A 242,477-nucleotide genomic window follows, 5' to 3' on the forward strand; every position below is an offset into this window, starting at 1 on the left:
TTCTCTTCCTCCCTCTTTCCTCTTCCCCCTCCCCAAACAATTTATACATATGCATATACACACTTCTAAAACATACATCCATATTAATCATGTTTTGAAGAAGAAACAGAACAAAAGGAAAAAAAACAAAAAATTACTGGAAGTAAAAATATTATGCTTTGATCTGTATTTAAATTTCATCAGTTCTTTCTATGGAGTTGGGCAGCATTTTTTATCCTGAGTCTTTTAGATTTGTTTTTGATAAATTTTTGCTAAGTCAATCATAATTAATCATTTTATGACATTGCTGATATAGCACATATTGTCCTTTGTGTTCTGCTTGCTTCATATCTCTCCAGTGCATGTAAGTCCATCAGGTTTTTCCAAAATCATCTAGCACAATAACATTCCATCCAATTTGTTTAGCCATTTCCCCAATTGATGGTCAATTTCCAATTACTTACCATCATAAAAAGAGCTGCAATAAATATTTTTGCACAAAAAGATCCTTTTCCTTTTTTTAATGATCTCTTTGGGATGTAGACTTTTGTGATATGATACTGCTGGATCAATATCACAGTTTGATCGCTTTTTGGGCATAGTTCCAAATTGCCCTCAAGAAGCTAATATTCTATGGAGAGAAAAAGTAAGAAGGATAAAACATGGCTATAGACAAGGGTAAGCTGGAACCTTCTCCAAATGACTTGTTAAATTTTCAGTGTGAATGGATATACCATTGACCTTAGTAATGGCTACTGATTTATTAAATGTTTACAACAACACTGGGATTCAGGTATTATATTATCTCGATTTTATAGATAAAGAAACCTAAGAAGATAAAACAAAGATGGCAGAGTAGAGGAAGCACTCAAACTATCCTATCATTCAACTGCAAAGAACTTTGAAATAATGCCTCAATTTAAATTCTAGAGTGGCAGAGTCAACAAAAAGGCAGTGAGATATTCTTCCAACCCATGACAACCTAGGTGGCTGGAAAGAGAGTTCTGTGACACAGGAGTGGAGGCTGACATGGCATCTGAGGCTGCAAGACAAGTGTTAGCAACAGAAGCAGAAACAGTTTCAGATGCTCTCAAGCCAGAGATGGTAGGGATGTTGGAATGATATTTAAAAATGGATAATGGACAAAGAGAGATGTCTTGAAAGAAGGGCGAAGGGGGAAGGCAACAAGTCAGAAAGAGATTACAGGAGACCTCTGTGGTAGTGATGGATGCAGGACTGGAAGCTACCTGACAATTCCATTACAGATACCGAATTGTAGTCACAGTTCAAGGGATGAGAGGAGAACTTTTGGTTAAGAGGAGCAGGAACATAGAGGAACAGGATCCCTCCTGGAAGTACAGATCCTGAGGAACAGCATCAATTTCAATCTCAAGAGATCAGGAGACCCTTCTTGGGAAAGGAACAGGAAAGCAGTGATTACATCTCTCACCAGAGCACACCACCTTGGAAGGACTGAAAACTTCTAAACCCACAGAACTAGCTTTGGAAATAGCAGTCTGAAAAAGCCTGAAGTTTGAGGAACAAGTCCCATTCTACCCCCATACCAGGAACAGAACTCAACTTTAACATAAATTCAAATTCAAGAAATAGGCTTGAAAAAGAGCAACACACACACACACACACACACACACACACACAAACACACAAGACACATGAACTTGATCTCAAAAATGAGGGAAGATCAATATGAACCCAGAAGAAAGTAATGAAGTGAAAATAGTTACAAGCAAAGCCTCAATGAAAAATAAAAGCAAATTAGATAGTCATAATGAGAATTCCTGGAAGAATAAAAAAATAATTTTTAAAATCAAATAAGGGAGGTAAAGGGAAAAATAGGCAAAGAAAGGAGAGTGATAGAAAAAAATTATGAAAGGACAATTAAAAACTTACTAAAAGAGGCATACACTAAAAGAGACTGAAGAAAATAGCACCTTAAATAATAGAATTGACCAAATAGGAAAAGAAGTATAATACTTCATTGATTAAAATAGCTCATTAAAAAGCAGAATTTGTTAGATGGAAAGAGATACCAAAGCTCACTGAAGAAAATAGTTTCTTTAAAATTGGCATTGGGCAGATGAAAGTTAATAATTCCATGATACAATAAATTTTTTAACAAATCAAAAGAAGAAAAAAGAAGAAAATATATAATATCTTATTAAAGAAAACTAATTTGAAAAATAGATCCAGAGAGATATTTCTCTTCTTAAAATTCATGATAAAAGGAAGAGGTTTGATGTCATAGTTTAAGAAATTATCAAAGAAAATTTCCTTGACATCTTAGAAATAGGGCAAAATAGAAATTGAATGAGATTCCAAAATGAAAATTTCCAAGAATGTTGTAGTCAAATTCTAGAGCTCCCATGTCAAAGAGAAAATATTTCAAATAGCCAGAAAAAAAATTTAAATATTATATAGTCATAATATTTAGTAGCTACCACATTAAAGGAGCAGAGGGCTTGCAATATGATACTTCAGAAGGCAAAAGACATAGGATTACAAGAATAACCTATGCAGCAAAATCCTTCAAGAGAAAAATATTATTTAATGAAACAGAGTACTGTTAAGCATTTCTGATGAAAAGCTTAGAGCTGAATTGAAAGTTTTACTTTCAAATATAAAACTCAAGAGAAGCACAAAAAGATAAACATGAAAGAGAACTCATAAGGGACTCGATAAGGTTAACTTGCCTTATTGGATGAAATAAGGATGAAGGAGTGACATGATTATGTTGGAATGATATTTAAAAATGGATAATGGACAAAGAGAGATGCCTTGAAAGAAGGGGGAAGGGGGAAGGGAAAGCTGGAATGGAGAGAAACTACTTCACATAAAAGAGACACACAAGGAAGAGCTTTTAAAGTGGAGAAGGGACAATGCTTGAACCTTTCTTCTAAATTTATTCAAGGAGGAAAATCATATAACTACATATGTATGTATATTTAGATATGTATCTCTATGTATAGAAAAACATAAACACAATCACACAATCAATTGGGCATATACATTTATCTTACTCAACTAGGAAGTAAGAGAGAAAGGAGATAAGAAAAAGGAGGAGGTGATAAAAGGAAAGTGAATAAAGGAAGACAGTGGTGAAAAGCTTAAGACTTTAGAGGAAAGACAAGATTAAAAAAGGATAAACAGAAGAAAATAAGATGGAAGGAAATGCACAGTTAATAATCATAACTATGAATTTGAATGAGATGACTTCATCCTTAAAAAGTAGATAGCAGAACATATTAGAAACACATTTGAAACAGAGAGACATGCAGTTAAAATAAGGGATTGGAACAAAACCTATTCTGCTCAGTTGAAGTAAAAACGATAGGGACAAACAGTCATGATTTCAAGCAAAGCAAAAGCAAAAATCTACCCAATTGAAAGAGATAAGCAAGGAAGCTACATCTTATTAAAAGGTATCATAGACAATAAAATAATATTTATACTAACTACATATATATGCATATATATATAAATACATAAACACACACATATATATGTACCAAATAACAAAGCATCCAAATTCTTAAAAGAAATAGTATAATTACAGGAGAAAATAGATAATAAAACTACAATACTGAAAGACCTCAATTTTCTCTTCTCAGAGCTAAATAAATCTAACCATAAAATAAATTAAAAAGAAGTTAAGGAGATGAATAGAATCTTAGAAAGTTAAATATGGTAGATCTCTAGAAAAAATTGAATGGGAAGAGAAAGATGCATACCAATTTTCTGAACTGTTCATGACCTTCACAAAAAGAGATCATATATTATAACAAAAACCTCAAAAAATGCAGAATAGCAGAAACATTAAACTAAAACTTTACCAATCATAACTCAGTAAAAGTTACCTTGAATAAAGGGCAAAGGAAGCACTTGACAGCTAGGTGGCACAATAGATAGATAGAGCAGATGCCCTGAAGTCAGAAGAACCTGAGTTCAAATCCGGTCTTAGATATTTGACATTTACTAATTTTGTGACCTTGGGAAAGTCATTTAACCTCATTACTTCACATCCAAGGTCATCACCAGTCAACCTGATTCATATCTGGCCACTGGGTCCAGATGACTGGGGAGGAGAAAGTGAGGCTGGTGACTGCACAGCCCCCCTCACTCAAATCCAATTCACTTGCTTGTCATGGCATCACCTCCTTTGTGTCTGAACTTCTTTGAGAATGAAGGACAAACAACAACAGCAAGGAAAGCATTGATAAAAGTACATTAGGGAGCTTTTCTGTAGCAAAATACAACATTCATTTCTATTAACACTTGAAAGCATAGAAATCAATGGAGCATTTATTAAAATGGCAAGTAGCAAGTATTATCTGTAATGAGGATAAGCTGGAAGCCTTCCCAATAGGATCATCATGCAGTAAGGAAATTCATTATTGTACTAGAAATTCTAGTTGTAGCAACAAGAAAAGAAAAAGAAATTGAAGAAATAAAAATAAGCAGTGAGGAAACAAAACTATCATTCTTTCTAGATGATATAATGGAATGCTTAGAAAACCCCAAAGAATCAAATAACTTATTGAAACAATTTAACTTTAGCGAAGTAGCAGGATATAAAATAAATCCACAAAAATCACCAGCAGTTCTAGATAATACAAAAAAGCAGGAAGAGATATAAAAGCAAATTCCATTTATACTATAAAACACTATAAAATACTTGGCAGGTTCTACTAAGAGAAACCCAGGAACTACATGAACACAATTACAAAACACTTTTCACACAAACTAAAATTTCCAAACAATTGGAGAAAAATTAATTGCTCTGTGAAGTTGGGGCCAGTATAATAGAAATGACCATTCTATTAAAACTGTTTACTTGGGGCGGCTAGGTGGCGTAGTGGATAAAGCACTGGCCCTGGAGTCAGGAGTACCTGGGTTCAAGCCCGGTCTCAGTCACTTAATAATTACCTAGCTGTGTGGCCTTGGGCAAGCCACTTAACCCTAGCTGCCTTGCAAAAAAAAAAAACAACCCTAAAAAAAAACTATTTACTTATTCAGTGACATACAGACTACCAAAAATTATTTTACAGAGCTATAAAAAATAATAAAACTCACCCAGAAGAAAAAAAAGGGTCAATGATATTAAGGAAATCGATGGGAAAAAAAGTGAAGGAAGGTCACCTTGCAATACCAGATTTCAGACTATACTACAAATTAGTAATCTCATACTAGCCAAGACACAGAAGTTTATTGGAATTGATTAGATGTACAATTCACAGTAATAAATGACCATAGTAATCTAATGTTTGAAAAGCCAAAAGATCCCAACTTTGGGAGATAAGAACTTAATATTTGACAAAATGATTGTTTCATTTTTATATGTAATTGGAAATATTTCATGAAGTAAATTAAAAACTTTTTTTTAAAAGGACCTAACCCGGGAAAGATTAAATGATTTGTTCAGAGTCACACAGCTAGGAAATGAGGCAGGCTTTGAATCAAGGTTTTTCTCACTCCAGTTTCAACTTTCTACCTATTGTACCACTTAGTTGTTCAATTTATAATGAAAGAAAACTATAGCTAATTCAGTAAAGCTTTACTTGCACTTGCCTTTATTACATAAATAACAACAGCATCAATAGGCATTTGAAAACTAGTAATACATCTTTGGGAGATGTATATTAAATATACTGAAAGTGTTATTGCTTATTATACAGTGTCATAAGATAAACTTTGTTGGAGCTGAAGAAAGATTAAAATGACAATATTTGGCATGCACATGCAGTTACAGAGGAGAAAGGAACATTTCCTTGGGAGTCAGAATTCTGACTGAGATTCAAATCTTCTACTGCTGTGACTTCACCAAATCACAACCCAATTCTCTGAGTCTCATTTCCCCCCTTTATAGAATAAAGGGGTTGGACTAAATCTTCTGATATCACATCCATTTCTACATCTTTGATTTTTATAACCTAGATAAGGAACTACTGGATTGGCTAACCTCCCAAGTCCTTTCTTCTTTTATCAGTCTATGACTCTATATGAAGAGTAATATGTAGAAATAAGGTGGGGGGTGGAATCCACCCAACTTTCTTTGCATTTTGTAAAGACTTGAGTAGAAATTGAAAATTGTTTACCCATCTAAGACTAAAGCATAAACTTAGAGATAGCCTTCTAAGTGTAATATGAGAAAATTCTGGGGCTAGTAAAGGACATTTTATATTCATTCCCAAAGTAAGAGTAATCTTTGAATTGAAAGAATTTTTGGTTCCTTTTAAAGGTTGAAGTTAAAGAAAATAAGTTGCCAGTGACTATAAAAAATAATAGAATCATGGAAAACTAATATTGGTGGAATTGCAAAAAAGCAAGGAATCAAGCAACTGACTACTATTTATGAAGTTACTCACAACTTTGCTTCAGGAGCTGTACTGAGTAAAATCAGTATCTGATGATCCAGGATCCTATATCATTTATTGATGAGCCATGTGACTTGAATAACCTCTTTTTTCCCGCTCTTTTCTGCCTTATGGGATGTTTCATTGCCTATTAATGCCTCCACAGTGACTCTGCAGAGAAGAGGAGAGAGAGGGAGAGAAAATTAATCTTCAATAAATAAGTTCAACTGCATTTCTGCCTGCAAGTCTTCTGACATGTTTGGTGAGAAATAAAGGTTAGACTAGTTGGTAAAACAAGAAAGATTTAGGTATTATCTGCAGATTGAACTCATCCATGGCCCACATTTCCCCAGGAGTGCAGACAATCAAGAGTTGGCTGCTATATTTGCTGAAAATGTCACTCAGTCAATAGCCAGCAATCAACATCTCTGTGAAGTGATGCATTGACTTGGGGAAATGCTGAACAAGTGCAAAAAAGAAATGAAATGACCCTAATGAAGAGGCTAGCGCAACTCAATCAACAGTGAAAATCAATAAGACAAGAACTGTCTTCCCATGAAAATCAATGAGACAAAAATGGACTACTTCCTGGTCCTTTCTGGTTTTGTTCACATGGGTGGTTAGGTTTGAGGCTATAGATATTCATTTAAATATCTAAGAAAAGTTTGGGAGTTGAAACTAGTGGATGGCACATATATAAGCAGAATTCTGGGAAGGCAACAAAGTAAATAGATCACTAAGAGCAGTGCAATTTGGGTCTCTCTCTACCTCCTTTCCTCTTCTTTCTTCCCAAATAATACCCTCCCTCCCCTTTAAGGTGGGATAGTTTACTTTGCTTCTTATTAACTAGTGATTGTTGAACTGTGGAACTTACTCTCAATATTAGCTCTGTAATATTTTCTTTAAGATGGATTGATTTGGAATATTTTGGCTACCATTTTGTTTCAAAATAGAAAATAACTACAAATTATACTTAAAATACTATCATTGATAGTATGCCAATTTTAATTTAAAATCCCATAAGTACTTCTAAAAACACCATAAAAAAGATGGCCAATGTAAAATGTCCACCAGTTGAGTTTAAATTAAGGAAGTTTGAATGTTAAAACTGTAAGGGACAGATCTAGAACAATCCCTCCATTTTACAGATAAAGAAAATAAGTTCCACAGGGGGAAGTGACCTTTGCAAGGTCACATAGTAAATAAATAATGGATTGGAGATTTGAACACAGGTTTTCTAAGTCCAAGTTTATTGCCCTTTCCATTAAAACACACAACTTTATTTCATCTTTTCATTAATTTCTAGTCTCTGTGTTTTGCAGATTCTGAATGTTCTCCTACTTTCATACCAGAAAAGACTCTCCTATGTTAGATAATACCATCTGCATTGCTAGCCAAAGGAGAGGGCTGCCAAATGGAGGAGCAACACGTGGGCAGGCAGTTAAGTGTTTGAACATTTCCTAGCACTTGGTTCCAAAAACATGGAACTCATTTCTCCATTTCTCCCAAGTGAGACTTATTAGTCACTCAGTAGTTAGCACTTGGTTGTTCCCTTTGGGACAGAGATCCTGACCTAAGTTTGGATGAATCATTGAGTTGAGTTCTGCAACGAAGGTGGTAGTGAATGAAACTGAAGAAAGAGGTGTCATCAGCATTCTTTATACAACTTATGGTGAATGATATAATTTACAAGTTTAGAAAAATAGATATTTGAAGGGAAGGAAGACAAAGTTATGCTAAAGTCTGTATTCACTCATGAGGCTTCCCAACATGGTTTGCTATTGTATTTGCTCTCTTAAAATGGCACTTTCAGAGGCTGAGCAAAATCAAAAATTTTAACCAACGATTGGAAGGCACATTTGACTTTCTGATGGCATCCAGACTATCATGGTAGCTTCAGTTTAAGTAAATCCAGCTGTACCTACGGCTAGACAGCAAATCTATCTATGACTATTTTATGGCATCTTAGCTAGAGCATCTAAGCACTCAAAGAATTTGAAGAAAACCAAATATGAGTGCAGGGAACCCTCCAAGTCTCAGTGGAGAGGGGAGTTAAGATCCTGTCCTTTATAGGGCATGAAGAATCCTTGTTGGAAATATTTGCATAGTAATGATTTGCACAAAGCCAGAGAAAGACTGGTAAGGTCCTCTCATATTCGCTACTTCCTTTCATATTTCCCATTTGCCATGTTTTTTGGGGACAATGGGTAGAGCACCAGCCCTAAAGGCAGAGGACTTGAGTTCAAATTCAGCCCTCAGATACTTGATACTTACAGTTGTGTGACCTTGGGCAAGTCACTTCACCCTGATTGCCTGGCATCCAGGGTCATCTCCAGTTGTCCTGATTCATATCTGGACACTGGTCCCAGATGTTTCCGGAGGAGAAAGTGAGGCTGGTGACTTAGCACAGCCTCCCTCACTCAAATCCAGTTCATGTGCTTGTCATAGATTCACCGTCCTGATGTCATGATCTTTGAGAATGAAGGTCAAACATCAGTCAAGCTATGCTATTTATCCCTCTACAGATTTAGGATCTCACTGTCAGAATTTTAAAGTTAGAAGAAAGTGCAGAGATTTTTCTAGTCCAAATCTTTCATTTTGCAGATGAAGATAGTGGAGCCAACCTCCCCAGGTTATTGGCCTGATTAATAGAACTGAGACTTTTCCCCAAGTCTGGACAATTTGCACTGTATCCTGATCTCAGAGTAACCTTTTTCTAGCCTGACCTTAAGCTAATTTGATAATTAGGCCAAGCTTGTTTTCAGTGAAGCCACAGCTTCAATCTAGGTTTATTCTACTCCTATATGGAGAAGCTCAGGATTATTCAGGGCCTGATGCCTTCCTATTCCCTCTCCTTGCTCTATGATGCCTTACCTGGTTCCAATCTACATGGGAAACACCTATTTTTTTGTACTTTTTCTTTCACTCACTCTTACTGAAACTTTACTAAGTCCCTTTGTCTAAAAGTTACTGATTCTGTAACCTAAGATTATTCTTGCTACATTCCAATAATAACAAATAGATTACATTTGTACTTTAACATAGTCAATGAAGAAATGACTCTATCTCAAAGGAGTGATTCTAATACTGACAATTGGGGCATCATGTTCATGGGAAAAAGATTTGAAGGCAAATTGACTCTAGACCCTTATAGCCAAAGGTTTCACCTCATTTAGGAGGCAATTGGAAACTATTTAAAAATCTTTCAGGGGAGCGCTGACAAATAGAAGCCTGTCTATGTTAGGCATTTGATCTCTGGTTGTTTGGCATACTTTCCCTTAAGCTTTTATCTGATAGTTGTTCATGATGGTAGAAAAGGGACCCTAATTCTTAAGTTGTTAATTTTGGAGCTTCTTAGGAAGCATAACTCAAAGTGACTACAGAAAAGTTACAGATATTTCTGGCCTGTCCTAATGCTCAAGTCTCAGTTGATTTACTATTCTTTTATGTGTTGTTTAATTGCAAAACTTTTTCCAAGAGTAGATGAAGTGTTCTTTGTATATTAGCAGATGAGATCCTAAATAGACATGTCTCTCCAATAAAAAAAAAAAAAAACTTCCTCAACCTCCTATGGGACCTCATTGTTCTCATATTCAGTATTTGTGCAAAACAATTTTTATTTAAATATTTTAGTAAGCACTTTTAACTGTTTTTGAGTGAAATAAACATGAAAAAACTTAAAACTTTTAATATTTCATTTGGCTGTTCTTTTGCCTTCACAAACAGTTAAACTATAAAAGTCAGACTTGGCAAGCATAAACCCTAAACAAAGACTGCTACTCAAAGTTTGGAAAAGTTAAAAAAATTTAAATCTGTATTTTAAAGTTTATCAGTAGCTAAATTTACAAGTCTGGGCATGTGTAAACTCATCGCTTCAGTTTGCTAATTTGTGTTGGCATCATTTATTTACTATGGCCCAGAAATACACCTCACCAATGGCTAGATTCTGGGAGAGAAACACATGGTCTAATGCTTTTCAGAATGTGATGAGAAAAGTTCTTTGCTTTCAAGGGTCCATAATCAAGGAAGTGATAAGATGAATGAGTAGATAAACAGGCACATAGAAGTTAAATAGACTTGCTGGCTTTAACCATAAAAGTGAATTATACTTTACTAAAGAAAGCTTCATATAGGTGGTGGAATTGTAAATGATGACTCGAAAGGCAGGAGAGAAGCTGGCGAGATGAAGGCTGTTATATTCACTCATATTCTTTAAGGGAAAGAGGGAGGCAGGCAGGAAAGAAGGAAGGAAGGAAAGAAGGAAGGAAGGAAGGAAGGAAGGAAGGAAGGAAGGAAGGAAGGAAGGAAGGAAGGAAGGAAGGAAGGAAGGAAGGAAGGAAGGAAGGATGGGAGGGAGGGAGGGAGGGAGGGAGGGGAGAGCGAGGAAGGGAGGGAGGGAGGAGGGGAAGGTGGGATAAAGGGTAGGTAGGAAGGAAGGAGGGAAGAAGCAGGGAGGGAAGGAATCAAGGCAGGAATGAGGGAGAGAAGGAAGGAAGGAAGGAAAGAAGAAATGAAGGTTAGAATGAATGAGGGAGGGAAGGAGGGAAAGAAAAAGCACCAGGGCAAAAAAGATATTCCAAGACTTCTTTTGCTGTGTGTGTGTGTGTGTGCACATGCAAGTGTACATATCTGTGTGGCTACTTTGGGAATAAATTGTCTAGTAAAAATGTATACAGGTGATTATGTCTTAAAACCCATAGGTAAGAAATGTTAGGGCCCTAAATTTTGAGTAGGAAGACCTGGCTAGAAATGCCATTTATTAGTCTCTATGATCTCGGACAAGCTAATCTGAAGCACCCTCAGTTTCCTCATTGGTAAAATAAGAGAGGTGCTTACTAGATGACCTCTTAAGAGCAATTCTGGTTCTAATATTCTAGGTTCTAAGGTCCCCAGTTCTAATATTCTCTGTTATTTTTATCTTTCTTTGTTTTAACATTCTCTGTTCTGAGATCCTTTTCCATCCTTGATATTCTATATGTAACAAAGCATCAGGGTCACCCCTAAATCTTCATGATATTGCCATTGAGAACCTGGTGTTTCTGAGAGAAGGAAGTAGGAGAATTATATTTTACTATATCTCCTGAGTTTTACCCCTGAGAGGAAGAAGTTGAAAGCATGAAAAGTCACTTCTTTTTGTCCAAAGTAGGGGCAGTATTAATTACATTTCTCTATAGAATGCCCTCTTTACTCTGTATTTTGATCCTTTTTTGCTATCATTAATTCCCACTGTTCTATAAATTACATAGCAACCATTTCCTCTTGTGACCTCTTTAATGATAACCACACCAACAGAGATTTGGGAGAGATGGGCGCTCAGGGAACTTCAGGAGACATGCCCAGCATCTAGTGGGGAAGCATGGGAAAACAAAAGAGTGATGATTGCTCCTTCAGGGAAATCACAAACCTTTGGGTCACTCTTTAATCATATTTCTTAGCCATCTTCAAGTTGATTTATTGGAGTGACTGTAATTAACAACCTGAAGCAAAATTAAGCTCTAAGATGAAGAAGTCGTGGATTAAAAGTCCCTAGAGATGGTAGGAAATATTTTACCAAGCAACTTTGGGATGGGGGAAAGGATGGATGAAGTGAAGGGGAGGAGACTGGATTCCTTCTGCTGTTGTTTCTTATACTTAGCTCTCCCTCTGGTAAACTTAAAAGTGGAGGAGGATTTTACAAGGTAAAGGACTCCCCTTAGGCTTTGTAACCCACTATACAATTCTGCTATTTGCTTACATATGGAGGCTACTTTCCATGGAGATATATATATATATATATATATATATATATATATATATATATATATAGTTATTATATATGTGTGTGTGTGTATATATATTTCACATCATCTAACTTTCAATGCTCTAAAGTCCCTTTGAGTCCTGATTCTCAATATTTGGTGCTCTAATATTCTATATTCCAGCTCTCATATACTGAGAAGATCTGGTTTGATCAGGTCACTGTGAAATCATTAAAAATTTTGAACTGGGGGCGACTAGGTGGCGCAGTGGATAGAGCACCGACCTTGGAGTCAGGAGTACCTGGGTTCAAATCCAACCTCAGACACTTAATAATTACCTAGCTGTGTGGCCTTGGACAAGCCACTTAACCCCATTGCCTTGCAAAATCTAGAAAAAAAACCATTTGAACTGGGCGGTGACATTGTTAAAGTTTATCTTTGCATCTATAGAAACTTGGAATCATTAAGACCTGAGTTCCGCACCTGCCTAATAGATTTATAAACTGTATAATCATGGACAAATCCCTTCAGTTGCCTTGTCCATAAAATTTAGTTATAGTAACTACTTTAGGGTTGCCTTGAAAATCAAAGGAGACAAAACATGTAAAATACTCTGCCAGTCTTAAAGTGAATGTCAGTTATAATTATTATTATACAAAACAAAAAAGATTAGTATTTTACAAAGATGTTTTTGCAATGATGTAATATTTTCTAAACCCTAAAGCATTATATAAATATATGCTTTATGGTATATTGCATCATTTGTATACATATTGCATATAATATTATATACAATATGTATACAAATGATGCAATATACCATATGTATGTATATTGTATATATGAATATTTGTATAAATACATGTATATATTATATGTATATAGTAAATGTTTGTAATATGTAGTATAAAATATACTATTATAAATACTATATATATAAATATATAAAAACCATAAATACTATTTAAATAAATTATATATAAATACTATTATAAATAAAATACAAGTATAACTATAAAATATATGTATACATAAAATACATGCAAATACATGTATGTATATTTATTTTATATATACATATATAGTAGCATCATATAAATGCTAGCTATTATTATAAAGATAAATGAGAGTGGAGAAAACCTAGAAACAGAAAAGCTAATTAGGAAGAGTTTTTTTTTTTTTTGTTTAGCAAGTTGAGAACTCATTGGTTGATCAGAAGGAACTGATCCTTAATCCTCCTTGGATCTATTATTGCATCTTTCTCTTCACAATGTCATTTGGGGTTTTCTTGTTAAAGATACAGAAGTAATTGGACATTTCCTAGTCTGGTTCATTGTAGAGATGAAGAAACCGAGGCAAATAGGTTTAAGTGACTTGCCAGGGTCACACCGCTACTAAATATTTAAAGGCCAGATTTTAATTCAGGAAGGTGAGTTTTTCTCATGTTGGGGCCAGTGCTTTATCTCCTGAACCAACTGCTGCTGCTCCTATGGATCTGGATGCAAGCCATTTACTCTAATTCTTTCTAAGATCCTCTCTGAAAAACAATCCAAATACCTGAGGAATCTGACCTAAAACTAAGTCCTCCAATTTCTATTCCCTTCTCTTGACATTTGACCATCTTTATTTAAGCCTGTTTACTTTTGTATTGTTTGATTGGTATTTCCAGATTATACCTTATCTCTGAATTGTGTCTCTCTCACATAGAGACAGCCATGATAAAGTTCTATGACTGTTGAGATCTGGGTTTGAATCCTAGCTCTGATGCCCTTGACTAAAAAAAGGTATCTTGGATAAGTTACTCACTGCCTCAGTTCCCTTATCTCCATATAAAATGGGATCCCTATATTCCCTTCATAAGAGGACTATTTTGAGCAGTGCTATGAGCATTTACAGAGTGGTTTAAGGTTTGCAAAGTACTTAGCATTTGTTAATCCTCACAGGGACCCTGGGAGGGAGATGACATTAGAATCCCCATTATACAGATGGGGAAACTGATGCTGGGAGAGGAGAAAGGTTAAGTGACTAGCCTAGGATCACTCAGTAAAGAAGGATTTGAACTCAGATCTTCCTGTCTCCAAGTCATCCAGCAAACTTTAAACGACTTTTTGGGAGGCTGTATTACTCCCCCTCCAAGAAAAAGGACTGTGCCTTACAGATTTCTTCTTCTTTAGTCCTCAGTACCACCTAGAACCCCTCTCAGCACAAGGTAAGGTACCCTCAGTAAATGCTAGCCTAGACTAATGTTGATAGGTCATCATTGGTTGATTAGATCCAGTTGCAGCTGAAACATAGACAAAATAAATTGCATCCCACGTCATGTCCAAAACCTTGAGGAAGTCTGAAATGATAAAAAAATAAAATAAAAATTTCTGGATAAATAAAAATAGAATAAAGGAGAGAGGCCCTTTCTCGATGTACAGCCAGAAAAGTCCAGGTGCAAATGATTCAGGAGATGCTTTAACCACTGAGACAGTACTGAACCTGTCTGGGCTTTGGCCTTGGTGTGGTGTTGAGTAGTGGCTGTTCTGGTGGACTTGTTGTCCTTCAGATGTGGTTTTGTGGGGGAACTGGTGGAGTCCTGACTCAGGGAGAAATTCTACCACTCACTGACTCACTGGCCCCACTTCCTGGAATACTCTGGTTTTGTTTGGATTACTCCATTCCAGGGACCTTTAGTCCTGACCCTTCTAAAGGGCACAGATTAGCCCGATGAGGCAGAACATGGCAGCAGTTGACTCTACAGTGTGGGAGGTACTTCCTGAAGGGGTCAGAGAAGAGAGGTGGATTTTGGACAAGACTGTAAAATCAACATAATGATCTAGAAATTGGCTTGAACCTGTCTTGAGATGCTACTCATGGAATGTCCTTTCTGCTTCTATCTGATACTCTTCTCTGATGGTTTGTTGCTTAGGGTGGCACCCTGCCAGGCCATTGGGGTTAGGTGGAGCAAGCTGCTGTGGGTTTCTTTTTCTGAGCAAAATTGGGCCTAAAGATCTCTTCTTTGAACTTATGAACTTTCTCTTTACATTTGGCAGCTCTGCATTCAAAAACCTGTGAAGTCTTACTAGATTGTAAGTTCCCTGAGGACAAGGACTGTGTCATTTTCCTTTCACCTCAGTAGATAATCAATGATTGTTCTGTTGTTTTTCTGAGATGGAAAAAGATGGAATCAGTTTTTTTTTTCTACACTACACTGTTAGACCTAGTTTCCTTTTTTGTAAATCTCTGAATTAATTCAGAGATTCTTAAACTTTCTTTGTGTTTGGATGAATTGGTTGCAAGGTAGATGACCATTGATTCTATAATGGCTTAATGAATCAAGGCACATGGATGTTAAAAAATGTTACTGTGCTATAAGAAATGATGAATGCCATGAATATTTAGAAGCCTGGAAAGATCTACATGAACTGAAACAGTGTGAAGTAAGTAGGGAAAAAGAGAAAATATTCACAATAATGTGAATGGAAAGAACACCCCCCCACACACACACACACAGACACAGACATACAAACAAATAAAAAGTCAATGGATACCCTTGGTAATCTGGACAAAAAATTACTAGTGAAACAACTATACTGAATTAAAGACATTATACTTTCCTATCCAGTTTCATAGATCTCCCCCTATCCCTCCCCCTAGAGAAATCTATCCATAAGCACCTTGATGCTCTATGGACCCCAAGTTAAGAGCCTGTGAATTGAATGAACTTTCAGATAGTTTTAAGAACAAACATTCTAGGGTTCTAGAGACATTATACCCAATGTAGTCCAGTCAGATTTGGTCTCTTCCTCCAAGTTGACTGGAGGTGTGAGAGAGTAGACAGCATCAGTAAATAGCTGAACTGACTAGCAAATTCACAAGGTCACCTCCCGGGTGCCAGAAGAATTATTCCAAAATAACTATACATTTTGATACTGCTGACAAATCTATCTTTTATTCAGTATTTCAGTCATATTCTACTTTTTATGACTCCATTTGGGATATTCCTGGCAAAGATAATAGAGTAGTTTGCCATCTCCAACTCAATTTACAGATGAGGAAAATGAGGCACACAGAGGGAAGTGACTTCTCCAGGGTCACACAGATAGTACATATCTGAGGTCAAATTTAAACTCAGGAAGATGAGTCTCCTGATTCTAGACTCATCACTTTATCAACTTTGCCACCTAGTTGCCCGTGAAAGCTGTACTAGAGGGTAAATTTATTGAGCAGTATTTATATTCCTGAGTACCAAAGGATCTAAGTCCTAGCAATAGGTCATTCAGACCCTTTTATGATATCAGGGACTGGGTTGATAATAAAATAATAATTTGCATTTATGAAGCACTTTACAAGAGGTTAAATGGCTTGCCTAAGGGATCAAAAAGCTAATAAATATCTGAGGTAGAGCTTGAATTTGGGTTTTCCTGAAATCAAGTCTAGCACAATATGTAGTGGGCCATTTAGATATCTCATAGGTTCACTGGTTTCTAGTTTCCTATTTGAATCTGAGTCACATAAAAAATCATGTGAAAATTATCCCTTATGAGTAAGGATCCACACTAGGAAGGTAGGATATCATCTTCCATTATGAAAATGGGACCAAGGTAATGGTGGGGATCCAAGAGAAGCTCTTTTGGTCCATGCTGAAGTTCTTCATGTGTCCTTTTTAGGCTTGTTTTAGTATCAGGAAATTACAGTGGGATAGCACTATCAAATCTGAGCAATGTTCTTTCCTTTGCGTAACTTATTGAATCAACTCACTCCTAAATAATGTCATTCAGAAAGTGAGACTGTAGGAGGGGGTTATACAAATTAGTAAAAGCTCAAGGAAATCATTCAATAGCCTAAAAGGAATGCACTCCTACTCCACTTCTCCCAGGTCCTTATTCCTGGCAGAAGTAACATGTTTGCCAACAGCTCCCAGAATCTCAGAATCCCAGAAATTTTAGAGCTGAGAGGGAGTGTTCAGCTGTCATCTTGTCTAACATAGCCTTAAAGGAATCTACTGGATAAAATACTTCTGCTATATAGCAGAGGTATTTGATTGCCTTAAGCAAATGGAGAGCCAATGCTGTGATTAGTCATTTTGTCAACCAGCTAAGTTTCATAAACTATGTCCTCAAGTCAACCTTTAAAGAAATTATTGAGCTTTTTATTTACATTACCTATATTTCTCATTATAACCCTCCCCGATTCTTCTTTCCAAGAGTCATCCCCATAATAAAAAATAAGATAAAGGGGAGAAATGTTCATCTACAGTAACTACATCCCTTATAGACCAGGATCCCATATTCCTCTGCAGAGGAGTGGGGCACATTTGTTCATATCTCTACTGGAGGCAAGATGGGTCATTATCATTTCACAGCTTCAGCTTTGATTATTTTGTTGTTTTCCCTTCCATCTATTTTGTTGTACCTGGGCATACTGTTTTCCAAGTTCTACTTCCTTTAATTTGCATTAGTTAATATAAGTGGTCCATCCTTGCTTCTCTCTATCCCACCCCACCCTTCTCTGTTAATTATCTCCAATTTGCCCTATATGGATCTCATTTGTATATAGTTGTCTTCATGTTATCTCTCTCATTAACTTGTGAGAACAGAAATTGCTTTGAGTCTATCTTCATATACCCAGAGCTAGCATAGTATCTAACACATAATAAGCCACTTCATTGATACTTTTAGACTAACTTGATTCTAGATAGTAGTAGCAGGTAGTAGTAGTAGTAGTAGTAATGGTAGTAATGGTAGTGGTAGTAGTAGTAGTAGCAGTAGTGGTGGTGGTAATAGTAACAGTAACAGTAGAAGCAGCAGTAGTAGTGGTAATAACATGATGTTAGGAATATAGCAGCAGCACTAGTAACATTAGCAGCAACAGTAGTAGTGGTAGTAATAGATGGTTGGTTCTTGACCTTTGTTATCAAAAAAGACCAAAATGACATCACTATGTTTGAGACAAATTATGTTGTGTCTGACTGGCTGATCAGACCTATAAGAGCTCGGAATGCTTTATCACCAATAGTCCATGTGAACACCTGAGGTGGATACTCTAAACTTATGTCACTTTTCCTTTGAGCTACTTCAATATTGTCCTTCTCACAGAGCACAGCATCCCCTCCGATGTTGGCACATCATGCTGGGTGGGCTTGTGCCAATGTCTCCCATGCTATACAATCAATTCTAAAGTTCTTCAGTGAGATCTTCGGGGGTGTCTTGGTATCACTTCTTCTGACAATGGGGGGGACCCCATTGTGAGTGCTTGCCCTGTGTGAGTTCTCCATGCAACAGATTTTTTGGCAAGTATGAGCTTGTCCTTCTAACAATGTGTACTACCCATCATAGTTGCACTCTCTGTAATAATGTTGTAATATAGGCAGTTTAGCTCAAGAAAGGGCCTCAGTGTCTGGTATCTTCTCTTGCCGGTGATCTTTAGAATCTTCCTAAGTCAATTTAAATGGAAGTCATTCAGTTTTCTGACATGGGGCTGGTAGACTGTCCAGGTTTCACAGGCATATAACAATGAGATCAACAGGACTCTGTAGATATAGTTTGGTTGGCAGTCTAATACCTCTTCTCTTCCATATTTTCTTTCAGAGCCCCCCAAAAACTGAGCTAGCTAGCTCTGACAATGTGAGTGTCAACATTGTCAATGTGGACCTCCCTGGAAAGGGCACTGCCAAGGTAAATGAACTTGTCCACAGGACTCAAAACTTCTCCATTTACTGTAATCAATGGTTCCACATATGGATGATGTGTTGCTGGCTGATGGAGCACCTGTGTTTTCCTGTTTTTATGTTAATTGTTCAATCAAAATGAGCACAAGCAGCAGAGAATTGATCCATCCTTTATTGCATCTCAGCTTCAGAGGTTGCATTGAAACACAGTCATCTGCAAACAGAAGATCATGCACCAATACTCCCTCCAGTTTGGTCTTGGCTTGTAGTGTTTTCAAGTTGAAGCATTTGACATCAGTGAGGTAGCTGACCTTGAGACCATGTGCATCCTCAGTGAAGGTGTCTGACAACATGACTGAAAATAACATGCTAAAAGGTATGGGAGCAAGGACACATCCTTGTTTCACTCCATTGGTGACCAGGGAATCTTGAGAGAATCGTCCACCATCTGGAAACCAGGCAAGCATGCCAACATGAGACTGATGTACAATACTGCTGAATTTCTCTGGACAACCAAATATTGACTTAATTTTCCATATGTCCTCTCAACTGATAGTATCAAAGGTATAAATGTTGTATATAAAGTTCTGCTCTGTCCCTGACATTTTTACTGGTGTTGGCAGGTAGAAAACACCATATTGACTGTTCCTCCACCCTTTCTGAAATCAGGCAGCTCTCAGGTGAAGGATTAACCTGTTGAGAAGGTCTCTGGCAAGAATGTTATCAGTAATGATTAAAAAAGAAATAGTCCTGTGATTGTCACAGGACAATACATTACCTTCACCTTTATTAAGATGGACAATGGAGGCATCCTTGAATTCTTGGGGGATAGATAACCTCTTCATGCCATATAACCTTGAAAAATTCAGTCAGTTTTTGGATGAGCAATGGACCCCCTCCCCATCTTGTAGATCTCAGCTGTAATAGAATCAGCACCAGGTGTTTTGTCTCTTGAAAGGAGCCTGATGGCATTCAAAACCTCTGCTTCAGTTGGAATTTCAGTTAGGGACTGATCGACTTCACCTTAAGTTACATAGTCAATGGCTTCTACATTGATGGATGATAGTCTGTTAAGAACACTGTGGAAGTGTTCAGCCCCTCTCTCTAGGATCATGTCCCTCTTGTTAATGAATGTGGATCCATCAGCACTAAGTAGCTGAGATGCCTTGTAAGTCTTTGGCCCATAAATAGCCTTCAGGGCATTTTGGTTTGTTACATAAAATTGAGTTTCATCTGTCTTCTTACTGAGTCAAGAGTCATATCTTTCTAATCTTTGCTTTTACTTTACTTTTGATGCTGTCTTCTTAAAAATGGATGGACTATCCTACTGGTAAGCCCTGTAGAGTTCTAGTTTTCATTTAGCAGCTTCTGTATTCCCCCCATCACTTTCGTCAAACCAGTCTTGGTCTTTGCAAGTGTACTGGCCCAGATGAGCAAATGCAACTCCATACACCAGATCTCTGAAAGCTGTCCACTCTTTTTCTGCTCCATGGTTGTCAACTGAGTGTTGGCTCAATTTTCTCACCAAGTTAGCAACAAATTGTTCCTGCTCAGAGAGACACTCTAATCTCTTGACATTAATTCTTCTAGTATTCATTTTGCCTTTGGGCCACCATTTGGTTTAATGGGAATATTTAGCTTAGAGAGGATGAGTCTGTGATCAGTGGTAGAAATGGTAGTAGTAATACTAATAGTAAAGGTAGTAGTAGTAGTAGTAGTAGTAGTAGTAGTAGTAGTAGTGGCAGCAGTAGCAGCATCAGTAGTAGTGGCAGTAATAATAATAATAATAGTAGTAGCAGTAAGAGTAGTGTTAATAATAGAAGTGTTAATAGTGATAGTGGTGGTGGTAGTAGCAGTAGTAGTAGTAGTAGTAGTAGCAGCAGCAGCAGCTATAGTATAGTATAGTAGTAGCAGCAATAGTGCCAGCATTAGAAGCTGAAATCTTACTATATTATGATTCACAAAGATTTTGGAGAAGGAGTATAGAATTCACATTCATTAGCAGTGTTACAACTTTTCCTACTCTACATTCTCCAAATCCAGTGGAAACAGGAGGAAAATGAAATTATTAAGAAAACAGAAAGGGACTGAACTTAAAATTTAATGTTCAGAGGGGAAAGTTTTTCTGACTCAGTTTTGCTTTCCCTTACTCTCTCTTCTCCCTCCCCTCTGCCCTAGGATGTTCCTTTCATGTGCTTTCTTGAGAGTTTTAATTAAATGTCTTTCTTTGGTGAGATTTTGATAAACTATCTCTTTGAATATCAATTCCTACATCCAAAAAATAGACAAATTATATTTCCTAGCAAACCTTCAGCCAAATACAAATACATCCCAAACTAGCTAAGCAAGTCCACTGAGGGTATCCATTTAAAGGCTACAAAGGCTAACATCACTCCAGTATTGATTAGATACAGGAAAAATGGTTAAATTCCCTTAGCGAAGTAACCCCATATAAAAAGGGATTTTCATGCAGGGGAACCAGTCAAATGTTATTGAGTCAGATTTAATCACAAATCCACATGTTAGCTTAAGTTTCATGGCGCAACCTTTCCATTTTGCTCAGTAACCCAGACCACTCCTCCAGTATCGGGCTTCCCTCCCCATTAGAGTGGGAGCAAAGCAAAGCTTGACCATAGAAAGAATATATCACTGGTCCTCAGGGAATCATCAGCTAGCTTTTGTTCCTCCAGCTCTCTTTCCTCTGTCTTACTCATGACCTTTGGGTTATGAGTTGCCTCCACTCAAAGGAAAATGTTGTTGGCATTGTTAGGTAGGCAGACTAAAGAACTCAATTCCTGGGCAAAGAGAAGCTGTTTTGACTCACACTAACACTGTCTGTTGTTCTATTGTTGTGATAAATAAACATACAGCAGAATACTAACACATATCCTTTCTCCTCATCTGAAATTTGAGGATTCAATGATCACAGATCCTTATTAAGTGGCTCCCATTAAATTGTGTGCATTATGTCTGTTATACTTTTATGCTTTTCTATTTGCCTCATCTGTTTCCAGTGAAAAATTTTGAATAGCTATACAATGGGATCATGGTATTTGGGGCCAATCCTTAGGAACCAAGAATATCAGAAGTCCTCCTCATGCCCTAATATTTGAATCAGGTTAAAATGGGCATCAATGGGGGAAAAAAAGGAAGTGATGCAAGGAAAACCTGGATAAAGTTCTAATCTGGTCTCTTACTATCTGAGTGATCCTGGGCAAGTTACTTAGCACTTTTTGCTTCCATTTCTTCACCAATAAAATGAGCTGGAGAAGGAAATATTTGCCAAGAAAACTCCACTTGGGACCATGAAGAGTCAAAACATACTGAAAAATGAAGTTAATAAAATCTAATGGACATTTTGTCATCTTTACTAAAGAGAAACTAATCTCCTTTAGGCTTCCTTGAATACACTTTTGGTTTGGAGATGAAATTCTGCAAGGCTTGCATATTAAATGATATGAAGAATTAATCTTAGATTGATAACACTTTAAATACCTTTGGGGATTCTAAAACATTCTCTAGTCTCACCTCTTCCAGACCAGGGTAGAGAATATTCTGCTCTGCCTATTGAGGAATTTATAATTTGCTCAAATCACCACATTCCTGAAAACGTAGCATATGTATCCTTTTTGCCTTGAAAATTCATACACTTTGCTCTGTGAAGTCTGATGACTTTTATAAAGATGGTAATGAATAACAGAAACCTGGGAAAACTATGATTATATTGGGGGAATTTTTTATAAATTTTATGAATATTCTGAATATTATTGAATCCTAATAACATGTAGGTATGTATGGGTACATTCTTTTAAGTTTCTTGGTTTATGGACCTGTGAGTTCGTGATAAACAGATGAGCTTTTATATGCTTTGTTTTTGTCACTATTACCCAAGGGTAGAGAGATTTCTCATCATCCCTTTTCCTGATTCCCCCCTCCCCCTTTCACCACAGTTTGAATATGGAATAATGGTCAGCTAGATAATGTAGAAACAAATGCTACTCTTTAGAGAGGCACCAGCATCTAGCTACCAAACAGAAGGTAGTATAATACAGAACTTTCAAGGTGATTTCATAATGACATCTAGTGGAGCCATTTCATTGATTTCTTTCTTAAACTTACCTTTGTGTAAGAAGTTTCTTTTTTAAACAAGTGTTTTCCAATTGGTACTTGATGGCATAGAGCCCAAAAGAGGTAGACTTGGTATGCTGACCTTCTGTTTTTAATTATCCACTGAACCACAGATTTAGATACTAGAAAAGGCCATTCACATCTTTGCCTTTCAAGCAGAAGAACGTAAGATATAAAGTGCTCAACAGGATAGGGGAGTTTCTAAATGAGATTGCTCTCATCTTTTTTAGGAATAGGTGCTGTAGAATGGGTCTATTGGAAATAATAATAAATAAATTGTAAATAAATAAACAGGAAGTATTTTCTTCTTTGTAAATTATATATTCAAATAATGTAGCAGATTGCTAATTACACATTTAGTATCATAAAATTCTGTATTATATATCTTGAAGTACTTTCCAGTCTACAACTAAATATGAATTGGATCTTTTCAATGACTATTGGATCAGTCAGATTATAGGACTTAAATGCTTTCCATCTTGGTTTAAAGGTGTCATTGCTATAGTATGAAACAGAACTACCCTTTTGATTGATAGAGAGTATTACCAATCCAATGAAGAGAAAACTAATTAGTCTGCAGAACATGCCTTATACTTAAGAAACATAGCATATTGCTAGTTATATGGCCTAAAGATTCTCTGTTGTTTTACTTAAAGAAGACTCAGGATTCTTCTGTTGTTTATCTAAAGCAGATTCAAGATACCTCAAATAAGTACAAATCTGAAATGAACCTGAACATTCTATTGACTACTGAATTATATCCTGAAATGACCATATTGAATTTATGTACTTCTTAGTTGAATGATTGAATTTCCTTAGATACAAATGAACTATCCCCTTGGCTAAGAGTAGTATAAACCAAAGGGGAGCCAACTACTTGGTCTGCAGAACATACATTGTGCTCATATTATTAGTCACATATCTAGGTTCTTAAAGATTCTCTTTTTTTTCCTTCAAAGGTTTTATATTTTTACAGCTCACTCTTTGCTAACCCAAATCTCTTATTTTTTAGCATCTAGCTTTATCTATTCTAGACTCTTTTGCAAAAAAATATTTTCTATCATTTTAACTATAAATACATATATGCAGGTAGGCATATGTATATAAACATACAGAACAAATATTTCTGTCTTTGGTTGTTGATGATTTCAGTCATCTCTGACTCTTAGTAACCTCATTCAGGGTTTTCTTAGCAATGGTACTGGAGTAATTTGCCATCTTCTTCTCTAGCTTGCTTTGTAGATGAAGAAACTGAGGCAAACAGTTAAATGACTTGCCCAAAGTCATACAACAAGTAAGTGCTTCAGTTCATATTTGTTTCTCTGTCTTTGTTTCCCAAAATAAGAGAAATGTTGATATAATGGGGGAAAGTGTAGGTAAAGAACAAAGCCAGTTGAGCTCCATCTTCTTAACTATCTTCTGAGGAGAGATGAATCAGCATGTTATTTTGGAAAGAAGAGTAGGGAATGCATAGACATTTCCAAACAGAAGGAAATTATATGTAGAGAAAAGACTAGGGTTTCCTGATTTAATCAGAGTACAAAGACAAGTATCAAATGAAGTCTTCTTTTTTACTATCCCTAAAATCCTTTCTTTTATCTCACTTTTTTGGTCTTCTGGGAGTAGGGACCAATAACCTAAGTTCTCAATTTCAGAATCATCTTGATCTGCCACATCCAATAAGTTTCTTAGTTTCCATGTCCTAAGACAGAGGTCTGTTATTTTCTACCTCAAGGAACTTCAGTGGTTCCCCAGTTGAATGTATTTTTTAAGTCCTTTAGTGGGAGGGCTTGTTCAACCCTTTCCAGGGCTCCCTATCCACTTTTGGTGTCCACTGACCCTCTGCCTCTGAGAAGCTGTAGCATGCACAATGGTCATTCCCCAGTAAACCTACCTCAGCTAAGGGGCTAAAGCAAGTTGAGACTAACTAAAATGTCTCAAACCCATCTGTGAGTTGAGAGTGAAGACATCTGTCAGAAGAATGGACAGATAGGAATGATTTGTTCCAACAGCCAGAGAGATAAATGAAACAGGTGCTGGGGAATGCTAAGATCTTGGTCAGACATCAAAGAAATGAAGTTCATCCACTGTATTCTGGTTCATCACCAGTAATCTTGATTTTTATCTTGCCACTGGACTATGATGATTCTGGAAGAGAGACTTTGCACAACTCTCCCTCATTAAATCCAATTAACTCACCTTTCAAGGCATCACTTATAATGTCATTGGTCCTCTTCCTAATAAAGGACAAACCTCAATGACTACTAGAATAAAATACATACTCTTCAACCAGACTTTTAAAGCCCTCCACATTTCCATATAGTTTTAGAGAGTTAAAAAAAGCATTGATTGGTTGTGACTTGTCTACAGTATCTCTGAGCAGGGCTCAAAATGAAGATTTTCCTGGCTCTAAAATCAGATCTGTATTCATTCAACTTGAATTTTTTCCTCCTTTTCAGTTGATACAAGGAATTAGAGGAAAATAGAAAGTCAATATAATTCCTAGTTAAAAATTCTTAAATGAATATTTGGGATTTGATATGTTTTCTGCATAATTCAGGTTTTAGTATAGAGTCTTCTGGTAGCAATAAAAAAACATTTAGTTTACTTCACTAGTAGGCAGATCCTTTAAGTTTAGAATAACTTTTTCTTCTTTATCTGATTTTTGGTGTAGTAATCTGTGGATGTATTAATAATGTCTAGTGGAGAAAAATTCCCCATGCTGATTCCAAATAGCAATAGGTAAGTAATTCTAAAATAATAAGGATGTGGACTCATAAATCAAATGACTACCCAGTAGTTTTGAAGCCACTCTGTTAGTTCTAAATTCAACCAACCTTCAGGAACAAATGTTCACTCAAGATCCAGTATGAAACCAAACTGGGAGTTTAAGAAAAAACAAAGCCATATATCACTCTTTCTGGCAACAATGATGAATTTTCAACCATAGTCTCTTTAGCTTTAGGGAATCTAGAGCTTTCTGTTTGCTGTGCAATACCTTCATTGGGGCAGATTTCAGGAGGAAGGGAGAAAAATTAGAACAATTAGACCTGGGGCAGGGCCAATAGAAGTTTTTAACATCAAAAGAACATCACTACAAACAGCCTCCAGATCATTATCAAAGATTTAGAGTTGGAAGAGACCTTAGAAATCATCTAGCTACCTGACTTTACAGATGAAGAAACAGGTTCAGAGAAAGTAAGTGACTTTTCTCCTCCATTAGAATGTGAACTCCTTGAGGATGGGAATTAGCCTGTCCTTTGGCCCTTCTATGTATCATTCTCACTCGATGTGGTACCTGTAGGTGATTAATGAAGGTTTGTTGACTATTTGCAAGACTTCTTAATCTGGAGAACATAAACTAGGGCTTAAGGCTTTATAACCTGAGCAACTATATATATATGCATATATATATAAAATATAATAATATAATAATATAGATTATATATAAATATATATATAATTATTTACAGTATAATATGTATGATATTATAAATATAACCTATATAGATAACACAAATATATTATATATAATAAAAGTTATCTATCTATAACTTTTTTCCTTTTTATATGTTTTAATATAATTTATTTTCTTTGTAATCCCATGCATTTTATTTTATGTCTTTAGAAACACTATCCTGAGGAGAGATCCACAGATTTTGGCAGGAAAAGTTGAGAACTTCTAGCTTAAAGTTGCATAGATTGTAGGTAGTAAATTTGACTATATATTCTGGCGTGTCTTCACAGTTAATAAATCACATAGAAAGTAATTTGCTTTACTTTACTATTAAAATAAAATAACAACACTTTCTTCTATTTCTTCCTGCCCCTACAATCCGCCTAGGCAATTGGGGTTAAATGACTTACCCAGGGTCATTTGAACTCAAGTCCTTCTGACTAGCATTCTATCCACTGTGCACCTAGCTGCCCCAGATATTTCTTCTTAACAACAAGCCAACCCCAGTTCATATTTATTCCAAGCATCCAAAAAACTTCTTCCTAGATTTAAAGCTTTACCTAAAATGTTTCTTATGATACCTTTAGAAAGAGATGGCTTCATCTGAAAATCACCCAGCAGGAAAGAAAGAGGTGAAGGAGACCGGTGAGAATAAAATCCTAAGAAAGAGCATGTTCAGTCCCAGGATTTGGGAACCTGTACAAAAAACACACCCATATTGGAAATGAAGTTGTATCTACTGCTGTAATCAAAATTGGAACTTCAATGAGATCTTGGCAAGGACAGTGAATGCTGTTCCAAATCCTGACTTGGCTTTCCAATTTTAGATAAAGTTGTTTCCAAGGTTGACTTCGCAAATGATCCTCTTGGTGAGGATGTAGACATATGTGTTATGAACTTGGGATGGGAGAGTAGGGAAAAGGAAGAGGCAGAGCTCATCTTCAAACCTTGTCTGAGTTGTCATGCAGAATGGTTCTCTGGAAACTTTGTACTTTTCAAAGTTCTCTCTTTGAACAAGTCACTGAAGGCCAAAGACTCAAATCTAATTTGAACTGAAGAGAAGATCTAAAAAGGAAATGGGGTACAGTGGAAAATGTGGATTTAGAGTTAGACTTGGATCCAAATCCCAGCTCTGTTTCTTACTTTTTTACTTCTTAAATGAGATAGGTCAGTTGCTCAATCTCTGTGGGTCCCATTTTCTCAAATGGTATAGAGTATAGAGTAGAGTTTGTAGAGGAGTGAAGAAGAAGAAAAAGAGATTTGGAATTCCAAAAGAGATTTGGAATTAATTGATGGTCTGTGTATTTCTAGGCAATGTGACCATGGGCATGTCATTTCACCTTGTTCTGGTTTCTCATCTAAAAAGTGGAGATGATAATAAAAGTTATACTGCTTACTTCACAGGGTTAAGAGTGATAATCAAATTAGATAATGCAAAGGCAAATATGAACTCTTATTATTGGTTTTCTAAATGCTGTCCCATATGAAATGTCTTTCCTTATGTTTTCATCACTCCCTGTGTCTATTTTTGTGCCCATTGTGTTGATATTCCTATTTTTGTATTGATTCAAGTATGACAGTGACCCAACTATGAGGAATGAAGGGTTTAAGAAATGATCATGAGGGGGCAGCTAGGAGGCGCAGTGGATAAAGTACCGGCCCTGGAGTCAGGAGTACCTGGGTTCAAATCTGATCTCAGACACTTAATAATTACCTAGCTGTGTGGCCTTTGGCAAGACACTTAACCCCATTTGCCTTGCAGAAAACCTAAAAAAAAAGATAGAAATGATCATGAGAATATGTGAGCACACTGGACCTCAGAGAAGCAGACCCCAGAGTAAGGAAATCCCAAGTTTGCCATGAACATGATCCTTGAGTTTGATTCAATAAAAACTCATTGAAATCTGATTTATTGTGACTTGGAATTGAAGACTTGGGATGAGATTAATGAGCTGCTTTTGAATTACATCATCTTTGGGGGATTGTCAAATCCAGCCTATGTTAAAGTCACTAAGGACTGTTTAGCTGTATTCCCTTGTTAAAATAATGGGATGAGTGCTGTTTCCAAGGAACTCAAAGGAAAACATAATAGACAGAGACCATGAGGCCTGACTTTGGATTCACTAACCTCCTATGGAGCCACCTTGAATATGCACTCTGACTGAATGCTTCATATTGCTAAGATTGGCTATATGACCCTTTGTGGGGTAGACATGAATCATGTTCAGATTGCTTGGCTGATCTGGGGAGACATAAACCACATTGCCCAGCTTGTGTGTTTTTCAATATTTTCTTATTGTCGATTTACAGCACCAGTGTATGAGGAATCAAACTCTGACCTACATATCAAATTCATTTGGCTGTTGAACATGTTCCCAACCCCACCCCCTTGTCCTTAAAGAGAAGACAAAGTGGAATTAATCACCAACTTGAGTTTTTTTTTTTATTTTTGCTTTTTTAGCTGTCAAGAAGATAATTCTACTAGACTATACATATCCTTGACTTAATATTAAAATAGCTGCTTGTTGTTCTCCTTGCCTCAAACATCTCCCCATTCTAGTCCATCTTTCCCTTGGTACCAGATCCATCTTCCTAAAGCCTGGGTCTAAGTATATCCTTCCCAAACCCTGATTTCCCTGCTACCTAAAGAAATAAATATAAACTCTAAACTCTTCTTTTTGACTTTTAAGTTCTTCACAGCTTGGCCCCTTCCTAGCTTTCCATTCTTAAGTAGTTCTCCCTTCTATACACTCTATAATCTAGAATCACTGACGTTTCTTGATGCAACTCACACACACACACACACACACACACACACACACACACACACACACACCAGTCCACCATCCGACGGACACTATGCATTTTCACTGGCTGCCTCCCAAGCCTTTCTCATCTCCACCTCCTGGATTCCCTTATTTTCTTCCAGATTCAGCTGGAATTCCATCTTCTGTAAGAGGGCTTTCCACATCCCACCACTTCTACTGCTTTCCCTTGAGGATTACCTCCTATTAATGCTGCACATATCATGTATGGAGAAAGTCATTTTCATGCTGTCACCCCTTTGACAATGTGAGTTTTTTCAGGATGGGGACCTACCATGTTTTCCTCAGAGCTTAGCATAGTATCTGGTATATACCATTAAATGGATGCATGTTTATTTAATTGTTTAATGATTGAAAATCCTATTATAGTTGAGCTATTATTAGTTGTTGTTTTTGGTGTGTGTGTGTGTGTGTGTGTGTGTGTGTGTGTGTGTGTTTGTGTGTGTACCCCTTTAGACTATGGCTAATGTAAAGGAAGTGTAAAAAAAGTGTAAAAATTAGACTTCCTACTTACTTGAAGATCAGAGAAAAATTCTTAACCAACTTGAAGGCATTATAGGGACTTGCTCCTTGAGTCAAATCAAAGGATAGGTCTGACAGTGTTTCAAAGCTAGACTGCCAAGTATTTCTGCTGTGAGATGATGTTTGTCCTTCATTCTCAAAGACCATGACATCAAAGAAATGATACCATGACAAGTACATGCATTGGATTTGAGTGAGGGGGTGCTGTGCTAAGTCACCAGGCTCACTTTCTTCTCCAGAGCCCTCTGGGTCTAGTAGCCAGATATGAATCAGGAAGACTAGAGATGATTCTGAATGCCAGGCAAACAGGGTTATATGACTTGCCCAAGGTCACACAGCTAGTAAGTGGAAAGTGTTTTGAGCCTGGATTTGAACTCTTATCCTCCTGACTCCAAGGTCAGTGCTCTGTCCACTGTGCCACCTAGCCTGCTTGGGTTCAGGGTGAGGGGATGGAAGAGAAATGCTCCCATTCTCTTTGTTACATTCTATAAAACTTTCAAGAGGAAAGGTCATGGGCAATGTCAGGAGCAACAAACTTTCATTATGGTGCATTTATAAGAGAAGGTTCAATTCCTAGCTTGAAATACCCAGGAGAAGGAATATGTGTGTGTATATATATATATATATATATATATATATATATATATATATAATAATGATTAACAAGGAATTATAACCACAAAAGTTACTTAATCTCTGATTTGTGGTTGAGTTATTTTTCAGTTATGTCCAATTCTTTGTGATTCCATTTTAGAATTCTTAGAATGTCTTGGCAAAGATATTGGAATGGTTTGCTATTTCCTTCTCCAATTAGCTAGCTAGCAAGCTATCCCTTTGTTTATTCATTAATTTGTTTATTCACTTATCTATTCATTCATTTGTTTGTTTGTTTGTTTGTTATTTATATTGGGGGGCCAGGCTCTTACTTAATCAAGTGTGATTGTTTACCATCTCTTATCTCATAGGGAGGTAGTGTAGTGACTCAAGACCAGCTGGGTCATAGTAATAACATATGGAAATTTCCAGAAAGAGTGTTTTGGGAATGCCAGAGGATATAAGTATAATGCAGAGACTTTCTATCACAAGTTAAGAAAGGCTCCCAAAGTAGAAGCTCTTGGGAGTCATTAAGTTGCTTGTCTGGGACAAAACAGTCAATATTTGCGAATGGAATTGGATTCAAGTCTACCCTACCTCCATATCCAAAAGCATCTACTTTGCCACTAGCTACCCATATTTGGATCTTATTGACTTCCTTGATGGTTGTTTTGTTCCCATTAACCTCGAAATTGGAATTACTTGTTTATTCTTGTTTTTCCTCACCTTGCTCTGCACAATATAGTGAACAATTTCTAAAGTTCTGTAGAGTAGTAAATGACTCAAAAATATTCAATGCCTCATATAACTAGAAGATTGGCTAATTCTCTTAGTGGTCAATTATTCCGCCAACAAGTTAACCAGATACAATTAAAACCAAATGGATTTCTTGAAAAAAATATGTTAGTGTTCACAAAATCCCAGATTCCTTAAATGAACATGAAACTAAAAGTTTTTTTTTCCCCTCTTTTGTTTTGCTTTTGAAACAATGATGTAATGAATAGAGAGGAATGTCTCTGAAAAAGATATCAAGGTTTATTGACTCAGAAAAAAAAATCTTGATCAAGGCAAAACTAAGAGTCATCATATCCATCATGAAGCAATAAATCTGTTTGTTGAAACATGACCTCACCACATGTGTTGTAACAAGTCAAAATTCCAATTTAACTCCCCACCCCCATCCCCCCAAAAAGAAAAGCCTAGCCATGGGCATTCTTCATATGCTTGTGGATTTTTTAAATGCAACAGTTTGTTTTAAACAATCACTAATAAGGAGATTAGAGACCTGGGAAATTATCATTCCTTCTAAATTTTCTGAGTAGATGGGAGATATATTTTTATATGACCTTCACAGCATCTAGTATGCTAAAGGAATTCTAAAAAGCAAGGAACAGGAATGTAAGATACAAGTTATATGTATATATATATATATATATATATATGTACTCACACACCTACATATGTATATGAATATGTGTGGATACATAAATAGATTAAATATTAAATGGATGGATGGATGAATAGATAGATGGATAGATAGATAATGAATTAGATAGATAAATATTTATGATTATATATAATCTCATTAGTAAGGTAACTAAGAAAAGGAAATTCTACTGTACTGGTCATATAGAATTGTCAATGGCTCAGGAAAGCATGAAGAGACCTTAGATAGTTATCTAGTTCATCTCTCTTTAGGTTTAACAACTAAAAACTCTTAGGCTAAGAATTTCCATCCCAGTAGCCTCTGTCACTCAGGGAAAATCCCTGAGGCAAAGGTGAAAAAGCTTGCCATGATGAATTGTATTGATGCTATGATTAGAAGTAATGCTATGGGGGCGGCTAGGTGGTGTAGTGGATAAAGCACCTGCCTTGGAGTCAGGAGGACCTGGGTTCAAATTCGGTCTCAGACACTTAATAATTACCTAGCTGTGTGGCCTTGGGCAAGCCACTTAACCCCATTTGCATTGCAAAAAAAAAAAACTAAAATAAAAGAAGTAATGCTATGTTCTTTGGAAGACCAAAATGCTATGACAATATAGGTGCACATCACATGTCAGTTCTGCTCAAGACAAAGAATGAATGAAGTATTCAAACTAGAGGAGGAAATGTGGTCATCTTTTGCAAATTGTCCCTTATCTTTGGCCAATGTCCCCTCTCATGCTTTTCTATTTGATTTTTTAGTTCTTTCCACAACTTGGGTTATTAATCTCCCTTAAAGCTCAACATCATTCACTTCAGGAAATTCTTCCTTCTAGCTAAGAAAAATCCATCATTCCTCAACAATTCATTACCTACTTCAGAACAACCCCAGGGCTTACATTTCAGAGGTTTGAGAGCTTGAGTGAGTAACCAAAGTTCTCATCCACTCTGTTAGGTGTCTTATTGCTTTTCTAAATTCAAGACTCATTTCAGGGAGAACAGGGTTTGTTTATTCTTTAAGGAGTTTTGTTTGAAGAGGTGACTTTAGGTGAAGCAATGTAGTATAATGGAAAGAGCACTGACTGGACTAGGACTTTGGGAGTCTGAGTTTTAGTAGATGGATACCTGGAAGCATCCTGAATCCTAATCCCAGCTCAGAAATTTCCTATATGTAGAGCCTCAGTTCTAATAATTAAATCATTTAACCTCTCTTCCTCTCAGTTCTATTATGGGAATACTCCAGTTCTGTTGCTCTTTTAGCTCACCAGAAGCATCCTTCCCCTATTACTAGTAGCAGACAGGATCGGGGGCAGGGAGAGAGATGTTATATATTTTATACTATTCCCATATGATTTTTGCTTTCATCTCTTAGATTTTTATTTTTTTTAAAAAAGTATTTCATTCTGTAGACAATCTTCAACTTTTGTGGGAGAAATTTTAAAAAAAAGATGAATGTTGATACATTGAACCAAAAGGAAATTGGGGTTTAGGGTGTCATGTCCATGAAAACTATAATCTTTCATCAGAGATTGATGAAAATACTTTCTGCATACAATTCTTTATAACAAAATATTAATTCTGATAATATGTACTTTTCCTAAGGGTAACCATGAAATAATCCACAAAATGTAATACATAAAATAAAATTGGTAACATGTAAAACATTTTTGTTACTAATTCCCTAGAATTTTGACCTTTCATGCTAACAGCTCAATTAAAATGAAAAAAATAAAAGAAAATACTCACATTTCAATACACATGAAATATACTGTACCATAAATACTGAACAGCAAATACAATTCTGAAAACTAAAACATTTTTTTAATCTGAACTTTACCTTCCACTGCATCAGACAGCCATGTGAGGACATTTTACTGTAGATTGCAAATCATTGATTCCTTAATACCTAACTCAGTCTGGTAGCAGCTGAAGACCTTCTGACATCAAGTCTATCTAATATCTTTATATTCTCACTGAGCCACATCACTGACTTTGCACAATTGGACTTCGAGCCTAAAGGACTTACACTGGGCTTTGGGGCCACAATTGCTACACAATACTTGAGTATTAAAGACAAGTAAGAAAATATACAGTAGAATGTAAGGGGAATTCTTTATTTTAAAATGGTAAGCTGAACAGGACCAGTGAAGTACCCAGTAGGATACCAGCTGTCCCACAAACCTGCATGCCTCACACCTCTCATTGTTTTCTCTACTGCACATAGCTGTCAGTGGAAATGTGGAAATGAATTTGCTAATAAAATCTCATGAATGCTTGAATCCAAGAAAGTTAGAGTCAAATGTTGAGCTCTGGCTGTGTATAACTTAGAGAGAATAAGTATTTGTTATGGTAATATCTGTTTAAAAGCTTCTTGATTTTTAGTTGAGTTCTCAAGGACATTTTGAGGTTGATAGTTATAATATGGAAATTTGTTGGTTTATTGAAATTCTGATACAAAATTACTAGATTACATCTCACTAAGTAAGCTAAATTTTTGCCGAATATAATGATGCAGAGTTTCTAGAATTTCTTTTCCTAGACTTCATATTCAAAAGTCCAGGTTCCTTTGGGATTGGCCCATCCAGAATCAATAAGTTGGCTTTGAATTGACATCATAAACTCCTGTTTCCATAAACAAGTATGTATAACTCTATTATTTGATCAATTTTTGTCAATATATTCTTGGTTACATTAATATGGATGTCACCCATGGAGAATGTTTTGATTTTACTCTTGGATTCTTATTTGTTTCATAGTGTGCATTCAGAGCTAATGCTTTTTTGACTGTGATCAGCAAATCCAATGGTATATACCAGTTCATGAACTTGATTCTTGCCCTTTGAAGTGATATCTATTTATTTAAAAATTCCATAATTTAAAAATCTATTTATTCAAAAATATTTCCTTTGGTTTTTGACCTTTTTATCCTGTGCTCTGCGAATGGTTATCAATATTTTTCTTCTTTTTAATGAGGATGTGTTTATCTTTATAATTGTGTTAGGGGTAAAGGTGATATTGGTAATTGCTACTCCTGATCTTCTCACTAATTAGTTGCAACTAAGAGCAAGTTACTTAATGTTTTGGACTCTCAGATCTCCATTAGCTATGATATTCTATGGTTCTGTGGTAGGAACTTCATTTTGCTAATACAGAAAATTATATTTTGACTTTCTTCCAAAGATCAACATTTTTCATTTCAAACTCAGTAAATAATAACAATGGAATCTAGTATTAGTTTCCTCCCCAGCATTGGGGAATTGAGGGTGGTGCTTCTTATTTCCATTGAATCCACAGCTGGAGAGCTTCCAAATATGGGCTTGAATCCATAAGAATAAACACATGGGATTAATTTTTACTAAGTCAAAGTAATTGTCAGAAGTACCACTATACAATAAGAGGCAGAGTTATATTTTAGTAGTGCATCAAATGCTCCACATTTAGATGAATTGCAACCATGGCAAGTGTTAAGTAACAATAAACATACTATATCATGGGGTTGGAAGGAGGCAAGAATCTGGCCTACACCATGCAAATTAATCATCCTAACATGGAGTCTTTCACATGGAGCCTTGGGTAGGAGAATATTATGCAATGGCAGGAATCATTAATTCATCTAGTTATTCGTCTATTAAAATTCTTATTATATTGACTATTGTTCACTAAGCCCTGAATATATAATAACAAAATCAAAAGCAAAGCCTGCCTACCTCAGTTTCTTCATTTGTAAAATATGGATAATATTATTTTCATTATTATAAGCATCTATAGAAATATTTGATTATTTTTCTAAGAATATAATAACTGTAAATGAAAATAACACATATAGAGTTGAGATGCAAAATCATATGTGAGCTCTGAAGAAAGAAAGAATACAAAAATTAAAAACTGGCTTCTGGCTATTTTCTCTTCATATTTATTCTATATTTACTTAAAGATGTACTTGATGCCTTTCCTGGTTATACTATATACTCCTTGAGAATAAGGGTTATTTCATTCTTTATAATTGCATATTCAGTGTTTAGCACAGTAGACATATAGGAAGCATTTCATAAATGTGTATTGATTGAGTAATTGATTAGGATTTCAACACATGAAAAGGGAGGCAGAGCCTTCCAGATGTTAGAAAGAGTATGAGTTAAGGCAATGAGTTGGGAATTCTTTATTTTCTCTGTATAACAGATTCTTCATCAAAACTCTTTGTAAAAAAACTTAGCACTGATTCCTGACTGAGGAATTGAGAGTGTTTCTTTTCCTTCCATCTAATTCAGGGCTCAAGATCTCCCAAATACGGGCTTATAGCCATAGGACTGAACAATTGCACTTGAAGTTTGACTGACCTTGCTCAATGCTGCTTCCCACTGGAAAAGAAAAGTAGAATTAACACTACCCCAAACTAGGCCCAAACAAATCAAACAAATTTTTTGAGTGGTTTCCACACAGTTAAGCCTCTTGGGTGATTCAGTTTAGAAAATGAATTTCTTTACAGTGAAAATGTGTTTGGCAGTTCTATTTCAGACAAAGTTCATCTTTAGGGCAAAGAAAAGACTTTAAAAAACTCTAGCTATGGAACTAGGTCACATTATTGGTTACTGAGGGGAAGAGGCTCAGGTTCGTTACATTTATTGCATGAAATGGCTAATTGATCTTTCATATGGCATTTTGCCATTGCTATTGGTTGGTTGGTTGTAATAATATGTGCTGTGGGTTAAATCCCACGCCCCTCAAGGATACCCTCACCTTTTTTGGAATTTCCTTCTCATTAAGCATTTTCATTTAAAGTGAAAGAGATCAGAAAAATGGACCTGAGCCATCAACTTCTTATGCAGAGAGAGAAAACAAATGACAAATGAATGACACCTTTTTAAAAAACTTTTTATTATTCCAACTACATGCAAAGATAATCTTCAACATTCATTTTTTAAAGATTTTCCATCCCATATTTTTTCCTGCCTTACTTCTCTCCCTCTCCCCTGAATAATGTTTAAGCTATGAAAAAGTTGCCTTCAAAATCCTCAGATAAGATGGGGAAGAGTGGGAGATGATAGAACTCAAAATGAAGAGAATGCTACCATTTCAATTTCCAAAATTATTGAATTTCAAGATTGGAAAGAACCCCAATCTCCTCCACAATATTGTACCCAGCAAGGGACTCCCTATCTTTTACCAGACTCATTTTCTCTTTTTTTCTCCTTTTAGTAGGAAGGCAAGAATCATTCAAAGCAACCCATTCCACCTTTAGCTAATCACCATTATCAGGAAGATTTTCCTGACATACAGCCTACCAAAGGGCAGTGTCAATTGGAATACAGAACAAAGAATGGACCACAGAGTCAAGAAAATCTGCTTTCCAATCATCTTTTGACACATATTTGTGTTATTCTGTGCAAGTCATTTCATCTCTCAATGACCTAGGCATCCCTCTAAGATTATAAATATCAGAGAAGGTTCTGGGACATTACAGGTCTTACTTTTTTTAGGGGCTACATTTTCATTTGCAAATTACATCCAGTGATTGTTGTACCTTTCTTACTAAAACATCTTTTGATATCATATTTAGTCTTTAGAGAATTTTCAGATCAACCTAGATGTCATGTAAGAGATGTCAAAGACCTGCCTCTAGGAAAAACATTCTATGTTCCCCTACCATATGGATGGAACACTTTGATTTATGATTTTGTAAAGTGGAACAGAATTTTAATCTATATTTGACTTTTTGTCACTTCTTCCTCTCCCCATTTTCTATATGTTCTGAAGACTATCCCAAATCAACAAATCCTTGCTCAGAAGTGGTTGAAGCAATTCAGTTCACACTCTAAGTTATAAAGGCAGACATGCTAAAATAAACCAGCTGACCACTTCACTCAATCGTCAATCATTAGCAGCGCTAGCATTTGTTCTCATCCCAGAAATATCAATGTGTTATTTGCCTGCTTTCAATTTGATTTGGAAGGATTATGGTAGACCACAGAATAGGCTCACTCTATCTGTGCCAATGCCAAACAGCAGCCACATTGCCAGACAGCTTTTATCCTTATGTTGGACCTGAGGTTATTCTCAAAAAAAAAATGGTCTAGAGATGGAGTTTCTCACTTTTCTTACTAGACTTATTTGCTTCATTTCATTTTGTTGGCCACTAATGGTGGCATGCAATGGAACCATATGGAATAATTAAAGTCAAAGATGTGGGCACCAAAGGGTGATTTGTACAGAGATCTTTACTGCAGATTTGTTGTTCTGGGTGTTCAAAGGAAGTCTGTTCACAGATTTTCTCCTCTACCTATCTCCATTTGCATTATTATAGCTATTAAACATGATAATAATAGCTGACATTTATATAGCAAATGGCCGTAAGACTTTTTTCTTATGTTATTTCATTTGAGGACACCCTTCTTTGAATTCTGACCCTGTCCTTCCCAGCTTATTTAGTTTGTCCTTGTTCTGTTCTTTTTTTTTTTCTTTATAGGTCTCCTTCACTTAACCAACCTTGGCATTTATTAAGTGACTACTATAAGTCAGACACTCTGTTAGGTATAGCTATGCTAAAATGAGATAGTATCTACCTTTAAGGAGGTTATATTTTATTAGGATTATGCAACATATCAGTCAAACAAGAAATACTGACATTGAGCCCTTACTATGGGTTTTTCACCATATTAAACCTAGATTGTGAAAATTTTAGGGGGGGGAAGGGAAATATAAAGTCTTCTACTTTGGGGTTTTTAAAAATCAGTCTCCCAAGTACAAGATGGGGAGAAGTATCTCTAGACAATTTCATGTGGAACGATGGAGAGTTCTGAATGAACTCAAATCTTCTTATGTTAATGAGGTGATATGAAAGTCAAACAAAACTAATGCAGTCTCAGAATACCTTAAAAGAATCCTAGTGTTCAGGAATAGGAAAATGATAGTTTCTCTATTTACCCTGTCTACTCTATCCTGGTCAAATCATATATAAAGTGCTGGGTTCAGTTCTAGAGGCACATTTTAAGATAGCATTCTGAGAAAGTCAACCAAAATGATGAAGATCTGAAAATGAGGGTGAAGACTAGTTGAAGGAACTGGGATGGACATAATTTCAAGCATCAGAAAGGTTATCATGTCCAAGAGCAATGGGTTTTAGGATAATTTAATTAGAACTGGAATGAATATTAGAGGTCATTAAATTCAGTCCCCATATGGGGAAACAGAGGCAGAAAGAGATTAAGTACCTTGGTCAGATTCTCACTGCTGATATGAAGCAGAATTTGGACTCATTTCTTGTTCACTCTAAGTCTAGACCCTATTCACTGTATCAACTTACTCTGCCTGGCAATGAAAATGTCCTTAAAAAGAATCAGAATGTAAGTGTGTTTCTGGCGTGTGTGTGCGCACACACACACACACACAGATCCAGGATCAAAATGTGGTTAGCAAATAGAGAAGTTCTGAAAGCAATTATGCTTCCTGAGAATGACTTTCCTAAAGCAGAAAGATAAAAACCAAAGAGAGAGAGAAGAAAGGTGAAAAACAGACATATATAACTAGATTTTTCCATCAGTAAAATAGGGTTCTACTACTTTTTTGTTTCATATTTGGATTTTTGCCCAGAATCTGATATAACACCTCATGAAACCTTAATACTAAAATGAATCACAGAAGTAGGCAGTGCAGTTTGTGAAATAATAATCTTCAGGAATATAATAGAGAAGTGCAGATCATGAAATCAAGTCAGATTTCAATATCTTTTTGGTTGCTAATGCCAAATAGAGTAGGTGTTGCACATAGCTAGTGTAGAGAATTGAAAAAATTATAAATGCATGACTTCTGATATCCCCAAAAGATAATGTTCTCCTAAAGATAATATCCTCCAAACTTTAAATATTTTATTTTACTTTTTATAACTATCTGAAATTTCATGAATTGAATTGAAAAAAAATTGTGAATGTATAACTTCTGATACTTCCAAAAGATAATGTTCTCCTAAGTGTCCCTCTAAACTCTAAATATTTTATTTCACTTTTTTATAACTGCTTGAAATTCCACCAATTAGAAAAGAAGGAGGGGGGAGGAAAGGGAGGAAAGAAGGGAGGAAAGGAAGGAAGGGATGGAGGAAGGAAGGAAGGAAGGAAGGAAGGAAGGAAGGAAGGAAGGAAGGAAGGAAGGAAGGAAGGAAGGAAGGAAAGAAGGAAGGAAGACTTAGTATCATATGCTAAGCATTGTGCTAAGTATTTAAGTTAACAAGTAGTATATTCCCGATGATTTGCATGAAGATCTAGAAAAAGACTTGGTTATCAGATTTACAGCTATAAATCACAAGATTGGTGATAAAATCACTGTTCATAAAAGATTTTACTAGGTCTGAAATAATAGGTCAAAACTGAAATTTAAGAGGGAGGAGTTAAAAAAAAGTTATGTTAAAAAAATAAAGCAACTAGAAAAGTACAAGATGGGGAAGTCCAGATTAGAAAAGAGACCTAGGAATTTTAGAAGATTGTAATTAAATAAACTCAATATGCATCAATAGTCCAATGTGACAGTTATAAAGGCCAATGCGATCTTGTGATGCCTCAATAGAAAGTCAGTATCCAGAACCAAAAAATTCATTGTCCTATTGTGCTCTGACCTAAACAGATCACCCATGGGGTGTGGTATTCAGTTCCAGATGTCAAACTTTTAGAGGAACTTTTGCAACTGGAGAGTCTTCAGAGGAAGGTGATCTATGTGATGAACAATCTGGAAAGTACTTTGTATAAGGAGAAGTTGAAGAAACTAGGGGATAAATATCGCAGACAAGAGGAGGCGTATGGGAGTGATGTTTTTTAATCCTTGAAGGCTTATAATATGAATAAGAGAGTAGACTTGAGATATATATATATATATATATATATATATATATATAGAGAGAGAGAGAGAGAGAGAGAGAGAGAGTGAGAGAGAGATACCCCATAAGTATGTGGATATGCACATTTTTTTGCATGTTATCCCACTAAATGTGGGCTCCTTCAGAACAATAACTGTTTTTTCTCTCGTTTTGCTCCTTATCATGGTTCTAATAAGTAATAAGTGCTTAATAAATGAAAAATAAGGGAAATGAAGAAGAAAGAGAAGAGAATAAATCAAGATCATTTGCTTAACCTGGAGAACGAGAGACATGGGATGGGGGAGGGGGAAGAGAAAGAAGGGGAAGGTCAAAGAAATGGAGGCAGAAATATATCTTTATTTTAATTATTAAGAGACCTGTCAGATGGAGAGGTGATTAGGTTTCTTCTAATTATACCAAGATCATAAATGAGTAATCAATGGGTCTGTGTTTCAGAGAGGTGGTAGTAGTAGTAGTAGTAGTAATAGTAGTAGTAGTAGTAGTAGTAGTAGTAGTAGTAGTAGTAGTAGTAGTTATTGCTGTTAAGTGGTTTTTGAATCATATCTGATTCTTCAAGTTCCTATTTGGGGGACTTCTTGGCAAAGATATTAGAGTGGTTTGCCATTTCCTTCACCAGATTGCCTTTCAGATGAGAAAACTGAGGCAAACAGGTTTCAGTGATTTCTCCAGGGTTACATAGCTAATAAGTATCTGAGGCCAGATTTGAACTTAGGAAGAAAAGTCTTGACTTTTGGCCCAACACTCTATCCATTGTGCTACCAAGGAGGGGTGGGGAGAAATCCTAATAATAAAAGCTGCCCCCAAACTGAATTGGTTGCCTCAAGAAGTGATGGATTCCCCATCCCCGGAAATTCTTAAAAGGAAATCTGATGCCTGGGATATTGTGAAAGGATTACAGGTTGGATGGTAGATCAGTTTTCCACTTTGAGAATCTGCAATTCTGTCACCTAAACTTAGAACTAGAGAAATACTTTCTGCAAAAATATAAGCTGAAAGCTAGAGATGTACTTCCTGCAGTTATTAAACTGACTGGTTTGCTGTTTCTCCTAGACAGGACTCCATATCCTATCTCTTGTGCTTTTTTGTCGTGACTTTTGCCCATGCCTTAAACCTTCTCTCTCCTCACCTCCAACTCTCCAAATTCCTAATATTTTACAGACTCAGTTCAAGTCCTACTTTTTACATGAAGTCTTTCATGTGGAGCAGTTAGGATAGAGCACTGGTCCTGGAATCCAGAGGACTTGAGTTCAAATCCAGTCTCATACACTTAATAATTGCCTAGCTGTGTGACCTTGGGCAAGTCAGTTAACCCCACTGCCTTAAATTAAAAAAAATTATATATTATCTACAGGAATACATACATACATACATATTTATGTATATAACTGCATATGCTTTTGTTTCCTCTAGAGTGTAATCTTCCTTGAGAGCAAGACCATTACTTTGTATTGGTACTCCCAATACTCAACAATGAGTCCAACACATTAATAGATGCTCTTGTTGCAAGGGATAGCAAAAAAAATTGCTCTTACAACTCATTTGATTTCATCACACATTTATTAAACAATGTTATGTCCCAAGCATGGGACTAGGCATTCTTCATGGTGGCAGAGAGTAAGTGCATTCCAAATAACTCCTCAACCATGGTAAGTTGACCACTGGAAAAAAAAAGGAAGAAACAACCAATTCAAATCAGGTTAAAGAGCATGGAAGCAGAAAAAGCAAATCAATGGTTAAACAAGCTTAGTATGTATCCCTGGGCTGGATGAATGATGACTTCACCAGCCCTGGTGCTGACAGTGGACCTAGAGATTCTATGCCCGAGACAATCTGAGCATGTTCCTTCCACAGGTGTGTTTATTGTGGTATTCTAAGGGTGCCTAGTAATGCCTTCTGGGAAGCTTGGACTAGACCATGTTAGAGGAATCTAATCCCAACCATCTTAATTGATTTGAAGAAAGACAGAGGACCAAGAGAAAGTATTTTAATGATTCTAAATTCTACCTGAAGGTTAATTTGAGGATTCTTATTCATGATTTATCAAGCCCAGAGAGATATAACAATCCTTTTTTTCCCTCTGGGACAATAAAAGAAGTCCATTTTGGGAAAGGACTGTTAAAGTTAGAAGCAAATTGTTCAATCAAGTCTGTTTGCTCCTCCAGTAAGTGTTTTGTACTGCATACTCATTAATGTACTGTATACATTATTGTCTTCTTTTGTTTAAGATCCTGGAATAATGGTTGAAAGTGTCAGAGAGGCAGATTTCATTTCAATGTAAGGAAAAACTTCTTAACAATTATGGCTATCTCAAAGTGTAATGAGTTGCTTCCCAAGTTAATGAATTTCCCATGCCTGGGAGGCACCAAGCAGAAACTGGATGGCCATTTTTCAGGGGTACGCCTGTTTAGGCAAATCCTGGACTAGATGACCTTGAGATCCCTCCTAATTAGGAGGTGCTAAGCAGTAGCAATTTGTGTTGAATTCACTTTGAAACAGAAGAGGAAAAAGGTACTCTACCACTTGAACTCCTCAATTTTTCTGATTTGGTATTTTATGAACATTAAATCATAGAATTATAGATTTAGAGTTCTAAGAGACTTTATAGGCAATCCAGCAAACTCAAAATCACACAGAAAGTAAATGGTCAGGGTAAAATTTGAACACAATTTGCCTCCCAGTCCATCACTCTTTCCATTGTTCCTCCCTACTTTAGTCACTCCAGCAGAGTACAAAGGCACTATGAGAGAGACTGAGGTCTCTGCTCCTGCTGTTAGTATAGGAGGTCTTCCCCAGCCTTAGGAGACGGAATTCTGACTGTTCCAGGCTCTCGGCAATGGATCCTCAGAACCTAGGAGTGGACTCTTTTTGTTGTTATTGTTGAATCATTTTAGTTGTGTCTGATTTTCATGGGCTCATTTGGGTTTTTCTTAGCAAAAATACTGGTATGGTTTGCTATTTCCCTCTTCAGCTCATTTTTCAGATGATGGGTAGTTCAGATGCCCTGAAATTGCCAGTACAATTAAGGTCCCACTTCTCCCAGTTTCCAGATTGAACCTGGGGAAAGAAATCAGATGCATTCTCATACTGAAATGTCTCTCCGCCGTGTTGGCTCTTCTTCCATGAGTTAGTTCCTTTGGGAGTTCATTTTGGAGATGGACCCAGGTCAGATATGCTTTCTCCTCCTCCCAGTTGATTCTTTATTACTGTAACCACACGTAGCTTCCTTCTCTCCTCTCTCTTCCTTCACCCCTTTCAGTCTTTCACCTTCTCTTAAGTTCCTTGAGGACAGACTCTTTCCTCTTGTTTTCAAGATTTTTATATTTTTATATTCCCAATATTTGGCATAATGTCTGATATGCAATAAGCACTGAATAAATATTTGTTGTCTGCCTAATTAAGTCTTTGGATTAGTGTCCAAGGTGGGATGCAACGGAACATATAGAAAAGTCCGATGCTTTCAATCTCTATTAAATAGAATAGCAAACAAGTGGTAGAGAGAAATCCCTGTCAGATCCTGAGCTAAGTGCTTTACAAAAATCTCATTTGTTCCTCACAAGAACCCTGAGAGCTAAGGCGGTAGGATGTCCATTTTACAGTTGAGGAAACTGAGGCAAACAGAGGTTATACAACTAACTCTGAGATCACACATCTAGTATGTCTCTGAAGTAATTATTTGATCTCAGGTCTTCCTGATCTCAAGGCTAGTCCTCTATCCACTATACAATCTAGCTAGCTGCTTCGAAGGGTATTACCTTCATGATAATTTGATTTCAGTTCTCTTTTTATTTTCCCTATCCCATTTTCCTACTTTACTACAATATACTATCTGGTCTATTTTTAATTTTAAAAAAAGACAAATTTAAAAGAATTTTAAGAAATCTGTAAAACTCATATAGGCAACTCTAAGTCTGAATTTTTGAATCAAAGAAACAGAATCATAAAAATGTTAAAAAAATAAAGTGATAGCTTTATTTTCTTGGAATCAGTGAAGACTATAATTTACATTGTCTGAAGATTATTTGAATCTTATTTTAGGGGTACACTAGAATTTAAAGCTAGCAGGACCCTTAATCCAATCTCTTATTTTACTAAGTGCTGGTTTCCTTTAAATTCCAACTAAAATCCCATTATCTACAGGTAGCCTTTCCTATTAATTCTTAATTTTAGTGCCTTCCCTCTTCAAATTATTTCCTATTTATCCTGGATATAGCTTCTGTATACATTTTTGTTTGCACATAGTCTAGACCTTTAGAATGGGAGCTCCTTGAGGGCAGGGCTGTCTTCTGTCTTTTTGATTACCATCACAATGTCTGGCACATTATAGGTACTTAATGAATGTTTATTGATTGATTGACATGGCAGACAATTAAGAAATATTTGTTATCTGGTTGATTGAAAATAGAGGTCCAAAGGGATTGTGTCTAAAGTCTAAAATATGCCTAAAATCACAAAAATAAAAAAAAAGAGTAGCATCAACTTTCAAACCCAGGTCTTCCATCTTAAGAGATGGGGAGGAGGTAAGTAGACTCGAGTTTGGTGACCTAGTAGTTTCAAAATTTGTTTGATGTTCTTAACCTTTGACCTATGGCAATATTTGTAAATGTGGATGCTGCTACATGAAGAAAGTTCCATTCATAAATAAGCAACATAATCCCACATCAGTTGAAATAAATCTTATGCTTCCACAATTGTCTTAGCTCTTTGGGAAAGAAAACACCCCATAACTTTACAGTTCTGTTAGGGATATCTACTGCCAGGCAACCAACTGTAGGCTCAAGAGCACAAGCCTGAGTTCAATGCCAAGAAAATTAACCTTGAGGACAATATGTTTGACATATAATAAATACAGCTGCATCCTGTAAATACATATGACAGTGCCTACATGTAGCCAAAGAAATTCCCTCTTCATGTCTTACACAAATAAGTAATGTGGAGCTAAAGGCTTACCCATGAAGAGCTCAATTCAAAACACCTGCCTTATCCCAATGGTGTGCATATGTATAAATATATGTATGTATGTATATATATATATATATATATATATATATATATATATATATATATACTGATTTAGAGGTGATTTGCTCTATTTATATTTAAAACAACTGTACATAAATCCCTCTTGTTTCTCCTACTAGATTTTAAACCTCTGGTTGGGGATCGTGTCCAAGCTAATCTTTTCAAATCGTGAAATCCTCTGCATGAATTCATTCATTCAGCTTAACAGTACATTGCTAATAAGAGGGACATTTGAGTTGTGACTCAATGAGAAGGTTTCACCTCTTTAGAGATTTTCCTTCTGGGTTTAATGTCCCTCGGAGGCTATGAACTTTCATAACACAAGACTTATCACCAAATCAATACCCACATGCCAAGGGAAGGAAAATTGAAGAAGGGAAAAATGTGCACATTTGTAAGAAATCATATTAAACAGTTATCTTCATTGTGCCCTCCTGTACATCCTAGGTTGCTTTCTATATTACCTACTATCCCCCACTACCCTCACATCAAAGTTCTGTAAATAGCTTCCCATCTTATACTTGAAAACCTGAAAGTAAAGACTCAGAGACTCAAAAAATGAAACTCAAGGTGAAGAGGCAAGTGATATCCAAAACCAGATAAAACCTAAGTATAGAGAGTAATCCTCCTTCCTTCAAATATTTTACTGTTCAGTCAGTTCAGTCATTTCTTTATCTTTATACATAAAATTACATATAACTTCATATATACTTACTACATGGATGTTATATTCTCAAAAGAATGTAAGATCCTTAAAAGCAAGGGCTGTTTCATTTTTGTCTTTCTCAGTTGACTGAATTAGAAAAAAACTGATCCAGTCCTATTATAAGGGACTTGATTAATACTGGCTACAAAAATAAATCTATATAAACAAAGTCCATGTGGATAGAGCACCAGTTCTCGAGACAGGAGGACCTGAGTTCAGATCTGATCTCAGACACTTAATAATTACCTAGCTGTATGACCTTTGGCTAGTCACCTAACCCCATTGTCTTGGGGAAAAAAAGCCCATCTATCCATTTCTAATTGTCTAGTCCAATGTTCTCCACTGTGATCAATTGAGAAAAACAAAAATGAAACAACCCTGCCCTCAAGAAGCTTGCATTCTCTTGGGAATATTGCATGTGCAAAGAAAAGTATATATAAAATATTTGCAAGGTAGTTTTAAGAAAGGAAAAGATAAGAATTGAAAGAATCTGAAGACCTTGGGTAATAGATGGCACCTAAGTTTTACTTTGAAGGAAGGTAAGTATTCAGTTAAGTAGATATGAAGAGGAAGAGCATACCAGAAATGGGGCACCAGAGCAAGAAGGTAGACTATCTTTCATGGGAAATGTATTTCTCTTGATGCAGAGAAATATAATGGGGCCAGATGGAGAGAAGGAATAGAGGGAGAGCAGAGGATACAAGGGGGTTAAAAAGAATAAAATAAGATGAATGTCCAGGATAAATGGTATACATTTAGCATGGAAGAAAGTACATGGAGAACATATCTCTGTACCTTAAGAGAAAACAAAGATGACTTGCCTTTTTTTCTTTGACAGTAGAATAATATATTGTATTTCCTAGGAGCAGAATGAGGTTCAAAAACTAATTTTCACTTTGTATTCACAGGACCACAGTGGCAACCCCTCAAGAGAGAGCAGCTTCCATTGTGGGCATCTTCTAATATCAGAGATCAGCAGGGGAGTGAAGAGAAGCAATGGAGAGTGGAAAGGAGTGACTTGGATTATTTATTATCAGAATGCACAGTAGAATGACTTCCAAGATGAATATTAACTAACAGAATCCACAGAAAATTAGAATTATAGATTATATATCTAGAGTTGGAAGAGACCATAGAGATCATCTAGTACAACATTCTTATTTTACAGATGACAAAACTGAGACCTGGAGAGATTAAGTGATTTTGAGGTCATATAGTTACAAGCATCAAATGTAGTATCTCAATTTAGATTCTCTAACTACAGTCAATGCTTTTTTTCCCTATTATGCCTTCTAATTTTGTATGTTTGTGTGACAAAATGGGGGGGATAGTTTTCTATCTTAACCTGCAAGGACTCAGGTAAACTCAACTCAGTTGTATCAAAGATGCAGCAAAGAGGACATTAGAACTGGACTCAGACATTCAAACATCAGCTTATTTTAGGGGTCTAGGATGTTCTGGGTTATTTGGGAAAGGAAAGGCAGTTATTCACCTGAGGCTATTGGGCAACTCCTTCCATCTAAGACCATTTTGGAAGTTCTAGAAGTATTCTCAAGGTTGCCTTGGTCATTCAAGCGACAGGAACCTGCTTTGTGTGGTGAAGGAAGATAAATGAAGAGAAATCTAGTATTTTCATGAAGTGTCTGAGAATTCATGAGTTTCTTCCATGGTTTGCCTATCAATAGGGAAGCTTAGAAAGTGTGAATAGAGGGAATTTGGACAGAATTTAGTAAGTGTATATGAAGGAGTGGGTGGAAGCATGGTATCAGGTCAAAGAAGATGGACAGAAGTGAGACCTTGTTACTCAGGTCTGAAGAGAGGGTTACACTAAGTAGTACAGTCACTGAACTGGATCCCAGGACCCCAGGCTACATCAGGTAGAGCAGTGGATTTTTGTTGTCTCCCAATATGTTTCTGGTATTGGTGAGCAGAATGTGAAAGAGTATTGTAGTCATGAGCAGGTTACATGACCTTTCTGAATCTTAGTTTCCTCATCTGTAAAAACAAAATAACAGTATTTTACAACCTCCATTTCAGGGTTATTGTGAATGAAGGGTTTTTGCAAACCCTTTCTTGTTGTTTTCAATTGTGTTCAACTCCTGTTTACATCATTTGGGATTTTCTTGGCCAAAGCACTGTAGTGTTTAACATTTTCTTCTATAGTTCATTTTATAGATGAAAAAACTGAGGCCAAGAAGGTTAAGTGATTTGCCCACAGTCATAGTAAGTATCTGAGGGTGGATTTGAACTCAGGGAGATGAGTCTTCCTGACTCTAGGTGCAACATTCTATCCACTGTGGCACCATCTAGCTGCTTTAATTCTTACTATTATTAACTATAATTTTAACCTTTCCTACCATTATGCTAGAGTAAAAGGGGATGAAGCAAGGGTTTTATTTTGGGGGGGGAGCATGTATGTGTATTTATTTATCTATTTTTTCCAACATCATGCAATGGCAGTTTTCAATAATCATTTTTTGCAAGGTTTTGAGTTTTACATTTTTCTTCTCCCTCCCTTCCCCCTGACAGGAAGCAATCTAATACAATGTGTAATTTTTTTTTTGTTTTTGTCTTTCATTTCCAAGAAGATCATGACATCAGGGAAGTGATGCCATGGCAAGCACATGAACTGGATTCGAGTGAAGGGGTGTTGTGCTAAGTCATCAGCCTCACTTTCTCCTCCAGAACTATCTGAATCCAATAGCCAGACATGAATCAGATTGACTGGAGATAACCTGAGGATTAAGTGACTTGGCCAAGGTCACATAGCTAAGTAACTGTCTGAGGCTGGATGTGAATTCTCATTCTCCTATCACCGAGGAGGAGAGAGAGAGAGAGAGAGAGAGAGAGAGAGAGAGAGAGAGAGAGAGAGAGAGAGAGAGAGAGAGATCCTGTCTTTAAGAAAGTTAGCCTCCCTGTTGTCCTAAATTCCATCAAGATAAGACTTCTCCCATGCTTTGCGAAGATCTTTTAAGATAACTGATAACCCCCAAGATCAGAAGGAAGAAGAGGCCCTTTCTGAAGTTAATGAAATTACTGCTAATGATTCTTCCACCATCAATGGACAAAAAAAAAAATGTCCATTTTTGAAGAAGACCATGGCATCAGGGAGGTGACACCATCACAAGCACATGAATTGGATTTGAGTAAAGGGGTGCTGTGCTAAGTCACCAGCCTCCCTTTATGATCCAGAGCCATCTGGTCCAGCAGCCAGATAAGATTCAGGACTACTGGATGTAAGGCAATGAGGAATAAGTGACTTGACCAAGGTCACACAGCTAGTAATTGGCAAGTGTCTGAGGCTGGATTTGAATTTCCATGGTGCAATGGATAGAGCACTGGCCTTGGATTCAGAAGGATGAGAATTCAAATGCAGTCTCAGATGCTTGACACTTATTAGCTGTGTGACCTTGTTCAAGTCACTTAACTCTGGTTGCCTCACATCCAAGGCCATCTCCAGTCATCCTGATTCATATCTGGCCACTGGAGGAGGACGTGAGGCTGGTGACTTAGCATATGCTTTTCATAACATCACCTCCCTGATGCTGTGGTCTTCTTCAAAAATGAAGAATAAGCATTAATGAACAAAACACATCAGGGAACTCCTTTGTTGGACAAGTACCAAAAATTCCACCTATAAAAGACTCCGCCCTCTGACTAGCTCCTCCAAAAAAAGCCTGTATGAATTCAGTTTTCTGAGTTCCTTTTCAAATATGATTAGTTGCAGGCTCAGTAAACAATAAACACATGAATATTATTCTCTCAATTCTAGGTAACTTTTCTCAAAAGTGATCATCATTTTAATCTACCTCCTCATTTTTTTTTCAGAGAAGGAAACTGAAGCCATAAAAGTTTAGGTGATTTGCCCAAGGTCACAAAATAGTGGCCTTGCAAGATTTGAACATAAGTCCAGTATTCCTTTCACTGCTCTGAATTAATTCTCAGTATCAATGCTTTGTTCTAGTCATCCAACATCCTCTCTGTAACACCAGGCTGACCTGATTTCATCCTCATCTGTAAAATGGCAATCTTATTCATACCACCTCTAGCTCCACAGGATTGTGAGAGAAGTATTTTGTGAATTTTAGAGCACTGTTATTATTTATTACCTTGCTTTTTGTAATCTGGAGAAGCAAGATCATTTTCTATATAGACCCTGGCAATCCCCTTGATGGTTTCTCATTGAAAATGTTGTCCATGAAGCTATCAACTCCTCTGACCTTGCTCCAACTTAATTCAATTTAACAAGCATTTATTTAACACCTGCTGTAAGGAAGAAAGCATTGTGCATGCAAACATTAAAATCCCTGTTTTGAAAGTCATCTAGTTTAATCTCCTCATTTTACAGAGGGGGAAACTGAGATCCAGTTAATTATTTATGTAATTTTCCTAGGTCTGTAGTTTATAGTCACCAAGCTCTGTAATCTGCAAGACATTGTATAGTCCTTGGAAGCTTGATTTCTTCCTAACACCTCTCTCTGGGCTCATGTTTTTCATAACTGCTTTTGAATCACTGTCTTGGGGATTTCATCTGTGCAGCTGTCTTTATTCTTGGTCATCAGCTCCTTTAGCAGGAGGTCTCCATATCCCCTGAGCTCTGTTTCTTGTTTCCCTTTTTTCTTTGTCCTTTTCCAGTCTTCCCCCAGTTTTTCCTAATTCTCCTCTGGAGGCCATATCATCCCACCTGGTCCAGCTCAGAAATCCCTGGCCCTGAGAGTCTTGACAAATTCACATTAACTTGTGAAAGTCAATCCTGAATCTTCTTTCAGTAGTTCTCACTGTCCTTTCTAATTTTCAAACTATTAAAAAACTCATATTTACCTTTTAATATAGAAACCTTACCCAGTGACCTTCCTCAGTTCCAAAACCACTTTTAGGGGTATTGCTATAGTAAAATATAAAAACCAAAGATAAAGTGTATGGGATTTTCCCACTGAAAAACAAATGTCTTCTGTTAAGGAAAAAAAAAATGGAACTATAGAGATTATCGGACTAAAATTAATTGGTATTTGTCTGTGTCTTATAGCAAGAAACCCCTTAATTCTACATTACAGAAATCTATTGACATGTAGCCAGACCTGATATAATACAGCCCAGTGGGGAAATATCACATTTCTGTGGCTATAGTAATTGAGAAAACTCCAGGCTCACCATCCATAACATTTTCATTGCATAACAATTTTGGGAGATCACATCATGCCCTATATTTAGAAGGTATCCCATAGTAACCATGAGAAGTGGCTTTGCTCACAGAGCTGAGCATATAAAATTAATTTTGACTTATCAGAAGACTAGGAGAGGAAGGGTCAGCAAAAGGCAACATATCTCCTTTGCCTTATTAAGTTCAACACCCAGAAAGAGTCATAGGAACCCCTGCCGAGCAAGAAACTGTGTTTTTCCATTACGTAGCCATAGACCTAGTTGATTCTCTATGTTTTCTTTTTGTTTTTATATAGGCTTGTACGCTCTCAGGAGGAAACATGTCTCTCTCACACCCAGGAGATCAAAATTTAGTGGTGAATATGCTTATGAGGATGTGGAGAACCCACATGTCATTTTAAATTTGGTCTTCTAATGACCAAAAGTAGTCAAAAGGCAGTCTGACTCAGTTTCACTACATATGCATACATACATACATTAATATATGCACACACAAATATATATATATATATATATATATATACATATATATATATATTTAAATCACATATAGGGTATATGTGTGCATACCTGTGGGAAGAGAGAGAAAGAGAGAGAGAGACAGAGACAGAGAGATACAACCAGAGAAAGGGACAACAAAGAGACAGATATGAGAACAAATAAATAAAATAACTGGTGTAAACTCCCTGGCTGATGACTTTTAAAGACTTTAAACCCTTTAAAGGGAAAAAAATGTTACTGAGTACCCTTTAGACAGTCTTAGCTGTCAAAGGAAGATAAATATTTTGACCAATCAGGATAATTTCAATTAATCAATCAAAAAGTATTGAGCCCATATTGTTTGCCAGGAGCTATGCTAGGTGCTAGGGATATAAGAACAAAGAAGGAAAGCAATCCTACTTGCAATGAGCTAGTATTCTAATGTGTTCTGGTTCCTGAATATTGAATCATCAAGGACAGAAACATTCTAAATTTATCACCCGCTCTGGAAAGTTGGACTATCTGCAATAAGCAAGCAAGTGAACATGGTCCTTGGACTTGGAAGCCAACGTCAGGTGGGGAAAAAAAAAACAACATTAACCAGTCCTTCTCCTCCTTTGTCTCTATCTCCGTATCTCTGTTTCTAGCTATCTTTCTCTGTTTTTCTGTCTCATCTCTGTCATTCTCTGGTTCTCTGTCTCTGTCTCTGTTTCTTCACCTCTGTCTCTCTTTCTCTCTGTTCTTCTCTCTTCCTTCTTCCTTTCTTGGTATAGTCCCCCCCACAACTTTATCCTGGTTCCTGAATACTAGTTTTATTCTGTGACCCTAAAATGAATTGTGTCACCTCTACTCTACTCTGACCTGGATAATCTAGCTTTGACCAGTGTTCCTGACTGTGGTTCCTGCTTGCATCTTCTGCTTGCTGACTTCTGTATTTCAGATAAAAGACTAGGAAGTCAAGTTGATTCAGTAAGGTAGGGTTTAGATTCACATTAGATTCAGTAAGAAGTTACCTAAGCACTTCCTACAGCCAAACACCACTAGAACTGGGAATAAAAATACAGTCAGAAAGACAGAACTATATATATTCTTATATTCTAAAGGAAACAGGATTGATGGGGGGGGGGGGGGGAGATGACATGAAAGTACCCAACACAAGGAAAAGAAAAGCCAGAATCAGGAATATAGATAAGAGAAGTATGAAGGCTTGCCTGGATGGGACTCCTTTCTTAAAAGAAAATTTGGGGAGGAACCAACCAGTCAGAAAGCAAGGCCATAGGGAAGAAGCTAAATCTATTTCAATTTAATTCAGATAAAAAAAAAACATTTTTCAAGAATCTCTTAAGTGCCAGGCATTATTGTTGGCTCTAGGGATACAAAGATTTAACACAAAACAGATCCTGCCCTCAAGGAGATTGCATTCTACCGGACAGATGCTATATGTACACATATAAATAAATTACAAACAACGGAAGTAATTTTAGGGGTTACGAATCAGTGAAGGCCTTTTCTAGCAGGTGGCACCTGAGTTTTGTTCCAGTAGACAGCTAGAAATTCTAGGCAAGAGTTGGGGAGGAAGGAAATTCAGTCAGTGGAGGGACCATGTGTACATGTCTTGGAGGCTGGAGATGGGGTATCCAATATGGTAACAGTTAGCTCAGCAACATCGTGGTCAATAAAAAAAGCTTCATATTCCTATTAATTCCTGGAAGATTCTTCATCACTCATATAGTTGAAGACATTGATATCCATGTTTATATTATCTAAGGACTAACAGGCAAAGTACTTGGAGGGACTTCATTAATATTCATGGAGCCCTTAACAAACCCAGGTCTGGAAGCTAGCAGTGAATTGCCTTTTGTTAGCAGTGTGACCAGATGAAGAAACTAGGCTGCAAGCTTTGTGTTGCAGCTGGCCTCCCTGCCTCTCTTAGAATGTCTCCTCTCCGAGTCCTTCCATTATCAGATAGGGCATTTCCTATAGGACCTCATGGAGAAGTTTCCATCGTGAACCTAATTAACATCTTCCAGAGATACCATTTGACAGACTCATAAATCAGAGGCATGCTAACAAGATTAATTCCTTTTCCTCTCCTTCATTTTAACCATTGATTTCCTTTTGATGTCTGAAACCAAAGAAACAAACATAAAAAATGCTGAGGAAAGTAGCTGATGCCAAGCCTGTAGTTTATACATCCCAAGTTAGCGAGCCAACTTTTTTCAAGGACAAACCCAAAGCAAAGTAAATAAACATCCCAACACAAAACAAAACCCAGCTTGGATTTTTTTTAGGAGAGGTAGATTTGAAGTATTAAAAATCAGACATCAGTTTCTCAGACACATGAGTCACTGTAAGGATGGAGAGAGAGGTGGATTTAATTTACCTGAAAAATACCAAAAGGTCTAGCTATGTATGGTCCAGACTACAGAGTGACTAACATAAGGGGCCTCCAAAGAGCAGGAAGAAGAAATCACATTTCTCATCAGGTTCTGTCTCAGAGAGAATTTGAATTAAAGCAGAGGATCTTAACTAGGAATTCATGAACTTTAAAAAAATCTATTTTCATAACTCTTTTAAAATATAATTGGATTTCTTTTTGGTCCTAATATTTTATTTCATTCATTCAAAAATATGTTCCAAAGAAGGGGGTCCATGGGCTTTAACTGACTTTCAAAAGATTCCACAACACCTTCCCCCAAACAGTTAATAACCCCCTACCTCAAAGTTATTTGGATGAGGACCCTATGTCCTTATCTTCTTCTCCCTCCCTTTTTCTCAGCCAGAGAGGCCAAAGTAGTCACTTGAACCAGTCTTACCCAATGTGTGAGATGCAAACCAAATTCTACTAAGGTCAAATCTGGTCAGGGTGGAGTGATTAGGACACTGCTTCCAACTGATGGAAAAATAGGAGCTTCAAAGGAGCTTGGCCCTGCTGGCTTTTTCAAACAGATCCACACCCACTGGAAAATGATTCTTGAAATCACCCCCACCGATAAGGGAAAAATGAAAATGAAGGAGGCTTAGGGGCAGAGGGAGAAGTATTGAATAGTTAATAAGAATCCTCCTCATGGGCCAAAAATGCTCAAGCCAGCATCCTCAAGGCTTGGAAGAAAGATGGACTTTGAAGCTGATGAGTGTCTTTTTTTTAAACTATAGTCACAACAAGATTGCTCCCTACCAGCTTCTTTTTTCATAGCCATCTATCCAGGGCTTATTATTTCCAAGGACAAGGGCTTTCCATTGTTTAAAGAAGATGTGCCTTCAGGAAGATTTGGCCATATCAGCCAAATAAACCATCATGACAGGGCATTTAAATTATAAATTTTTGATTATGTTCACTAGATAACAAAAGGTACCTGATATTTGAAATTGAACTTTGGAAGAACCAGCATTACCCTGAAGTGGTTCCCACTTAATACAGCTCCCAGATGCAGTTTTACTGGAAACAAAAGTCAGTCTACTTGGTCAGGGAGACACTGGACAGTTGATGGAGAGGAAAAGGATGATGATAAGAAGAGTCCAAGAAAGAAAGTCCTCCTTTCAGGAGGAAATGCCAAGACGAGACTGAAGGGGACAAATGAAAAGAACAGTGAAGAATAGAAAAAAAGAGGAAAAGCCAGGGCTCAATAGACCATCAGCAGCTGCAAATGCAAGAGACAGAATATTTAATTTTTAATTGTTCCACTATGGACAGTCACTACAGGTACCCATTCTTTATGGAAGGCTACACTGAGAGAATATAAAGGAACTAAGTATTTTTCTAATAGTGATCACTTGAATATAAAATGTAAAATGTTTCTCTTTGTATACATATATGAGGCATGTGTGCATTTATTCATTCAATACATGTTTCTTTTTTAAATGAATTTTTATTAAAGATATTATTTGAGTTTTACAATTCCCCCCCAATTTTACTTCCCCCCACCACCACGGAAAGCAATCTGTCAGTCTTTACTTTGTTTCCATGTTGTACCTTGATCCAAATTGGGTGTGATGAGAGAGAAATCATATCCTTAGAGAAGAGACAAGAAGTCTAAGAGGTAACAAGATCAGACAATAAGACATTTATTTTTTTCTAAATTAAAGGGAATAGTCCTTGAACTTTATTCAAACTCCACATCTCCTTATCTGGATACAGATGGCACTCTCCTTTGCAGACAGCTCAAAATTGCTCCCAATTGTTGCACTGATGGAATGAGCAAGTCCTTCAAGGTTGAACATCACCCCCATGTTGCTGTTAGGGTGTACAGTGTTTTTTCTGATTCTGCTCATCTCACTCAGCATCAGTTCACGCAAATCCCTCCAGGCTTCCCCAATACAAGTTTCTTAACAATAATAACAGCCTCTACAGAGTGCTGCAAAGTCTGCAAAGTGCTTTACATATGTTATTTCATTTAATCTTCTTTATTTGATCCTATTTTACTTGATCTTTATTCTCTGGGGGGGTTAAATTCTATAGATGAGTAAACTGAGGCTCAGGCTGAGTTGTCCAGTATCACACAGCTAATAAGAATCTGAGATAAGCTTAGAATTTCAAGTATAGTTAATGCTTAATGTAGGCACTAGATGCCTCCAATGTGCCTACTGTATGCCACTGGGCTAGGTGGTAGAGATAAAAAACACACAAAAGAAAGTTGTCCTCAAGGAGCTTATTCTATTAGGGGAGAAACAATAGGGATACAGATATATAAATATAAAATATATACAAGGACCAGCCACAGTCATTTTGGTTGGGTGGTTGGGAGTTGAAGGCAGTGTCCACTAGAGAATCAGGGCTGTCCTTATATAAGAGATGGCTAAAGCTCTAATAGAACACTAAAGGAAAGTAGGCATTATAGAGTTGAAGATGAGGAGAGAGAGAGAGAGAGAGAGAGAGAGAGAGAGAGAGAGAGAGAGAGAGAGAGAGAGATGGAGAATCTGTACAAAGTCACAGAAATGGAAGATAAGCAAGTAGACTAGGCTGGCTGGCTGTAAAGTAAAATGTATGAAGGCAAATGATGGGCAGTGATCTTGGAAGATGGATTGGAGCCAGATTGAAAAATTCTAAAAAGAAAAAGAGAGGAAGTTGTATTTTACCTTAAAAACTCTCCTTGGGGCAGCTAGCTAATGCAGTAAATAGTAAATGTAACACCAGCCCTGGAGTCGGGAAGACCTGAGTTCAAATCCAGTCTTACCTAGCTGTGTGACCTTGGTCAAGTAACTTAACCCCATTGCCTTACAAAAAAAATCCCAAAAATCTCCTTCTCTTCTCCTCCCCAACCCAACCCTTCCCTGACCTCCTTTGTCTTCCCTTATTCTGTCTTCTCTCTCTCTCTCTCTCTCTCTCTCTCTCTCTCTCTCTCTCTCTCTCTCTCTCTCTCTCTCTCACACACACACACACACACACACACACAAAACACACACAAAGACAACATAGCCACACACATACCTCTCTCTAATTCTCCTGATCTGTCTCTTCTTCCTTCTCTTTCCCTCCCCCCTTATCTCCCTATTTCTCCTTCCTTTTTACTCTCTTCATTTTTCTCCATATCTCTGTAACATTGCCTGATGTTGTTACTGTTTGTTTTTCATTTTCCAAGAGAACCAATGAAATCAATGGGGTGATGCCTTTACTTAAGTGTAAATTGAATTTATGTGAAGTAGAGTTATATATTGGCATCAGACTCACTGTCTCTTCCAGAATCATGAAAGTCCAGTGGAGAGACAAATGTCTGGACAACTGTCAAAAATATGAAATGAAGTGAATGACCTTGGCATCTTTGATGAGTGACCAAGCTCTAAATATCTTACAGTACCTGCTTCAGTAGCCCTCATAACCATTGGAAGAAATTGTTCTCATATGCTCATCTCACCTAGGGATGTCTTCACAGGCTTGGGGTAGACACTCCTCCTAACTCAACTGGTGGGTTGAAGGACCTTCAGCTACTCTTAACCTGATTAACCTACCCACCGAAAGGATTAACTGGTGTGTGGTCACTGTACATGCTACAGTTTGTTTGAGACACAGATGAAAAAAAGAATGCAAGGTAGACACCAAAAGTAGATAAGGCTCAGAAAAGTGATTGGCAAACCTTTATAAAGGGGGTACTAGTCTTCCCTGAAAACCCCGTATACCTGATGTGTATATGTAGATACTATAGATAGGTAGATACCATAGATAAAGGTCTAGATCTGTTTTTCTTCCTATCTATCTATGTATTTATGTATGTATGTATGTATCTTTCTCTCTCCCTATTCACCCTCTGTCTGTCTGTCCAGACCTATTTTCATCAAAGTTGAAAACTCTAGTGAAGAAACATCCTCCATATATGCAGATAGAACTTGTTTGAACTTTACAGAGTTTCATGGGTTAAACATTAAATGATTTGCCCACAGCCATCTCACCACACACCCACACCCACATAATATACACAGGGACAATGTCATAGACTGTTGTGATTGGAGTCAGGAAGACCTAAGCTCAAATTCTCCCTTGAATATTTACTAGACAAATGGCCCTAGGCACTCAATATTGAACCACCCCTGGTAATTCTCTAGTATTTAATGTATTTTTCCTTTTCCAAAAAAAATTGGAGAAATTTGGGGTCTAAAAACTCATATACAGTGGTTATAGCTTTTTTTCTACTTGCATTTCCCACTTTTACGCACTTGTCTTTGCACTCATTGTTTAACATTTGTTACTGGTATATTAGGTTCTGTTTTGCCACTTTTTGCCCAGAAATGGTTCAGAAAAGACTTTTGTACAGAGATGAATTCAAGTTCAAAGTGATCCAGTTTGCAAAAGTGAATTGGAAATCGTATTGCTGAATGTCATTTTGGTCTTCCTCCAACTGAGAAAACAAATCAAGCCTGGCTCCCGGAAGAAGAAACCCTACTGAAGACACCCTGGCAGAAGAAGGCTATGAGAGGCAAGTCAGCCAAATTGGCCTGAATTCAACAAAGGGCCAGTGGAATTCCTATGTCCCTCAAGATGGTTCAGCAGGAGGTAAGAAGAACTGTGGTAAAAAAGAAGTGACTGATTTCCAAGGAGGACATAGTTGGTGTTTTGGGTTCATGAAACGGAATGGACTAAGCATGCGTCCATGCCCCAGACTTGCCCAGGGAGCACTTGTGGTCAATTCCCGATCAGAGCACAGGCAGGAGAGCAGTCAGAGCCTCTCCTAAGACAGTAATTTGTCATCAAATACAGATGAGAACTACCTCATCGATGGGAGTTTTGACAGTTATGAAGAATTGTATGAATTTTATGAGGAATATAACTTGAGTTCAATGACTTTATGTAAACTTCTTTTCAAATTTTGGGCCCTGTCATACTTAGGAATGTCTTATACATAGGGAAATAGAGTATGTACTAAGTAAGTGATGGACTGGTGGCAATTTATACTGATGGAAGGTTTTCTCAAGGGAATTTCCTATATCATATTTTTCCCACAGACAACAAACATATATATATATATATATATATATATATATGTATATACATATATAATATATATATGTATATAAGCACATCCACTTTTTCTACAATGATATTATTTGTTGAAATACTTTTGTAGGTACACTGCAGGTGGTTACTAGTATGAGGGAAAAATATATCTTTAAATCTACCTTGGTAGAGTCTCAGTCATATTATTATCCATAGTTAACTCTTTTCATGCATAAAGCAATGCAGCTCAACCCATTGCTGTTTTCAACAAATTCCAAGACAAGATAACCAGAGACAACTGCCAATTTCAGATTTCTACCCACAAAAGTTTTTCCTTGTCTTTCATCTGGGATATATATCTATATATCTACCTCTGTGTGTGTGTGTGTGTGTGTGTGTCAGTAAAAATTTTAATGAATTTTATATTTCTTTTTTTCATTTATCAGTATTGTTTTCATATTGAAGAGTAAAAGAAGAGAATAAAAGGCATGTAAAAGTATATTGAATATGAATTTCTTGGCCTTTCTTATTGCTTTGTTTTAATCAGTCCTTTCTGCCAAATCTCTCAGGCCAAAGCTATATTTTAAATTCTTCAGTGATTTCTCCAAAGACATGTTGGATATTTGACCTCCCATGTATAAATAACAATGCCCCTATTTCGGTAGTAATTTTGAGTCAATAGTTAAGATCAATTACTGAGATCAATAACACTGTAGTAGGTCCAAAATCTGTCAGTGAAGTGGGAGAGAGGGAGGGTTGGAGAAAGTGAGAAGTGTGTTATGCTTTAATTTCATAATAATATCACAGTTGGGCTTTTCAAATAAAAGAGAAAATGATTAGACTGATGCATTTTTGAAAAACTGGGATTAATAATTAAGACAATGTCATCCCCCCACACACACAGAATAGTTTTCTTAGAGAATATTTAGTTTTTAAAGAAAACTCAAGGAATATTAGATTAACCTATGAGCTAAACACTCAACTAAGGAAATCATAGAACTTGAAGGATTCTCAAAGGTCATATAATCCAATCCCCTCCTATGAGAGCTCAGGAAAATGAGACTGCAAGAGGTGAAGCAACTTTTAACAGAGGTTGTCCTCCAACTGCTGAGATTTCCAATTCTGTTTTCATTCCCTTATACACATTACATCTCTATCATGAGCAAGTCAGCTAATACTTCTGAGGCTCTTCTCCCTTCCCTGTAATACTGCAACTGAAAAAAAGAGAGAAACATTGATAAGCTCAAAGATAAGTTATTTAAAAGTATAGGATTAAAGGATAAGTAAAAACTGTAAAGGATCAGAAATGTAGAATTGGAAATGACTCCAGAGGTGATCCTCTCACATGGTAGCTATGTGATCATGAACAGGTTAGATAATCTCTCTGAGTCTCAGTTTCTCTAACTGTAAAATAAGGTGGTGGGATTCAATGACTTCTAAGGCCATTTCCAGTTCTAAATCTATGATTCTAAATAGATGTACAGATTTGTTTTCTGTCACCTTTTCTGTGATAAAAAGATAAGAGATACTTGTATGATTTTGGTATTTTTCCTGATTTAGCTTCCTTGAAAACTGATTTCCTCAGTTTCTTTATAACTGTGTTACTTCCCTTGTGAAACTCATCTCTATACAGCTTGGTCTAGAGCTGCTACTTTCTCCATTTTGTTCTCTTTGGTATCATTTCTAACTTTTCTTCAAGCATATCCAAGACGGTGATGTCAAGTCTATTATGAAAAACCTTTGCAGATGTTTTCCATTTTTAATCTTCTTCTTGTCTTTTTTCCAGTTTCAACCTAATATGCTCTTCGGATGACATTTTGTAATTAGGTCTTTTGCCAAACCTTCTTTAAAGTGATTCTGTCTTCCACTGAAGCTTTCTTTAAAAAAGAAACATTTAAGTTTACAATCTCTGTCACGCATCTTCCTAAGATTTTATAAATACCTCTCATGTAATAAACACAATCTATGAATACAAGTTGTTATTACCCTGTACCAGTACTGCCCTTGAATGCAATCTTTCTCCACCTGAAAAATAATCAGATAACTGACAATTGAGGCAGTTTTTTAGTCAGTTAGTCTGTCATCATTTATTGAGCACCTACTATGTTGCCAGCGTGGTCCCAGGAACTGGGAATATAAAGAAAGACAAAAAAGTCTGATCATGTTCTCAAGGAACACACAATCTAAGAGAGGAAGACATCATAAAAAGAATGGAAAAGTAAGGGAAAGGAAAGAGGATACCCCATAGAGGGGCATGATGAAGTGTAGCAGCTAGGTAAGAGATGATGAGGTGACAGACATCCTAGGCATCCTCCCTAAATGGGATTCTTACATTTTCTCATTATGGTGAGGTTTATATTGGTAAAACTTCTGTTTGATATAACCAGTATTAATATTATTTTATAAACCCAAGTGTCACTTTGGGGGTAATTACTATTTTATTTACTGTTATTTCAAAAGCCCTTTTAATGGCTTCAAACTTTTTGCTGGAACAAAGGTCCAAAACATTCTTCTGGTGATTTTGTATGGGTGTGAGATGTAGGACATTTCAATTTTCAAAGAACTGAAAAATGAGTATTGCCCAGAGGTTGACTGAAGTTTGAATGATGGATGTGAGTGGATGTGAGTGGGGTGACTATGGTGAATATTAAAATCAGGAAAAGTAGAGATAAGCATGTCATTAAAGGAATGTATTAATAAAAAAGAGCATGGTCACGTCATATAAAGAGATGACCAATGGATGGTCTGTGTGTTCTATTAGTATATTCTCTATGTCAACAGAAATGGAGAATGGCCCCAAAGGCTCCAAAGACTATCATGAACATGTAAGCAAATATGGACAAGACTTGCACGAGGTAGGCCTGCATGAATGAGATGTGGTTTATCCTGTTGAAGGAAAGTAATTAGACCCCAAATCCACTAGGGTAGTGATACACAAATACACTAGTTGCATTTTCTACTTTTCTGCATTTAAATAATTGTTTTGCAAGTAATTTTGAGAGAGAACATAAAAGTAACACTGTTTAGGTTTGACTGTATGACTATGTTGTATTGATAATTTGCTGTGTCACACTGAATTAATAAACTGTATCTACTTCAAAGCTCTGGTAACTTCCAGGGAAAGTGAGGCATTATGAAGCTGTTTTAATACTCTCTTTGTGTAGTGAATAAGACTTACTTTAACAGTCTTAAGAGAGGCAATATGTACAGTAGAACAACACTTGGAAGAGACCCAGGTTTGAATTCTATCTCTAATAAATTTTAAGTATATGACCATGGGAAAGTCATTTAACCTCTCTGAGCCTCATTTATTTATTATAATTTTTTAAAATTATTATAAATATATTTATTATATTTATATATTATATAATATTATATATAATAATATTATATTCATATAAATATTAATAAATAATATATACAAATAGATTAATGTAATATATAAATATATTATATAATATATAAATATATTATAAATACATTTATTATGAATCCTCATTTATAAAATGTATAAAAGCATCTATTCCATAGGATTTCTACAAAGCTCAAATGAGATGATATATGTAAAGTTCTTTGCAAATCTTAATGTATTATATAAATGTCAGTTGCTATTTCTTTGTTGTCTGGAAATAACCCATGATTAAGCCATTTAAGTTTCAGATTGGTAAACTAGAAATATTGTTCAATTTAATTCAATTTCAGTAGGATAGACATTTCTTAAGCAGTTATTTTGCATTAGTCATTGAGCTAAATGCTAGAAATGCAAAGGTAATAGGTTTCTGGGATCATACATTTAGTCAAAATGGACCCAGAAAGTTTTATAATAAAGCTTCCTTGTTTTATAAATAAGAAAACTGAGTCCAGGAGGACTAAAGTATCTTGCTGAAGGTCACATAAGTATTATCAAAGTAGGAATTGAACCCATGTCTTCTGACTTCAAAGTTAACACAGATGGAGCTACTGCCATAATTGCTGCACTACAATTTAACATTCTAAATAAATTTACTGTCTAGTAAGAGGGATAGGACATATTAGCAGTTAATTATAATAAACGTTGGTATTAAATACATGAAAGAAGCCAAAAAGAATGACCTGAGAGGTCCAAGGAAAAGGAAATATCAGAGAAAGTATCAAGATGTGAGTAGACAGACATGACTGAGCTAGTGAAGTGTCACAGGAGTGAGGAATAGTATGGAGGAAGGCACAAAAATAGGAGAGAAAAGAATGAAATTGGGAGCAGTGAGCAGTCAAGTTTGGGTAGAGAATAGTGCTTAAAAGGGAATGTCGTTACCAAGATCAGGAAATGATGAAGAGTCTTAAATAACAAAAGATTTTTGTATTTTATCTTTTAAGAAGTAAAACACATTGATAGTTCTTAAGAGAAATGGTGTAATTAAGTGACTAGTTCGTTCAGGAAAGGATTTTTTTAAGTTTTCTTTTGAGGTAGTGTGAAGGATGGATTGGAGAAGGGAAAAACTAGAGGTAGGAAGACCATTTAATGTTGCCTACACAAGAAGTGATGAGTCTATGAATTGGAGTGGTGACAAAGGGAAGGGGAAGAAGAAGGTGAATGGAAGAGATAATGAAACCGAATGTGGAATGAGGGATAGAGAATATTTAAGAAGACTATAAGCTTTGGGGTCTAGATAATGGGGGAAATGGTACTAAAAACAGAAATAAGAGAAGTCAAAAAGGACAGGTTTTATAGAGAAGCTCATGAGTCCACTTGACATACATTGAGTTCTCTAAGTCTTTTGGTAGTACCTTCAAATGGACATGTAAATTAAGGAACCACTCTCCCAGACTCTTGTTATCCAGAGCTCTACTTTGTAGAGTTGGGAAACACAAGTATTAGTCTATAAATATAAGTGAGGTCATTCTTTGCTGCTTTTTAGAATATCCCAGTGGTGTACTCCCACCAGATGAAGAATGTGTACAACTCACAGCATGCTTGCATCTTGTTATAATAATGTGCCACCTACCTGGAACTCAGTTATTTGGAAACTACCTATTTTTAATAGTTTACTACCAGGAAATAAGCAAAATCAGCCTCTGGGTAGCAACCAAAATAGGTGTTACAACCTCCATTCACATTATTCTCAAGAGAGCTTTATTCAGATTTTATGGATGCTTATTTTATGTACTTTAAGCATTTCTAACATACTAGGGTATCTATTTCCTATGTCCTCACTCAAAAATGATTAACTCTTGCTGTTTTACATAGTTTTAACAAGCTCAGTATTTAGTTTCCAAATAATAAGTATGCAAATAGTCTAGAAAAAGTAAATTAGACAGTAAGAGATTGATATTTTGAGAAAAATTAAGCAATAGAGTTGATTTAATATTTATGCTTTAATATTTACCAAGTCTTACAAAATAATGCTTTATTATTTACAAAGTATTTCGCAGCTAATTTATTCCCTAGAACATTCCCATGAAGCCAATATTACAGCCATTATTGTCCTTGTTTTACAGCTGAGGTCCAGAAAGTTAAGTGACTGACCTATGTTCACACAATTAATTACTATCAGAGGCAAGTTTCAAACACAAGACTCTCTTTTCTCTGATTTCAAGATTCTTTTGATCTTGTGTTTTCTCAAAAAACAAAAGCAATTAACAGCTGGATATCAAGAGAGGAGCCAGGTACAAACTAGGAGTGGTGATTGGGATACAAGATTAGGCTAAATGTAAGAAAAAAATTTTCTAACAAATTGAGCTAATCAAAAAGTGCACAGTGGATAGAGCACCGGACCTGGAGTCAGGAGCACCTGAGTTCAAATCCAGCCTCAGACACTTAATAATTACCTAGCTGTGGGGCCTTGGGCAAGCCACTTAACCCCGTTTGCCTTGCAAAAACAAAAAACAAAACCAAAAAAAAAATAAAACCTAAAAAAAAAAAGTGAGATTGGCTGCTTGGGGAGATCCTGAGTCATTCTTCCGAGTTCCACAAAGAATCTTCAAGCAAAAATTGGTTGATTGTTTGGTTACTGATGTTATAGAGAGGTCTTTTTTTTCCATTTGTAGGTTAGTCTAGATAACTGCTAAGGTCCCTTCCAGTTTTGAATACTGTGAGAAAGACATAAAAGCTTCAAAAGTACAATAACCTGGGACTTTTTGGTGTAGACTATTTTTGCATTATAATATGATAGGAAAGTCATAAATCATTAAGTCAGATACTTTCTAATGAAGAGGTGAAGACAATGTTTAAAGACATTTGAGAAAGATGATTTAATACAAAAAATTGAAACAAGACAAAAAAATTGGAAACTCAACTTGATACATTCCCTGATAGATTTAGATAGCCAAGATTCTTTGTCTTTCATTCACCACAATAGTAAACATCCCATTTAATAATACTTTTATGGGATTAAAGGAAAGAATTCACAGATAGAACCAGAAAATAAATTACATCCCAGGAGAACATGGTTCCATAAATATCCACAAGTGTGACAAGTTGACCCTGTACAGTACAGTGTGTCTGAAAAATCCACCCTATCAACTTTCAGGGTTTATATTAGGGGAGCTGAAAAAAAGTGATTTTATTAAGTTTGCTTAAAATTTGATTTCCATAATTTCTGAAATGTTTTTATTTTTAAAATAAATTTATTATTTTTTATTACTAACATTCTATTTTTTCTAAATTTTGAGTTCCATGATTTCTTTTCCTCCCAAACTGGGAAGGCAAGCAAAATGATAGCAATTGTGGAAGCATGCAAAACAGTTCCATATTATCATATCACACACAGAAACAGCAAAAATTTTAAAAGGAAAAAAGTTGTATTTTAATTTGTACTTGGAGTTCATCAAGTCTCTCTTTGGAGATGGACAGCATTTTAACATCTTGAGTCCTTTGGAATTTTCTTGGATTATTGTATTGATCACAGTAGCCAAATCTTTCAAAGTAGATCATAATTACAACATTGATTTTACTATACCCAATGATCTCTTCTTACTTCACTTTCCATTAGTTCATATAGGTCTTACCATATTTTGCTTTGTTTTGTTTTTCCTAAAACCATCACCTTGTCATTTCCCACAATACAACAGTACTCCATTACAATCATATGCCACAAATTGTTCAGTCATTCCTCAAATGATGAAATCCCCTCAATTTCCAATTATTTTCTACTACAAAAAGGGCCACTATAAATATTTTGTACATATAGGTCTTTTTTTCTTCGATCTTTTTGGGATTTAGTAGTGACATTGCTGGATCAAAAGGAATACATAAGTGTTATGGCCCTTTGATTTTAATTCCAAATTGTTGTCAGAACGATTAATAATTTATAATTCGTAGTTCACAATTTCCACTAACAATTTATTAGCGTACCTATTTACTCTCAACCCCTCTAGTTATTTCTGATAATTAGGAGGTGGTATTCCAGAGGTATTTTAATTTATGTTTCTCAAACCAAAAGTGACTTAGAAAAATTTTAAATTACTATAGATAGCTTTGATATTTTTCCTCCTAAAAGCTGCCTATTCATATCCTTTGACTATTTTTTCAATTGGGGCATGGCTCCTATCTTTATAAATTTGACTTGGGTCTCCATGCCAGAGTCACAGACCTGTCCTGTCAATTCCCTAGATGGTTTTATGTTAAAAAAAATATCTCACACCAATCTTTTATTGACTGTGTCACTTCAAAATTTGAGATATTATTTTACAGTTGTTTGGAGGGAAATGGAAAGTTCAGTTGGGTTAGTACTTATACTCTTTCATCTTTGTCAGGATCTAAAAATGTCTTTCAAAAATGTCATTTAATCAAATGTAATAGGTAGTATAGAGAGAGAACTATAGGCATCTACATATTACCGCCTTTGATTCTCACAATAACCCAGATCCCTAGTATTGGTGGCTATAGAAAAGGAGGGATCATTCCTGAGTAATAATGGAGGTGTCCTATTTTATAGATTATTTTCATTTTTGTAACACAGGAAACTGAAGCTCATAGAGACTTGCCCAGGGTCACACAGATATTAAGAAACATAATCTTTATTCAGACTCAGTCTTATGACTCCAAATCCAGTTCTCTCTTTTGCACTAGATCAAGGTAATCCCTATTCTTTTTTCCCCTTTCTTTTCATTTCCTTTATATTATATCATCAAGCAGTTGACATTTTGTTTTCATTAAAATTGATACAAGCACACAGGCACATATAGAATATGTAAGATTTAGTTCCTAGGATGTCAGAATTGAAATCCAAGACATGTATTTTATATTAGTCTATACATCATCATAGTTAATCATGGACCACAAAGAAAATCTGAAGCTGCATGTGCCCTTTAAAAGATAAAATCTTCAGAGAAAAGCTTGCTGGGGTCTTCATAAATTTTCTTCCAAATGGTTTGTGCATCATCTAATAGCAATAATAAATATTTCCTAGTCACACTAAACTACCAGTTTGCAATTGATTCTGAGCATTACTTCACAATGAAGTACCCTGACTGACTAGGTAGATTAATGGACAAAGACAATAGCAATAAATTTAAATAGCATTTTCAATTTCCCAAATGCCCCCTGGCCAGAAAAGGGATTAGGCATCTGAAGATTCAAATATACACAGAAAGATTAAATATCAGATTTTCTTGGAAATATGGTCAGGTCTGAGAAAAGCTTAATTTCATTTGAACAATACACACCTTACCCTGAAACATGGTGTCAGGACAAATCAACAGGCTCCTTTTCACACCTTTGAATGAGTTTATAAGAAAAGCAATGAAAAAATAAACTGGTCAATAATTCTGAAAATAGACATATCAATTAAACAAAAAGTAAATTTTAAAGAGCAAAGAAAAACCCCTTTTCCTAAATGTACACTTTTCTCAGAATAATTTAAACTGGGCTTTGACAGCTGAATGTTGTAGTAATTGTAGCAGATCTTTCTTTTTGTACATTGGAATTTCCCTCAAAGAAATCAATCAGATTTTTGAGAAAGTTCTGGATTAGTGGTAGTGTTTTGTGGTTTTTTTCATGGTTTATTCCCAATTTTAGTCCTAGGTCACTGTTGGTGCAGAAAATATCTGAGAGTAGTTGGATGGGGCTATTCTGGAATATCCATCTACTCTAGGGATGACAAAGAAATAAATAGTCCTCCTATGCCAGGACAACTGTAAGAATCATAACAGATTAAGATCTTGGGAAGCCACTAGGCACCAAGTTTCTAGTTCTCTCACCCTTCTCACCATTGTTTCTTGCTTGCAAAACCAAGGAGATATTACCAAAATGTTCAATGGGAGTCAAAGAAATGTAGTGTTTCTGCCTGTCCCTTTTCCATTTTCCTCCTCATCCTGTCACAGAGAGTATATCACATTTCTAATTGGGTTCATAGGAACTCACTGGGTGGTCAGTCTTTCCTCTCCCAGAAATCTAGTCAATTTATTTGCATTCTGAGGCAGCCAGAAGAACTGCTCCTCTAGGATCCATCTTTATACCTCAAGAATATCTGGGAAATATAAGGAAAAGGGGGGCGGCTAGGTGGTGCAGTGGATAAAGAACTGGCCCTGCAGTCAGGAGTACCTGAGTTCAAATCCAACCTCAGACATTTAATAATTACCTAGATGTGTGGCCTTGGGCAAGCCACTTAACCCCATTGCCTTGCAAAAAAAAAAACTAAAAAAAAAGAAATATAAGGAAAAATCTCCTTCACCACAGGGGAGGGTCTCAGGCTAATGAAACTTTGAATTTTGGGAGTTGGTAGGTCATAGACGTCCTCGGATATGTTCCAGGCAAGTTATGTGCCTGGGCTAATCAAATCTATAGAAAACAGAGATTATCCCTGAGGGTGAGTCTGAATGAGATCTGATCACCAGATCAAAGATGACCAGAAATCATATCAGATAGTTGTACTTTAATCTAGACTCAGACTTTTAGAATTGACTTGGAATTGCATCATCCTTTGGAAAGAGAAAGAAAGACACCAAATCCCAGCAATGACTCTAAGATTTTTGACAAATATATGAGAATCTTGTTCTGAGTATTCTGAGATAAATAAACTGTTAAACTGGCTGGTAACAGTATCTACACCAATAAGTGGAAACCACGTTAGAGATGGCAAGGACCCACTTGTAGCTGTTGATATAAGTCACTTGGGGTTAGTTGAATCTATTGTCTGAGATGGTGACAGGAGTTCTTAGGAAAGAAACTCCCCCCAAAGTTGGCTCATTTAGCCTTCCAGCTCTCCTGCCCTGGAGCTGATCTCTTTGTAAATAAGAATGAGGTAATGAAATCTGCCACAAATATAAGGTCCTCATTATTATCTCATCTGAGGAGAAATACCCTCTGCTCCTGATCCCTGACCCACTGGACCACCTACACCAACCCTTCCTCTTAAGTAAATTGAACCTGAAAGACAGCCAACAACCTCATCTGGATCTGCAAAGGAAAAGATTGAACTCTGACATTCTAGACCAGCCAAAGATTGTTTGAATCCTGGGTGATGCCATTTAATGTCTGTAAAGCTTATTTCTCTCTTAGTTTTCCAGAGTTTCAAGAACTCATACTTTCAAGAGAGATCAAACTTGCAGTATCTACTTAGAGATGCCATTTTAGCCCTGACCTGTAATCAAATCGGTGTAAATTTTTCTCCAATGCCCACCCTCATTTTTGATAAGTTAGAGGGGTGAGTTGAAGTTCCTGGAACATAAGAACATAAAAGGTGAATTACAAACAGAAATATGCCCAATAGACAGCATTTCCTAGAGGATCACAGGGGCCCTGTCCCAAGACCACACTAAAACATCAGTTCTTAGTGGCGGAGGGAGGCACAGGAAACATAAATACTCACTCTAGAAGGTTAAAGTTTTGGAAATTTGAATCATTCAGATCCCAATACACTCTGAATCTTTTCTCCTGATTTCACACTAATCTCCTGCATGAAACATGGACTTTTGCAAATGGTATTCTACTCATCTCAGCCCATTTAATTTGGTTTTTATAAATTGTATTGATGCATTTTTTAAAATGCTACAACCGTTTTTACAAAACAACTACTCCACACACTAATACCAAACCTCTTTTAGCAGCTAAAGAGTGAAGCAAAACTTGTCATGTTGACAAAGTCATTTGTAAAATCCAGTCCCTCACTTCTCCTGAGTAACAGGAATTATGTGTGTGTGTGTTTTCTAAGATTCAGAGCTAGAAGGCATTTCAAAGTTAATCTAGTAAATTCTTTTCATCTTACAAATGAGGAACCTAAAGAAAGCCAGGAAAATTACAATATGCATTTTAACTGGGACAAAGTAAAATGATTGCTTGGACACAAAATAAACCAAAAAGTTTTGCATGTTCAAAAAAAGCAAAATTTTAACATGAATTGACTTTAATATGCCAATCATTTGCTTTACATGATTTAGTGTTATGTTCACATTAATTTGACATGCATTTTAATTTGAGAATCCTAAAATTAACCAGCCTTTCTAGGTATTTTTTCCATCCCTTTGAACAATTTCCTGTTTTATGTAATCTGCTTTACACATTTAATATTCCTCCGATGCTTGTAGTTTTATAGTCTTTATAGGCTTAAAATTCCAAGGAAAGGTCCCTGAACCCTTATCATTTCTCTTTTGTGGGAATCTTTCTTCATTTGAAGCTAAGACACAGATAGATAATCTGAATAATTTCTTTAAGGATATGTCTCATTCCCTTTGGAATCAGCACTATTCAGAACTGATATATAATTTAAAAAATCACATCTTTGCCATTGGTCCACCTCTCTTTGTGTAGACATCTCTTAAGGTAAGCAGGTTCTTTGTTCACCTGATGAAGAATAATAAAAACGTAATGCTTTGTTCTTTGTCAGTTTTCATTTTCAACTTCTTACTTGAATTCAAACTGTTACTGTAGTATTGATGTCCCTTGCTATATACTGGAAGTAAAGTCCTATGACTTACATTTAATTCATTGTCTTCAATCTTTTGTCATGGATGACACCTTATGCACAAATGGATTTACCAAACCAATTTTGTTTCCTGAACATACTGACATATATTCAGAGTAGTGGTAAGTGGAGACCGTTCAAAAAATTCTATTCAGTTGCCATAAGAAAAAATAGCAATCAGTTTTTAATCTGGCAAACTATTCAGAAGAGACCCTCTTGAATAGAAATGGAATCTTTAAAATGAGTCTGCTATTCCTCAAGTAGCCTGAATACATCATCTAGGAATGACTTTGTTCTAGGAATAGAGCAGTGTGTATGACTGCAGGTGTCAGTATCAAAGTAAAAATTGTTTTTGCCATCTTACATTTTTTCATTATAACAAGTATTTCAAAATAATCTCTGTTAGTGGTATTTTAGTTCAAGGAACTTTTCTATACGAACAATTGGTGGATCAAGTTTTTATCTCCTTGGTTAGAGCATTATCTCCAATGTGGTCAAAGAGAGGAATGAGGTCAAGAAAGCTAGAATCATCTTCAGCAAATATCTTCAGCAAATCACTAGCTTGGACTTTACTCATTTGGGTTTTTCTGATCATTTATTTAGATGCTATGTTTAAGGTAAAATGACTATAAAAGGTCATTTTAATAAAGTCAATTGGTGTTCATTATCAAACTATAGTGGAATTATCAGTTAGAAATGAAATCTCTCACCAAAAATTCTGAAAAATTTGAGAACACTTGAGAACTTAAAAGTCCCTTAGACTCTATCACAGTCCCCCTGGATTTCTATGTAATAATAATCATAATATAATCATATTAGCTCACATACACATATATATACTATACATTGGGCACTAAGTTAGCAAATATGACCACATTTGATCTTCACAATTAAGGAAATTGGGATAGACAGGGTTTAAGTGATTTGGTTCAAGGTCACATAGCTAGTAAGTAACTGAAGTCATATTTGAACTCAGGTCTTCTTAACTCCAGACCCATCCCTGTGTCACCTAATTTTCATGCCTCTTAGTTCCTAAGTTAGCTAGATATACCTTCTCCTCTTCACTTTTCATTTCTGATCCCATTCCCACAAGATTATGGACTGATTTCTTGGCAAATGATAATGCTTTGAAACTGGTATACACCACTGGTCCTTCCCCTGTTGGGAATATTTACTCAAGGTTCTTTTTGCAATATTAGGGGTGGGTCCCAGCCAAAGTTTAAAATTCAGAACTTAAGATACTTTGAAATTCAGATATATCACTCTTTGATTATTAAGTGATTTACCTTAGATCATCTAAGTAATAAGCATCAGAGATGGGATTTGAACCCAGATACTCTGTCTTCAGAACCAGTCACTATATAACAATTTTCAATTATTCATGAGAAAAAAAACAAAAAAATTATTCATGAGAACACAAATATAGAAATCAGATGATTTAACTTTATTTTTGGTTCTACTACTAATGAGTCATGACACCTTTAATTAACTTTTGTGAACCTCAGTTTCCCAGTCTGGAAAATTCAGAGTGTAAGATTGGATAATCTCTAAGATTCCCTTCTATTAAGATAAGAAAACAGCTCACTGGCAGCACAGAGTGCTCTGAAGGGGGATTATATCAATGGTAGCTACCCAATATTCTGAAAAGAGTTCTGAATTTAAACTCAAAAGATTTTGAAATCCAGTTTTGTCTCTCATGACCCATGTGATTTTGGACAAGTCAGTAAACTTCTGTGGGGCTTAATTTTTCTCCTCTATAAAATGAGAAGAATGACCAAGAGGACCTCTAATGCCAGTTCCGATTGTATAGCTGATGATTATAAAGAAGTATTGTATAATTAGCTGATAATCTCAAAAAAATCTTAGGAGATTTCGAAACATTCCAAATAGAAAAGCAGCACATGCTAGAACCTGCACATTGGCAAAGGAATTTAATGCTAAAACTAACATGAGGAGAATTAAATCTGATTTAGTGTTAATTAGGGTAAGATTAGATATGAAGAAAGGCATAGCTGTTGTGCAACCACAGAGAAGGAGAATGAACTGCCTATGGAGCAGCTGCCATCAAGATTTCCAGCTGCCAAAGTGGCAGATATGTTCACTGTTAATTAAACAATCATCTGAGAAGTCAAGGCTAGTTACAATCAGAAAGCAATGACTCGTTGGCAAAGGAAAGAAGAATAATACCTCTATATTCCTGCCCAATATTACTACCTTGTGCTATCCATTTGGGAGTAACAAAACTGAGAAGGGTTTCATTTGACAAGCATTCATCAAACATGTATTAAGTACCTGTAACTATTAAGTAGTTAGAGCAATGGGCTTGGAAAGTTGATTTTCAATCTAATGGTACTTTCTCTGTTGCCTATACACATATACATATGTATTTCCCTTCCTTAAAAAACTCTCATTGATCCTATTATCTCTCCCCATTAATCCTGCATCTCCCCTCTCCTTCCAAACTAAGTTTATTGAGACGACGATCTACAATTGATATGTCTACTTTTTCTCCTCTCACTCTTTCCATATTCTCTACTCTATGACTTCTGATCATATTATTTTCCTGAAACTGCTCTCTACAATGTTACCAATAATCTTTTCATTACCAAATTGAATGACCTTTTCTCAATCCTCATCCTTCTAGAACTCTTGTCAACCTTTGGTACCATAGATGATCTTTTTCTTGATACTTTATTCTCTCTTGTCTTACTTGTCTAGATGTTCCTTCTCAGGCTTCTTTGCTGAATCTTCAATTGCTATTCACTAATTGTAATTAATTCCAACCTGGATCCTATTCTCTTTTCTTTCTATATTATTTTATTTGGTGATCTCATCAGCTCCCATGGAGAAAATTATTATATCTATGAAGATGATTCTCAAATCTATCCATCCCTAATCTCTCTACTTGGGGGTAGTTAAGAGGCACAATGAATAGGGTCATAGGCCTAGAGTCAAGAAGATAAATCATTTTATGTGAATTCCTGGGCATATCACTTCCCCCTATTTGCCTCAGTTTCCTTATTAATAAAATGAGTGGAAGATGGAACTAGCAAAACACCTAAATATTTCTTTCAAGAAAACCCCAAATGGGACCATAAATAATCATAAAATTTCAAACAGAATTGAAAACAACTGAACAACAATTTGTCTCCTGAATACTGGTATCCCATCACTAGCTGCCTCTTTGACATCTCCTACTGAACATCCATAGACATATTAAACTCATCATGTCCAAAACAGAACTATTTTTCTCTCCCCCAAATTCTATCTTTCCAATTTTTCTTTTACTATTAACATTACCACCTTCCAAATCTCCCAAGTACCACACCTACCTATCATTCTCACCTTTTACTCTTTCACTCTATATATGCATTAAGTTGCCAAACCCTGTCAATTCTCCTTACACTTGTGTATCTTATATCTTTATGTCACTCTTTTCTTTTTTTTTAGGTTTTTGCAAGGCAAATGGGGTTAAGTGGCTCGCCCAAGGCCACATGCCTAGGTAATTATTAAGTGTCTGAGACTGGGTTTGAACCCAGGTACTCCTGACTCCAGGGCCGGTGCTTTATCCACTGGACCACCTAGCTGCCCCCTTTTTTTTAAGGTACTCTTTTCTCTTCTAACATTGCCACCCCTTTAGTGCAGCTCCTTCTCAATTCATACCTGACCTATTGCATTCTATTCTAGTTCTTCAACCTCCAGTCTCTCCCCATCCTGGTCCACTACTTACTTAGCTGTCAAATTGTTCTTCCTAAAGTATAAGTCTGACTACTTTACTTCCCTATAATAAGCTTCTTTTTTGCTGCTGTTCAGTCATTTCCATCATGTCTGACTCTTTGTGACCCCATTCAGAATTTTCTTAGCAAGATACTAAAGGGGTTTGCCATTTCTTCCTCCAACTTATTTTACAGATGTGGAAACAGAATTTGCCTTAGTTTCCTCAACTATAAAATAAGCTGGACAAGTAAATGGTAAGCAATTCTAGGGATAGGATCATATAGCTAGCAAGTGTCTGAAACCAGATTTGACCTTAGGTCCAGCATTCAATCCAACTCATTCTTCAATAAACTCCAGTGTTTCTCTATTACCTCAAGGTTCAAATATAAAACCTTGTTTGGACCTTGGAACTCTTCACACCTTGCCTATCTTTCTATTTTTTTTTTTTATACTTTACTCCCCTCCATTTAGAGATTCTGGTCTTCTTGCTCTTCCTCATATACAATGTCCCATTTCTCTTTTCCCTAACTGCCTCCCTCAAGTCCCTGGTTTCCTTTGATTGTCAAATAATCCCATCTTCTCCAATACTTTCTCAGTCCCCTTTCAATACTAGGTTCTTCTCTTTGCAATACTTCCAATTGACCTTCAATGTATCTTTGTACTTAGTTGCTGACATACAATCTTCCGAGCTCCTTGAGAACCAGAACCAAGTGTTTTTTTTACTTTCTTTGTATTGTCAGTATTTGTCAGAGTGCCTGCCCCTAGTAGATATCTGTTGATTGATTGATTGACTGCTTAATTGAGAGGGAAGTAGGAACTAATCCACTATGGAATTTCAACCTTAATGCATGAGGGGTCACAAGGGGAGGGATGAAGATTAGAAGAGAAGATAAAAATCACCTTATACTTTAAAAAAAAATGTCTGACATCTCTGTAAGGGTCTTTTTTCTAGAAGTATCCCATGGAAAATTTTTCATCGATGAAGCCAGATAAAGGCTAATATTGTATAGTCTAATAAAGGCAGAAGAGAAATAGGACTGATATGTTCAGGTAGAACTCAGACAAATTTTGTAAACTTTTTAAAATTTTATTTATTTATTTAAGGCAATGGGGTTAAGTGATTTGCCCAAGCTCGCACAGCTAGGCAATTATTAAATATCTGGATTTGAACTCAGGTCCTTCTGACTCCAGGGCTGGTGCTCTAACCACTTTGCCACCTAGCTTCCCCTGCAATCTTCTTAAGGAGTATGCTCAAATAAGATAGTGAGAGCCAATATTTGAATTTTCAGTGTGAGCATTTACATCTCAGAATTCAATAAATATTTAAAATCAAGGCCTGAGTTATTATTTTTGATCATGTTTAAGTTTTGAGGAAAAACCATAGAGAAAATATTAATAATGAAAGTTAACCTTAAAAGTATGTCGTATGCACATTTTTTTTTCCAAAAAGTACTTGATAAACATTTACCAGAGCACTTTTACAATCAATTTTTCTAATCAATTAGCATGGCCTAAGGCCTCCACAACATTTTTAACATTTTCTCTCATCTCCATTCATACTACCCACCCTAGTTCAATCCTTTCTAAACTCAAACCTAGACTAAAGAATTCCCTAGTTATTTCCCTTGCTTCTAATTTCTCTTCATTCCAATTCATTCTTCACAAACTTCAAGAAGAATCTTTCTAAGAGACTGAATGACTCCTCTTCTCAAAACATCTTAAAGATCCCCATTTGTCTCTGAGATGAAAAGTAACAAATTCCTTATCCTGACATTAAGGCCTTCAACAATATATCTCTAACCTACTTTTTTCAGTCATATCTGATTCTTTGTGACCACATTTAAGGCTATTTTTTTTTTTGCAAAGATACTGGAGTGGTTTAGTTATTTCCTTCTCTGACTCATTTTATAGATGAGGAAATGAGGTAAATAGAGTTAAGTGCCTTGCTCAGGGTGACACATCTAGGCAGGAATGGAATTCATGATGATGAATCTTACTGATTGATTCCAAACACGATGCTCTATCTATCTGCCTACTCTTTCATATTACTTCTTTGTGTTTTATGTACCAGCTAAATTATATTGCCAACTGTTCCCTGAGCTTCACCTTACATTTCCTACCTCATACATGCAAAGGAACCATAGCCATAATAGGGAAACATTTCTTTCTCACCTTTATCAAAATTCTTTTCTTTCTCAAATGTCCTAATCTCTTCAATTACTAGTCCTTTTTCCTTCTCCCCACTCATTTGTATTCTGCTTATCTATGTAAGTGCTGATCCTTGCAATAAAATGAAAAGTTTTTTGCATTTGGTTGATTTTTATCTTCCTGACCTATCATAGAATCTTCTTCCTAGTAGGTTCTTAATAAATATTTGTTGCATTATTTATTTTGGAAAACTGTCTACAAAACTGAGTTCTCTTTATTGATTCTCCTATGGATGCTTGGGATGGGTACTCCCTCATTGGTATAGGTACTCCCTCAACTTGTCCATTTGGGTTGAATCTCTTCCATAGAAGATTTATTGTTTGAAATAAGCTCTTTTGGTAGAAACTCCCGACCATCACATATACACAGGACCTAGAATATCACCTCTCCCCACTCCCCCAGATAATTCAATATGGCAACTTCAATATTTGATATTTGCCTCCTCCCAGGTCCATTTTCTTTACAAGTCAATAGGTTCAAAGTTCAAGGCAAAAACAAGGTTATTTACTAATTAGGAAAGAGGCCTCATGTAAAATAGAAAACACTTGCTTAGAAAATGTTTTCTCCCAGCTTGAAATACTGCTGCATGGTGTGCTTGGTCTTCCTCACTCCAGTTTTTCTAGTGTCTCAAACTTTCACAAGGTTTCCTTTTAACTCTTCTTCTGATTTCAGTGCAGTCTTTTACTAGCATTCTCCCCTTCAATTATTCTCAGGAGATAGCAATGGTGATTAATCCCTGCCCTTTGCCACATGTTGCCCTCCCTGTAGTTCACCTCGGTCTACAGAAGATGGTGGCTCTTCCCAGTCTGAGGGGACCAGTTGCCCTCCAGGATCTCTGCCAGTCTGTGTCATCAATCAAAACAACTGTTTCTAAAATCTGCTCTTACACTGTCTTAAATATTTATATTGCCCTGACATATATTTGGTCTGACATATATTTGATCTCCAAAGGTAGAGGAACAAATTACTCTTGCGCACTATGGAATCTCTCCTTAATCCTATGTAGGTTGGATTGGTGACATCACAGTTTAACAATCTCTCATCTTCAGCATCTAAACAATGTGCCTCCCACCTGTTTCAAAACTCCACTTAGCTCTAGAGTTCAGAGGAATACTCTTTTCTCTCTCCAATTATCTGTCATTACACTCCATTTCCAATAAAGCAGCTAGATAGGATTATTCAAATTACCCATGAATTTGACCCCAAACATCTGGGGGAAAGAGAGGCCATATACTTTTCCACGGCTAGTGCATGATAGGGAGAGAAAGATCTTTTAGTCCTGGATTCACTGATCAAAAAAATCAAAATCTCATGAAATACTGTTCTTTTTTAATTCTTTATACAATTCTATATGCAATAAAATCCTGTTTAAGGTTTAAATTGGGATACAACAAATGTACACATATTAGCATAAAACAAAGAAAATTGAGAGGGTAAGACTACATGATAGAGAATGACTCCAAGTTGAGACTTGAAGGAAGTCAAAGAGATGAACATGAAGAGGAGCATATATGTGAGTGAGCCTTCTGCATATGGGGAAGAGATATAAATTCTTGGAGCAGAGAGATGAAGTAAGAAATTCATAAAGAGGAGTCATGGTGGATTGAGTCTTGGCCTCAGAATCAAGAAGACCCAGATTTGAATTCTGATACAACTATTGTCATAGAGTACTAAAGGAGACTTTAAGAAGACTTAAAATTTACTGCAAGACAAAAATATATCAACTTTATGAAGTAAGGATGTTTACAAAATCATGAGCAGTTAGGGAGAAGAAAGGAAACATATCAAGTCCCTACTGATACCCTGGAATGGAACATCCTCTCCCAAACTAGTAAAGTCTGATGGGTTGTTATAGAGTCTTTATGTGCTTCTAGGAGAACCAAGCATTGGTAGAGGGCACTGAGGACTTTAGGATTGATGGTGTTTCACTCTAGAAGGGAGAAGGAAGGTTTCAAAGATATTGGTGGCTAATTAAGAATCAAACTCCCTGCATTTGGGGAGGAAATTAGGATCATTACTACTGGTCTTTACCATGACAGAAGAATACAACTTCTTTGTCAGAGGTATTTGAATTTTCTTTTGGTTTCTTTTTTGTGTTAACTTTTGGGTCATCACAGATATTTAGTAACTGAGTGACTCTAGGCAAGTCATGGTCTCTCTAAATTTCATTCTCCTCCTGTTGGGGTTGGACTTGGTATCCTCAAAGGTCTCTCATCAGTTCTAAATATGAGTGGCATGAAATAACACAAGGAAGAGAGGCAGGAATCAAATGTGAAGGTCCAAACTAAAAGAAGAATTTATATTTAATTCTAGAGGCAATAGTTATTAGTTCCTCTTCACGGGTAGCAAATGAAAAATTCAAAGAATTAAACCTTCCTGAACCTTACAATCCTACATCGCAGGAAATATTGCCTGAAAAATTTCTGGTAAGCATTCATGCATAACTGCTTTGTAATAGCCTTCTAATCTTAGAACCTTGGGGTCCTAGATTTAGTGCTAGAAGAGATCCCAGAAGTCACCTGTTCAAATCCCTAGCCCTCATGTTACAGAGGAAGATAATAAGACCCAAAGAATACCTACCAGAAAAATATCGTTATTTTGTCAGCACTCTGTCAATCAGCATTTTAGGATAATTTCACCTATTAAGAGATAAAATGGCACAATGGATGGAGGACCAATGGTAGAGTCAGAAAGATCTGAGATAAGATCTATCTCTGATATTTTCTGGCTGTGGGAGCATGAACAAGTCATCTAACCCCTCAGTGTCCCCCTCTCTAGGATTTTAAGTTTCAGAGGGGTTAAGTGTCCAACTCTTTAAGATGTTAAGTTATAGAGGGTTTAATGACCTCTAGTTTCAAGAAAAAATTAATGTTAGACTTTGAATGAGATTAATGGATTTGAGGGGAATAAATTATTCTGTCAGAATAAGAAAGGGAATCAGCAGATAAAGTAGGAAGCTGTTGAAGAAACAAATAGTGTTGCAAATGACATCTTCAGTTGATTAAAAATGTTGGGAGAGTTTCACACTAATTATTATTTTGTAATCATCTTTAAACTCACTTGGGAAATTATGGCCTATTTCGTGCTTTATTCTTCTTATTGGTGATTTTTTTATTAGGAAGTTTTATGACAACCTCACTAAGGTATGTGGTTAGGGTAAGTATAATGAAAGTCAAACACTTCTCAATGGAAGATGACTCAAGGAACCCATATGATTATTATTAGCTCACTGATGATTCTTGACTATTTTCCACTTTCAAGAAGTTATCTGTAAAGCTGCCCTTTCTTACCCCTTAGGCCATAAGAATTCATCATGAGAGACTTGAATAACAATCATTTTTTTAAATCAGTAAAATTTCTCCCTTAATTGCTTAACTATTCTTTCATGAGAGATTTTATCCAAACAACAGGGTGAACCATGTTCACAAATAGTTGACTTTACCCTAAACTAAGAGAGTAAGGGTGAGAAAAGTTATGTAGCATACTTGTGTGTAATTAATAAAAGACCAAATGTATAAGAAGAAATAGGATGGACTTTGAGCAAAATAAAGAAAACACTGACATTGGAGTACCAACTGACTGTCTTGATGCACAGTCAGTTCTTTTAGAACATTCAATCCAGGAATTGGTAATTTACCAAATGGAATTCTGGCTCCTCTATGGCCTGAAATTACTTCCTGTGGGTAAATCACTTGACTGCTAGAGAATATTTTCATCTCCTCAAGATTGCTTCTGGAGAGGCTACAGTTTGCTGAATAATTGGCAATATTAGTCTTTGCTGTCCCATGCTCGAGCTCCACCACATTTAACAAGCTGAATCAAGTACACTTTTTATTTTGTTGGATTGATCACTTAAATGATATCTCTTATTTGACCAGTGGTGGACAAATGGAAGTCACTCTACCAAAGCTCGCATTGATTTTTTTTTAACTGACAGGTTAGCTCTGTTTTCAGTAATAAAGCCATCTATATGGGATATTTATCAACTTTGTATTCAGGAAGAACAAGATTAAATTCTCAAAAGATCAAGAATAAATTTGTATCCAGTGATGTTGATATTAGGTTCATACTCAAAAAAGATCGAGGAAAGAGAAAAAGACATATATATATATATATATATATATATATATATATATATATATATATATATGAGAGAGAGAGAGAGAGAGAAATTAGAGAGAAATTATCATAGCAACTATTTTTAGGGTGGCAAAGAACTGGAAATTGAAATACCTATCAATTGGGGTGTGATTGAACAAATTAATGTATATGAATATGATGGAATTATTATGTTGTAAGAGCTAATGAAGAGAATGGCTTCAGAGACACCTGGGAAGACTAATACAAAATAAAGTGAGTAGAACTAGGAGAACAATTGACATAAAACAGCAATACTGTAAAGCCAAGCAATTTTGAAAGAAACAAGAGCTCTGATCAACACAAAACCCAAGCAATTCCAGAGGATTCACAGTGAATTATAATTTCCATCTCCAAATAGAGAGGTGATAGACTCAGAGTGTAGATTGATACTTATGTTTTGATTGTTTTGGATAAGTTCAATGTGGGAATTTGTTTTGCTTCACTGAAAGTTTTTAACAGGTTTTATTTTTCTTTTTCAATTATGGTAGCGGATGGGGAAGAGGGAAAGAGAAAATTTGGATCTCAGCATATAATAAAATTGATAGGGGCAGCTAGGTGGTGCAGTGGATAGAGCACCAGCCCTGGAGTCAGGAGGACCTGAGTTCAAAGCCAGCCTCAGACACTTAATTACCTAGCTGTGTGGCTTTGGGCAAGCCACTTAATCCCATTGCCTTGGGGAAAAAAAAGCCCTAAAAAAATTAAAAAAATAAAATTGATAAAAAAAAGAAGAAAATTCTATCACAATGTTCTAGGCAGTTGAAAGGGCCTGAGAAATAAAATGAATCAGGGAAGAATTTAAGTTTGTTTTCTTTTTTAGCTTTGCATATACCCAATGGGGTTTCAGGCCTGGGAATTTACACATTGTTATCCAAGTTCATCAAGTTTGTAATGCTACTATTTTGGGAAACTGGAAAACAGTGGAAATTACTTGGTACTTAATGGGATTTTCCTTTGCTTACTAAAGATATGAAAAGTTATATAATAAAAATATATATAAAATTGCTGGGGGGTTTATTTGTTTTTTGACTTATTCTTGGATTTCATTATGGTAGGGAGCTTCCCACCAACAAAACTTTGTCTACCAATACAGATTAGCAACTGTTTTGAAAGATAGTCTGGGAAAGTTGCTTGAGGGTACTAGAAAATTAAGTGACTTGCCTAGGATCACACAAACAGTATGTTTTAGAAGTTAGATTAAATATCAATCAGGTCATCCTGCCTTCAAGCTTATCAATTTCTGGCAACTCTGAGAAGCATATAAATGCATATAAATGACCTATATAAGTTTCCAAGTCATTGAAGCATACACATACATAAGAACTAAAGGTTGTCTTCAAGTTGGCTTTACTTTAATTCTTGAAAATTGATGACCAATAGCTAAGTACTCAAAAATTCTTTCTACCAATCAATTTTGAAGGGGTATGGGAAGGCAGGAAGGCACACTAATAATGTCCTAGTAAAGATGTAAACTGATCCAACCAATGTGGGTATCAACTTGGAATTATGCAAAAAAGTCACCAAACTACTTATATTCTTCAAATCAGAAATCACTCCAATGGGCACCAAATCCAAGAGGATCAAAGACAGGAAAAAAGATAGAAGATAGATAGATAGATAGATAGATAGATAGATAGATAGATAGATATTAATAAAAGCTCCAAATAGGTGACCATTGAATTTAAAAAACTGAACTAACTTTGATATATCTATATATGCATATACATATATAATACATGCATGAAAATATACCTATAGATACATGTTATCTATGCATGAATACATATGTAAATACATATATATATATATATGAGGATAATAGATATAAGCATATTTGTGTTCTCAGGGATATGCTGGAATGAACTTATTATACTGGCTCCCAAGAGTCAGTTTCTACAAGAATATTTATACCTCGAAATCAGCAAATACTATAAATCAGTGCTTGATTTGGTATTTTGTCGATTTTTTAAACAGGAAAATGATAGAGAAAAAATTTAATGATATAGATTAAATTTAAACATCCATCATGTATTTCTGGAGAGCCAGCTGTTAAATATTTAGAGATACACCCTGTATATGTATATACGTAAATATATATATATATATATATATATGCATTTATATGTCTGCATATAAACACATGTGTATGTAAATGAATGTTACTGTGCATGAATAAATGGTGACTATCAGGAATTCAGAGAAAAATCAGATATGAATATACTGATGCAGAGTGAAATCAATAGGAGCAGAAGAATAGCATCTTCAACCAAAATTCAACCAAACTCTGAGTAATCAAAAAAACAATAATGACCCCAGGGCAAAGAAAATGAAACATTCATTCTTCGCAGAAAAGGTAGAATATTATTACACATACTACCAGATGTTGGGTCTTTTTGCTCCACTTAGTTTCAAGGAGGGATTCAACTTTTGCAGGAAAGTGAGAGAAAACAAGAGCCACCAATAAAACTGTGTGTGGGCTGTTGTTTTTTAAATAAAAAATAAACTGAAAGAATGTAATACATTTTGGAAAAGAAACGTTTTCTTCTTTGAGGGAATCATTAGCCTGAAAATGTGAATTTGTGCTTCTATATTTCCAAATATTATTCCTTACTTTTTACCCTGGAGGTTAAAAAACATGACTTTGAAGGTTATTTTCAAAGAAAAAGGAAGTTATCTCATCTTTTTATGCATTCACTTTCATATGAATTGCCTAGAAAAAGCTAACTTTCCTTTTGCCATGACCTGAAGGAGTTTTGAATTTGTGCATTTTTTTTTCTGAATTGTTAGGAGAATTTTTAACAGTTGTGGGCTATTTGCATTTTAAAATCAATCAATGAACATTTACTATTGTCTTAGGTGATCTCCTCTATCTAAACAAGAGCTAATCCAGTGGCTATGAGAAATTGCACTATTCTCAAACACAATTTAGTTCATATACAAAGGTGGTTATATCAGAACATTATTCATTTGGGTCCAAAGTTACTTTCATCTGTAGTTCCCAATACCACAAAAGGTTATTGTCAGTTCTGGAGAGAATTCATAGTCATCCTGGGGCATCATGTCCTCATTGGGAAATTATTGTGAAATTCATTAAGTTTAGGAAAGAGCTTCCCCTATTCCCACCCAGTCATGAGGACATGAGCACTCCTGGGGACCTAGAATTTTCTATTGCATAGTGTGGCTTCAGCATAGAAAGGGAGCATGATTAGGCTGTGTTAGGGTAGTTTCATCAAACCAACCACCAACTCTGTAGGAACTAGATACATTAAAAGACTTCCTGAGAATATGGGTGGTAATCTGGAAGCATTTCCTAAGTGTTCTTACAAACAAATTTTTTTAGCACTGGGCTGATTTTACCTAATAAATATAACCTGGAATAATGCCGTAGATGGATATAGAAAAATTATGATAAATTTATGCAAAATATTCTAGAGTTAAGAAGGGGTAGGAACATTCATGTGCTGAGGCACCAGAAATTAATGTGAAATTCTAGGTTTTGTGCTTTGCTGGTAGATGTTAGGGGATGAAAAGGATGTTTACCATAAGGATCAGGTGACCAAGAGCTAAAAAGAAAAATAGGTGAGAAGAATCATGAGTTCTTAAGAGTTGGGAGAGACCTTGGTAGCCATCTAATTCAGCCTTTTACTCCATGTGGGAATTTTTCTAGAGTATTACTGAGAGATCTTAGGATCATAGGTTTAGAGAGATATCAACCTTCTGGTCTAAATTCTTAATTTTATACCATATGAAACTGTCACACAGAAAGATTAAGTGACTTGCTAAAAGGTATTTAGGCAACTAGTCATCCAGTTTCTGCCTTGGGTATATTCATGAATGAGAGAGCTCACTACCTTTAGTAATGGCAAACTCACAACCTCATAGAGCATAGAGCCATAAATCTAAGGTCTCAATTTTGCATCACTTCCTTTGACTTCTATAATGATTGTGGCAGAGGGGTGGAAAAAGGAACTGAATGTGTTCAGAATCACAGAACCCTTATATTTTATAAAAACATTAATTTGGTATTCTAAGAGTAAGATCTAATGGCCAGTAAAAATCTGAACTGCATCAATATTAACAATGTCACTATGTAAGTGAATTATATTACACATCCTTTGTCCATTTGTGAGGATTAATGGAGTTACTTCAGTATTCAGAGAGCATCATTCTCTCTTTCACAGAATATGTTGTGATTCACCCCAATAGGAAGGTTACCAATAGTTTACATATAATCATAAAGATCATGGGACTGAGTAATTTTCTACTTGCAGAGTATGTTCTTGTAGATATAATGCTTTATTAAAAACCAAAAATAAAAATTCATATATCCCCTGTTTCACCCACATACATAAATATTGCTTTTTTATTTGGTTCAAACATGTGCGGTCTGCAAAAAGCTAGTGAGACTTGGTTCACATAGGTGTGAAACTTGGAACTCTTACAGACATCCTATTCACATTCAGTTGCTGGGTCTCTCATTTGTAGGTCACATTTATAAGCAATGAGCAATACTAAATCATTGTTTAACATTTATTTCAATTCATTTTTACTAGTATTTATAAAGTGTCTACTTCAAGATGAATAATGAAATAAAGATAATAATGAAATCCTGGGATATGTAAGTTATCTTCAGAAAAAACTCCTCTCCCACAGACTGGATGATGAATTGTCCGGCTTCATTAAAATTATCTCAGAGACTCACAGAACGAGGCAAATAAAGTTAACTCATCAGGGGATGATAGCAGGACCCCAGGAGCATCAGTTTAGAGAGGAAAGGAGCCATCAAGGCCAATCCCCCCTTTTATACAGATGAAGGAATTGAGGAACCAAAAAATTAAGCGACTTGCCCAAAGCACCACAGCTAGCAAGTGTCTAAAGCAAGATTTGAACACAGTTTTTACAGAATGTGCCTATTTCTGCTGCTTTGAGTACCATTTTCCTAGTTGTATAAACTTGAAAACTCAATGTAATCTTTAGCTTTTTTTTTCTCCCTTTCACTCTTAATAATGATTTAGTTTATTAGCTCATCCTTGAGATTCTGTTTTCACGACATTGCTTGGATTCATCCCATGGATAGATAACACTAGCCCAGGCTCTCACCTGGATTATTAACAGTCTCTCCCTGAGTTGCCTCTCTCCTCTCCAACCTTTCTCCACATGGAACCAAAGAATAGCTCTAATTCCCCAGCATAAAAATAAAAACAAAACAAAAAGCAAACAAATAAACAAAAAACATTCAGTGACTTTCTATTGCTTCTAGGAATAAAATAATGACTCTTTACCTTGACATTTAAGGCTCTTCAAAATTTAACTCTAATCAATCTTTCCAGTTTAATTTGATCTGAAGAAGATACTTCCATCTCACCCCTTTATGAGAAATGAAAGATCTACAAGTATTCACACATATATTTTCAGATTTGGGTATTAGCTAATTATACTGATTTTTTCCTTTTTTCTTTATTTTATGACTTTAAAAATCCTGTTTAGTGTAGGAGATATCTCTGTGGGAGAGGCAGGGAAAAAAATACTGGATATTAAATGAAAAAAACACAGCAAAAGACATCAATATAAATTTATTTTAAAGGAAGAATCTGTTTTATCACCCATATAAGAAGCCATCCAGTTTCTCTACCCTTATGGGAGAACTTAATACCTCTTGAGGATGACCCATTCCACATTGGGAGAGTTCTGCTGAGATTTATTTCCTTACATCAAGTCCAATAGGCCTCTCCCTGATAACCATCCATTGCTTCTAATTCCTACTCTGGGACCGAGCAGAATTAGTCTAATTTCTCATATATTTTTCCTTCCCTATTCTTCAAGTCTTTTCCTCTCCTATGCAGCACCAGTGAGGTATATTTACCCCCCCCAAAAAAAAAAGGAGATGATGAGTCAATCAATTAACAAACACACTAAATATCAATCAATCAACAGTCATTAATTAAGCTCCTACTATGTTTTAGGTAGACTAGGTATATAAAGAAAGACAAAAATAGTTCCTGCCTTTGAAGAGTTCACAGTCAAATGCCAACTGTATACAAACTATATGGAGGATTAATTAGTGATAATATCATAGGATCTTCAATTATCATTAAGTATTTGAAGCAGGATTAAAATTCAGGTCTTCCTGCCTTCAGGCTCAACACAGCTACCAATGAATGCCACCATGCCCTTCCTTGCACTAACTATTTCTAGATTATGAGCACAATTTCTCTTGCCAAGTGCTCAGAGTTCCTTACTTTAAAGGTACTGTGTTTCACTCAAGATCAAGCCACCCAGGAGCATTTCCTTCCACTTTAAAGTATGTTAGACTTAAGTAAACTGATGCTTGGATGAAGAGAGAAGTTAGAAGAACAGTCGAGAGTGGTAAAATATCTGGGGGGAAAAAGATTCCAGAGAAGACCAAGAGACATGAGGTGGGCACAGGATTGTGGCCATTGTTGACAAGTACAGCAAAAGGAAAAACCAACTTCAGCAGAGTGGGATTCTGTTTCTCTCAATGTAAAGATCAGAAGGAAGATAATCTAGTCTCCCTGGAAAAAAGTGTCCAGAAGCCTCCCTCACAGAAAGGCAGCATCTGTTTTAAGAAGTCACTTGAACCATATTCATGTAAATATGTGAAAAATCCTGGCATGGGCACTGCCAAGGCAGCCAGAGGAAGACTGCTAGGGTAAAGAGACCCCTGGGCACCCTCGTCAGAGGCTATGAAGGGATCACAGGAAAGGCAATACGCTGCTTCAGATGCTCTCTGATGTGTAGCATGTGGGCAGGAGCAAAGAAAACCAGACCAGGTCTGGAACTGATCTCACCAGTTCCCTGGCATCAGAGCAAAGGGCATTTCATTCCCCATGGTACACTGCAAATGTTCATTTGGGGGAAGGATTTGAAAGTGCAGCTAAGCCTTCTTGGACCTGATCATAGACCCTGACCAAAGTGAAGGCTTCAGCATTTCCATTTCAATGTGCTGAACCACATTGCCTGCACATGTCCTAACAGGATGTATGAAGCCCAGAGTAAGCCCCGTGCTTGTAAATTTTGATGCCAAGGACCTGATATGCCATGACCAATCATGACTTCAGAGGAATCACAGTGCCTCCCTCCTCTCTGTAGAGAGGTGGTAGACAATGGATGGAAAACAAAGCATACATTCTCCAAAATGGTCAGTGCACCGATTTGTTTTGTTCAGTTGTTCTTCTTTGATATAAGAAAGGATTTACTGTGAAACATAGGTCTTTAAAGAGATCATCAGTAAATATCTTTTTAAGCTCCTTAGATAACCTGAGAATAAAATTGATGACTTTTTTCCTTTAAAAATGGAAAAATCTTTATTCTAGACAGGGAAAACAGGGAAACTAGAGTTGCTACATCCTTTCCCTTCTGGCTTAATTCCTTACATACTTTGAGCTTTTAGGGATAGAAGTATAGCAGCCACTTAAGGGACCTCACTCCAACCCAGAAACTTTAACCATCTCCACTTTTTCTACCTTGGAAAGTTCAACAGTCTTTTTTTTTTTGTCAAGGCAATGGGGTTAAGTGACTTGCCCAAGGTCACACAGCTAGGTAATTTATTAAGTGTCTTGGATGTGAACTCAGGTCCTCCTGAAGACCCAGGGCTGGTCTTCTATCCACTGTGTCACCCAGTTTCCCCTGAAAATTCAACAATCTTTAGGACACCTAGTTGCCCTTTGGTCCTGGATGCTGATCATATTGATGTTGCATTTGGTGTAGACATCATGCAGCTCAGAAGTCCCAAACTCACACTGTCCACAGCCTCAGCTTGCCCAGCATCAGGGGCCATAGGCATGTACCACTAGATCCAGCCCATGCTATAGGGTGGGTACTCAGATAATGCTTATTTCAATTAATTTGAAACCTAGGAAAAATGGGGAAACTAGAGTTGCTACATCTTTCCCATGCCCTTCCCCTTTTGACTCAATTCAGTCTGATACCTGAATTGCCTGAGAAGAAATGAAAAGCATTTAATATTGTGATTGCAAAAGCTATGCTCAGGGACCTGAGGGATTTGCATTTAATTCTTGAATCTGCTATTACTGTAACTCTGCCTGTGATCTTGGACTATTCACCAACCATCTCGTGATTTAGCTTTTCCATTTTCTTGGTCAAACATTCCATTTAACTGGGTGTACAGAATTCTGAGGATAAGCAGTTCATGGAAACATAGCTAGTTATTTTTTAAAAAAGCAAAAAACAAACATACAAACAAAAATAAATCTAGACACCCACTTCCAGCTCGTAGGTGAGTCTTGGCTTTGTTGATCACTGCTATTTCTAGCCTTTTTTATGAATCTTTCTGTTAATTACTTAATAAATGTTGTATTTCCCTTATGTGATAGCTGGTCTCACTTCCTTTACCCTCTGTACATTGCCCTTTGAAGCATGATTTCAGTCTTCCATTCTACTTAAGTTATGTAATATCTTTGTGGAGAGGCCCTGTTTTACTTTGAATTTCCAACAGTCAGAAAGGAAATGGCATATGGTAAGTAAATAACCAACAACATATTTTTAATCTTTTTTATTTATTGTGAACTTAATCATTTCAATATAATAATAATAATAATAATAACTGGCATTTATATTTTAAGGATTGTGAAGCACTTCACATTTATAATTTTTGGGGGCCCTCACAACAACCCCGAGTGCTGGATGAGGTCATTATCTGCATTTTACACATAAAGAAACCAAGGCAAAAAGAGAATAAGTGTCTTCTAAATCAAATATCTGGCAAGAGTCTGAGGCTGGATTTGAACTCAGGTATGCCTGATATCCAGCCTAGTATTCTACTCAGAGAAGGACAAGAAAGAGGATTGTTTAAGAAACTATGAACTTGTATTTCATTTGTTTTTATTTTTAAAAATTGTATCTGTGTGTGTTGAATACATATGAAATTTAATAAGTGGTAGCCTCTTAAAGTGACATTCCATTCAACAATCTCTGCATTTAACAGGGTATAGATTCATAAGTTGAAGAAATAATTTTCTATTGTTGGAATATCTTCTGTCAGTCATTGGGTTGGTCTCAAGTCAATGAAGTTTATCTGTTCTTGGTCACCAAGTCTTAGGGTAACCAGAATCAATATGACATTTATTCTGTGAGAATTTTAGAAAAACTTCCATTTTCCCTCAGGAGCTTCTGGTACAAGTTCTACCCAATGAATCACATTAATTTTGAGAAGAACTAAATTATCTGCTTAATTTGCCAACTTTATTTTTTAAGAAGAGTACCCAGGGGAGATTTTTAACATGGGATCATCGTGTGGTTATATGTTTTCTGATGTGAATAACAGGCCAAAATTGGCTTTCCATCAGCAATTTATCTGTTTGAACAGGAGCCTGAGAATGAGAGATGTTACTTCTCTAATTCCCAAGATTCCCTGACCACATTTCTTTTCTTTTCCCAGAAATGAGACAATTTTTTTCTTCTATCAAATTTTCCTTCTAAAGAGTGTTTTCACTCACATCCCAAGTAGGGAGTGAAATAAAGAATGAAATCCCCTCCATTTCCAGCAAGAATAAGAGAAACCAACATGTCCATTGTCCAGTTTAGGGGCTTCTGATATCGCCATATTAATACTAATGCCACCCTACCTGAGCAATCATGGATACTTATCACTCCAGTGAACTACATAGAATTAACCTCTTCTTCAATATCCCATTAAACCTGCATACAGATCTAAATGCCCACATATTCATCTTAGGTTGGAGGAAAATATTTCTAACCAAGGTGTCTTATCCTGAGGTCTATGAACTTGTTTTTTTGTATTCATTTTAAAATATTTTGGCAAATGTATTTCAATATAGAAGTCATTCTTTTGTAATCCTATGCATTTTACTTAATTCACTTAAAAATACTTTTTTTAGAAGGGGCTCATAGGCTTCACCAGACTGCCAAAAGGGCCCCAGGACCAAAAAGCTTAAGGACACCTGTTTTAGAAACAAGCTATTGCTCAGCCAAAGATATTGTCATCAGGAACGAGAAGCAGCAGAATTTAAACTCTCATGCATAAGGAAAGAGACTGGAGAGAAAAAGCAGTTTCTCACATCATTAGGTCTCAGCTCTTCCCAGAACTTTCTTTTCTTTCTCTAGAACTGAAACCAGACCTTGAAATTATAGAGAGGGCAGTACATGGGTGTCACCCTGAATGGAATCTCTGTGGTGACTCCACTATATTTTGTGATATGCTCAAGTCGGCTGTGGCTTCTGGGTGGTCTCCTAGAACACTGCCCACAAAGTAATCAGCAGGTGACCTAGACATGGATAATTATGGCCCAATCCACATCAGAGAAAATAAGACCAGTAGCAGATGGCAAAGGATCTGTGGGCTATGACTGCTACTACCTGAAATATCAAGGATAGAGACTGAGCTGATCCTGTGGACACAATAGCATCAGCAGCATTGGCATAGAAGTTCATTCTATCCAACATTTAACCCAAACAATCTCTACCACCACATTGTTGACCCCAGTTAGGTGGCTTTACTAAGTCTTTGCTACCCAATCATTTCAAAGCATATGAGTTAAGGATGAACAAAATAAAATTACACGATCTGGTTTATCTACAAATGGAGGAGAAGAAGGTATAGTTAGCCAACAAGCCTTTATAAAGCATCTACCAGGTGTCAGGCACTTTCCTAAATATACAATGAAAGCAAAAAAATTCTTCCTTCAAGAGTTCACCTTATATTATTATTTGTATTCTGTTCCTGGGGACATTTTTGTTGGTCTTGAAAAGCAACCTTGGATTAAGGTTGGCACCATTTTCAATCTAAAGTCATGTTAAAAAAAATAAACTTGAAGGAAACCTTGTCTTCTAAACAACTCTAAGTATCCATCTTATTGCTTCTGTCTTCACAACATCTCTAATATATACTCCTTCTTTCCATGATAATTCCACCTCTCTAGTCAAGACCCAATCACATCTTCTCTGAACTGTAACCTAAAACTGATCTCCATAACTTAAGCCTCTTCCTACCACAATCCATCCTCTGTACATATGACATCCCCTTCTCAAAAAGCTGCAGGGATCCCAGTTACCTCTAGGATCAATGTAAAGTCTTTTATTTGACATCTAAAGCCTTTTACAATTGACCTCTTCCAATTTGTCCAGTCTTTCCATACTTTACTCTCCTCCATATAGCCTGTGGTTCAGTGCTATTTTTCACAAACATGAAAGTGGATCTCCTCTCTACGGATTCCTATGTCTAGAAGCTTTTCCTCCTTAGTCTACCCTTTAGCTTTTCTGCCTCGTTTGAAAGGCTTCCATCCCTTTGACTACATTAGCTCTCTCCTCTCAGGGAAGAGTACTTTTCTTCTACTCTTTATATGTCTTGTATGTTCCTATTTATTTTATGTTGCCTTCCTTGTTCATGGGTTTGTCCAAGAGGATTGACTAGTTTCTGTGTTTTCACTTTTCTTTGTCTACATCTAGTAATATCATGCTTAGTATATACAAGTCTTATTCAATGCTTACTTTTTAAATTAATTGATTGATTGATCTAGGTTCCTTAAAAAACAGACCAAGGTGAGAAATGAGGCTTAAGGATGAGCATCAAGATTAGGTAGATTCATCTCTGTTCTGGGTGTCCTAAGAATTTTAGGATTGGGAAATGGTTTGGATTCATGTGACACCAAATTTTAAAATGAAACTTGGCATTCATGAATTTTCTGATAAGAAGAACAGGGGTAAAATTAATTTTTCCTACTAGTATGTCACAGATATTTAATGCATCTTTTGAGAGTCATTTAGCATCACTATTAGGTTATCAAAATATAGTATAAGGCAGTCATAAGATCCAAGGAATGTTTAGAAAGTTTTAGATCTCTTTTCTTAAATGGTGTTCCCCCCCAACTTTGTTTCCTACTAAAACATATAAAAGCCTATTTCCAAAGGGATGCATGTCACTTAAACATATATTATTACCATATAGTAGCATCTCCATGAATGTTTTTTTAATCCTCAAAGGAAGCATACAGAGAGATGGACAGATTTCTCTGTCCCTTTGTTTCTGCCTCTCTTTTTGTCACTGTCTCTCTTTGTCTTTATCTTTCACTGTCTGTTTCTTTCTCTGTTGTTCCATATCTCAGTCTCTATATGTGTGTTATGTATGTATGTATGTATGTATGTATGTATATAGGGACCACACACATATATATACACATATTCACATATATATATATTTTATTGATGTGCATTGCCTTTTTACATTGCAAACATTTATATATTAAAGTCTCTTGTAACAAAGTAAAAGAGTACAATAAAACTAATAATACAGTGATATCTTCTGAAAGTTAATTTAACATATCACATCTACAACATCCCCCACAAATCTATTTTTAAAAAATTAACAAAAATCACTTTTCTGTCCCTTGCACTCTCACTTTATTAAAAAAGAAAGTAAAACAAATTCCTTAGAACCATTATGCAAAGTTAAGCAACACACACACACACACACACACACACACACACACACACACACACACACACACACAGACACCACCTGGAATATCTCTCCTTAGCTCAGAATATCCCTCTGTGAGATCTATTTCCCTCCTTCCACTGGTTACTTCCTTCTGGAGTCTCCAATTTCATTCCCATTCTAGCCTCATGGCAAGCTTCTGGACTGTAGAACCATGGCCCATAACCCTTTGAAATAATCCATTTTCTCATTTCTTAGAGCAGAGGAATATCTTTCACATTCATATGCTGCATCTTATTCAGTCATTTTTTGTAATGACTATTCCTTTGGTCTCCAAGTTTGTAATTTATTTTGCCACCAAAGAAGGAATATGCATTATATATAAGATTTAATAGCCTAAAGATACATACATATATAGGTGTGCATACATACTCACACATAAAATTTAATAACTTAAAGCCACATTCAGATTTGTGGACACTCTGGATGTTTTCATATATAGACATTCACACATACAGACATACACACATGGGGATGTGTTTTTGTGTTTGTTCAATAGGAGAGGTATAGATAGGACAGAGCTTTCAAGTATACTTTCAAAGCATACCTGCTTCTAGCTGGGCATTTCTCATGTAATGGACTATACATATGCATATATAAGCATTGATTTATATATGTACCTATACATGCATACTTACATATATAGAGAGAGATACCCTCACATTGAGATCATTTTTTTTTTGCAGAGTCCTTTACTAGTTTTATGATGGAAAAAGACAAATCTCAGTTTTTCAGGGACATCAGTGCTTACACTCTGAGAAAATTATAAGAATGATCCCAGACCCCTGACCAAATATGTAAAACCAAAACATAAGAAATTCAATATTTACTCTCTATTTCAATAAAAAATATAGGAAAAATATCTTTATTAAAATATAATACAATAGAGCTAATCCAGAAGTTGAATAATGAATCCTCTGGCAATGGAGGGACTCTGGTCAAACTAGATGACCCCTTTTGAGGAATTCTATGAAGAAAATTTCTCTTGAAGTAGGAGTTGGACTAAAAGACAACTGACATCACTCTGAACATTTTTAACTCTGAGATTTCCTGATCTCAGAATCACTATGTAACATGTCTTAGCAGCCAGTATGTGGGCATTTCTAAAATCATAAATATTCATTTCAATTAAGTAAGTATTTATGAATTGTCTGTAATGTAAGTGTCCCAAGATGTACTAATTGTTTTCTCTAAGATCACATAGATAAGTAATATGCCAGATGTGAAACCAGATCCTTTGATTCCAAGTTTAGCATTCTTTCCACTACTCCAATATGATAGGGAAGTCAATTCAGTAAGTATTTACTGAATGTCTATTATGTACTAAGCAACATAGATAGATGCAAGAAAGACATTTGGTGGTGTATGAATGTGTCAAAATGATTTCAGAACACTAAAAAATAAAATATAATTCTAGTACTGTATTAGTTTTTTTATAATTTCCTTTTATTCCCAAAAATAAAATCTATGCCAGTCACATTCAATGTGGTTACAGGTTAAAACACCAAAAGATAATCCACTCCTTTAAAAATGCATCTTACTGATGTATTTTGTCCTCAGTTGAATATCATTTTAAACTCTCCTCCTTTCAAAATGAATTCTCCTTTCTGAGAAGGAAAACAATAAAATAAATAAGAAAACACAAAACATAAAAATTTTGATACAGTGACCATATCTGATAGTGTTTACACTTTCCTTCCCTTATGGCTCTCTGCCTCTCTGCTATGAGGGTGAAGGTGGATTCATTATATGTCCTCTAGGACCCTCAGTGGTTTTATAATGCAGAATCTTTGTCATTGTTATAATCACTGCATTTATTGATTCATCCCGAATTAGGAGTCAGAGGATTTTAGTTTGAGTTCTAATTCTGTCACTAACTGTATGACCTTGGGTAAAAACTTAAACTCTCTTTTGACCTCAGTTTCCTCATCTGTATAATAACAGGCTTAGACTAGATGAATTCTAAAGTCACTTCCACACCTAAATAACTAATCAATTAGTGCTTGGAATGGGGTGATACTATATCCTGTAGCTAATGGGTTATATTGCATACAATTAATATTTTAGCTAGAGAAACAATATTGTGAGACAGCAGAATATTAAATTATTCTCAAGGTAACCATTTTACATAATCCTCCCAAATTAACCAATGTTTCCCTAATTCTAAGTCAAAAGATGCAAAGCTAGCTAAGGGTACCAAGAGATGTTTGGGTGCCCAATTATCAAGCCCTTCTGACACTTTTCAGTGTTCTTTCTGGATTAGCACTACTGTCAGATAGATCTTTTATCCACACCATGAAGATTTATTGTCCATCTTGCACGTTTCTGATATGCAAGAGGGAATATTATCAGGCAGTCAGCATCATTCTTCCTGGACTGCTAACATCTGCTAGCTAAAGCCTGCAAGTTTCCCCAGAGTTTTGAGGTTTGTAAACATTACTTGATGATGACATACCAAATATTACGAATATGTGCCTCTCAATCCACACCCCAAACCCTCCAAAGAACATTTCATATTTTCAGACTTTGGTCAACTGTCTTTTTTGGTACTGTTTGTAGTTTCTTAATTGATACTTAAATACATTCTTTATTAAAAAGCAGTGCCTAGACCAGTGTATGCAGGAAATAAGACAACCATAAACCACAAGGTCAACTTTGAAGTAGACACCGATCCAGAAATAGAGATTGTTTCTGACAACTCTTAATTGGAATTTCTGCCAAGCATAAAAGCAGGCTCATTTACCATAATGGGTATATAAATATTAGACAGGTATAGCTTTGCTTTTACAGACGAGAAGACTCCAAACCGTTTTAGGAAGAGAAACTAACATTAATAGTCCAGGCAATTTCCCAATATTCAAGTAGCACTCATTTTTTTTCAACAATTTGAATCTATGGATTGATAATGGAAAAAACAGGGCAATGCTTCAAAGAGAGAGAGAGAGAGAGAGGTTTAAATGGAGATTGCACATCTGAAATAAAAATCATTAGCCTGACATATATAGTACTTCTCAGTTGCCTGAAATCAATAGGACTGCTGCAGACAAAGGATATATGAAAGAAAAATTCCAAATATATCCCCATGGAGACTCTCTCTATCTAAAGAAATAATTACTGTGATTTAGAAAAGTCTGTCTATGTACATATCCATAATTCTGGATCTGGAATTATGACTAGATACATTCAAAATCAGGTTGAGGGGGTGACACAGAAGCAGATTTCAGAAGAAAGAAAAGGGGGGAACTATGATATTTTTCTAAATGACAAGTTCACCCCACTACCACCTGCATCCAAGTACACACACACAAATGCATCTTTGTTTTTTGCTTTTCCTGATTTAAATAGAGCCAGTGTTGAAGATGGGCAGATCTTTTGGAAAACTTGATGCTTCATGCACAAAATCATTTTGTTTTCCATTACTTTTAAAAGACTAATGAAGGAACCAAGGGCAAGCTAATTTCCAAAAGGAGATTATTAGAACTTTGCATATCATTTTTCATCTCACAATCCAGGGATTTTTCACTGGCTGTCCCCCATGACTGAAATTTTTCCCCTTCTCATCTCTGTCTCCTGACATCCCTGGCATTCTTAAAACACCACCATGTATAAGAAGCCTTTATAAGAAGCCTTTTATGATCTCCTTAATGCTAGTGCCTACTCTCCATGGATTATCATCAATTTGTCCTGTCTCTATCTTGTTAGAATTTAGTAGTTTGCAAGTTGTATTCCCCCATTAGACTGTGAGCTATTTAAAGTACAAGGACTAGTCCCCCCACCTTTCTTTGCATCCCCATCACTTAGCATGATATAGGCTTAATAAATTCTTGTTGACTGTATCAATTTTGATTGACTGTACTGTATTCTCCTACAAATGTCTTTTCTCAAAAATGTTATTTTCATCTATAACCAAATCAATACAAAGATCATCAAAACCATAAACATGACTCAGAAGGAACTGATAAGTTGGAAATTCTTTAGAGGAGAGGAACCAAAATGTTATCAAGTCTCTAGATCATCAGTTTTATTTAGTTAAGGCCAATAGAGTTAAATGACTTGCCCAAGGTTACACAGCCAGGCGATTATTAAGTGTCTAAGGCTGGATTTGAATTCAGGTCCTCCTGACTCCAGGCCCAGTGCTCTATCCTCTGTGCCACCTAGATGCCCCACATAAAGATCTCTTAAAAGAGGAAGGAGAGGAGAAGAAGAGAAGAACTTTATGTGGAAAAAGAATTAGATCAGTAGTCAATAGTCAATCAGTAGATGTACCTCTCAGCAGTTCAGAGAGTTGGGACAATTGTATTGGACTGGCTGTGGACAATGTTATCTCTATTCAGAGGGAGAAAAGCAAAACAACAACAACAAAAAACCAACCCCTCAAAATCTGATGAACACTTTATAAAAATTATCTATGTATCTCTTTCCCTTAATCCTAATTCCTCATACCGAAAATGACTAATCTGTAAACATACTTATCAAAAATATATATGTACAATGTTAACCTGACTATTCACTGCTGAGGGTAAGGGAGGATGAAAGGAAATTTTGCAACTTAAAAATATACATATGCATATGGATGAATGTTAAAAAAATAAAATAAAATAGATGAACTTTTGAAAAAAATAAACAGGTGTATTCTGCTTAGCCCCAAGTGGTAGAGCTAAGAACAATGAGTAGAAGTTTCAAATGAGCAAATTTAGGCTTGAGTAAGGTTAAATTCACAATTAGAAATTGCCCAAACTGTTTCAGGAGGTGATGGGTTCTTTCACTGGATACAATCAATCAAAGCTTAGATAGCTACTTGTTGGATAAGTTTGATAGGGTTGAATAAATAAAACATAATCCCCTCAATTTAGCTAATGCTCCCATGATGCTAAGAGAAGAGATGCAGAAAATTTCTGGTCCCAAGATGGTAGAATTAGGAAGAAACTCTCTGAAGCCCTTCCAAATTTCCCTCCTAACAACTAGAAAACCACCTCAGAATTAATCTAGGTCCAGGAAAACAGCTTTCCAGCATAATAGGAAAGGTGTGTTTCACTGGGCTAAGAGGAGAGCAGGGACCCCTGCTCAGTAGCCAGACTCACAGCTGAGGGTTTGTCTGCAGCAAGGCTTAAAGTCTGGAAAATTCCACCCCATCTTCCTACAAGCCAACAACCTCCTATGCAAGTGAGCAGTCTGGGCAGCCCAGCAAGGCTCCCACCCCAGAGACCCAACCTTCGCCCAAAGTATCAGCAAGGCTTTGACCCTATTGTTTATCAGAAGTGAAGACCCACACTGGGGCTGGCCAATAGCAAGACTCGTACCCCTGCATCCCCTACTAGCAGAGGACCCTATCTCCAGAGCAGAGCAACCAACCCCATCTTCCAACCTCTTCCCAACCCCATCAACAACAAAATTGTGCCAGGACCTGCTAGCAGAGAAGTCCTATTTGCTCAGCAACCTCGTAACAAATCCCCACCCTGGAGAGACCAGCAGCTAAATCCCATTTTCAGGGGAAACCAACAGGGAGATCCCACCCCACCACATCTACCAGTACAAGCTAGAAGGTTGCCTTCTCTCTAATGAAAGCAAGAAGCTAAGACTTTAAATTCAATGAAAGCCAACAGTAAGATCCAAAGCCCCAGGACAAAAACTTGGGACTATGAAGGGTCAGAGCCCAACTCTTACATAAAAACCACCAAGTCACAAAAAAGGTAGGAAAAATGAGTTAAAACAAAAAAAAGAGCTTGATTATAGACAGTTACTATACTAATAGGGAGGATCAAAATATAAACTTAGAATACTGTTAAAATGGTTACATGTGGAGCATTCAAAAATAAAAAGCATAATTTATTCTCAGACCCAAAAAGAATTCTGGATTTCAAAAAGCAAATAAGAGAAGTAGAAGAGAAATTGTAAAGGAAATGAGAATAATGCAAGACAATAATGAGAAAACAGTAATTGCATGGGAAAAGAAATACAAAAATTTACCAAGAAAATGACTCCCTTAAATTGGAGAATTGGAATAATGTCAAAGGGAAGTATAAAAGTTTGCTGAAGAGAATAATTCCCTAATAATTAGAAGTGAGCAAATAAAAGTTAATGACTCTATAAGACATCAAGATGTAATAAAAACAAAATTAAAAAGGTAAAGAAAAGTAGAAGAAAGTTTGAAAATTCTGATTGGATAAATAATTAACATAGAAAATAGAAGAACCAAGAGAGATAATATAAGAATTGTTGGGGGCAGCTAGGTGATGCAGTGGATAGAGCACTGGCCCTGGAGTCAGAAGGACCTCAATTTAAATTTGGCCTCATACACTTAATGATTGCCTAGCTGTGTGACTTTGGGCAAGTCACTTAACTCCATTGCCTTAAATAGTTAAAAATTTTTTAAAATTGTGATCATACTGTGAAAGAAGAATCAGAACAAAAGGTGGAAAATCATGAGACAGAAAAAATATGTAAAACAAGTACTAAGAAGTGAAAATAGCATGCTTTGGTCTGCATTCAAACTCCCCAGCTTTTTCTCTGGATGTGAATGGCATTTTCCATCACAAGTCTTTTAGAATTGTCCTTAATCACTGGATTGCTAAGAGGAGTTAAGTCCATCATAACTGATTATCATACAATTTTGCTGCTAATGTGAATAATGTTCTCCTGGTTCTGCTTATTCCTTGTCAGTTTTATTCATGTCTTTCTAGGCTTTTCTGAAGACTTTTTCATGATAGGAAACTATATCTTGCTGAAAGGTACCATAGACAATGAAATCACATCAATCCTAAAGATATATTCACCAAATGATATAACATCTAAATTTTTAAGTTGCAGTAGGAAGTAGATAAAGCTTGTGGGGGACCTCAAATTTCCCTCTCAAAATTAGATAAATCTACTAAAAAAACAAGAAGTGAAAAGGAGTGAAGGAGTTGAATAAAATTCTGGAAACATTAGACATGATAGATCTCTAGAGAAAACTGAATGAAATAGAAAGTAATACCTATTTCTCAGCAGTATTTAGCACCTACATAAAAATTGACCATGTCAACTCATAACCAAATGCAGAAAAGCAGATAATAATTACATTACAGATTATAAAAATTACATTCAATAATGAACAATGGGGGTGGCTAGGCGGTGCGGTGGATAGAGCACAGGCCCTGAAGTCAGGAATACCTGAGTTCAAATCTGGCCTCAGACACTTAATGATTACCTAGCTGTGTGGCCTTGGGCAAGCCACTTAACCCCATTTGGCTTGCAAAGAAACAAAAACAAAAACAAAAAATAATGAACAATGAAAAGAGAGATTAAAAATAAATTGGAAATTAATCTAATCCTAAAAAATAAGTGACCGAAAGGAAAAAAAATCATAGAAACAATTGATAATTTCAGTTTTAAAATGGCAACAATGAGACACTATACCAAAATTTGTGGGATACAATCAAAGTAGTACTTAATGGAAAATTTTTAATTTCTATTTGCTTACATCAGGAAAATATAGAAAAAAGAAATCAATGATTTTGGCATAAAACTAAAAAATAGAAAAAGAGTGAATTAACAATTGCTAATTAAAAGTCAAACAGGAAATCCTGAAAATCAAAGGAGAGGTTAATCAAATTCAAAGTAATAAGGACATTGAATTAATAAATAAAGCTAGAAGCTGACTCTATGAAAAAAATGAACAGGATAAACCTTTGGTTAATTTGATAAGAAATGGAAAGAAGAAAATTAAATTAGCAGTATCAAAAATGAAAGGGGCAAATTCACCATCAGTGAAGAGAAAATTAAAACAATTGTTAGGGGCTTCTTTGCCCGATTATATGCTAATAAATTTGACAATAAATTACCCAGATTAACAGAAGAAATAAAATGCTTAACCCAATTTTTGAAAGAAATTGAACAGGCCCTCAATGAACTTCCTGAGTAAAAATTCCTTAGGAAGAGATGGATTTACAAGTGAATTTAACCAAACATTTAAAGAACAATTAATCCTAAAGTTATATATACTATTTGAAAAAATAGTTGGAATCCTACCAAATTCCTTTAAGATACAATTATGGTACAAAAATTTTAAATTAAATACTAGCAAAGAGATTATAATATTATGTCATAAGAATTATATACTATGACCAGATGGAATTTGTACCAGGAATGCAAGGTTGGTTCAATATTAGAAAAAACAAATACCAAAACCGACAGAAATCATATGATTATTTCAATAGATGTAGAGAAAGACTTTAGTTAGATGAGCAGCTGTCCAAAGGGAAAGGTGATAGCCTCCATTGCCCTCAGCTGATTGAAAGTGAGTCAGGTTCAGATCCCCAAATCTGGCATAGACTGGCACCTCAAGGTACCCAGTGTGGTAATCCTGGAGAAGCTAATGGAAGTCCTAGGTAGAGTTCTCTTTTCTTTGTGAAGGGCAGGGCCACCCTGGAATGGGTTCATTCTGAGAGAGCGTGGCTGCCCCTTGGAAAGCATCACGGTTCTGTCACTGTCTGTTATGATCAAGCTCTGGTGAGTATACAAATAGCAGAGCAGTATAACCCTAGGCCTGGCAAGCTGATGTCCCAGTCTTAAAGCTATTGCTAATTGTATTATGCTGATGAGTAATTCACACTTCCAAGATGGAAGCTTTGAGAAAAAATGACCATACTGATGATTAGGTCATTGAAAGACAGGTTAGGATGTACCTGCTTGTTGTATTCTACCATCACATTGCACAAGCTAGTGCTTGACATGTTGACTTTGTGCCGGGTGCCTCACTGATATAGGAGTCATGGAAACTATTTAAGACCAAAGACTCCCCCGGCAGCCAGACCATCTCCAACAGTCTTATTTCTTATAAATCAGACCCTGGAATAGAACGATTCTGGTAAAGGCAAGTGAGAAGGATGTCATGAACAGCATGCCCCTCACTATAATAAATATAATTGTGCAACTCAGGCCTCCAGTCATTTGGTTGGTTGGTGTTGTTCACTTTGGTACCAAAGGACTAGTATTAGTTGAGAACATAGGAACAGAGATAAGAAAGAGAAATCCCATGTAAAATAACTGTAAACAAAACAAAATATTTGCCTCTATTAGATGGATTGTGACAGAAAAGGAAAATAGCAAATGTTGGACGAGTCATAAATTGATCCAATCATTCTGGAGAGCAGTTTGGAACTATGCCCAAAGGACTAGAAAACTGCAGACCCTATAATCTAGCAATACCAATCCTATGTTTATATCCCAAAGACATCCAAAAAGGGGGCTAAAAGACCCATTTGTCCAAAAATATCTAATGCAACTCTTTTTGTGGTGTTCATCAATTGGAAAGCTAAATTAGCTATGGTACATGATTGCAATGGAATATTATTGTGCTAAAAGAAATGACAAAGTGGATGATTTCATATAAACCTGGAAAGATTTACATTAACTGATGCATGGTGTTCTATTCAAGGACTGAGAGAACGTACATAATAACAACAGTACTGTTCAATGAAGAATTGTAAATAACTTGAATATTCTCAGCCATGCAATGATCTAGGACAATCCCAAGGGATTGATGATGAAGTAGGCTATTCACGTTCAAAGAAAGGACTGATGTTGTTTTAGTACAGATTGAAGCATGCTATTTTTCACTTTTCTTTTTTCTTTTTTCTTTAATTTCTTTTAATTTTATTATTATTTATTATTGTTGTACAAAATGACTAATTTGGAAATGTTTTATATAATTTGCCCATGTGTAAGTATTGCTTACTCCCTCAGGGGGCAGGGGGGAAGGGACAGAATTTGGAACTCAAAACTTTAAATAAAATTTTCAAGGTAATTTGGGAGTTGTGAGGATAGCTAAGATGACCATGGGCTGTCTGGGTGACCAATTACCAAGATCCTCTAACACTTTTTAATTTTGTTTCTGTATAAGGGATTCTTATACAAATGTGGGTCAGGCTAGGTGACCTCTTAGATCCCTCCTAACTCTGAGGTTTTATGATTCATTGCAAAAGTCATGTACTCCTTAATCTGAGAAAGGAAACTTTTGAAAAAACTTCATAATGAACATAAAGTTTATTTGTTACCCAGTACTCCCAGGCAAAATAGTTCGGAACATTTGAAAATGTGAATTTATTAATCCTTATAAGAAACTAAAGGAAAATTCAGAAATTGAGGAAGTGATAGCAATAAACTAGTGTCCCAATAATGGAATATATAATTTAGTTCTCCTTAATCCAAGAGGGAGTGAATTTTCTCCTTTTAAGAAACTATTTTTTCTATCTTTTGCTAGCCTATGAGGACAAAAAAGAAAAACCAGAGCAGTCCTTGCCCTCAAGGAGATTACATTCTGTTCCTTTGTTACCACCCTTTGCCCATAGGGAATTTTCAGGAAGTTTCAGTTAACAATACTATGATGGTATCCCGTGACGAAAATTCCAACCCACTTAAGGACAGAAATAAAATTTCTGGAAGGAAAGCCCATGGCTAATACAATTCAGAGTCAAAATTAAACATTCTGGCACCCAGAATATACCTGGGACAAGTAGCCAGTTGAGAGTCCTTGGGGACAACCTTATGTCAGGAATCACAAGAACCTGCTGGTCCCCATGACCCCAGAGCAGAGAGACTGAGCTACCTTTGAGAATATAATTTCCAGGATACTGGAAGACGATTGCTGTAGAGGCTACTGCCAGAAAGAGTAGGTCAGGACCAGGGCATAAAAGAGTTCACCTGAGGTCTGTTTCCAAGGAGAGGATGGCCGCTATTTGACAGCTTTTTATGTGATGAATTATTTTTGCTAACTATATGCTAAACTCAGTCATTCCATATACTAGGAGAGCACAAATGTTAGTTCTTTTAAATTTCAAGGTCAACGATGCAATTACTCACCTAAGTTATGGCTCTAATAAAATCTATTCCATAGATTAAGCCTATCAATGTGAATCTCCTATAGTAGGAGTGCCAGTTGCCTAATTTCTGAGTCCCCAACTTCCAGGCTGGATAAATCTTATCTCTGCATTTTTCTATGATCTACTTCACTCACTAACCAATCACATCACCATCTGCACACTCAATCACAAGCTACTCAATCCACACCCCTCCACACAAAACCAAGCTCTCAAATGTTTCATCACTCTCTCTATGTATGTGTATGGGTGTGTGAGTTTGAGTGTTTGTGTGTGTGTGTGTGTGTGCATGTGTGCCCGCGTGTAGAAATCATAGAACCCAGGAGAACTATTAAAGCAGCTTCTTTAAAAAAATGAAAGCTACAAACTAGGGATTTATAGGTCTCCAATGTCTGAGAACTGAATTGGCATCTGAGTGTAATGCGTACATTCCAGACATGTTACCGACATTCATACTATACTTCCTGCATATTACAAGTGTGCAGTAATTCTGGTCCAAAAAAAATGTTCTTTAATCTAGTTAAGACATGACATTTTTCCTATAAGCTTTAGGATTTCTATAGTTAGGGTTCTAACCATAAAGGAATAAGGTCATTTCCTAGATTTAGACCTTAGAGACATTTAGCGTGCAAATAATTTAGAAATGAAAGAATACTCCTATTCTTTGGTTGTTAAATTTAAGGTTATACTGATATATTTCTGGGTTGTTTTCTTTTTTTTAATTTGAAAGAGCAGATTGGGTAGGAGTTTAACCCATTGGAAAGAGTGCTAGATAAGAAGTCAAAGGATCTAAATTCAGTTCTGGGTTTTGCCATTTGATCTCTGAGAGATCTTAAGCAAATCATTTCACCTGTCTAGAACCTCTACTTCTCTACCTGTAAAAAGAGAGGGTTAGACCAGATGGCCTTGTATAGCTATTTTCTTCAAATAATGCAGCAATTTCCATGTCATAATGCATACTTTTATTACATGATGTATATGCAAACTTAAGTAATCTCCAAAGAAAGAAAATAACTTTAAATAAAAATTTTAAGATTACTCTTATCAGCATGCCAGTTGGGTAGCTGGAAATAGAATTTTCTTTAGTTGAAGAAAGAAATAAATTTTTCACATTCATAGTCACAATTGCATGATTTTTAGAAAATAGTTTACTATATTTAAAACACATACAACCAGGGGCAGCTAGGTGATACAGTGGTTAGAGCAGCAGCCCTAGAATCAAAAGGACATGAGCTCAAATCCGGCTTCAAACATTTAATAATTGCCTAGCTGTGTGACCTTGGGCAAGTCACTTAACTCCATTGCCTTAAATAAATTAGAAAAGGAAAAAAAGACAAAGAAAACACATACAACCATATCACTCCCCTGCCTAAGAGTCTACAGTAACTCTCTATGGTATCTAAGATAAACACCAAACTCTTCAACTTGGCAGTTACAGCCTTTCATGGTCTCCAGGCAAATTTTCCAAGTTAATTGCACATTACCCTCCACTACTCTTTTCCAGCCAAAGCGACCACCTTACTGGTCACCAAACTAAACTGTCTCCTGACCGCATAACTTTGTAAAAGCAGTCCTGCACATCTGGAATTCCTCTCTTTCTTCAAAGCTCAGCTCATGTGCCATGCCCTCCAAAAAAAGAGGAAGAAAAGAAAGAAAGAAGGAATGAAGGAAGGGAGGGAGGGAGGGAGGGAGGGAGGAAGGAAGGAAGGAAGGAAGGAAGGAAGGAAGGAAGGAAGGAAGGAAGGAAGGAAGGAAGGAAGAAAGGAAGGAAGGAAGGAAGGAAGGAAGGAAAAAAGAAAGGAAGAAATGAAGAAAAAGAAAGGAAGAAAGGAAGGAAAAGAAAAGAAGGAAGGAAGGAAGGAAGGAAGGAAGGAAGGAAGGAAGGAAGGAAGCAGGAAGAAAGGAAAGAAGGGAAGAAAAAAGAAAGAAAGAAAGAAAGAAAGAGAGACAGAACAAAAAACAAGAGAGAGAAAGAAAAAAGAGAAAGAAGAAAGAGAGAGGGAAGGAGAGAGAAAGAGAAAGAAATAAAGAAAGAAGAGAGAAAGAGAAAGAAAAGGAGAGAGAAAGACAGAAAGACAGAAAGACAGAAAGACAGAAAGAAAGAAAGAAAGAAAGAAAGAAAGAGAAAAATCTGAATCCCATTAGTTGCTAAAGAAGATACTATTATACCTTCCATAACACATTGATCAGTGATGAAAAGTTACATAATAGATGCTCAAGAAATACTTGTCACTTGACCAAGCACCACTCTCATCTTTGTGATTAAAAAGGTGAAGTGCTAAGGATGTTCTGTACATCAGAGCTTCAAAAAACATTTGAGGTAGACAAAGAGTTAGCAATTGCTTTCGCATGGGATCTTACCAGAGATGGCTTTCTATTAAATAAATAGGTCCTAAGAACTTGGATGGGTAGCTGAGTTCATAGAGTATCAGATATGGTCATTAAATCCCACCTCTGACACTACTGGGGTATGACTATGGACAAGTCTCTTCTTGGTTTCCTCCTCAGAGGGTTATAATGGAACAGGTACACTAATGCACTCTTGGTGGGACTGTGCATTGATCAAATCATTCTGGAAAATAATTTGGTATGATACACCAAAAGTAACTAAATTACTCTTTGGCCCCAGTGAGTGTTCAGAATGGACTAGCTTTTTCAAGGCTGCTCTTCTACCTTTGGTGTCTCATCTGTGGCTCCAAGTAACTGTGAGGCAGTCACACCCAGTAAAATCATCTTGCCAGGGGGCCTAAACCAAGTTGAGAATAACTGACAGACCTCAAACTCACTCAGTGAGTGAAGGGGTGTCTACGCCAAGCACGTGAAGATTTCCCCCAGTGGAATGGGCAAATGAGGACAATTTGTTCCAGCGGCCAAGAAAGGAAACTGTAGCAGGAACCCTGGAGAGCTTAGAACTTGCTGCATCATTGATGATGCCAAGCTCATCCAGTGCATCCCCAATTATTGCCAGTCATTGAGGTTTATCTAGCCTATGTGGTTCAATGACTCTAGAAGAGATAATGAAGCTGAGGACTTGGCACAGCTCTACCTCACTTAAAATCCAGTTTATGCACAAGTAGAGACAGTACCCTCTGATGTCATTGGTCCTCTTCAAAAAGGAAGGATAAACAACAACCACTAATAGATTTATGCAGCATCAGTAGCAACTAATTGGAAATAAATTGGAGAATGCCTGTACAAATTATTGCATAGGAATATAAAAGGCTATTATTGCATAATAAATGATGAAATCATTTCTGAAAACTATTTTTGTATGAATAGATGTGAGTAAAGTGAACAAAGCAAAAGAATTAATGTATACAATAGAAAGGTTGTAATTAAAAATAATTTGGAATGACTAAAGAACTCTAATCAAAAGCTGACAGTCACAGTTATAGAGAATGTTACCTACCTATTGAGTGAAAAAATGATGACTTACAGGTGAAGAAAGAGAGGTGCATTTTTTAGAATTGGTTATTTGTTTTGCTTAACTTCGAATTTGTTTTGCTTAATTTTTGCTTATTTATTAAAAAGGATTTTCTTTTGTATTTTTCTTAAAAGAGGAAAGGGATTGGGAGGAGAAAAAAGAAACAATCAATAATATAAAAAATGAAATATTTTAATACATACAAGACAACAGAAGGAAATAGAGATAAGAAAGAAAGCCTTAAAAGTAATGAAATGACTTTATTATATACCTCTTTTTTAAAAAAAGCAAGCAAGCTGTAGTTTAATATTCACAGTTTTATATACAATCTTTTTTGTATATTTTAGCAAGGTGGCAGAGTGAATAGAGTGTTGTCAGTTCTGAAGTTAGGACCTGAGTTTAAATCTGACATCAGGTATTTCCTGCTGTGTGACCCTGGGCAAGTCATTTAACCCTTTTTGTCTCAATTTCCTCATGTGATAAATGAACTGGAGAAGGAAATGGAAAATTTATCCAATATTTTTGCCAAGAAAACTCCAAATGGAGTCACAAAGAGTTAAACATGACTGACTGAACCAAATGTTTTAAACTCAAAATTTTAAAGTTATTTTAAAATTCTAACTTTAACAAGTCAAACAAATTAAACATTTCCATAGATAAAAGTAGAACATGGAAAGACCATGAAACTATGAATTTCTATTGAATACAGTTTGCTATTTTAAAAAGTATAACAGAAATTAATGTTGCTTTGAAAGCTTTGTTGTCTGCTTCCTTCTGAACTTCCTTCTGTGCATTTAAAAATGTTTTAATGCCCTTTTTGTTCTTTTCTCTTTTTTTTTTTCCCAACACTATTGTTAGCTTCCATTGTGTCCGCCCATTTCCCCTCTCCAATTAAAAAAAGAAAAGAAAACCCTAGTAACAAACAGTCAGGAAAAAAGAAATTCACACAATGACCATATCCAAAACTGAACCTCTTCTCCCTTCTCCTTTTTACCTTATTCTCTGAAAGCTTCAAAGAATATTGACATGGAAGCAGGTGAAGCATTATAGCATATTTAGTTCAATCTTTAAAAAATAATAATTATATTATTATATGATAATATTAATGTTTCTTCTTAAGGTTTACAAAATATCTTATATGCTTCTCATTTGATCTTAATAACAACCCTATTGAGATATTAGTAATCATTATTATTATTAACTTATTATTCATTATCATTATTATTATGTCCATTTTATAGTTGAGGAAACTGAAATAGACAGAGGTTAGGGCTGGGATGCTAAAGGAATTTTTTGACCCTCAAGCCAATGAACATTTATTAACACTCTACTATGGGTGAGGGAGTATGTTAGGTGATGGATACAAGACAAAACAAACTAAAATAAAATAGTACATTACTTCAAAAAGCTTATATTTCAATAGGGTGATGAAAATGTAAGCAAATAAACATACTATTGTTGGTTTGAGGAAAAGGAAAAGGTCCTGCAATTAAGGGAATCATACAGTTTCCTATAAGAGATAAATTAATCACAGAACTTGAGTCTTAAAAAGGACCTTGAAGACCATCTTGTACAGCCCATATTCAATGGAATCCCTACTATAACCTAGCCAAGGACTGATTATCGTTCCTTTCTTATAATCCTCCAGGGGTCATGGGGTGGAACTGAGCCTTAGAGGGAGTTAGGGGTCTTAAGAAGTGAGAGTGAAGAGGGAGTGCATCCTAGACATGGGACAACCCATGAAGAGAACCAGCGGAAGGGTAGCAAAGTTTGTGGCATAACAAGGAGACAGGTTTGACTGGAACATAGATTGCAGAAAGGGGGACAATCTATGTTGAAGCTGGAAAAGGACTTTTTAAAAAAAATAATTGTTCCAAAGCAAGTTTGTTTTTGTTTTTCATTCATGTCCAACTCTCTGTAACCTAATTTGGGATTTTCTTTGCAAAGATACCAGAATAGGGCACTATTTCCTTCTCCAATTCATTTTACAGGTGAGGAAACTGAGGCAAACAAGGTTAAGCAACTTGCCCAGGCTCAAAAAGCTAAGTATCTGAGTCCAGATTTGAACTGAGGAGCATGAGTCTTCCCGACTCCAAGCCTAGCACTCTATCCACTTGCGCATCTAGCTGATCCAATAGTGAGATACTAAAGGTTCTGAGGCAAGGGTGTATTCTGGTCAGATTTGGACTTGAGAATGATTATTTTGTCTCTTATGCAGAGAATACATTGGAATAGGGAGATACAGGTTCAGACTATATGGTGCTGCAATGATCCTTAGGTCCAAAGTGATGGGTGATTAGGTCTTTTCTTTGCCTTCCTGGCTGCTGCCAGCCCCTCCAAATTGGCATAGAAAAAGTTCTACAAAAGAGAGGTCCAGAGTGATCACTCTCACATGTTCCAACCTAGGATATGACTTGAATATGCCATTTCATTCTTTAGAGACCTCTAGTAATCATATCCAGCTGTTTTTCACCATGCTGACCAGGAGAATGACTTGTACATTCACTATTCCCAGGAAATCTTCACTAGAACTTTTTAAAAGACAAATGGATTCAAATGAATCAAATTGTGGAGTTGGCTATGTCATTTGTATGTGTGTTTATATGTTTGAGTATTTTAAGGTCACGTATAAAATTTTCAGTAGAAAATATTCCCAAAAGGGGAGGGGGGTAGAATTCAGAAAGAACTTTTTATTTCTAACTTGATTTTCTTTACACTAGCAACACACTACAGATCAGTTTTATCTTTCAGCCAGGAACCAGCTGTGCACATTTTCAACAGCTGGAATGGTAATAAACTCTGTTCTATTAAAATGAGCTCATTACTATTTGGTTTGTGCTGACTCCCAAAAAAACCACAAATTGCTTCCTCAAGTTTGAAAGGAATTTTATGAAATTGCTAAAAGAAAGAAATTTTTAAACAAAATTCTATATTTCAGTACATTAACTCTGCATAGCTGGCTAATCTTTTCAATTATAAGTTGAAGCCAGTCAATATAGACACAAACTAAAGAAATGAGAATTTGCTATCATTTTTTAAATTGTATTGATTCTTTAAAAATACTTTAAACAAATTATGAATTTTATTTAGGAGATTTTGCAATATTCCAGGGTTAGATGAAATAAGCAAAATCCTGCCACAAACATTTACTAACCAAGTGACCCTAGGGAAGTTACTTAACCTCCATCTATCTCTGTTTCCTCGAAATGTAAAGTGGGAATAATAATAGCACCTATCTTACAGAATTAAGATAAAAAGAGATAACATGTAAAGCATTTTGCACATTTCAAAATTCATATAAATGTTAACTGTTGCTAGTACTGTTATCTGTAAAAAAATTGGGGGTGATTGATATAATAACTCTAAGATTTCTTTCACTTCTACTTTCAGAGAATAAGGGGAAGGGGGGGAAGAAGAAACACATTTCTGAACACAGTCATGATGTAAATCCACAAACAGGGGCAGATTAAAAACCTCACTTAAGAGTCCTACTTCTCCTTTGAATCTTCATTTGATTAACTTTTTCTAAGGCAAGGTCAAACATCTTTTACAAGCTTGCCTCCTTACATTAGGTCTCACTTGATAGCTGTCATCAGAGGTTTGGCAAATAAATCTCCTATTTTTTACATGGTTTCCAGTAATCTTGTATGGTTCTATGGGAGATGCCATGAAAACAAAGAACCTTTGTTCTCCTGAATCAAAAGCATTTTATAATCAACAACAACAAAAAAGCAGAAAAGAGCAGGACTCTAAGAAGGTGCCCATCAGATGGAGAATGGCTGAACACTCGTAGCATGTAAATGAAACAGATATTATTGTGTTGTAAGAAATAATGAAAGAGGATTTCAGAGAATCCTAGAAAATATGTACTGATGTGGAGAAAAGTGAATAGAACAAGGAGAACAATTGAAGCAATTATAACTTTGTAAAAAAAAATTAACTCTGAAAGACAAAAGAACTCTGATCAATTGTTCTACCAACCAGCTCTCTTCCAATAATTAACCGTAAGTCTAGAAATCCTACAATGAAGCATGTTATTTGCCTTTTGACAGAGCTGATGAACTCAGAGTGCAAAAAGAGATATATGCTTTTTGACATGGTCACTTATGGAATTCTTTTGTCTGACTATATTTACGTATTACAAAGGATTGCCCCTCTGCTTTAGGGGAAAGGAGATTGGGGGAGAGGGGGTTACTTATAGTGATGTCAAATTTTAAAAAAGAACCACTGAGACATTTTTTATGCACAAAATAGATCAGAAGTTCAAAAGGAAGCAGAGATGTGTGAAAGTTATCACATTTTTTAAAAAAGCAAATAATGTGAGACAAAAACTTATGATTTCACATATGATCTTTGTGTTTTTCTGTGAAGTGAAAATACTATTTTTCAGAGATATTTAAAGTTCTGAATTTAAAATAATCTTAAAGAAAAACTAGAATTAATAAGCATAGTGTAATTCAATAGTCATTCAAAAGAGTTCAACCTTTTCATAGTTACAGGAAAAACAAAGTGGATGAGGAATGATCATTGTCTAGACTCTAGATCACAATATATAATTGGATAGGCAACTTGTAGAGACTGTTCTTCAATGTGTATAACTTGCAGTTATCCTGCAGTGTATACTGCAGTTAAATTTATTTGGAATTGATTAAAGGAGAACATCTTGGACTATGTTTGTGAAATTGCACAGTGATTTAAATGGCATCATACTTCCCAAAAATATAATCTATCTTTTTTAGCATCAATATTCTTTGAAAGATGTCACATGGTAGTTAAGTAGGGAATACCAGTTTCCAAAGAATTAAATCTGTGAATCATCCCAAAATCAAAGGGGTGGTACATAGTACACTCAATAGCATACAACATTTGATCAACTATGAGAAAGATATCAAGCCAATTGTGTAGTTAGAGTGGCAGCTAGCAAATAGAGAGTCTATTGGTTCTATTGTTAATAATAATCACTAATGAGAATACTTTACTTTTATAGAGTATTGTGAGGTTTGCAAAGCATTTTCCATGTCTTATTTCATTTGTTCCTCAAAACCCTGGGAGATAGGAGCAGTATCATCTCCATTTTACAGATAAAGAGACTGAGACTAAGAAAATTTAAATGGCTTCCCAGTCACACATCCAATTAAGTGCTGCTTGCAAGATTTTTGCTCATTGTATACAAGACCAGAATCCTATCTACCACACCATCTAGCTCCCCAAGAGAGCTTTGCAATGAATCTAGAGATAGAAAGGAAAGCTCCCATGATATTGGGTGGATCCACTATGGAAAATTTACAGGAATATGTGGGCAAAAGTCACAGAGGACAATGACACAATCATTGCTGGGTTATGATCTGAATTACTATGGAGATAATATACACATTGATCATATGTCCATCAAATATTATAAGATTTAAGCCAAATTAAATGAATAAGTCATAAAAAAAAGAAGTCTCAAGATATCATTACTCAGCTATCTTTAGTCAAACTCAAATCCCTAGGAAGAAATAGGGAGGGGAAAACTAAAATTAATTTTGTTTGGTTCCCCCCCATTTCAAACCTCTAATTTTTATAAGCCTCATTCCTTTAACTTGAAATTTTGATCTTCATTAAAAGCAAACATATTCCCTAAGAGGTCAATATTTGCCAGTCTTTTGCAATTTGGTATGAATTATTGATTTGGAACATCATAAGCTTACCTTCAAACTGTTAAAAAGTTTTTATAACATTTCCCACACAATAGAGAGTATAAGAATTTTTATTCTATTTTACAGGTGAAAAAACGGACGCCCAATGCAGTTTATTGACATACAATGATCATAGTCACAAACCATAGCCTAGCTATTACTACAATGAAATTAAACCCCATCCTTGATATTTATTTCAATTAAAATAATCAGAGAAATTTTCTTTTGAGGAACCAAAATTGCACTGAAATCTTGATATTAAAAATGAAGGCAAAGAAGGACATATTCTTGATCCAAGCTTAAATCAGAGTTCAAGATCACAAGTCATTATTTATCCACCTTTGAGGGACCAAAAATAGAAAGAGAGCCCCTTCCAAAATGGACTATCTATTCTACCTAGTACCTGGCATTTGGGGAAATACCTGTGCCTCAGCCAAAATGTTCTGTTTATTCTTTGACATAAAACTGATCAAGAAATAATTCTAAAGCAAGTCTTTTCAAATTAAATCAAGAATGACCATGAAGTGAAATTCAGCCTCAGAAGTAGTTTTCATATGATGACTAGAACAGTCCCATTCACTCTCCCCCCCTCAAAAAACCCAGAAAAAGCCATAAAAAACCCAATTTCATTTTGATCAGATATGCTCATTCTAACAAGACATTTTTTTAAAAATTCTGCTCCCTTTGACTGAGGTCCAATGGTAATTTTCACTATTAAAATTATGGTGTGACTAATTTACAGGTATTCATTCATTTCTGGATGTATCTTTTGAATGAATGGAACTTCTGTATATGCCACTTAAAGGGATAGTAGTTTTTAAAAACCATCCCTTTTAACTTCCTGTTCTATATAGCCAAATATTGCTTTCTCAAGAGGTGGAGTGCGTCTAATATTTAAGAACCAAGAGATTCTTGATTCTCTGCTTCTTGTTCTTTGTAGCACAAGTATCTTCTGGGAAGGATCTTAAACTAGAAAATAAGCTCTTTGGGTCCTGCAGACCAGTATCTTGGGTTATGAGGGAGAAGGAGCCTGAGAACTAGATTCTGAAATATCTTACTTAGTCACTTCTATCACTAAAATAAGAGACTTTGCTCCAGGCATCGTTTAACTGTGTCTTTGATCTACTAAAATTTTCATTAGGCTATGGTGATCCCCATGTAATTTATAAATGTGTTTTGAGGGAAATAATTTCATTATTTTCTCTCTTCTTATCTTTCTTCTCTTCTCCTCCCCCCTTTTATTTTCTTCTTTCTCCTCTTCCTCTTTTATTTTATTTTACTTTTGTTTTGTGAATTAACGTATCTGCACTCACCTTTCTGTGATCAAAGACATAATTCTAAGTTCAATTTTCATCCTCCACTGGGAATACCAGGGAACACAGAAAAACCAGGAGAGAAGTATGTGATCATTGTGAGTTATCCTGTTTATGGCCATCATATCCTTGATGTTTCAGAGATTGTAGAAACACCCTCTCCCCTTGATCACACACATATACACACAAAAGATGACCCAAAATTATACCTTGAGTAGCCCAAATTTTCATAGCACAGGGAAAATATCCTTACAGCCATATCCTATTGAAACAACTGCCTTGACTGTCAAAGCTTCATTTTATTTGGCCCATAGCCAAACACAAAACACAAAGCAGAAAAACAGAAATAATAGATTAAACTATGGTTCAAATGAAAGAGTCTTCCAATTTCCAGAGTCACATGAGCATTTCAGAATACAGTCTATGCATGTTATCAAAAGAAAAAAGGGATCCACCCCACATCTGTTACTTAGAAAACTATGAACCCCAAAGTGTTTTGAAAAATAACAAAGTCCTAGAAGGAACCAGTATTAAATCCAAGGGCTCATGGCTTTGATACATAAACTTTATAGACCTTTCTCTGACTTCAGTCTTTACTGAGACACAGGACTGGCCTCAGCAGTGCAGGCTACAACCGCCTCCCTTTTACTAAAATTTCAGTGATTCTTAAAAGGGCTTCCATCACCTCCAAATCTCTTTGTATCAAAAACTTCATTCCTTTAGCTTCAGGTTTTTATCTTCATGAATATGCAAATATACCCCAGAAGTCTAGGTCTACCCTGTGTACCTTCACGTTTATCATTTATTTATACTTTGATGGAAGTTAGTGATTTAGGGTATGAAAAAATCACCTTTGAGCTGTTTAAAAGTTTATAAACACTTCCCTTATTTTTTTTATCTTTTGAGAGTATAAATATTTCTATTCTATTTTACCGATAAGGAAACTGAGGTCCCTGATAGTTAAGAATTCAGCTCACTGAATACCTAAAACAAAGAGCATAGTCTTGGATATTTGGGGTACCAGAAAGAAACTTGAATTAGGTGTCAGAGCAGAGACTCAACTTTTTTTTTTTTGCTTCATTGATTCCCCACCTCTTGGAAATCTAGTGAACATTTTTCTCAGAATAATGTTTTTAAATATTAAAAAATACATAGTATTACAAAAGAAATACATTATTATGAAATCTATTTCTTTAATTCTTTTTTCAAAATTCACAAATTTCAATTTAAGAACCACAGCCTAGAGTCAATGCTGTTGATTTTAGACCAGCTGGAGAAAAAGGAACTTCTAAGCTTGGCAAGTCATGCCCCAGAAATGTGTGATCCAACCAAGCTGCTTTTACTTTGGCCAATCTTCCTTTATTTTAACCTCAATATTAACTTTGATCCCCCCATCTGTCAGAACCCCCCCTTCCCATTAGGCCTTGAATCAGCAGGAGGGTGCCACAGACAAACTCAACAGCAACGGTTTCCTTTGGGCTTGTAACGAACAGTATAAAACTTGGAAAGGGGGTCAAGTCCATATTAAACATGCAGTAATTTCCTTTTTTACTCCCTTGCCCTCTAGACATCCATCCTGCTTTGAGCCTTCATCTGTGGCTGGAAAGAAAATGGAAATCACCTTGTGGGGTATCTCTTCAGAGGCTAAAACTCCAGAAAATCAATCTTGCCAGCAAACAGCTGAAAATTTCAGCAGACCCAAAGACTGGGAAATAAACCCCTAATGTGACAGCTCTGCACCCATTGGGGTCTGTTAAAGCGACAAAATAGGGGCCGTCTAGACAGGAAGAGATGAGTAATCAAGAGGGCCAATCAATCCGGCTCCCTGCGAGGCTGAGAGTGTTTTCTAGTAAAGTTTTGTTTTTCCCAGGAAGGGCCACTTTAATAATCTTATGTTGTGAGAACACTGTGTTATGGGTGAACTTGGGAATTTTTGAGGCATCTGGTTCTGGGACAAGTCTATACCAGCCAGGAAAAGTAGATAATTATCTAGGCAAATGGGGAGGGGCGTGCTCCAGAAACCCTATTGTGACCTGTCTGCAATAATCAGTTTTACCAGATACTTCCTAAATGTTATGTTTAAATTTTGCCTGTGGAAATATGACCAATGAAGTGACCTCTTCTCAGTCACCAAGTCAGTGGGTGGGCGGAAAGCAATGTTTGGGTAATGATAATTCATAATTGGGAACAATGCACATATACACATACACCACAAAGGACTCTACTCACCCCTCACTGTGGGAAGAGCACAAAGACCTGCCCTTTCACATTACTGTTCCCCAGTTTCCCTGAGGCTTGCACCTGGATCAAGAAAAGATTAGTACAGCAACTACAAGGAAAGCAGATTTCTTTCCCTTCTCAGTGGGGTCATCCAGCAACAGGACAGTCAGGAAGTTGACCCACTGCTATCCATCTAATATTGCTGTTTGTCCTACATTAACCTTGCCCAATATCTTCCCTGCTTGTCTCTGATGTTGAGAAAAGTACAGAATGCATCCTATACATGATGAAGGGGGAACAGTGTGTCCTTACATCTAACTCCTTCCCCTCCTCATCAACAGCTCCAGCTTACATAAAAGTAAAAACAAATACTTCTAGGAAAAATAGTATATAAATATCTGTCTTTTCTATTAATAGATTTATTTGCTACCTATTTATATATAAACTTATTTATGTATAAATATTATACTTTTGTATATTTAGATTTATTTAAATATTTATCTGAGTTTGATTTTATTTATTAAATATTTATGTATTATATTATATTCATATTTATCTACTTGTCCTCTATTTCTATCTTTATTTGTATTTAACTTATATTTAATCCATGATATAATTATTATCACCTGGTTCATAATATAATGATTCTTTATAATACTTATATAATCTTTACATAACTTATACTGAAGTAATATAAAATATCCTATAAATAGTTATCCTTTTTTGAAAACATATAAAATATATAACAGATGACCTACAAATGTTGCAACATAGCATAGTAGAAAGAATTCTGGATTCCTTTGTATAAAACCTTTCTTGATTCACTCAATTGTTAGTATTCTTCCTCCTAAACTATGCTATGTTCAACTCTTTATTCATATTTATTTATTCACTTTATGTTAAATTATTTACACACATATACACATATTTATATGCATATATGTGTGTGTATACACTAAGAAATTCTACTCACACTGAGCTTCCATTCTAAAGGGAGACAATAAGTCCTTACATATTTTACTATAAATTTTATTGTTTCCTTCATATTAACATATTTGCACATACACATATATGTGTATCACACATATGTGTGTGTGCATAAGTGTATGGACTTATTGTCTTCCCCATTAAAATGGAAGCTCATTGTGAGTAGAATGTCTCATTCATTACACTTGTATCCCAATACCTAGAACTTCAACTGGTACATAGAATACTCTAAATAATATTTGTTGACTAATATGTTAGTTGATAACCATAGTCAAAAAGATGGGTTCAAGTTCAAGTTTCCCATTCACCAACTCAGTGACCTTCCAATGTATTTTGCCAATTGAAACAATCTTCTCATAAGAGATCATTGATTTAGATCTTATGTTTCATCTAATGAGATTAGTTTTCCTCAATTTCTCCTATGGTAATGGGCTCTTCTTTTCAGCATCCAACTGCCAGCTGGATATCTCCATTTGGAAATTAATATAACTAAAGGGAATTTATCATCTTCACTATTCAACTTGCCCCTTCTCTAACTGGCTTCATCTTCTTCCCATTCACCCAAGCTCCAAAACATTGATGCAATTCTTGACTCTTTTTCCCTTCATCACCATTTTCATTCAGTTTCCAAATCTTATTGATTCTTCCTCAACAACATCCATTCCATTCCATCCCTTTCCCTTCTTTCATACCACCACATTCCTAAATTGAGAGAATTTATTATTTGGTTAATTATAATAACATCCTAACTTGTCTCTTGATTTCTAGACTTTCTCTTCTCCATTCCATCCTTTAAATCACCATCAAAATAATCACCCCAATGCAGTGATTTTCATCATTTCTCTACTTAAAACCATGTTCATTGGTTTCTAATTAACTGGAAAAAATCCAAATTCCTTGGCATAGAAGGACTTTCACCTACCTCTCAGTTTCGTTGCATATTGTCCCCATCATGCCCCTATGCTGGTGACTCAATCAAATTGAACCACACGATGAACTTACAATGGCCCCACAGATCATTTATGTCCTCATATCATTCTTCACAGTTCAGGAGTTCCTCCCCCCCCATATGAAGTCTTTCCTGATTTCCAAATTAAAGTGTTCTCCTTTAAATTTTCTTAGATTGCTTAACCTGACTCTCTTCTTTGTCCCTATCACACTCTACCTTATTTTTATACTTATCTGTGGATGGATTACATTTTACTTCCAATGTAAGCTACCTATACATAGGGACTGCATCATTTTTTTTTAGATTCCTATTACTTAGCTACATTGACTATACAGTATAGATGCTTAGTACAACTGAATTCTGCAAACATTTATTCAGCTCCTCCTCTAGGCAAAGTACTGCATATTTAATAAATGTTTACTGAATTGTGGATATGGAAGAAATTCAACATCACAGAAAATCTTGAAAACTTGTAATACATGTTTTGCTTTATTTAAAAAAAAGGTATGTTTTAATTTTAGTAATGGTAGGTGCTTGCAGTTTAGCCAGTAGAGTTTGGCTAACCCTCACCCTCTTGTGGGCAAGACTATAAGCTTCTCCCTTCAGGTGTTACTTTCTGTCTAGTCACTGTCTATAACTCTTCCTCTGAAGGAAATGCTTTTTTCTTTTTAAACCTGTTGAGAAAAGAACAATAGTATCCAAGGCAACTTCCTCAGAAAAGTGCACTTATATCTTCCTCCACCAGATCTCTTACTTATTCAATTCTTTCCAGTCTGAGTTTCCTTTTTTTTTTATTTTGGGGATGCTATAAAGTATAAATTAGCAAAATATCTTTGATTCCTCTCTAGCCCCCATTTAGGAAAATCTCAGTGATTAAATGGGGCCTCAATCTCTCACATGTCTCTCCCTTCTCTTTTTTCTTGTCTCTCATTTCTCGCCTTTTTCCCTCTATCTTTCCCTGTCTCTCATATCTGTAGCTATAGATAACACAGTGTATAAAAATCTATTTTTGTCTCCCTTATACTTTGACATACACTGTATGGTTCCTTTTGGGTGCATTTACACAAATGCACACATGAATCAGTAATGCAATGAACAACCATGTTATCTAAGAGAAGCTAGCCATAAAACAATAGTGTAACAAAAGTCAAATTCTTTTAAAAAAACAAGGATTAGAGATATACGTTCCCTCAGAAAAGGGCAAGAATGAGGGTGAAACAAGGGATGGGAAAGTAAAACGTTACCCATTTTGTACACAGCAACAGGAATAAATATATTGTTCTTGTCTCTGTTCTGTGAAGTTTCCTCTTGACAAGATGGTAATCTTTGCATTAACATCTTAGCATTCTTTCTCTCATACCAGTTTGCTCACAATCAGGGAGGAGGCAGTAGCAATAAAGTGTGATCGTCTGCTGTCTTGCCTCCTCACAATCTATTTCCCATTCTTTCTCACATCATTAGTTCCAGTCACCAATAACAAGATTTCATCCCCTCCTCTTCCCCCTCTTCTCCTCTCTCCCTTAGGGAATGAGAGGGTCTGAGTTCTCTAGGAGCCCGAACAAATAAACATTGAGAAATTCCTGTCTACCAATGACCAGTCATACAATAGAAGATATACATCTATTCAATGTATACTGTTTTCAGATCTCTGCTCAAGAAATTGAGGGGAAATTTAAGATTTAAGTCAAATATGATCTCTTTCTTCTTCCAACCTAGTAGAATTCAGATATGTGCAGTCTACATTGAATTTAGGGGCAATCATTCCTAAATATGCCAACCATGAGAAATTAAACTTAATTGGGTAAGGATCCATATATGCTAGGGATAGGGGAGAAACAGACAAAAATGAATAGTCTCTATTACCAAGGAATTTATATTCAACTAGAACAGCAGTAGGTGGATGACACATTACTAAAATATGACAATCTCATTCCCAGAAACTCTATGGTTAAATGGCTATATGTCCAAGGAGCTATAATGTGGTTAGATTTTTAATAACCTCATCTAGGTCACGTAGTGTCTTTGGTACCTGTCTTTGAAGATCTGTCTACTTTGGAGATCTCTAATTCATTTCCAAGTTGGCTTGAGACCCCAAGTAGGTTGGGAGATGGGGTACCTACTCTTCATGTCTCCCACTTTATGAAAATACCAGTTCCTAATCTCCCTTTGTATTAGTGCCTTTCATCTTAAATTACCTTCAATTTATCCTTTCTTTGTATAATTATTTTCATATTGTGAGATGCTTAAGGGAAAGAATTGGGTGGGGTTTTTTTTTACTTTTTTTCATCCTCATCCATTAGGATAATGCCAGGCATATTGTAGGTATATTTATAAGTTCTTATTTACTTATCTTGGCTTGATTCTTGCCTTCAAAAGCTTAAAAAATACAGATGTAAGCTTATAAGAGTGTAGATCAACTTGGAGAATCTGAACCTGCCAGACAAGGTCAAGGGAAACCATATCATACCCTAAATAAAAGTTTAGAGCCAAAGGTGAGTGTCTCTGTCTCTGTCTCTGTCTCTGTCTCTGTCTCTCTCTGTCTCTCTGTGTGTGTGTGTCTGCCTCCCTCTCTCTCTCTGTCTGTCACTCTCTGTCTCTTCTGTCTCTGTTTCTCTTTCTCTCTCTGACTCTCTCTTTGAGACCTCAGAGATTTTCTTTCTTGAGATTTAGCAACTAACCCTGAATAGCAAAACAGAGTTCTGAGTCCTGTGTGATGTTTAATTGAGATTAATGCTACTGTAATAAATTTGCTAGGAAGTTTGTAGTTGCTCAAAGGCGATATTAATGCTCTCTTGTTTGGGGTTTATATTTCTTTTTTTTTCTAAATTTGGAAACAGCTTATTTTATTCCAATTAGAAATATTGACAACATATTTGGAGAAAGCAGAAAATGCAATAAATTCTGCAGATGGTCTAGCATTCCTTTTATCATCTTTTTCAATCATTTCCAATTGTATCTGACTCTTCATGATCTTATTTGAGGTTTTCTTGGCAAAGATACTAAAATTTTTTGCCATCTCCTTCTCGAGTTCATTTTATAGACAAGACTTGCCCAGGGTCAAACAGCTAGTTAGTGTATGAGGCCAGACTGGAACTCAGGAAGATGAATCTTTTTGATTCCAATCCCAGCACTCTCTCTACTGTGCTACCTAGGAAACCTGAAATACACTGTAGCCAAGTGGAAGGAACACTTAATTTATGAACCCATTTCTAATCCCTACTACCCTGCCACTATGCAATCTAGGTTAATTTACTTCATTTTTATATGATTCAATTTCTTTATCCTTAAAGTAGACAGATAATCTCAATTCTAGTGTTCTATGGAAATAAAAATGACTTGTCAGCATTCATGGTAGAAATATCTCACTAAGTTATTCACCAATCAGAAGGTAATCTGATTTATTTTTCTTTCAGACTTGTGATTTCTAATGTTTGGGTAACTCTTTATATGAAATCTCTTTTAACTGGTGCAGATCAGCAACTTTGCTATAACTTATCTTTAGAGAGTTGTCTGGGACTCAGAATAGTTATATGACTTGTCCAGGGTCATAGTGATCCCAGTGGAATCTTTTACAGACTTAAAAAGGGATTCATTTACATAGGCAACTATAAAATTAGCTGCGAAGGAAAGGTGGATTGAGGTGGAATAAATTATGAAAGCAAGTGAAAGAGTAATTGTATCTTTGAAGGAGTAGACAGACAGATGGGTGCATCAGACAACTCCAGACGAGAGACTCTGCCTTTGTGGTTGACTAGCAGTAATGTGGTAAAACGTAGAACAAAATTGAGACAGGGTGAGAAATTCTGAATCTCAGAAAAAATTTTAAAAGGAAAAAAGTCCCTAAATCTCACTCCTCTTCTTTATCTTTATTCAAACTAAAATTTTCCCAAAGTAAATTTGGGAAATTACAAAATAAAGATGGAACATAAACTGGACTTCCAAAAAATGTACAATTTCTACTCTTCCAAGGTTATAGGGGAAAAAAAGATTCTAAAATGTGACTTTGTGGAAGAGTATAATATTTATCAAACTTTATAATTACCATATTCATCAAACAAGGCTAAATGGAAGTTTCCATGAAATGCCCAAATTTGGATGATTTGAGATTTTCTTCAACTAATGAAATTTGATTAATTTAAGTTCACTACATATATATTTATATGATATGATATGATATGATATGATATGATATGATATGATATTATGTCACATCCGACAAGGTTAGTACATAGAAGGAAAGGTAGAGTCTCTGAGTGGAAAATAAAATAGATTTTCCATAATAGAATACAGTTTGTCTCAGGAAGGTTTTATTCTTCAGTGAATTTAAAATAGAATCGTGGAGCTGTAAAGAAGAGAAGATCCTTTAATTCAGTTTTCCTCACTTAAGGAAGACTGGTTTGGAGACACAGAAAGTGTTTTTGACACTTAAAGTCTAATGAACCTTGAACAAATCCTTTAACCTCTCTAAGTTTCCATTTCCTCCTCTGTAAAATTAAGGAGGTCAAACTAAATTTCCCTTAGATACCTTTCAGGTCTAAGTCCACATGAGCTGAAATCTATTCAATTATAGAGTAGGCCAGACCAAGGACAGGTAGGACCTAGAGATCTACCAGAGTTAACCAGGTACAAGGCAGGTGCAAGGCCTTCAATTGGGCATTTGGGAGTTTGGGGATCTAGCAAAAGGTAGAACAATATGACAAAGAAGAAGGGTACCAAGAGAGGACATACATATCTGGCATCAGAGGAGATCCATATTGGGCAGTAGATGGAGAGCTAACAGTAGTCAGCATCAAGGAGATCCAGAAATTGGTGACGACTCCCTAGAATGAGTGGATCTGAGTGGGGCAGGACTTTGATAATGAAGATCTTCAAGAAAATTAAGCCACTAGTGATTGTTGGAGTAACTGTTGGAGAATCATGACAGATTTGGGGTAGAGGAATTTGAGAGACAGCAATCTTAATGTTGAGAAAAGGATACAAGGTTTGACCACAAGGAACAGAGTCAAATGGTCTAGTATTCAAATTAAGATGCAGTTGAGGCTGACATAAGGATGAGTTAAGGAATTGTGAATACAAGGATCATTATAGTTCTGTTGTCCCACAAGTCTAGGGTAGACCCAAAGATGTCAAAAAATTTTCAGTGACCTCAACTGGGAGAATTGAGTCTATAGGGAACTAGGTAAGACATTATATTCAGGCAGAAGTAAAATGTTGAAACTCCCTCTACCAACACATCTTCTCTGTTATTTATTTTCTTAGAGAGATGCCTTAAACTATGAGTGGTGAAATGATTGGTCTAGGGTTACATAGCCAAATTGAAGGCAGGTCTTCCTAACTTGGAATCCATCTCTCAATCTACTACATACAACACTACAACACTTATTTTGCCTCTTTGGGGGGAAAACAATAATCTTGTAGTCAAATAGCTATAAGTTCCCATTTTAAAAAAAAGTTTGTCAAATTTTGTAGTTGGAGTCATTCTTTTAGACTGTTTTAAGAAGCCAATTATTAACTGGTGAGTCACTTAAGCAACCAGTGAAAATGAATATCAAGTTATGGTATGAAATGTTTACTTTTCTACTAACCATGTTATATTAAATAATAAATGTGCTTAAATGGTATATATTGTTTGATTTTTAATGTATGCATATATTAAAATGTTTACCTATACTATAATGATCATGTAAACATTTAAGAAAAATACTTCTTCAGATATAATTTTCTTCGCTTTTACCAATGGCATATCAACTATACTCTCACAGAAGCTCTATTAGCTTTTAACCTATGTTGCCGACTAGTTCATTTGAAAATCCACCAAATAAAAGAATAGTAACATTAGTGAAGCATCAGAAGATAATTTTTTATTTGTAAGATTTAAGAGAAAATATATTTATTTCTGCAAAAAGTTTGTGGTGGTCCATGATAGTTTCAAGATGGCTTGTAATGTGAAGGTCTAACTGTTGTGGTTTTCAAACAGCCTAATATTTGCATTGCAAGAATGCAAACATGTTAGCATTTTAATCATGTGAATACATACCTAATGTGATACAATTATAGGGTTACCTGAGGGAATAAGAGAGCTCCTCAGATGCAGTGTACAAAACACAAAGGAAGATATAGGCAAGAATCTGGTCATCCTTTGGGAAACAGTTTACTTGAAAATGTCAAATATTTAATACTATTTGGAAACAATTTGATGACATGTTGAAAAACGGTAAGAACACATTGCACTTACTCAAAACTGTTTAGAGTGAACAATTATTTGTAGTTTAAAGTGCATTAAAGAATTTTTAGCATGAATATCTTGAACCATTGTTGTTAATTCCACAAAAATTTTCAGACTGACTGATAAATGTAAATTGCTGATAAAGACCAACACCTTCATTTTATAAAAAAAAAAAAAACCAATTCTTCCAAAAATAAGAAAATTGAAACCTAAAAGTGTTAAGTGACTTGTCCAAGGTCACACCCTCACTCTATATCATCACTTCCTAAATCTTGCCCCATCTAACTGCAAAGAATTTTTAACTCATTTAGCTCTCCCTCTCCAATCACAAAGCCACCAACCTAATTTAGGTCCTCATTATCAATCACCTACATTTATAGCAGTCATAGATTCCAATCTAGAAGTGAACATAAAAAATCATTGAACCTAGATCCCTCTTATTACAGATGAGGAAACTGAGACACAGAGATTTGAATGACTTTTTCAGATTTTTCTTGGCTAGTAATTGTCTGAAGTTGGATTTGAAATTATTTGAACTTTCCTGACCTCAAGACCATCTTCCTGTCTTCTATACCTTTCCTTACTTCCATCTGACTGCCCATGGTCAGAGGTAAAGTTCCTCTTCTATTCAGCACCACACTGGATTATACAATATAATCAATCATGACTCTAGTTCATGACTGAGTTGGGACTTTGTTCAAGGTCAGCCAAACCTCATTTGCTTTGGTAGGGGGTGGCTCTCCCAGAGTCATCAAATTCCTCTGCCTGGGAAGCCTTCCAATTGCCTTGGATTTGGAATCAGCATTCAGATATCAAATATTCGAGAATGACAGAGTCGGAAGACACATCAGAAATTATCCAAACCAACCTTCTCATTTTTTACATAACAGGAACATGAGCCTTTGGCAATGTAGCAGGGTGACCAATGGCTTTCACCAGCTTAGCTCCTCCACCCCATATATTTCTAGTATTTTCTTCACAATTTTCGAGTCTCCAAGAAATTCATACTTCCTGGCATAGTAGGAGGCTTAATAAATGCATATTTTTTGGTTGATGAGAACTGCAACTGGGGGAGTGATGGAAATAAGGAAGTTTAATTAATGGAAAGGAACAAAGGCATTTTTCTCCTATCCTCAAAAAGGTGATAATTCTTTCTGTGTGTATATATTTGTTGTGATGAAGAAGAGGGACTGAAATTCAATCACCTAACTCTCCCTCTTATACTCCCACTACTAACTTCCCTGACTTCTTTAAAATCCTAACTTAAATCTTAGTGTCTACAGGAAGCCTTTTCCAACTCTCATAATTTCTGCCTTCCCTCTGTTATTTATTCCTATTTATCCTATATATAGCTTGAGATACATCTACATGTATATTGCTTTCCCCATTATATTATAAGATCTTTCAAGTCAAGGATTGTCTTTTTCCTTTTTCTGTATCCTTAGCAAAGTGTCTGGAACATTTTGGGCACTTAATAAATATTGATGGATTGAGATAAGTAAAGAAGTCTTTGCCAACTGCTTAATGACCCAGAAAAGGAGACTAGTATTCATCATACCTGGAAGAAGTAGGAACAGAGGAACAAAGGTAGAAGAGAGGTCAGCACAACAATGAATCACATATCTGAAACCCAAAGGAGGGATCAGAACCAAAGAGCAATGAGACATAGAAGCACAATGTGGAAAAAAATTTTGTCGCTACTGTGAGTCGTGTAGCTTATGGAGAGTTGACTCCCTTCTCTTCCAAATTCTTCTTTGTGTATGATGAATTTTTACCAAGTTAATATATTTGTACTCTCAGTTGCTTACAAAAGAAATAGATGCCAAGGGCAGTTAGGTGGTGCAGTGAATAGAACACTGGTCCTGGACTCAAAGAGAACTTGAGTGCAAATCTGCTTCAGACACTTAAAATTACTTAATTGTATGACTTTGGGTAAGTCATTTCCCATTGCCTTATAAAAACCAAAAAAAGAAAAAAGAAATTTAGAGAGGAAAATTAAGGAAATTGAAAGAATAATCAAAAGAACTGGATATCTATGAGACTGGACATCTAAAATTGGACACCTAAAAGTGAACTGGATTTCACTCTTCCCAGAATGACTTCTGGGTGGGGATAAATGCTGAAGAGAGCATTACTTATGAAGAAGCCTCCATAATTAAACCTGAATATTTGCAAGTCTAAAACTATTGCTTTTTCATGGGGATATGAATTATAGGTTACATACATGAGAGGAAACTCTTGCCAAGACAGGATAAAGGAATTGTCCAAGAGCTCACAGAAAGATGGATGCAAAGTCAAGACTCAAACTCCAGTCTCCTGATTTCCAAGTCAGTGGTCTAACTACCACATCAGACAGTGCAGATAGGACAAGGGGCTCTCTGGACCTAGTCTTGGCAGTCATCAATTTGAGAATTAACTAGAGAAGCCAATTAAATTTCAAATGACTGTCAATTAGTTTTGACAGTTACTTTCTAGTTAATTATAAAAATCATAACCTTGCTTGAAATATCCACTCTGACCTCCCCCATATGAATGGTTCATGTAAACCTGATCAAGCCATTCCAAATCATGTGGTTTAGACCCACTTTGTGGAGGTTCCAAATAGTTACTAAACCCTGCCTGCTGAGGGTGGAGGATACTTTTTAAATTCATACTCTATTTCTTAGAGAAGTAATTTAGTTTATCTCTCCAAGGTAATACTCCAGGTAAATGATTGATGGACCTGACAACATAATTGATGTGTTTTTCCCATCATTTCCTCCACTATCTCCTTTTAGATTCAAAGAAAACATTTGAATTTTAAGAAGAGAACACAGTTAAAAATCATTCACATTAATTGCCAATTACTTTTCTTACTCTGAAAACATTACAATAGAAATTTAAAGAAGAAAGTGAAAAATTTTGATGCATCTACCCAGATCTCTAGAGCAAGGTCAAGTCAAGGTCAGCCCTCATGTAACTCACCTGGTTGTTTTTGACTATGCCAAGACTACTATCCATCTAGATCATGAATATCTGATGCCATGTTTAGGATTTAATATAATACTGTAAATATAGGGCACTGGGTTGGTGTGATAGATAGAGCACCACCCTAGAGTCAAGAGGACCTGAGAGCAAATCTGGCCTCAGACACTAGATATGCATTAACTGTGTGACTTTGGGAAATCATTTAACCTCAATTACCCTTGCAATAAAAAACAAACAAGCAAACAAACAAACAAACAAATGAATGAATAAATATTCAGCAAGCACTTACTATGATCAAAACATTATAATTGGCATTAGGAAACAAAGGAGAAAATCAAGGAACTTACCGATGTAGTCAAATAATCACAAAACAAATTACTACATGATTATGATACAGAAGAAGTGAAATAAGAGATTGAAGGAGGGAGGAATGCCTGTTGGTTCAAGGGTGGTAACATGTTTCATCTCTGTTCTCTAGAACTGTGTGTGGTCATGCATTATTTCAGAATTCTGAAATCTTCCAAGTTGTGTTCCAAATTGTATACTGTTCTGGATGTGCTCACTTCAATAAACATTAATTCATTCAAATTTTCACATTTCTCTAAAACTATATCTTTTGTCGTTTCTTAAGGTCTGATAATACGTTCTGACTTTCATATACTTTTAAGCATTCTCCAATTGAAAAGGATGTCATTAGTTTTAGTTGTTTTCACTAAACAAATACTATTAGAAATCTTTTTTCTGCATATGGGTTCTTTTGTTCTATTTTCTACATCATTAAAGGTAGTGTCCTAATAGTGGCAAAACTAGGTCAAAAAGTATGTACAACTTAGTAACGTTTCCCATTTTTTAAGTAAAGATTTCAATTTAATTTAATTTAAATTTAAATTTCCCCATCTTTTTATATTGATTATCTCTTCAGTCCTTCCCAGCAATAAATTCTAGAATCCACAGTCTGCAGCTGCTCATTATTTGTCCCAGGATGATGGTTATGGGCATCTAGTTGCAGATTAATTGTCATTATTTTTAAAAATCTATACTGGAATCAATCTAGCACATTCAGAACTCATTCTTTTCTTACTTACATCTGGGATTTGCTTCCAGGTATTTTTTTTCTTTTAGTTTTTTCATAGAGATTGACTAAAAATAATATAAAGGTGTCCACTAGGACCTGGATTCAAATTCTTCATTCAGTTGTATGCCACGGAGCCATAGTTTCCTTTGCTGTAAATAAGTATTGGAATAGACGACCTCTTGATTTAGGTGAATCATTCAACTTCCCTTTCTAGGCTTTAATTTCACTCTTTGGAACCTTCCTGCCATACCCCTCTGCCCCAAGGATACAATGATAGGCAGTTTGGTGTAGGGTATAGTGTCTTGACTTGAAGTTCAGAAATCCTGCCTTAGCTATTTATTATGCCTTTGACCCTGGGCAAGTCACCGGACTTCAGTTTTCCCAATAGTAAAATGGGAATAATAATAAGACCATTTTCCCCACAGGGTTGCTATGAGGATCAGACAAGATAATGTATATGAATCATTTTTAAAATCTTAAAGTGCTATATAAATGTGAAATATTATTAGTATTGGTTGTCTCCATCTTTTCTGAACAAGCAGTGGTTCTACAAATTATGATGAACCACCAATTGTTGACCTGCTGGGTAATATTTTCTGAATAATGTTGTGTTAGTAAATGTTTAAGAACTGACTGGGTGAGGGAGATGCAGGAGGGGAGGAGGAGAACATACATACCAAAACACTTAACTTTAATCCACATTATTAACATTTTCTTCATCATCTTTTGTTAAGTCTAGACAATCACCAAAACAATAAATCAAGTCCTGATTTATAGCATTTGTTCCTTTCTGAGGTCGAAAATTTAACAATCTACTCTTGAAAGCCACCTAATTATGTGACACATTGATTTTAATCTTTTGAACTTCTAAAGGTAAAATGTAGGAGCGTAGTAAAAAACCCACTGTGTTAGTAGGAGTATGGGACTTAGATTCAAATCCTGGCTATGATATGGACTTTCCAAGTGACCAAGATTAAGTCATTTAAATTAGAAGTGTCAAACTCAAATGGAAACTCTCTGAAGAATATGGGGCAGCTAGGTGTTGCAGAGAATGGAGTGAGGGGCCTGGACTCTGGAAGAACTGAGTTCAAATATAACCTTAGTAACGTCCTGGCTGTGTGACTTTGGACAAGTCATTTAACCCTCTTTACCTCAGTTTCCTTCATCTGTAAAATGAGTTGTAGAATTATTCCAAAAACTTTACCAAGAAAATGTCAAAAAGGGGTGACTAAAAAAAATGAAAAACAACAAAACCTATATTTACTTATATATTTATATCTTATACACACACAGACACACATATCTGGAACACTTAGTTTCAAAATATAATGTTATCTGTTTTATTGTATTTTTGTTTTGTTAAATATTTCCCAATTGTATTTTAATTTTTTAAGACTGCTCTGGATTGTGATGGGCTGCCTGTTTGACATTTTTCTGATTCTTAATTTCTTTCTCATAAAATAAAGATAGGAATACCTATCTCTCTACCTCACCAGATTATGATAAGAAAGAAGTTTTTTTTTAACGTTAAAGAATGGAGAAATCAAAATCAACATTTATGTAGTGCTTTGAGCTCTGCAAAACAAATTACACATGTGATTTCATTTGATTCTGAAGTGGGTGCTATCATTATGTCTATTTTTGAAGAGAATGAAAATGAGACAGAGAGTTTTTAGTGACTTGCTTTGCCATCTCCAAATTAGCAAGCATCTAAGTTGTGACTCCATCTACCATGCCTTAGAGTTTCAACCTTGATTGAAACCCATTCCCAAATTCTGTGAACATTAGGAGAATTCTAGAGGCAGTGACCTGATCCTAAATATTTGAAAACCCTGATTTTCTGTGAAATGTGTGCAAACATTTACCAGAAAATCAGTATAAGTGGTTACAGAAAATGTGAATTGATATTTCTTTTATTCACTTAGAAATTGGTGAGTACATAATCCATCAGTAAATTTAAGTTGTTCATTGAGTACTATCTTTCATTCCTTATCCCTCATCTTCATTCCATAGCTAAATGGTAATAGAGCAACTGGATCCTGTGATCATAAAATCATCATATCCCTGTAACTCACAATCACCATCATTATATTGCCAAAATGAATTTGCTATTTATCAGCTTTCATAAATATCTAGTCTGAATTCTGGATTTCACATAGCTGCAATCAACTCTTAGACATAGTAGAAACCAAATTTAATCTATATTGCAATCTCCTTTTTGACAGAAACTGGAGCCCCCAGAAGCTAACTCCAAGAATTTGTATTTCTTGGCATATTTACTTCAATTGTCCTCATGGAATAGTCTTTTAAAATTTCTCATAAAGCCATGTAAACATTTATTTTGGTTATTTTTCAAGAACTGAGATTTTGGCATGAAGAAACAACCAGAGATTAAGAAATTTAAGTGGGCAAGAATAATAATGATGAAAATGATGATAACATTTCTTCCACACTTAAATCTCATGTGACAGGACTTTTCCATCTTCCCTTTTACAATGAAAAATGAGAATGTGCTGTGTCACTGAATTAGCACTTTAACTATTGAGTTAGCAATTTAAAATCTGTTGCTGAAACTATCCCCATGGGCTGAGTAAACACAGGGAGACCTGGAATCAGGAGACCTAGCTAACATTTTGCCTGGCTCTTACAATGACGGTGTGATCTTAATTTTACAAGCCAACAGACATTTGTTAAACTCTTGCTATATGCTGGCCACTGGAAATACAAATAAAAGGGGAAAGAAGAGTTATCCTGACTTCAAGGACCTTGGAGTCTAATGAGAGGAGATAACATAAAAAGGAAGTTGAAGGATATGAAGAGAAGATTTCCAAGAGCATGGCAGTAAAGTCCAGAGAATGAGGAAGGGTAGATTTGAGCCATTTCTCAAAGAATGGTTTCTGGGGAAAAACTCACTAATGAGAGAGAAGCCTACAGGAGTGAAGAAGAAAACCAGCAGAAAGATGGAGGCAAACTTCAGAGAGTAAAGTATAAGCTGTTCTATGGAAGTTCTCAGCAAAGAAAGATGGCATGGGGAAGAAGGCAGTTAAAACTTGGTGGCAATTATCTGTAGTATGAACCGTGGTAGATCTGGACCCTTCCACAAAATAGAGGCTCTGGGAGGAACCCTTTTAACAATTTGAACATGTCTATAAAAACTGGAATAACAATAAATGCATTACCTACTTTACAAGGTCACCCTGAGGAGAGAACTACTTTCGTAAGAACACTTAGGTGGCTGGAAAAGGAAGAGATGAAATGAAAGGAACCAGAGACACTATATGCTGTATATAAATAGGATCACAGACCGAAAACTAGAGACCATAGATTTTTATCTAGTGCACTGACTCTCCCTCCTCTTCATTTTACAGTTGAAGAAATGGCGTTTCAAAGCAGAGAAGTAACTTCCAGCTGTAGGTCCTCTGAAGCAATTCCGTTTCCCTTTCCAGTAGACCACGCTACCATCAGTTTCCAGAAATCTTTTGCTTTGAGGTAGATTTGATAGTTCCACAAAATCTGGGATGCTACTAGTTCTTGGAACCCTGTCCTTTCAAGTTCACCTAGTACAAAGAGGGGGTGTTTGATGTCAAGTCCATTCAAAGAGACACAAGTCTTTTAAAAATCTATTTTGCCAAGCTCATAATTGATAAAATGAGACACATTCTATTGGAAATTACTGTTAGAAAAGTCAACACCCAAGGCATCAAATAAGACTAATTTTTTAATCAATGAAGTTCTAGATTTTTTTTATTTACAAATCCAAATGTTATTTAAAAAAACATTAAAGGGATCCAAGTTCATGTAAGAGAGAACTCGGCTTAAATATATTTTCTAAAACTTTCAAATCAAAGTCGCTAGGACAATGGGCTCCAAAATAGGGGAATGGAATGGATTTTACTGTCCATCACAGCAGACTAGGTAAGCTGAGACACAATGGTCTTTTTTTTTTTAGCTTTTTGCAAGGCAGTGGGGTTAAGTGGCTTGCTCAAGGCCACACAGCTAGGTAATTATTAAGTGTCTGAGGTCACATTTGAACTCAGATACTCCTGACTCCAGGGCTGGTGCTCTATCCACTGTGCCACCTAGCTGCCCCCACATAATGATTTTTTTTTTCTAAATGAATACGATTCTCAAATGAAACAATGTTCTGTTGGGGAAAAAATGGAAAGATATCATAAAATATTTTGTAAATCAGATTTTGGTAAGAAGGGCTTTGTTCTTGTCTATGCATAAAATTCTTTCATTCATGACTGTTTTTGTTCTATCTATAGCAAGCCAGTTACAGATTGTTTAGCACCATCTGGATGATGGGCTATCTTTCTCTTTGCATACAGATATTGGAGTATTGGACTTCTGAAGTTTATAGGATGAAGAATCCTAAAATCTATGTCCAACCCCAACACTAGCTCCTAGGATTAATAGACCCTACACATGTCAGTCTGCATATCATTCACTTAGTCATCATCTAAAAACTACAGTTTCAATTTTTTTTTATCTTAGCTAGGCAGAGCTAGACCTTTCTTTGAGTTCCCCAAAGAAAAACATCTTTAAATATGTATGGTTATTAATTCCATTCATAAAAAAGAAAGAAATGAAGGTAGGAATGTAGTTTTGCATACAGATGTTTGACAACATAGCCTTTAGGGTGAGAAATCCTAGGACTTATGCCCTGTTCTATCACCAGCTCCTAGATGAGTATTTTAGACCTTAGAAAAAAAGTCAATGTGCATGTCATTTGCTTATTCCTTATCTCTAAAACTGTAGTCTCTATTTTTATCTTGGGCAAAAATAAACCTATCTTTTGTGTTTCTCAAGGAAAAACAACAACAAATGTATATTACTGTTAATTCAGTTCACAAAAAAAAAAGAATTTAGAAGATAGGGAAGGGAAGAGGAAGAAGAGTCATTAGGAGAAATACAGAACAATTTTAGTTAATACTCAGCCTTTAAATTAATGAGTCATTCAGTTTCTTTTAAAGGATCAAACCATGAAACCAAGTGGTGAGGAATACTGAACTCCTAAATAAAGGAATGGAGATTTTCTGATAGCAGGAACTAGATTTCTAGTGAGTGAAAAGGATCAAAGTATGAAAGGGACCCTGGAGATCATGTAGTCCAATATCCTCATTTCGCTCATTTCTCTGATACTAGCTCCTTTAGTCTTCCGATGCACCAAGCTGTCACCTATCTTCAATGAAACAAATAATAGAGAATAGTATCTACAGAATAATAATTAATGTTAAATATTGTAAATGTTGTCTTTGACAACTTGTCCATTTTAAGAGAGGATTCATCTCGTAGAGGTTATATACCCATGAAGTAAGGCCAAGAAGTGGGAAGACAAGTAAAGGAAAACCTATCCTTCACCTTTGAAAGGGAGCAAAAGAATGATCCAGGGAATTTAAGATGACTAGCCAATGTTCATGCTTAGAAAACAGTAGATTAAATTACTGTACACCAATATAAGACCAGATAATTGGGGCATGGGGAAACATGAGGAAGTTCCAAAGGGAAGGAAGGGAGAATTATGGTTTCTACTTAATATCAACATAAATATAAAGGGATATTCTATCAATTTGAAAAAATTCATAGAAATATGACATTCGGCGCAGCTAGATGGCACAGTGGATAGAACACTGGCCCTGGAGTAAGGAGGACCTGAGTTCAAATCTACCCTCAGACACTTAATAAGTGTCTAGCTATGTGACCTTTGGCAAGTCACTTAACCCCATTGCCTTGCAAAAACTAAAAAAAAAAAAAAGTAGAAACTGTCCTTGGGACTGATCAAACTTTTATTAGGATAGAGATGGCACAGTGGATAGATTTCCAGGTCTCAAGTCAGGAAGACGCATCTTCTTGAGTTCAAATTTGACCTCAAACATTTACAGCTAAGTGACCCTGGACAAGTCATTCAACATGTTTGCCTCAGTTCCTCGTCTATAAAATGAACTGAAGAAGAAAATGTAAAACCACTCCAGTATCTTTGCCAGGAAAATCCCAAATGATATCACAGAGTTGGACATGACTGAAATGACTAAATAGCAGCAACAACAATATAGACATGTCTTGCTTTATACAATAGTTGCTTCTGAAAACTTGTTTGTAAGTCTAATTTCTAATAATTAAATCTCATAGCAAATAAATATTTGAGCTAAGTAATCTTGTAATGAATCCTATTATGCAAAGAAGATCCTTTTCTAATTATCACCTTCATTAATCTGATAAATTTGGTTTTTAATAGAAATATGCACAAGAATATGAGAAGAGGAAAAGCAAAGAAATTCATTGAAAGGATAGGTGATATAATTAAATGGTCTGTCAATAAGGATTTATTAAGCACCTACTATTTCTCCCAGGCATCTTTCTAAGTGGTTTCTAAAATACTAAGAAAGATTGGGATTTTTGGTCTGTAATTAGAGACTGAAAAAAAAACTGTCACCTGTCTTCAAGAAATAAGCTTTCCACTCTTCTTTCTAATGATAAGACTGTCACAAAAGCATTATCTAACTACACAGATAAATTTCATCATCATTACCTATAGATCATATGTAAATTCAATGTGGTGTAATACTTAAGTACAAAGCCCTTGAAAAAATAGAAAGATTAAATAAAACATGATCTTTGTTTTGAAAGACTTGAAATTTCATGAGTGAATGAATGACATACAGATAATTATAGTAAACAGATGTAATAGGCATTGCACTACATTTGCCAGTGTGTTGTAGTGCAATTCATTGGATTGGGGACCACATTTCTTATGAGTTAGATGAAGGTTTTGAATTCCGATAAGGTACTAAGACTGCGATGCATGTTGATTGTTTTAGGAGTAGAGAGATAGTTAGGAGAGCAGATTCCTAAATTAACCTGATTGTATCTTATGAATAATATGAACATAGCACTTGGCACCTCCCATAGAATTAGGTTCAGTAATTGAATGATTGACTTGGCATAATGAAGTATAATTTATTAGGGGAGATCAATCATTTTTGTGCTACCTAATAAAAGAAAAATTTTAATTGCAGACTTGAACCTTTAAGTCTTTTCCTTTTCATAATGTTTCTCTTTTTTTTCCTTTTTGGAGAACAGACCATAGAATAGCACAGCAAATCTTTGGCAGATGAAGGTGGAAGAGGGAAGGAAGCCATTAACAACTGCCTTGAGACAGAGGCATATGGGAGCCAGGTCTGTCTTCTTGCCCACAAAGTTTTAGAAAAGCATTCCAGACCCTAAATTCCCAACCCCACCTTTAGCGCGACAGTGGCTGAGGGTAGGCATGGTTTCTCTAAACCATGCAACCAAGAGCTGAGGAATATTAAACTCCTAAATAAAGGATTGGAGATTTCTGATTGCAAGATTTCTAGTGAGAAAAGATTCTTCAAGCAGCATGAATGTAGGAGGATGACTCCCTAGTGATCTAAGTTTTCGTTATAGAATCTTCTAATACAAAGGGGGATTTTAAAAAAAATAAGGAAAAAGGGGGACTTCTTGGAAAGTGTCAGTCTTGTAGAAGGAGATAAAAAGAGAGTCAAGGGGGCCGCTAGGTGGCACAGTGGATAGAGCACCAGCCCTGGAGTCAGGAGAACCCGAATTCAAATTTGACCTCAAACACTAAATAATTACCTAGTCACTTAACCCCATTGCCTTGTTAAAAAAAAAAAAAAACTAAATAAAAAAAAATAGACAGCCAAGCATATGATCTTCGCTCAAAACTAGGGGAATGGATTTCTTAGGTAGCACCAGCATTTTGGAGAAAGAAGACAATCTCAAATATTATTCCAAAAAAGAAGACTAAGCCACATATGTTAATCAAAAAATCTATAGTTTTATAATTGTCCATTCAGTAGGAGGGGTATTCATTGCCTGTCTAGTATTTCCAAGGGTTTCCATGGGGTAGTACTATAAGTCTAGATGAGTGTTTGGGTGAAGTTAGGATTTTGGAGATTTTGGGGAGCTGAGTCCCAAACCATTCCTAGTTCCTTTTTTCTTCCATGAAGTTTAGACTTTCAGATCCTGTGCTAAAAAGAGGAATGTCAGAAGTTTGTTTGCCTGCCTAGCAATCTCAAGATTAAATAATAAATTTAAAGACGGAAGAGAGTCTAGTACAGTAAACCCCTTCATTCTACAGTGGAGAAAAAGTTCCTTTTCCCTCTGAGGTCAATCTAAACCACAGGGTAATACCATAAAGTCTAAATGCTTCTAAGGATCTCTGGGGTAACATAGAATCACTAGAAAGTAGAGAGAAGAAAGAGGGGGTGCTTCAATAGTAACTCCCTTCAAAGGGACTTAAAGCCATGGAGTGGTGCTATGATTCTGGTGGACTTTAGAACCCTAAGCATAATGAAACTCAGTGAAGAAGGCAAAAAATTGTATTGATTGATCATTGGCTATGGAGCGATATTATGGTTCTGGTAGACTTTAGAACTCTAAGGAGAGTGAGACTCAGTGAGAGGGGAAAGAAATGTGTTGATTGTTCATTGACTACTGTGAATCCTTTATATATATATTCTACAGTAGCTATGAGTTAGGATTAAAACTATTCTGTACTTGATATTTTAATTTGCTACTTGAGTGTTAAGAAAAAGAATAGTGGGATGATTATCAATTTAATTCAACAGACCATTATTAAACACATCCTCTGTGTGTGTGTGTGTGAGAGAGAGACAGACAGAGACAGAAAGATAGACAGAGACAGACAGAGACAGAGACAGAGAGGGAGAGACTTCCTAAAGTCTCTCACATCAGAAAGTCTTTTACAAGTAGGAGACATCAGAATTCATGGTTACTTATTTGTATATTATATGTTTCTAATATTTTAAATTTCCATTTCTGTTCTAAATAAATGCTTTTACCTTTCCTGCCTCTGGTAAAGTGAACTTATTCTAAAAGCTGAATTTTATTTTCGTAGCTCTGAATTTCTTTCTTGGATAGGAGCCAAGTGATATATATTCACCAGAGAAACATCCTTCCTTTCCTCCCCTAATATGAAGTTAGTGAGCAACTAGAACTTCCTGGAACAAAGGAAGCATAATTTTATATGAAAGTGTATTAAAGAAGCATAACAGAAGACTTGACATTAAAATTTAATGGCAGGAATAAGTCATAAACAACCGGTCATTCCACCATCCTAGTCAAGAGGCCGCCTGGTGAAGACATGTTACAGCTGCCATATGGACCATTGAAAATGGGGCCTCCGGTAAATGTTTCTAAGAGCATAGAAGATAGAGAGTTTTAGAGAGTGAAGCATGACCGTGGGATAAATGCAGGGAAACAGAAGTTGAAAAGAGACTAGTGTTGTACAACAATCAGACCAAATAGATTTAAAAAAAATCATGAAGCCAGAGAATGTTACAACTGTGAGAGACCCAAGGGATCATCTAATCCAACCCTGTTATTTCTCAGATGAGTAAATTGAGGCTTATAGAGCAGTAGCTTAACCCATGGTCACACAGAAAGTTAGTTCAGCCAGATTGCAATTATCATGGATTTCCACCCAATGTTGACTAAAAAAAAATAAAAAAGAACTAGGAATTTTCTGGCCAGAGTAGAAACATATGATTCTATCATATGTCAGATCTATTCAATTAAATAAAACTCATTAAACCCTATTAGCTGCAGCCCTTATTTTGTGAAACACAGAGAAGGTAAGAGGTCTCAAATCAAGAGATCTGACTGACATTTATTGGATCTGACATTTACTAACTGACCATGGATAAATCACAATAACCTCTCTGAGCTTAAGTTTCCTCATTTATAAGAACAGGAATAAGAATAATAGTTCTACTACCTACATAACAGTTTTAGGTGAACAAAATGCTTGATAAACCTTAAAGTTCTACACAAAAGTGAGATATGATCCCAACTAGCATCTTGGGAACATTGATCAAGCTTCTTGCTATTGTGATCAGGGTGTCACATTGTCTCTCTTGATCCTGTAGCCTAATGGAGTGATCTAAGTTTCTTAAAGAAGACTGTAGATTTTAGACAGCAATTTTAAAAATGCTGTTTTTAAGCATCTGACTGGGAATAGGGCTTAGGTTTCTTTTGTTTGGAGCCAGAGGTTCAAAGTAGGAGTAGTCATTGAAACTGCAAAGAGAAAACTGTAAATCTCATATAAAGAAAAGAAAATTCCTAACAATTATGATTATTTTAAGGTATATTTAGGCAATAGAGACTTTTTTCTCAGTAGAAATCTCTAGACAAAGGCTAGATAATCGTTGGTCACTTATGTTATAAAAAGGATTCTCATTTTCCCATATGAATGAAACTGGAAATCTCTTTCAATTCTGAGATTCTGTAAATCCAGAATGAAACTAATACACCTGATAATAAAAAAAATACTTGTTAAGCCAAGGAAATGAATATAATTTCAGACAGTTATAGTAGAGGTTAAATTTGGGTGGAAAAGGAGAGTCCTTTTGGTCTAATCACAAAGATAATCAGCTCTATATAAGACTGATCTTTTACCGTAAAAGAAAACAACATGAATTATTTATTGCAAGGTATAACTGGTAAGCAAAAATTCCTGCCTTCCAGGAAAATCCATTATTTTTTTAATAGAAATTAGAGCTGTCACTTCATTTCTACATAGAACAGCCTCCATACCCATAAAACTGAAACAATACCTATTCCCATCAAGGTCTTTGAAATCTAAATGAATATTTGTAAAGCTACCTAGAAACAATAATTTATAAGCTAAATGTTCTTATCAAGCAAGAACTTTTACTTTGATAATAAAGTAATATGATACCTGGTACATTGGGTGGGGGAAATTTTTCCTTTTTAAAAAATTTTATCCATGACATTTTTCTTTTCTGTTTTAAGTGACTTGCCCAAGGTCACGCAGCTAGGTAATTATTAAGTGTCTGAGGCCGGGTTTGAACTCAGATCTTCCTAACTCTAGGGCCAGTGCCCTACCCACTGTGCTACCTAGCTGCCTCCTGTTTTTTGTCTTTTTTCTGAGACTTGTACTCTGAGTCAGATCCCTAATGAATCAGGAGATGAATTTAACAACTACCACTGAGGGCCACTATGCCAGCAGAGTGGGGTAGTCTTCAGTGACTGATGATGGTATCCTCAGATACTTCAAAGCCCATGATTTTGTCAAGGAGGTAAACAGTCCTGGATGTGGAGTATTCTTGCAGGGGTGGGGGTGGGGGGGTCATGACTTTTCATTTTCATTTCATTGCTTCATGCTTTGTGAAGGAGAGTTTCATTTCCATCTTTGGTTTGGAGTCCCAGATGTTGCTGCTAGGCAGACGTGTAGAATGTCAAAGCCAATTCAGGCTTCAGGGTAACAGGACAGGACATGAGTAACATGCTGGGAATGTGCCTTCCTGTTGGTCAAGACTCTAAATGATATCTTTCAGACTCTAGACCTTAGAGAAGCTATTGTTTGCCTTGAGGGAAATGAAGAAGATGCATCTTATCATAGTCCTGCTTTTAAGGAATAAATGGGGTTCCTTTCCCTGCCTAAAGGAAGAAAACGCTAAGGGAAAGACTAGTCTTGCTTCTTCTCTAGACTCTCTCCTAGGCCCTTTTACTACCAGATCTTACTTGCATGGATTTTTTTTTTCTGTTTTCAAATGGAAAACTAGAGGTGGACATCATAAAAGAGGAAAGAATGATACAATAGGGAAAACATTTGCTTCAAATTTTGACAGGTTAAAACCAAATAAAAGTCTTTTTTTAACTTTTTAAATTTTAGCAAATGATATTATCAACTAGCAAGAATTTCTTTAGCATCCATTATATTCTAGAAACTGTGCAGTGTGCTGGGGATAAGCAAAAAGAAGTGAAAGCACCTAGAAAGGGAAGACAAAGAGTGCATATAAAATGCATAAGTAAAATGAATACAAGGTCATTTTCAGAGAGAACTGGCAACTGGGGAGGAGAGAGGAGGATCAGAAAAGGTTTCTTGTAAAAAAAGAATGCTTGAGTGATGCTTAAAGGAAACTGTAGGTTCTAAGAAGGGAATAGAGAGCAAAAAAAAGGCATGAAAATGGGAAATGAAATGTTGTGTATGAAAATGAAGAAGACCAATTTGGCTCTACCAAAAAGTGCATATGGCAAATAATCCTTTGTAATAATGTTGGACAAATAGTTTTGGGGCATTGGAAAGGGCTTCATATGCCACGAAGTGGAATTTATATTTGATCCTAGAGGTAACAGGGAGTAACTAGAGTTTACTGATAGGAAAGCCACATGGACAGCCTGAAGCTTAGATAAATAATTTTTGTAGCTCTGTGGGGGATGGGTTGGTCTGGAGAGAGGTGGAGAATGATCAGTCTAGGCTCCAGACAAGTTATGATAAAGAACTCATTTGGGAGGTGGTGGGGAAGGGAGAGGGGATATATCAGTGGAAAGGAGACAGATGCAAAAGGTGCTATAAAGGGAGAAACAAAGAGACTTGACAACCACTTGGTTATGAGAGGTAAAGGAGAAAGAAAAATCAAGTCAGACTCTGGAGTTGGGAACCTGGGTAACATTCCAAAAATTCTTGCTTGATAAGGTTTCACTTAGGAAATTTCTTGACTGTTAAAATCATTGTAAATGAATGTTTTACAAATGATTCATTAAGATTTGAAAGATCTTGATAGAGATAGGTATTGTTCCTTTTCCATGGAACCATAAACCCAACCCCCGCACACACCAACAGTTGTTAGAGTTCTGTCTCTCTTGTGGACTTGATTTTTATGCATTTTTAATCAGTGGGCAACATTTATGAAGCCTTCTTCCATTTATTTATTCATATGCTTGTCCTTTTCTAACAGAATATAAGCTCCTTGAGGGCAAGAGCTGTTTCCCTTTTGTCACTATATCTCCAGTACTTTATAAAATACATCATACAGAAATATAGCCTATCATCAATAGAAATTTCTCCAGATTTATAGAAACGTAATAGAAAATAATTGCCTGAAGGGAAGAAAGTTTTACTTGCCAGTCAGAGCTCACTTAACACTTATGAACTCCTTACTACCATGGTAACCTTAAGAGTACTTCTCCCTAGCTATGATTTTCTCCTTTGAAAAATGAGGAAATAGAATTATATGACTCTGAGGTCCCTTCCAGGTCTCAAATTTGGATTCTGTGAACTCAGAAGAACCCGGGGACAAACATGCCGATCTTTACCTGAAGCAAGCAATGCCAAAGGGAAAAATTGCAAGGAAATAAATGGATATTGGATATAAACAACGCACCATTAATTAATCAATGTATTCCTAGCTGGTACATCTTACTGAGACAACTGTTCCCCCTATAGAAGAGGACCAATCATCCTGTTCTCACCTGTTTTCCAGACAAACATCATCTGTACAAATGGTTTACTAATATGGTCCCTGGGATTATGTTCCTCATTTGGTGCATTTGTTTATTTTTGTCAGTCTCAACTAGGCATGCCACAGTCAGGTAGCTGTGGTAGGCAAAATGTTGACTCATTCTGTTCTGGGGTTTATTCAATTTAAGTCATGAAAGGGGGTGTCTCAAATGAGTAAATAATCAAGCCACTTCGATTTGGTGCTCCTGAAGATGCTGGGGTCTGGCCAAGTGAAGTCAAACAACACCTTGTTCTTCCACATAAGCAGTGAATTTCCAGCCAGAGTGGTTTTTACAGAGGGTGAATCCAGTTCAGTTTCCCTTTTTCATTTACCTGCTTTGCTGACCTCCGAAGACTCTTCCCCCTTACCCTCAGCCATTGAATACGTCTTCTATCCTGTTCTGCCTTATAATAGCACTGAGCTTTGCTAAAAATTGATCTCTTTTTCCATAGGAAAAAGTCTTTATATTTTAATGAATTCTTACATACAAGTATAGTTCAGAGACAGCTTAAAAACTTAAAAAAAAGAAACGTCAATCTTACCGTAATATTAATTTATAGAAAGAAGGTTTGTAGGATCAAATAGTAAGTGATGGATCTTAAAAACCACCGATCAACCAATTTTTCAGATGAAGAAGCTGAGGTACAAAGTAGTTGAAGTGACTTTTCCAAGTTCATACAGTTATTTACACTGAAGCAGGTTATGCTGACCCTGAGGATAGCGTTCTATCTACTGAATCATCTAGTAGTTAAAATATCAGCATTTATTTCACTTTAAATCGAATTCACTTGCATGTCATGGCATCACCTCCTTGATGTCATGGGTCCTCTTAGAGAATAAAAGAAAAACAAAAAAAATAGAGTATCCTCATTTAAAAATAATGCATTTCCATACTGGGGACCTGAATCCAATCTAACAAGTTATAATTAAGCATCTTCTATGTGCAATATACTGATCTTAAAAAGACAAAATAATAATCGCTTCCTTCATGAGGTTTATATTCTCCTGGAGGGATGCAACATATAAAAAGATAAGTACATACATGATAATTTGAGGAGGGAAGAATGGGCATTAACAACTAGGGATCAAGAAAAGCCTAGGAGGTAGTACATGAGCTGAACTTTGAGGAAGCTAGGGATTCTCAGACATGGAAAAGAGTTAGGAACATATTTCAAATATGGAGGATGAATGGTAGAATTCTGAGACCAAGTTTAACTAGGTTGTAAAATATATGAAGGGAAACAAGGTGAAATGAGCCTTGAAAAAGAAAATGGATCCAGTTGATAAAGGGCTTTCCATGTTCATCTGAGTTGTTTATATTTTGTCCCTCTCACAAAGGGAACTAATGAAGGACTTTTAGGATGAAACTAATATGGTAAGACTTTTATTGTAGATAGAATATTTTGGATCCATCACTAACTAGAAGGGTCAGATTCATTCAAGACCTTAAAATGTTTTTCCTTGTTAACCCATATTAGTTTTCCAAACTTCCCTAGAATTGTACAACACTAAAATTATTCCAAAACATAGCATTAGATGATTCTCATGGACAAATTAAAGCAACTCTGAGGTATTACCTCACACCTAACAGATTGGTCAATTTGACATAAAAGAAAAATGATATTTGTTGGAAGAATAATGGGAAAACTGAGACATTAATGCATTGTTGATAGAGTTGTGAACTGATCTAACCTATCTGTAGAGCAATTCAGAACTATGCTCAATGGTCTAGAAAACTGGGCTATAAATCTCTATTAGGTCTGTATCCCAAAAAAAGGGAAAATGAGTTCTTTTGGGATGACAAAGAATTAGAAATTTAGAGAATACTCATCAATTGGGGAATGGATGAACAAGTTGTGGTATGTGATTATAATGGAATATTACTATATCATAAGAAATGATGAATAGGCTGATTACAGAAAAAATCTAGACTTGCACAAACTGATGAAAAGTGAAGTGAGCAGAACCAGGAGAACATTATTCATAATAACAGCAATACTGTTCAATGAGCAATTGTGAATGACTTAGCTATTATCAACAATAAAATGATACAAGACAATTCTAAAGGACCCATGATGATAATTGTTATCCACCTCCAGAGAAAGAACTGATAGAATATGAATTCAGATTGAAGCATGCTCTTTTTCACTTTACTTTTTTGTGTTTTTTTTTTCCTTTTGGATCTGTCTGCTTTTACAATCTGACTAATATGGTAATAAGTTTTACATGATTGAACATATTTAACCTAAATTAAATTGCTCATTATCTCAGGGAAGGGAGAGGGAAAAATGGAAAGGAAAAAATTTTGGAATTCAAATAATTTTTAAATGAATGTTAAAAACTCTCTTAAGCTTTAATTGAAGAAAAATAAAATATTGTTTAAAAAAAGAGACAGGATCGGTAAGAAAATCCTTTCTCTGGAAATTCTACGGACCATACTGGCATCTGCTATAAATAATTCCTTTTTTATTCTTAAATTCTAAAGTGTGGACAGGGTTCACTGTTGGATTAGAGACTTTGTGGTTGTTCATCTTGGCCTCACAATCAGGTGTCAAACCTGGCAAGAGGTACCTAGAGAGGATAAAGACATCCCACGGCATGACTAGGCAAAGAGGAAGCAAGCTGTCAAAGTTGGTTTACCCAAAGCTAGATCATAAGCAGAGTATGAAGCTAGAGAACTAGATGAGAATGGTTATTCAAGCAAAGAGAATGAAACAGCTGGGCAAAATGTTGCCTCCTTTTGTGAGAGATCTGAAGCAAAAAAAAAAAAAAAAGGATTAGTGCCTTTAAAAGATGAGGGAATGGATCAGTATCTCAAAAAAAAATACTTCACCTTCCATGGAATTTTTTCTGAAAATTAAGCTATAGGAAAGGGAAAAGAAGTCTACTCTTCTGTTCAACCTCACATCTCATTTCTCTGTGAGACACTAAATTCATTGAGTCCAATTTTATATTAGACTAAATTATTAAATCCTATTGCATATTATTAGATTCAATTTTATAAGTTTCTATTTTGTACCAAGCATCATAAGACACAAAGACAAAAATGAGAGGGAGGAATTATTCAGGGAGGGGAAATAACAAGTATATAAATAAGCAAATTCATAAAAGGATACACAAATGACTGATCAAAAATATATATACAAAATGAAGTAATCTGTGAGGAAAAGAGCACTTACAATTGGGGAACAATAAGAGAAGGCCTCTTGGGGGACTTGAGCTGGATCATAAAGAAACCAAGGATCCAAATTGATGAATAACATCTTTTTTATAATTCTTTTTTTCATTTTCTTTAATACCAGAGTCAGTCAAAACACAAGTTTTGTATCAAACTGGGGTCAACTGCAATTAATTTTTCTTCAAACCAAGAAGTTGATTTTCCAGGAAGTTCCTGATACTAAAGTTCCACCTTTGAAAGCTGTTTGTGGCTGTTTTGTTCATTTGAAGTGACTGTGGGCAGAAAAATATTTATCTAGGATTTCTAAAAATTCAGGGTCAGATTAATTGCCCTTATGAAATGTTACTGCAACATTCTTCCTAGATTGTATTAAGAGGGACTTCAAAACTTTAAAGCCTAGAATCTTTGAGGGACATGGCAAACTGGAAGACTCTTCCAAGGGTTAATGACGAGTTTCTTTTCAACTAGCCCCAATGGAGTAGGCTAATTGAGCTACAAAAAAAGAGAGAATGGAATAAACACCCTCTGTATTCCTAATCTCTTTCCAAATATTATATTTGGGGGCCGCTAGGTGGAGCACTGGATAGAGCACCGGCCCTGGAGTCAAGAGTACCTAAGTTCAAATCCGGCCTCAGACACTTAATAATTACCTAGCTGTGTGACCTTGGGCAAGTCACTTAACCCTACTGCCTTGCAAAAAACCCCACAAAATCAAATATCATCTCATTTGACCCTCCTAACAACCCTGAGAGGTGATGTTTTGTCCTTTCAAAAAGGGCCATTATTATCCCATTTTACACTTGTGGAAATTGAGGCAAAAAGAGGGTAATTAATTTGTCCAGGTTTACGTGGCTAATAATATATGAAGTCATATTTGAATTCAGGTCTTTCTGACTCCAGACCTAGTACTCTCTCCTCTATACTATCTAGATACCCTAAAAATGGGGTGGGGGGCAACAAATCTCCTGTATGTTTCTTCCATGTTTTATCTCTGCTCATGGGGCTTGGATGAATGGGAATCACCATTTGTGTTTCTTCCAGTGGACTGGAGAACCACCAGACCTTACCATCTTCCCCCATACTGTGTCTGAAGGACTTCTGGGCCTTGCCATTTGCCCTGCCCCATTGGCCTCAACACTATCATCTCATCTACCGAGGTATCCTAAAGACTCCTAGACCTTTTCATATGACCATCACTCCTACTCCCTTAGGTTCAGTGGACCTTTGTATCTAAATAATTTTCCTTTTACGCTTTGACTTCTCCAATTAGAAGATAAACTTCTTGAAAGCTATGACAGTCTAACTCTTCTCTTTGCTTAATACACCTCACCTTTAATATTTTTTCTTTGTTAATTTCTTTTTTCCATGCAGATTGAAAAATCCATTTGATTTTTCAGATAACACGCTCTTAACCCCCACATTCTGGTTTGTGCTATTGATGGTCCTCCTAACCTCATCCAAACAATATCACATATTAACATCATTGCCCTTAACAAATAGCTGTTAACCTCTTGGAAAGACCTTCAGTGGTCCATTAGACAAAATACATTATCAGAAATGTGTGCTCTCAGTCAATGTCTACTAAGTGAATCTATGTAAAACTACACATGTTACTTAGCCAAGCAAGGAGAAGGGCATTTCAAGATATTTTCCTGAATCTCTGTCCTGAGAAAATTGTTCTTATCAAGGTCACCTTATCAGCCATCAGTTCGGGTCAGTAAACAGTACAGAGAAACAGTAAGGGGCAGTAAACAGAGGGTTGGATTTGGGATCAGTAGCCTTGAGTTCAAAGCTTGTCTGTGACATTTAAAGGAGAACCTCAGCCTGCTCTTTTAATTTCCCTAGACCTCAGTTTCCTCAACTATAAAATGAGGGTGGTTAAACTCAGATCCTTTTCAACTCTAAATATATGATCCCATACTTATTTCACTTTTTTTAATATTTCATAACTTGCCCAGGGAAAATAAATGGCATAATAGGGTAACGTTTTAGTAGAAATGACTTCTTGGATTACTCTTATCACACTTACAACCTGCTCTGGATAAAGATTGTCTTCAAAAATAGTTCTCAGGAAAATCAGAGCCAAAAATGTGCAATTGGACCAGAGGCACAACCAAAGGAAACCACAGCAACTGTTACGTGAGATTGGGATCTTCAACATTAGAGAGGAAATAGCAGCTGGCCTACAGTGTTTGGTCTTTCACAGCAGGAGGGAAAGCAAATACTGAAGCGCCAACACTTTAAGGTTTTAACCACTTTTTTAAGGCTGCACTTTTAATTTGCAAAAGGAAAAAAAGTTTTGATTCATACTGGGATCAGTGGTACCCACAGGATATTCAGCATGGTATCAAATGTGAACTTCTTCTCCATTCACCCCATCATATCATTATGTGAAGGATAGAAAGAAGAAGCAACACCATGCAGCTTCCTCTTCAACAGCAGTCCTGACACCAGGGGTCTCATATTAAGAAATTCTGTGACAGTTATTCAAATGGAGGAGCAGAAAATATACTCACTTTTCCAAGAGATCGTCACTCCTGATGATTAGAACAGACTCCCACAACAACTCATCATGCAGAGAGTTCTTTGGCCAAATAGGAAAGAATCAAAAAAACAGGAATCCACAAAAAAGGCAGTTCAAGGGGAGTTGGAGAGATGCAACTGGAAAAAATAATAGTCAGGAAGAGAAAGGGCATTTCTTAGTTGCTATTAGTGTTTGATGATAGCGATCAACAGGGAAGGAAGAAGAAAAATATTTTTTGCAGTTGTCATCTGTCCCATCACACAATCACAGGTATATAAAAGATCAAGTTTAATTACCCTTTGTATATGACTGCATTAGAAGGGAATACACTAAAGAGCCGTCTTTCCAAAGTTAAGAATACATTTCCAAGATTTCAACCCTGAGATGTTACTTCTCATAGGTACATTTTTGCCCTACATAAGCAACACAGTGGAATACTAGACTTGGAGACCTCAATTCTGATTATACATCAGATACTCACTGGCTGGGTGATCCTAAGAAAGTGACTTAACCTTCCCTTTATGAAATGAGAATGTTGACAGCAACTACCTCCTAGGCTTGTTAAGGATCAGATGAGATGATAGTCATAGTACCTTGAATATAATAGGAGTTATGTTATTAGTATTGTTGTTGTTACTGTTATTATTATGCCCTCCATTGGCATGGATCATAACCCACCGACTTCTGCCGTCTTACTCATGGCTCCTATCCATGTTCTCCCTCAAGTTTGTCAGAGAAGGGTGTGGAGGATGGCTCACCCTATGTTTTAGGGACCTCCCTCTGGACATCACAATGGAACATGTAAATAGCCTATCCCTTACACTTGATTTATGACTGGTTCATTTTTTTTTGATCAAACACTTCATGCTTTGTTTACCAAATGTAAGGATCCTGCTCTTATCTACCATGCACCTCATCAGTACTCTTTAGGTTGGTTCTCAACTCCTATATACTAAAAATTGGAATTTTTCAAAAATCATTAAGGCTGGTACTTCAGGAGCATATGTATTTGAACTGTGAGCTAAAATTTTCGATCATTGAATTCAGAAGTTCTTAACCGGAGATTAAGAATCTCTCCCTTCTCACCAGGACTAAGGTGTTCTGGTGTATTGGAAAAAAGAAAGATATTTTATCTGTTTTTGTGATGAGAATACTTGACCTATTGGTTCCTTTTAAATCTCCTATTTAATGGGCTGTCAAGACACATAGCCAACACTGCACAGAATCTAACTGTGTATTATTTAACTAGACGGATAGCTTTACATCATTGCATATGGTTTCTGGTAATAGAATATATAAAAGTTTGTAAGCAGAAATTTGAGAGGATTATGCTGTCAGCATCAATTTCAGGAAATACTATTTGCTCAAATTATATTATTCATATATGTATACACATATACATGCAAGTTTTCTGTTCCATTATAATGTAAACTTCTTGAGGAAAGGATTTTTTAAACTTTTTCTTTATGAGCGGTGTCAGATGCATCATAGGTGCTTTAATAAGTTGCTAATTGACTTAATGATCCATTTGTCTTTTCTCAAGAACAATTCAAAGGGAAAATACCATCAATTGCTTCCAAGGGGAATATAAATCACTATGAAAAATTGCTAAACTGGTCAACATGTAACCTGGTGTGTTATGCTTTTCTCTTTAATGTTCAACAACTCTATAGTCAAATCCCTCATCATTCTCCCGGGGTGCTTCTATGAAGGTTACAACATGGTGAGGTCTGGGTGACTCCATTAATTTCAGTAAAATAAAATATTCAGTCCTTTTTAGATGAAACAAAAAAGATGGGGTGGCAATCATATCAATTTTTCTACAGAAAGTTTTGAAATTCTATAGCTCACGGACCTAACTACTAAGAAATCCCCATTATAGTCCTATGCTTATTACTCTACTAAACTAGAATAAATGAATGTACAAATATTCAGTATTATATTTGTCTATGCCCTGAATATGACTACTTACTTTGGATTTCAAAAGCAGACTTTAGTTTGTATAGCAATGGGATACCCCTGCTGGTAAAGATTTAAAGAGAGGAATCATGGAATAGTCAAGGGTTATCTTTTTTTTGTAGCCTGGATCCTTTGTCAGTCTAGTGAAACCTATAAACTCCTTTTTCAGAAGAATGGTTTAAGTATATAAAATTAAGTTCATGGGATTAATGAAATCAATTCATGAATTCAAATCAACTATATTGAAATACAATTATTAATTTTTAAAGTTAACAGACTCCCAGGTAAAAACCCTTGATAGTGAATAATAAGGCAGCCTTAAAACTAGAAGATTTGAGTACAAGTTTTGCCTCTTTTATATTCTGGCTGTGTGATCCTGAGAAGGTTTCTTAGGTCTCAGTGCTTCTACACAACTCTCCAAGAATATAAAATGTAGAATAAGTGACAGTATAAATTGGTAGACAGAGTTCTCTATTGTCAATGAAATATAGATTAAGTCCCCCACAAGATTACTGCATTAGATTTAAAATGTAGATATTTTAATAGGTATTAAAACATTGAATAAATAAAATTTATTGAGTATTATTTTCATTACTTCAACAAAAGGTAAACTGATGATTAGGTAAACTAAATGAAATATCAGTGTCTGATAATGAGCAATTATCTGTGTTAAAGAACAAGTGTTACTCAAAGGCCCAACCCCACCATTAACAGGGTGATTCCATTAATTCCAGAAAAAAAAATGCAGTAAAAATAAAATAGCCAATCTTTTTTAAGAAGAGGCAAAAAAGATAGGGGACAACCCTTTTCAACCTTTTTAGTCTTCTACAGAATGTTGCAAAACTCTATAGACTCAGAGACCTGATTGCCCTTTGCTTATCTTTACTCTACAAAGGTGGAATAAATGAATGTACAAATATTTAATATTATATATCTTTGTCTATACTCTATGGTATAGACTTCAGACTTGCTGGCTTTTCTGGCCTGAGCTGGTTTTCCCCTCCTTAGACAACATGGCAACTCCCTGTTTCCAACTATCACAATATTTATGCTGAAGGAACTTCATCTGGATGTTCTGAAGGAAGTTCATTTGGAACTTCAGTTTTAGCCCAGAAATCCCAAGTTCAAGAGATCTCAGTAATTGGTATCTATATCACCACACGTGACTGATATTTATATTTTAACAACAGACTTCTGGATACATAAAAACATTAATCCAATTGCTAATTGTGAAGATTTCTCGTAGTGTAGAAGGTGGGTGAAGGAATTTCTTTTGGGGAAAGGTGTGTTTTGGTCCTAATTGCCATCCACCTAGCTTTATGACCTCTTTCCCTCTCTCTCTCAGTTTCTTTATCTATAAAATGAAATGGTTGAGCTAAATCTCTATGGTTCCTTCTAGTTGTAATATCCTATGATTTGAATACATCATATTACATAATGGAGGATATCAACAAACTCCATAAAAACATCAGTGGATCCTCAGATTGCATATTCAATGCTCTGGCATGCTATAAGATAAAAATGAAATATGTTAATAATATTGATTAATAATAACTATTAGTTACTATATTAATAACTTGGATCATATATACAAAAATGTTTATAGGAGTTCATTTTATTATGGCAACTGAAGGGGTGCCCAACAATGGGAAATTAGAGAACAACTTATGATATTTTATATATTTATATATATAATTTTAAATATATAAATAAAATATAATACTATTTTGCTATAAGAAATGTTGAAAGGGGAAGTTTCAGAGAAATATGGGAAAGCATAAAGTGACACAAAATGAAATGAATAGAATCAAGAGAACAATTTGTATAATAACAATGATACCATAAAGACAAAAAATGTTGAAAACTTAAGAACTCTGTTCAAGACAAAGACAAACCATGCTTCCAGAGGAGTCATAAAGAAGCATATTATCACCTCCAATTAGAGAGGTGAAGGTTTCAGAGTGCAGATTGAAGAATGTGTGTGTACACACACATACATACATATGTATACAAATTTATATCATGACTAATGTGGGAATTTGTTTTGTCTGATTCTATTTATTTATAATGAGTAATGTTTTTTCTTACCTCCTCAAAGAGAAAATAGGAGGGAAAGAATTCAGAAATTGGAGTACATGGTACATTTTCTTGGATTCTGTTTTCTGTGATGAGCAAGTAAGCGAATAAACAGTATAATACTTTATAATAATGTGATGTTACTAAAAGTAGATTTGGATACAAATTCCTTTGAAATCACTGTCTAGTCACACAAACAGAATGTATTTTGTCTCAAGAATAGCAAGTTATTTTCCTTGTATTTAGCCTAAGATTTAACAGGATAAGCTTTAGATTTCTATTAGAAATGACAAATTATAAATAGCTGTCATTCATATCACTATAATTGTGGAACAATTACACTCCTTGACTCACCAGATCTTCTTACTTTCCATGTGGGTTCCAAACAATAAATATAAGTTAATTTCTAGAATTTATTGTGCTCTGCCACTATACTTAGAAAAGTAATTATCTAACCACTTGGACTTGTCTACACAGGGATCAGTGCAGAACTAGAACAGTTCTTATTTTATTTTATTCTTTGGTATCTGCTCAAAGTGAAATAAACTGTCTGATTTTTAAATCATTTTTTGTATCTTGTTTAGTTCCTTTGTCATCATCTTATGAGATTATAATAAAATGATTCCATGAAATTTGGCAATGTGAGTTAATATTATTACTATATTCTATAGTAAGGTTTGGGTATTTTGTGAGGTGATGTGGCAAATTGACTGGCCCAGGGTTACCCAAGTAGTAGGTGTCAAGTATCTGAGACTAGATTTATTGACTGTGTCACCTGTGCCCTATTCCATACTATATTGAGAGTAATTAAGGCGTAGTGATTAGAGTGCTGAGTTAGTAATCTACCGATCTTGATTTTATCCAGAATCTAACATTGGCCAGATGATGACCTTCAAGTCTCAATTCATGCCACCTCTTAGGAAGGCATTACTCATTCCCTTGACTGGAAGTCATCTCTCCTTACTCAAATTGTCTTGTACTTCCTCGTCTGCTTCAATGTTATCTACCATCCTCTCCCTTTCCATGAAAAAAATTCAACTTCCAATTCTTCATTTGTAAAACTGGAGTTAATAATCATGCATACCTAATAATTGTACCATCTGAAAGGGTTGATGTAAAGACTAAATGAATTTAGCATAATAAAGCACTTTATGGATATAGATATATAGATATAAGCTGTGGACACAATATAAAAATAGTCTATAACCAAAGCATCATGAAAAGGGAACCATATTTGGGATCAGGAGAAACTACATTTTGAATCCCTTGTAATGTGACCATGGTCAAATTAATTGGTCTTTCAGAGTTTTAGTTGCCTTATCTGTATAATCACAATAGTAATTCCTGATCAAATGAGATAATTTATATAAATTGTATTACAAATCTCAAAGTGTTATATAAGTATCAGGTAATATATATTACTTTACCCCATAATGATTGCTGCCAGAGAGAAGACTAAGACATAGGTAAACTGAGGGCGGTACAATTAGAACTGGCGGGTGGGGGGAGGCCAAGAGGGAAGAGGTGAGATCTACTCTGTCCATGATCTTGCTGCTCAACTTCTCGATATAATCTCTGACTTAGTCACTTTTTAAAATATATCTGAGTTTTGATTTCTGATTTTAGAAGTGATGCTTATAACCAGGGGGAACAGGAAGAGGCACAACTTGAAATATGAAGGAAGCTAAGATGGGGATGAGATGAGGAGAGAATACATTCCACAGATGATGGATGTTGATTTAGGAAAAGGTAGTCAACATTCTTGTCATTATTTTAAATAAAAGGTTCAGTATAAATATAACTTTATAATAACCAATATATTCAAATGAATACAGACAGTAAGAAATCTGGTTTTTAAGGTTAAGGATATCTGTTAACCTCCTTAATACCAACTGTCTGTTAGTATGGAAGGAGATCAAGGAACAACACAAAGAGGTCTGTTGGGAGCAGCTCTTTTGATCAAATATGAGGACCTCAGTACCTAATACCTTAAAACTCAGAGACTATGTCAGACCATGCTTTTCTGCCAGTACTATCATTTTTAATGATACCTCCATGCCTGTTTTCTGGTATGTGTGTGATTATGTCCTTCCAAGCAATTTGAAGAATGTTCTGTGTCATTCAGAGACAATTTATGGATCTCTCTGTTGTCCAAAAATGTCTTGGGGGAGATGAATTATCAACATATGAATATATATATATATATATGTGAAATCATATTTAAGGGGTTATCTTTGGAGAATTAAATGCAAATTTTGAATGAAAGAGTTAGTTTTTGCTTGTTTTGCTTTATTTTATTTTTAGTGTTGGGTCTAAGCTTTTTGTGTGATGACAAAACATCATTTAAATTTAGAAGGTTCAAATGATGAAATAGATGATATTATTTATTCAAAATTATCTACTATTGTTAGTAGATAATTTTACTACTGGTAAAAACTTACATCCAAATAAAATACAAAATTATTTTACTCCCTAAAAGAAATTCTAATATTTTATACGCAAGTCATTCTCTAAGAAATGCATTTGGGGATGACTTTTTTCCCACAATTTACAAATGTAATGTTTTGAACATATGAAGAAAAATAGATATTTTAAAAGCCAAAAAATGGCACTTCCAAATTTCACAGCATTTTTGTTGGGGGTGGGGAGAAAGTTGGAGATTTGACTATAATGTGTGTGAAAAAGAAAACATCGTAAAAACATTTTTGTGTCTTAAATAGACACTCCACCCTACTGAAAAATCTTGCACTTTTTCTCATGCCAATCACCAGGCTATATCTACTCATTGTACCTTCTCTCCTTGTTTACTAGTTATCAGATTGCTTACTGTTTATATTCTTTGAATATGATATTCATCTTAATTCAAATATGACCTCAGATTAACTAAATGACCTTGAGCAAGTCACTGAACCCTGATTGCCTCATATCCAGAGCCATCTCCTAGTCATTCAGAACTGTACCCACTAATCACTGCAGTTCTGGTCAAGTTTGCTGAAAGGAAATATGAATGAAAATCATTGCTATCAGATGTCAGAGGCATACATAATCATCATTTTATCATTAATAATTTGATTTTATAGGGTGGCTAGGTGGCGCAGTGGATAGAGCACCGGCCCTGGAGCCAGGAGTACCTGAGTTCAAGTCCGGCCTCAGACACAATAATTACCTAGCTGTAAGGCCTTGGCCAAGCCACTTAACCCCATTTGCCTTGCCAAAAAAAAAACTCTAAAAAAATAATAATTTTATTTTAAATGTGTAATGGGAACAGGGTGAAAATGAGGCAGAACTCTAGAGGTATGTTACTAATATGGCTTATGATTATGGAGAAGCCAGGACCTAGACTCAAAAGTACTTCAGGGGTCAATCAAAAATGCCTTCTATGTTAAAAAGAGCTTGAGAGAAACTGAGCTTCATCTCACTGTAGATTTAAAACAAATTCCAAGTAAAAGGAGAAAGCTCTAACTTTTCTGCACTGAATATGGCAATTATGGAGACATGATACTGCTTTATTAATAATGTATATAGTAAAATATCATAATACATCTCAACTAGTTTTGGGGACAACTGCGGGGGGGGGGGGGCGAATTGGATAGAGGACCAGCCCTGAAAACCAGATTGTTTACTGTTTGTATTCTTTGTATATGATATTCATCTGAATTCAAATATGACCTCAGATTAGCTAAATGACCTTGATCAAGTCATTGAACCCTGATTGCCTCATATCCAGAAACATCTCCTAGTCATTCAGAACTGTACCCACATGGCTTTGGAGGAAAAAATAAGGCTGGTAACTTATCACAGTATCCCCTCACTCAAATCCAATTCACTTGCATGTCATGGCATCACTTCTCTGATGTCATGGTCTTCTTCAAGAATGAAGAATGAAACAAGAAGATATTATGCTGACTTAAAAAAATCAAATCAGTATCTTTAACTTCTAAGACTGAGCATATCCAAGTTACAATAAGTATATCCTGAGCCCTGGAGGAGAGAGGAGAGAGGAATGAGAAAAGAAAAACAAAAACTTGCTTTTAAGTTTTATAGCTGCTACATATTTTTTAAACTAGACTCACTTCTTGATCTGCCCTGTTCTGTATAGAATTCTCCAATCACAGAAAAAACAACTGAGCAAACAGACCAAAAATGACAGCATATGCAACAATCTATAACCCTAACTTCTTCCATCTCTCTCTCAAGAGAAAATAAATTTGTTTCATCACTTGTTTTTGAGGACCAAGATTGCTCATTGCTAAACCATTTTTCTAATAATTTTCTTTAAAAATCCATTATTTTTTGATTGTCATGGAGGCAGCTTAGCATTCTTATTGGCCAAGTTTTCATTTTCTGAACAGGTCCAGGATATATTAACATAATTTCTTATACTTATCTTCCTTAGCAAAAAAAAGAAACCAACAACAACAAAAAATCACACGCAAAGGATAGTATATTTATTAACTATTTATTTAATATATCTTATATTTGTTAATCAAAGTGACACATTGGATAGAGAGTTGAACTTGAACTCCGAAAGACATGAATTCAAATCTTTCCTCACTTGCTGAGTGTCCACACCTCTCCTCACTTGCTGAGTGTCCACACCTCTCCAAACCTCATATTCCTCATCTGTAAAATGATAATACTAACATCACAGGGCTGAGAATGAAACATGACTTATAAAGAACTTTGCAAAATTAAAGCACTAAATGATTATAAGTCTTTTCAGGGATTATTGCATTATATTAGTTTTCTTCATAAAGCTATGCTAAGTAAAATTCTTTAAATGTCAACTTGTTTTGCCATGGTTTTATCATTATTGATGGTCTGAATCTAAGGAAGGGAATTCCTGGCACAGAAATTCCCTCTATGGATACAGAGAGGAAGATTGTTTCTACTATATGATGCTAGAGAGTCCCCTGGATCACTTAGAAGACTGAATAAATGGCCGGCTTATAAGCACACAATTAGTATGTATAGGTAGTGTTTGAATACTAGTTTTCCTGACTCCAAGATCAGCATCCTCCATACTGATACTCACTCTGAAGAATATTAGTATAAAATTCATGAAGAGAAACCCTCAAAGCCCTTTTCTTTGAAAGAAATGGTATTTCCACAAATAGTTTCCAACTTCCTGGCACAGTTTTCCCAAGCTTCAGGGATTACAGTGATAAAAATGCCCTAGTTAGAGTTCAGCAAAGAAGATAGACTATAACACAAACACGCAGAAAGAGAGATAGAGACAGACAGATGGAGTGAGAGAGAGAGAGAGAGAGAGACAGAGAGAGAGACAGAGAGAGACAGAGAGAGACAGAGGAGAGACAGAGACAGAGACAGAAACAGAGACCGAGACAGACAGAGACAGAGAGACTGAGAGACAGAGAGAGATAACAGCTTGTCCAATAACATTACTATCCAGGGAATAATCCTTACCATGAAGACTTTTCCACACAAGATGATGACTCAGAGATCTGGGAGCAGGGAAAAGGAAGAAACTGTGAGAGGCTCAGTTTCCTTCACCTTTCACATGTTTCTGAACTGAATCATCTTCTGGTAAGCTAGTTAACAAAATATAAAGCAGTTTCCTTGCAGAGCATTTGGCCCTGTGAAAGATACTTCTGCTTTGTAAGAGACTTGAGAAAGAAAGGGGAGGAGGGGGCTCTACCTGGTTCCTAACCCATAGGATGATAATTACCATACCTGGAAATATAGACTACATCAAAGAAGAATCTCTGTTCACAGTGACAGTTCTAAATGAGATCAGGACCTTTTCCAGATGTGCCCTCTTTTTTACTTAGGTTCAGAAAAGAAGACAATTCACTTCCATTCCAAATAATCCTCATCATGAGGCTCTAAAGGCATGAGTCAGAGATTTCAGAGTTGTGGACTTTTATCTTTGATGTGCTAATTTTAACTGCATGAATTAGAGGAATAATTTTTTTTTGTCCGTTTTCTGAGGATTAAATAGAGAATGGTCTGTCTGTTCAGGTTCCATGAAACTAGATCATGTCAAAAAGACAATAATCAGAACTCTGCTATTCTATCCATTCCAGTAAACATTTAAAAAACATCTTCTATGGACAATGTACTGCACCATGGTTATTTGACCATCAAGTCAAGGAAATAAGCATTGGTGGTTCAATAGAGAGTGTGTTGGATCTAGGGTCAGGAAAACTCATCTTTCTGAGTTCAAATCTGGCCTTAGACACATTAGCTATGTGATCCTGGGCAAATCATTTAACTCTGTTTGCCTCAGTTTCCCCACCTATAAAATGATCTGGAAAAGGAAATGTCAAACCACTCCAGTATTCATCAAGAAAACCCTAAGTCAGGGGCAGCTAGGTGGCACAGTAGATCAAACACTGAGGAGGACCTCAATTCAAATTCAGATTCAGACACTTAATAATTACCTAGCTGTGTGACCTTGAACAAGTCACTTAATCCTATTGCTCTGTAAAAAAGGGAAAAAAGAAAAGAAACCCCTAAGACAGACATCATGGTTTCATGAAGGAGGGAGCACCTGAAATGGGCCTAGGGCAAGAGAGGATTTCAATATCAAAGATTTGGATGGATTAGAAATGCAAAAAGATGAAAAAGGGTTAAAAACTAACAGGGAACAACTTTAAGTCTTTTTGAATTAAAGTGTAGAATGGATGAACAACAGTCCAAAGATGTTCAAAGAATGCTTATCCTCTCTCCAGGTTATCAGGAAGAATGAAGTATGTCTTTAAAAAATGTGACGGGTATATCAGTGTGAAAACAGAAAAGGGTCTAAAAAGACAGAGGGAGTCTTGACCTGTTTTAGGAGGTTAGAGGGTAAAAGAATGTCACAAAAAAAGTGAAAAAGGAACGTTTAACAGCTTGTACTAAGCAACAGATATGGGACTCTCCACAAAAAGAGCAGAGTTGAACTCTCAGGAGGAAATAATATTATGGAACCATAGTACCTATTGGGAAAGAAATCATTCATTAAATCAAAAATTGGTGGAAAATAGGAAACAAACAAAACTTAAATATAATCAAACTATCAAAGCCTTAAGTTTAATGATCTAAATAACATGTGCCACTGGTAGAAAAAGTGGAAGCAGTTTGGAATAAATTTATCTTAGAGTAGCATCTTATATCATAGTAAAAGTCAAATAGATGAAAAATATGAAACTAGAATAGTACTTTATAGATTATAGAATAGTAAGAGTTAACTATCAGATTTATATTTAGGGGAAATACTTTTAACCAAGCAAGGAATAGAAAGGGTATGAAATATAAAATAAACAGTTCTGATTATGCAAAATTTTAAAGGTTTTGCATTGTAGCCAAGATAAAAAGAGAAGCTGTTACTTGGAGGGAAATATTCACATAAAAAAATTTGAAAATCCAAAAAGCTTGACAAATGTTTGATGTTCATAAGATATGGCAGAAATTGACACAAATATATGATTAAAATATTCTTCATTTCCCAATAGATAACTGGTCAAATGATAGGAATAAATTATTTTCAGAAGAAGAAATGAAAATGCTAAAAAAAGTATGAAAAATTATATCAAATTATTAATAATAGGAAAAATGCAACTTAGAATGGCCGATTTTTCAATTCATGCATATCAAATTGAAATCCATAATAAAAGCTGAAAACAGTCAATAATGGAATGGTTGAAGAAAGACAAGGCAAACTAATATACAATTGAAATTACTATAGACCATTCAGTCTAGCAAACTATTTGAAATTATGTGAGAAAAATTTATTTATATGCTATGAATACTGTTCATTTACCCCACAGGGGTAATGAAAAAAAGGAAGTTTTCATATGTAATAAAATATTCATAGCAGCAATGCTTGAAATATCAAAAAAGTGAAAATAAAATGGATGCCCATTGACTATAGTAGAGTAGCTAAAGAAGTTCTGTCATATGAATATAATGAAATATTACACTTATTATGAATTTGAGGACTTCATCATTTAAATATAGGAACCTTTGTGTGATTAAACAAAAACAAAGAAAAACCTAAAGAAAAACATATGACTATCTAGGGTCAGGAAAACTCATCTTTCTGAGTTCAAATCTGACCTCAGACACATAAGCTATGTGATCCTGGGCAAGTCATTCAACTCTGTTTGCCTCAGTTTCCCCATCTATAAAATGATCTGGAAAAGGAAATATCAAACCACTCCAATATCCATCAAGAAAACCCTAAGACAGGGGCAGCTAGGGTGTGCAGTAGATCAAACACTGAGGAGGACCTGAATTCAAATCCAGATTCAGACACTTAATAATTACCTGTGTGACCTTGAGCAAGTCACTTAATCCTATTGCCCTACAAATAAAAGGGAAAAGAAAAGAAAAGAAAAGAAAACCCTAAGACAGATATCACGGTTTCATAAAGGAGGGAGCACCTGAAATGGGCCTAGGGCAAGAGAAGATTTCAGTAGTCAAAGATTTGGATGGATTATAGAAAAGCAAGATGAAAAGGGGTTAAAAACTAACAGGGAACAACTTTAAGTCTTTCTGAATTAAAGTGTAGAATGAATGAACAACAGTCAAAAGGAGTGACTAACTTTTTGATTGAATGGATGATTTCTCTCCCAATAGCTACTAGGGTTCCATATGGTTCCATAATATTATTTCCCTCGGAGAAAAAGGAAAAGACTGACTGAAAAATGACTAACTCAGATTATTACAATAATCAGTCTTTGGCCTAGAGAGCACAATCTGAAATATCCATTTGTTCTCTGTGAGCATTGAATGTTTCATGTTTTTTTAGATATATTCACTTTATGGATCAATTTTGCAGGACAAGTAGTGATGGTTTATATTTTCTTATTAAGAGGTACTAAAGCAATTATATCAGATTTAACATATTAGAGGACTGTTATCCTCCCAAAGCATATATCCTGGAAGAACATAGAAATGCATAAAACTGGTCACTATAAATGGGTACAAGTGACACTGCTGGAAATCTAGAAGGGACTGTAAAATCAAATTGAAGAGGAAACTGAAGACCTTCAGGACATGAAAGATATTTCAAGCACTCCCACACATCAAAGGTTGGGATTTCAAAGCAAACTGAGGTAGCTGTTTACTGATGGTTTTCCCCCTGCAAACTCAATATGAGATGTTAATTTAATATGACATCTACATTAAGATATTATATATCCTCTACAACAAGTTTATCAATTCTGTCTCTTACTAAAAGGTTACATCCACATAGTGTAGTCACAAAGTAATTTTAGGCTTCTGAGAGTTTTATAAGACTATATATCTTGTTAAGTCTCTATTGATGTGTTGCTTTCTATGATTATGAATTATCAATTAATTAGCCATACTTAACTTTTTTTGAAGGTGTATTCATGAAGGTAGTATAGTAGTAATACTTGCTATAAAATATTCTAAAAATATTCTTAAATATTCTAAAGTTTTAAAAAATATTCTTTAAAAAAAGTGACAGTCTCCCTCAAGGACATACAGATAATGAGGGGAAAGTGTGTTCAAGTGTAGAAACTATATATGGGAAAGAACTCACAGTTATTGGTTGCCATAAATCCTTTTTTCTTCAAGTTGGAGGGTGGGATTGAAGAGCAGTTCAAACAGTTCTCATTAAGCATTGAATCTGCTTTTGGTCTATTCTTGAATTATTTTTGTCTTTGATTCCTAATGCAAACATTGCTGTGAACTGGTCTGAGAGACACTGCTAAGATGCTGATCAGAAAATAACAAGTGCTCTAGACTGCTGATATTTGGAAGGTCATCTTCTGGCCAAGATGGGAACCAGATGGTTGAAGCCAAAGTCTAAGATATCTCCTATCCCATGCAGCTACTCACTTGACTTCTAATCTCTTTCCTTCTAAACTTACTTTATTTTTTGTAGAAGACATCTTGGGCATGACCAAGTTTCCTCAACTATTCCAAAAACTCCTCCAATACAACTTTCTCATAGTTTACCTAATGTTTCATCAGTGATATTTAAATTGATTGAGATCTTTTCATACATAGAAATCCTTTAATTGATTATCAATTAATAAACATTTAATCAATGCTTGTCAAATGATTAATGATAAAATGATAGATTTAGAACTGGAAGGAATCTTTGAAGTCATCTAGTCAAACCTAACTTTTTACAGATGAGGTCATTCAGACTCAGGAGAGTTAAGAAACCTGCCCAAAGTCTCACAGAGAGAAGAGCATGCCCCAGAAATGAAATCTGAACCATGGTTCTCTGGCTTACTCTAAATTTCACTGTGCAAATCTTATTATTTCTTATTGGAAAAGAATTTGTTTTTATATGAGACAGAAATTATACATCTACATCCTTCCAATACCTGGGGCAATGGGTATTTTTACTGGGCTGGTTCTGATTACATCAGCGTCTAAGAACAAATTTTCCTATACTGCCAGCAGTTATTGTTGGGGCATAAAATCTAGAAAGATTCTTCTCTAGCATGATGTTGGTTGTACATAGAATTCTTATAAAGAAAAACCCTTTAGCACACATTTTCCCAGTTACACACTCTTAATCCTTTCTCCATTAGCATGTCTATCTTGTGCTTCCAGACAGAGAATACCAGATTGCTTTTAGGTGGAGTTAGTCAAACCATCTGCCTCCTGTTGGCTTTGGAGGGGAAATCTAGACCAGAACAAGATAGGAAAGGAAACATCATCTCTCATCATCTCACTAGGTTTCCAGATGAATTTGATCAGGTTCGATTCCAAGTTGACTGAAGAATCTGCTCCATAGGCTTCTGAAGTTGTTCAGGAATTACTATAGACCATTTTCTCACTAACTTTGTCTTTTCCCTGAGGACAATAGCACTGTCAGACCCTACTTGGGACTGGATCTAAGGTGGATGAGATTTCATCTTTTCCTGCTACTTTTCTAGATTTCCACATAGCTAGAAGGTCATAATGCCATTAGGCTTGCTCAAGTTAAGCAGAGATCCAACACCCAGCCACCTGGGCTATTCCTACCTGCCAGAAATCTAGCTTCTAGATGCCTCTAAAAACACACTACAAGATGGATGATTGAAAGACATTGAAACTTTGAGGGTTCCAACCTTAAAACTTCCTAATCAGTGGACCTAGCTGATATTCTCACTGATCAGAATGGGAATGCAAGCCTAGTGACTGGAAGTCCCTGGCTCCTAGTGAGTACTTAATGAATACTTATTAACAGGTTTGCCTGGTCTCATTCCCCAATGTTAGCACATACTCTCTTTCTTATTCTCCCCACTTCTATGACACAGAACCACTCCAAAAAACAAACTTCTCTTCTCCATCCCAGATGTCTGCCCCATCTTTCGCAACTACCTACTCCCCCAGTGCCCCACTCTAAATCTATAGCCTTTCAACTGTAGCCTCAGAAGTTTCTGATCCATGAGTAACACATTTTCTTTTTATCTTACATCGTTTCTTCTCTTTTTCCTTCTCTCTACTGGCATCGATTGAAACCTGACTGACCCAGCATCCATGACCACTCTCCAGTCCTTCCTATGCTTTTTTCTCATTCCACCCTACATACAATTCACTGGAAGCACTGGGGCCATTGGAATATTCATTATTAACAAACCTCCTTAAATAGCCATTTACATTTGGTGCCTCCATTTCCTTTCCTCTCATTGTCTTCTAAATCCTTTGTAAATTTGATTTCTGACCTTATCATTCAATTGAAACTCTCTTTGAAGTTATCAGTGATCTCTTAATCATCAAACCTAATGACTTTTCAATCTTCATCCTTCTTGATCTCTTTGGCACTCTTGAAACCTTTTCCTTTTAAATTGTCTCTCCTCTCTGGTTTTTTGAGACTACTTTCTCTTGGCTCTCCTCCTATCTATCTGTCTACTTTCTTAGCCTCTTTGCTTAACTTTCCTTCATATCACACTCATGAATTGTGGGTACCCTCACCCCAAAGCTCTGTCCTAGGCTCCCTTCTCTTTTCTCTCCTATTCTGTCATTTAGTGATCACACCAGTTCTCTTGTGTTTAATGATTATCTCTACAAAGATCATTCCCAATCTCTGTTTCCAGCTCTAGTCTCTTTCTTGAAGGTCAACCCAACATTATCAGCTGCCTGTTAGACATTTTAAGCTGAAAGTCTCATTAACCTGCCTAACTTAACTTTTCCAAAGTTCAATTTTTCTTCCCCTCAAATCCATCTCTCTTTTGAAAGACACCATCAGCCTTCCAGTCACCCAGGTTCTTAATCTCAATATTATCCTCATCAATTCACTCTCGCTTACATATATGATGGTCAGCTCTTTTTCTTTTTTCTATATCATATAGCAGTTACATCCCTTTCTCTTCATTTACCCACCCATATCACACCTTTTATTGCCAGAGGCTTCTAATACGATTTTGTGTCACATCTCTCCCTACTTGAATCCATCTGCTATCTAAGTGATTTTCCTAAAGCTTAGGTCTGGCTACACCATCCCCTACTCAGTAAACTCTAATGTCTCCATATTACCTCTAGAATCAAATATAAATGGCTGCTTGGAATTTATTTAAAACTCTTCCTAAACTAACCTGTATCTTTCTAGTCTTCTTATATATTTCTCTCTTTTACATAATTATAGAGGATTGTTATTTCACACACACACACACACACACACACACACACACACACACACTATTCCATCTTTCTTCTCTTGTTCCTTTTCACTGTGACCCCAACCTCCTAGACCCCACAACCCATGTCTATAATGTTCTCCCTTCTAATTCCTAATCTTAAAATTCCTAGTTCCTTCAAGATTGAGCTGCAGATGACTTTATGCGACTCTGCCTCTCAAATCTAATTCATCAGCAAGTACAGACATCAGCCTCATGATGTCCTTGGTCCTCTTTGAGAATGAAAGATGAACAGCAATTTGAGTAGTAAGCATTATTTCCTGGCAGAGACTTTTCTAGGCTCCTCAACTGCTTTCCTCTCCCTATGGATTTATGTACAAGTCATGGTTTTTTTTTTAAAGAAGGTAACCTCCTTGAGATCAGAGACTCTCTTGGCTTTTTTTGTATCCTTAGCATTTAGCCTACCACATCAGAAATACTAAACAAATACTTATTGAGACAGAGTTTCTCCTAGGATGCACTACACTATTGAATCTGTAAATGGATTGAAGCTAATGGATTCAGGATGAGCCTGAACATGTGTATTCACCAAAGGAGAAAAAGTAGGGAAGGGACAGCAATGTTAACGCCATAGAAAATGTCCTAAGTTTCAAAGGTCCTCCAATACATTATTCATGCCACTGCTAGACTTATCTCTCCTTATGGACAGAACTGGTCTTGCCATTCTGCTAAAACTTTCTAATGTGCTTTGTCAAAATGTTTGCTTGGCATTCTGATCTTCCCACAATCAGACACCACCCTTTTCCCCTTTAGTCTTATTGAAGATGATTCTCCTATACATAACTCAATATTATTATTTGCTATCCTTTTTGAAATACAGTATGCATGCTGTCCCACTTCTATGCCTTTGTTCAGATTGTTCTCTATGAATGGTATATCTTTCCTATACCTCTTGAATTCTTATACATCATCTAGAAAGAGATCTAGACATGGTAGGTATCAATATTTGTTGAATAGACTCAACAAATAAATTCATTCTGAAGTTCCAAGTGGTGGGTAATAGATCGAGTAAGAATGGGACAACTTAATTCTTCACATGATGTCAATTGAGAACCCTATGAGCAGCCTTTATAGAGAGGAAACTAATAATGGGGACTGTCTAGGGGACATGAAACTTGTTGGAATAGGTCAATACAGCATGAATTTATTAACTTACTTGTCCTATTGTAGGAAATAGCAGCCATTGCTACATATGAATGTTATATACTATCCCACTTCTGCTATTTTTGACTCTTACTCTCCTATAAGCTAGAAAACACTATTTCACCTATTCTTCATTCCCCATCATCCCATCTATCACATACACATGAGGAACAAAGTTTCACCTGCAAAATTTTAAGGAGTGTGGTCATGATATGCTCCTGACATCCCCAGTTAGAACTTAGGACTCATTTTCCCCTAGAGATACTATAATATGATTAAAACTATAATTTAGCTATTTTGGTGTTGTCTTGTCATTTTTCACTTATGTCTGATTTGTGGGTTGGTTTAGGAGATTCAACACCCATATCTTTGGGGAAAAATGCATTCCAAGTTCCAAGCAACTTACAAATAAACTTTTGGAAATTCCCTGATCTGTAAGTTTAGGCCTGCATCTCTATTACTATTTCTAGGAGTCAGGGTTTCCAAATCATATCACTTCTCTTAGCATTACTGTTCACCCATAAAGATATGAATATTAATGGGATATGATTTATAAAACACTTTAAAGTTTTTAGTCACTTTCCCAAACAGGTCTTCCTGAATGTAATTCTGGCTATACCAAGGATTTTTTTACAAGGACAGAGCAAGAAATGAGCAGAAATGTTAGCAGCCTTTCTGTCTTACCCTCAGACTGGAATATCAAAACTTCATGACTTCAAGTGCTTCTCTAATTTATGACAAGTGAATCTACAAGAAAATAAGCATGTAAATCAGTTAATTGTCTTTAGATCCTTTTGGTTTTCCCCTGTCTGTCTCCAAAATCCTCTGTTCTACAGTTTGCCAAGCTAGACATCTGGACAAAACTTTCTCTACTTTCTGCCAAATCATGTCCCTTCATTCATTCAGAACTCACTTGAACTTGAAGTTCCTTTCCTTCTCCACCTAGCCCTTCCCAATTGAAGACATTAAGAAGATAGTAAGCATTACTGTTTAACTACTAGCCTTTATACATCATCCTTCCCCCACCTCCAATGTGGATTTGGAATTTCAGCATAGTAGGGATGATTGAAAGATGTAGGGACTATAGGATCTTACTGTATTTAACAATTCAGTGAGTATAAGAAGGTGTTTGTTTCAATAGAGCAAAATATTGCCTCAAAAGCTTTATTCCTATATGAGGTATATATGTATATGAATGTAGATATGTACCATATATACATCAAAATTTTGCAAAATTCCTTGAATGATATAACTCCAAATGGAAGTTTGTTTGACAATCCTCTGGTCATTAATAAAAGACAAGGCATAAAACATCAAGATAAAGACTTCCCAAAGTTGTTCACTGCAGTCAGTGAAGATAATCTATGTACAATAAAATTTGAAATGGGGTTTCCTATTGATGATTCTATTTCATGATGCCAATGTGCTGATTGCATCAAAACCCAGTATACTGCAGAACTTTCTGGATAAGATCTCTGGATAAGATACAGAAGACTTTGATCTAATCATTAACACAGGAAAAATCAAGGGAATTTAGGATGCCTATTATCCAGACTAGTATAGTTGAATGGATAGACTAAATATCAGTATAATTTTATATATCTTACACAAAAGAATTAAAAAATAGATTCTCAGAAGTAATGGAAGGGCTTAGAGTATTGACCGTGACACATTATATACCTTCATGCCCATTAAAATTTAAAAGTGTTATGAAGAAATTATAATGGCATCAAAGAAATAGTAGATTAAAAAGAAAGCAGACTTTTTCTATTGGTGAGAGCAAAAATTAACCAATGGGATGCCTGTATGCAGTCATATAATGCATTGGGTGGACTCCTGGTAGTGAATTCTTGGAAAACAAGGAAAAAAGAATGGACAGGCAGAGATGAATTTCAATCTGCATCATGGGAAGAAACATCCACATGGATGAAATCTCAGACACCTTTCGGTACTTGAGTTGAGGGAATACCAGATGTAAAAAAACTCAGATTCGTAAAGAGTTGTCTAAGGCAACTTGCCTAGGAACTCACAGAACAGAAAATGCTTAGGAGGCATGTCTTTCTGACTTGGAACCTGGTTCCATTCCCCTATGCTGCCTTGCTTACATGATTAAAAAAAATCAAAATAATACAGCTTTTCCGTTGCTTTTTGAAAATTTTCCTTAAACAATAGAGATGATGAAGAACTCTGAGATGTAATCATTGGTTCATTTATTCATTTAATAAGAAAACCTAGAAAGAAAAAGCAAAGTCTAATGTAAAAACTAAAGAAACAGAAAACATGTAACACTCAAAAAAAAAAAGCTTTTTATTTTTTTTATAAGTTTAGGGTAGACAGAGTAAAATTTGGAAAAAGTTTCAAATCTTTATCATTTGAACTGTTTGCAAGCTCATCAATGGGAGATTTAAATGGCCAGAGGGAGGAGGTAGGGAAGGAAAGAATCTTTGACATTTAACTGCTTGCAGCTGCTATCTTAGCATTCAGCCAATAAAGATTTATAAACAGGACATTCTTTGTCTCATGTTGAGGTACTGCAGTATGCTGAAAAGAGACCAAAAATCCAGCCAATTTGAGTAGTAAGCATTATTTCCTGGCAGAGACTTTTCTAGGCTCCTCAACTGCTTTCCTCTCCCTACGGATTTATGTACAAGTCATGGGTTTTTTTTTTTTAAAGAAGGTAACCTCCTTGAGATCAGAGACTCTCTTGGCTTTTTTTGTATCCTTAGCATTTAGCCTACCACATCAGAAATACTAAACAAATACTTATTGAGACAGAGTTTCTCCTAGGATGCACTACACTATTGAATCTGTAAATGGATTGAAGCTAATGGATTCAGGATGAGCCTGAACATGTGTATTCACCAAAGGAGGAAAAGTAGGGAAGGGACAGCAATGTTAACGCCATAGAAAATGTCCTAAGTTTCAAAGGTCCTCCAATACATTATTCATGCCACTGCTAGACTTATCTCTCCTTATGGACAGAACTGGTCTTGCCATTCTGCTAAAACTTTCTAATGTGCTTTGTCAAAATGTTTGCTTGGCATTCTGATCTTCCCACAATCAGACACCCACCCTTTTCCCCTTTAGTCTTATTGAAGATGATTCTCCTATACATAACTCAATATTATTATTTGCTATCCTTTTTGAAATACAGTATGCATGCTGTCCCACTTCTATGCCTTTGTTCAGATTGTTCTCTATGAATGGTATATCTTTCCTATACCTCTTGAATTCTTATACATCATCTAGAAAGAGATCTAGACATGGTAGGTATCAATATTTGTTGAGTAGACTCAACAAATAAATTCATTCTGAAGTTCCAAGTGGTGGGTAATAGATCGAGTAAGAATGGGACAACTTAATTCTTCATATGATGTCAATTGAGAACCCTATGAGCAGCCTTTAAAGAGAGGACACTAATAATGGGGACTGTCTAGGGGACATGCAACTTGTTGGAATAGGTCGATACAGCATGAATTTATTAACTTACTTGTCCTATTGTAGGAAATAGCAGCCATTGCTACATATGAATGTTATATACTATCCCACTTCTGCTATTTTTGACTCTTACTCTCCTATAAGCTAGAAAACACTATTTCACCTATTCTTCATTCCCCATCATCCCATCTATCACATACACATGAGGAACAAAGTTTCACCTGCAAAATTTTAAGGAGTGTGGTCATGATATGCTCCTGACATCCCCAGTTAGAACTTAGGACTCATTTTCCCCTAGAGATACTATAATATGATTAAAACTATAATTTAGCTATTTTGGTGTTGTCTTGTCATTTTTCACTTATGTCTGATTTGTGGGTTGGTTTAGGAGATTCAACACCCATATCTTTGGGGAAAAATGCATTCCAAGTTCCAGGCAACTTACAAATAAACTTTTGGCAATTCCCTGATCTGTAAGTTTAGGCCTGCATCTCTATTACTATTTCTAGGAGTCAGGGTTTCCAAATCATATCACTTATCTTAGCATTACTGTTCACCCATAAAGATATGAATATTAATGGGATATGATTTATAAAACACTTTAAAGTTTTTAGTCACTTTCCCAAACAGGTCTTCCTGAATGAAATTCTGGCTATACCAAGGATTTTTTTACAAGGACAGAGCAAGAAATAAGCAGAAATGTTAGCAGCCTTTTTGTCTTACCCTCAGACTGGAATATCAAAACTTCATGACTTCAAGTGCTTCTCTAATTTATGACAAGTGAATCTACAAGAAAATAAGCATGTAAATCAGTTAATTGTCTTTAGATCCTTTTGGTTTTCCCCTGTCTGTCTCCAAAATCCTTTGTTCTACAGTTTGCCAAGCTAGACATCTGGACAAAACTTTCTCTACTTTCTGCCAAATCATGTCCCTTCATTCATTCAGAACTCACTTGAACTTGAAGTTCCTTTCCTTCTCCACCTAGCCCTTCCCAATTGAAGACATTAAGAAGATAGTAAGCATTACTGTTTAACTACTAGCCTTTATACATCATCCTTCCCCCACCTCCAATGTGGATTTGGAATTTCAGCATAGTAGGGATGATTGAAAGATTCAGGGACTATAGGATCTTACTGTATTTAACAATTCAGTGAGTATAAGAAGGTGTTTGTTTCAATAGAGCAAAATATTGCCTCAAAAGCTTTATTCCTACATGAGGTATATATGTATATGAATGTAGATATGTACCATATATACATCAAAATTTTGCAAAATTCCTTGAATGATATAACTCCAAATGGAACTTTGTTTGACAATCCTCTGGTCATTAATAAAAGACAAGGCATAAAACATCAAGATAAAGACTTCCCAAAGTTGTTCACTGCAGTCAGTGAAGATAATCTATGTACAATAAAATTTGAAATGGGGTTTCCTATTGATGATTCTATTTCATGATGCCAATGTGCTGATTGCATCAAAACCCAGTATACTGCAGAACTTTCTGGATAAGATCTCTGGATAAGATACAGAAGACTTTGATCTAATCATTAACACAGGAAAAATCAAGGGAATTTAGGATGCCTATTATCCAGACTAGTATAGTTGAATGGATAGACTAAATATCAGTATAATTTTATATATCTTACACAAAAGAATTAAAAAATAGATTCTCAGAAGTAATGGAAGGGCTTAGAGTATTGACCGTGACACATTATATACCTTCATGCCCATTAAAATTTAAAAGTGTTATGAAGAAATTATAATGGCATCAAAGAAATAGTAGATTAAAAAGAAAGCAGACTTTTTCTATTGGTGAGAGCAAAAATTAACCAATGGGATGCCTGTATGCAGTCATATAATGCATTGGGTGGACTCCTGGTAGTGAATTCTTGGAAAACAAGGAAAAAAGAATGGACAGGCAGAGATGAATTTCAATCTGCATCATGGGAAGAAACATCCACATGGATGAAATCTCAGACACCTTTCGGTACTTGAGTTGAGGGAATACCAGATGTAAAAAACTCAGATTCTTAAAGAGTTGTCTAAGGCAACTTGCCTAGGAACTCACAGAACAGAAAATGCTTAGGAGGCATGTCTTTCTGACTTGGAACCTGGTTCTGTATCCATTCCCCTATGCTGCCTTGCTTACATGATTAAAAAAAATCAAAATAATACAGCTTTTCCGTTGCTTTTTGAAAATTTTCCTTAAACAATAGAGATGATGAAGAACTCTGAGATATAATCATTGGTTCATTTATTCATTTAATAAGAAAACCTAGAAAGAAAAAGCAAAGTCTAATATAAAAACTAAAGAAACAGAAAACATGTAACACTCAAAAAAAAGCTTTTTATTTTTTTTATAAGTTTTTTTTAGACAGAGTAAAATTTGGAAAAAGTTTCAAATCTTTATCATTTTGCAAGCTCATCAATGGGAGATTTAAATGGCCAGAGGGAGGAGGTAGGGAAGGAAAGAATCTTTGACATTTAACTGCTTGCAGCTGCTATCTTAGCATTCAGCCAATAAAGATTTATAAACAGGACATTCTTTGTCTCATGTTGAGGTACTGCAGTATGCTGAAAAGAGACCAAAAATCCAGCCAAGTCCCATTCACCCTGGGACAGGCAGGGCAGGAGTTAAATTTTATAGGAAACAAGGTATGAGAAAGTATCAGTATGAGAATGTATCAGTGTCCAGAAAAAAAAGGGATAATATTATTACTCTTAAAATTACTTATAACCAGGCCCATCATTTGTTGATCACCATAGTCCAATGGGGTGTAACTCTTTGTGAGTTCTCCCATCAATATGCTTCTTCCAAAAAGCAGGAAAAGCACAGGTCAATTAGATATTTTTTCCAATGTGGAAAAAGTCAGCCAACTTAACCAGGACTATGAAGGCTCTCCTCCATGAGACCAATGTACTTTGCTATTTTTAGGCTGGTAAGAAAATAACTCTACTTCAAGAGCAATAAACTATGAAAATTTTAGATAGATATATGGTAAGCAGTGAGTTGCAGTGGGAAGAGAAAAAATCTAAGTCTTAATTCTGCCACAGTCACTCACTTTTTGAGCAGAGGCAGGTCAATTCATTTTTTTTCCCTCTTCTGGAAAGTGGGGTGAAGACCAGAACTCTCTCCCTCACAAAGCTACTATAAGAAAAGTGCTTCAAAACTTTTAAAGTTCCAAACAGAATTGAGTTAATATTCCTTTATTTGCATGACCGAATGAAACTTGCAACAAAATTAAACTTACAGAAATAGATGACAGATCTTTAAAAATCACTATAAATTTTAATGTGATACATGACCAAAGTCACATACATGACTAAACTAGTGTGACTTTTCTAAAAATTGTATTGTCCCTCACAGTCCTTTCAACCTACTAGTCCTTTCCATGAGACCACTGTTCTCACTATATCTCTGCTGAGGCTTTTGAGCAGCTATTTTCCTGGTGCCAGCCCCTAACAAATGCCCCATTTGCTAACAGGGTTTGTGGCAGCAAAACTATAGAGTATATAAACTCTATATTACCTGCAAAAAATTAAGAATTAATTAGAAAGGGAAGAGTGGACTAATTTCCTTTGATACAGTGCAAAGCATTAAAAATATCTTAAAAGTCTTTTTAAAAGCCACTTTAAAAAATATTCTACCTATGAACTATATGACTATGAATCACTATAATTATCTTGCTGGCATGGAGATAAGAAAGGACCAAACCAGAGATAGCCTATAGAGAATGGAAACTAAGTCCTCAAGATCTGGTGGTCTTAAAGATAAACTATTTTGTGACTTGGTTCAAGATTTCCAATGAAGTTCTCTTAAGAGTCCAACCATAAACTACTAGCATTCTGAGGGTGTTGGTTTATCATCAAGATTTCCTTAACACTTGTTCTCCTAAAATGGAATCAGCAAAGTACAAATTAGATTCTTCCTCCTATTACCCTAGGGACCCCAGCTGGTATTGGAATAAAGTTGGTGATAAAACTTATTTGTCCTAAAATCAAAGAAACAAAGTAAGTTAAATAGCTATACCAGAAAAGCAGATTAGTGAAATGCTGACAGACACTCGACCAGATCACATCTCTATACAAAGGAGATGAAGAAAGGAAAAGAGGAAGAAGATATTTTTGAATCAAAGAAAGCCTTCCATTAAACCTACAGAAGATAGCTAACCTCTATCAAGTTAGTTCAAAGGCATTTATAAGAGGTTTAAATTTAAAGATTTATTTTCATTGCTACTGATCTAAATTAGATTTTTTTAATTCAAGTCTCTTACAGGTGTTTTTGAACTAACTTGATGATTTATTGAGTCAAGCCCTCACAAAAGTCACTGTTCTGTTAAAAAATAATGAACCAGACTCCTAAAACATAAATACTGAATCTTTAGATGGCTTTTTAAAAATATAACATAAACATGATCTTTCTGACTTCTTGTCTTTAGTTTGAAAGTGGGGTTGGTATTGTACTTTTTAACCCTTGTCAGCTATAAATAGACTGAAATAGAGTGACAATTCATCCAAGGATCCAATTAGTGTGATACAACAAACTTTTTAAATAGGGTGGCGATAGGATGAAAGGATTGAGTTTAAGCCAGAGTAATCCAAATCATGAGATATTCTACTAGCCCCATGTCTTACTTCTATTCTGTGCAAATCTGGGGCCCAAATTGTCTTTTATTTTGATAAGAAATAGATGTGTGTATGTATGTGTGTATACACATATATATGTGTGATTATTTGTGAAAATGTTTGAATAGGATTGTGTCTAAACATATATTAATGTAAAAAAGGAAATTTAATAAGAGTATAGTTGATGTATTCAAAAGTTTTAATCAAATTACTCAAATGGTACATTGGGTTCTTAACTTTATTTTTAGTGAATTGTATCCTTAGTTTACACAATGAGTCAGTGAGAAATTCATTGCGGGGATTATTTCTACTTTAACATACCATACCTCATAATCATCTTTTGAAAGTTAGAATTTCTTATTTCCTTTCTACATCAGTCACTAACCTCCATTCCAAAGTGGACTGTCTTTGGACAAAGGACTTGCCTATAGTATCTTCCTCTATATACTTAATACAAGGTATGACCACTCTCATGTCCTATCTTTTGTTTGGCACCAAAGAGGGAATGGCTTGGAGTATACCAGAGCAGACCACCCTAGGAGAGTTGACCAAAGATCTTCCCTTTTGGCTGCAGTTCCCCTTCTAATCCCCCCAAGAATGGAAATAAGACACCCTGGCTGGAAATGGAATATCATTTACCTTCTCTGCACAATCCCGGAATGTGAAGGGAAGGCTGCTGCTAGGTAGGCTGTCTTTGTGCCTGGACTCCAGCCCACTTCTTTTCTCAACCTAGGAAGGGGCATAATAAATACTCCCTTGTTTCCAAAGGGGAGAAGAGAACTAATAGGAGTGTTTCTGTAAAACTTCCACATTTTTCTGTGATTTCAGTTATGAAAAATAGAAAAACAACAGAGTTTTAGCAACAAAGTCATAGATGCCTAGAATCAAAGACTGTTGGAAGGAGAGAGACCTTAGGGGATCATCTGACCCAACTACCCCCCAACCCCCTTACACAGAGGAAGCAACTGAGATCCAAAAGATTAAGTGTTTTCATAAGATATGAAGTTTAATAACTGACAGTCTTTTTTTGCTCTTGATCAGACATCAATCCATATTTTATATATATTCACAAATCTATATTTAAGATACTAAGATGAAAGTTTCATGCAATTTTTTTCTCTTTTACAATATAAGTTCTTGAAAAGAAAGATTTAATTATGATCAGCTTGTTACAGTATTCAAATCCATGATAGAATAGGTACTAAATAAAAGTTTGAACATTATAAGAAAAACTATCCAGAATTTCAGGAGTCAAGAAAGATGGTCCAGATTTGTGTATGACTCCTATGCCTCTTGATTTTATTGGGTGGGGGGTGGATAATACCTCCAAATTCTTCACATCTTCCTGGTAGAGAATCTTCTTTGTGGCTAACCTTTTGAAGAGTCTCAGGCTCTAGTGAGGTTGACACTCATTTTCAGAACTAAACTTGAAGCCTTTCCAATTTGGCAGGGTTTCCTAGAGATGGAATTCCTCTGACTTTGAGGGATCCAAGGTTATCATGCTTAGGCATTAGACCAAGACTTTAATAGATGGTCTGCATAGAAGGAGCCATGACAAAATGAGATTATGTTTCTCATCTCCAATATGGTACAACTAAACTTCTTGCTTTGCTTTTACAATTCCAGAGTAAAAATAAATGGAGCAATCTCTACATTAAGTCCTCTTTTTTTCTTTCTCTTTTCTCTTCTCCATTAGTATTTCTTTTGTCCCACCCTAACTTCTTCTGTATAGAATACATAGTCAAGAAACTGAACTAAACTCCCACATAAGTAATTTGGTGGCATGAGATATAAAAATAGAAGAATAGATAAATAGGCAAATAGAAATATAGATACAGAAATAGATTCAGAAACATATAGATAAATAAAGGTACATATACATTTTCCCAGTAAATTTCATTTTTACTTTGACGTTTCTTAGTATTCTTGGCAGAAGCACTTAGTCATAAACATCCCTTCCAGGTGTTTCCTGTTGTCACTTCCTTTTGTGTCTCTAGACCCTCCTTTGGGCCTTGACCCTTGAGTTTATAGCTTTTCAAAGAAGCCCACCCTACCCTATATATCTCACACACCCACATACACACATACATACACACACTCAAAAACTCACACACATGCACATAGACATTTGGGTCAAGCTATTATTTTGTTTTGGTTTTTGAATAATTCCCTTTTCTGTCTGCCCTAAGGGTTAGTCCCTTTAAGAAGTTTGTGATTAAAACTACTGCCTATCCAATCACCTCCATCATCAACCATGGTTTCCTTTATGTTGCAACCATTTTCTACATTTCCCAACCCCTCCATTCTAGTGCTTTCCCTCTCTTAATTTTGTCCTAGTTATAATGCAGATAGCTTGTTTGTGCATCTTTGCTTGATGTTCTCTCCATTGGATTGTGAATTCCTTGGGAACTTCTTTTTGTGTGCCCATATAGCTGTTGTTGTTCAGTCATTTTTCAGTAGTGATCCCATTTTGAGTTTTCTTGGAAAAGATACTAATAGAATATCATACTAGATACTAATAGAATGGTTTGCCATCTACTTCTTCAGTTCATTTTATAGAAGAGCAAACTAAGGCAAATAGAGCTGTGATTTGCCCAGAATCACACAGCTGGTACATGTCTGAGGTAAGATTTGAACCTAGGAAGATGAGTATTCCTCACTCCAGGTCTGGTACTCTACCCACTGTGTCACCTAGCTGCCCTGGCACATAGCGAGAACTTAATAAATTTTATTGACGGACTGACTGAGCTTCTTCCTTCCTCACTAGTAATCATGTTTTCCATTAATTTTCTCCAGGATCTGTTCTTATAATTCCCAGACAGTTACTTATTTACTGCTCTCTGCATTCAGACATTCTTTTTTTTTTAAATCCAGTTCTATCTTGATTTTTTTTCTTCCTGGGTCACCCATAAGTTTCCATAAAATCCATTTAACTATTTAAAACTACACATCCAAATATAATTTATCCATCTGGTTCTCCTAAACATCCCTTTCCTCCAACCTAAGCTATCATTTCTCCCTTTACAATATTGACAATCACATAAAAACATGTATGACCCATCTTTACATTATAATTTTAAAAAAAACCCTTCTGATCCTTACTTTAGAGCATGTTGGATAGTTGACACTCACTTTGTAGCATGGTGAATTTTGTCTAATCAGTCAAAATCTCATGTTTTCCAGTTTATTTCCAAAGCAAGAACATTTTTACAAAAGTATATAATACCAGGTGTGCTGCTCTGGATGATGGAACCAATTATTCAATATTCAATCCTTTCGGTCCCTCCCTCCCCAGTAGAAAGAGGGAGAGTTTAGTCCTTCTCAGGCCATATCTATTTCTCCCTTGATTCAGAAAATGAGCTTTTTTATTATAACCATTTGTTCCCTGCCCCCTTTCTCTCTGGAGTTTTAATTAGACACTCCATTTTTAAAACAATTAACTCACATTTAGCCTAGTAGAAATAAGAGGGTACTTATAACCATGTGGTCCTTTTTTCCTTTGCTATAGAGTTTTTATCAAACCAAAAGTTCTTAATATAATAATAATAGTTCAAAGCCCTCAGTTAGAAAAATGTCTAACATTCCAAAAGTGGTTAGGTTCTCTGTCATATATATGAAGCAAAATCAGATTATAGAGATTATATAATAGCATCTATTACTGGATAGGCTCATGGGAAGTTGTGGAAAGAACAGTCCTTTGGAAATGTCCTAAGTTCTTAAAGAGGCATTATAGCTAGTAGCACTTTAGTTTTCCTAACAAGGTCTCTCTCTCTCTCTCTCTCTCTCTCTCTCTCTCTCTCTCTCTCTCTCTCTCTCTCTCTCTCTCTCTTTCCCCAGAGTAATATTGCTGTTATCTCTGCCAGTACCATTGCTACTAACTCATATACTTGTCTCCCTTCTCCTTGGTCTGTTCTCCCATAAATCATGTATTCTTTTGGATTTTTTTCCCAAAATTACCAGACATCACCAAAATCTGAATTCACAATGATCCAAATCTCTCAAGCCTGGAGGAAAATGCTTGTCCCTCTGAAATGCAAGCCCAGAATGCCAGTCAGTTCTCAAACTCCCTAGCTTATTTTCTTGCCATGCTAAATTCAAAGGAAAAGGAACACAGAAACAAGGCATGCATGTACATGAAGCGTAGACTTGACCATCACTTGAGGAAATTAAACATGTATAATACTGTATAAGGTCAAAAGAAATTGCTTTGCCTCAATGGCAAGTTTTGTCCAGTTACTTACTACTTCAGTTTTCTAGTTTCTCTGTTGGCATAGACATAGCCTAAAGGATTATATTAGTAACAATGAAAAGCAGACATCATCTATCTGTGGGGCATTTCTAAGTTTCAAAACAAAAAGACTATGAAATCTGCATACTTGCGTAGGTCTTTGCTGATCCATAAAGTACATTTCACATTCTAACATTCTATATAAGGACAAAAACACTGAATTTTTTTTTCTAATTCATTTCTTTTGCAGGCAGTTTATTTCATGTTGAAATCATTGCCATTCTCTGGACAAATGCCCATAGACACATAAAAACCACAAGTTAGAAAGAACCATCTTGTGACTGTTAAGTTAGGGGGGGAAAAATCAGACTGAAGACTTGAATTCATTCATATAAACTACAGCAAAGCTATCCTCCCTGCCCCATGCCAAAAAGCAAGGAAAGGACAGTACAAGCCCTTTTTGAAAATACCTCATCTCTTCTTCCCTTGATTCAAACTTGCCACAAAGTATTCAAATACAATGAATCAGGTTTTTATCTATTATAACTATTTTCTGGAGATAACCTACATTATCATCCACTTTCTTTGCTCAATATAAAAGATGAAATGGACCAACTCTGTTTGAAAACTATATTTTATTGGATTTATTTTACATTAACATTGGGGTTACACTTAAAGTGTAGATTTGGTTAAGATTAGAAAAAAATTACTGAATTTATTGTAGGTGAGTTTGATGTAGAACTTTATTCTTAAAAATTTAAACAGGTATTTTTGTCAGTTTCAAAACTAGAGCTAATGACAAAATTAAAATAGTGCCCTCGTAAGTATAATTCTGTTTTCTTTATATTTTTCTTTCTCATCTATTATCTCATTTTCACTTTATAAAAGCCTTATAGGCTATCAGCCAATGTTGACTTCAGTCAGTCTGACAATAAGATTTTATAAGCATGTTTGTTTGTCTAATCTGTGTGAGCATTTTGCCTATGATAATATAAAGGATACATGCATCCATGGTCTATTCCCTGTCTGCTTTTGATATTCTTACCCTCTGGGAAAGAAATAGCAACCTGTATTAAGTGGAAGAAAGATAAACCTCCAAGTTATAGATTTTATATATATTATGTATGCATGTGTGCATGGATGTATAGATGTATATATAATACAAAGAAGTAGTCATTCTGTGACATAATTTATCAAAAAAATTTATTTTCTCAGAGCATATTTAAAAACTTTGATCTTCTGGGATTGCTAATTTGAATGAATTTACAGTGAGATCACATACTTTTCACCTCACATTGACTTTGGTACTTCCTCATGGTAGGGAAGCAACTCTGCACTCTCAAAGACAATTGTAATGGAAGGAACTCTAGGAGGTCCATGCATGAGGAAATAGAATGTAAGTTTATCATCCAAAGATATGTATTTCATCCCCTAGAAATATGGAAGCTCCTAGAGGTCAGGACCTATATTTTGTTTTGTCTAGAACAGGGCTTCTTAAGATATTTGTGTCATGGATTCCTTTGGCAATCTGATAGTGCTGTCAAGCCCTTCTCGGAATCAATATTTTTTTTAATATATAAAATAAAGTACAATTATATTGAAATATAGAACAATGATATTAAAATATAGTTATCAATGCTTTTAAAAGTCCAAATTATCAGCTAAGAACCCATTGATAGAGCCTAGGACAGTTCTTACATTTATTGAAACTTAATAAATTATTATTGAATTAGATTAGCCTATTAAAGTTCAGGAACTGTTTTCAAGTATTTGAGGGATTTATAGATGGAAGGATTGGAATTTTTCTATTTGATCCCAGAATTAAGGAAACTGAAGTCAGAGTGAAATGATTTGCCTGGAGTCAAGAAGTTAACATGTGGAAGATAAGATTCAAACTCATGTCTTCCCTGTTCCAACACTGTACCGCTTGGCTGACTCATGTTAACCCTCTCAAAGCATGGAAATTAAAGTCTAACTGAAGTAAAAAGAGTTCCCCATTACTCTTTCCCACTTCCTCTTCAGGCAAAGTCTATCTGCATGTGTACTCTAGACTCTTTCCTTTTACTATATCTCTAATTTATAAAAAAAAAAAAAGCTAAAATTAAAGGAGGAGTTATTGTAGTCAATATATATAATTTAATATAAGTTATATATGTTATGTTCTAATCTAAATTGATTTTTCAAAAGCCTTTGTAAATTCCTAAAAGTTCAGCTTTGGAGAAAAAATATTTAAAAAATGAGCACAAATTGAAAATGGAGAACTCAAAATGTCATGTCATTTTGGTGAAAGACAGAGGAAAAAATAAACTGAAATGCAAAGGTCAGACACACCAGTCATGTCAAACAGCTCATCAAATTACCCATATTTATCAGGACAGTGATGATGGCAACTGCCATAGAATCTTATGTAGTCAATATTTTTTGCTTCAGTTTCCTCTGTAGTCTTCTATATTGCTTCTGAATTTAGGGATCATTCCAAATGGTGGTGGTGGGAAGGGAGGGAAGAGAAGGCAATTAGGTCAATTGAGCCCAGAACTTGGGCACACTTGTCAAACCAGCTAATTCATCTCAGGTTGTTAGTTCTATAATACTTTCTACAGTTCTAATACTAGAACTCATTTTCCAATTGTTTCTTTTTACAGGGCAGGCAATTGGATGATCAGTCACCCAATAAGCCAGATGTTGGGATTTTGAATCTAACTGATGTGTGGGCAAGAATTCAAGAATCCAAAACTTCCATATATTATTGCAGAAGGACCTTATTAAATAGGTGAAGTAGGTGTTAGATGGTTAGGTATAATTTGGTAGGCATCCAGAAGGTGACCCCCACATTTTTCTCCTAATGCCCAACTCAGTTAGTGAACTAGAGGAGATGGTGATGAGTTCAAATAAAACAATATGTGTAAAATAGTGTGCATCTGATAAAATGATATATTAATGCTTGCTATTCCCAAAGACTCTAGTTTCTAGGATAGGAAATCACTATTTGACAAAGCCCTCCAGGAAAATTAGAAAATACAATGGCAAAAATGAGGCTTAGACCATCTCATATCCTATGCCAAGATAAGGTCTAAATGGGTACAGGATTTAGACATAAAAGACAATACTGTTAAAAAAATTAAGAGGAAAAAGGAATAGTCTATCAAATCCTCAGAGAGCAAAAGAGTTTATGATCAAACAAGAGATAGAGAACATTATAAATTGCAAAATGGATTTTTTGAAATAAAAAGTTTTCACAAATCAAACCAATGCAACAAGATTAGAAGGAATGCAGAAAGCTGGGAAGCAATTTTCACAGCTATTTTTCTTATAAGGACTAATTTCCAATATATAGAGAACTGAGTCAAATTTATAAGAATACAAGTCATTTTCTAACTGAGAAATGGTCAAAGGATATGAACAGGTAATTTTCAGATGAAGAAATTAAAACTATACTCAAATGAAAAAAAATTATCCAAATCATTATTTATTAGAGAAATACAAATTAAAACAACTCTGTGGTACTACCTCACACCTATCAGATTGACTAAGATGACAAAACAGGAAAATGGTCAATGTTGGAGAGGATGTGGAAAAACTGGGGCACTAATGCAATGTTGTTGGAGTTGTGAATTGATCCAACCATTATGGATAGACATTTGGAACTATGTCCAAAGGGCAATAAAATGGTACATACAATTTGATCCAGCAAGACCATTGCTAGGTCTATATCCCAAAGAGATTACTTAAAAGGGAGAAGACTCACTTGTATAAAAATATTTATAGCAGCTTTTTTTGTAGTGACAAGAACTAGAAATTGAAGGAATGCCCAATAGTTGGGGAATGGCTGGACAAGTTATGGTATATGAATGTGATGGTGTACTATTATTCTGTTAGAAATCATGAGCAGTCAGACTTTACTAGAGCATGGAAAGACTTGCATGAACTGTTACTGAGCAGAACCAAGAGAATATTGTACACATTAGCAGAAATGTTGTGAGATGATCATTTATGATGGATTCAGTTCCTCTCAGTCCTGAGAGATTTGTTATGGAAAATGCCTCCAGAAAAAACAAACTAACAAACTATGGTTTCCTGAATGAACAAAGCATTCAATGTTGACTTTTTACATTTTCTTTTATTTTTTTCTCTCTTTCTTGTGGTTTCCCCCCACCCCAGTTCTAATACCTGTTTCATGACATGACTAATATGGAAATATGCAAAACACAATTGTACATATACAACATATCAGATTGTTTGCTGCCATGGGGAGAGAGGAGGGAAGGGTGGTAGAAAAATGTGGAACTCAAAAGTTTGCAAAAGGATAAACGTTGGAAATTACCTTTGCATGTAATTTAGAAATTAAATTAAATCTTTTTTAAATACCAACTAGCACCATCATAAAGAAACCCTGAGATAATTGGGGACACATAATTGGAAAATGAGAATCATATAAGATGATGAAACTGAGGCAAATAGATTTAAGTGACATATAGGGACCCCCAGTAATCCAGATGCTGTACTCAAGGCTTGTACTCAGAGATCTCTCCTATGGGCTATTTATCTGCCTTAACAAACAAAGCATCTTCTGCATTCAAAGCACTGTATTAGACACTGAGGAAGATAAAAAAAGTTGAGAAATAATACAATTATTTCACTGAAGAAGTTCACAGTCTAGAGAAAGAATATAAGAACAGTCGAGAAAGTTAGTAGCTTGAATATTGTACACCAAAAGCTTTCTCCAAAATATGCATAAGATTGTTACATGGATAATATTGGATTGAGGAAGATCTTTGACACTAACTAGTTATAGGATCCTGGACAAATCACTGAACGGCTTTCTGTTTCCCTTCTCTCATCTGTAAAATGGAAATAATAAGACATACCTCCTAGCACTATCGAGGGCATCCAATACAATACTATTCGTAGAAGACTTTGAAACAATGTAAATGTTTGCTGTTATTATTCTCAGAAAAATAAGGATATTCTCTTGAGTTGGTCAATGCTTTTGACTTTTAGAGGGATTAAAAATACTCTCTATCTTGTTCTAATGTGCAATTCAAGAGACCGAGGACCTTGTTCTAATGTTCAACCAGAATTTTTGCAGCCCAGAAGAATTCCTAGTCTTACAGGATCCCACACCCTTAAAAGTGGCAACTAAAGCTAAAAGGTCCTTCTTTTCCATATCTTTATAGATTCAGAAATAGCAATAGATAGGACAATGATATCAAGAGGGAAGAAAGATAGCAAAAGGAAATTCTTCCTTCTCTTTGACTTTTCTGTACCACTAACACTCTTTCCTTTCTTAATGTTCATGGCACAGCAGTCTCCTGTTTTCTACATGCGGGTTACCACTCAAGACTCTCTCCTTAGTCCTCTTCTCTTCACTCTGTATGTGGTCTATTCTCTCTCTCTCTCTCTCTCTCTCTCTCTCTCTCTCTCTCTCTCAGTAACTTCATTTACACAATTTCAATAATTCCATATATGTAGATTTTCCTAAATTTATATTTTAGCCTTCATTCTTCTCTGACCTCCAATCCTACATCTTTATTTTTCTTTGAATAGGTCCACTGATAGATCAGCTATATCTCAAACTCAATGTATCCAAAATGAAATTCTTTGTCTTTTTTTATTTTATTTGAATTCTTTGTCTTTTCTCAAAAATTTGCCCCTCCCTTTGATAGATCAGTTATATCATAAACTTAACATATCTAAAATGGAATTCTTTGTCTTTCCTCAAAAATTTGGCCCTTCTTTCAACTTCCCTCTTTCTATTTTAGTTTTCAGTAACTCAGATTCAAAAATTTAGTCATTATTTACTCTCCCCAGTTCATGACCTCTACTTCTAATCAGTTGATCCCACTGCCAAAAACACTAATGAATCAATGTCCAATGAATATATCTGATCCATTCATTCAATTTGAATAACTCCTCATTGCTTATAAGATAAAATTCAAACTCCTTGACCGGATATTCAAGGTTGTTTGACTCTAATTGAACTTTTGAGATACTCTTCCCTATACATGAAGCAAACTATACTCTTCATTCTTTTCCTTTCTCATCCTTGTCCTTCCCAAGTCTGTGACAGCATAGACTGAAATTCATTGTCTTTCAATATCCCTAATCTTTACCTATTGACACCATGAATGCTTCAGGAAGCCTTCTTTCCAGCAATGTAGGCATACATACCTAATGGAGAAGGAAAGGGAAAACCATTCCAGCATCTTTTCCAATAAATTCCAAATGGGGTCTTGAAGAGTCAGATATGACTGAAAATGACTGAGTGACAACAAAATGGGAAGCATACTTTATTTATTATTAAAGAACCTAGGTCTAAATTGCAATCTATGTGATCTTGGTCAAGACTCAATCTCTCATTTATAAAAATGAGAGAGTAGACTTGATGATTTCTAAGTTCTCTTCTTTGTCTTTTTTTTTGCAAGGCAATGGGGCTAAGTGACTTGCCCAAGGTCATACAGCTAGGTAATTAAGTGTCTGAAACTGGATTTGAACTCAGTTCCTCCTGACTCTAGAGCTGATGCTATACACACTGTGCTTCTTAGCTGCCCCCTAAGGTCTCTTCTTGCTCCACATGCATGATTTTACTTTATTCAATCAAATTTTCTAAAGTTTATTTCAGTATATGTCTAATTTTTTGCTATTAAAATTGGGAATGTTACTTTATATTTTGCATCCTAGTACCTAGCACAGTTTAGACATTAAATGAATGGTTTTTAATTAAATTAGTGACAACTAATTAGAGATTACCTTGACTACATAATAATTTTCCAGAAAAGGAAAATGAACCTCAGAGAAGTGATATGTGAGCTGGATTATACTCTTTAATTTTTACCATTTCCTCCCTCTTGATTAAGATCCCAAACCCTAGAAATAGGTATAACCTTCGTTTACTGAATTCATGAAGAACAAGAGAAAAAAAATATTTTTTTTTCGATTTTACTTCAAGAGAGTGTTAATGTGCTCTGATGTAGAGATGTTTGGAATTTTAAAAATAGCACTACCATTACAGAAATGAATAAGAGAGAAAACTGGTATCTTCTTGAAATATAGGAATACATAAAAATCCAATACTTAAAAGAAAATTCATTCTATTGATAATAAAACTAGTAGGTGTCATTATTTCTCTCTCTGTGGCAGGTGTTCAAACTACTTAGTTTTATGTCAGTCTGATGTTTATTTTCCTCTAATATTTTCTCTGGAAAAAAAGAGGCATTCCAAAATTATTGCTCTTTTTTCCCCCTAAAATTCATATCATGTTATTTGGAAAATGTATGCCTTCAATGTTATATATTCATCTTTTTATAAAAGCAGGACTTTAAAATGCAGTTTTTAAAGCACTACAAAATCTTTAAAACTTAGTTGTACGCAATAAATATTTTCTCAAGAATTTGCTATTATTTAAATTAGTTTTTCCTCAGTCAGATTATGACAAGCAATAATCTAATGACTTTACTGGGTTTGATGAAATTTGTTGTTCATAATGTGGCTGATCATTAAACTGTCTCAACACCTACTTGACTCTTTTGAAATATTTTTAAGGGATTGTACTTATTTTCAATAAGGTTTAGTATAAGACCATATAGTACAACTGAAATAAAAACCAAAACCTTATATTCAAATAATAGTATTAACCAGTTTTGTGACATTGGGAGATCAAAATTTCCCCATCCTTCAGTTTCCTTAACTGTTAAAATGAGAGGATGTCAACTAGATGTTCTCCAAGTTCCCTTCCAGTTCTAACATTCCAAGAGCATCTACTGTGGAACTTCCAGTTCCTTTTTGTCCCTTGGGATCTAATACTGCATACCAGAGACTAATTCATCTTGGTGTCCTGGAACACTCTCAAGTTGAAATGCCAGCACAGTAAGTAAATAGGGTATTTTCTGGTAAAAGTCTTTCAACAAGGCTTCAGAATGCCTACATATGAACTAGATCATTCAGTCTGGCTAATAATTATGGGTGGTTTAGCCTAGTGCTACTTTTTCAGGAAATAGTTACTTAAAACTGACATTTTCAATGAGAACTGTAGTGAAAGCAATCCGTAAATTGCCATATAAGGGTAAGCTGTCACTACCTTTTGTCTCCTTCCTTTGTTTTATTGACACAAAATTTCTGGTGAATGGATAGCTTCATTATATGTGGGAAAGAATATGTATTCCAGCTTCCCTAGGGCCATTATTCTCTTTGACTAGATTGAGTTTCTATTATTATTCTGGGATAATGATATCTGCTGGAGTTTTTGGTTGATTTGGGAAGTTGGATCATTAGGGCAGATGATAACTTAGAAGACATAGGAATGGATGTAGTTCTCCTTACTCCCCCAAACCTCAACATTTTGTATGCCTTAATATCTTGCTAGATAATTGACAAATCCAACATCCAAATCCTTGTTCTTATGTCTTTTCTTTAATTTCAATATACTAGTCACTGAGCAAGATTTTGAAGGTCTGGTTTTAAAGTAATATGGCATATTTGAAAGAACACTCAAATCAGAGTCAAAGGACCTGAGTTCTAATTTTGTCTGTCACTTAATGATTCTTTGACTTTGAATAAGCCATTTCCTATTTGAGTTGCAGTTGCTTAATCTATAAAATGAGGGAGTTGAACTCAATGATCTTGAAAATCTATGATCCTAAAATAAGTGTTGGTAAGATAAAGGAAGTGGAAAACAACTCGTGGTGTTTCCATAAGAGAAGGTAATCTTGAGTTGGGTGTAAATATGGTGTTACTGGGGTGCATCATACTTTGAGGAGTGGAGTGCCAAAAGGAGGTAAGCAGGGAGAAAAATGCCCATGATCAGCTAAATTTAGGGATATAAATTCTAGATGTGTGATTTTACTGATATAAGATGAGGAAGTTTTCTCTACCACTACAGTTTAGCACCTTCTCAGAAATGACTTAGAGAGTCTAGACTAGTGAGTAGTTCAATGAGAGGCCCCAAGTCATATAGCCAGATTGTATGACAGACAGGACTGAAACTCAGTTCTGTTCTGTTTCTGAGCCTCCTTGGCTCTTTTAACTTGTTATTCCAATCATTCTGAGTCTTCATGACCCCATTTGGGTTTTCTTGGGTACTGGAGTGGTTTTCTGCTTCCTGCTTCAGTTCATTTTATAGATGAAGAAATTGAGGCAAATAGAGTAAAATTACTTATCCAGGGTCACACAGCTAGTGTCTAATGCTAGATTTGACCTCAAAGAGATGTTTTCCTCATTTCAAAGAGGGTGTGCTATCCACTGGGCCACTTAAAGACTTGCATCTCAGGGCCAGCTAGGTGGCAGTGGATAAAGTACTGGCCCTGGAGTCAGGAGTACCTGGGTTCAAATCAGGTCTCAGACACTTAATAATTGCCTAGCTGTGTGGCCCTGGGCAAGCCACTTAACCCCGTTTGCCTTGCAAAAAAAACCTAAAAAAAAAGACTTGCATCTCAATCTAATTCACCATTTTACCTTGTATTATTCACTTAATAGTTGGAAGGAAGCATGGATAGAGAACTTTTCTTATTCTACTTTTAAGTTATAAACTGGTATTACATGATATAAAATTAAACAAAAGGCTTAGTCCCCAGGTTGTCTCCTTAATTCTTTTTTTTTTAGGTATTTTTGGCAAGGTAAACCGGGTTAAGTGGCTTGCCCAAGGCCACACAGCTAGGTAATTATTAAGTGTCTGAGACCAGATTTGAACCCAGGTACTCCTGACTCCAGGGCCGGTGCTTTATCCCCTGTGCCACCTAGCTGCCACTCCCTTAATTCTTTATTTTGGTTATTCCAGAGAGACACAAAGTGTTATATGTATTGATATTAGGAAAATAATGCTACGACTTACAAATGAATTAGGTTTAAATGATTCGGGGCTATGCAAAATCACTAGCCTCACTTTCTCCTCCAGAGCCTTCTAGGTCCAATGGCAAGATTTTGATCAGTTTGACTAGAGATGGCCCCAGATACATTCTTTATAAGACAGATAAATGACCAATTTGTTAAAAGTCACACAAAATATAACATGGTTCTGATATAAATAACTAAACGGATAGATGAATGAATGAAAAGAAGCAGCTCTATCACACTTGAAATATATTCAGGTCAATTCAATAAACATTTTTCTTTAGTTTTTGCAAGGCAATGGGGTTAAGTGACTTGCCCAGGGTCATACAGCTATGTAATTATTGTAACTGAGGTTAGATTTGAACTCAGATTTTCCTGACTCCAGGGCTGGTGCTCTATTCCCTGTGCCACCTAGCTGCCCCTAAACATTTAATAAGTACCTGCAATGTATCAGGCACTGTCTTAAGCACTGAAAATCCAATAACAACAAAAAAAGAGATCTTGCCCTCCAGGATTTGAGTGAAAATATACCACTGCAAGAGGCCATCACAACATTCTACATTTCTCTTGTATTCTCTGTCTATTGAAACATTCAATGTTTCAGATTTTTCAAAATTGTTGTATTGCAGCATTTATTTTTTTTTCAACTTTTAATTTGGAAATCATTAGACTAAGAATAGGTGAGAACAAATGACATTATTACTTTTAAAAAAGAAATAAGCAACCAGTTTATATTAGAAACTCTCCTTTCATAGATGATCATGGGGGAATATGCCCATATATACAGCATTAACCTCAGTACTTAATTTTTTTATTTCTTTTTTTATCCATATACACATGTAAATTTTTAAGTTACAAAATTTCCTTCCACCCTCCCCTCAGCTGCAAATAGTCAGATTAACATTGTACATATTTTTGACAAACATGCTTATAGATTAGTAATTTTTGGTATGAGGAATTAGGATAAAGGAAAAGAGCTACATAAGAGATAATTTTTATAAAGTGTTCATCAGATTTTGAAGGGATGGATTTGTGTGTGTGTGTGTTTTGTTTTGTTTTGTTTTTCTTCCTCTGGATGAGGATAACCTCATCCACAGCCAGTCTAATATGGTTGTCCTAGCAGTACTTGGATTTCTAAAGCTTTAAAACATTTTCCCTATTTAGAATTTTTGTTTTTATTTTTAACTTAAAAATCTAATTTTCACCTTTCCATTGGGTTAAAAAAAAATAAGAAAAATAAACCCTTTTAACAAATAAAAAAATAGTCAAGGCTGCTACAGAAGGAAGTAGACAGAACACCACCCCTGGGGTCAGGAGGACTTGAGTTCACATCTGGACTCAATCACTTTACCTCATTACCCCACAAAAAACAAAACAAAACAAATATACATTCTCAAAAGCAAAAATCTCCATTGCTTGATAAGTTATTCTGTCTTCTAAAGTAGCCTGAATTTACAATGTTTTTATTTAAAAAAATTGATTTTCTGGTTCTGCTTATTTTGTTCTGTATCAGTTCTGTAAATCTTCCCAGTTTTCTCTTAAAGTTCTCTTTCTTTTAGGATGATAGGTTTTTTATTAAATTCATATAACATAATTTGTTCTATCATTCCTTTCCTCATATTTTCCTAACTCTATTGTCTACAATAGTAGCCAGAAGAAAATCCAAAAATAGAGCTGATATATCTTTTGATTTTACATATGAACATAGGTGTGTATGGGAATGAACAAAATTTTAAATAAATCAACACAACCTCAAATTAATAGTACTTAGAAAATAATCTAGTAACTTAATTATGTCTTCCCTCTCCTTTCCACCTCTGATTGCTTCATGTTCCTATTCCATGTTGGAGATAATAAATATCACAACTCAGACTAGTCTAAGCTTCAACCTAAGAAGTTACTCACTATCTCCAAGCTTATTGTCTGACTTGCAATCTATATGAAGGTGAAAAGATGAGTAGGACAATTAAGCCTATTTTAAAGTTCAATTGAAATATTGCCTTTTCCATGAAGCCTTCCTGATCTCCCCAGATGTTTTTGACCTTACCTTTTTCAGAACTTGCAAAGCATTTTGCTCAGGACTTATCCTGTATTCTTTTTTATCATTATTATCTATTTTGGCAACATATTAATCAATGAATGAATAAGTACTTAATAAGAATCCAATGGGTGCTAATGCTAGTCCACAAGTTCCCTGAGGGCAAGGATCATATCAAATTCAATAGTTGGTGCCTGTCACAATCATACATCAATGTCATTTAATCAACATTTATTGAATTTCAATCAATAGATGTGAAATTATTGTCTTCAGTTTAAAATGTCATTTAAACATAATATTCTGAAATTGTTATAATTATGGTTTAAAATAAGAATGCTGCTTTATGATGCCTAGATTCTGTCATCTCAATAAGAAATCTGTAAGAAGTGATATTTTAAGAAAGAGATATCCTAGGCTAAAATCATTTTTATCCCAGAGCACCCGCTGCAACTCTCTATTCAGCAAAGTTTGTTGACATAGAAGTCTGAGACTTAGACTAAGTCTCACACTTTGACCTGTCTCTCATTCTACAACTTTATCCATATGTCTACATCCCACCTCCTCTTAACTGCTGTCAGAATGTGTTTCTATGCTGACCACACTGCTTCTGAAATCCTTGAGAAATTCTTTAATCACTTCCTCCCTTGACTATTGCAGTTTCCTCTTTTGTAGTCTTTCAAAATCTACGCTGCAGAAAATTTGCTTGAGCCACAAATTGTGACCAGACTGCCTTTGTGAAAGTGAACCTCTCATTGTTGTGTTTTTTTAATCCTTATTTTTTCATATACTAAGTGGAATCCTAACGCACCCTTCTGGCACTTATGGATGACTGGACATTATAATATCCTCATAGAAATATAGGATCATAGATCGGACAGAAATGGAAGGAAGCTCAAAAGGTCATCTGATCTAGCTCAGGTCTGAATAAGAAATTGGCTTCATTTTACAGGATGGGTCTATTTCAGACCAGAGAAATCAAATGATTTGCTAAAAGTCATACGACTAGCAATCTCTACATGACCCTCCTTCTTGGTTATTTATCCTGCTGTATTACATTTCTGTTTTCTGGATCCTGATATGTTTTCTCTTAGACTTGCTTCATTGCCAAAGCACATCCTTCTCTCTACTTCCTTCATAGATTTTATAGCTAAATTGATAAAGTACCAATTGTTGAGAAAATACTTTTTAAAAACATCTTTTCAATAAGCTAGTCATCTTTTTGTGCATCTGTTGAACTCCTCTTTTCATTCCCTTCTCATTAAACAATTTGAGTAAAGGAATGAGAAATGGAATTAGGAATTTGTATAGGTAAGAAACTGGTCAAGAAAGAACCTGATTGTATTATTCCCCCGCCCCATAAAATCAACAGGACTTTTCCCTGTCTCTGCATGCTTATATAAACAACTCTAGGACTTCATAATCAATCCTTAACTCCTATTACCTCTAATTTATAGAACATTCTCTTTTCCAACTTTCCCAACATTATTTCATAATATTCCCCTATTACTCTAGCTCCATTCTGGTCAAACAGACCTATTGAATCTTCCCCAAACACAACATTTGATTTCTCACCTCTGATGCCTTTTGCACAAAATGGTTTTCCACTTCTGGAATATACTCCTCATCACATGCCACCTATCCAAGGACTTTGCTGATACTCTTCTCCATACCTCTAGTTATTATCACTGTTTACCTTTTGAAGGGACTTTGGATTACCTTTTGTACCCATTATGCACCTCCTTTAGAATGCAAACATTTTAGAACAAGGATAATTTCATGGCTGTCTATAATTTCAGCACCTGACATTGTTTTGTACAAATTAAACAATTAATAAAAGTTAATTGGATTGAATTCTTTGAATTTTTCTATCCCTCCATAACAACTCCATAATTCATAGCTAATGTCATCCTCACGAAATGATTGCTCTCTCAAAAATAATCTTCCTTGAACATCAATTTCATCTACATTTTTCTTAGATTGTTTCTACTTTGAGATAAATAAATTAGATATAGATAAGTATCTTTTTTTAAGTGAATGCTCAGAATCAGAGTCATTCAGTCCAATTTTCTTCACATGCACATGGAAACCTGGAAATGATATTGTGACATCAAGTATTTGAAGATATGTAGGAAATGCTCATATTCCATCACTCTATAGAAAGCTAAAATCAGATCTAAATCTAAAAGAGATCTCAAAAGTCAGCTAGTCTGTCTCCTTCATTTTACAGATTCAAGAAAGTTAATGATTTCCCCAAGATTCCCCAAGCTCAGATGAAGATATGGAAAATGGCAAGAAGATATATCACCTCACAATTAACTGTAATTAAATTCTCTCAGTTGGGGCAAGCCACTGAGCTTTCCAAAAGGACATGCCTCTAGCTTAAAGGGTCAGAGATAGGCAAAGCAAACCAAAGTATTTGTTTTCTCATCACTATATTCAGTTTCTTCAGAGAAGAATAGCTATTGTCTCTTTTCTAAAAGGATGTGTTTATCTAAGTAGAAATTCTGGCACTGGGGGGATTGATTTTCTCTCAGGAAAAGATACTGAAACTGAGTTTCAGTTAAATATGTATCATAGATTATAATACAATCATATCTTACCTAGACTATTGCAGTCGCCATCTGCTCCTTGCCTCAAATATGCCCAATATGGTTGCACAGGTTGTTTTTTTTTTCCCTAAAGTACAACCTATCATGTCACATCCCCACTCAATGAACTCCAGTAGTTTCTTATTGACTCTAAAATGGAATATAAACTCTTAATAATCTACCTTTCCTACTTTATTACACATTATTTGTCTTCCCATATTTTTCAGGCCATTATCATTCATCTTCTTGCTTTGCCTTCAACACAACATTCTATTTCCCATTTCTGAAACTTTGCACTGGTTATCTCCCATTCCTGGAACCAACTCTTAGAATCATTTATTTCCTTCAAAACTCAGATCTGGTGACATCTTCCCTATGAAGTGTTTCCTGATATCACTAACTTCTAATATCTTCTTCTCCCTGGAAGAACTATTTTATGTTTATTTTATTTTGCATATTCATATTAATATACATGTTTTTCTCCTCATAGACTATATGAGGTTAGGGATGCCTAGAGGCTGGTACATAGTTTATAAGTGATTGCCAATTGATTGAAAAATAGGGTAAACTGGAACAAAAATCATAAACATCCTGTGTATTTTTATTATAGACAATTTTATGAGAGCCCTTCACAGTAAGATTTTTTTTCATTATCCACATCTGCTTCACATCTGTAGCTTTTCTAACTATATCTGTAATGTAGTGGCAGCAGTGATATCATAAGTGCCTCTCCAGGCCCCTAGTTTCTGAGTATCCTGCCCTTTTGGTGAAAAATCATGGGGAGAAGAAAAGAAATGGGGATCTAGAGCCTAGATTGGAGTGCAAAGAAACTCCATAGAGAACAAACCAAAAAAGCTATAGGGCAGCTGCCTATAATCTCTGGGGAACAAAGGTGTCCGATATACTACTATAACTGCATCTGGCAGGTCATATGGTCAAGATTTCAGGCCAGTAACCACTAATTCATCTGTCAGACATTTTATCAGCATCAAATCTGAGTCTACCCTAAAATTTTATTTTTACTCCAAAAAAGTATGTGGATAGTCTAAGATGTTTGAGTATATAGTTATTACAATGTTTATTCTTTGGACACTGAACAGAACACATCCCAGTGGGTTTGGCAAAATCCTCTAAATCTGTTAGTTTGCCATTAAGCCTACGCAATTTCCAGGGTTGAGTTGGTACCAGATTGTACCAAGTCACTAGAACGTCAAATTTTTCAGGGTGAGCATTTACACCTCAGAAATCAATAAATGCTACAAATTAGGATTTTATTTATTGTTTCTTTGATTGTCTACACTCTAGAAAGTAAAGGAGGAAATATTCATAATGCAAATTAAACTTAAAAGTATATCCTGTATACATTATTTTCTGGGGAGCCAGTCATTAATCATTTACCAGAACAACCCTGAATATAAAATGACAAAGTTGAATTGCATCTATGAGACAATCTACCATGTTCCTGAGAATCAGATAAAATGCAGAAATCTTAACCTTATGTAATCAGGGAGAAAATTAATAAAGTTACATGAATTTGTAGAAAGTGGCAAAGATACTGTTTATTCTCAAAGGCTATATGAAGAGTTTATCATTCAAAAATATGGGTCAGATGTACACAAAAAAGACATGAAAGCTTCTGTAGATTAATTTTTAAAGAAGTCCTTCAGCCAACTAAAATTAGCAGTTTCATTTCTGAACTCTTTGCTCTAAAGGAAATAAAAAGAATATGACTTAATTCTTCTTTAAAATAAAGTGAGAAAGACAAAAAGAGTCAAACACTTCCTGTTATGATATAATCAGAAAATCTTTTGGTATTAGTATATTTCCACTGGATCTTATTAATACCATATTTTCATAACTCAAGAGTTGTTTTCAGCTTAAATTTTCAAAGGAAAGCATTCTGTTCCTCTTCACAGAGAATTATGGGACATTTCAGAGCTACTAAGCATAAAAGAATGCTCCACTGACAATAGCAGAATTGATAAATCTGAACTATGGCAAATAGTTTAAGGAAAAGAAATCAAATACATGTAAATATGCCCATATGTCAAGAGTCCCATCATGTTACTTTCAATAAAAAGTGTTTATCACATCCTTGACCAAAAATATTATTTCATTTCAATCATATGCTAGTCCATCAAATTTAGTTTAATAAGCTAGAATTATGTGTGTCTTCATGATGCCACATGAATTAGATGGAATATCCCATCTTCCCTTATTCCTAGCCCCATATGAGCAGATTACTTAAACTGGATTTTAAAAACATGTCTGGGGGCAGTTGGGGAGAGTGGTGGATAGAGCATTGGTCCTGGAGTTAGAGGGGACCTGAGTTCAAATCCAGACTCAAATCTATACTTAATATTTACTTAGTTATGTGACCTTGGGCAAGTCACTTAACTCTATTGCCTTACAAAAATTTTTTTAAAAACCATTTATTTCAGTTTGCTAACCTGATAAGGTTACAAGGAGATTATATGTTTTAAAGAAGAAGAGGAGAATTGAATCATGTTGACTTAATTCCATCAAATGATGAGCAAGTTTTTGATTCGGGGGCTTACAGAGGAAATGCTCCATAAAATAAGACAGCTAGGTAATCAGCTAAAATGATAGAATGATTGACCCCAAAATACATTAATTCTGCTTTATCCCATCAGATAGATTCCCATGTACTAGCATTTTCAACTTCATAATCTCTTGCTACTGTGCTTCCCTTTTGTACTACCACAGTATTTTTTTCTGGAAAGGAGTATTTGATGGGAAAAAAACAAAAATAGGTTTATCTTTCAGTTCTGTTCATCCATCTCCAGAATTTTTACATAATAACTCTCTATATGCTAGGCCAAGAGTTAGGAAGCCTCAACTTTGTGAGTTCAAATCTGGCCTCAGTCAATTATTAGCTGTATAACCCTGGGCAAGTCACTTAACTGTTTGTCACGGTTCTTCTTTGGTAAAAATGAACTGGAGGAGGAAATGGAAATGGCAAACCATTCCAGAGTCTTTGCTGAGAAAACCCCAAAGGGTTAGATACAACTGGAAAAGACTATTTAAATGAATAACTTTCTAAGTATTCAGTTTACCTGTAACTATATCTTCTCGATCTGTATTCCATTAGGTCAACAAACATTTATGAAGGGTTTACTGCCATGTGCTGAAAATACAAAGAAATACAAAAACAATATGCCTGCCCTTAAGGACGTGTTGGGTATTGTCTACCTGGATTAGTGGAAAGTAATTCTTTAGCATCTCGGGGGCCATGCACTACAGTGCTCAATGCTGATGTATCTTCCTCTCCCTAGGCAGGCTTGTGCTGAAAGTACCTTATCTGTCCCATGTAGACTTCAATCCTCCAGGAAAGGGATTTTCCAAATGGTTTCAGTAACCTGTTCCCATGCATGTTACACTCCTTATCAGGAAATTCTTCGTTTTATCTGATCTAAATTCTTCCTGCAGCAATTTAAACCCCTTTCTTCCTGGTCTTTCTTTGGTAGACAAGGAGAACAGCTGGTCACCATCCTGTATATGATATAGCTCCTTAGATGAAGACCTGTTATTAGGTCACCCCTCTTTTCTTATCCAAGATAAGCAAATCCAGTTCCTTTAACCTTTCTTCATAGGTCCTATTTTCCAATTCTCTAATCATCTTCTATGATCTCTTCTGAATTCTCTCCAAATCCTAGAAATATTTCTTGAGATGTGGAGCCCTGAACTGGAAAACATATTATGGTGAGAATCTATCTGTCTAGTGTTAATTTTTTTATTTATTTTTTCATCCATATGCACGTGCATATTTTTAAGTTACAAAATTTCCTTCCACCCTCCCTTCCCACCCCCTTCCCCTCAGCGGCAAACAGTCAGGTTAGCGCTGTATACATGTATTTTTGATAAACATATTTACAGATTAGTCATTTTTGGTATGAGGAATTATGATTAAGGGAAAGAAATTCATAAGATAATTTTCTGAGAGTGTTCATACGATTCTGTATGGTTGGGTTTTTTTGGTTTTGTGTGTGTGTGTGTGTGTGTGTGTGTGTGTGTGTGTGTGTGTGTGTTTCCTTTGGTTTTGTTTTTCTTCCTCTGGATGGGGATAACAATGACCATAGTTAGTCTAATACAGTTGCCCTAGCTTTGTAGACTGTGGAGGGGAGCTGCTTGCATCAAGGTTGATCATCTCACAATGTTGTTGCTGATGTGTACATTGTTCTCTTGCTTCTACTCCCTTCACTCAGCATCAGATCCCTAGTGTTAAATTAAAGAAAAGTACATTTATTAATAGCTTCCATTTTTGTAGAGTGTATCAGCATAAGCCCTCAACAATCTATGGAGCTGAGTGCTAAAATAACATCCACATCAAAGTAGGGGAAGCATATCCCTTTTTTTGCCTTAAACTTCCAGTTTTGTAAAAAAAAAAAACAAAAAAACCCTAAAAGAGTCCATATGAGTCTTTCAAGATGTGTCTCAGACTGTGAAAAATGGTAACGCCCAAACATAGCTCATGACAAAGGGGAAAGAGTTCTAATGGTCTAAAATCTATAGAGAATCTTCTCTCTGAGACATGAATCAATTCAATTCAATCATAAAGGAGTGATTGAAGGAACTGCATTTTTTTTTATTCAGGAGAAGACTGGTGATGAAGTAGAAAGAGGAGAAATGGAGGGAGGAAGGGTATAATAGGTATCTACAACAGGTTTGATGTTAGTAAAACTTTCCTAACAATTCAAGTTGTCCAAAAGTGGAAAGAATTGTCTATAGAGTTGATGAGTTTCTCCTACTTGAAGGACTTCAAGCAAAGGTTGATCAGTCATTTGTTTGTTTGTGGATTAGACTACATGGCGGCTAAAATCCCTTTCAACTTTCAGATTAAGTGAGTTTGTGACTCAACCCATTAATAGGTCTGTGTCAATGGGGGTAATTTGGGAAACAATGTGGTTTAGTGGAAAGGCTATAAGAATCAGCAGAACTGGGTTTACATCTCTCTCTAGTGCTTATTCTATATTACTTTGGTCAAATCACTTAAACTCTCTGAGCCTCAGCTTCCACATCTGTAAAATAAGGACAACAATCTTAATTCTTGTGGTTGTTGAGAGCTGATAAAGTATGTAATGGGGAAAAATGGTGACTCGGTAAGTAGAGCTTCAGGTCTGGAGTCAGAACAACGTGAGTTCAAATCCAGCCTAAGTGACTTACAAGCTGTATGACCCTAGACAAGTCATTTAACTCTGTATGTCTCAATTTCCTAATCTATAAAATGAGTTAAAGAAGAAAATGAAAAACCATTCTATTATCTTTGTCAAGAACACCCCAAATGGCATCATGAAGAGTTGGATATGAGTGAAAGAACTAAACAATAACAAAATATAGACTAATAATGATAATTATAAACCAATATGTAACACACATACACGCCATCAGCCAATTAGCTAACTGAAGTGACATAGATACATAGACAGTCTAAATATTTGATTATCTATTCAATAAATCAAATAAAACTTTATTAATCAATACTTGTGGAAAAATATGCAATACCTTCCTGTACAAGCAAACTAGCACACTGAATCAGAGATTTTTTCATACCAGACTCACACCAAATTTTTCTCTGCCAGTCCAAGGCTGTGTGTCTCCCTCTGAGGGAGTTCTTTGGCATGTCTCTGAAAATCAATCAATCAACAGTGCCCACAAATAAGCACCCGCTGCCCTAGTCAAGACATGAACCTGTGCCATGCTTGGCCCATGAGCCTGCCCATGGACCAGGGCATCCTGTAGGGTTCTTATAGTACTAACCATAGTTGTTCCTAAGTTGTTTCCTACAGAATTGGTTTGGTAGATTACTCTATAAATTAGGACAGTTGTTTATAATAATTTTTCATTAGTGGTCTTTCTTATCAGAAGTTAATATATGTTTATAAGTTATTTAACAACACTACTTTTATTGCACTGTCCCATACATATGCTTATCTTACTGTTGAAAAAAGAAATATACATATATATGTATATTTCTTTTTTCAACTTACTCTAAACAATCCAATCACAAAATGGAGACAAAATGGAGTCAGTGATACTGTTGTCAAACATTCCTATTGTTTGAGAATAAGAAATATTCTTACTATAAAATATTAGCTCATTTTATCCACACAAGAACCCTAGGATGTAGGAGCTATTGGCTCCATTTTACAGATAAGGAAACTGAGGCAGATAGAAATAAAGTGACTTGTCAAGGTCCACACAGCTAGTGTCTGAGGCTTGATTTGAACTCAGTCCTTTGTGACTATATATCACCAAGTTGGCTTGTTATACATGATGGGCTTTACAAATCTTAAAGTATTACACAACACACTATAATAAGTGTATTATCATTGTTAATAACTCTACCAAGCATGCAGTGATGTCTTAGATATAAAAAAATTAGATAACACATGGTCCTTGTTTCTTTAGTAGAGGACTGAGGAGAGGTTTATAATCTGAATAGAAATAGTTACATATCATGTGAAATGAATAGTTTTTAAAAGTTTTTTTAAAGTCCAAGGGAAAGGTAGAGTGCCTCTCAAGTATAGAAAATGGTGAGTGACAGTCAAAAAAGCATTTATTATGTGCCATTCAATTTCTACAATAATAATAATAATAATAGACACATATAGAATTGTAATTTGCAATTATTATCTCATTTGATCCTCACCACAGATGAGGAAATTGAGGCTGAAAATTGTGAAGTGACTTGCCCAAGGTCACCTAGCAAGGAAGTGTGTGAAGCTAGATTTGAATTCAGCTCTATTTCTGATTCCAAGCCTATATTTTACCCACTGAGTCATCTAGCTGTGCATTGGTTGGGGGGGGGGTAATAAAGACAAAATGGGATGTCCCCCCCTTCAGGAACTCATATTTGAATGGGGAATTGTTATTGTTGCTCAGTTGTTTCAGACATGTTTGACTCTTTGTGATTCCATTTGGGATTTTCTTGATAAAGATACTGAAGTGGTTTGCCATTTTCTTCTCTACCTCATTTTGCAGGCAATGAAACTGTGGCATGCAAGATAAACATTTATATAAACAACCAGTATTTGGGCGACATGAATAATGGGAAGCAATGAAGGAGGAGTCAAAGATGACTCTGAAACTTCAACATATGACACCAATGATTCAATAAGTAAATCAGAAGTTGGGGCAAATTCGTAGGGGAAAATACTGAGATTTAGGACTTATTGTTAGTGATAGACTCTACTAAAATTCTCACTGAAAAAGCAGCTAGGTTGCTATAATGGTTAATTTGCTGAGGTGGAAGTCAGGAAAGCCACAGGATCAAATCCTACCTTGCTGGTTGCGTGACCCTAAGTTGGTCACTTAACCTTTCTTAGCCTCAGTTTCCTCATCTATTAAATGAAAAATCCAAACCCAGTGACTTCTAAATGATTCTTCTAGCTCTGATGGGGCAATGACCTTGAATTCTCAAAGGCCAAGTCAATGGAGTATAGGACCTACCAAGTTAGAAAGACTTGGAATTCAGTTGACTTCCTATTGTCTAAGATTATTAACATGCTTCTGCTTCCAGAGAGAGTCTAAGCCATAGCTTCTGAGAAGTCAAGCTAGTGGTCAGTTCTCCATTGGTCATCTCACTCAGTAAAACAGATAGACAGATAAGTACACAGACAGATGGAAAGAGTATACATACATAAATATACATATATAGATTTATAAATAAATAGCTTGAACATTATTAAGTAATTAATATTTGCCAAGGACTGTGCTAATGACTGAGAAGACAAATGCAAGCCAAAAAAAAAGATAGTCCCTGCTCTTATAATAATATATAATATACAATAATATATAATAATATAATAATAATTAAAAGGAGCTTGTAAGGGAACTGGGAAAAGATCCCACACCAGGCAAGATGAAGAAATATTCCAGGGAACCATGGACTGGTTTATAGTTTGAAGAAAACATGGCTTTCAAGGGTGCTTCTTCATATAGAGGTTGAGAAGGAACTCATCAATAAGACAAAGTATAGTGCTGGAGACAACATTGGAGCCAGCTAAAACCCACAGGAAGTTAAATTATTAGCATGAACATTTTTACTTCAGAAATCATAAAGGTCACACATTAGGGTTGTCTAGACTTAAGAAAATGATAGGGAAATTGTTAACAATGCAAGTCATCCTCTCCTGTTTTTTTGTTCCAGATTGCTACTCGTTAAACATTTACCAGCATACCCTTGGGTGGAGGGATTGCCAACATGAGTAAAAGGTTAATAAAGAAGAGAAGTGGAAAAGTGGTCAAAGGAATCAATTATTTTCTTCAACAAAGATAGTGTTTAATGAAGATTTGTAAGCACAAAGACTCCCTAGAAAATTTCTTCCCTAAGATAAATATGTAAATTGATATAAAATGATTAAAAAATTTAGACTGTAATTTCTAATAATAGCCCTAAAGATACAGACATATATATGAGTTTTCTAACAGAGAGGATGAAATTAAATTATAAGCCATTACTTATAAGATCCCACTGAATTTATTTGACAAGGGAATGAGAAAGAGCTAGTCCTCCAACAAACAAGTCCATCCTTGGGCCCATACTTGGAACCTTCTCAGCTTGGCAGAATACCTTCATAGTTTGTATTCTACTGGCACAGCACCAGGGACCCAGGGTTCTCTGAGTCATAATGAGGTATCAAAGAGGGATGAAAGTGGACCCATTTTGCTGGTCAGAATAGAAAAGAACGGTCAATTCTGCTTGGAATTTTACAGTGTTATTTTCAATTAAGTGAAAAAAACCAAATTGACTAAACAGATCAAGTGAAATTTTTCCAGTTTTAAAAATGAAACCTTTTCCTTTGCTTCCCTCTTTGGTTTCTTCCCCCTCCCCCCAGCTTTCTCTGATCTTCTCATCCCCTTTTGCCTATCTCTTCTCTCCACCCCCTAAGCTCCTCTTTCTCTTATCCTATCTCCTCACTAGTATTTTATTCTCTGGTGTCTCCCCTGTCCTTCTGCTTTCCCTATTCCCTTCTCTCCTGTATAATGATACTAAAACAATCTTTATGGGGGGGGGGGAGGGGAGAGAGATTTAATTAAGGAAAGAAATAAGTAACTACAGTTTAAGTGTGAAGACATCAGAAAGACCCAATGGGATTGAATAAATGTCATTTCCCCTGTTGTAAAGCCACAGGACGGAGAAGGAAATGGAACTTGTAAGAGACCATTAAGAACACCTGGCACCTTAGCTTTCCATAGTTCACAATCTGAGCTTGCAAAACCATTGCTTCCAGAAGAAATGGTCACTTTTCTTAATCCTGAATGAAGACTGGGATGAAGCAGCCTCCTTGTTAACTGTCTCTACAATGTGCTGCCTACTTCTAGATGATTATGGACTTCAAAAGGAAGGCTTACTTAGGAGTGGGAGCTGGAGAGGAGAATTGGATCCAAGATGAATTAGAGTCAAAAGAAGTCAGGAAAGGCTTTTTGGCTCTAATAAGTATTTCGAATGCAGGCTGGTGCTAACCAGTTTGTTTGGTAAGCAGAAAATATTACGCCCCAAGTTAGGAAGTCTGACAGCAGGGCATTTGTGGTGTTATCAGACAAATATCTCTCTGTACCTGGACTCGGTGTCCAAGACTGTTCACCACCTCAGGACTTGCATGGAGTTATGTCAACACATGACTCAGAAGAGGAGGAAAAGGAAAAACAGGCAAAGAGGGAGGAGAACAAGCAAATACATAGCCAAAGTAAGCCAACTTGGTTTTAAATGGAAATGTGAATACATTAAAACCCACTCACACAATCACCACCCAAAGATAAAATGGAGGGATGGAACTCAAGTTTTATCTGGGGTTTTCTCATAAGTAAGCCTATATCCTCCTCCCTAAGAAAAAGGAGGGAACCAATAAGAAAATTGATATTCTTGTTAACATTTCCTTTTAATCCAAGCTATCCTATAATGTTGGGGAAGCATCTTGGTTAAGTGGGAAGAAAAGATTGTAGGTTTAAAACTAGAGAGGATGTTTGAGTCCATCTATTTCAGGAATACTTACCCTGGGGATCATGAATTTGACTTCTTAAAAAAATGGTTTGTGAAAATTCCAATATAATTTGTTTCTTTTGAAAACCTTATTTTATTTTCTACATTTAAAAATATTACCCTGTGAAAGGATTCCCTAAACTTTACCAGACTATCAAAAAAGGAGACTATGATACACAAGAAAAAGGTTATAAATTGCTGATCTGGACCAGCCCCCTTCACTTTGACAAAGGAAATTGAGACCCTGAGAATTTAATTGAACTGTCTAATGTACCACAGGTAGTAATTATCAGAAGCAAGTCTAGAACCCAGATCATCTAACTTCAAAGTCAGTGCTCCTTCTCCTGTACCATGATTGACTTTAAAGATGAAAAGATTCAGAATACAATTTTTGGAGACATACCAGCCATGTAACCATTGGCTACTTACATAATTTCCTAGTGCTCCCAGTCAAGTCTTTTAGATGATTGATTTACTAACAAGCTTGCCATGACCAAAGGCCTTTCCACACCAGGAGCTCCCCACATGGATGAAATCACAGTCTAGACCAAAAAAAAAAAAAATCCATAAACATTGTTGACTTCTCAGTCACCCAATTCCCATAAGGCTTTTGCTCAGACTGTGACCAAATTTCCTGAATAGTGCACATATAGAGCACTTTGTTAGTTAAAAAAAGACACTGAGAAATAGAGCTAGTCTGCTACAAATAGATCATAAAATTATTAGCTTTTAGTCAACATTGTCAGATATTTTCATCCGATAAAAATCTGTCTCATTTTATTTCCCCTTCCTCCATAGAAAGCAAATCTCCTTGGGTACTTCAAATAAGTTTACCTAGATTACAAAAATGCTTCACTGCTCCTGAGGAATCTTTCATTACTTTCCTCACATAGGATGACATCACTTAATTGATTTATTTATTTATTTTGCCACCAGGAAGTACTGACTGAAAAGGAAACCTTCATTTCCTTTTGGATATACAATAACAATTATGTTTTAATATAATGGCAATTATTTCAGTTTGTACCTAAGTACCAGTGATAAATTTAGATTAGGAGCTCAAAGTTGTTTTCTATACAGTGCTAAGTAGTTGACTAAATGGATGTCCAAGGAATTTACAACCAAATAACTTATGCCAAAGATTCCTTAACCCTTCTGTGTTGTAGAAGGCCCCTTTGACACTCTGCTGAAGCCTGTGGACCTATTCTGAAAGTATTGTTTTTAAACACATTAAATAAAACACATATAATTGTATAAGAAACTAATTATAATGAAATAAAATTGTCAAAATCATTTTTAAAAATCATGTTCTCAGATCCCAAATTAATAACCCTTAATCTTGACTTGATCAATTAGATCCCTAATTATTTGGATAATTTCACTCCTTTGTTGACTATGTAGGCAGAATAATAACATAGATAGCAGAAACTAAGAAGGAAATGTAGTGGGGTCAAAGAAGAAAAGAGATATGATTCAATCACATTAAAGAGTTTTTAAGAGAAGCTTAAGAAATCTTGCAATGGAATGTTTCTGCTTTATTGGAAAAAAAAAGCATGTTAAGAATAATGATGTTTCCTTTCATAACCAAACAGCACACTCATGTTATCTAATGATATTTTATGGACTGAAAAACTTGTGTAGAGAAAATTTAATGATTTACTCAAAGTTATATAATAAAAAGAAGCACTTTTTCTCAATTCAGCCAGTTGAAAAGGAATAAAATAAACTAACCTAATTTTGATAAGACTTTCCTCTGCTCCTACTTGGGACCACTCTTTTCATATTTCAAGCTATCAGATGTGTAAGTCCCTAAGTAGGACTAGCTAAAGGAAAGGGAAGAGTACCTACCTGATCACAATAGCACTGAAAATAAACCCAATGGCCTACCACATCTTCCCATGTTTCCCCAAAATCATCTTCAAATTGGACTGACTGAGTCCTCTCTGATGGTGGATTAATATTACCCCATGTCTCCATGTCTACCTCCTGTTGGGTAGTTTCCCCAGAGATAGCCTCGAAGAGGCTGACATCTCCCCCAGCTGAACTGACTATGAAGTTTGTGCTTCTTAACCTGAGCATACTCTATGCTTTTACCCTCAGGTACTTTAAAATACTAATTATGGTTCTCATGCCACATTATATTACACAAAATGGGCAATTTGGAGACCTAACCAAACTAATAATGATGATGATAATAATAAAAAATAATAACCAACGCCTTGTGCTTTGCACATATTATCCCATTTTTATCCTCACAATAAACCTGGGGGGGGGAGCAGGTTTGCCACCTATTTCCATTTTAGAGATGAGGAAACTGAGACAGATAATGAATGCTTAAGTGACTTGCCCAGGTTCACATACCTAATATGTATCTGAGATATGTTCTGAACTCAAGTTTTCCTGATCCAGCATTCTATATTCTTATATATTGTACCATCTCACTACCTCCATATTCACAAATGGACCATATTAAGCTTATATGAGTTAACCTAATCAATTTCCCAACCTGTTCATGAGTAAAGCAGGTTTCCATAAATCTATAGAGTAATTCTCCTCCCGATGGAAGGGATGAGCTGAATCTCCCACTTATATGTTTGATCTGATGCAAAAGCAGCTCCCTTACTCCTCTCTGCATGAAATCATGGCTTTTCTAAAGGAACATTTTCTTGCATCCATTCAGCTTTCTGGGAAGTGATTATCAACTTAACAAAATAAGCTTCTAATAGACCTTCTCCTCTACAAGTTACAGCTGATAGTGCCCACATTAGTTTCTCTTTTGTCTAGCTGAATAGTTAGTATGTCTTAAGCATCAAAAGGAAGAGTGGGGCTCACCATCATGCAAGTCCCCAGCATAGTTTTACTTAAATGGAACAGACTGAAGACTTTATAGCTTTCTCTAGAAAAGTCACAACTCATTGAGGAAATTTTTTCCATTTCAAACATAGTAAATGTTTGTTGTATTGAATACTAAGTTTTTACAGAAATTAAGAGAATTGGTTGTCTACATGGTCTGAAAAATTAGAAAGATTCTCCTCTATGAAATTTACTTTAATTCCACAAATATATATATATATATATATAATTTATTAAGCAATTAGTTAGTAATTAAATCTGTATTAAGCTAAAATTTGTTCAGTCATTTCCAACTCTTCATGACCCTGTGGACCAACCAAATACTGTCCGTGGAATTTTCCTGGCAAGAATATTGGAACAGTTTGCCATTTTCTTCTCCAGTGGATTAAGGCAACTAGAGGTAACTTGCCTAGGGCCACTCAGAAGGAGGTATCTGAAGATAGATTTGAACTCAGATGTTCCTGACTCCAGAACACTATCCATTAAGTAACCTAGTTATTCCAAATGAAGGATATCAATATGAAAAATAGAAATCTCTTTCCCCAAAGAGCTTATATTTTGAAAGATAAGATATGTACATATATAAATATGCTAAAGGTAGAATGTGATAAAGGCAAAGGAGGGGCTTTGAAAAAGTGAGATAATAAAAGTATATTGTATGCACATTTAATAGTAGGGAGAATTGGTTGTTAAAATTTTACCAGCACATCATTGATACAAGTGCTTATTGTGCATATTTAAGGATCGGAACTAAGTCTTTAATTTTTTTAGCATTAAAAAGAATTCCCTTGCTCTAAAAACTTGGAAATTACTATTACAGATTAGTATCTTTAAATATAGATATTTCGGTTACATTATTAAAATGTGGAAAAGAAGCATTTCATCTTGAGTAGTTAAATTAGTTAAGTTCTGTCTTTTTTGGAAAAACTGCTAATAAAGCCATCCTGGATGTTACAATCTAGCCCAGAAACAAGGGAGATTCACAGATGCCGTAGAATGTTTTATATTATAATTAAATTCATTTTAGTATTGTAAAACAAAGTACTGTCATCTCTAACTCACGAAGTATCTTTTTCAAATGAGCCCCTCCTTTCCAGTTCTATTGGTGCCATCCTAACTTAGAACCTCATTACCTACTCCTTGGATTTGTAATAGTCTCCCATCTGCCCTCTTTGTCTCCAATCTTTTCCCTTTACAGTAACAAAATTATCTTCCAAAAGTATAAAGTACAGACGATTTGGAATTCAGAGATTAGAGCTCAGATTCCCAAAGCCATCTCTTCTCTTTTCTGGCCTCCCCTTGCATTGGTGCCCTCTGAAGCTGCTATCTTATTTTCAACAGACTACTGTTCATTCTAGATTCTTCCTCAATACTCCTTCCATCTTGTAATTATGGAATTTTGGTTATGGTAGGAAAATTCAACCTTAACTACCCTTCACAATTCTGGCTATACCTCCTCTCCTGTTTCTTGACATACTGGGACAACTGGAGGAGTTGGAAGACTTCTAGCTCTTCAGTGGGACTTTCAGGCCTTCAGTCTTCCATCAACCTTCATCAAACTTCTTTCTGGAGCTAACATAGTCCCAACATAAAGTCCAGCTAAGTTATACCAGATTTTTATTAGTTGTTCCAACTGTATCCAATCAACTGTACCCAAGCAACTAATTAAACTATTCCTAAACAAAGTAAAAAAAAAAGGAGACTGTACCATGAAAATTTATTTGAGATGTCAAAAATATTTTCAGGAATATAGTCATTGGTTAATCAAACTTTCAAATTACTTAAATGCATTCTCTTCTCTTGGAATTGAAAATCCTTCTTGCTGAGTATTTGTACACATTCACACAAATATGTGATTAATTATTGAGCATTCACTGCAATTCCATAGAAATTCAGTCTATAGAAGGTAAAAAAAAATGGAAGAAAATCCGCTCTTGTGAAAAAATAAGATAAAAATCATGTTGGCCAACCTAACACCCACATATTGTATACTTTTTCAAACCTTCATGTGATGTATGAGTTCATTGGGTAGTATCATGGAGTGTGAGCCAATTGAGATCTTCTTGCTTGCAGAAAGCAATTTTACGGGTTTCTGTAGCCAAACTAATTCATCATCTGGTGGCAGATCTTCAAGTGATGAGACTCTCCAAGCTTTGTAGTCTAGTAAAATTTGGCAGAATTCATACTCTGCTTAGATACCCTTTGAGAAGTTGGATTTGCTGGTAAATTCTTAACCATCAACTCAAGGTGAAGGGAAATAAACGAATTCTCAATGCATTTTTTAAAGTTTGAATCATGAACATTTTCTCCATCACTTTCCTAAGTCTGGACTGTTAATAAAACAATAAATCAAACACTGATTTTGATATTTGCTGATTAGAGTGTGTAAATGTTCACAATGAACATTTAACAAAAACGATCGATTCATTTCACATGAGATAATATTTGTAAGGCACCGATACACAGTAAGAACCACATAAATGCTTGTTTCCTTCCCTCTTTCCTGCTCTTCCCCAGGCTACTCTCACTAAGCTGTTCAAGTTGGCACCAGCACACTCTGCAGCCCCCTTCACACCACAATGAGGCACTAAAGTAGGATTTTGGATGGTTGTGCTGAATATCTCTCTAATGAAATCCCAAGCACTACCTATTCCTACTGACTAGCTTTTCTCCCCCTGACTTTCTGTTCTACTGCTGTTTCTGAGGTTTTTTAACCTACCTGTGGTACTATTGTGCAGTTATTTTACTATATCCTCACCATTTAGCTAGCTTCTCCTTAGCACTAGTGTTCTTTAAGTCTCAGAATAGGGTCAACTTCTCTCCTTTCTCTGTCATTAATCTTCTTCTGTACAGATGAATATGTAGCACTAATCCCTTTTGAGTTACAGATCTACATCATCAATTGACTCACCTAACCTATTTGCAATAGCCTCCTAATCGATCTCCCTAACTCCATTCTCACCTCCTCTTCATTTTTGCCACCTTCCATATAGCTACCAAAATAATTTTCCTGAAGTATTAGTGTGACTAGATCAGTCCCTTGTTCAAAAGATCAAATACAAATTCCTTAGTCTGCTTCTTTGTTGGTGTAAGGCTACTACCAATCAGGACCAATAACAGAGCAAGAGAAATGCAGCAAGAACACTGAGTTTGGACTTTGAAGTTAAAGAGACCTCAAATTTAGCAAAAGCTATCATGCTTCAATTATGAGATAAAAATAATCTTAATCTCACTTTCTTTAATATTAATTGTGAGGGGCGGCTAGGTGGCGTAGTAGATAAAGCACTGGTCTTGGAGTCAGGAGTTCAAATCTGGTCTCAGACACTTAATAATTACCTAGCTGTGTGGCCTTGGGCAAGCCACTTACCCCATTTACCTTGCCCCCAAATCCCCTAATATTCATTGTGAGACTTCACAAAAAGTAAAGTCTATTAATCATTAATTTATTTGTACTGGAATAAATATATTTTTAAAACTTTTTTAGTAAAGAAATTAAAATTAGCTCTATTTATAGGTGCTTCAATTTGATTCCTTTATTTTGGAGGGACCAATGATTTCATCAAAGAAATAGTGAGAAACTATGGCTACCAATACAGATCAGTAATTGCTTGCAACTTATAGTTTTAGGGAGTTTTCTGAGACAGTGAAAGATCAAATCATTTGCCTAGGGCCATTCAGCCAGAATGTGTCAGAAATTGAATTTGAATCCACACTTTTCTGATTCTAGCTAGCTCTCTTCCCACTACTCCACAATGTCTCTTGAATTTATCCTATCCCAATATTTTATTGTGAGTTTGGACCTTGAATTCAAAGAAACCTTCAAATTTAACAAAAGCTCTCATCTTTCAACTACAGAACAAAAGTACCAAAATGATCTACATTCTTTATAACTATGTCAACGGAGTATGAACTTTAGAACACCCCACAAAATTGTAAAAGTTTTGAGGTTCCTACAATATGCTATCTGTCATCAGACTCAGAAAGCTGGCTAAGCCAGAGTACTGAATTTAGAGGACACTGTAAACATTTCTGGTGGCTGATGTCCTGAGGTCTTACCATTTGCAAAACCTTAGAGAGAAAGATGGTGGAATAGTATAATTAATAGTGCCTTACTTTGAAAGGTGTCAGCAATACACTGAAAAGGAAAATGAGCCTGTGGACAATACAAAGTGAGACAAGCTAAATTGCTTCAAGATTATTTAAAGATGAAATTGGCCAGAGGACAATAAATAGATGAAAATGAAATGGATAGAGAACCATTGTTATTTTTCTCATTAGGTTCAAAAGAAATGACTAATTTGCATTTTTAACTTCAATCCTCTGTTAGACATGCTATGTGAAGAAATGGATATGGCACCAATAAAGGTAGCTGGACCATTCCAAATTTACACAGACAAAATCCATGCCAGAAGTGATAGAATTTTGAGAATGGCGAGAGATCATTTCTCAAGAAATATAAAAGGAGGGAGACCTATCCAATGTTTTTGACAAAGAGGTGATGAAGTAAAGATTTAGAATGAGACAGACATTTTCAGACATGGCTAATGGAATTTTGTTTCCTTCAGGATTATGTTGGTTTTTTAAACTAAATGTGGGTTTCTACTGAAGGACCATAAGGTGAGAGAGAAATAACAAGTGGGAAAAAAGATAAGAGAATCAATAAAATATTTTTCAAATACACAGAAAATAAAAAAATTTCCTAAGGGATACAAACTGAGTACTTTTGTTACTACCTTGTTATATTTAACATGAATTCTTTCAAAACAGACTACATAACAAAGTTCACAATCTTTGTTGTTCTTTTTATAGTGATTGTGGATGACCATAAAGTTCAAAATAAATAAGAAAAATAAATGAGAAAAATCATGATGATATTGAAAAATCATGATGATATCACTACTGAAAAAAATCAAGTAAGAGGGCATCATGTACTACTAGACCATTTGTCTACTTCAGTATATCTACAGAATTGTTATGAAAATTGACTTTTTTCCAAAGGCATCTTTAATAAAAATTGATTTCTAGTTTTAATGAAATGATAGGAGAATGTTAATAATGAAGATTAAAATTTAAAGTATGGTCTATGTTTTCAGAGCATCAATTTGTCAAAAATTTATCAGCACATCATAGGCTATAGGTTAGCAATACTTGTCATAGAGTAGGTGTGCAATAAATATTTTCTGATTAACACATATGGTGAGAAGAAAGCAAGAAAGAGAGAGAGAGAGAGAGAGAGAGAGAGAGAGAGAGAGAGTCAAGAAGAAAGAACAAGAAGTACAAGAACAAAAAAGAAGAAACAGCACTATCACTTTTCATCTGGAACTGGTATGTTGGATCCCCAGACCCAATACTACTCCCATCCTTCAGTCTCAAAGAGGATCAATGATGTCATGATAGTGTTGTATTGACATTTATATGAATTGGATTGTATATGAATTGGAGTTTCCACACTTTCTCCTCCAGTGTCCCATGACAAGATAAAAATCTAGAGGACTGGTGGTGATAGTCATGCCTTTCATAGAGTTGTAAATTGAATAGAATTGAGCAAGGTTGTTATAAGTTAATGGCATCAGCTTAAATTCTAACCTCACCAGTAAGTTTTGCATACCCATGTACCTTATGCACTGAAAAATAGCCTCATCACACACTAAGTAGGGGAATTTTTCTTTTAGGGGTATCCCAAATCCAGAAGGGGCTCTTTCTGTACTGCAAACTCTTTATCAATAAAGTAACTCAAATTCATTTTAAAACTTAAAATTCTGTTAAAAATTTTATTCTACTTCATACTTTGATCTTTTAATTCACATTAAGTATTTTAGAGAGGGTTATACCTCCCATTTTGTAAGTTTTTTTTAAAAAAATAAACAGAATTATTTCAAAAAAGAATACATTCCAACCTCTGAAGAACAATTAAATTAATAACATTAATTGATAAATCTATTGCATTATATATTACATATATTGTTTTATATGTGTGTGTGTGTGTTTGTGTGTGTATATGTGTACTACCTCATATTTAGATTTGGGCTAGCACAAAAATATTTTTTCTTATATTCCAGTTTCCTAATAGATCTCAAGTTCATCCATTAAGATTCTATATGGGAAACCAGAAGAGACAATTCATCATGGATTATAGAAAACTATTGAAATATAGAAGGAAAATTCTAAAAAACAAATTTTCCCCTCAGGGTCAGAGCAACTAAACTATTTCTTTCAAATGGAATGCTCACTGTGCTGTAAGTTGGCAATTTTGAGAGAGAGAGAACCAATGGACTTTATAGTGTAGGAGATATATTTGTGGGTAACAGTAAGAGCATTTATGTAGTGTTTAGGGTAAACAATGTCTTTTCACTACATTGACACTATGAAGTAGGGAATATATATCTTATTTATGATCATTTTTAATAGAGGAGGAAAATAAGACACTTAAAGATGGGTATTACCCTTGTTTTTATGGGTCCTGATTATCAGAAGCAGAATTCAAACTCACATCCCCTGACTCCCACTTGAACCATATGGCCAATTTAGAAAATGCAAGTGGTTATTTACAATGATTGGTACAAAGATACTAAATACTCAAACAACTTCTTGTGAACACACAAAAATAAAGAAATCAGACATTCATTATGTTTAAGGTTTAATCTATGAAAGGAAATTGTGTAAAAATTCAAAAACTATCTTTTGGAGTTCTTCATCTGTGTAATGTTTTGCTTGTTTTTTTTTTTTAAAGTCAGATGCCTTCATTAAATTACCTGTCTTCTAAGGCTCTGATCTGAATGAACTTCTCTATTTCTTCTATATTATTTCACTTGGTGATCTAATCAGCTCCAATGGATTCAATTATCATATATATGCAGTGACTCTCAGATCTATTTATCCAGCTTTAACTTATCTCTTTACCTCCAATCATATTTCTTTAGGGACAAAAAAGTGCATTTAGATTTTGCTGCGTTAGCAGAAGCTGAGAGAGAGAGAGAGAGAGAGAGAGAGAGAGAGAGAGAGAGAGAGAGAGAGATTAGCAGCAGTAGTAGAATGGGTAATAAGGAAGGATATAGGAGCATTAAAGATTATTTGTGGGATCATATCTTTCAAGAGCAGACTAATCTCCCAAAAGGAGATGAGCCATCAGGGGATAAGCAGTAAAGAAAGGTATAGAGTAATAAGAAATTATTTGGAAATATAAACTCCCCAAAAGCAGGTTGACTTCTTAAAGGGAGAAGAGCCAACCTCCAATTTTACATCACCACTGCCTTTGAACTGGATGTCTCATAGACTTCTCAAACTCATCATAGCCAAAACAGAATTCATTTTCTTTCCCCAAAAATCCTTCCCCCTCTTCCAAACTTCCCTTTTATTGTCAAGAGCACCATCACTGACCAAGTCACCCAGGCTCATAAGTTAGATATCCTTGAATTCTTTCTTATTCATCCCTCCACCTCCCATAGTATTCAACCTGTTGTCAAATGCTTTCATTTCTGTAATTTCTTTATTATCCTATTGCAAGCCTTCACCACCTCATGCACAGATTATTGCTACAGCTTTCTAATTAGTCTTCCTTCCTCAAATCTCTTCTTACTCCAGTTGGCTGTGCAATGGATAGAAGGCTGACTTTGAGTCAGGAAGATCAGAACTCAAATTCAACTTCAGACATTACTATCTGGGTAACCCTGGACAAGTTACATAACCTTTGTTTGCCTCAGTTTCCTCAACTGTATAATGGGATTCATAATAGTTCCTACCTGGCAGGGTTGCTGTAAAGAGTAAGACAATACTTGTATAAAAAAGAAATTATCTCAATGTCTTGAACATGATAGGAACTATATAAATACTTAATTGTTTCCCCCTCATTTCTCTTACACTCCCTATACCAGTCTATCCTCCATTCAGTTGCAAAAGTAATCTCCGTAAATCAAAATTCTGACCATATCACTGCAATAATAGTACACTCCACTGCCTCCCTACTGCTCCCAGATTAAAGTATCAAATCCTCAATAAAATAAAATAAAACCAGGTGGCTAGGTGGCATAGTGGATAAAGCACCAGCCTTGGAGTCAGGAGTACCTGGGTTCAAATCCAGTCTCAGACACTTAATAATAACCTAGCTGTGTGGCCTTGGGCAAGCCACTAAACCCTATTTGCTTTGCAAAAAAAAACCAAAACCCTAAAATAAAATGAAATCACCTATTTAGTTTTTAAAGCCCTACCTCTCTAGTTTTCTTACAACCTACTGTCCTCCAGGCATGCTGTGGTGTTACAGCAATATCTTCTTGCTGTCCTTCCCAAATAAGGTTTTTCATTGATTTTCACTCAAGACTTGAATGTTCTCACTTTCTCCTCTGGATTTCCAAACTCCCCACTCTCAACTCAAAACCAGTCTTCTTCAAGAAACTTGTCCCAGTCCACCTTAATGCTAGTATTAATAGTGAAATAATTTCCAACTTGCTCTCTTTATATCTTGCATAGAAGTAGCAGATTTCTCCCCCATTAGACTATAAGTTCATTGAAGGCAGGTGCTTGTTTCGTCTTTTTTTTTTTTTTTTGCATCCTCAACTCCTATTAACCTAGTGTTATACAAGAGCTTAATACATCTTGTTGAGTAGAATTGTCTTGATTTTCATTGACAACCACAGTCATAGCTAGGTCAAACAGTGAAAAACCTATTCGCATCATCACATTTTGTCCCTAAGATTGACCGTGTAGCCTTCAGGTTCTCAGCCTGATACTTCCCAGCATCTTTAGTTCTCACAGATATACAAAACTAGAAATGAATGAATGCCCTAAAGAAACATTGCCCAAATTGGGAAGAAACTCAGTTCTTGACTCATTACTTCCCAAGTGTATAAACCTACTAAAAAAAGAAGACAAGGGAAAAAGGATTAGATTCTTTCTCCAAGGGAGTATGTCCGTTGAAGAATATTCTTTAGTCATACCTATCAGAAATTATCTTTTGTCTTTTACTGATGACAAACTGTATTTTAAAGTTTTTTTTTCACTTATACTTTTTCCAATTATATGTAAAGATAGTTTTCAAGAATCATTTTGGTAAGATTTTTGAGTTTCACATTTTTCTCCCTTCTTCTCTCCCTTCCCTTCCCCTTCCCCAAGACATTAAACTTTAATCAAGAACTTTAAAAATACAAGCTCTCACATCCCTAAAGAAAAAAATTAACTATTCTAAATGAATATAGAAGTTTATGCTGAATTAATTTGTTTCTTTTCAAAGTTATAACTAAGATATCTAACTTGGTTATTAATAATAAAACATTTATTTATAAGGGTCATGCATTATTTTTTATTCTAATGTGATATACACAGTTTGTATTTTCCCTACTTATTTATTTGTACGTAAGTTTAAGAATGGCATAGATATATATTTGAGTTAAGAAAATACATAAATATTGAATTTCTCTTGACTTCTTTATAGATTACCTGGCCTCCTAGGTAGAGAGGTTGAATCGAACTATGTATAGTCTGGATTTGGGTTCAAATCCGGATTCATATATTTACTACCTGTGGGTCATTGGAAAACTCACTTACCCTTTCTATGCTTTGATTTTCTCATCTCTAAAATGAGGAAGTTAGACTTAAGAGACTTTCAGATTTCTCTATATCTATGATCTAACATTATCCCATTATCACCATTATCCCAGACCCATAATCTACATGTCATTCTCAACTCCTCTCTCCCTTCCCCCATATACAGTCTGTTGTCAAATCCTATAAATTATACTTTTATCACATCGCTTTAGACACAACTTCTCTCCTCTGGCACTGCTGTTTCCTTGGTGCAGACCCTCATCAATTCATCTACTACAATAGGCTATTCCCTTCCTCATCTTTCTTAACTCCAAGCCATCCTAACTCAACTAAAGTAGTGTGTCTGTCCATATCATCTGCCTATTCAATAACTCTGGTGGTTACCTGTCATCACTAGGATCAAATATAAAATTTGCTGTTTGCTTTTAAAAACTTTTCATAACCTTCTACCTCCTTCTCCTTCTACCTCTAGTCTCCTTATGCTATATCCCCCTCAATATAATCTAAAATTGAGTGACTTTTTTGCTTATCCTCACATGAAACACTCCATCTTCATTTTCCATACCTTGTCTTTATTTTTAATTTATTACTTTAAATTTTTTAAATTTTTTGGAATAAAATATTCATTTCCATAACAGTATAATAGAAAAGATGATTGTACATGAAACTGAAACAAATTACTTTTCCTTTCAAATATAAAACAAAGTTAGTATGTAATCTTTTTTTTTCCCTTTTTTTCTCTTCCTTTTTTTCCCATATCCCCAGTCTTGTTCTCTTCATTTCTTCCTCCTGGCTTCCCTGGATCCCTTCAAATGCCAGCTAATATCCAACCTTCGTCAAGAAAACTCCCTTGATTCCCATTAATTCTAGGGGGGATAGCTTCCAAGGCTATCCTCAGTCACCATCATATTGGCCCAACTGATTTCCTGACTCTGAGAGTGGAAATATAGCAATAGGGATAAGAAAAGGAATAAGAGAAGTGATCCCGACTCTAGTGAGTCTATATTACCTGCTTTTGAAAATATTTCCATTTCCTAGGCTTTGAGAAATCTGGGAAGGGAAGAATTGTTGTTGGAGAATATTGATTAAGACTCAGAGGCAAATTGGACAGTTCTGGGAAACTAAGCTAATTTTGATCTCCAAGGAATTGTGATGAAGTATCAGTAAGTAACAGTTTTGATGAAGAAGACACTCCTTCATATAAGAGATTTAGTGAACTGCTCACTAGTAAGTCTCAGAATGTAGACTCTACGAGGATCAGGTTATTTTGTGAGCAGATCCTAACACTTCCAGCGTTCAAGGCCAACCTCTTCAAGAATCATATCCAATAGTGAAATGCCTTTCTGGGGAAGATCATGGTACTCAACTCAGTATATCAGAGATGAAGCAACAAATTGAGATTAGTTTAGAAAAGTCTGACATCTACAGGGATGACAATGTTGGGCTTGCAAAGTTCCAACATGTCATCTCTCATTCACTTGACTTCACCAGATCCATTAATGTTGCCCTGTACTAGTCATCTGCTGTAGGGGATGCAGCAACTCATCTGAGAAATTCTTTTTACTGACCTATATAAACAATGTCTTGACTGTCTTCTGGATCTTTTTCTGAAAAGCACAACTTTGGGGAAGGGTAATACCTCCAAGAAATGATCTCACCTCTCTTCACTGACCATTATAATACCATTAATCTTTATACTGATAAATCTGATTGTATGTTAAAATTAAAAATAAAATAAGTAATCAAAATAAAATAAGTAATATTTATGTGAAAGCTCTCTGGGTATAGTGTGGAGGCTACAACAGCAAAAATAACATTCAATCAAATTTAATAATTATAATAAAATTTAAGTTGCAACATGGAAGAAATAAAAAGAATTATTAGATTCTACCAAATATAAGTTTATACTAAGAATACTGATGATTTAAAAGAAATAGACAATTACCTTTTTAAAATACACAAACAGATCATAAAAGATATTTCAACAATCATTATTATATAATCATTCAAAAATTCTTGTAGAACAATAAATTTGGAAGATTTAAACAATTGCTTCTCTTATTTTCCAGTAATTAAGAAAGTTACCTGAGAATAGGGTAAAATGTCCATTAGGGAAAAGTATGAAACATTAGGAGGTAAATGTGTCAGTCATGTGTTATACTGATTTCTTTTCAATATACATTTGACATTGCTGACTACAAATTGATGGAGAGGAAATGTTGGTACAAAAACCTTGTCATTGTGTAATTCAGACATCACTCCCATAATAATAAGCCAGATGGAAAATTTAAACTTGAAAGTAAATTATGCTATCTCTCAATTTTGTATAAATCTTCAAAGTAAAAATTAAAAGCTGAAGATGTATTGTATTGTTGCAGAATCTAAAACTTCTACCTTATTCCATCAATCCTTCAGCAGCATAAAAGATAGCATGCTCATCTGACCCAATGGATAGCTTTTTCTGCCCTTTGATGATGTTGTTTCATTTGGAAATGACTGAGTGGAAGAAAAATGTACCCTCAAGTGAGGGTACTGATTTTAAACATTCAAAATGAACCCTGAGGCCAGACTGGTTTATTTTTTGTTTCTGTTAACAATGTCGTCCTATGCGATGCATCATTTTTAAAGTTTTCTCATTCAGTAAGTATTTCAATCTTTCATGGGCTTTAGAGTGTCTATTTGAGAGAAGTCTCAAATGCACACAGAAAACTGGAAATGATTTCCAAGATAGCTGCTTGAAATGTATTTATGTCTTTTTTGTATTGCCTGAATTATGTATGTGATGAATTTTGCTACTTATAGAAATCAAGAACTCCTAAAAATGCTTTAAATCTATGAAAACTTTTTTTCTGAAAATATTAAACTTGTGGTGCTAAAGTACAGGATAAAACAAATGTCTATATAAAAGTATAAAACAGACAAATCAATATTTTTACATTAGAGCCATGCCACTCGGTGAATGAATGAAAAAACTCCTGAACATCAAATGGGAATATTCATGATGGCAAAACCTCTTAAAGAGAATGCTTAATGAGAAGAGAATATGCAAATCATTCCTTTCTTAAAGTGCCAGCATATGTGTGTTTGTTTCCAAGATCTGTAGTTTTTAAATGTATTCATTTTCACAAACATTCATTATCCATTATGTGATAGATAAATTGTGAACTCTTTGACTGCTGTGGATTGTTTTAGCTTTCTATGCATCTCCAGTATTTAAAAAGTTTCTAGTATACAGTAAGCATTTATAATCTTGATGACTTTTTATTGATTTGAAAGACCAATGGGAAAAAAAATAGACAAGATACACACTCTGACCTCAAGGAGCTTAAAATTTAATGGAGGAAATCTTAAAATATTATAAGAAACTTGAGGATTGTCTCATATACAGCCAGTACATAATAAATGTTGAATCCAAAAAGGCAAGATCACATTTAATTGAAGGGAAAGGGGAGAAGGAGAGTGGCTCCTCCTATGAATATATGATCTTAGTAGGAATAGAACTGGACAGTCTGAGATGGTGAAGAATGGAAATTTTAAAAAATCACATTTATTTTTTACCCTCTCCCTACACCATCTGGGCATCATTCAACAGGAGAGCATTGTTCATCTTTCAAAGGAGATGCAGCAAATGTTTATTTTCCTTGTGTTTCCATTGTTAATGCTGGCTAAAGTTTCCTGGATATAAACTTCTAGTGGCCACTGGATAAGCAGAGAACCCAGCTGTGCAGGGAAGAACTCAGAAGTGATCTTATTAGAAGAAGCAACATTATGGTTTTATTAAAGAAAACTATGTTTGGTTTTTTTGAAAAAATACATATGCAGGAGACATGTAGAGAAAATTCCATAGCAGCTCATAGCAGAAGCAAGAGATATTTATTTTCTCTCTAGAAAACCAGAAGAAACTGGTTTTTGATACAGCTACTTATCCACACAAGATACAATAGGATGAATAAACTCAAATGTCTGCAAAAGTCATCCCTTGTTTGTTAAAATTCAAATGATATTTTGGTGTCTTTTGTACAAAGCATTAGATTGGGTGGCAGGGATGACCAGGGAGAAGGAATCCTTGTGGTACAATTTCTTACCATTGCTATCTTCCCAATCTAGCTCTAGGTCAAGCTGGGAACTAAAATCATCTTAATCTTCAGCATAGTCATTGATTGTCTCTATGAGCCCTGCCATTGGAATGTGGTATCACTGTCAAGTTTATTGCCTTCCCTAGGTAATACATTATATGCTAGACCTTTCTTTTTCATCTCACTCTTCCAAATCAAATTTTATTTCTCTTTTGTTTCAATCCCTCTAGACCCTTCCTTATGAAGTGACAGATAGTTATAGGGGTTTGTGTACCCAGAAGGAAAAGGGAGGGAGGAAAGGAGGGAAGAAGAAAAGAAGAGACAAATGGAGGGAGGGAGGGAGAGAGAAAAGGAAGGAGGGAGGGAGAGAGGAAGGAAAAAAATAAAAAGTTTATGAGTATCTTATAACCAAATGAGGAAACCAGATCCAAAGGCTAACACATCAGCATAGAGAAGAAAGTGGCAAACTGACAAAATTTCATGTTGAGCGGTTTGGAGCCTATAAATGTCTAATCATCAACTCTGGGGGGAAATAAACCATGCCAAACACATTTTTAAGTTTGTTTTGCATTATTAACGATTTTTCTCCATCACTTTCTTAAATATAGATGATCAAAAGAACAAAATATCCAGTGAGCATTTAAATAAAGATCCTTACAGATAAGCCTTCAGGACCTAGGTGATCAGAATGAGTAGAAAAAAGATATGCTGGTGAATATAAGTAGTGTTATCAAAATAGGACTAATATCAGTTTTTTCTAGGCTAGAAACTTCTTTTTTAGGGTGGGGTTTTTTTGGGTTTTTACAAGGCAATGGGGTTAAGTGACTTGCCCAAGGTCACACAGCTAGGTAATTATTAAGTGTCTAAGACTGGATTTGAAGTCAGGTCCTCCTGACTCCTGGGACTAGTGCTCTATCCACTGTACCTCCTAGCTAGAAACTTCTGATTTTGTGCTCTCTGCTTGGATTGAAGAGAAGAGATCCATTAAGCACATGGCTCTTGTCAAACAATGCAAGAGAGTGCTACATTTCCTGAGCAGAAGGTAGAATCTTGTAGGGGGTTCTAAGATCCTTGTAATTTCTCATAAATACAAGTCCAAACTCCTTTTAAAATTTTTTCAGTTAATTTATTTTTTGTTACATTTTGTGTTCTGAACTATCTCCCTCCTCATCCTGCATAAGAGAATGCCACTATTTGACATTCATACACACACACACACACACACACACACACACACACACACACACACATATATATATATTATACATAAAACCATGTAATGCATATTTCCATTGATCAGTATTTTTCTCTGGAAAATCAGTATTTTTCTCCTCTTTGAGACTTTTTATTATCTGATCTTACCTTTCCTATCCCTAACCCTAACCTGCTGCTCTGTTCTTCCTAAGGCTTTCTTCTTGCCACAAATATACCATGCACAGTCCTGTCTTTAGATCTCCTCCCAAGAGCATCATATCCATATTCATTCAATTACAACTTGGATTTTTTCCTCATCCTTAATCTTTCACTATACTTTGCTAACCTATTGTCTGTTTCTTCTGTGAGTATATTGTCTACACAATTAACCATACTCCAGTCTGTCCAGAATTTGCATTTCTTGGAGAAGCTCCTCCACCATAGATGATGAGCAAAATCTTCACACCTTGGTAGATCATTTTTGTGAGTTGGTGTGGGAAAAAACATCAACTGGTAGCTGATTATCCAAGATGAGATGAACCCTTCTGAACTTAACCAGACTCTCCCCAAGATGATGGATACATCTGTCTACTGATAGGGCTATAATCAAATTCTTTCCATTTTTGTAAGACCTGCCAGATTTTACACTCCATTGGCATAACTTTCGAGGACACAGGGTCACTACCATGCCACAAGACATGGAAAGCGGACACCAGTAAAGGATGAAATTCCTATTTGTACTTAATCATACGCTTTCCCATACTATCATCTGTTTCAGATGTGCATGTCTTATTTCTCCAACTATATCCCATGTTCCCTGAGAATGGGGATTGTGGCTTATACTCTCTATAGCTCTCTCTTTAGCATAATGTTAAACATATTGCTGGTGCTCACTAAATACTGTCAGAATTGAATCAAATCTGTTACTTGGCCAGAAACTGGCAGCATCTCAAAAACCACCAGAATCCTTTAGTCTCTTAAATCTATAAAACAGAGTCTAAAATTTTTCAAAATCAGAAAACAAACCAAGACTATTAACTTTTTCCCCTTTAAAAAGTAGCTAAAAATATGTATTTCATTCTCAGAGGCCCTTCTCAACATATTAATTTTATTTCTTATCATAACATTTTCCAACCATTTTTTAACATTGAGTCATAAAATAACATGAGTGGTATTTTATTATTATTTGGGGAAGAACTAAGATGAGAACAAAAATATAGCTCTGTAAGAACTGAACTGCTCTTGGTATAGAGAATAAAAAAATCTGCAAGGTAAGTCAGTTTTCATGTTTGGCAATCTTGGAAATGCTGATGGGATTTTTGTCATACAATTATTATATGCTCATGAAAATGTCTCCAACATAGGAATACCACTGTGCTCTTACTTATTCAGCAGCCAAAACATTTTCGATAATAAATTCCATGTGTATGCTTTGGAGAAGGCTCTTGACCTCCATGAGCTGGCATCAGTCCTTTGATTGATAGGCATTTGTTTTAGATACTGTAGTGATCACTAGAGATACAAAGAAAAATAAAAAGAATCCCTTCCTAGGAAAAGCTTACAATCTCATAGGGAGAGAAAAAATGTAAATAAATAGATAAGAGATACATTCTGAGTAGCTGGAAAGTGACTTTCAAAGAAAGTTATATGAGGATAAGATGTCAGAATTTAGAGGAATCAGGAAAGGATTCCTACAGAAAACAGCTAAGTGGTACAATGGATAAAGTGCTAAAACTGGAGTCAGGAAGATTTAAATTCAAATCCTATCTCCGATAGCTGTGTGTTCCTAGTCAAGTCATTTAACCTTTCCATTTCCCTATCTATAAATTGAGAATAATAACATCTATCTACCTGCCAGGTTTTTTGTGAGGATAAAATGAGATAATATTTCTATACCTTGAAGTGCTATCATTATTATTAAGATGGGATCCAAGCTCTGTTTTGAGGTGAGTCAGGTTTTCTAAGATGAGGAAATGAGGAGGGAGAACATTCCAGGCTCATAGGACAATTAGTATAAATGTACAGAAATAGGAAATGGAGAACTGTGTATGAAGAAGGGTAGGTAGATCAGTCTGGTTGAACTGTAGAATACATGGAATAGAATAAATGATAAAAGATGATAGTGCTATAGGAAGGGCCTAGATTGTGAAGAGTTAAATACCACACAGAGGAGCTCGCTTTTGATCTTTAATGCATATTAGAAGTTAATCAGAAGGAAAGTGACTTGGTTAGAACTGCACATTAGGAAAGTCACTTGGGCTGAGAAGAACTGGATTAGAGTGAAAAAATAAAAGAATTCAGACACAAGAGATCAAGGCTAATGCAAGAGTCCAGACAAGAGTGATGATATACTAAATTAGGGGCAGGGCTATGTGAATGGAAAGAAGACATATAAAAGATATGTTCATAAAATCATAAATGAAGCAGATGAGACTTCAGAGACCCTCTAGTACAATTATTTCATTTTACAAATAAGGAAACTGAGATCTACAGAGGTCAAAGTATAGCACATAGGTACTAGTTAGTTGAAGCAGAATTTGAACCTTAGTCTTCTTAGTCATGAGTCAATACACTTTCCACTGTGCTACAATGCTGGGAGGGGGGAGGAGAGAGAGAGAGAGAGAGAGAGAGAGAGAGAGAGAGAGAGAGAGAAATCAAGGATGGCACTGCTATGAACCTAGATTAATTGAAGGATGGTGGTAACATCAACAGTGATAGAGAAGTTTGGAGAAGGGTTGGGTCTGGGGATGGGGATAGAGATAATGAGTTCTCTTTTTGGACATGTGGCCTTTGAAATGTCCAGGAGTCAAGAGACTAGAACTGGATACGTAAGTATAGGAATCTTCTGCCTCAAGATGCCTACTAAAACCATGAGAACAATAGAGACCACCTGGTGAGATGGAATGCACAAAGGGACCATAACAGTTAACTAGTGTATTAGGAAAGGAGAAACTAAGACAAAGCAATATCATAAAAACACAAAAAGAGGGGTGGCTAGGTGGCGTAGTGGATAAAACACTGGCCTTGGAGTCAAGAGTACCTGGGTTCAAATCCGACCTCAGACACTTAATAATTACCTAGCTGTGTGGCCTTGGGCAAGCCACTTAACCCCATTGCCTTGCAAAAAAAAACACAAAAAGAGTGTACTCAGAAGAAGATGATTTTATCACATCAAATTCAGCAGAGAGGTCCACAAAGAGCAGGAATGAGAAAAGACCATTAAATTTGTCAATGAAGATCTGATTGGGGAAAAAAATTTTAAGAACTTATTGATAACTTCATGATCCTCCTTCCACTTTTTCCTCTCATCCTCCAAACTAAAGAAATTTTAAAGTATTCATTTTGATCATTTCTCTAATTCTAAAAGAATTCATATTGATCATTCCATTAAATACTACATCACAGAAAATGCCTACTGTCCCTATCACATCAATACTTCTTACTATCACTTCAAATATGAACCATAGATTCTCACTTAAATCAGTTTCTCAAAAAAAAATCTCTGAATCACTCTCAGAATGATGAATCTTAAATATCTAATTATCCTAATGGCATCTTATGTGGGTTTTGCCAAGGGGAAAGGAGTGTGTTTTCAAGTGATGCAGTTTTCATTTTCTATCTTTGAAACATTTTGGGGAAGACTATCTAGCTTCCTAGAGCACAAGAAAGATTCTACATGAGCTGAAACAGTTGATTTAAAATCAATAAATATATTTGAAAGATACTTTGATACAAAGAAATTCAACATAATTTTCATTGGCATAAATGTTGATTTTCACATTCCAACCAATTCAGTCTACATGTATTCTGGCATTCCATCTTTATTTGTAAATGCTATATATCCCTCTTGCATAGTATATGTTTCCATGTCACCACTACCTCTTAGAATACTTCCCTGCCTTCTAACTGGAAAGCTTTTCTGATCCTCATAGAGGTTAACTCCCTATCCCATCTTAAATTATATTGTATTTGCTTATCTGTTGTGTGTTATACAGCTCCATCAGAAATTAAAGGGGACTATTTAACATCACTTAATATCACCAGTTCTTAGTACAGTTCCATACACATAGTAGCCATTTAATAAAAGTTCATAGAATTAAATCATTATAAAAATATTTAACATTTAGTTTTCAATGACAGGTGATTTTTTTTTAATTTAATAGAAGATATTTTCACCTATATGTACCTATAGGTATTTTTATGTGTATATGTACTATAATTTTTCTACTTCATCTTCCACATCCAAAAAGATGTGATAAAACCATGGAGAAGTGGGTATAATGCTTTCTGTGCTGCAAAAACATTCTTCTAATGGAGCTGAAACCAAAAAGCTCTTCCTTTTTGGCAGTAGGAGCATGGCATTCATTCCTAAATTAGTATTTGTAGCTGGTTCCCAGCAGAGAGGTCAAATAAGGAGAATTTATCAACACCTGGTTGTGATGACCAACGTGACTCTGATCATTATGCTCCTTCTATCTGGCTCTTTCTATCAGGATCATGTGATCCCATAACCAGTTCAGAACCTCCAGTAACTCAGAAAACATACTCTGAATTAAAATTCTTCAAGTCCTAGATTATACCATCTCTTAGGTTCTCACGTGAAAATCTGGAAAATGTGCATAGGTCAGACAAACTTATTAGGAAATTTCAATATATATTCTAAGATAATTAGAAAATTTCCTGAGACCTATTGATACATAAAAGCTAAGTTGTAGCCCCAATTATAGGAAACCTAGCAGAATCATATATGTTCCATTTTTTAAGGGCCCATTCTTTGATCTTATAAGAAAAGAAGAAGTGTTCAGAATTTGCATTTAAAAATTGAATCTTTCCCTTATGTACTGTCAGTATTGTCAGATTTGATCACTATTAGAAGTCCAAGCTTTAAGAAATATACATTCATATTATAATTATACTCTGCTATATTTTATTATTATAGATATGCTATACTATAATCATGCTATCAGCTATGGTGTTATTATATTATATATTTACATTTTATTATCTCTTACATGAACACACACACACACACACACACACATATATATATATATATATATATATACATATATATATATATAGTATATTTGGATTTCTAAAACTTCTTGCTACTTATGAACTCTGATCAGTACAATAACCAATCATGATTCTAGAGGAAAAAAGATAAACTATACTCTCTGCTTTAAATGTAGAGTTGAACTCAAGATTCATCCTGAAAAATATATTTTTGCATCTGTCCAAATCTGAAATTTGTTTTGTTTGTCTATGCATATGGGGTACAATGTCTTTCTTTTTTTCCTCCATGGGATGGAAAAGGGGAGATGATTGAAGTGGGGAAAAAATAAAACTTAGTTTATTGAAAAAATAAATTTCTTAATAAAGCACCTTGAAAGTAGAAATTATTACATTCTTTGTGTTTGTATCTCTAGTACCTAGCTGCTGAGTAGTAGGCACTTAATAAATTTTTATTACCTGATTATTTGATAGATAGCCTTGTGATGTCTATTTGCTTCTTGAACCAGTGGTAAATCTAGGCTTGATTGGGGACTCTTTTATATCTTCAGTCCAACTACTTTTCAGTAGCATACTTTTTATCAGGTCACAATGCCAAGTTCTACTATTCCCATAAAATCAGATTAAAGTCTACATTGTAAACCAAAATACATTTCAATAGAAATCAAATCCCACTTGGGGGACTATAATTCCTGAATGATATATTCTGAGACATTGTTTCAGAACATTTCAAAGCTACTCTTGAAATGTATTTTTAAAACACCCAAATGACCTTGAATTGTGAAAATGAGTTGTAGCTCCCTTCAAGCCAATTGCTTTTTTTTAATCTCCTTCCTTTTTAAATGAAAATGTTAAAATAAAAGTATCAAATTAAATAACAGCAATAAAGGATCCCAATGGCAGCATTGCACATGCTAAGAAGTTATATGTTGGTAAATGCAGACATTCATTTACAATGAGCATCTGTAAATGAAGGAGCAGGGACTGTTTCATTTTAGACATGACCATTGGAAAAGTGAAATTCTTTTCCTTGATTTATTTTGCTAAGAAAAGACATGAATTCACATAAGTTTGCCTGCGGAGAATAGCTCTTTTTTAATATGATTACAAGGAATGAGAGAGGTGGGCCAGAAATGAAGAAATACAAAGGCCTCTTCCTTACTTAAAAAATCATTAGTAAAGGAAAGTTTTTCTTCCTGGAGATTAGCTTCTAGTTCTTTGGTGAGATTTCAACCCTCCTCTGATGCTCATTTGGTGTACACAACAGTTAAGAATGCAAACCAACATTCTTTATGCTAAGTAGGCTATTCTGATATTTGAGGCTTATACAAAAAAGTATCTTAGTGGAATGGGTGAATGGTATAAAACTACCCCTATTATGTATTCAGGCATTTTGGAATACAAAATAAAAATGAGTCAACAATAGTTATTTAAATGATTGGTACATCTTGAAATAATAAGAGACTTTAGAATCATTTTATGTAACCCTTTAGATGGGGAGGCTGAAGCATAAAGAAGGCAAGCAACATGCTCAAGGTCACATTAATAATACTAATAATCATGAGCCTTTGGAATTTACAATGCACTTAATGAATAGTATTTAATTTGATATGAAATAATAACACAACTTGGAAGGTAGGAGCTATTATTTGCTCTTTTTTCCAGATGAGGAGAGTGAGGCAGTCCAAGGTTAAGTGACTGACCCAGGGACACAAAGCTAGTAAGAGTTTAGCAGATTTGAACTTAAATCTTCTTGGATTCAGGTCCAGAAGTTTATATACTGCTAATTAGTTGCTTAATAATAGTATATTTCAATGCCAGGATTGGAAAACCAATGCCAAAGTCTAATATATAATACATGCAATAAAATTGTAATTATTTAATGTCTCCCTAAATAACACTTTCTTTGATAGGTTTGAGTTGCATTGCAGATCCCATCTTATTCACCTATAGAGCATCTAATGAGATAGCTAGGTCAGATAGACTTACCCAGTGAAGAAAACTTAGGCACAGAAGTTAATTTGTTTGAAGCTATCCCAGTTTCACAGGGTAGAAGCTGGTTTAGAAGAACGTGATGGATTCAACTGTGGACCACAAGCCTGCATGGATGCTGGACCTGGCATGCTGGCACACTTACCTCTTGCACTACAATTGTGGGCATGTTAGAATGCATGGCCCATGTCTTACGCATGCTTATGTTTCATATTTATTTAACTAGAGTTGATGGTAGGACATTATTAGCATCATTTATGCCTCCTTATGAGCACTATTCAAAACAGAAGTTCTGTCACAAGCTAAGTCTTTCTTTGATGATGTCTAATTTATGACTACATAGTGAGGGAGTCATGCAAAGAAGGGGTGACAACAGAATACCTAAATAGCTGCTCCAGGAGCTGAAGGGAGCAGTTTGACATCTAACAATTCAGTTCCTTGGAAAAAAGCCAGGTAGGGAAAGGGAAGGGATGATAGTCTGTCAACATTGGGTTCACTCATTTCAAGAGAGGATTAACCAGTCCCCTCCAGAATATAGCCCACTTCTATAGCACAGGCAGTAATCCCCCAACGCTTGGATTGGAATTGAAACAGAAGGGAAGACGCAGGAAGGGAATTTTGGCAATGGTAGAAGGTGGGTCCTGGAAAAGGGCAATGACGGTGACAGAGCCTTAGAAAGGTAACTATACAGGAGACTTCCCTCTTTGATATGTAGATAAGGTTGTGTTTTCGATTGGCTGGCCAGAAGCCACCAAGACGAAGAAGGGTCCCCCACCAGCACCCACAGTTGGATAGAGCCTTAGAGTCTTAGATGTTGGGCAACAACAAGAATCATTGGTTGTAGATTGCCAGAAGATAAGAGCAGCAAACACTAAATGTAACGATCATGAATGACTAACTCTCTTTGCTGAAAAAGCCTCAGGAACAGTGAGAGATAAAGAAGCAATGCAGTTCTCAAAGACAGGCACAAAAAGAACTACCCTAAAACTGAAGTAAAATAATCATCCCATTAGAAGCAACACAATGCTCTCCTTAGCTCAACTGCACAAGGAGAATTCATTAGTAGACTCTTAGAATACAAAGAACTCCAATAAATCATTTTACTTTATTTGCATACGAATTAAATTAAATCATAACAGTAACATTTGATTATCTGCTAATTAGCTTATTAATAATTTAATTCAACACAAAAGAAGATTTGGTTATAACATTCTTTCTCTGTGTTGCTGTCTCCCTTGGGATTTGACTAAGCTTATTTCCTAATTTGAAATGTCTGACATTTTGTTTCAGGGGAATCAAGTTTATATGAAAAGAACTGACTGGCAACAAAGGTTAAAACTGATTGTAGGTTGAAAGGAAATACCAAAACAATAAGAATTCAAATACATTATTGTAATGAAAACCTCTTGAAAATATCAATATATACAAAAAAGGACTATTAATAGATTTTCTTAAACTCCCTCCGAAAATACCACAAGTGAATGTGCAAATTCAATACTATATAATAATAATTCTTTGGGTAATAATTTAACATTATGTAGCACAGTCAGGCCTTTGAAAAGAACTTGAGAAAAAACTCTATTTATTTCCTTTTTCCACTTAAATAAATCACTATAATTGTTCAGTAACATAAAACTCTTCAAGACTTTGTGGACCCTAGTATACTAAAACTGTCCATGAAGTTTTCTTGGCAAAGATCGTGGAGCTGTTTACCATTTCCTTCTTCAGTGGATTAAAGCAAACGAAGGTTAAATAACTTGGCTGGGGTCACACAGCTAGTAAATATCTGAGGTCAAATTTGAATTCAGGCCTTCCTGACTTGGGGGACAGAACTCTATCTATTGAACTGCCTAGCCGCTTTCTAAGCAAGCAAAGGTCAAATGACTTCTCCAAGGTCACTCAGCAAAGTAAGTAACTGAGGCAGGATTTTAACTCAGGTCATCCTTACTCCAAATCTGCACCAAACTGTTCTCACAGTCTCTCAGTACCATCACAGATTTGTGAGATCATTGATATGTGTACTCAATCACTCAATCAATTATTTAGCAAGAGCTAAATAGCTTTGCATGATGCACTATGATACAGAGACAAAAGTTAAAACAACCACTTCTTAAAAAGTTTACCTACTAATGGGATATGAGTGTATATGAATAAATGAAAAAAATTATTAACCCTTAACCATAACAAGGTCATGAAAAAGGGAAAACATTAGCAGATGGAAGAATCAGGAAAGGCTTCATGAAGTTTTTGCTTGAGCTGTATATTTCAAAAAATAAGGGTTGCTATGAGGCAGAGGTGAGGAGAAAGGGATGTGAAATGACTAGTACAAAGGCACAGGGATGGGAGATTCAGTGTCCTGAGAATAAAACCAAGAGAAGCCCAGTTTAGTTGGATCTTGGAATGTGAAAAGGGAGCTAATGGACAATAAAGCTTCAATGTCAGGGGAAGGTTTTGAAGGATTATAAAAACTTATTTGATTTTAGAACCAATAGAGACTCATTTGCCCTAGAGAGAGGGAGTAATTACATTTGTACATAGGAATATCTTTTGACATTTGTGTGGGAGGTAGAATGAAGCAGGCAGAGACTTAAGGCAGAGAGATCAATTAGGAGATAGTTGTATTGATCTAAACAAAAGGTGATGAAGACCTGAACTAAGGTGATGATCACATGAGTTGAGAGAAGAGGTCAAATGCAAGAGGTATGAAAGTAAGATCTAACACTGAGATTTGGCAGTGTGAGAATAAATGGGGTGAAGGAGAATGAGAAGTCAGAAATAATACCAAGGTTATGAACCGTGGGAGGCTGGAAGAATGGTAGTGTCTTGATAGATATAAGAAGTCTGAACGATAAATAGACTTGGGGGAGGAATATCAATTGTTTTGGAAGGGCCTGAGTCTGAAATGTCCAGTAGATAGCTGGTAACAAAAAAACTGGAGCTCTGGGAAAATATTAGGACTATATGTCATGATCTGTAAGTCATCTAAATATATATTAAAAACTAAACTTATGATAGCTGATGAGCTCCCTGAGAGAGAGAGAGAGAGAATATAGAAGTCTCGGAAAAAGGTCTTGGAAAGCAGTTACAAATTAAAGGCATAGTAATGTCAGTGAAAAATTAGCAAAGGAAATGAAGGAGTAGAGAAATATATAAGAAGAGAAGTGGGAGAATAGTGTCATGAAAACACAGAGAGAAAAGATTATCCAAGACAAGAAAGAGTCAAATGTAGTAGAGAGGCCAACAAGTATGAGAACTGAGAAGAGACAATTACATTTGGTCATTAAGAAACCATTAATAACTTCAGAGAAGTAGCTGAGTGATAAGGTTGAAATCCAGATTCCAAAGGAGTGAGGAAGAAGAGGAAGGACTGAGTTTAAACAGCCCTTTTTTATGAGTTTGACTGAGAAAGGGAGGGAGAGATACAAGACTTTAGTTTGAGTTTTTGATAGAGTTTAGTGAAGGTTTGAGTGAAACTTGAGCATGTTTGAAGGCAATGGGAAGGAACTAGTAGATAGGGAGAGGTTGAAGGTTAGACAAAGACAATTTAGGTGTCAGTTTTCTAGAGAACACAGGAATGTATGGCCTTGGAAAGAAGAAGAAACATCAGTCTCTTTGTCAGAAACTAGGGAAGAAAGAGAGGGAGGCATGATACCAAGGGATTTTGAGATAGGAAGAGGGAGCTCCTGGCAAATGAATGCCAATTTTCTCGGGAAAGGAAGAAGTGACATCCTCATTTGAAAGAATGGGAAAAGGGAAGTTGTGGGAGGTTTGAGTTGAGATGAGCTATTGAATAACTCTGCAGAGTGAGATAGGGAATCAATTGGGAAGGAATGAAAGGATTATCTACTCCAGAGGTACTATGGTAAATCATTAACAACCAGCTTGGGGGAGAGGGGAAATGGATTATATTCATGGAACAATTTTAAGTTTAATATACATTATCAACATTTTCTCCATCACTTTCTTAAGTCTACAAATGAGGTCAGTAAACTTTGACCTAAGAATCAAATCTAGATAACAGTCTGCTTTTGTGATGTTGTTAGTTGTTTCAGTCATGTCCGATTCTTCATGACTCTATTTAGGATTTTCTTGGAAAGGATAAGGGATATACCATTTTCTTCTCCAACTCATTTTACAGATGAGGAAACTGAAGCAAATAGGATTAAGTGACTTGTCCCAGATTATATAACTAGTAAGTGTCTGAGGTCAGATTTGAATTCATGAAGATGAGACTTCCTGATTCCAAGTCCAGTGTTCTACCCATTTTGCCATCTAGCGACCATATTTGTAGCAGTTTTAAAGATCTTCTCACACTGAAAAGTTAACAATTAAATTCTTTTTCAAGCTAGTTCTAGCACACTCATGGCTTACTCCCCCCAGGTGTGCAGATCACAAGCTCTCTACACATTTCCATCTTGTGTGATTTTGTCTATCCTCCCATAGATATCCCAAGGTTTCTACATTGATAATGGGGGTCTTTTTCTGGGTCTCAGTATGTAAGCAGTCCACTTCTTTCCCTTTGTTCTTGATACAGGAATTTCATCTCCTTTTTCTGAATTTGACTTTACCAAAGTATTGCAAACTAAAAATTCATAATCATAATGTATGGAAATACTGAAGAATTTTAGACCAAGTTTTCTGAGTTGGAATATTGTCTAAGGAATTGTCATTAAGATGTAATTAAGACACGAGCTTAGGAAGAGAAAGAAAAACAAAGATAAAGATTTTTATGCAAGAAGGGAAGCATTTTTTCATTTGACATATTGTGGGCTCAGATTGAAGTATGTAATTCCCCTGAGCCATCTGTATTAGGACGCACTGTAATTAAGTATGCCAATTATAATTTTCCTTTATATTTACCTTATATTGACTAGAATGTATATGAGCTTATGGTATTTAGTCTATAGAGTATTTGTCTCCCACTGCCTCATAATTTGATTGTACAAGGAATATGAGAAGACCAATTAAGATTTGTGTGAGCATATTCTAAAGTAAATTAGTTAAGTGATTTAGAAAGCTTTCAGAGATTTCTCTAAAAAGAGAGAGAAACAAAATATACCTAGTCTGCTATAAAACTAAAAGAAACTTGACCATACCAAAAGATCCATGATTTCATTGGTTCTGTAAGTCACAGACTCTCAACATTTCAGTAGACAGTCTTTATAAATTATTACAGCCAAAAATTTCATCATCTAGTGGTTAATCTTCCAGTGGTGAGCCTCTCCCAATTTAGCTAGAGGGAGCCTCAGATGACACTCCACTGTAAAGCCCATAATCAAAGTTTGCCTGTCTGGAAAGCCTTCCAGAGCCTAGACTCAATTGGCATAACCTACAAGGTCACCTCCACACCACAATGAGGAATTTCCTCCTTCATGGAGGAAAACTCAAAGATAAACTTATAAATATTTCTTCAAATAGTAAGATAAAAGTTTTATTAAAGCATTTTTAAGAATGCTCAGCCCAAGATTTTTTTAAATACCCGTCTGATCCAAATACTCTGGTTTTATGGGGTTTATAAAGCTTAAGATGACATTAAAATTATGATTTCTAAAGCTACATAAAGCAGCAAAATATTAACTATTTTTGTTTGATGCCTAGTTTAATTCCTTTGGGGGAAAGGTAAAAAGTACTGAAAAATATATTCTGCAACAAGAAATGTAAGAGGATGGTGCAGTGAATAGAGCACAGGTCCTCTATTCAGAAGGACCTGAGTTCAAAACTGTTCTCAGACACTTGATATTTACTAACTGGGTGAACTTGGGCAAATCACTTAATCTATGTCCCCAAACAAAAATAGAAATGAAAGAGATCAAAGTCTTATAGAACATTAAAAAGTATTATGCCAGAAATTTATTATTAGTATTCTAATTGAAAAAGAGAATTTGAGAAAAATGGCACTCATTGAACATTATGAAAAATAAAATTGGCTATAACTTAAAAGCTAGGAAGCAAGTAATTCAGAATTATTTATTCTACTTATATCAACAATTAATTAAAGGCAAAATTAAATGCCAAATTAAAGAAAAGGATAAGGATGGGATAGAGAAATTTGTATGATCACAGAAATCCCCACCTGACCTGTTTAAATAAGCTGATGACTGAATAACAGAAACTATACAAAAGTGAAGATAGTTCTATCACCATTTCTTAGAGAACTTCAACCAATGTTAAAGTTGTCACTGTAAGAAGATCAAAATTGCCCAGAAACAACTTTAGCCAGAAAACATTGGACCTTCTTGCCAAGAAGAGAAACATGACAACCAATGGTGAAATCCATTTGGATTAGAACTGATTTTAAAAAATATTATGAAAGAAGATGCCAGAAAATTTGAAGCAAACTTGCCTCACTGGTTAACAAAAGGAGTGGAAGAGAAAGCAAGCCTGTAGAGAGCTTGGTGTGAGGTCCGTTAAACCAGATTATTTGAGAGTATTTGAAGATAGAATTGAAAGGACAGCAAACAGATTCAAATTGGAATAGAATTAATCATATTTAAAGTGATCATTCTGGATGAGAAATGAGAATAAATAAATACAAAAATAAGTAAAAGATAGTTTCTATAAAAGCAACTATAATTCAACTTTCTCAACTTTTTATCTCTCCACTACATGACTGAAAGAAATTAATCAAAAGATGTTGTGGGCAGTTCCTGTGGTATGAGGACAATCCAATACAGACTCGCTTTCTATCCTCTCAGTCAAAATTTGAAGGCTTCAACAATGGAGAATAACAGGAGAGGGAGAGAAGAAAGAGAAGGAGATAGAGTAAGAGTGTGACAGTCAGAGACAGAAACATAAATAGAGAGACAGCGAAGGATTGTACCTACTTATTCATCTCTGTAAAATCTTTATGGAAATTGCATGATTAGGGTACAAGCAAAATTTTGCAAATGATTTTTTGTAGCATATCTTTAAAATCATACACCAAAAACTGAAAGATGCAAAGAACATAAGACCCAAGAAGTCACAATATGGATGAATAAATCTAGATCTTTCTCTCCTCTCCAGCAGTCTTAGTGATTGTATATATCTAACCAAATAAGCAAAGAATTAATAGTTTGAGAAACCTCTACTCAAAATCACCTTTTGTCATCAGGGAGTATCCTTGAAATAGGTAGGGATCATTACAAGCAGTTCATTCTCTATCCAAGGGACATATTGCAGGGATATGTCTGAGAAAGGATCTATAATTTCAGTGAAGCTCCAAACCCCAAGGATTCAAGCATTGAATTTCTCAGAATTCCATTTCCTATCTGTCCTTCAGGAAAACTGTATCAAAAAACATGGCAGCATGCAGGAAGATTTCTAAAGAGAATAAAATGGAGAAATGATCATAGTGGCACCCACTACAGGAAGCACCTTAGTTTGCTTTCTTTGCTTTCAAGCATAAACTGATGAGAACTGAATGAGAAAGAAGACTTCAAATTTTGACTGAGAGGATAGAAAGCGAGTCTGTATTGGATTGTCCTCATACCACAGGAACTGCCCACAACATCTTTTGATTAATTTCTTTCAGTCATGTAGTGGAGAGATAAAAAGTTGAGAAAGTTGAATTATAGTTGCTTTTATAGAAACTATCTTTTACTTCTTTTACCTCTTTTTGTTTTGCCGGGTCATAGCATGATGCCTCACACACAGTAGATTCTTAAGAAATGTTTATTTAAAAAAATAAAATAAATGTTATTGATTGAAGATTGATTAATCAATTGATTACTTGTGACTTCATGATCATGGTCAGTCTCTGCTTTTAATTTCCTCATGTAGAAAACTTGGACTAACTTTAGCTTTTCATTGCTGTCTTAGGAAGACAATAAAGTGATTAATGCCAAAGCTCTTTAAACTTTCCAGAAGGAAGATAATATGTAACTCTGTAATATGCTTGTTCTTTTTCAGCCACTTCAGTCATGTTCAGCTCTTCGTGACCACATCTAGGATTTTCTTGGAAAAGATTCTGGAGGGTTTGCATTTCCTTCTCCAGTTCATTTTACAGATAAGGCAGGGAGAAGGAGGTGATTTGTCCAAGGTCATCTTGAATCCAGATCTAGCACTATTTCCACTGAGCCATCTGACTGCCCCTTAATACACACACATACACACACACACACACACACACACACACACACACACACACATACATATATATATGCATATATATATGTGTATATATATATATATATATATATATATATATATATAGCATCATCATTTTTTAAAACCAATTCTAGTATTTCATTGATATATGGAATTGTCCAGTAAGGAAATTTCCTTTACTAATACAGATAAGCAACTGCTCAGCTATTTATTAGCACATTGCTTTGGATATCCAAAAATCAAATCACTTGTTTAAGGTCACGCAGTCAGTAAATATTATGGGCAAAATTTTAACCCAGGTCTGTATTCACCATATATACAGACTCTATCATCATTACTACTGTTATTATTTCATTGTAATTCATTTCAATGCAAATTAATCTGGTCTAAATCCCATATAATAACAAGAGTCTTATTGATTAAATATGTTACAGTATCATAATGGGGGCAGCTTTCAAAGATTAGAGGGTTTTGGCAGGAAAAAAATAAACATTGTTGACTTTTCATGTTTGCTGTCATGATAGAAACTTATTTAAAAATTGGAAAGTATCTCAAAAGTCTTAATGAAGTTTTCAACTTAAATAAAGGACAGTTATCCTAAGATTTTGGGGAATACATTATACAACAGCCAGTATAACATTATTGAATTAATGCAAATTTTGCAAAGTCTGGTGGGAGTTATACAACTATAACCAGAAGAGTTAATCTTTTAAAACAAAGAAATGGGTTAGGTTTTTTAACATTAAAATAATTTAACTTAATATATAAACACAATGTTGATAAAACTAAAATTGGATGAAAGATCAGAAGAAGAAAAATCAGATCATTTAAGTTTGTTCTCACACCATTTCAAGCACCAGATCAATTGAAGGCAAAGTTGTTCACATCTTCCACACAAAAAAAGTTACCTATAGGACATGGATTTCTTTAAAATGGTCAGGTTCAACACCTATTCCTTGAGTGGCATTTTCAAGGAAAGATAATGGGGACATCTTTGGACTTTTTTTAAGTCAACATAAGAAAAGAAAATCACCTCTCTCATCTTCATGGAACCCAAAATAGGAAGAGCTCACTATGTCTTGAATAGTAAAAAGGTCATGGATCCTTTGAACTGGATGGAACCTCTAGGGGTCATCTTATTTATTACCAATCCTTCAGCCAATTAAAAATGGGATAGAATGCAAACCTACTCAAGAGAAAAAAAAGGTGATTCTTTGGCGTCAGAAAGAGTTTGTCATCTAAGCTAAAATTTTTATGAAGAAAAGATTCGGGGGGAAAATATGTTGCCTGTCATTTACATCTCCTATGATGATATTTTTCAGTTTCAAAAAATAAAACAAGAGCCCAACAATTCAATTTAATAAGGCTTTATTAAGTGTCTGCCAAGCACTCTGTGCTTAGAAATGCAAAGGCAAGAAGGAAACTGATCCTATCTTCAAAGAGTTTATGTTCCTGTATTTTATTTTATTTTATTTTTTGCTCATTTATTCCTGAATTTGGGCAACCAGATGGCATAGTGGATAGCACATTGGACCTAGAGTCAGGAAAATTTGAGTTCAAATTTAACTTCACTTACTGTGTGACCCTGAGCAAGTCACTTCACCTTGTTTGTAAAATGTATCTGTAAAATGATCTGGAGAAAGAAATGACAAACCACTCCAGTATATTTACTAAGAAAATTCTAAGTGGGGTCATGAAGTCAGATACAAATGAAATAAATGAGCAACAACATTTCTTAATTTATTGTGACCCTTTTTAAAAAGTCTTAGCTGACTGTCTTATTCTTTTCTTGGGATGAGAGGTGGCAAGTCTTTATTATATATTAATTATTATATGTGTTAAACATAGTCTCCAATCGAAAATTCAAGGATGGGGCAGCTAGGTGGCCCAGTGAATGGAGCACTGACCTAAGTTAAAATCTGGCCTCAGACACTCAATTACCTAGCTATGTGATTTTGGACGAGTCACTTAATCCCATTGCCTTGCAAAAAACAAACAAAAAAAAAATTCAAGGAAATTAAATTCAGAAGCATATGAATATTCTTCCTTCCCATTAGCTTCTTTTTTTTTAGTTTTTTTGCAAGACAAATAGGGTTAAGTGGTTTGCCCAAGGCCACGCAGCGAGGTAATTTTTAAGTGTCTGAGGTCAGATTTGAACCCAGCTATTCCTGACTCCAGGGCCTGGGCTCTGTCCACTGTGCCACCTAGCTGCCCCCATTAGCTTCCAACCAAAAACAAAAATAAAAACAATGAAACCACAGCTTTTCTTCTTAACTACTGGAAAAAAAGTATTCCTTTGCTCTAAGAGACTGAAATAGCTTGAAATCCAGACTCAAGGACTGAGATTGATCCTACAAATCATTAGTCTCAATGTATATAGTACCAGAGTTGAAATCCAGTTCATGGTTAAGAAAAACTTTCTCTTAGAGAAATGAAAAGGAAAAAAAAAGTCAGAACTCCATTTCTGTACCGTAAATCTTAAAAGTGACTTTGAAAAAAATCAATATATAGTAAATAGTAAGCTTCTGGAGTTCAAATAAAGAAAATCCAGTGATAGTCCATGTAAGGAGTGGGGAGAGGGAAAGTTGTTTACCATAGTGTACCCCCACCCTTCATAGTGTACCCTTCAGAGTTACCAAAGAAGTCTGTCTTAGAGACTATACATGTCAGTTTAATATGAACAGCAGACCAATAATCAATATAATTTTGAGGATTTAAATGTCTTTCCAGTTAGAGATAATAGATTAGCTAAGTTACATGTGATTTTCTAATGAAAGAAAACTATGACAAACCCTTTTATCTAAAAAGGGATGTGGGGAAATTTTTCAAGTAAATAAAAGGATAAAATAAACCTGACATCCTTATAAGAAATACACTATCAAATAGTCCTTCATTTTTGCTGACAAGACATTATTTCTCAATCTTTTGAATCATTCATATATCAATGGATTTGTAGAAGTTTCTTCTTGATTTTAGAGTGGGTGGAGTTTTTAAGTTCTTGTATATTATTCTAATGCATTTGGGGAAAAGAAAATATCTCAAACTCTCATGTTTTTAGTTCACTAAATATTTCCCTAACCACTGATTACCTTCTCCCAGATTCTATATATTTTAAGTAAACCCTCTGCTGTATGTTTATTGCGCTTATGCACTGATTTCCAGGTATCCTTGCTAGGGAATACCTATTTCCCAGAAACTTGCTAAACCTTCCACAATGAGCCTTTTTACTTTTTAAAGGAAAAAACACTGTTTTGTCCAGTGATGATGAAAAACAACAACAAAAAAAAAAAAACTATGACCAGACAGAGAATGAACAAATACTCTAAGTTTGGGAAAATGCACCATACTCCTCCAACTTAAAATGTCAGTCGCAGTGGTCCCACAAGAGAGAAACTCATATTTGACTGTTCCCTTTACAATATTTTCCTTTGGACTATCCTCCCCTTTTTTTGTTTTAATCTTGACAAAACACTTTTGTTATGTCATTTTATCAGACAGACTATTTTTTCAAATCCTAACTTTAGGACTGACCAATAGAAACGGTTGAATGTGAGACTTTGGGAGGAAATATCTTGAAGAGATAGTTACTTGCTACCAGTCAAGCTGACATGTTATTTCCCCCCTAAGAGAACATAATTAATACACATTTTTAATGTAAGTATGCAAAGTTTCATGTTTTTGGTCTCTCGTGAATACCTGAAGAAGGCTGTCTAGATCCTTCTTTGGAAGAATTTAAAAAACAATGTTTTCCAGTTTATCAAAATGTCCTATTCCCATGCTCCATCAGAACACTGAGGTGACCCAGTGTTTTCATAGGCTATCTCCATGAAGTCCAAACATTGATAGGTCCGTAACAGTCAAAGCAGCATTAAGTGTGAGCCACTTGTCCATTGTCTTGAAGACCAGCTTGCCTAAATTTAGAAAGACTAATCATAAAGTTGGCCTTATTCAGTGATATGTTGGAGCCAGCTTGTGCAAACCCAGGAAAACCTGCTGGTAAATATTCATTGTGAGCATTTAGGCTTTGAAAATCAATAAATGCTACAAATCAGGGTTTATTGTTGGTTGGTTATATATTGGTTTATTGTTTCATTAATTGACTAAAATTAAGAAACTGATGAAGAAAATCTCAATAATTCAGATTAAGCTTTAAAATGTGTTATGGAGATATATGTATATATGTATATATACATTCTATATATATGTATATATTCTATGTATGTATCGTTATGTATGCATGTGTGTATATACATGTGTGTGTCTGCATATATGTGTCTGCATATATATATATATATACATATATATAATATATATATATATAAATTCCAGATCTAAAAATAGAAGCAGACTAAGAAATGCATTTTGGCTACTAATCTCCACCTACCCATATTGCATTCATCCCGAGAATCAGAGATATAAATCTGGAAATTTTATTTGGCTCTGGAAAAAAATATATGTATATTTGTGTGTTTATATATATAATATATATGTATATGTATATCTGTGTGTATATGTAAATTCCCCCCCCAGAGAATCAGTTGTCAAACATATTCCCACACAGCACTGGCATGGTAAAGGGACAGCAGGTTTAAAAAATCACTTTATCAAGTCATAGAAGGATTGTGATCTGGACTTGAGAGAGGAGTATTCAGCCACCCAAACATGAATTCTTGAAGTGGAGAATGGAGGAGGACCAGGGTCCTATCTGAAGTAAGAGATGCTTCTGAAAATGATTTTTCAATGTTCTCTTCCTGTCCAATGAGTGATTCTAGGGGGAAAGCAGGAAGTTTTTCCTATGGAAGTGAGTTCTCATAGAAAATATAATTTAGATGGAAAATGATTGAATCCCTTTTTTTTCCCTTGAATAAGTGGATGGTTCCAAAACCTTGCCTGTCTCCAAAAAAAAAAAAAGCAGGCTAAGAAATGCATTTTGGCTACTAATCTCCAATAACCCACATTGTATTCATCCATCAGAGATTTAGATCTGGAAAGCACCTTCTCCTCTGATACAAAGGAGGAAGTTGAAGATTAGAGAAATGAAGTTAACTGTTCAAGGGCAAATAGATAGTAAGGGGCATGTTTGGTCTTAGAGACGAAGAAATAGAGACCCTAAGAGTTAAATATTTTCCAAGATCACAAAGCTATAAGCCCATAACTGAGATAGCATGGTGGTGTGAATATGGGGAGTCAGGAAAACTTGGTTAAAATCCCACTTCAGATAAATTAAGGGGAGCTCCTTAACCTCTGTGTGCCTCAGTTTCCTGACTGGAGGTGAGGTGAGTTGTGCTTGCTGGCATATGATGTTCTTTCCAGCTCTAATTCTATGACCCAAGAACTGAATAGAAGGCAGATTAGTACAGTGACTGTAACATAGGTACTTAATAAATTTGTACTGATTGACTAATTAAAGTCCAGGGCTCATTCTTCTATAGTACAAGAATATTTTTTTGTAGAGTGCCCATTTTGTAAACCCCAATTTCTCCAAAATAAGACCTAACAGGAGAATAAATTCTATCTTGATTTTTTTTCTAACTTGATTTTTGAAGGATGATCATAATGTAAGCCCTACCCCCAAAATAAGGCCCAGGAAGATCATCAGCCAGAATTCTGGATTTGGAGAGTTATGATGATGTTCCAGAAGAATGACTACTGTATTTGAATAAATGTAGATTTTTGTTCATAAATAAGACATCCCCTGAAAATAAGCCCTAATTTGTCTTTTGGAGCAAAAATTAATATAAGATCCAGTCTTAGTTCTGAGGAAATATAGTAGGATGTCTATCTTAGAACCATTTTGTTATTCTCCAACTTGACAATGGAGGGTGTTTATTTGCCTCTATTTATCTTTATTCACTCAGTGTGTTGTATTTTTGCTGATAGTTCATAATATAATAAGATAATACCATATCTTATTTAGGAAGAAAGAATTTCTGATATTTTTATATGAAATAACTAAGCTTTTTTTTTTCACTCCCAGGCCTGCAATAGATTTCATTTGCCCATACCTTTCTATTGTTCAGATCTCACCCAGGGTTTGGCAGGTGTGACATTTTTACACACACACAGAGAACTGAGCAAGAGGGTTACCTATTGAAGATAGAAAGAATCCCAAGTCCAGAACCACAACCCAAAATGAGGGGAAGAGTAGGAGAGAAGTCAAGAAGGGGCAGCCTGAACTGACCAGGACAGTGGCCAACCTCTGGACTCCTGCTCCATTTGCACATTTGCAGAGGGGAAGCGGGTTGATGACTCTGGTTTGTCTTCCCACAAATGCCACTGAATTGAGTGAGTAGACTTTATTTTTTCTGATGAGGTGATGCAATGTAGCAAAAAGAAAGAAAAGGAAAGAGAGAAGGAAGGAGAGGGGAAAAAATTGGACTACTCTCACTTCACACAATTTGTCTTCCCACAAATACCACTGAAGGGAGTAGACTTTTTTCCTGCTGAGGTGATGCAATGTAGCAAAAAGAAAGAAAGGAAAGGAAAGAGAGGAGTGAGAGGAGAAAAAAATTGGACTACTCTCACTTCACAAAATTTGTCTTCCCACAAATGCCACTGAAGGGAGTACACTTTTTTTTTTCCTGCTGAGGTGATGCAATGTAGCAAAAAGAAAAAGAGGAAGGGAAGGGGGGTGGGGGATTGGACTGCTCTCACTTCACACAAACGATCTTCCCACAAATACTACTGAAGGGAGTAGACCTTTTTTCTG

General features: G+C 35.5%; 1 long non-coding RNA gene across 1 annotated transcript; it reads right to left on the bottom strand.

Annotated features, from left to right (window-relative positions):
• Positions 1 to 42,089: 42,089 nt before the first annotated feature.
• LOC141491701 (uncharacterized) lies at positions 42,090 to 149,210 on the bottom strand. Its single transcript, XR_012469714.1, has 3 exons — positions 149,077 to 149,210; positions 148,476 to 148,620; positions 42,090 to 42,209 (listed from the first exon to the last, which is right to left on the bottom strand). It is a non-coding gene; the product is annotated as an uncharacterized LOC141491701 (long non-coding RNA).
• Positions 149,211 to 242,477: the final 93,267 nt, after the last annotated feature.

This window comes from Macrotis lagotis, chromosome 6, assembly GCF_037893015.1.
Source record: "Macrotis lagotis isolate mMagLag1 chromosome 6, bilby.v1.9.chrom.fasta, whole genome shotgun sequence".
In the NCBI taxonomy this organism is placed as follows: Eukaryota; Metazoa; Chordata; class Mammalia; order Peramelemorphia; family Peramelidae; genus Macrotis; species Macrotis lagotis.